At 34.3% G+C, this 229,743-nt stretch overlaps 2 protein-coding genes across 2 annotated transcripts; one reads left to right on the forward strand and one right to left on the reverse strand.

Moving 5' to 3' along the window:
* The first annotated feature begins 978 nt into the window (after positions 1-978).
* On the forward strand, positions 979-113,596 carry LOC145668220 (uncharacterized). Its single transcript, XM_081735872.1, has 22 exons — positions 979-1,258; positions 6,193-6,384; positions 19,946-20,164; positions 22,180-22,374; positions 24,501-24,536; positions 27,102-27,155; positions 34,351-34,395; positions 44,037-44,348; positions 48,507-48,599; positions 65,752-65,913; positions 67,328-67,405; positions 69,815-70,294; positions 73,634-73,873; positions 77,688-77,882; positions 82,149-82,376; positions 83,363-83,527; positions 85,723-85,968; positions 87,295-87,463; positions 100,075-100,283; positions 103,803-103,994; positions 109,312-109,341; positions 113,490-113,596. Exons 1-22 carry the CDS (start codon positions 1,165-1,167, stop codon positions 113,552-113,554), a joined length of 3,699 nt encoding a protein of 1,232 aa, XP_081591998.1. The 5' UTR covers positions 979-1,164; the 3' UTR covers positions 113,555-113,596.
* A 7,514-nt stretch (positions 113,597-121,110) lies between these two features.
* On the reverse strand, positions 121,111-184,786 carry LOC145668221 (uncharacterized). Its single transcript, XM_081735873.1, has 10 exons — positions 184,650-184,786; positions 174,345-174,536; positions 167,163-167,393; positions 146,600-146,803; positions 135,331-135,549; positions 133,269-133,487; positions 130,368-130,589; positions 128,737-128,985; positions 125,495-125,722; positions 121,111-122,197 (listed from the first exon to the last, which is right to left on the reverse strand). Exons 1-10 carry the CDS (start codon positions 184,717-184,719, stop codon positions 122,181-122,183), a joined length of 1,851 nt encoding a protein of 616 aa, XP_081591999.1. The 5' UTR covers positions 184,720-184,786; the 3' UTR covers positions 121,111-122,180.
* Between the last annotated feature and the right edge of the window lie 44,957 nt (positions 184,787-229,743).

Here is a 229,743-nt window from a genome sequence, read left to right on the forward strand (position 1 = left end):
GATAAGATGCTAGGCCAATTTAGAAGATTTATTTTGTGAACAATTTCACAATTTAAAAAACTTTCAAATTTCCTTTTCACAAATGTGCACGTTTTATGATCTATGTAGACTACATACAACGAAAAAGAGTTTTGGATGACTGTGCATCCGCCCTTTCGCTCATCTCTTGCTCACGAGTATTGGCTGATAAATCATTGAACGGACAGAAATTAGTCTTATACAATTTGTGACGTCATTAGAACATTAACTTTTCATGAAAACACATGGATATTATATATAATTTTTGATCAGTGTATGCAAAAACTTGTTACAGACATGGAAATGGGAAAAGCAGGACAACATAATGGAGTAAAAACTACTGAAAAAAGTTTTGCTCATTAAACCTTCGTACATCGTTTATAAAACATTCAGTTTATGAATTGTTCTTAAAGGGGAGTTTGAAGTGTTTAAATTTAAAAAGAGTAAAACGTTTCGTATTCTGAGTCCTAGTAAATAGGACACGCATTCATGTCATATGGGGAGGGGCCAATTGCCCCCTCTAAGTTTGAGAAAGACATGATTCTTCAATAAATCGTCTACTAATATGCTAATGAAAAACGTGAAATCTTATGTTGGTCATCAATCTTGTCCTCTTCCTCTCCCTGGTAAAAGTTAAAATGATGCTACTGATTGTAATGATGAACCGACTGAAGCATATTTGTATTTTCAGAAACTAACTAACTAACATTATACGGTATTGCTTAAGAAACTTTGCCGTTCTGTTTGGAAGACAATCAATTGGTACGTACTTACACCAAACCCTATCTGTTTGCTTTATCATTTTGTTTATTAAATACAAAGAATAAAAACAATGGATGTATCTACGTACGTAACATAAGAAATTATAATACTACGTACTGAAGACTAATAAATAAAAACCAATATATCAACTAATTTTCCTGACAAAATAAATAAAACCTATGAAATATTATCATTAATTTAAATGAGTGCTCACTTCTTTGAAAATATACCTATTTTGTATATTAAGAAATTGGAAATTTAAAAATAGCTGAACTATGCTCTTGATATATATTCTAATGACAAACGTTCTAAAATTACATTTGAAGCAACACATGAAAATACATCGTTGAGAATGATATTAGCTATATACGTGATTGTTTCAACATGTTTTTGTTGATAATTACCCTTATTTTTATATTAAGAGAGAGCTCATCGCAACTTGACTTGAGGAGTATGACAAGAAGAGTTAGTTTTCGCAGTAAGTACTACATAGTTTACTTAAATTAATATTACACATGTGTGATATGTATTAAGTAAAATTCTACTAATCTCAAAGTAAAAAGGTATCCCATTTAAGGTTTTGCTAGCGGATGTAAGCAAGACTGACCCAATACTAAGATGAAATTATTAGAGATTATCAGTGAGAATTTAAGCAAAATCGATCAAATAGCGACCAGACATTTACAATTTGCCAATACTCGAAAAGAAATGGAGATGGAATTACATGAATTTCAGAAAGGATTAGCTCTCGAAAAACAATGTACAAAATTCTTTCTGAATTTGTTATATTAGAAAAAGCTAGTTAGACTAATAAACGAAACCTAAAATAAAGTCCGAGTAGAGAAGTGCTTGTTCATGACCTGAAGCAATTGGCCTATGTGTTGTCACTATTATTATTCAATTTTCTTCCGTAATATGTTTCAAGGAAATGTAAAGATATGAACTAGGGTCTAGAATTCAATAGCACTTACCAGTTACGGTTAATGCCGATGATGACAATCTGAAAGGAGATAATGCCAGGACAATTGAAACTAATGCAGAAGTTTAGAAGTACATGCATAGTAAACTAAGTATGTTGAAATTCTACATGACCGTAATACTGCAAACATTAGATACGTTAAAACAGTGATCACCAGACTGTCGACCATTTTTGGTACATCGCGTTAACGCTTCGGTTGGATAACCTGGAAATGTAAGTTTATAGGCAATAAACAAATGTAAGATTTTTTAAAATGGTAGTTCTTTTGGTTGGTAGCTCACAGTGGGATTTAACAACGGTACGGTAATTCAAAAGCTTCATAAATTTGGCAACCACTGCGGTAAAATATCAAGTAATAGTTGCGACCAAGAGGACAGTTTCAAATATTTAGGATCAATAACAGACCAAGACCATATACAGGAAGAAATTAAATATCGACTGAAAACAAAGAATTCATGTAATCATTCAGTCTAAAATCTTTTATCTTCGCGAATTCTGTCGAAGAATTTGAATCTTAAGATGATAATTATGTGAGTTGCTGAATGATTTGCTGCGTTTGAGGGAAGAACCAGTAGAAAATAAAATCCTTAGCCGAATACTCCGACAAAGTAGAGACAGGAATAGAAAATGGTGGAGACTTCATAACGAGGAACTTTATAATTTATACCGTTTACCTAACATTGTTAGGGTCATTAAGTCTAAGAGACTCAGGTGGATAGAATATGTAACCAGAATGGAAGAAAGTAGGAACACTTTCAAAATTTCTGGAAACTCAATTTAAAAAAATCAGGTGGAGAAACAATATTAAGATGTACTTCGCAGAAATAGGAATACAAAGTAGAAATTTGATTCAGCCGGCTCAGAGCAGAAATCAATGGAGAACTTTTATAATGCGGTGTTGAACCTTCGGGATCCATAGACCATAGAGCTAATAAGTTTCTATCTCTGTTTTTCATTTAAAGGATTACCTCTTTCGCATTTGATTCAGACATTATGAGAGTAAATTGTATTAATTGTATTCGTATAATACCAAAAGTTTTCCACTTTCTAATCCGTATATTCCTTACATTGAGTTCCAAAGAAGTATGCTACATATGAAATTTGCAAAAGTTATGTTTTATTATGATCTATATACATTATAGTGAAGGCAAGAATTGATATCTTTGTTTAAAATTCTGAAAGAAGGGATCTTAAAAATAAATAAATGGAAGGTAACGAACTTGAGGAAATATTAAGTGAAAATACATGTGAAACGTACAATAACCCATGCTTTCAATACATAAGAGCCAAAGTGCCTATAATTGAAAATATAACTTTTTGAACGTTGCACTTAGATTAACAGAGGAAGTGACAAAAAATTCTTGATTCATCCACAGCATACGTATACGCAACAACGTCGTTTCTGATGTTTGTATTAAATTCACCGTAATCACCAATATGTATTACTCTATTTATTATTATTATATAAAGAATGTGCTTAAATCTATTGGTTCTCACCAGAGTTCAAAAACGACTGAAAATATTAAAAATAAAGAATAGATGTTAAGAGAGTATTCCTTACTTTTGGATGTTTAATTAGCAGAGAAATTCATCACTCCTGGGAACTCTCCTTCTTGTTCATCTCAACCAACATGGTAGGCAACATGGACATTTTAAAACTTTTCTCTCAATTGGAAGAGCTTTTTATAATTCGATAAGGTCTGTTTTTTGTAACTGCATTTAGATATTCTATCCTTGGTCTTCCTCTTCCTGGTTTTCCTTCTGCCTTTCCCTCTATCAACACAATGATCTAATCAGAGTGCCAAATAAGATGGACAAGCATACTGTTTCTTCTTTTTCCTATTATCTTCATGATCTGTCGTTCTTCATTAACTTTCTTTAGCACGTCTTCGTTTCTTTTCCTTTCCGTCCATGATATGCGCAGCATTCTGCGCCAACATCACATTTCAAATGCTTCCAGCTTGGATATTTCAGCTTTTCTCAATGTCCGCGTCTCTGATCCGTAAAGCGCCACGCTCCATACCAGGGTGTTAAATCGTTTTCGAACGTCCAATGACACATTTCTTGATGTTAGCAGTCCTCTTTTCCTATTGAATGCTTGTTTAGCCTGCGGTCGAAGGATATTAGACTTCCTAAATTGGGGAACGTCTTCGATTTTCTTTTCCTCTAGCCATTTGTTTGCCCTTTCCTGTCCTGCTCTTGTGCACTTTATCACTTTCGTTTTCTTATTTATCTTCATTTTGCATGTTTTTTCCAGTTGATCGTTCAAGTTTGAAAGTGCTTCCTGCAAGTCCTTTTCGTTCTCCGCAATCAGTACTATGTCATCAGCTAACCTTATTGTGCTGAAAACCTGGCCATTTACTTTTACACCTTTCTCGCTTTTATCAAAGAATTTTTTTATAGAATCTTCTGTATAGACGTTGAACAGGAGAGGTGAAGTCCACATCCTTGCCTTACTCCTTTACTTATTCTTGCTTCCTTCTGATCTCTTCCTATAACAATTGCCTGTTTCCTGTAAAGTTCTGTAATTATTCTTCTGTCTCTGTAATCCACCTTGTCAAAAGCTTTTCCACCTTGTCAAAAGCTTCCAATCTACCTTGTCAAAAGCTTTTTCTATGTCAACAGATGCTATCACAATTGGTTTCTTTATTCTGATGTACTGTTCCATGATCAACCGTAGTCTTACTAAGGAAGTACATGAAGTGGTACGCGGGGATCTGCAAGTGTTATATATCGTTGGAAAGGTCACACCGAGTATACCTCACATGTGAAATATCTCGCTTGAATGGGGCCTCTAGGGGGCGTGGCGACCATTTGAAAATTAGAACAAGGTACGCTCCAAAACACCAGAAAACATGGACAAAATAGGAAGCTATGATGTAATTGTTTTGAGACGCAGTGTATATAGGTTTGAAAGGTATCTGAATACGAACCTAACATCAAATGTTTACAAATCAAAATGGCGGATCCAACATGGCGGACACAAATTACAAGAAAAAAACATGTTATGGATCTAAAATTGGGTATATAGATATATTCAACGTCGCTATGAATAAATCGGATACCAAAAAATATAAAATTTAAAATGGCGGATCCAATATGGCGGACAAAATGCAAAACACTGCTATGGAACTGAAAGCAAGTAGATAAAGATTTTCGTGGTCGTGGGGTACGAATCCAATGCTAAAAGTGCAAAATGCAATAAAACCCATCCCATATGGCGGACAAAATGTGCAAAACTATAGAATTGACGTATATGTATCGAGACGAACCTGGGCTTCGTCTCGATTTAGAAAAGCACATCACGGTCTCGATTTAGAGACAAGACCGAGACAAGATCGAAACTACTCTCGATGTCAGTACTATCCCTACTACGGAGAGTGGACATTTGTCATACATATTTCTCACAAGTGTACACGGCATAATGTGAAACCAAAAAGACAGTTATGGAAGCATAACGATATTTTAAACACGCACTTTTCACTGTCACTGTTCGGATCTTCAGTTGGTATCTGCCAATAGTCGCAACGTACCCTACAGGCGCTATTCTTGTGAGATATTACAGATGTAAAGTATAGTCTTCGTGAGCTTTACAGCGATATATAACACATGCCGATCCCCGCGTATCTCTTCGGGCACGGGGGAGGGAGTTGGTAGTAAAATAATTATTATCTTTTATTGCAATCTGTTCGTATCATAAAACTTTCATATGCGCTACAAAACCTGCCCTGCATTCTGTGCCTCAATTTCGGCATGATTGTATGGCAAAACACGCTCCCTGTTTATTGTAAAACATCGTCTGCTCCTATTTGCCCCCTTATGTACTATAGGTATTTTTCTACTATATGTCTAAGAATAACATATGTCCATTCTGTATATATATATATTTTTCATTTTTCGTCTTCCACATTTGATCCGTCATATTCCATTTTCCACTGTTTACATTCAATTCGTACTCAGCGACCACGAAAAAATCTACCCAATTTCAGTTCCATAGTAGTGTTTTGCATTTTGTCCGCCATATTGGATAACCGACCGTGATAGGTCTTAACCCGACCACGATAGGTCCCATAGTAGTGGGACTATGAACTTTTAAAATTCACTTGTTTCACGTTTTCGGCACCCTATACCTGCGAAAGTATCCACTTTTGAGCTCAGATCCATATGAAATATTTTTCTTATTTTGATGCGAGGATTCTGTTCCCAAAATATTGTGAAACATCTTTGTAACACCCTGTAAATGAACACTAATAAATGCGTATAGTATGTAATAAATAAATAAAGTACATTGACATTATTCTGTGTAATACTCAAACCTACATGTACGGGAACTTATCGGACACACTATTTCAGGAAATATACACGTACGAAATTTAATTTATCTTTTCGAATCAATCATGGTGTATAAAAAGAAGTATTTTACTTCGTTTCAGAAATTGATTTTACCAGAAGCTTTGGAAAGTTTTCGTACAACCATGGGAAACATGTATATACGTTTTTCACAGAGCGAGCGAGCTGGGAAGAAGCATTGTACTTATGCATGGCTCACGGAGGAACTCTAGCTATGGTTGATAGTATTCAAAAGGCGCACCTCATTACAGCAATTATTTCAGATGTTAGACATGGTAAATATAAGTATATATGGGTAAACATTGTAAACATTACTAATACTCCATTTGTGTACACCTATATGTAATAAGGAGTTTCAAAAAGTTTACAGAATGTTTTGAATATGAAATAGTTTAGATTCCATTTTAAATTATAGAGGTCGGAAACTCAATAAGCTATTTTCGTATTTACTGTTTATAGTCCAGTAAAGATAGGATTGAGAAAGGAACAAATTAGGGCTAGTAACAAGCTGAAAATTGGTATGGAAGTAGGGGGATATGTTAGGAATAACATACTAAAAGTCCCATAAAATCCCACTGTAGCTTTTCCCGCAATTTTGAAAAATGTCCGCCATCTTTAGACGACGACAAGGAATTTATGGAAATCGTCACCCTTTATGTTTATTCCTCTAGCCACCGTTCTAATTATCACAAAGCCATGAGTCATATATGGTTGGAAAGCTTGAAAGTCAGAAAATCTAAGTAAATAACATATATGCCCATTGTGCTAAATTTCTAGAAGAAGAGGAAGAAGAAAACAGTTTTTTTTATTTAAAAAAGGTATATTTTCAGAAATCATGAGTTTGCAACACTGACAGTTATTGCACACCAACGAAACACCACCAACAGATGTCCTTGATATTTATCTCAATCATAGAAAACAATGACACAAATCGGTGCAATACATGCCGAGAAAAAAAAATATAACTTATGTTACTTTCTGACCTCTTTGTACAAAAGTGCATAAGGTGACATACACTTTCACGGTTCTAGTCACCTTCTTTTATCACATAGGACAAAGAGTTATATATCATTGGAAATCTTAAGAAACGTAAATTCGAACGAGACAAAACTTATACTAATCAAGCCCAATTTGTGGAAGAAGCGCAAAACCCAAAATTTCGGGACAAAACGTGATTTTCGCATATTTTCTTTAAAACTTGCAACACTAACAATTATCGTATGTTAACAAAACTCAGCCACCGTTTTCACTATCATCATTATTAATTTACTTTTAAAATGGCCAACGTTTTTCCCAATGAAGTAAGCTTTCATGATACATAGTTTTACAGCACTTAAATATAGTACAAAAATAATTTTGTTGACAGCATTAGAAAGTAGCGGAAATTGGTAGTCTCCTATTCATAGGAAAATCGTAATTCACACACTAAAAATAACACTCAACTACATAGTCATTTGAATGTAATTTTTTTAAAAATATCTTGTTTAAACTAGAATGTAATTTTCCTTCTAGTATTCTTCAAATCAACTTAATATTTACATTACACGTTAATATGCACTTTAAGAACATTTTTGTAACTAGTTCATTCGGACTTATTTTATTAGAAATCAATGATGTTATCATTATCTCGTTCATCTCTATGGTCTTCATCATTTGGTTTTGCATTCATACATCCAATTCTTCGACAGTGACATAAATTAGAGCACACAATTCCTGCTTTCCGACAACCGTATATACTTTCACAGCCCTTTTTACAGTTACAGGATATTACACGGAGCGGGTTCCTTGGTCATTGTTGCTGGTACGAGAATACCCCCTAATGTTGTCCATTCATATTCAGTCGCTCGCATATCATTGAGCAATACCTGGGCTCAAAAAACGTACACTGTCAAAGAAAGAATGGAATATACCTTTTTTAACGTACACACGCAAAGGTAATGGCCTTTCGGCTTTAACCATTGAAGATATAAGATACCTTCGTGTTCTTAATATCCAAACTGAAATCCACTTTCTGTACAATGTAACATAGATGATTCTCAAGTGGTTGAAGACACCAACTTGCCCGAATTGGAATGGATTTATGCAGCTGGTGACAAGCAACAACCATAAGTACCAGGTACATTAAGTAGTAATTCAACCTTTCATCAATCTTCAGCCAATAAGCATGAATGCTGTATACTCGGCGCTTATGTTTGCCAGCAAAGAATATGCAGGAAATAAGCAAAAAAGTGTGCTTAGTCACGTTGGATCAACCTTTGTACTCTAAAGCATGTGACATTATAGCAGCGTGTAGAAATTCTGGTGAATTACCGTCAGTGGTTGTTAGACTTGGTGGTTTTTCACACTATAATGTCATTTATGGAAACAATTGCATATATAATGAAAGGTAGTGGCATTGTAGATCTTTGGTCTTGTGTGTATGCTAGTAACTCCACGCCACAGTTAAAGTCAGGCCATTCTTATTGCTCGTGCTTTGCGAGCTCATTTTTTAAAACACAGTTAGTAATTGCAATATATACTGTTTAATTCATGAATCGCACGCCACTGAGGAGTTTGTGCGTCAATTGCGAGATGTTTGTATACCTCTGATGACTGAAGAAGATATCGATACTGATTTAGTTGTTCAACATTCAAAAATAGTCAATCAAGATTGCAAATGACCTGAAGTTATTCACTGACGTTGCTGCAGAAACAAGCCGTATCTGTAAGTTATTCGCTCTGTACTTTCAGCTTGTAGAAATTATGCGTCTTTTAATTCGAAAGAACTGGAGACTTGAATCTTCATCTTCACTGCATGTGAGAAATGTTACCATACTTCTATGCAGCTGAGCATCTTTTGTATGTCAAATACGCACATCTGTACTTACAAGAAATGTTGCGGTTGGAGGATGAAATGGATCTTCATGAGCTCCATCTATTTACAGGAGACGATTACTTAACTATTCGTAGAAAAGATATATTTTGGAGTGGTACATGAGCTGATATGACGATTGAGCAGGTTTTAGCGAGAACAATGAAGAGCAGCGGTGGACTGACCCATGGGAGAAGCATGACGAAAGATAATATCTAGCTGTGTCAAGTATGCCAGCAGCGTGCCACTACGAGAATGTCTTGAAAAAAACATTAAACAAAGATAGACAAGAACTTCACACTGGTCGGCATGTGGACCTGTACCAAAGCAGTCAATCACGTGATATATTACATCTAAAGAAATTATTGCGTTGGTTTTGCCAGCATTCTCTATTCCCTTCATATCCGGAGCTCACGTCCCTAAGCACTGGCATGGTAGGTAATGAAATGGTCAACTGATAAATCTAAGGAAATCGGATTGGCTGCTATGAAAGGAATGTTTGGACGGACTTTTGGAAATGTGAAACTTAAACAAAAAAGATAAATTCATCCCACTATCCGTAATGCACAATGTAGTGCGTATCCGTGATCTACTGGCTGTGAACACCATACTTCAACTGAATCATATGAGTAGAAGTCCGAAAAAGAACTCCAGCAGTGTTTTGATTACGAGCTTGCACCCTATTCACTTTCTCTCTTCACAGAAATGTCCATGAGAAAAACGAAAAAGCCTGCTTTGTATGACATGTTTGAATATCGGACAGTCTAAAACTCATCAAATTGAAAACACTGTGTACGTTACAGATGAAGGTTGGATTCTACATCATGTTGTTTGGCCACAACATGGAACATACCTTGACGTGCACAACTCGTATGTGTCCTATGTACTCACAAACTCAGGAACGAAAACAACAATTACTTTTTATGGGTATTGCACTGAAAACTGTACAAAAGCCGCTGAGCGGGAGCAACGTGAGTCAAAGATTCAATCAGCTTTGGTGTTATTCACAAATGAAACCACATTATTAACAAAAAAAAAAAAAAAAAAAGAAAAGAAAAGAAAAAGAAAAAGAAAAAGAAAAGATAAATTCTTAGATAATTTCAAAAATAAGGATTGTTTCGCCCTTGAGTTTATGCTTCATTTGACACAAGCTGCAATTCAAACCCAACAAGCAAGAAGTGATGCTGACGCACTTATAGCTAAAACTGTTGTAACCAAGTCTAATCCTAATCCTAATCCTAATCTAAGCCTAATCCTTGTAGGCACGTCGTGGTAATTGGCGAGGATGTTGATATTTTAATCATTTTGCTTGAACAAGGAAATAATCAGTACGACATCACATTTCGAAAACTTGGACGTGTACAAGACTTGAGTAAAGAATTTAGTACTAAGAAGTTGTAATATACACAGACAAATATAATAACTGTTCTGCTCAGTTACCATGCTTTAACTGGTTTCGACACATCATGTGATTTGTATCGACAGGGAAGGAAAAAGCCATTGCGATTACTTCAAAAAATAAGATTTATGACGATCACTTAAAGTTTTGAACCATTATAACGCTAGTGTACAATCTATGAAGCTGGCATATCATTTCTACCAACACACTACGATTCTCCAGCAATAGTAACCTTACTGGATGAATTCCAGTGTCATTCATACATCCTTGCAGTAAGTCGCTCCCCATTCAGAACGAAATACAATTGGAAAAATTGACATCCACCAGTGATGCTGCGAAACACCATATCATCAGGTTCAAATGTACCGTGGAAATGATTTGCAAGCGACTGAATATGGATGGACAACATTAGGAGGTATTCTCGCAGAAGCAAGAATGACCAAGAAACCCGCTCCGTGTAATATCCTGTAACTGTAAAAAGGGCTGTGAAAGTATATACGGTTGTAGGAAAGCAGGAATTGTGTGCTCTAATTTATGTCACTGTCGAAGAATTGGATGTATGAATGCAAAACCAAATGATGAAGATCATAGAGATGAACGAGATAATGATAACATCATTGATTTCTAATAAAATAAGTCCGAATGAACTAGTTACAAAAATGTTCTTAAAGTGCATACTAACGTGTAATGTAAATATTAAGTTGATTTGAAGAATACTAGAAGGAAAATTACATTCTAGTTTAAACAAGACATTTTTAAAAAATTACCTTCAAATGAATATTGTAGTTGAGAGTTATTTTTAGTGTGTGAATTACGATTTTCCTATGAATAGGAGACTACCAATTTCTGCTACTTTCTAATGCTATCAATAAATTATTTTTGTACTATATTTAAGTGCTGTAAAACTATGTATCATGAAAGCTTACTTCATTAGGAAAAACGTTAGCCATTTTAAAAGTAAATTAAAAATGATGATAGTGAAAACGGTGGCTGAGTTTTGTTAACATACGATAATTGTCAGTGTTGCAAGTTTTAAAGAAAATATGCGAAAATCACGTTTTGTCCCGAAATTTTGGGTTTTGCGCTTCTTCTACACATTGGGCTTGATTAGTATAAGTGTTATCTCGTTCGAATTTCGTTTCTTAAGATTTCCAATGATATATAACTCTTTGTCCTATGTGATAAAAGAAGGTGACTAGAACCGTGAAAGTGTGTCACCTTATGCACTTTTGTACAAAGAGGTCAGAAAGTAACATAAGTTATATTTTTTTCTCGGAATGTATTGCACCGATTTGTGTCATTGTTTTCTATGATTGAGATAAATATCAAGGACATCTGTTGGTGGTGTTTCGTTGGTGTGCAATAACTGTCAGTGTTGCAAACTTCTCATGATTTCTGAAAATATACCTTTTTTAAATAAAAAAGCTGTTTTCTTCTTCCTCTTCTTCTAGAAATTTAGCACGATGGGCATATATGTTATTTACTTAGATTTTCTGACTTTCAAGCTTTCCAACCATATATGACTCATGGCTTTGTGATAATTAGAACGGTGGCTAGAGGAATAAACATAAAGGGTGACGATTTCCATAAATTCCTTGTCGTCGTCTAAAGATGGCGGACATTTTTCAAAATTGCGGGAAAAGCTACAGTGGGATTTTAGGGGACTTTTAGTATGTTATTCCTGACACATCCCTCTACTTCCATACCTTTTTTCAGCTTGTTACTAATTTGTTCCTTTCTTGGCAGAAAAATGGGCTATCTTTACTGGACTATTAAGGCATGTAACAACAATCTCAAAATATATTACTCTGATGCAGGCATGGACTAGCCCACAGGGACATATTCCGGTGCGTCCTCTAAAATATCATTTAATAAATAAAGTTACAAGTTTTCTTTTTAATAATGAATTCCTACAGTTGTTATTGCCAAAAATCCCGTAAAAGGTATAGGCGCCCTTTACATCAGATGCCCTTGTGCAATCACATTAAACATGAACGGTTTTTATTTGTATATTCTTCTGTATCATCATAGTTGTGTACTATAAATGCATACAGTTATTGTCGGTAAAGAACGAACCTGTGAAAGATACAGTGTGCCCTTTGCATAGGGCACCCTGCCAAACATCGCATTATAGATCAGTGGTTTTAGTTCTTCTTCTGTATACCAGTTTTGCTACTTAAATTCATACATTTGCTATTGGCAAGGAACAGGTAAAGAGTACAATCACTTAAAAAATGTATAAAGTTACGTATTTATAAAACAAAACATTGTGAAAAATCGAGAATAGTTTGGACAACCAAACGTGTGATACATTCATATTGACACAGTAGACTCTGTTTCTAATTTAATCCAAGCATATTGAATGTTCCTGTGAGTTTTAGAGCAGTGTTCGGATAAATAATACCTACTGTATTTCTAAAATACAGCTATATTGATTTGTTGTATTTAGCTTTATTTTTTGACAAATATATACAGTGGACTCTTTTTAATTCGAAGTCCAAGGGGACAAGAAAAAACTTCGAATTATCCAAAATTCGAATTATCCAACAACATTCATTTTCACATATATAACAACAAACAAACCAAAGTACTGTGCATCAAAAACATATTCATATGGTGTAGACTTTACCTTTAAAGCAGCTTATTATTTGCGTGATCGAATACCGCAAACTAGCAAACGACACCGACTCCACATAATTCAAACTACGTGTACAATGGAAAATATATTTACGAACAACACTACAACATACATTGAATAGTCCAAACAATTAAACACCAGTAACAATTTGAATATTCTGTTCTCACTTTTAAGAAGTCGTAAACCCCATTTGTTTAAATTTGATTGTTTTTGTACGGTCAATAAATCTTGAATTTCATGTATTGCGTGGAATACGATATTAATAACATTTGGTTGACTTTATCAACAATTCATCTTAAATTTTCAACCAATTCTGAAACAAGGTGAGATTGCCACACCTTCTCTATCTTTACTTCTTCCCCAACTCACCTTCATCTTTATCATTACATAGATTTTCTATTTATCTTTTGTATTACTCTTCCCAATGGCTGCATCTGGATAACTGAAAACACGTTAAAACTGTATTTCTCTGTTTACACATGTCCAACATTAAAAATTTTCAACTGTATTTACTTCGAATTATCCAAAACATAGGTTCAAAAGTTCGATTTATCCACGACTTTTTACTATTGTTTTCAATACAGTTTTCAAGGGGAATGGACTTCTGTTCGAATTATCCAATATTTCGAATTAGCCAAGTTCGAATTAACGATACTCCACTGTATAACTAAAACGTCTTTCTCTAGTAAAGAGGTTTTCACAGTGTGTGTAAGTACGTTACTAAAATAAGTTTTGTGATTTTAATATATAAAATGGAGCCCATATATATGTATTAAAATCACAAAAATTGTTTTAGTAACGTAAATAGTATATAATATTTATCTAATAACATATATAACACGTATTTGTGTTTGTACGGGCGCCCTTTTAGGAGAATTCTCCACCGTCCTAGTTAGTAGTCCAGCCAAGGCCTGCTCTGATGAGATTTAAAAAATCAAACCTGATTCTAATTAATGAATTTCGGATATTCGTTGACTAATTAACAAATATCATATTCTGTACAAATTTTATTAACATGTAACTTTTACATCTAATCGTAAAATAAAGAAGAAAAAAATAATCAAAAACGTCTTATAGACCATTTTGGAGAAATCACGTAGGTCGGCTAATGGTTGATATAAAAGTATGCTTTAAGTTGCAAAGAAAAATAAACAAATACTAGTTTTGAAGAATAAAACACTAAAATCAATACATTAAAATCCCTAGTTGTTTCAAAGAGGAAAAAGGAAATGTTTTTTCTGAGACCCGGGATCAATCTTGAATATTGCAAAAATGTTTGATTATGGTTTATAAACGTTTCAGTTTTCTTGAAAAACGTGTAACTATAAGGTGAGGAGGTAGGTTGCTCTAGAGCCTTCAGGTCTCATTGCTACATTTAAGAATAACGTGTTTTCTGAAAGTAAGTATATGTGGTAAATCCTTACACATTCATTTTAACAAAACAACACAAATTTTGTTAATTGCATAATTTACACATTATTAGCAAAAAAATAACATATCTCGTCTTGCAGGCATTTTATTAGGACTGCTGGCTACTTGTCGACTGTGCTGCCACTTGTGACGGAATAAAAAAATTTTGCAACTTTCGTTACGTACCTACAAGATTGCTTGAACAATCGTCAGGTTTACGATCGCTGAAAGTTGAGGCGACACATGAAATCGCAAGAACCTGATAGTTGGTTGAGCAACCAAAAATTAGCCTCATGTCCCAGGAGGATAAATCAATGTTTTACAGAAAGAAAAGTGACGTACATACTTAACCGTTAAATACAAGTCATAACATTCTCCAATTTTAAATAATTCTACGTACAGTCTTCTTTAAAGAAAACTTGTCCACGCACCTCGTTTCAGAAGGCCCATTCTGGCAGCTGTATGTGAAAAATTCTATATTTTGACTTTAAATAACATCTTAAAGGAGAAAAAAATGCACATTTGTTTGAATTAATTCCAACTCAACATAAGAATTCAGAGAGAATGAGTAACCAGATTTTTGTGAACAAAACTGTACGTACAAACTTTAAAAGTAAGTAAATGAACATAACACAATGTAGCCTACAACAATAATACGAAACATGGCAAATAGCTAGAGTGATTTATCGTATATACTATATATATTGTTTCGTTATGTTCAGTTTCTCAAGTTCGGTTGTAATTTTATGATACACCTAGGCAATTAGAAAGAAGTTTCATATTTATCAGCTCTACATGAGAATTATAATATTTTTTGAGAAGAGTAGGCCTACGTTAAAATAACGAAGCGAAAGTTTATTGAAGGTGTAAATACTGTACAATAGCAATATATTCCTGTTGAAAGACTGTACATTTAGTCCTATTTTATTGTAGAAATTTAGAATACTATACACTGACACCTGTGTAATTTCTCTGCGTTAGTTCCACACAAAACGTTAAACTTATAAACTCTATATATTTACATTATTTAGCCTATCATTGTCGTTGTCAATATCACAAGTTTTCTGCCATTACTAGTAGTCAAATTGACAGGTCAAAAAACCAAAATGTCTGTAGATCTGTAAAAATTCGTATTTTAAAGAGTGTCTGGAAAAATATCTGTAATGATTTTGTACTTATCTCAGCTTTCTGCTAATTCTTCAATACAGTACGCCTATTTACTTGACAATAATCAAACAGATCAAGTGAAATAAGTCCTCGTGTTGCAGCATCACTTCTATATATGGAACCTGATACACCAAAGGTACGTGGCATTTCGTTCTAATTTCCAAGAACAAGGAAGTATAGGGAATTAACCTATGTCTGTTTCTCAAAAAACTCATCCTCTTTATTCATACGCAGTTGCTGTCGCTTCGTCCATTTTGTATAGCTTGTGGCATAGTTAGATTTGGGGGTATGTTTCAGATACTGGAAAATAGCACTTCATAGAAATGATCTACTGGCAAAATGGCATCCACGAAGAGAATCCTTAAGGTTTTAGAGCTACCAAGAGTCACCTAGGGCTAAATCTGGTGTGTAGGGTGAATGTGTAGTAGTTCAATACCATGGTCAGCCCAGAATGAGGTCATAATGAATTTCGATTGCACAACATCCACCTGCGTAGAAATTCCACAATTATTTGTTGCTTTTCAACCGAAAATTCCGTGTCCCAGAGCAGTATCAGAAACACTTTTTACTCGTTCAGGCACTATGACTCAACTGATGCCACCTAGTAAACAAAACATGCACTGCTTAGATGCAACGGATGGAAGTCTCCGACACCGCCTCAGTTGTTACCCTGACCAAAAAAATCTGGGCTTTAGAACAAAACGGTATGTGCTTTTGATGAGTACACCTCATATATACACACATGATAACATGAAAGATATTTTAATTGTTTGTGAACTATCAGAATTGTCTTCGATATAACGTATCTTTTCATGAAGTCTCCTCATAACTACAACTAAAGTTTCCGCTAATTAGAAGATTCAAATTACAGGTTAAGTGGTTCTTGTCCAGCTAAATTAGTTTCTATTATCCTATCTCCACGTTCACTATCATACTCATCTGTTCATAGTGATGCAAAGCTTATGATGTTACCAAAATTCCTCAGCAGGCTTGCGAGAAAAATGATGAAAACCTTACTGCAATAATGGTGAATAAGTTCTTAAAAGTATGAACGTACACATCTTATATAAATGTATCTCTCCTAGATGTATACTACATTATAAATTAGATGCTACCACAGTATCTGAAAGTAATTAATCAGTTCCTATTAGCTTAGTCATTACTGAAGACAGTTAATACACGAGTCGATGATTGTAACACAGTTTATGTTCTTTCCATGGTAATGACAGTTATGATTATTCCATGCACCGAACATTCACATATTTTTTTCTGAGAATAGAAACACAAGCTTAACTAAAAAGTACGATCCATCACTAGCCAGTCTTCTCTCTTCCAAGAACTTTTCTTTGAAACATCTGCGCTCCAAATGCTAGCGACTCGCACTCAAGATAGCCAATTTTTAATGGCGAAACTGTCTTTCAGTTGTTTCTCATTGTGCTGGCTTATAAAAGTAGAGCATATGGAAATTTTTTAGTTTTCTTTCTTGTTTGACTTTTTATTTTCATCTTTAATAATTTATTCTAGTTATAAAGAATTTATGTTTATTGTTTTTATATGTATATGTCAATACACTCATCTAGGGTTTTTCTTAGGTAAACCCTTATGGTTTTATCTTCACCTGAATGCCCTGTTATATTGTCAATTTTGATCTAGATAGTGTTGTCTCTAGTAGCAGAATTTTGCAAAATACCTTAGGTTAACCAAATTTATCGCATTGTTTACATGTAATTATATTGACTAACCACAAAATAAAGACATTACATAGGAACACATTATGTAAACTTGAAAATAAACTCCTAAAGAAAAAATAGCATCGTTATAAACATCTATCATCACTTGAAAATGATTACTCAGTTGCATTCTTTCTCGGTTGGGTAGCATTGTGTGCTTTCATTTGAGAAGCACGACAGTCCTGCCAGATGTCAAAGCGACTATAATGGTAACCAAGAAAGTTCTGTGGCTTTTTCACCCAATACTTAATAACATCGATATGTCACCTAAGATGTACGTGGAAGATCAAAAATAGTCCGCCTCAGCATCGAATGACATTCTGCCAACGTCCTGGAAAGCCATAAATTCCATCGCATTGCACCTCTACTAGGGATTTCCGTTCTTTTGGAACCGGTTTATGGGATGCCAATCAATGATGTCGGCGCTGTGGAGCTTCGTACATTACCCACTTCTGATCACATGTCAACACCCTGTTCGGAAATGTCTCCTTCCTCAGCCCAGACAGCAAAGAAACACAGGTGTCTGATGACGTTGCCTTCTGGCCGACCCAACTAATAATGCTTCCCAAGTTGATGGAGGTACTGCCGAATGGTGTTTCCACTCACACTGAGTTGTAAAAGTTCCAGTTCCTCACATGTCTGACCACTGTTCATCTCAATTTCTACCTGAAGATCTTCATTTTTACATGTGTTGGTCTTCCGGCATGTGATGCGTCTTCGAGAATGGTCACAGTTCTTAAACTTGTTAAACCACGTCTGCACTGTCGGCGTAGTCACAACAACCTCACCAAAGACCTGGTGTATATATCTTCCACTCCGCTGCAGCAGCGTTTGACCCCAGTTTGAACAGCATACACGCCCTTATGACGCTCTTTGGAGGTCTCATGTTCACTTTGTCTTTACACATGTTTACGGTGTAACTGAAGTGCCACAAGCAGACAGTATGTTGGATATAGCCACATCAATAAGTGACCTTCACCTTATGTCCATTCGCATTCAACTCAGGTGTGAGGGATAATGGAACCTAGATCTCCACAAAAAGCGACAAAACTTTCTTGGGTACATTTATACTTTAACAGATGTATTTAATTCCCATACACCTATTTTGGCAATTTAAAACGGTAAACGGAATAAGGAACGGTAGAGAAATACATTTTTATTAGTTTGTAAATTCCAAGAGCAATTGATAAATGATCTACATCTAATTTTAAGTTTCATTAGTTTTGCTTAGGCTGGTAGCATTGTGCGGAGATTTGAAAGATTCTCTGGACAGGCAAGTATAACAGTTACTAGGTAAGTGGCGCTGTGAAAATAATGATCAGTGGAAATATATGAAACTTAATGTAGTGTTCTATAAACTATCAGGTTGGTGTGGCATCTAGGGGACAGTGTTCTAGCTCCTTTACATTATTCTCTCTATAGCCAGAACACAGTCCTCTAGATGCAGTAGTTCTAACCTTATATTTCATTTTCTTTAATAGGAAGTATACATTATTAATATTTTGAAACTTCTGTTTCCTAAGTTTTGATTCCATCTTGAAATTGGCAATAATGACCAACTTTATGGGTCGCTGACTTCCGTTACCTGCTATGTCCATAAGATTTCTTTGCATCACATATATTTCTGTCTGAAGTTGGCTACCACGTTTAATGTAATTTCCTGAATCTACACTATTTTACCCTTTTAATAATGTTAATTTCATTAATTAAATAATTAATAGACAAGGTAGTAACATATCCTATTTAACTATGCATGAAACAAAGTAATTATGACCTATAGTATTCACGAAAATTTAAGTATCAGTATGCAAATTTGTATGGTATTTACATACATAAAATGATAAATCTGCATAATTGGAATGTGAACTTACTCAAGAGGACATGCTCTTCACGCAACTCAGTAGCAGCAAAAGTGAGAAGCTTCCTTCCACCACGCTACTCAGTTAATATCTTCACCTTGACATACTAGTCACATATTTAAACACCGCTGCATAATGTGAATATATTCTCTCATCCTCCACACATTTGATCATGTTCTTTAGAGTAAACTCACATATTTAAACACCGCTGCATAATGTGAATATATTCTCTCATCCTCCACACATTTGATCATGTTCTTTAGAGTAAACTTTCATTCCAAACGATGTTCTAATCAGTTACATTTCATTTTTAATTACCTTCAATATCCTTCTATTCTCTCTTGCCAGTTCCTTACTGATTTATCGTTCTATGCAGTCAGTTTTCTCTATTTCTCTATCCTTCCCTACATCTACATTTTGGAAGCCTCACGCTTAAAAAAAAAAAAAAAAACAGCTTTCGTATAATTTCTATGGTTCTAATTCCTAATGTACAATACTCTATTTGATGAACTTTTTCTAGTTTGTTTACTCAAAGGTACAAAAATAAGTTTTTCTTCTTTCTAATGACTTATTTTACCATTTTATTTATTTTGTTTATTTTGCATTTTGCTATTTTGTACACTTTCGTATGTTATACTTTATTTTTACTAATAACCGAATAAGTTACCATAAATTAGTCACCTGTTCTACATTTACATATTGTAACCGCTAATTAGATGCTTTCTTAATGTTTTCGTAGGTTTTAGATAATTCATTGCGTTTATTATTATATTTTTCGACAGAATATGAAGACATTTGGGTAGGAGGCAAGAAAGTAAATGGAACTTGGGTGTGGATGAAAGACAACTATTCTCCCATTGAAAGTAGCGATTTTCCAGAATGGCAAGGGGAACAACAAACATTAACAGACCAGTGTCTTAGCATCGACAGGAAGAACCATAAATATACATTATTTGTCCCTTTGGACTGTACGCTTTATAGACATTTTATATGTGAAAGAGGTATAGTTTCAATTAAGATCTTTGTTATACTTGTATCTAGAAAATTAGTCAAACATTTATCAGGTTTTAGTATGAGGACACCTGGAAGCCTTTATAAGAATTTATTTACTTGTGGAATACTTTTGAAGAAACTTTCAGGTGTGCAAGTTATGTAAAGTTTACGTCTATACCAATTTCGATCTTAAAACTTGAGTCAGCTATATCTCTTCCTTACTTCTTGAAGGAGTAGCAATATTATTACTCTCATTTTTAAAGTTAAATCATCAGAGTCTCTTAGAGTTGCGCACTCTAACAGATATGTGGAATTATCAGAATATTTTAATAAAGACACTTTGAATGGGGTGAATGGGCGTGTCAAGAACAGTTCTTATTTGTAACTTTATATTGCATGTTTCATCTTTGTATAGTATAATAGAAAGCCTATTGTAATTGTGCTAAGAGTTAAGAGTGTAGCGAGGACAGCTCAGTGAGCTCTGAGTCCAATCATAAGAGATAACATATACTCATTAAAGTAAATTTTGATAGATATAAGTGAAAATCTTCTGTGAGTCCTTCTCCGAAACATAGGTCGTGTGTAAGCTATTGGATACATCTCTTTTAGATATTTAGAGACTTGACCTTTTTCAATCATCTTAACTTTATGAAATCATTTCTGGCTAATGACTTAGAGTACGTTAAATCGGTATTTAGATCATCAACTGCATTGCTAATAATGACTATAATAGATTATATAACTAGGTATTCATATAATGTATATGACTTATCTATCAAAACGTGCATTAGAAATGGGGCAAAGCTCCGGAAATAAAATTAGCATATAGTACTATTTTTCATTTTTCTCTTGGCTCTAGAAGTTAAATTTCATAATTCTAAGTAAGTTCTTAGTTATAATTTATGTGCAAAATAATATATTTTGAACAAAATAGTTAAAACTAATTGCAAACAGTTGTGAAACATGTAATGTCTTCATATTTTGGATCTTTTTTCTTTCGGAAGTCGCTCTCTTTCTATAGCTATTATATATTTTTATGACATTATTCAAGCTCAGCCAGTAAAGAGTACATTCTTCTCTTAACAGAGCTGCAATAAAATAATTTGATTAAACGAAACATGTGGGTGGCCGAAGTGATAATACACAGCAAAAATGAGGTGTTGAAATAACACAAAATGACTACTAATTTTGCGTGTTACTTGTGTGTCAATTCAACACCAAACACATCGCCTTAGAGCATATCAAAAATACCTCGTTACTGGCTGTAAGTATTTGCATTATTTTTTATTGTTTGGTATGAGCAAAGATTTGCGAAACATATTTCGCATTTATGGGAAGTAACTAATGGCATTCTATGTTTTCTGTAATCGGTCACAATAATATTATTGTAAACCTGTAAATCATCTGACTACAGTTACACAGATAGCTATGCTTCCATCTGTTTTCTTTACCTGTTATTCTTATGTCAGCATATATGAACATAATATGGCAGAACTTTTGCCTATGTAACTGTTGTCAAACGATTTACAGGCTTACAACAATATTATTGTGACCGATTACTGAAAACATAGAACATTATTTGTTACTGGCATAAGTGCCAAAGATATTTCGCAAAGCTCTGCTCATATTAAACGATAAATACCAATGCAAATTCTCTCATTTAGTAACTAGTTATTTCTGATATGTTCGGAAGGCAATGCGCTTGGTGCTGAATTAACACACAACTAACACGCTAAAGTGGTAGTCATTTTGTGTTGTCTCAACACCTCATTTTTTACAGTGTAAGATTTATAAAATATTAAGAAAAGGAGAGCAATAACTATAGCAAGACAGAGTCAATTTGTGAAGCTTATGATTATCCGTAAACATTTAGAAATGGATAGAAGGTGCAATAAATTTGTAATGTTGATATTTTCTACTTTTCTAAGCTTAATACATGTAAAAATATGAATTCTACACAATTATGGCAACATTCAGTGAAAATACTTACTTTAATTATTTTAATTTAATTCATATTTTACAGATGTTCGAATTATAGATTCAGAAGCTGGTCCCACGGAGATCATTATAGAAGACAGAACATTCATATTTTTTCGGGAAAAAGTAAATTGGTATCAGGCTTTACAAAGATGTCGTAAACATGGTTACCATCTGGCTGTTCTAGATTCAATGAATATTGTAAAAGAGCTAAATGAAGAACTGTATATTGATAACTCAGGTATGGCACACGCGTAACAAACAAGCTTCACTACTTTTACAAAAGAAAAAGATAAATTGGTAGTTTGTTTATTTCGGGTATTTGTTTTTTTAAATAACATTTACATATTTTAACGAAATTATTAAATAAATGCTAAATTAATTTACAATTGAGTTGACATTTAAAACAGTCTCGAAAAGCAAATAATACATTATTTTCACTGATTTAAATAGTTAAACGGAACGTGAATCGGTAAAAATCATCATTTAACAACTTTTCTTCTGCTGTTACCTTCTATCGTTTTACATTTCCTAAAACAGCTGGGAACACCCAACTTAGTCTACAGGAGCGCCATTTGAGATTTCACTTGAGGGAGGAGAGGGAGAGTAGGTTCTCCGCCGAAAAGTACAGCTTCACGTTCTTTCTTAGTATATTACTATAGTGTTTTTTCATAAAGAGTATGGATCACTATACTAAACTTTATCACTTTAATTTCTTATACTAAATTATGTTGTGCTGCAGTAATTACTGAAACATTTATTTCCTAGATACGAACAAGATTATAAGACTTTTCAGGCAAATTTCATCCAAAGAAAATACCGGTACATCCAAATGTAAATTACTCCTTAGGATATTTTCGTAATAAACGACTTACGTATGTCATTTATTAGGGTTATTAATGAAATATTTGGTTATGAAGTATCAACAAAATCACACTGAAAAATCCCTTCTCCTGACAGCGCTATATTGTACAAATATAGGGAATCCTCTTGCTTACTACAGAAAGTACGGAGCATACGTTATCCGTATTTTACATAGGCACTGCCCTTAGATGTTACATCATGCCGTTTCAGGATGTCTGATATTTAACAATCTTCCTTATATTACATACCTATATGTATGTTACCGTCTTCAGCTATATGTTATATACGTCCATTTGTACAGTGAGATCCTGATCGTCTATATTGTTTCATATGGAAAGTACGTGTAGATGGAACACTTATACGGAAAGTATTATAAAACATGTATTTTCAGTTATACGTTTCCTACGTGTAAATCCAAAAACTACAGGATTATAAATGTAACATACGATTTTACGTACGCGACATACATTTTCTTCTCAATGCACTCGTTTTCATGCAAATCATTTTAAAAAGAACCCACTTTCAAGAGCACACTGCCCTTTGTGGATTTTCAGGTATTTATACCACAGTATGGAGTTGGTAATAAAATATGCACAAAGTCGTTAGAGCCATTTTTTTTGAGAAAATAGCATTTAAAAAATACCTTTAAGTACTACCTTTACTTTTTACGGGAGGGGGCAAATAATGAGTCCCTTTCCTCTGTATATTATATACAATTTTGGTGCGTACAAGTACAGATGGCAAGTGTGCCTACATCGGGACTAACGAACAGACAAATGGATGGACAGATATTGAAAAATAACATTTTTGGCATGTTGGGACCATGAAACATGTAGAATCCCTTGAAATATCGGATTTGATTTGTTTCACGATCACTACACTTTATTAGTTTCGGTGTGGCGGTCCAGTCTCGGTCTCCGGATCTGAATTCACTGGATTTATAAAGTGGGGACATTAAAAGTGTGGTGTATGTTACTCTTGTGAACGATGTCAACGACTTGGAACAGTATCTATAACTCCTCTGCAACTGCTCGCCATGACTCAGGTATCGAACGGGTGAGTCAATTCATGATCAAGCATTGTCGTGTGTGTATGCTGGCCCATGGCAGACACTTTGAATATATCCTGTGATGTTCCCGAGGAACATACGTTTGTCTCTTTCTCTACAGGTCGGTATCTACTGCTTCGAACTTACTGTTCCCACGCTTTTGGCCTTGACGAATTCTGCCAATAAGCCCAATATGCCCTATGTTTATATGATCATTTTTGTTTATCTCGGTATCAGGAATCATCTCCCGACGTCTGATGTATCCATTATGATTTACTTTGTTTGCTTAAAACTTTTGAAATCCTCTTCATGAACTTTAATGTCTATTACAATTATGAAATATTACATTACACTATATTAGCCCTCCAGAAATTTAACTAATGTACTTGGAGAACAGCTTAGCATGTTTCATGTTTATGTATTCTAATATACTAATTGTTCTCCTTTTTCTACAGAAATTGACAGCAATTCTTCCGCAGATGTACTAGAAGGTAAATAGATTGCTTTAATTGTAAGTTTTCCTTAGTACAAAAGAATTCATTGGCATCCTAAGGAACACTATAACAAATTTAATAATTTTTATCTTTAAATTAACACAGTTTAAAATCTTATGAAGTACAATATAATACAACAAAAATTGGGACTTTTAAAATGAGGTTTGCTCTTACAAGGTTCGATCTCAATTCTCAAAATTGTTGCCTGAAATAGAGGTCGTGTAAAGTTTGGCGTGATTTAGAAGGGTATGGTATTGAGGTAGAGGGTGAATAACGTTTAGAGGTGGTAATGGATTGTGAGATTCAGATTATGTAATGCATTCGTATGATGAATGGTCGTAAGATTGAGAGGGAGTGATGTTGAAGTTAGATGAGGTCAATGTCATGAGGTGATGTAAAGTTGATGGCAGAATGAGGTTGAATGGTCGAAGGTTCGAACCCACGAGTAAGGTTAAGGGGTAGTAATGGATGAGACTGCAGGGCAAGTCAGTTAGTTGGGGGTTAAGATTGAGTGAGGTTTGGAAAGATCACATCTTAAAAGATCATTCATATTATAAAACAGCGTTAGATATAGTTAAATGAAATATAAAACAACTGGTACATGAGAAAAATATTTACTTCGTAGTAAAATAAATGTTCGTTTTTAATTATCATTCAGGTGGGTATCGAAAATGAGAACTATCTAGTAGGAAGGATGATGGGGAAGAAAGTATTGATATATAAGGAACATATCGTTATTTAAAAAGTATCATATTGTTTATAGACTGTGTATAAAAATCAAGTTTTAATAGCTAGTGAGCCTAATATATATTTTGATTGTTATTATATTTACTATTTTGGAAGTTTTACAGCTTTTTATGATGTTATGGTATTAGTTAAAGTTTTACATCTATTGAAGGTTTTTAAAGTGTCCGATACTTGCTTCAATAAAATCGTTTGGTGTCTGGTTTTAATCTTAGGGCTAATAACAATGATAGGTCAAATGTATGACTCCATGAAGGTTGTGTATTTACGAACTCACGTACATGCATTTATCTTTATATTATTTCGTAACTAAAACCCATCTATACAGCAGAAAAGATCCTTATTTAAATTCGGTGTCCATTATTCAGGGTTTCACTATATAAAATTCGTTAGTTGGCTTTAGCGACTTTGTTTAGTTTTCATAAATTAATGACCCTGCAATATGTAGGGGGAGGCCAACATTCTTAACCTCAGAATTATTCGCATGTTCTGAAAATATGCAATTTTCTCCATTGCTAGTTCTTCTTTGATAGTATCTAGTAATGTTTGAAATAAGTCTCTGTAGTATCTCCTTATTATTGTGCTTGTTTTTGTAAACAATCAATATCACACCTTTGTAGTACTAAAATACATGCAACATGCACAATGCACAATGGGAATGAATAACGAAGGATATTTCCTTCGTTTGATTATTTACTGCGTTTGAGACACAAATACTAATAGAGCAACTTTCATCCATTGGTTCATAAGTTTTTAATAATCCATTTAATCTTTTTGGCATAGGTCCAAAATACTTTGTTCACATTGCACATGTTACTGTTTTAGGAAAGGTAGCTACATGTTAGAAACTGACATTGTTCAAGTGGAAGGAGTTGCATATTGTAAAGTGCCCCCTACTAATATTCAGGTTGCTGGCTAAGAAATATACTGTATGTCACGTCAATCTTCAAATATGCGCTACTATCCTTTTCCCACCATCTTGTTGTTGAGGTCTTTCTCCTGGGTTAACCATACACTTCTAACCCCACATTTAAATTCTGTTTTCTATCGTTTCTTAGCATCATATGTTGGATATTCTACACTGCCAGTAGAACGGGGATCAGTGGTGGTAGATAAGCCACTGTTTGTGGTATTTACAACTTATGGTGGTATTAATAGTTACTTAATATGCTTTGATGGTACGCAAATATGAAAGATTGAGAACCCTGTTCTACATCATTCCCAATGAACATATCTTCATTGTTCGTTTGATCAAATTTCCCTTCAGGAAACAGAAATTTCATTTCAGCTTGGTTCTCATTTTTCCATCATGATGGCAAGCACCGTAGCGTTACCTCTAATTTAACAAGAACTGTATTGATACAAATTGGCGTGGTTATTATTGGAGTACCAAAAGTATGTTGAACTACCTTTGTGCGACATGAAGAAATTGAAGATAAAGTTTTCTGCAGCTTACTTTAATGCAGAATTGACTATTTGTTGAAAGCATGGGTTCTAGAGTATTTTTAGATATCATAAAATTGTTTCATGAAAATAAGTTGGTTCACATAAATTTAATACTTTAAAAATTGTTAAATGATTTATGTAAAATTCCCATGTAAGATTTAAATGTAAAGTATATGAGAATGAAAATCAGTTTTACATAGACATTTTCAAAGTATCTAAGAAGAAATAAAATAAATCTCCATTCATTTCAATTGAAAAATAAACACACACAATAAGGATGTTGAAATATAAATAAATGTTACAATATTAATATTATGCTTATTTTACATTTGCCACAGAAATAATCATGATGAAATTAATTTTATTTCTTAGACGTTGGATTCAGTGCCGTACCTGATCATGAGCGCTACAGCTTCGCTTATCAAGGTAAATTATGTTGTTACAAGATAAGAAGTATAAAGTGATTAAAGAAATAATATAAATTATAATTATACTCATAATTGAAATTCTTCGAGACATAAGTACATAAATTAATGGGTACCAACGTTTTCACACTTCACATCGTATTCAGTTATTAGTAGAAAATATTATAGACAATGAGCAAAGTAAAGTAAATGCAAATAAGGGTGTCGAACCGTGCCTGCTCTCAATCTATTGTGCTGGCAAGCCTCTGAATTCATAATATTTTGAAAGGGGTAGAAAAAGATTTTGAGCTATGTACCGTAACTGAACAGAACTGAATTAAATTAAAAACTAGTTTCATAGCGACTAAATTAATGTATATTTTCTATTTAGTGATGGGCAGTGGGAATATTCCTGGTGGGAAGGAAAATAAAAAACGGTAATATTCCCGGGTTTTTCCCTGACATTTAAATTCCCGGGAAGAAATTTATTTCCATCTCTTTGCTTTATCTTCCAGGTCATAAGAAAAATATGACTAATTACTTTATTTTGATTTACTATCATTTACTTCTAGGCTTTAAATAATTAGGAGGTTAAAAAATTAAAATTCGTTGACTGTACTTTATATAACTAGTGTTATGATTCTTTTAAAACTTTCATTACCATTTGCACTAAAAAGTAGCAAAGTACTAAATTACAAATAATGAATATTAATCAGTTTGTAAAGTAATATAGAAATTATATAGAAATAGAGATGAAGTACTATTAATACACCCCGAACCACCGTTAGTAATAGATGTTGGTCTGTCTCTTGTCTCTGACTCGAATTTCTGAAGAAGTACTCGGACTTCTCTTACATGTGAATTAACACATGAAATTCCGAGAAATACTGTAGGTAGGAAGAAAGGTCGTGTGTGGCAATGTTACGTGGAATTTATAAAGACAGGTCAGTATCTTGCAAATATTGTGATCATAAATATGTATATGTAAATGTTGATAAAATGATGAGATATCTGTTTTCTGGCAGTTACCCAACCAAATTAGTTTATAATAATTAAAAAATTAATATGTTTATAATATCAGTAGTGAAGCCAAGTTTAGAAAATCCACTTACATATAAATTTAAACTGTTTAGCGGTGTAAAAGTGTTTGAACTTACTATACAATTTTTTCCCACATATTTACTTGCATAAAACATATTGTAAGTAAATATACATTTATGTGTACTCTCTAAATATAATACAATATTAATAAAATAACATAATGCCGTTGAGAATATACATTTTAAACAATCCTCTGAACATAACAGTAATCATATACGGTGATAAGAAACGAATTTACCTTTGAAATCACAATGTAATAATAGAATTCAATTTTCTTTGTGCTTGTACATAAATTTCCGGAATATTTCCATTTTTGGGAATCTTCCCGGGAATTTTCCCAGGGAATATTACCGAAAAATATCTTCTTGGGAATTTACCCATCACTAATTTTATTGCGATATTGTGATAACATTTGACGGCATTGTAGTATGGTAGTATGTGGTGGATATTATGAACATCCACTTTATGTAAATACTACAGTGTCCAAAATAGTTGTTCAATGGAGAGTTATGTACCACCAAACCCTTGCAAATTTTGGTACATTCCACTGGCATTGAATGGCTAGATATAACTGTCTGAAACAAACATAGATTCTTCACTTATTTTAATTCTTCGGGGGTCCCATCTGTAACAACCAGATAAGAAAAAATCAAAGTAAATTGCAGCAGCTATCTTATTTTAAGGTCACTGTAATTTCACAAACCAGAGGATAGGGAGAAAATATTGAGAGAGTGATATTCAAGGTAGGTTTTGACGGAAAAAATGTGGATTATATTTAACTTGTTTACTCACATCAGCGTACATACCCCTCTGCAAACTATTATGTTTAGCCTTTAGGAGTCCAAGGCTATGTGACCCTTTGGAGCTCAAGCAACTTGTTGAATGAAATGCAATGTTCAGAGATACATTTTCTAGCTTATTTTATAATTGATCTATGAACATAAAACAAGAAGCAAAATACGCAGAATAGACAAAAAAGTATAAAATGTACGATATCTATTGAACCAAGAATAGCCTAAGGAACATTAGGAATTGAACATTTGAGAGAACTTTGTAATTGTCTCTCATTCGCGCTTTCTGATTTCCACTTCCCCTTTAGAAACAGAGATGGTTATGAAATCCGATAAACATATATTCAGGGAAATTAAGTATTGTTTTCCCTCTGAGAAACCTTGGAAATAACACTAAGAAAATAAACCTATTTAGAGCAGGATTGTTTCTTTTTCTTTTTCTTTTTTCTTTTTCTTTTTCTTTTTTTTTGAAATGTAGGAAAGCCATTACACTTTCCTTCCAAAACTCATTCTCCTCTTCTGTCACAAGGAAGAATTATAAAATTGTGAATGTGACATTGAACTTCTTAGTTAATATATATATATCCACATTTTAGTTTTAAGCGAATTACATGATAGTAACTATAGTATAGAGAGTTACTTGAACTCCAGAAAATTAATACATCCCTGATGATAAATAAAATACTTTATTTTTATAAGATGGTAAGCATTTTTCCTTTTTGCAATCATACAACAAGTACAAGCAACAACTCATATTCACTGTAAAGTGTGTTCTATTTTGGTGCAAAAATTTTGAAATTTCAGCATTTTCAATATTCCAGAACATATTTTCTAAAAGTGTATACAAATAAGCATTACTTCTATATGATGTTAAGACTTATTCATCAAAGAAGTTTTGCAATATTCTTAAATGCCTTGAAAAATAAATTTACAAAATAATGATACAAGTTGATACTTCTTCCCCTATATATGTCATTATATTGTTACGAAACCAGATATGGGATGTTCCAAGATCAATATATCGAGACTAGGATAGGACCAACCAAGTTCTTATTTGATGCAATGGATGTTTATTTCTCGTTGAAGCTAGTGATCCAGAACATAAGTCTTGTAGTCAGATATCGCTAGTGAACAATTAACAAGAATAAAATTTTTGTAGTCTGAAGCATCTGACAGGTGCATAATGTATCTTCATTTCTAAACTCCAATAAACATAAGCATCAAACAGTCTTCCTTTTATGAACCTTTCCTGTATATTTCCAAGTCCTTTTAACATCAGCTTTTCCAGTTACCCATATCAGAAGTAATTATCATCGATATGTCCACCAGAGGTTTCAGAGTTCATTTAACCTGCAGTTTGCTAAATCCTACGCGTTTATGCAAACCATAGCCATCGATAGGTCACAGACGTAAAGACAGCGTACCAATGTCATACAAACCACCCAGAAAAGCTGTGAACTTCGTGTGACAAAATGTTCTTCGTCACTCAGCTGAGCGAGACTTTTTTTGAGAACATAGCACCATCCACCGTTAGAAGATGTGAAAGATCTCAACTTTCATAGGTTAGATGACCGGAGACTAAATCCCTCTCCACGTGTGGTGAACTTCAACCAGAAAGTCCACCGCTCAACCCAATGAAATAAAAACTCCTTGTAACTTAGAGAAAGAATCAGATTAGGATAGTTGATAATCAGTGATGAACAGTTAAGTGACAGGTTTTGGACAGTTCAAGCAGGGCCGGGATGGACCGGACGTTGTTGAATATCAGCTTCAATTTCAGAGAAGCTAATGGGACCAAACTGCGTTAAGTAACTGTTCGCATCAGAACCGCCCCAAACCTTAAACCTGTTTTCATAGATACACTCATATCTCTTTCTTTTGTAAAATTGTCTTTTATTCCAGAATTACTAAATGGTTACCACAGACGCAAAAGAGTAACATTCCGTTACTAATTAGATCTCTTCTGATCTAATTGATTTTTTTAATTAATATTCGAATAACTCTTATTTTTTACTTGATATTCATTGCGCATTGCAGTTTAGTTATATACCATAGCGTTTATGCTGTGCTCAACACATTTTCGTTATTTAGCAGTTTTGAAAAAGGAAAATGCTCATTACCGCATAAAATAAAACAAGAAAGGATATTGAAATTAGATTTTCCTTTGACAGCAAAAATTTTGAGAGATTTCGACGAGTAGCTTATAACGACTCTATAGAAAAGCGTCGTCAACCTGGTTCGTCTTGTAAAATATAAGTTACGAAGCGATAATTACTTTTCTTTATGCAAAAATCAACTCAGATATTCAAAGATTATTAGTCTCACCTTTATTGCTTGATATGTCTTAAATATTCCTTTTAAGACCGTAAAATACATAAATTCACTTGACTAGGTCAACACATAACATGTACATAGCCACAACTATCCCATAATAATCTCTTACATATATTAAAAACATTCTTCTTTTTCTGTTAATTTAAAATGAACATTCTACTAAGTATATTACATATTTATGAGCACTTTTTGCCCACGGTACAGGTAAATATTATACAAACTAAAGTATTTCGTTATAGAAAATGTCGCCCGAAAAAGGGACTGAATATAAAAGTCATGAGTGGGCTTGGCTTTTATATTCAAGAACCACTGGTCTGATTAGATTAATGTTCGTACATTACATATGTTCTTTATATTTTGATCACACCTCGTATATATCTTCATTACTTTTTTTGGTTAACCCTCATATATATATAAAATATTAGTTATTATCATTCACATAAATACATTTACAATAAATCTTTGATTTCATTAATATTTCTCTTTTATTACCTTATTATTTATTCTTTATCATTAAAAACATCGTCGCTTAGAAATATAATTAACGAGGGTGAAACACAAATTATCAAGATTACTAGTTTCGATCATTATTACAAACGATGATGTGACAAATAATATTTGTTCTTTTCGGGCGCATGGTATAACAAATAAGTTAGATGTTGCAATTGTAATGTATACATAGTAGCACTAAGATATCCAAAATAAAGAAGAATTTCACTCAAGGTAGTCATTGAATAATTGATTTTATAGAATGGATCTTATTCTTAACATAATCTTTGATAATTAAACACAAATCAATCTGATATAAAATAATTTTTGCCTTTAACTAATTATAAATTGAATTATGATTCTTCACATTAATAAGAAAGAATAAAAATTAAACATAACCTACGTTTGAATAATCAAATGGAAGTAAATAAATTTATTTTACAGAAACAAAAGACACCTTTTTGTTATTAAATAAACACATTTTTCATTATTATTGTTATTTTTCATTCTTATTTATTTGATCACGAATGTTGGGTGTTACTAACTCTTTAACTAGATGCATTTCAAATATTTATAACCATCGTTTTCATTATTAATATTAACACAAACTTTAAAACGAAAATTCACAAGAATCTATAACCAACATGGGTTTAACCTAATTTCGTTAACGGTAATCATGTTACATTCGCACTGGCATATGAATCTAATAAAGTGCATTGTACCGCACAATCATGGTTAGGTTCTACATTAGGTTGTACATGTCTTTCATCGTGATTTGAATTTGGATACGAAGTACCATCTCGTGAACAATGATTGTGTCTATACATAGGATTGGTAGCATCTCTAGGATTTCGACATGTATTTCTATTATTTTTGTGTCTACTTCGGTTGATTAGGTTAGGCGGATTCCCTACATAGCCTTGTCTATTTTGTTCATTTTGATTGCTAGAGTATACTCGTCTTAGGTTCGATTCAGTATTATTCATACTTCGGATATTCAAATTCCGAACAGGTACAAAATGATCTGAATTATTCTTATTTTTACCCATTCCTGATTGTGTTAGATTCATAGCATGATATTGAGTTTCGTAGCATTGTACAAGCATTAATAAATGACTGAAACTCATACACTGTGTGGAAAATAAGATCTGCTGTAATTTAAATGGAAGCAAATTGCGAATCGATGCAATTATTCTTGATTCCGATTGCAAGGGATTAACAACCTTTAATTCATTATAGACATTTACAACAAACTCTACAATAGATTTGTGCAATCGAGGATTGAAATGTTGATTTCTAAGAGTGGCATCTCTGTTTGCCAGCAAAAAGTCATTTTCGTAATTCGCGATCAATGCCGCTTTAAATCCTTCATACTGCTTGCTAGCTTCGTTGAATTTCAGTTCTATCTTCTGTTCCATAGTCTGGCTAACTTCGTTAAATTTCAGTTCTATCTTCTTTTCCATGGTCTGGTTAGATTCGTTTAACTTCTGTTCCATGGTCTGGTTAGATTCGTTTAACTTCTGTTCCATGGTCTTGTTAGCTTCGTTGAATTTCAATTCTATCTTCTGTTCCATGGCCTGGTTAGCTTCATAGAACTTCTGTTCCATGATCTGGTTATATTCGTTGAACTTCTGTTCTATGGTTTGTTTTATCTCAGTCGTCATTTGCATAATTTGTCGCTGCACAGCTAACAAAAGTCGATCCTCAGATGACAAACTTGGTGTTGCACTAATTTCACCTGGATTACTGGTATTAGATTCCTGTTGCACTATTTCACTATCCATTTTTCTTTTGATGACCTTACCGCTTCGTAATACGGTTAAGTTCGTATTCATAAATGGTAATATCCAAGTAAATTCAGCCCTACTTTCCTTCTTCGGGAACTGAATTTTCAAAAGTCCCGGGTTTGGTAAACCAAATTTTTATAACGACTCTATAGAAAAGCGTCGTCAACCTGGTTCGTCTTGTAAAATATAAGTTACGAAGCGATAATTACTTTTCTTTATGCAAAAATCAACTCAGATATTCAAAGATTATTAGTCTCACCTTTATTGCTTGATATGTCTTAAATATTCCTTTTAAGACCGTAAAATACATAAATTCACTTGACTAGGTCAACACATAACATGTACATAGCCACAACTATCCCATAATAATCTCTTACATATATTAAAAACATTCTTCTTTTTCTGTTAATTTAAAATGAACATTCTACTAAGTATATTACATATTTATGAGCACTTTTTGCCCACGGTACAGGTAAATATTATACAAACTAAAGTATTTCGTTATAAGCTCAGCTATTCAAGGTTTGATTCGCTACGAAATCAATTTCTATTAGTCACCAGGGAATAAGTGTGAAACGATAAAGTTAAAAGAAAGAAATCTCTTTCTGATTAGGTGACTCTGGTAAAGTTCATAAGTTAATTACATTTTGTTCTACTGCGTAATAAAATTAATATTGAAAAATTTACAATTAATAGAAATCTAATGTTGTTTCAGGTGGTTTTCCCAATCTCAGACATGCATTAAATTTTTTAAATGGAAGTAAGTGAACATTTCTTTAACATTTGACAACTAACATCATTTGTGCCGTAGCTGATCAACTTAAGTTAATTAATACGAACAAATTATTTTTCTTTAATTACTTTACAAGGGTGGAAGTATATAGTGTTATGCATAGTACTGTATAGTCAGTATATATTATATTGCATTGAAATTTATATTAAAACGATGTTAAATTCATGTGAAATTAATTGAATTATACGTTACATCTATTAATTAAAGTTGGGAATATACTTCATAATGTATATACCTATTTAGAAACTTCACTGAAAGTTTGTTCAATAGCCAAGCTGGTTCTCGATTTTCAAAACTTCTTCCGAGCGTCAAGTCTTCCGAGACTTTTCAACGTTCGTCGACCAATATTGTTTTTGACTTGTGTTGAAAATGGTGATGAATCTTTTCAAAGTTATCAAGAAGTTATCAGTTCAGTGGTGTATTGTTTCTGGGACGAGTGTGAACTTAGCAGGACCAGTTTTGAAAATTATAAAGGTTTGCACACCATACGTTTGTACTGCGTTTGTACCGGTTTGTACCGTAAAAATTTTCGTTTGTACCGGTCTCAAATTCGAAAAAATCGAAAAATAAAGTGGTCCTGCTAAGTTCACGTGAACTTAGCAGGACCACTAATAAATTTCTACAAATTTGATGATTTTTCTGTACTATTCGTTTGTACTGCGTTTGTACCGGATTGTACCGTAAAAATTTTCGTTTGTACCGGCCTCAAATTCGAAAAAATCGAAAAATAAAGTGGTCCTGCTAAGTTCACGTGAACTTAGCAGAACCAGAATACAAATTTCTGCAATTCTTAAAATTTCTCTGTTTGAATCGTTTGTTCTACGTTTGTATCGGATTGTACCGTAAAAATTTTCGTTTGTACCGGTCCCAAATTCGAAAAAATCGAAAAATAAAGTGGTCCTGCTAAGTTCACGTGAACTTAGCAGGACCACTGATAAATTTCTACAAATTTGATGATTTTTCTGTACGATTCGTTTGTACTGCGTTTGTACCGGATTGTACCGTAAAATTTTTCGTTTGTACCGGTCTCAAATTCGAAAAAATCGAAAGACAAAGTGGTCCTGCTAAGTTCACGTGAACTTAGCAGGACCACTGATAAATTTCTACAAATTTGATGATTTTTCTGTACGATTCGTTTGTACTGCGTTTGTACCGGATTGTACCGTAAAAATCTTCGTTTGTACCGGTCCCAAATTCGAAAAAATCGAAAAATAAAGTGGTCCTGCTAAGTTCACGTGAACTTACCAGGACCAGAATACAAATTTCTGCAATTCTTAAGATTTCTCTGTTTAATCGTTTGTTCTACGTTTGTACCGGATTGTACCGTAAAAATTTTCGTTTGTACCGGTCTCAAATTCGAAAGAATCGAAAAATAAAGTGGTCCTGCTAAGTTCATGTGAACTTAGCAGGACCACTGATAAATTTCTACAAATTTGATGATTTTTCTGTACGATTCGTTTGTACTGCGTTTGTACCGGATTGTACCGTAAAATTTTTCGTTTGTACCGGTCTCAAATTCGAAAAAATCGAAACACAAAGTGGTCCTGCTAAGTTCACGTGAACTTAGCAGGACCACTGATAAATTTCTACAAATTTGATGATTTTTTCTGTACGATTCGTTTGTACTGCGTTTGTACCGGATTGTACCGTAAAAATTTTCGTTTGTACCGGTCCCAAATTCGAAAAAATCGAAAAATAAAGTGGTCCTGCTAAGTTCACGTGAACATAGCAGGACCAGAATACACATTTCTGCAAATTTGATGATTTGTCTGTTTGAATCGTTTGTTCTACGTTTGTACCGGACTGTAGCGTAAAAATTTTCGTTTGTACCGGTCCGAAATTCGAAAAAATCGAAAAATACGGTGGTCCTGCTAAGTTCACGTGAACATAGCAGGACCAGAATACACATTTCTGCAAATCTTAAGATTTGTTTGTTTGAATCGTTTGTTCTACGTTTGTACCGGACTGTACCGTAAAAATTTTCGTTTGTACCGGTCCCAAATTCGAAAAAATCGAAAAATAAAGTGGTCCTGCTAAGCAGGACCACTGATAAATTTCTACAAATTTGATGATTTTTCTGTACGATTCGTTTGTACTGCGTTTGTACCGGATTGTAAAATAAAACTTTTCGTTTGTACCGGTCTCAAATTCGACAAAATCGAAAAATTAATGGTCGTTCTAAATTCACGTGAACACTGATAAATTTATACGAATTTGAAGATTTTCCTTAAAAAATCGTTGGTACTGAGTTTGTACCGGATTGTACCTTAGAAATTTTCATTTGTTCACGTGAACTTAACAGGACCACTGATAAATTTCTACAAATTTGATGATTTTTCTGTACGTTTCGTTTGTACTGCGTTTGTACCGGATTGTACCGTAAAAATTTTCGTTTGTACCAGCCTCAAATTCGAAAAAAATCGAAAAATAAAGTGGTCCTGCTAAGTTCACGTGAACTTAGCAGGACCAGAATACACATTTCTGCAAATCTTAAGATTTGCCTGTTTGAATCGTTTGTTCTACGTTTGTATTGGACTGTACCGTAAAAATTTTCGTTTGTACCGGTCCCAAATTCGAAAAAATCGAAAAACAAAGTGGTCCTGCTGAGCAGGACCACTGATAAATTTCTACAAATTTGATGATTTTTCTGTACGATTCGTTTGTACTACGTTTGTATCGGATTGTACCGTAAAAATTTTCGTTTGTACCGGCCTCAAATTCGAAAAAAATCGAAAAATAAAGTGGTCCTGCTAAGTTCACGTGAACTTAGCAGGACCAGAATACACATTTCTGCAAATCTTAAGATTTGTCTGTTTGAATCGTTTGTTCTACGTTTGTACCGGACTGTACCGTAAAAATTTTCGTTTGTACCGGTCCCAAATTCGAAAAAATCGAAAAATAAAGTGGTCCTGCTAAGCAGGACCACTGATAAATTTCTACAAATTTGATGATTTTTCTGTACGATTCGTTTGTACTGCGTTTGTACCGGTTTGCACCGTAAAACTTTTCCTTTGTACCGGTCTCAAATTCGACAAAATCGAAAAATTAATGGTCGTTCTAAATTCACGTGAACACTGATAAATTTATACGAATTTGAAGATTTTCCTTAACAAATCGTTGGTACTGAGTTTGTACCGGATTGTACCTTAGAAATTTTCATTTGTTCCGATCTGAAATTCGAAAAAATCGAAAAACAATGTGGTCCTGCTACGTTCACGTGAACGTATCAGGACAAGAATACAAATTTTTAGAAATATGAGGATTTTTTCTTAACAAATCGTTTCTAGTGCGTTTGTACGGGATTGTACCGTAAAAATTTTTCGTTTGTACCGGTCCCAAATTCGAAAAAATCGCAAAAAAAGTGGTCCTGCTAAGTTCACGTGAACTTAGCAGGACCACTGATAAATTTCTACAAATTTGATGATTTTTCTGTACGTTTCGTTTGTACTGCGTTTGTACCGGATTGTACCGTAAACATTTTCGTTTGTACAGGTCTCAAATTCGAAAAAATCGAAAGACAAAGTGGTCCTGCTAAGTTCACGTGAACTTACCAGGACCAGAATACAAATTTCTGCAATTCTTAAGATTTCTCTGTTTGAATCGTTTGTTCTACGTTTGTACCGGATTGTACCGTAAAGATTTTCGTTTGTACCGGTCTCAAATTCGAAAAAATCGAAAAATAAAGTGGTCCTGCTAAGTTCATGTGAACTTAGCAGGACCACTGATAAATTTCTACAAATTTGATGATTTTTCTGTACGATTCGTTTGTACTGCGTTTGTACCGGATTGTACCGTAAAATTTTTCGTTTGTACCGGTCTCAAATTCGAAAAAATCGAAACACAAAGTGGTCCTGCTAAGTTCACGTGAACTTAGCAGGACCACTGATAAATTTCTACAAATTTGATGATTTTTTCTGTACGATTCGTTTGTACTGCGTTTGTACCGGATTGTACCGTAAAAAGTTTCGTTTGTACCGGTCCCAAATTCGAAAAAATTGAAAAATAAAGCGGTCCTGCTAAGTTCACGTGAACTTAGCAGGACCACTGATAAATTTCTACAAATTTGATGATTTTTCTGTACGATTCGTTTGTACTGCGTTTGTACCGGATTGTACCGTAAAACTTTTCGTTTGTACCGGTCTCAAATTCGACAAAATCGAAAAATTAATGGTCGTTCTAAATTCACGTGAACACTGATAAATTTATACGAATTTGAAGATTTTCCTTAACAAATCGTTGGTACTGAATTTGTACCGGATTGTACCTTAGAAATTTTCATTTGTTCCGATCTGAAATTCGAAAAAATCGAAAAACAATGTGGTCCTGCTACGTTCACGTGAACGTATCAGGACAAGAATACAAATTTTTAGAAATATGAGGATTTTTTCTTAACAAATCGTTTCTAGTGCGTTTGTACCGGATTGTACCGTAAAAAGTTTCGTTTGTATCGGCGTGAAATTCAAAAACTCGGAAAGGAAAGTGTTCTGCTAAGACAAAATGAGACATTCGTGTAATAGTTTTTGAAACAATTTTCATTCTATTCTATTGCATTATCTGTTGCTAAAACGCTAGGTGTCAAACTATGGTACGAATTTAAAGATTAATTAATAATGTGTCGCTCGCGATTCAGCCGGATCTTTTGACTACATTTTTGGATGAGTGAGTTTGTCGTCTCTGACTAGGAATGATCGACTGTTCTTTATGAGTCGTGTTTCTTCGTGATTCGTGTATTTTCAGGAGTCGTAGTTTCTAAGGAGACGTGGTTCTTCTAGGGTTATGGTCTTTGGCAGTCAGGTTTCTTTAGGAGTACGGGTTTTGAGAAAGACACGGTAGTTTGGGATTGACAATATTTGTAGCATATAAATCTTGTACAGTCAGTATCAATATTAAGTATAGATTGGAGCTTTTTTCTTTATACTGGTCCCTCCAACCTATACCTTAAATTTTTCTAACTGAATGTTGCTAATTCGCGAATCGCCTCTTGCTTCTCGATCTTCGTGGTCCAATCAATTGCTTTTTTTGGAAAGGTGGTTTCAATGATTCGTGCGCCTTCTCAGCAGTGTAGGCAGATTGGGCTACAAGAAGCGGATTGGGCAATTTTTGATCCAAAAGTTCCTACCAAAATTTCAAATTGGGCGACCCATTACGTTCTCGGCTACTTGCAATTATCTGCCAGTTTAACTCAAAAAAATACTCTACTTTCTTTTTTTTATATTTGGAATCACAAATTTATATTATACAATAAAAATTTCGTTCGTTTAGTATCCTATTCACAATGAACAATAGTTTTACTGAAACTAAAACGTTTGATACTAGCTCAATTCTTCTTTTAGTAGATTTTAACCTCAAGATCTTACAAGACCAGTGTTTTGTTGGCTTTGGGCTGTAGAAGTATCACTGACCGTGTTTCTGTCTCATTTAATGCTCAACCTAATCTTACCAGGATTACTTTATTTTTCGATTTCTTCGAATTTGAGACCGGTACAAACGAAAATTTTTACGGTACAATCCGGTACAAACGCAGTACAATCGAATCGTATAGAAAAATCATCAAATTTGTAGAAATTTATCAGTGGTCCTGCTAAGTTCACCACTTTATTTTTCAATTTTTTCGAATTTGAGACCGGTACAAACGAAAATTTTTACGGTACAATCCGGTACAAACGCAGTACAAACGAATCGTACAGAAAAATCATCAAATTTGTAGAAATTTATCAGTGGTCCTGCTAAGTTCACGTGAACTTAGCAGGACCACTTTATTTTTCGATTTTTTCGAATTTGAGACCGGTACAAACGAAAATTTTTACGGTACAATCCGGTACAAACGTAGAACAAACGATTCAAACAGAGAAATCTTAAGAATTGCAGAAATTTGTATTCTGGTCCTGCTATGTTCACGTGAACTTAGCAGGACCACTTTATTTTTCGATTTTTTCGAATTTGGGACCGGTACAAACGAAAATTTTTACGGTACAATCCGGTACAAACGTAGAACAAACGATTCAAACAGAGAAATCTTAAGAATTGCAGAAATTTGTATTCTGGTCCTGCTAAGTTCATGTGAACTTAGCAGGACCACTTTATTTTTCGATTTTTTCGAATTTGAGACCGGTACAAACGAAAATTTTTACGGTACAATCCGGTACAAACGCAGTACAAACGAATCGTACAGAAAAATCATCAAATTTGTAGAAATTTATCAGTGGTCCTGCTAAGTTCACGTGAACTTAGCAGGACCACTTTATTTTTCGATTTTTTCGAATTTGAGACCGGTACAAACGAAAATTTTTACGGTACAATCCGGTACAAACGTAGAACAAACGATTCAAACAGAGAAATCTTAAGAATTGCAGAAATTTGTATTCTGGTCCTGCTATGTTCACGTGAACTTAGCAGGACCACTTTATTTTTCGATTTTTTCGAATTTGGGACCGGTACAAACGAAAATTTTTACGGTACAATCCGGTACAAACGTAGAACAAACGATTCAAACAGAGAAATCTTAAGAATTGCAGAAATTTGTATTCTGGTCCTGCTAAGTTCACATGAACTTAGCAGGACCACTTTATTTTTCGATTTTTTCGAATTTGAGGCCGGTACAAACGAAAATTTTTACGGTACAAACCGGTACAAACGCAGTACAAACGTATGGTGTGCAAACATTTATAATTTTCAAAAGTGGTCCTGCTAAGTTCACACTCGTGTTTCTGGGTCCATCTCGTACATGAAAATAAATGTTTTTGAATATATTTATCAATGTTTTGATAAGTTATTTTTGTTTTCATTTGGTTGGCTCCTAATTTCGTTGTTATTTAAGAGAATAATAGGAATGAATCCAGGTAGTATGGACTATGAGCTTCAACTCAACATGAACCATAATATGATATATTTTTTTAAAAAAAGTTTCACAATAGTTCAGTGTTACTAACTAAGACGATATATATAAGCTCTCAGTTTATTAATACTAACTTTAGCAATTACAAAACTTACATAGATAATTACTTAAAAGAATTAAACTATTACTTGCTTAATTAATTGCTTATATTTTTCTTAATATTTATCAACGAACTTAAAAGATCGTTACTGAATTCTCTGTCTGTGTGTCTGTCTGTCTGTTATTTGCAATTATTTCAATTTTGAGCCCTCCATTCGGTAGAGCATCAAAAACTATCCGACAAAGTGATGGAATTTTTCGCGTCACTCTTACCGTTTCTGAGATATTGGCCAAAGAATGGCTGATTTTCGGAGATTTAAGGAGCCGTATCTCGGGGACCGTAAGTTATAGATAGAGATCATATTGGTGTCGTTCAATACCTAAGAGTATGGTAAACATTTTGGTACCAAGTAATAACCAGTGGCCAATGTCCAATTGGCCACTGGCCACCAGTTAATATTGGTACCAAAATATTTACCATCCTCTTAGGTATTGGTCAACACCAACATCATCTCTCTATGACTTACCGTTCCCGACATATTGGCCAAAAAATAGTTCCGATTTCGGTAGATTTAAGAAGCCATATCTCGGGAACCGTAAGTCATAGCGAGATCATATTGGTGTTGATCAATACCTAAAAGGATGGTGAACATTTTAGTACCAAATAGTAGCTGGTGGCTACTGGACAAATGGCTAGAGGCCAACTGGCCACCGTTCCCCAGATATTGACCAAAAAGTTCGAATTTTGGGAGATTTAAGGAGCCATGTCTCCGGAACCGTAAGTAATAGAGAGAATTTTTGCGAGAAACAGAAGAAGATGCGGATAAAACCATTTACTTTTACATGTAAGAACAATCACAGTTATCCTTCCCGCTCCATCTTTCCATTCTTTCCAAGTTCGTTCTGGCAATGCTCTTGGAGCATTCTCAATGGCTATTTCTGCGTTAGCGAATCAAACTTACATCTGATGCAAATTCCACACTACTTATATTTTAACAGCCTAAATGTCTATCTGTTCACTTTTTAATTGCACAGATGTGTAGGTTTGGCTACCGAAGAAATCAATACGTTATGTATCAGACTTTTGTCCTAGACAACATATATATATAATCGTTGCATAACAGATACGTTAATACAGCTGTACCGATGGAAGTTTCATAAACATATTCAAGTTATAATTTAATATATTATTAATAACAAAACCTCGATAAGGATATCGATTAATATCCATTGCACAAACTACACAAAATAGTAAGAAAAGCCAAATATTGCCCAAAACAATTGAACAAGTTGATTCACAACTATGTTAACCATACATTCATTTCTAGAAATACTTGTATAAATTTAGTACAGACTCATCTACGATTTGTAAGTTGTATTGCCTAAATCAAGTTTCATGGCGTTCTTTTACCATTTTCAATGTAGTTCTTTTCGATTTACATCTTTTAAACACAGAAGAACGTATTACTTGTTCATTACAGATATTGGTGGATGATGATATATCAATTTCAGAAGTAATACGGCTTTTTAAAATCCTCTAGATTCTTTTTAATAACGTTATCTTTCTTTATCTCCTAGGAAGAAAAATCGGGCTAAGATCCAGTAAACTCGCTGGCTATTCAGTGTTATCTCGTATAAAAAGTCAAGTAACGGTATTGCTAATTTACTTCATTGTACATGTAAATATAAGCAGATACAAATCCTAACGAGAACTTCTTAAAACATATTATTCACGAACCATCTATAATTTAGGATCTACGTACCAGAGATGTGCGTCTACGCGTAAAAAACGATAGTTTACGTTTACGTGTCAACTATGCGTAGACAATGTAAACAACGTAGACTATGTAGAATATGTCAACAACACGTAATTTAATATGGCATCATGGACAATAAAGGAGCTTTATTTTGTCATTACCTTGCGAAATTGCGTACAAAATAAAATGCGAATAGTAACTTTCGAATACTTAGTTTCGTCTTGATGAAGGAAAATAACAAATATTATGCATTTTGTAAAATATGCAATAAAAAATTGGCAAATACAACAGATTCAAGACTGAAAGCCTACAAGTGAGAATTAGTTTTGTAAATTTCATTATAAAAGCAGTGCTCGAAGTGGAAAATCTAAGGAAGTGGTATGTGCAGAGTAGAGTAAACATACAGATTAGATAATTCCCTCTACTGTTTATATGTTAGTCGTTTCCCTAATCTTTCGCTGCACCGAAGCAAAACAACTGAATGAGGAAATATGAACAAACGAGCAACGAAATTGTTCCTTACATTTGATAGTGGTTGTCTACATAGTCTACACAGGAAAAGGTGTCATGTAGATTACGTATAGATTACAGTAGACAATCGCGTAGACGTAAAATTATAGTTTACGGCACATCACTGCTACGTACTGTCGGAACCACACCATAACGTATTGTTTATGTCAACCAGCTACTGCTACTCTAGTCAGTTGAGGACTGAATAGTTGCTAGTGTCAAAGTACTTGTGGCCTACATTGTGGTATAATAAACAAGTAAATATATTTGACTAGTGTTTCTGGTAACATTAAAGCCAACAAGTATCCATCTGCTAACGTTCTGCTGTATAAAAGTATCTACAAACATACTTTATCTAACAATGTATAAATCTTTTCTTCCAGACAATAATCCTATTATATTTCCAGAATATTTTGGAAGATATTTTGCTTCAATTGGGCCTGGAGCCGGGGCTGGAGCCGGAGCTGGAGCTGGAGCAGGAGCAGGTGCTGGAGCAGAAGCTAATTCAGGAGCAGGTGCTGGAGCCGGAGCTGGTGCTGGCGCAGGAGCAGGAGCGAGTTTTGGAGGTGGAATAGGACCAGGAGCAGGGGCAGGGGCTGGAGCTGGAGCTGGAGCTGGATCAGGGGCTGGAGCTGGGGCAGGTGCAGGTGCAGGAGCAGGAGCAGGTTCTGGAGGAGGTGCAGTTATGGGTGGCTATAATCTATACTACTCTTATCAAGGTAATGTAGTGACTCAGCTTACCTGATTAATTGATTGGTTAAGGTTTAATGGCGAAATCAGCACGGAGGTGTCACGATATGTCCAATATATGCTGAACATTAAAATATCAAGGTAAAAGTTGACTTAAGATCTTTAGATGAATTTAAGCTTTCATAAAGCTCAAATATTTTATTCTCCCTTATCTGTATATATCTGTATATAACCTATAATTAAAGCTAGACACAAAATATATAACAAGACAATAATGTTAAAAATGGAACTTTAGAGAACGTTATTTATTCCAATGTCTATTTCGATAATGAGTTGATTTTGAGTTGATCATCTCTTAGCGAGGCTGTATGAGACTGGACCTACCAAATCCGAACCATACGAATTCCCGCCGGTAATCAAACCCTGATCTCCCACGCCAAAGACGTGTACTCTAACCTCTTAGGTACAAAGGAGCTCGTCTAGTTCGACAACATGGATAAATTATCACTGAAATCGCTTCATAAACAAACAATTGATCAACTAACTTTTCTAGTTTAATGTTAGTTTAATAGTGCTATTTGTTGGATTTTTCGTAGTACGTATTCTCCTTATATATTAAATACATATATCTTAATAATAATAAAAATAATAATAATAATATTTGGTCTAGGAATTAATTCCTGCGGGTGGACAAGAGATGGCGCAACGAACGGAGCGTCCCACAGTTCCGTGTATCCACACGTATGTTGCAAACCCCTGTCATCGCGTATCGTTCGTAGTATAGGGCAGTGGATTAAAGCGTCAACAACACCAGTTTGTAGTTAAGTGAACATGGCGCAATTTGTGCCTGATAAAGTGTTTTTGCGGGGTGTCCTGCTGCATTACTTTAACATGCAGAAAAGTGCGACTGAAAGTCATCGTATTTTGGTGGAAGTGTATGGTGACCATGCTCTAGCTGAGCGAACGTGTCAGAAGTGGTTTGCACGGTTTAGAAGTGGTGATTTCGGCTTGGCAGACCAAGAGCGAGCTGGACAGCCAAAAAAATTTCAAGACGAAGAATTGACAGCATTGCTCGAGCAGGATTCGTGTCAAACGCAGGAACAACTTGCAGCAGCATTAGGCGTTGATCAAACAACAGTCTCCAAACGCTTGAAAGTCATGGGAATGATTCAAAAGATGTCACATTGGGTTCCACATGAATTGAAAGACAGAGACGTTGAAAGACGAAAAACCATTTGCGAATTGCTGCTTCAACGACAGAGCAGAAAGGGGTTTCTGCATCGAATTATTACGGGTGATGAGAAGTGGATCCATTACGAGAACCTTAAACGAAAAAAGGCCTGGGTGAAACCAGGTGAACCAGGTCCATCACAACCAAAACGAGATATTCACTGTGCAAAGGTTATGCTGTGCATATGGTGGGATATGAAAGGTGTGGTGTACTATGAGCTGCTGCAACCGGGTGAAACTATGAATGGAGAACGTTATCGACGACAATTAATGCGTTTGAAGCAAGCTCTGGCCAGAACACGACCAGAATGGGAGAACAGACATGATAAACTTATTGTTCAACATGATAACGCTCGCCCACATGTCGCAAAACCTGTCAAAACCTATTTAGAAAATGTCGGATGGGAAGTTTTACCCCATCCGCCGTATTCACCAGACGTTGCTCCTTCGGACTACTACTTGTTCGATTGCATGAACAACGATTTGATTGGACAGCGGTTTACTTCTTCAGAAGATATCGAAACATGGGTTTCTGACTGAATCGCTTCCAAGGATGAGGACTTCTTTCGCCACGGAATCCGTACATTGCCTGACAGATGGGCGAAAGTGGTGGCTGGCGATGGACAATATTTTTCTTAAGGTATTTATGTATTTTGTGTTTGTACTACAGCTTCAATGTGTGCGTACCAACCGCACGGATTAATTCCTAGACCAAATAATAATAATAATAATAATAATAATAATAATAATAATAGTAATAATAATTTCTACATTTACATTCATTAGAATAGATTTTAGTGTTTCATTTCTTGCTTTTTAAAAAGAAATTAACTGTGCTGGTGTCAGGCTGATAGGACAAAATTATTGCATTTCACACAGACTTTTTTTTTATATATGGTGTTCTATCCGAAGGTAGTTTCTAGTTCACTTTCTCTGAAAGTTAGTGGGACTACTATACCTATAAGGTAGGAATAGAGCGAACAGATCATTTCTTCTATAGATTAAGAGTGGTTTGGAGTTCATGAAGAACATGAAATAAAGGAACCGGAATGAAGGAAGATACTGAGAAAATAGTATTGGATGTAGAACGTAATTGTGTGTCATTATTCTTATTCTTATTCTTATTCTTATTCTTATTCTTATTCTTATTCTTATCCTTATCCTTATTCTTATTCTTATTCTTATTCTTATTCTTATTCCTATTCTTCTTCTTCTTCTTCTTCTTCTTCTTCTTCTTATTATTATTATTATTATTATTATTATTATTATTATTATTATTATTATTATTATTATTATTATTATTATTATTATTATTATTATTATTATTATTGTGGAACGATACGCTGATATCCACTTCCAAATGCCAAATAATATTTCTCCGATATGTAACATTCTGATGGTAAGACATCAGATTCATAACAGAAAGTGTTTAACTCATTTTATATATTTTATGTATACATATGTTCTGGAAAATCATGTTCATGATCATATCCAGGAAAATTTATTGTACAACGGGTGTCGTAAATTGTCTACTATTGTCTTTGCTAAAAATATAATTCGCTTTAATACTGAATAGGTAAAACTAAAGTTCTCAGCTTTAAGTACCTTTTCTTTTTTTTTAACCTAAATACAGTGTGCCATGTGAAGTAATGTCTAGAATGTTCCTTTTCTTTGTTTAAACATACAGTAATCAGATGAAGCATAACTTAAATTGAATGGTCTCAATTTGTTTCTATGTACTCTACATCTACTCTATTAGTATCACTGAATTCTTCATTACGAACAGAAAAGTTGAAAATTTTTGCAATTAATTTTATTATTTTATTTAAAATTAATATACATAGGTAACTACCATTCACTTTAGTGTCACTTCTATCTCTTCCTTCCTCAACATACATTGTTGCCTACACTTCTTTTAACATAGCTTAGGTAATCTCCCAGCATTCACGATTCGCCAAATTTATTCCTCATACACATCACGCAGCAACACGCGGTATTCATTTTCCATAGATTGTAAGATAGTGTAAGTCAATCGAATAATTAAAAAAAAAAAACATTAAGTTTTAAAAAAAAACGTCCCTATACCATGTAAAATCTTTCGCAATATGACGGCCAAAATGCTTACTTTGATGCTTCTAGGTAAACTTCAAATTATCTACCAAACGAACTTGTGCACAAGATTATGTATAGATGAACAAAAACCAGTAAAGTTTCTAAAATAATAAACTATCACGTGGTTTACTAACATATTGAAAACTTTCAAAACGAACACGTATTACTGTTCAAAATAGGGTCGAAACGATTCTTCTTGTGTTTTAACAATTCTTATTGTATACACATTAATTCGTTTTAACTCTCGTCGTTCTACAAGAGTTTTTGAATCAAACTTAATAGATTGGAACCCAAAGAATTTATCCATTATTTGATTTTAATTGTGTAATCAACATTATTCTGGGAAACATTCTTGTACATTATCTTGATTAAATAAGCGAAACATGTCATTCTGTGTGTTATGGTATATCCTGGAATGTTATACAACTCTGCTTTAAGAGATTTGTAATATTGGTTGTAGAAAGACATGGAGCACTATGATTCCTTTCGTTCCTTTCAATAAAAGGCAAGCTGCTTTATCTCGATAATTTTTGATAGTAAACAATCACGTTAATACATATCGCTGCGTGTGCTATCTCTTGTATGTCTGACACTGATAAATTGCGCTTGTTCAGTATAACAAAATATTTGAATAATTGGATTAAACATACGGTATTAAGATTGGGATGCTAAAGGAGGAAAACTCAAAATAGATAAGTAAATGAATTTGTTAAATCTTAAAATTTAGAACTTATAATTAAAGCACGAATTTAATCTATAGTATGCATATCTGGCCGAAGGCTTGGCCGCAACAACTATTTATTTTAATGTAAAAACATATTATATATAAAAATAATTTCTTGCAGGTTTTGATTATTATAAAGGTTTAGACTATGGGACAAACTACAATGTTCATTATGGAATGGATTATGGAGGTCCAGGTGATTTCCAGAATGCAGGTATTTTATTTTGATTCCTATGAAACTCAAAAAAACATTTTATTAACACTTCCTTCTTACTCAAGGTAGGCATAGTTGAGAATCTATAGATATACTCTCAGCAACCAATGTTGTGCATTACTATAGTAATAACTACAGGAGAAAATAAATTGTATTACTTTATATAATTAACAGGCCTAATTACTGTGAAATTAAAATACCGCTAATTTTATACTAATTATGTGATACCTTCAAATAGACAAAAGGTATTCGAAATGTGGAACAAGAGCGCGCTAGATAATATTATTTTGCATGAGGTACCGTTATCATGAGTCACCTAGTAGCTTTCCGTTTGTAGCCATTTAGAAACGCAAAAATAAATGCCGATTTTCTAAATGGCTGGTAACCGAAAACAGATAAATGAGTCGTGATAACGATATCTCATGTAAAATAATATTGACTAGCGAGTTATTGTTTCACTTTTCGATTATCTTTTATTTATTTGAAGATATCACATATTTAATGTAAAATTAGCGATATTTTAATTTCGCCGTGATGAGGCGTCTTAAGGACATAATTAAGTTCCCAGTTTTTGTACTTTGAGTTCTTAAAAAACACAAAGGTTATAAAGGACGGGCCCAATGTTAACATGCGCTTCAACCACGACCAGCGCTTGGATCTGGTGCAGTTACTGGTGTACAGGCCTTCATCCAAGAGCAATCCTCTGAGTGTAGATCTTCCTCATCAGTCTATCTCGCCTCCATGAGAAATGGCTTACAAAAGTATACCACCATCCACTGCTAAGGACATCATGAACTGTTTTACGAAGACACTGTCTCACATTAAACAGTGGCTACAGAGCCATCTGTCCATAAGTACATAATGATCACCTAATGAGAGTATTCTTTTATTTGTATAGAAGGTACTACAGTATACATGACAACTACAGTAATATTGTTGCAACGGGCTTTCAATATGTTTTGCACAGATTAGTATAATATTTTTTTATTAGTTGCAATATGATGATGACATTTTAGGTAAACATACTTTTATTCCTGGGCTTCAAAATAGTAATAATTGTCGTTTCCTATTGTTCACAGGTAAACCAAAATAGACACTGAAGTAGACATCAGAATTCGATAACAGTCGATAATTGAATTTTTGTTCAAAACCGGTGATGAATCAGCCACATCAATGCATAGGAAGTTGCCTCCAGTTTATGGGGAACACACATTGGACCACGCTAAACGCCAACGTTAAAAAAATCTAGACTTTCTAGATCTGGCCAGAAAATTATGGCCTCCTTTTTCTGGGATTAGTGCGGTATTATTTTCATAGACTTATTAAAACATGACTCCACAATTAACAAGGATTTTTATTGTTTGCCACTGAATATGATACGGTGTGCTCTCCCCACCAAGATATCGCAACTGCAACGTAAGGTAATCAAATTCCATCATGACAATGTCAAGCCTTACATAACCTTGATGACACAACAGAAAATCATGAAAATGGAAATGGAAGTAATCCCTCAGCGTTTCTATAGTCCGGATTTGGCTCCTTCAGATTTCTTCCTGTTTGGTTGTCTGAAAGCCCATTTGCGAGAAAAAAAAACATTCGACAGTTACAACTCCCTTGTGTAAAAGAAAGCTACTTGAATTTTATCAAAGTACATTCAAGGCATGGAAAAAAAGTTAGACGAAATGCGTCACAACAGATGGAAGCTATATTAGGTGACATGGTCTTGTAGCTACATTATCAAAGTATCTATAATTTGGATCGGAGTCAAAATCTATACAGTAAGTTCCGAGGTCTCGTGCCTCTACGCTCAAAATTTAATGTTAAAAGACCAAAAATTGCGCTCTGCAGCGTGGTGCATACATACAGACAGACGAACAAATTGAGATCAAATTGTCCCACACACTGACGGATGATACAATAAGTATCACGCTTTAATGGTTAGTTACGCGAGCGACTTCCATACCTTGCTCTTTCTTGCCTGGTTCCTTCATACAAGCTATGCCATGGTGTAAAGTTTTTAAGAAAATTTAGAACTGAAGTGAGGAAGAGGGACGAAATAAAATTTTCATAATATAATGAACAAGAAATGGTTGATACAAAATTAATTCTTACCTGAAGTTTCCAGTTGCATCTCAACCACATCACTGACGTTAGAATCATCAGAAGCAATTTTTGATAAACGGGTTTCCAGCTTCTTAACAGCATTGCATTTTTTTTTAATAATGATTCTTCATTCTTTGAACTAAACGAAGTATATCTTTCTTACACGTTTTGCAACCAGTTCGTGTGGTCGTTTTCTTGTCTGATTGAGTTTGAGTTTCTTTAATAAATTTGCTTCAAATGATGTCCTTTTTTCTTCCCGTAAATCTCATGTTAAAGGATTCCAAGTTGTACGGAGACTGAGAACCAACATGTACCGTACACCTCTCTCTAGTACTATATCAACGAATGCATGCGATGTTTTAATTTCAGAACCACAATTTAGCAAATAACCTTTTGTTTGTTTTCTGAATACAACACAATGGTTTCCATTATAATTATTTTATTTATTTTTTAAAATCAGTTCTGCAAGTAGTCCAACCTTCAACTACGACATTTTCTCGCAAGTTAACTGAGAAGCATTTAAACAATACAATATACGTTAAAAATAAGAGTAAAAAAGAGAGAAAATAAATTGTAGATCACCACGTTGACCTGCTGTAGCACGAGAAATCAAATCATTCACATGGGAAGAAAATAGTCTTCTGAATGGGAAGAATTTTTTGACAATTTCCTTTCTCTGGCAGATTTTTTTTTACAAAAATAAAATAAAATGAAAGTAAACATATGTTTAAAACAAGTCTTAAAAAATACACGTGTTTAAAACAAAATGTTTAAAACGCATACAAAATTTGTTTTAAACAAAATCAATTGTTTCAAACAAGTTTTAATCATTTGTTTTAAACTAAACAACCGTACTGGAAACCCCTTTTTGACCAAGGTTGCCATTTTTCTATTATAAATACAGAATATGTGTTGTAAAACAATAATTATGTACATAAATGAAAACTGAAGCTTGTCATATACTATAGTAATATAAATAATACACTGTTACCTTATACATCGTATAATGTATCATGGCCCGGAAGTTTTGGGCAACCAGTGTATATATGAATTTAATATTTATTAAAATTTTATTTTTAATATATATATAATTAATCAATGACTTGATTTGAAGTAGACTGCAAAATTTGCGTTAAGTTCCTTGAACTAATGATTTTAGTATATTTAGAGGGAAATATATGGTAATATATTTACATTGAATAATTATTCGTATATTTAGCTAAAATATAACATTATTTTGGGAAATAAGGTAATATCTGGTCGTATTTAGTCCTTTCCAATCAATTTTCATTCATATTTGTGGCTTAGGGGATCTTCAAAAGAATTCAAAATTTTATTTCAAAAATCTTCTTTAAAATTTTTTCATTTGTAAAGTCAGCCATAGTAGCTTCTTGGAGCATCCCTTTGTTTAACCTAAATTATCTGTGATTGGATCTTCCGCAATCACAGTTGTGGTTGAGATTTTTCGGCTCCTTTGATCTTGAGAGATACACCTATCATCGTATGATTACGTCACAATGATCTTCCAATTGGAAATCTTCTTCCTGTTGTCTTTGTTCTTTTGGTTGATGAAGCCGCCATGATCAGGTGTGTAGTGCGTCTGATCTACAGAAAATCAACAATTTAATTCAGTGTGATTAGCTGATAGTGGACAAATTTTTGGAGTATGAACTCTTGAGGACTGCGGCGCTAGACAAATTAGTTTGACTTGCTCATTGTGAAAGGGTACGAAGAAGCAAGTTGCGGGGGTCAGGTTTGCACGTTGTCGCCGGAACCGTAAAGACAGCATGGCTGCAGTCCAGCTTTAAAATTATTTTTTGACGTCCCAAACTCACCAGGAGGTGAGGGGATGAAGAAATTTAATCTATGATGCCCAAGGTAGATATGTGTCTCTGAGGTGAACAAGTAAGTGACTATTTTATTCAACAAAAATTCCCTTTTCGGACGAGTTGAACATGCTAAATTTCTAACCTCTTTCGGATTGGAGAAAAGTGTTATGTTATTGGCGTGGTGATGTCCACCAATATGTGCTAAACGCTGCGTAGTTTTCCCTAAGTTATACAATGTACAAAATCTGCGATGTGACATAAATCAGTCGTTCAATGGACGGGGGGGGGGGGGGGGGTAAAAATTGTTCTTTTGGAGTTTCAGTGTGGATGTTTGTTACCAACAGTCCATGAAATGTGTATACTTTCGAGTACATACATTTCACCCCCAAAATTATATTTTGAATATGTAATCTCGTATATTTTTTTTTTATTTATTATTTTTCCGTACTGCTATATTACATAATTAAATCCATTCTCTGGTTTGTGCTCACCTTCACTGTAGTTTGAATACGATGAGACAAATATATACAAAGTTTCGACTCACATTGATAACAAGGGTGCTTGCATAGCTATTGCTAATGGGAGATACTCGTCAGTGACAACACGTTCGTTATGTATTTTAAATTCCTTTCACCTGAGACCGGAAATTCGAATATTAAGCACATAATTTAAGACTTTTTTTTTTTCCAATTCAAAATTAAAGCTGAATGGTCGACGTCCCATACGTCCTCGGTAGAATGGCAGGGTGTGTGCTATATTATTAATCTGTTGAATAAATTGATTTTTATATGTTTTAGGTTAAGTTAGTTAGATAGTTAGGCTAGGGACTAGGTTAAGTGTACTTTCTTTTCATGTAGATTTATTTAGTGTATGTATTGTCTCAAAGAAAATGTTTTGTTGTGGAATCAAAGTGGATGAGGTCTGAGCTCATACAAGGGAGGTCACCTTGTCGGTATAAATCCTCCGCGCTGACCCCACTTTCACAACGGTATCTAAAAGAGAAAATACTAAGAAAAGAAAGTATAGTATGTAGCACACAGCCGTAATAAGTGGTACCTGTGTAGTACAAGGCTCATGTGGTTATAGTAGTAAATGTCTTTATTTTCAAATTGTTTTTGACTAAACTAAACGTATGTAGAATTGTTCATGATATGTGAAGAGAGTATGTAATGCAATGATGGTACCCATTCAGCTATGTCAAGAATTTTCCTCAATTTCCAACCTTTGCGATTTTTTTTTTTAAATGTATTCTCCTGTTATTTCTTATCATACAGAAAGTTAGTGTAATAAAGTGTGCTAGTCGAAACAAAATCTTTCATTGTCCAGTGCAAAGCTAATTATTTTAAAACTATGTAGTAAAGTAACTTCAATAGTATTGTTGGTACTCAGAAAGTAAAGTGTTTAAAGCAGTACGTAACGAAAGTAAATATAGCGTCTTGAAAACTCACAGAATCGATTTCACTTAGCGTGACCGGGGTTGGAATCACAGACCTGCCAGGAAATTTCACTTCGTTAATAGGATCAACTAAATTCACTTTGGCATTCAGTTTTTTTTTTTTTTTTTTTTTCGAAATTCCATCCCGTTGCGCGATTTAGATTTGATTCGAGAATTTTTATCTGGGTTAGTAAACACACACATTTAGATTTTCGAAGCACTCACCATCAGTTTCACTCTTGGGTCAGTGTCTTGTTCTGTCGGATTGTAGTTTGTAACCTTATCTCGCGATGGGATGCAGGCTATGAACTGCGGATCGGGATACTGGGCTGCGAGTGAGAATGAAGGAGGCTTAGAAATCTTTATATTTAGGGTCAACTTGAGTTCTATTTTCCGGAGATGATTGGTGTAGTGGATGGGTCAGTGAGTGTTGATAGCTTACTCGTCTGGGCCCGGTGGGTTCGCGTTCAACGGTCGGTGACACATTCACGCAGCCATAGTCTCGAGGAAAGGGAACATCATACAGAAACACAATATCAGTATCATCATCATTATTTTTATTTTATTTATTTACATTTTATTTTATTTATTTATTTTATATGACTTTTTTTTTTTTGTAAAATTGGCGTTCCACAGCCAGGATCTGTTATTCCAATCTTTCGCGAGTGCTAAGTGAATCATATTGAAAGAGCAGTGTAATGTAATGGGGACTGTTGTGACAAACGACTCCTTGAACGATGTGTAGTCACTCTTGAGTTTGTATATGTGTAACTTGGGGAAAACAATTTATATGAAATGGAGATGTCTGCTGGTAGCAGGTCGAGTACTGAATCCCGTAGTCCGGATGAATATGTATGTTGTAGTGAAGAAATACAGGGCTTTAGTGTTTATTGTGACGGTTGCTCTGGATGGGTGCATGCACAGTGCTATGGTATAACCGACGAGCAGGTAGAAGAATTGAATAAGTGTAGTGAGCCCTGGTATTGTAAAACGTGTGTGGCCAAAAAGCTGACTGTGCGCTCGCTTTCCAAGTCACAGGAAAGTGAAAGTGAACCGAACACCGCGACGCACGACTCGGGAGAGAAACTCTTACACAACGGTGGAGAGAATGTTGGAACTGCAGGTTCACCTGCATCCGTGACAGACCTTGCAAAAATGTTAGAACGTTTTAGTCAAACCTTAACTTTAACTTTGGACCAAGAATTTGAAAAGGTTGACAGTATTATGGACCAAAAATTTGAAAAGGTTGACAGTATTATGAACCAAAGATTTGAAAAGGTAGATAATAATTTGTACGCGATGAATAAAAAATTTGATTTGTTAAAGTCGGAAATGGAGCAAATTGTAAATGAAAGAGTCGAAAATGTAAACAAGGACGTATCGGACCTCCGGAACGAAGTTCGCGATATATACACTTCGGTGGGGGAATTTCAGGATACGATAACAACGCGGGTGGACACCGTTGAGGAGAATCTCCGGTTGTCAATAGAAAAGCAAAATCGCAGATGTGATCAGCTCGCCAAAGAACTATCGCATCTCGAGTCGAGCACCCAGAAATCGTATGACGTACTCGAGGCTAAGATCCAAACTTTGGTGAAGGATCGGGAGCAAAGTAAACCAGGTCGTGTCGGTCGCAAGCGGTCACGTGACTTTGTTGGTTGTGAGGGTGTTGACTCTGACGGAACAGACTCTGACACCCGAGTGGATGTACCAGTCTCTTCGGTTGGGGAGACTCGTACTGTCCCAACGGTGACAGTCTCTGTCTGTCAGCCGACCAGAGTTCACACTAAGAATGTCTGGCCGTTTGACTTAAATTCGCATTCGTTGGTCACGAACAATTCCAGTCCCGCCTGTGGGGATATCATGAGTGGTCAGGTTGCCTCTAGGGCTTTAAATCCTTTATTGACGTGGTCTCAGGCTTCGGTCTCGACTTCCAATGTATGTAGCTTAAGTCATGTAGTGTCCAGTAGTGCCGCAGACAGGACTCCTTCGTTTGTTGGAATTCCGGAGGGAGTATGTAGTCACACAGTGGTATCGATGCCAGGCAACTTACCTTTTGGCCCAAATTATACCTCTTATTCGAATTTTGGACAAAATTATAATAATGCAAAGAGCCCTGTGATTGGCTGCAACTCTCCCCTGAATCCCGGCAGATATGAGGTATGTTCTGGAAATAGAGCGTTAAATTTAAGGCTGTCGGAACTAAATCACTTACCAAACTTCACTGGAGAATATGGTTTGGCCAGGTCTTTTCTTGAAAGTTTAGAACAGGCGTTTAAGATAATCTCCGCGTCGGAATACGAACGCATGGTTTTGGTACCGTGTTGTTTGTCGGCTGGGGCCAAGACTTGGTACCAAACGGTCTGTAAAGACATCAACAGCTATGCGGACTTTGTGCGTCTATTTAAGGAGCACTATTTCTCGGCCAGGATGGAACGCCTGCAGAAGAAATTTATCCAAGGAATGAAATTTGACCGGTCCAAGTATAACCGGCTAACTGACTTTGCCTGGAAGGTCATAGCCGAATACTATGCTGTGGCACAACATCCAGATGAGACAGAACTCATTGAAATAGTCCTAGATTGTCTGCCAGCTGGAGATGCAAAATTGTTGCGAGCCGTGGAGCCCAAGAATATTCAGCATCTGATTGTTAAGATAGCCGAAATAGAAGGTCATCCGGAACCTGTGGAACCTGTGACAGATAAGAAATTCAAGCGTCTGCACATTCGGCAGGCAAAGATAGGAAAAAAGACCGAAAAGAACGGAAAGGCGCAACAGACTAAAGACACTTCGTCGCAGACGGAGGAGGACGAAGTAAAGAAGAATGGTGATGCCAAGAAAAATGGAAATGGCAATCAATTCTTGGGGAACCGAGGTCGAAGAAGAAATTTTCAGGCCAGAAGACCCTGGTTCAACAACCGAAGGCAAAACTGGGGGAACGGAAACCAGAATGCTCCATATGTTTCCAACCCTAACTACCAATCGGGAGCAATGAACTTTGGATGTCATCGAGGTGCATCCCAACAGTGCGCGCCGAGTTCGAACCACATACCGGGAGCGCAAGCCTATCCGGGATACATGCCGAATTTGCCTCCTGGAGGAGGAGTGGCAACTCCCACATCCACTCCTTCCCCAGCGGTGAACATGGCTATGTCCACTGGTTGGCCTTCACCGTATACGACGTTCATGCCGCTGATGGCGCAGTCATCTGAAGCGAATGGGAATAGTTCGGGAAATGCATGTCGCAGCCCTCATTAGGGGAGACTGTGGACTGCGATATGAATTCCTCGACTCCCCAAAAGGAAGAAAGTCCGATAACGGGACATCAAAATTTTTGTTTGGCATCAACCTGTCCAGAAGTTAATTTCGAACCTCAAAATTCAAAATTAGATGTTTTGGTAACTTCCGGAATTCGGGGAAACAAATCGAGCACGCCTCTGTTCTCGGTTCGTTTCGTGATAGACGAGAGGGAGTGTGACTCCAGTGCGGAAAAAGGTGTTCTTTTATCCTATCCCTCACCCACTCTAACTTGTTCGGTAGGAGAGTTATCTTTGGTTTGTATCCTAGATTCTGGAGCGGATACGAATTTGCTCTCGGGAGATGCTTGGAGGCGAATAAAAGAGATCTATCCTTCTGCCAAACTTCGACCGAAAACTAATATCTCTTTAAAAGGTTTTGCAGGAGACGAATCATTCCAAGTTAAAGGTTTCCAGATCTTAAACTTCACTATCCAAGGTTGTGTGTTGGAAGTCCCAGTCTATGTTGTCCAGAAATTAAAAGCACACTGTATTTTAGGATTTCCGTTTTTCGTTCGGTATAACCTTTCTTTAAATTGTAAGTCTAAAGAAATTTTGCTTCAATCAGACTCGGGACAGATCATTTCTATTGACATGGAACAGCAGCATTGTTGCCAGGTTACGGTCGCAGAATTAACTTCAGATAAAGAGGACGACTCTTTATTTCAACCCTCGGTTACGAAGGAGGAACTTCGGGACTTTGTTTCTCAGAGAACCGATCTCGATTCGGATTCTCAGGAGAGGTTATTTTCCTTATTAGTTCGATTCAGGTGTCTCTTCACAGAGAATCCCCGTGTCATAAAGGTCGAGCCGTATAGAATACAGCTTTCCGACGACCTCCCGGTGGTAGGAAGGTTGTATCCTGTACCCATTCATCTTCAAAAAGAGTTTGAGGAGGTCTTAGATAAGTGGGTAAAACTTGGGATTATCGTTGAAGGTCCTTCACCTTACAGATGCCCTGTACATATTGTGCGTAAGGCGTCTGGAGAGCTAAGGCCCGTGATTGATCTGCGTGGTATCAATGAGCGTGTGATTGCACCAAAGATTCAGGTCGAGCCGATCTCCGATCTAATCGCGCGAGTCAGTGGTGCAACCATTTTCACCTCGTTGGACTGTACGCAATCATATCATAGTGTCCCGATCCATCCAGACTCTTATAAATATGTTAGTTTTGTTTACAAAGGACGTCAGTATCAAATGACTCGTTTAACAATGGGTTTGAAATCATCACCAGCGGTTTTCCAGTCTGTCATGCACACCTTTTTTGGATTAGAAACCTTCAAAAATTTTCTTATAGTTTACCTGGACGACGTACTTTGTTTTTCATCTTCCATAGACGAACATTTCCAGCATTTAGAAAAGGTCTTCAACACTCTTCGTTCGGCTAATCTTTCTCTCAATTTTCGGAAATGCAACTTCTTCAAATTCGAAATTCCTTTTCTTGGTCATCTTGTTTCAGGATCTTCTGTAAAAATAAATCCTAAAAGTAATGAGGCCATCCGTCACTTTCCCCTTCCACGAACTAAGAAGGCTCTACGGAGATTTCTTGGTCTCGTGGGATGGCGAAAGCGACATTTTCAAAACTTCGCAGGTTTAACTGCTCCATTTTACGATCTTCTTAAGAAGGACCGGAAGATAGAATACTCTTCGGAGTTGTTAGAAAAGTTCAATCACCTAAAAGAACTTCTAAGTAGTCCTCCTGCTCTTGCTCAACCGGATTTCAATTTGGATTTTCATCTGTTCAGTGATGCCTCTGGGGAGTCATTGGCTGGCTACGTGGCTCAATTTCCCCCGGGACAGGATGACCCGGAGGTTCGCAATTCTTGTCGCGCGTCTGGCGAGAATTTTGTCAAAAACATCGAATCAAGCACATACTTACCACGCCATACCATCCTTCCTCCCATGGCATTATCGAACGCAGACATCGTGACCTCCACCGCATTCTCCGCCTTTATTGTAGCGAGAATCAATCCAAATGGAGTACCTTTCTAAAAGCCGCCCAAGATTTGTGTAACCATTCCTGGTGTGATGCACTTGGATGCACACCGGCAGAGCGTTTCCTATGCTACTCTGCGTCCAAGAGCTTCAAAGAGAATTTCATTTGGCCAAAAGAATCACTTCCTGTCAGTGAAGACAAGAAGCTCGTCATATCTAGTCCAGCAACTGTGCCCAAGAAAGAACGTAAACAGCAGAAACATCAGGATACCATTACAGAAGGCTCATTGGTAATGGTTAAAACTCATTACGTGTCATCCATACCAAAGAAAATATTTGCCAAGTTTATGGATACCTATGTGGGACCATATATTGTTTCCGCTATAACTAGAAATTCAGCGAGATTACAAAGTTTAAAAGGAGAGAATATTGGTACTCAGAGTTTCGACAACCTCAAATTATTTCGATGCTCTGAAGAAAAGAGGAGAGAGCTGTTGGGAGGTTGAACAGAAACAAAACATAGTCGAGAAAAAAAAAAAAAAGAAAGAGAATCGTAGGTTAAATTTAGATTAAGGTAATTTTTGTTTGTTTTGTGTCTATTTTGTGTCCAATTTTCTTTTCGTTCGTTTAGTGTAGTTATAAATTCTTTGTTAGGATTAAGGTCTCTGAAAAATTTTCAAAACATTTCCTATATTGATTGCATTGCATTAGTGTATTTTATGATTAAAATGGTAGGATAGAAAAAAAAAGGAGCTTAACTTAGGACTTCTAAGTTAGATTTTTTTTTTCCGAAGCTCCCGGAGGATGTTACCTTATACATCGTATAATGTATCATGGCCCGGAAGTTTTGGGCAACCAGTGTATATATGAATTTAATATTTATTAAAATTTTATTTTTAATATATATATAATTAATCAATGACTTGATTTGAAGTAGACTGCAAAATTTGCGTTAAGTTCCTTGAACTAATGATTTTAGTATATTTAGAGGGAAATATATGGTAATATATTTACATTGAATAATTATTCGTATATTTAGCTAAAATATAACATTATTTTGGGAAATAAGGTAATATCTGGTCGTATTTAGTCCTTTCCAATCAATTTTCATTCATATTTGTGGCTTAGGGGATCTTCAAAAGAATTCAAAATTTTATTTCAAAAATCTTCTTTAAAATTTTTTCATTTGTAAAGTCAGCCATAGTAGCTTCTTGGAGCATCCCTTTGTTTAACCTAAATTATCTGTGATTGGATCTTCCGCAATCACAGTTGTGGTTGAGATTTTTCGGCTCCTTTGATCTTGAGAGATACACCTATCATCGTATGATTACGTCACAATGATCTTCCAATTGGAAATCTTCTTCCTGTTGTCTTTGTTCTTTTGGTTGATGAAGCCGCCATGATCAGGTGTGTAGTGCGTCTGATCTACAGAAAATCAACAATTTAATTCAGTGTGATTAGCTGATAGTGGACAAATTTTTGGAGTATGAACTCTTGAGGACTGCGGCGCTAGACAAATTAGTTTGACTTGCTCATTGTGAAAGGGTACGAAGAAGCAAGTTGCGGGGGTCAGGTTTGCACGTTGTCGCCGGAACCGTGAAGACAGCATGGCTGCAGTCCAGCTTTAAAATTATTTTTTGACGTCCCAAACTCACCAGGAGGTGAGGGGATGAAGAAATTTAATCCATGATGCCCAAGGTAGATATGTGTCTCTGAGGTGAACAAGTAAGTGACTATTTTATTCAACAAAAATTCCCTTTTCGGACGAGTTGAACATGCTAAATTTCTAACCTCTTTCGGATTGGAGAAAAGTGTTATGTTATTGGCGTGGTGATGTCCACCAATATGTGCTAAACGCTGCGTAGTTTTCCCTAAGTTATACAATGTACAAAATCTGCGATGTGACATAAATCAGTCGTTCAATGGACGGGGGGGGGGGGGGGTAAAAATTGTTCTTTTGGAGTTTCAGTGTGGATGTTTGTTACCAACAGTCCATGAAATGTGTATACTTTCGAGTACATACATTTCACCCCCAAAATTATATTTTGAATATGTAATCTCGTATATTTTTTTTTTATTTATTATTTTTCCGTACTGCTATATTACATAATTAAATCCATTCTCTGGTTTGTGCTCACCTTCACTGTAGTTTGAATACGATGAGACAAAATGTATACAAAGTTTCGACTCACATTGATAACAAGGGTGCTTGCATAGCTATTGCTAATGGGAGATACTCGTCAGTGACAACACGTTCGTTATGTATTTTAAATTCCTTTCACCTGAGACCGGAAATTCGAATATTAAGCACATAATTTAAGACTTTTTTTTTTCCAATTCAAAATTAAAGCTGAATGGTCGACGTCCCATACGTCCTCGGTAGAATGGCAGGGTGTGTGCTATATTATTAATCTGTTGAATAAAGTGATTTTTATATGTTTTAGGTTAAGTTAGTTAGATAGTTAGGCTAGGGACTAGGTTAAGTGTACTTTCTTTTCATGTAGATTTATTTAGTGTATGTATTGTCTCAAAGAAAATGTTTTGTTGTGGAATCAAAGTGGATGAGGTCTGAGCTCATACAAGGGAGGTCACCTTGTCGGTATAAATCCTCCGCGCTGACCCCACTTTCACAACGGTATCTAAAAGAGAAAATACTAAGAAAAGAAAGTATAGTATGTAGCACACAGCCGTAATAAGTGGTACCTGTGTAGTACAAGGCTCATGTGGTTATAGTAGTAAATGTCTTTATTTTCAAATTGTTTTTGACTAAACTAAACGTATGTAGAATTGTTCATGATATGTGAAGAGAGTATGTAATGCAATGATGGTACCCATTCAGCTATGTCAAGAATTTTCCTCAATTTCCAACCTTTGCGATTTTTTTTTTTTAAATGTATTCTCCTGTTATTTCTTATCATACAGAAAGTTAGTGTAATAAAGTGTGCTAGTCGAAACAAAATCTTTCATTGTCCAGTGCAAAGCTAATTATTTTAAAACTATGTAGTAAAGTAACTTCAATAGTATTGTTGGTACTCAGAAAGTAAAGTGTTTAAAGCAGTACGTAACGAAAGTAAATATAGCGTCTTGAAAACTCACAGAATCGATTTCACTTAGCGTGACCGGGGTTGGAATCACAGACCTGCCAGGAAATTTCACTTCGTTAATAGGATCAACTAAATTCACTTTGGCATTCAGTTTTTTTTTTTTTTTTTTTTTTTTCGAAATTCCATCCCGTTGCGCGATTTAGATTTGATTCGAGAATTTTTATCTGGGTTAGTAAACACACACATTTAGATTTTCGAAGCACTCACCATCAGTTTCACTCTTGGGTCAGTGTCTTGTTCTGTCGGATTGTAGTTTGTAACCTTATCTCGCGATGGGATGCAGGCTATGAACTGCGGATCGGGATACTGGGCTGCGAGTGAGAATGAAGGAGGCTTAGAAATCTTTATATTTAGGGTCAACTTGAGTTCTATTTTCCGGAGATGATTGGTGTAGTGGATGGGTCAGTGAGTGTTGATAGCTTACTCGTCTGGGCCCGGTGGGTTCGCGTTCAACGGTCGGTGACACATTCACGCAGCCATAGTCTCGAGGAAAGGGAACATCATACAGAAACACAATATCAGTATCATCATCATTATTTTTATTTTATTTATTTACATTTTATTTTATTTATTTATTTTATATGACTTTTTTTTTTGTAAAAACACAATAAGAACATTAGAAATTGATATCACCCATAAAATTATATCTCTCCTGCTTTCATTGTTGGAAGTGTTTCATATCTCCACCACACCCTACACAAATCTTGAATGCTAGAAACCGTTTAGGAGTCTTGGAAATGCTGCTTCGTTTTTCCTTAAGTATCGATTTAAGGATCTGAGTTTGAGATGGAGAGTGATTTAAATAAAAGAACAATCACAATACAATATTACAATTTTCCCATGAAGTCGGAATTGTGAGAATACCCTCTTTGATATGGTTTAAAAAAACTTGAACTGTTGATATTAATAAGAACAAATGTGCTTCATGAAAAACCTTCAGACACGATAAAAAATAGATCATAAAATACAGGACAACCCTATATATATATATGCACAGGACAGCTGGCAACCCTACCCTTGATTAACTTCTGCGTATTGAATTGAATTGAAAAAGGCTTTATTCAAGCGGGCGAGGTTCAGCATATTGCTGCTCTACCACCTAACCCTTGTCAAGGAAGTACATTGTGTTATACAAAAAACATACAATCTATTGAGTACAAAAGATACGGTTACATACAAGAAAAAATACAGGTATACAGTAAGATGATAAAAAAAAGAAAAAAGTGATACTTTTAACATGCCACTGGTTTCAAATAGTAATATTATCTCATACTGTTTCCCACTATTGTAGATAAGGTACTTCAATAGCACATGTTGATTGTCAGAATCTTAAATCAATATAAATCAAACTGTAATCGGTATGCTGTTTTACTCATATATAAAATAGAATATAGTTATCAAACTACTGTGAACCGTTCCTACCTTGGATAGCTAAAATCTCGGTTAAACGAATATCCACTGTCATTTGAGCTTAACATTTTGGATGTTACATATCATCTTATTAGAGATATAAAATTGATCTCTAATAAGACATAAAATTCATGGAAAATGCTTAGTTTTATGTAGAATCTAAAGTCATCTCAAGATTAGTATGCTTACAGTGGAGATCTTAATAAAGCAGTTTATTGCATATAAGAAAAATATAAAAGTCATTCGACCCTTTTGGAGATAAAATTTATCCCACAGATTAGGAAATCCGTGAAAACTGCTCCTAAATAACTGTTTTCAAATTCGCACCGAAAAATGATCGCCTTAATTCTCATTTTATGAAAATAGTTAGCCTTCTTTCCTGATATAAAATTTCCAAAAGGTATCACAAAGCTATCCTCACTTTGTCAGTGACACATTTTCTCGCTGACTGCTATAAATATGCAAAATAGATTAAGATAACGTCGTCATTTCCAATTCTCTTAGTTTGGTGACAGTCATATTTGCTTTGTATCTCTTTCTCTTCTCCATTGTAGAAAAGAATCTTGGATATTAAAGTATCAGGATGTGATGCCACACATTTTCGGTCCATTTTGGAACCATTCGCTCTACATTATCACTATTATCAAACTTAGAAACATTGAGATCATTGGTAAACCCAATAACTAGTTTGAGAATGTGTATAGGCCTATATAATATAATAACACATTTAACCCTTTTTGTAGCTTTTGAGATTATCGAATTTCTTTTTATGCACAAGCAAAGAAAGCACGAGGATATTTACCTTGGTGAAGGCTTTCTCGGCGACTGTGACGTGAGAATATATCGTGTATAACGTTTTATATGGACATCTTAACAGCAGCAAACAATCACTCTCGTTAAAATAGTTGTATACTGAAATCATACATCACTATATGAGTAATCCTAGGCTTTTTTAAGGACTCAATAACATCTAAAAATCATTGATGATACAAGGGCATTATTTAAAGGGTCAGTTTATCTAGAATACATTTCAAATGTGATTTCAGTAACTCCAAAGCAATGGTGTATACAGAGAGGAGTTGTTATTAATGACATGCTTCAAACATTAGCGTTTCAATGGTTGAAGTATCACAGGAATACCACAAGGAAAAATTCCCTAATTTCTTCCCCTCCGCATAGCAATGAAATCGGAAGTTAATTCCTCCCTGATAACATTGGCTTTGTTTCATACACCATTTGTACTTTGCAAGTATAGAGTCACATTCTGTAATTATGTCATTTTACCACTCAAAAGTAAGGATCACCAGGTAGGCCAACTAATGAATTTTTAAGAGGAGGTAATTACACATATTTCTTTCCTCTCTGGAAACATACCTACCCAGAGACGTTTGAATGTGATAATGTAGGCCCTAGTACTTTTGAACATTACCTGATATACGCATTAAATAACGAAGTCGCAATTATACGCAAGACAAAATTGCGGCTAGTCAATAATTGCGACTACAACACTTTTCACCCAACTGAATATAGATTTTTGGTTTGTTTAAGATCTGAAACATGATTTGAAATTTTTCAACAGCGTATGAAATATTCAGTAGTTTATGAAGTTTATGATTACTTTGAAGATGTTTTCTAAACGTGTTTGTTATTAGAATAGATAACACAAAATTATGACCTACATAAAAAGAGATGTGGAGGAAACACCTGATAAAAGCTATCATTCAGTCAGCTCCAGTAGGAAATAATCCTGAAAATGCTTAATAATTTTATATCTCTTTTGTAGTAAAAGTTTCAAGTTCCTATATTCTGTAAGATGAAGATATATGTATGTAAAAAAAATATGTGACTAGGTTTCTATTTTGGCTTTTATCACTGACAAGTGCCAAAGGTGTACTTCAGATTAAATCAAAGTACACAAATAGAGACGCCATTTGTTGAATTCTTATACGTCTTGCCATTTTCCTTACACTCCCTAGACTAGGAAATTAAAGTAATATATTTCAAATAGTTTGATGTTAACACTTCTCTCTTCATTAATAGGCTTTGGACAACAGCAAGCTTCTGCCATCGTTTCTAACGATATTACTACCACCGGTCGCCAACCGTCTGATTTTACTGATACAAGTACGACAAAACAAAAATCTACTACTACTATAACAAGTATTACAAGTACTAGCAGTTTTAGTGAGGCACAAACAACAGGTGAGAAATTATTATATTTTGAATTACAGTACCTAAATCTGAATTTCGTATTAGCAGCCAATCTTTCTAATAAAACCTGGTGTTTTGTGTCTTTTTCGTAATCCGAACCCTTTATTAAAATGTCTTTACCGGTACATAAGGATTTGAGGTAGTACCACCTTTATAGGGACTTATATATATATATATATATATATATATATATATATATATATATATATATATATATATATATATATATAACGCTAGATTAGCAGCACCGGTGAAATCGAGCATTGCAAGAGCATGCTCTACTATTATGTGCTTTCAACAGACAGAATCTTCCTAGTGAAATTACGTACACACGATTAGCAGTAAGGTGAAATGGATGGTAGTTCATTATATATTTTTTTACAATTCGTTCTGTAACACATTTTTATATAACACAAAGTTGTATAATAGAAACAAACGTAACTTATATTTGTAGATATAGTTTTCTTTCAAATAATAACTAAATAAAAATATAAAACTAACTAATTTGTGTGTCTAAAGTAAACAAAAATTTTGATAAAATTATAAAATATTGATTTTTATTTTTACTTTTTAAGTTTATAATATTTTTACCCGCGAAATGAATGCCTGTTTGAATTTGGTATTCAGCTAACATAAAGTCCATAATTTGTTTATAGTATTGAGCTTGAGGTTTACGAGTAGAAAATTAGAAGTATTCATATTGATAATGAACCTTCGGTGATATTTAAGGTTAATTAGGTATACAGAATTTTGAGCTTACTTATGTTACACATTACTTAAGAATTATAATATTCATAGATTATGGAAATCTTGTTTATAGTTCTCATAATCAATGTCTCCTTTAGCCTAACCGGCATAACTATGGGACGTAAAACTCAAAGATTTCATTTTTTTCTTGTTTATAGTTGTATACACCATAATTGTTAATGTCTTGGAGAAATAAAACATGCACTGCATATAATGTATTTTATATTTACTTAAAAATGTGAAAAATATTTATTTTGCTTATTCTTGTTTCTTAGAGAATACTAACATTACCAGATAATTATTTTAAGTACAATATTTTTATATTATTTGTTATGTTCCATATTCCACTCTCGAAGATTTTCTTAATAACAGACAATGAACACTATGCAAATTTTGAAAGTTAAGTGATTCAACGCTGTACATGTAAAATTACTTTAAATGAACTTACGGTTTGTTTCTTTAATCTGTAATGTAATGTAAAGATTTCGAGATACGATATTTTTATAGTTCATTGACAGTATATAAGTTAATATTTTTTTTTTACATATATCAGTGGATCGATTATAGCCAATATGATGAATTTATTTTAAGTATTTGGTGAAATTAATTTAATCTGATAACATTTGCAGATTTCTTTCTTTTGTTTTCATACAACCAGCTTCTACAGAATCACCAACAACGAGTTCGAACAACGCTTTAAATATAGGAGTAAATCCAGCTACCTTTTTATCAACATGTAAGTAAATAATAATAAGAAGAATATACAGAGAAACAAGCCTAAGTTGGCCATCATTGGTTCCATTCAAAAGTGGTCAACTTAGAAAATAAATGTATTTTGAAGCAATAACTATTATAGATTGTAACATACTTATTTCAATGCAACATCTACTCATTATCCTAACAGGACAATTACATAGCTGGAATATGTCTATCATGTTCCCTCAGGTACATGGGAATGCGTTCAGTATGTGCCTTATGTACCTACGAGAGAGAAATCATATCTATGGTAAGTGATAGTCACAGTCTATGTCCGGCCCTAGGCACATGCCAGACTTGTACCTGGGGAACTTACCTACTATGTTCTTCCCATATCGTAAGCGAACATGACTCCCCTAAAATATGTTAAATCGCTTTTATGCGTAATTTGTTTACATTAAGGTGAGTCATGTTCTTTAAAAAGTAAAAGAAGAAGCACCCGGGGGTGGGCGCGAACCACCAATGCTTTGATTAAAGATGTGTGCTCTTCAACTTGACCACGGAGGCGATGAAGAAAACATCGCTTGTAGAGGGATAAATCCTTGGAGTCTTTTTTATTTTGCTAATCAGAGTGCTCTTGTAATACTGTATATTCGACGATAACCGTTTGGGATCAGATAAAATCCGCTCGCCATGTAATTTTATAACAAAATGACGCGCGTCTCTTTACTTTATTTCGTGGTTCTTCCATATTCACTTCCAAATGATCGGCGACAGTTGGCATCTAAAAGTACAATTCTTTATCCCTAACTACGTAAATAATTAACTGTTCACATATGTATGAAAGATTCATCTTAATTTTTATTTATCACTTATGTTATTTCTTTCTTCTAAATTCATCTCCCAAATTTCATGCATTTGTTGCTTCTTCTTTCTAAGCGATTGTGTACTAGAAGGACAGAAAGTGGAACAGAAAGCGCGAGAAACTGTTGCATGTTACTGCGCACGAGCAAATGCAAACAGCTGACTGTCATTTGTGCGTCGCTGCAGATATATATTATGTGTCATAAGAATCTGAAAAAGTATGCACCTAAAGGAAGTACCTCGAACATGAAAGATATATGTCCCAAGTGACGATATAAAAACAAATGACTATCACAGTGCGAAACTGAGCGATTTATATAAATCCTACATTTGTGGTACATAGTCGCAAATATCAATTAGGTGTAAGAAGCACCTAAAACTTTAGGTAGCTGAAGTACATACTTAGCACATGTGTACCATACGTACCAAGGGCCGGGTACCAAAAAGTAGCTGGGACACCTGAATGGCACATGCCTAGCACATCTTGTGCTGTTAGGGTATCTGCATATCACTTTATATCTTATAAATAATTATTATGTAGACAATACAAATAATTGTATCTAATAATAATACTTATATATATCAATGCTCCCTAGTGGCTATATTTCAGAGAAGGTTCCTTTGGCATGGGAGACCTGGTCTCAATTTCTGGTGATAGCTCATACACTAAGCTGCAAACTCACGTCTCACATAAATTCGGTGGTGATAGGAATATTAAACTCTGAAGCAACTAAGGAAAAATACATAGTAAAAATTATTACTGCATTATGAAAACATTACGTGTTTAGTGGTTTAGCTGGACTAGAACTCGCAGGAACGTCATTCCAGGAACATGTGTCGTAGATTTTCTCCAGCTTAGTATCAAATTGCCTCTTTAACCGTGTGTATTTATAAATGTTCCGGTAAATATTTTTATTTCAACTCAATCGCTGCATGTAATAAATATATGTGTTTCCCACTCAGTAACAGAAATGTTATAATTTCAAACCCTAATTACCTAAAAGCACAACGTCACACTCTTCATTCTTTTCTCCTCTCCATCTAGATCTCCACAATAGACGCTGATAGGGTTGTCAGTTCCAGGAAAAACCGGAACATCCCCGAAGCAACATCACATCTCCAGTTTTGATATTAACAGCCTAGAAATAACATTGTTTCTATACGGTCAAGTTCTAAGACTGACAAATCGTCAACTTATATAGAAATTAAGTAATGCAAATATTATGGAAAAACTCGGGTTCCAGGACAGTTACGCCAACTTAGTCAGATGCCCAGATTAAAAGGCTTTACTGCACTTAGTCACACGAACTAAAAGCTTTCTGATAGTTTAGAGTTTCTATGACTGTATCAACAGTATTTTCAACTTAGTATTTAAATATTTGAATATTTAATTCTTTATGCTGTAATCTCGTAGACGTAGGCCCAAAAAACTTGTGCTTCTGTTAAAAATAAAATAGGATGTTTACTAGTGTTTAGGAGTGCTGTAAATTATCGGTATTATGACTGCTAATACGTAAATAAATCTCAAATAATTAGACCAATTTGTTCTATCTGCCATCTTATTTATTTATTTGTTTATTTACAGATTCTACTGAACAAGCACAAACACAAGAAATTCTAAGTGAAATCCCAGTGCCAACAGATGAGGTTATTTCAATTTACGACCTGACGACTCCCATTATTTCCACTACTGATACTTCTGGCGGTTTGTCAAGTATAACTACGTCTAGTAGTAATAGTAGTGATACTAGTAAATTTACTAGTACTAACAAAATGGCTCCTACTTCAACCACTATCGGTGTTACTACTAATACCAATATTTCTACTCCTGTTTCTAGTAGTACTGAGACTACTGAGACTAATAGTATTACTACTACTACTACCACTACTGCTACTACTACAACAACAACTACTACGAATACTACTGGTGCTACAACCACTACTGTGAGTAGTACAGATAGCAGTACCAGTAATACTGTTCCAGAAACTGATGCAGTACAGAGAACTTCAACTACCTCAACTACTACAGAGCCACCAATCTGTCAGAAAGATGATGGAACTAAAAGTAAGCTTTTCTAAATTATTATTATTATGTTTGCTTGGGTTTATTTTATAATTATACAGGTTGCTAACTTGTAATTTGCCACAAACATTTCCATTTATAAATTAAATTTGAAAAGTTATACAGTAAATACAATTTTTGTAAAAGTCTTTTTCTTTAAAGTGTGAAGACGTGAAAAAATCGGAAAACTTGTTTCATTAATACCAATCGCTTAGTAAAATGTAATAATTGTGCCATTTGAACTTCAGTGAGATTGTCAAGTTTGGATGAAATTAGGAAAATATGAACTTACATTTACATATTGTATGTTACCTTAGCAAAACATAAAAAATCTAAGTAGTTTCTAATAAAGGGAAAACTAATATTTTACTCACGTTCATTGTCAAAAATGTATTACATGTATCTAATCAAATTTTACACTCTATAGGTGATAGATTTGCAGATTGATGTATCACATCCATTAAACTGTCCTCCGCTTTTTTCTAAAATGTCTCTTCGGTTATTTGATTAAGGTACTTAAATTACTAAATAATAGTAAGATGGCGTATATTGGTCTACGATGCACAGTGGTCGAGATAATAAAAACCTGAACAAAACCCCAAAAATGAACTCTATCACTGGAACGAACGCCTATAGTCTTTTACTAGGGGAATGTCCACTCTATATAGAAAAGATCTGTTTTTCATCCTGTCATCATTCGTTCATTAAAAAAAATCTGTTGAAAATGGATAACTGACCTTCCTTGTAAAAATGCTTTTCGTGTGTGGTAGTATGACGGAACTGTTCTTTTAAAGTATGTTGACCGTTATGAAATGTTAAATATTTTTATTGTTGACCAGATCACACAGTAGAAAATGGCTCTGTTACTTCAACTCAATTTTAACACAGGGCTATGGTTCCGGCGTGACTACAACTATGCGATGTTAGTTCAACACATACCCCGCGGTGTTGGCGTTTAACACAGGGGTTGTGTTACGTCTTTAACACACAACCGGTGTTGAGCCGTGCCGTAAGCGTTAATGAACCACAAAATTACTACCCCAAAATATGTTGAGTCGCCTATATGCGTAATGTGTTTACATTATGCTCAGTCTAAAGAACACTTTAAACAAGTAAAAAAAATGTACTCCAGTGGCGGGGAGTATGAATCATCAACCTTTCTAGTACCAGCCGCGTGCTCTTCCGACTTGACCACGGAGGCTATGAAGAAAACGTCGCTTGTAGAGGGATAAATTGTTGAGGTCTTTTGAATTTGGCTAATCAGAGTGCTCCTTTAAGCCGCGTATCTTCGACGATAACCGTTCGGGATAAGATAAAATCTGCTCGCCATGTAGACCTAATTTTATAACAAATTGATGACTGTCTATTTACTTTATTTTATAGTTCTTCCATATTCACTGTCAAATGAATGGTGCCAGTTGCCATCTAATAAAGCGTTTGTTGTCAAATGAATGATGCGTTTGTTGCTTCTAGTACACAATCGCTTAGAGAAAGAACAATAAATGCATCAAATGTACGAGATGAATTTAGAACACCTAAATGGCACATGTCTAGCACACCTTGTGCGGTTAGGGTTTCTTCAGAAACATTATGTAAAACAACTGAAAACACATCGCGCGGTTTGCATTTTGAAATGTTGCGTATACCTGGATTTGTTTAAGTATTTCTTTCTACTGTGTTTGTCTGTAGCTTCAATTCATAAGCGTTTATAATTAGATGCCCAACATATTTGGCAATCACGCAGAAAACAACACCGAAGATTCTACACTTGTGTTCAAATTTAACACAAGGCTGTGTGTCAATTTCAACTACTAGCATTTGACACAGAACTCCAAATTGAGAGTGAGTTGTTCTAACTACTTGTTTGTGTTATATTTTAACACAATCGTGTTAACTCATAGGCATGTCGTTGAAATAACACAACGATTTTTTACAGTCCAATAGCAATTCTTTACGGCCAATAACAGGCCTCTGAGGCACTTCATATGCGCACTTGGGACATTTTTATAACACTATACTCAAAATCGATGCTTTGTTTGTAGACTTTTAACATTTTCCTAGTAAGTCTAAGATTTTTATTTTCATTTTATTATTTTCTGTGGTCTCTCAATTAGAATTAGCTGCTTTTACCTGCTCCCTAGCAAACGAAGTTTGCTTCAATAAGTCTGGGTGCGCGCTCAATGCTCATTGTGTGGTGTCGTTTTGCCACCTAGACAAGTCTTCGCGCACATGGTACAGGTATATCGTTGGAGGATTTACTATATCCGTAGCTCCTCTCCCAATAGAGATGCTAAGTGAGGAAGCTCAGAAGTCTCGAAACAGACTTCCGGAGGTATTGCGAGAAATGGCGCCGGAAAAATTCTAGGAAAGATACAAACATAGACTTGCTACACATTTTTTGTCATCGTCTGACTCGATAATTTCATCTTACAGACCAGGATCCCCCAAATCATAACAATATGCCAAAAGAAATGTTGTACAACTTTTAAACAGCCATCGCCAATATCATGTTTGGGCACCAGAGACTTTTGAAAGTGATAAATTTCACAATCGAATTTTGTTATTTTTTATTGTACTTGATTGGACAACTCCCATTGTTTTGTTTTCAAATATGTGTGTTGCTAGATAGTTTCGTTTCTGTAATTATTTCTTACACGGACTGACTTTTGGTTAACTTTATTGTTCATGTTTATATGTAGTTTCTCGTTACTGTCCAAAAACATGTTTCTTTTGTCTATAACGAAATCTTTACTCTGAAATTTAAATAAAAATGACATTGCCATTAGTTCTAAATTACTTATTTTTTCATAACGACCCAAGATGGTATTTGTAAACCTGATCTTGAAAATGTCGACTTTTTTTCCTCCACCTACAAAGATAACCTACATCACTGACCAGAAACGGTAACTTATTCACATTACAACAGAACAATCGAAAATGGCCTTATGTGCCTTCAAAAATACCATATTGACAAAAGCACGCTTTCAACACGCCCATAAATAGTTTCGCAGCTTTTTCTCGTCATTCCAACCACTGTGCGTCCCAGAAATATGACAGGAAAATTATCGTTCTGAGTGTCAGACAGTGTTTAAGGAAGAGAAACACAAATCACATTTTTGAGAAAGTAATTTGTTTCTCTTTTAACAGAATTTTGTTTTACCTATTATTTCTATATCATTTATCCAAATTATTTAGGTAATGGAGAGTTTTCAACTATATATATATATATATGCAGAAGACTTACTCTAAGTATTTTCCACACACCTTTAACACGTCACATTCCTAATTTAAGTTCCACTAACCGAAATACTTGATTTTTAACATTTCACGCAACTGTTGCAGATGAAGTGGTGAAGAGTCAAGGTGGTATATGGCTTGCTGGTCGACAGAATATGAATTCTTTATGGAAATGGATCACTGGTAAAGGCTACCTAAGTGTTATGAAAGATTCTAATGGATTCCCACCGTGGAAAGAGCTGCCATATCATGAAGGAAAACAATGTCTTATGTTAGAGATCGACAAGGAACCAAAATTTGTGGATGAGAATTGTAATCAGCAAAATTTCTATATTTGCGAGAAGGGTAAATATTCATTTAGTTTCATTACCCATTTAGTCTGTCATCAACCAGATTGACAAATTGGTTTATTATCTCGTATCTCATAGTCTACATTTACCAAATGTTAATATCATTAACAATTACCAATATATTTTATGGTCTATGTTTTTGCCTTAATCAATAAAAAGAAAAAACTGCAACTGAGGAAAAAATAAACAACTTTAACCAGCAATATTACAGGCAGATATCTATAAAATAACATGATCTTTCCTCACACTTTTATTCTTATGCAAATTATTTATGTTTATGCAAAGTATGATATAGTTACTCATTCAGTGGTGATTTCAAACTTTACCCAGTGAGGAGGACTAACAAAAAGTGAAAAGTGGTACGACTCAAATAACGGTAACTCATATTGAGCATGAACTGAGATATTGCTCCGGAGAGTTAATTCCGCGTAACCACACTATGAAATCATGACTGAGTTATTTATTGCCATACAATAATAAAACCGACAATAACAATAATTAGAGCTGGGTATTTTAGGCACTGCACATCTTCATTGCTTTATTCTTTTACAATATCCAAATTAGCTTCTCTTGGAAATAAAACATTAAATACATACTCCTAGCTATGTTTTAGTTACACCTCTCTTAATAAGAAATGCACGTAAAATTTCTAGCTATAATAATAATAATAATAATAATAATAATAATAATAATAATAATAATAATAATAATAATAATAATAATAATAATAATAATCTTTGTTAATGTGCTGAGAACATTTGAAAGTAAAAATACAGCACCTAGTCTTACAAATCAATGCTATAATTGTAGTATTATAAATAAATAAATATGGATAAATATATAGTCACTAACAATATACGTCAATTCCAAGAACACATTAAAAACTGAAAATCATTATATATATATATATATATATATATATATATATATATATATATATATATATATATATATATATATATATATATATAGTTAGTTAGTTAGTTAATTAAAAGCTTTGTGATTAAAACATGTTTTCTGGCATTCGGTGGAACAATATTCTAATCCTTGTACCATATTTTGGGACTTTTAATTAAAAGTTTCTTTTTTTAATATAGCTCGCATTACGACGGTTGTCAAATAACTTTTCCATAAAATTCGAATTCGTCAGTTTCCTCCCATCATCTAGTATTTCAAGTTTAAAACATTTGCGCCAGTAGTCTGACGAATTGAAATAATAAGAAACATCTATAAACGTAACATTCTAATAAAACATTTCTGAATCATTTGAAGTTTGTTCACAAGCGTCTATTCCAGACTATTGATGCATATTCTAATTTTGACCCTACGAACAATTTGTATTGAAATATATATAGGGCCTATGTATCCTGTTGACAAGAGCAGGCAATTGATTAAATATATAGCCTATTATTTTCGTCGCTTCATTATAAGTATTTTGTGTACGTTCATTAAAATGTAGACAGCTATTAAGCATTATAACTAGATCTCCTACTGTACCAATCCTTCTCAAAAGATAGCCTTGTACACTGAGAAAAATCCGTTCTCCGGACAGCGGTTTATTGTACAAATATACGGAATCCTCTTGCTTACTACGGAACATACAGTACGGAGCATACATTATCCGTATACTACATAAGCACTGACCTTAGGTGTTACATCATATCATTGCAGGATGTTTGATATCTAAGTCTTCCTTATATTACATACATAAATGTATGTTATTTTCGTCAGCTCTTTGCTATATGTGTCCATTTGTATGTTAGATCCTGACCGCCTATATTGTTTCATACGGAAAGTACGTACAGATGGAACACTTATACAGAAAGTCATATTATAAAACATGTGTTTTCAGTTATACGTTTGCTGTATGTTAAGTCCAAAAGCTAAAGAATTTACAAATGTAACATACGATTTTACGTCCACCACATACGATTTTTTTCTCAGTGTATTTTATATTGACTGACGTGATATTGAGGTTTAGACTATTACTGAATGTCATACACATAATTTTTAAACAATTTATGTTCATATCATTACTTTTACGCCATTCAACAGTTTTACTTACATCATCTTGTAATATAATATTGTCCTGAATATTATTTATTATTATAAAAAGTTTAATCTCTTCAGCATAGAGTAATATGTCAGAATATTTTAAAATTGTTGGCACGTCAATAAAAATTGTAAAAAACAATAGTATGAACAAGTAAATTGTAAATATTGTAAATAATAATAATAATAATAATAATAATAATAATAATAATAATAATAATAATAATAATAATAATAATAATAATAATAATAATAATAATAATAAACTTTGAGTTTTGACAACGGGGATCAGCTCAAAATCAGAAATGTCTTAATTCTCTTTTCGAAAACAAGACAAGAATCGAGTCGAGATGTTCTTTATGAGATTCGAGACATAAGGAGACAAATGTCTATTTTATCTCGGAAAATTGAAATGGGACGTGTGGATCATGAAATACCTCATCTCGTTTCGAATGTCTTGAAAAGAAAACTTAGTCTGATTATAAAAATCAGAAAGAGGCATCTAATTTGAAAAACATATTTTCATTTGTTAACTTAAAAAGATGGAGAATTACTATGCTTATTAGTTTACCTTTTGAAGTCAAGCTTCTTTCATTATATTATATAAGAATAGTAGGGTGGGAATACATCATATAAAAGTCATTCTTCCCTCAAAGCTTTCCGCTTCTTGTACACTATAGGTTAAAATCGTGTCACACAATCATTTAAGAGAACTAATTGTTTATATTTAATTTACTTTTTCCTTGTTTGTCGACATCTTACTGCTATACAAATATTAACGCTTTCATCTAAATATGGCTACGCATATTGTTCTATGTTGAAATAATTAAATTGAAGCAATGTGTTTTATAGGCTGGAATTACGTCTTAATACTTTTAAACTACGTGCACATTAGCGACATCTATTGGTGTCAACCAGAGGCAGCAGCTAGTGTCGACTACTGGAGTGACTGTTGTGTTAACTATTAGGAATTATCGTTATACACTGACATTTTTGTCTTTTATAAATAGGATATATTACATAATAATATACGTTTCATTGCTATTATTATTACTATTATTATTTGTTAGTAAACTACAGTTACACTAATTTCAAAGTAACAAAAGACATGTATACACTTGGATTCTTTTATATCTTTATTCGTAATATGTGCCCTTCTGTAACACAGCTATCTATATCAATCATACTGAACAAGTACGCTCATCTTGTTACACATCAATCTCATATTCAATCTATATATTCATAAACTATATCTCATAATCATTACAATTATAATCTGACTTCTATTATAATCTGACTCCTATTATAAACTAACCTCAATCATAATCTAACTATTTTCACATACTACATCACTTAATTACCATAACAGCCTGTGTTTTATTTTTAAACACTTTGTGCCTTATTCTCATATCCTACATTATTATCACTTAAAATATTATCGATATGAACTTGAGGTATCGATATTTGGGTATATCCTTGGTGGAAATCTTTGAATTTACACTTGAATGGGATATTCAAGTGTCGAGATCGTGTAACACTGTGATAAACGTTGACAGATACTATTAAATAGATTAGAAAAAGAAAAAAGTAACCTTGTTACCTCAGCAATCTAATTTTACGTAAGTTTATAGATGAAAAGTAATATATTGAAATTTGTAAAATGATACAACAATATATAATTTATGTAATAACAATAACGTGTCAAGGAATAATGTACCTGGTTTGTTTTATTTACTTTTTCTTACTTCATGGAACAGAACCAAATGTTAAGCCAATTAAACTTAAACCATGTTCAGGAGAGTTTAGAAACAGCTCGTATGTTTTACACAATAAGCTTGTATCTTGGAAAGAAGCTAACGATGTATGTGCCAAGTACCACAGACATTTATTAGTTATAGAGGATATGGAAGAGGCAAAATTCCTTACTCGCCTCATGGCAAAATGTAGACAAGGTAAATCCTTAACATTGTTATTACGTACTATTATGTAAAGAACTAATATCTTCATTATGAACATTGTTGCTTAATTGATTTGTACTTTCAACAGTGGTGTTGGTAAGATGTACTCACATTTCTATTCATAAATTCTATAACATTGCATCAAACGATATTTAATAAAATCCTAAATTATCCAGATCTGAATTGCCTATGTTAGTGTAATAAGATTTTTAACGGTGTTGAATAGTACGCCATCTTTGATTTTTAACCCGGTGATTTAATTATAAACCTCTTGTGTACCGGTGACATCGATGTGGATGTCATGAAAACGTATCCTTTATTAAGGGTCGTGTTAATCCTGGAGATGCTGAAATTTGTTAGTGGAGGCAAGGTAAGACTTAGTTCTATTATTTCTCTTTAGGTGACAGCACCTTACTGACAGAAAAGACAAACAAAATGTGTCGTCTCAGTAGATGGCAGGCCTAAGGAAGTATTCAATTACAACATGCATGTGTTTGTTTTGATGATAAATAAATAGCAACTTCGAGATCGGAAAAGGAAAACTTTGTCTTTGATCTCCGATCAGTGTTGCCAAACTGAAGCAGCATAATATCATAATTTCAATTTTTCAGTCCAAATGTTCCACAATGCAAATAATTGTTTCTATCAGTAATATGAATGCTCTCCTCACGCGCGTACAATAACTATGTCCTATATAATGTACTGAAATTATAAGAGTTGAGTTTGAAAAATATCATATTATATAACATAATTAAAGAGTTTTATTTTTACTTAAATAACCAATATTATTTTTATATTTTTAAAAGTACAATATAAGATAATACTTAATCAGGTTTAAAAGAATTTTAACAAACACAAACAACTTATTGTAAACTAATGAGGTTCTCCGGCGTGAAAAGTAATTAAAAAACAAAGATGTTATGGAAAACCTCAGGGTCTAAATGATGAAAATCATTGCATATAAAAAGATAAGGGAGAGGACAGGCATCATCCAGAAATCAACCAGAAAATCATCGAGTATTCTTTCAGATTTGAATCCAACGAGATAGCTGGACTAAACATGGGTGGATAGTTGATATTATTACCGTAAGCTGTATTTTTCACTTTTGTGTATCAAACGTTGTCATTTTTTAAGGCTCCAAGCTAAACAAATTGGTTTCCCAAGTAATAGTAAAAATGTATTTTATATCCTAATTTTTTTAAGTTCATAAAAATAAAGCCTTGCTTTTTATAAAAAAATATTAATTTATTAATTTAACTTTACCCTTCAATTAATTTAATATATAAACAAAAATACTCAACTACCAAAAATAAATACTCTAAAACCCTAATTGCCTCTTTATTTAAACATGGCTCCTTAAACCCTAACTACCTCACTATTTAAACAATAAGACAGTCTTTTAACAGTAAGTGAAACTGGTGTTACACCATACAGAAAAGAAAATGACACCTGGAACGGAAGGTTTTGAGGATGTGGTTTCTAATTTAATGTTTTTTTTTATGTTTTCTTTGTTATCGTCTGAAATGTTAATAATTTATTTTTTCTGACTTCGTCTTGAAGTGTAATTAAATGATTCTTGTTCCTTTAAAATAAATTTGCGTTATAGGTTTTACATAAAGTTAATATTAAACTAATTTTGATGTTCAAATATTAAACATTTGTATCAGAAAAACTACATTTTACGAAGTAAGGTACATTTAAATAGATTTGAAGAGGAACACAATCAAACCATTTTGATTACAGTTTATTTCAAGAAAACAGAGAAATAATTCCCCATATAAATCAATGGGCTATAGAAGCCAAGATGGTCCATATACTCAACAGTAACACTTTAATCTTCGGTGAACCTGGCTTCAAGTCCAGTGAAAGTACAATATCCGGGCATTTGACGCAGCATCTGTTGCAGTAATCGGACAATTACTTGAATTGAAAGAAAGAAGGGACATTTTCAAAGTATAACAAACCTAAACTAAAACGGATGTACTGCTCATACTGGGTATATATAAACGTGTATCAACCAACAAGCTATCTCTCTAGTCAGATACTTTCTTTAACTTTAACATCAGGAAGAATTGTGAATAAAGCAATTGACTGAGATTCATTCCCCATCTTTGATAATCTTTCATCATTTCCATCACGTACATTACAAACCAATTACTAGCAACAAAACTCAGTGATATAGGTAACTGAGACCTAAGTCTGCATCTGAAACTATGAAATCTCAGTTGAGGTTAAGGAAGAAAACTGGCGGATTAAAGTAACAATGGTGTAAGTCGTTTCTTCAAAAAGAAAGACTTAGACACACAAATAGATCTAAATAAATCAATATCTTAACAAAAAAAAGTAAGTCAGAGCTTCATTCAATTGTCAATAGATGTCAGTAGAAGTTCTAATGATAAAGGAAATACTTGTTTTGTTCTCGAATTTATTACAGTATCTTTATGTTAATTTCTAAAACGAAAAAGGAAAAGAAAGAAGAAAAACAAGATAGTGTGCTTTGCGCCACTCAAATTTTAACTAATGCGTCCAATTAAGCAATTCTACTAGTGCATTTTATTGCTGTTTAAACTCAAACATTTCCTTACTACAATAATATTTAATTAAAGATTAATTTTAAGATTAATTTTAAGCCACAATCACAATGCCATGTTTCAGAGGTAAATTGGAATGAATTAATGGAATGGAATGAACACCTGTAAGAGTTTTATTGAAATTAAATTTTAGGAGCTTTTATTTCCTGTGATGAATATTACACATTTTGTCCCAATAGGAAACTATTCTTTAAACTGCACTTATCAGAAATTACAATGAACAGAAGCAGATGCTCTAATGTTTAGTGACAATGAAATTCCAGTTTCATTAATACATATGTCATTTCAATGTGAACATTTTCGTGTTTAATAATTTTGATTATTCTTACCATACATTTTATAATTATTTTTATTTAATTTTATAATAAAATATTCTTTATCACCTGTCCGTTTAATGTGTATGACTGTTTCCATCTTTTTCCATAAGTTAAGTTCCAAACTTTATTAAACATGCTATTCTTATGAAAAGATTGTTTCCAGTCCAAAGACAATGAGTTTCACGAGTAGCTGGGAACGATTTGTTTGTCACAAAATTTTGCCCTTCCCCCCAAAAAAGGTCTTTCATGAATGAAATCGAGACTAGATGCATAATGCTCCTACAGATTATGAGCTCAAAAGCATTTTAGATCTTTGTCATGCTACAGAAATTTGTTGAATGCGCTTAAAATTGTGGATTTCAATAGGACTTTTTTAAAAATTGAATCCGAAAACATTAGAAATATTTGAACATTCCTCTTTTCTTCTTCTCTTTACATACGTCTTAGTTAAGAACCTATTTAGGCAATTTCATAAATACGGTTGTTCATTCATAATATATTCCTGTACTGATTAATACTAATTTTTAAATGAGAATCCTACGTTCTATATTAGTTAATATCAAATTTTAGGTTTACTAAATTAATATAAATCATTTATCAAATTCCGGAATGGCCCACTATAAAGAAAGAAGAAGGAGGTTTATTTGCATTTTTGCTGACACCAAGAACTGGTGTAAATAAAATGGATTTTTTCTATTGTCATACTAATTAATCCAGAACATGTGACATGATATACTTGTAACTAGCTATATGTTATAAAAACCTAAAATGTACCATACATCTTAAAATGATAATTTTATAGTGTGAATTAAAAGTAAAGGTAGTTAACGATAATACAATTGTAAAATTGTTTATACGGAGTTTCCAATAAATTTTAAGCACAAAAGAACTGTTGTTCATGGGAATGGGAAAGTGTCTACGATTGGATAAATTTTTACTTACCCTTTTTGTAATTTGGTGACGCTGAATGCAACAAATTATCTTTAAACATATTCATCTATAATGTCACGAGAAAAATTGCTTCAAAGTTTGGAGTCTCATTTTTATTTAAACCCAATATCTGAGTTCATTTTTCTTGTGACCTCAAGGATAAATTCGAACGTTTAGAAATATTTCTGTTGGATTACATGTCTTGTAGCTACCATAGAAAGTGCAATTAAAAATTTATCTATTCTTCTGTACTTTTACCATTGGCATAATGGGTAATTCTTTCTAGGTTAGAAAAGCTGAGATTCTGATATAGTAATATTTGTGTCATTTTTAAAAATTACTACTGTAAATTAAATGTTTGTTAATTGCAATAACATCATTGCTTACTCTTAAGATACCCTGTTTCTCATAATTATTTAAGAAATGTACCATTCATGGCTTGGTGGTCGACTTGTTCGAGACGAGTGGCAGTGGACTACAACGAAGACGCTAATTCCAAATAAACCAGACAAAACAGGATATCCGCCATGGGTTGAAAATAATAATGAATCGAAGATGAAATGTTTGAATCTTGACAGATGGGAACATGATCATCCAATTATATATGGAGAAGATTGCCAAGTGAACCAACGTTTCATATGCGAGAAAGGTAAGCTCTCAAATTATTATTATTATTATTATTATTATTATTATTATTATTATTATTATTATTATTATTATTATTTTAGAAAAGCTGATAGTGTAAGGAAGACAACATATCTCCCGTAGTTACATCAACTTTCCATCTACGTGGTCCCAAATGCAATTCTGCTCGTCAGTAATAGCAGAGAAGAAGTTTCTAGGCAAATTCTGCTTGCCCTAATTTTGCATTACATTTCTTATGTCATGTAATAAATAGTTTTTGCATTTGTAAATTTTGGTACATTTCAAGTTGGTCATCCACAAATAATCCCTAATAACTCTTACGCTATTAGAACACTTGCGTTATTGTTAGAGCTCTGATGTGCACTAACGATACATTAAAAAATGGCAGCTATCCCATGTTTGTGGGACAATTAATATAAAATTTAGTAAATTTCGTATTGGTTCCCACAAATAATCGCTAATAATTCTTACACTATTAGAACATTAATGTTAGTTCTAGAGCACTAATGTGCACTAACGATTACTAACGAATGAAACTTGTTGCATGTTTGAGGACAATTAGTGTGAAAGTTGTTAAATCTCAAGTTAGCCTTCACATATAATAGCTAATAACTTTGACACTATAATATAACAGCAACGTTACTGTTAAAACATTAATATAATCTACCGCTGCATAACGAATGGGACCTGCATTATATTTGTAACTCAATTAGTGTAAAGGTTGGTTAATCTCCAGTTGCCTCCGTAAAACAATCTCTTATAAGATTTATACTATGATAGCATTAACCGCAGTATTAAAGTTCTAATGATGCACTAACGAATTGAACCTATCCCATCTTTGTGGGAAAATTAGTGTAAAATCTGATAAGAGTTGTTAGCCCCTAATATGTGAAATTGGACGGGCCCCTAATCCAGTTCAAATTAACAAAAGTAGTATAGTGTAGTTTATATTGCTATCATAATTTATCTGTACATGTTCTGCTATTACAGATTCAGTCCAATTAACACGCGTGTTTAAAGGAAGAACATTAATTAAATTCTATGCTAACAAACTCTCATGGAATGAAGCCAGTGACGTATGCGAGGAAGATGGGGGATATTTGGTGGACATTGAATCAAAAGAAGAATTGAAATACGTTATAGAGAGTGCTTTAAGTAAGATTTTCTAATGTACTTTTTATGTTTTCAATTTTGCTTTTTTAAATTAATATAATTTAAGAAATCACCATTTTAATGGTCTTCAAATATATTTCTGAAAAATACATCCTTGAAATAAAATGGCGATTATTCAATACAAATTAAAATGTATCATTTAAAGGTTAATCGAAGTATCAAATGCTTTTTAATGTTTTTTGTTGCTTTTTCTATCTAGTAATGAATCTTTATCAATTTTGTAAAACTGTCTAGACACAAAAAATAGAAAGGGTATTTTTTTGATATTCGTATTTCCACTCAAACCCAATTTTTGCTTTTTTTGGGACGTGTCTGATGACAAAAGTTACCTAGAACATCATATTTCACGTTGTTGTAGTGTAGTATCGGGAATACCGTCCAAATTATTTCACAAAATCTTTGATATATATATATATATAACTCTTCTAAAATTTGTTTTAATAACAAAAGGAAAATCCTACCCTGGATTAAAGCAAGAAAATGGAAAGGCAAAGCAAAATCTGGTCCTTTTGTGTTAATATTTCAATGTTAATTGACTTATGTTTCCTAAAAATACATCACTTTGATGGTGCAAGACATATATATATATATATATATATATATATATATATATATATATATATATATTCATTCTAAAAATATGAATAGTCCATGGTTTCTGAAGGTATTATACGCACGGATGACACGTCCATCTTATTTTTTTTATTGTACCAAGAAAATGTATAAATCAGTGATTCGAGCAGGAAGTATTTATTTATTTAATGACTTAGGCACCTTTTCATCTTCTTATTATTATTTTGTCATTATTATATTTCCAAAGGACAACACTAACAATAAATGCAGTCATCTTTGATGGATTTGTTCACAATACAAGTTCTATTATTGTCCCTTCTCTTTGTGAGCCAATTAGGAAACTAAACGAAGTAAGAAGTACCAGACGCTAGGCTGAGGAAGATGGAACTAATTCAGTTAGTACCAAAGCACCGTGAACCAAGATAAACCGAACCCAAACCACCAATGAACATATGAATTGCAAGGTGGCGATATTATACAAGTAGATCAAAGGCATGAGGAGTATTTACATGCGTTTCTCCTTCTCGATAGATATTTTCTACTGCTGGAAAAGTTGAGCAAAGAAAATGGGTTCAACGATTGTTGTCTCTGGCACAACTCCTCCATACTTCAGTCTATACATTATGCAGCAGTAGCTTAAATATTTGTCGTTAGTTTTCGACAGACTAACACCGTGTGTGTTGTGAATTAACGTAGCTACTGAGATGGAACCACGCTTTCTTCATCATGAGTAGAGATTCGAATATAAATAAAAAAAGTTCGATTTCCTGCAGTAACAATGGGCAGTACAGTGCACGTCTACCATGATCTGTAGAATTTAGTTCCTGTTAGGTCATTAACTGTCTTGTATTGCTTGCTTCAGGTTCAAGTACTTCAAGATGGGCCAACATATTGATTCGCGACTCTCTCGTCTGCTGAGACAGACACATCGTTGACTCAATGAGGTCTGGAATATCCGTTGGTGAATATCTTCTTTCTGCGCCTCGGTCCTTTGCCAACGCACTTTTTATATTCAATGATGCTCCTTATCAAAGACACGCCATGCTCCCTTACCTGCATGGATGACTCGATGGGTAGATCACAGTTGAACTCGAACAGGAATTTTTCCTGTGCTCTTTTCAGTCATCAGCTCTGTGAGTATTATTCTTTTTTGATACATATCCTGGTTTCCTTCTCCAACGGCATTTCGTGTCTACAGAGGTGGTTGGCTTTATCTTGACTGTTTTTTCCTTACAGCTGCAGGTTGTATTCTCCCCTTTTTTATTGAAAGCCAACGTGCTGCTTTCACAGTTCGCTACTGTAATATTAAATATTATTTCTACGTTGTATACTCTAGCGCTTTTCCAATTTCTCATTTTCCATGTCCTTTTCGTTTTATTTTGGCTCATCCTGTAGTTAAATAATTGTATTCTCCATTTCCTAGTTCAAAGCAGGAGCAGCTTTTCATGGACTAGAAACGCAAGTGTGAAGAAATAAACAGGCTCAGAACACTTCTGTTTTTAAGTCCAAAAATTACTTACTATGTATTAGTGCTATGTTTTATTTATTTCTATTTGTTCAATTTATTGGCCGGTGCTGATAATTATAATATTTGATTATTTAAGAGGTAAGCTTCACTGAGTTTTGGATTGGTGCTCAATATAGACAAAGGAAATGGATTTGGAGTAAAAGTAAAAAGCTGCTTCCTAATAATCAAGGGAAGGATGGGTTTCCTCCTTGGAACAGAACAAACGCCTATCCTGGAAAACATTGTATGGTGTTCGATCTTTTCAACAGCAACGGAGAGTCCTTCGATAGCAGATACTGCAATGAACTTCATTATTTTGCTTGTGAAGATATTACAATATATGGTACGTTATTTAATACCTGTTATCTTAACATTACTTTCTCATATTACGCATATATAATGTCATGTGATTGTGATGTGTACATTTAAAACATTTTCTTCCCTTTAGAAAACATGGATGGGAGTTAGTTGTTTAGAAATATAAGCATCTACAACTGAGACTTAAAATATTAGTTTATTCAGTGTAGTGTTGAGAATTTTCGTGAATTCTGACCCTTGTCTTAATATCCAATCAGAATACAAATTGCCGTGATTCAAAACATAAATGTACACAGTGTTAACGTAAACTTAAACCGTTGACAAAATGTATGTATTTTATTTACTGCAATGATTTCACAGCCACACATACACACACAAAAGAAGAATAAATAAATAATAAAAATTCTGTGCTGTATTTTGCTCTGTACGTATTTTGTTACATAGAATCCAAATTTCGAAATGACAAGACCTTGTCTATTTTTTTTATGAGTGAAAAACTAGAGATTTTGCATAGGGAGAATACACGTGCCTCAGCGAATTTTAGTACGTAAGATAGCACATACGTTTCTCGCCCATAAAACAAATTGACACGGTGAATCATCCGGTGGTTTCGAAATTTGGATTCTGTGTAACAAAACATATCGAATCCATACCTGGTGTCTGGTGTACAGAACTTTTATTCTTGTGTGTGTGGCTGTATAATAATTTTCAATGCTGACCATAAGAGGATGCACCGTAAAACACGAGTGCAAATAAGAGCAACTTCAGGAGATACACTTATCAGTAGTTTTATATTAAAAAAATGAAATGAAATCTTTGAGTTTTTCGTCCCACGGTGATGTCGGTTAGGCTAAAGGAGACGGTGATTATAAGAAATGAATGAAATGGTGGAATGAAGAAAGTGGGAGAACCCAGCGAAAACCAACGGACACGGTGTTTGTCCGCCACAAAGTTCACTTGGCGGGAGCAGGGTTTGAACCCGGGACCCATGCACCAGAGATGAACGCTCTACCACTGAGCCACCGCGGGCGCAGTTTTATATAACCATATACAGTAGTTTATATTTCTCTGAAAAACAATACAAAATTTAAAAACATAAATCCAAAATTGTCCTAAAGTAAAAATTGGTTTTAAAAAGTTGTTTCTTTTAAATTATAAGAACAATTATTCAGTATCATTGATTTTAACATTGGAAGTGATACTGAAAGGGGCGTCTAACTGTTAATTTTTTAAAAGGCTACTCATATTTTTCTTTTTTTAAAAAAGTTCTTGTATGTTTCCAAACCGAATTTCAATTATTGTTTGTGCTACTTTTAAATTTATCATCTATTTTATTCTTCCTTTGTTTTAGTTGATTTGGAAGCTCTTGCGTTGAAGCTCTCTAAGACACTGCAGGAAATGGAAGAGAAAGTGGAAAAAGATTTTGGAATTATTTTGGTCACTGACATGTCTCAAAGTATAACAAGCCAGAAATTTAAAAATCAGATCATGCTAATGAAAGCTTTAGTGTCCACTCTTACGTAAGCATTATAATATATAATTTTACTTTGCTCTGTACCGAATATTTATTACTTAATCTGATCGTGAGAAATTTATAGTTATAACAAAATTGTATTCGTTCTCCAGATTTACCGAGCAAGTGCAAATTAGTGTCGCCGATGGAGGTAGCCAAATGATCGAACGTATTAGATTGACCATCGTGAAGAGAAACTTTCGTGGGCATGGGGTTTCTTAATCATCCTCAATATCTATTTTTTTAGTTACTACTCATTTGCCCTGCGATGAAGTATTTTCATCTTCTCCTTATACTCTGTATACCTAGGTAGTTAGCTATCTCTAAACAGAAAAGGGTTACTATTTGACTTGTTACTAAAGGAAAGAACTAACACTGCGGTTTTAAAAGAAACATATTACTGCAAATAAACTCGCTAATAAATTATATTTTCTGTCAACATATTCTATCTTTTATTCTACCTTCTGAAATTAATTGATTTTTACATCATCCTTCTAAGATTTTACTATATTATCCTCTCATTTTGTTCTTCGTATATCCATAGATTTTCTCCCAGAAAATCTCCACCTACAAATTTACATACTCCGGAAATGTTTGTTATGTCAATAACATGCCCGTCTAAGAAGTTTCAGTTTAATTACAAACAATGTTTATATATCCTAACAACTACACGTCGCAAACTTCTTGTATTTTGTAACATTTTTCATTGACCTATCTTTCCATCTCTTTTCGTCTCAAATATTTGGTGAAGAAAAGACAAAAATATTTAATGATATCTGCTTCTAATCAAAATAGATGGTTTTCCAGCCTATTTTTCTTGTTTTTGTTGAGTTGATTTTAACGTCCCTTTTAGTAGCGAAGCTACATGAGACGGGACCTACTGATTAACGTGGAATCCGAACCACATGAGCTCACGCCGGGAATTGAACCCGGGTCTCCCACGCCAATGGCGCGTACGCTAACCGCTTAGCCACGAAGAAGTTATTTTTCTTGTCTTTTAGTAAATCATTCCAGTATGAATGGAATTAAAGATAACTTTGTCAAACTAACAGTTCAAATAGAAGATTAAGTGATTATGCTTTCAGTCAGTAGTAGTCCCCCCGTTATATCTCGCCGAGTCAGCAAAAATTTTTGTGACGTCATAGGTCAAAGGTCAATGACCTTGGCCCGGGGTCAATGACCTAGGGGTACCTAGGACCACCCCCTCTAAATTTTGGCAGGGGTACCTTGGCCCACCCCCTAAATTTTGGCAGGGGTACATAGGACCACCCCCCTTAAATTTTGGAAATTGCCAAATTTAAAAATTTGGTATGGTAGCCTAGGACCATAGTATGTACCTCTATCAGTATTGGGTGTCTATGTCGTTCCCTTTTATGGGTAAAAAATTGCCAAAAATTTAAATTTCGGGGGTTTTTGACCTAATTTATCCCCTTTGATGAGGTGTTATTACCCTATATAGTTATATGGGCGTATACAGGGGTCCATTACCTTTCATAAGACATGGGTATATTAATGCACCCCTTGAAAAATTTGGGAAGGGTACCTTGGCCCACCCCTTAAATTTTGGAAATTGACCAATTTCAACATTGGGTATTATAGTACCGGACCCTAATATGTATCATGATAAATTTGGGTGGTCCACCTCGTTCCCTTCTAGGGGTACAAAATTGCCAAAACTATAAACGTAAGCAATACGTTGTACCACGTGTTTGGTTTTCGACCTAATTTATCTCCTTGGATGAGGTCCTATTACCTTATATGATTATATGGTCATGTATAGGGGTCCATTACCTATCATAAGACATAGGTACATTTGTGCACCCCCGGTAGGGGCACCTTGGCCCACCCCTTTAATTTTGGAAATTGCCCAATTTAAACATTTGGTATTATAGTATAGAACACTAATATAGATCACTATAAATTTGGGTGGTCCACCTCGTTCCCTTTTAGGGGTACAAAATTGCCAAAATTTTAGTACAACCACGTGTTTGGTATTTGGTACATTTTATCCCCCTTTGATGAGGTTCTATTACCTTATATGATTATATGGTCATGTATAGGGGTTCATTATCTATCATAAGACATAGGTACATTGGTGCACCCCGGGAGGGGTACCTTGGCCCACCCCTTAAATTTTGGAAATTGCCCAATTTAAACATTTGGTATTATAGTACAGGTCCTCAATATGTATCATGATAAATTTGGATGGTCTACATCGTTCCCTTTTAGGGGTACAAAAATTGCCAAAATATAAACGTTGTACCACGTGTTTGTTTTTTTTGGTCCATTTTATCCCCTTTGATGAGATCCTATGATTACAAGGGGTCCATATCCTATCATAAGACATGGGTATATTGTTGCACCCTTCTTAAATTTTGGCAATGGGGGTCCACTGAAATTGTCCAATTGAAGCATAGTACAGGACCTCAATATGTTTCGGTGGTCCTATTTTCAAATTTTTAAGTACAACCACGTGTTCGGTTACTGACTCAATGTATTCTATTTGATAAGGTATGGACGGTATCTCCTTTCAATTTGGTAGTACCCTTCGGGTGTAGTACGGTCACGTGATCAATGATTTGGTTTTGATGCGCGACGAGGTCCCTGGTCAATGTTCTCTAGGAAAGATTCTTGGCATTTAAAACTTTTTTTTTCAACTTTTCAAACTAAAAAAAAAAAATGAAAACAAAAATTGAAACGAAAAATTTTCGAAACAAAAATGTTCAAACAAAAAATTTTAAACAAAAAATTCGAACATTTTTTAAACTTAAATTTCAAACAAAAAGTTTTTTAGTTTGAAACAAAAAAAATTTAAACAAAAAAAATTGGAAACGAAAAATTTCAAAACAAAAATTTCGAACAAAAAAATTTAAACAAAAAATTTTGCAACAAAAAAAAAATTAAAAATTTTCAAACGAAAAAAAATTTGAAACAAAATTTTGAAAACAAAAATTTCAAAACAAAAATTTTCAACAAAAAAAATTTCAAACGAAAAAATTTTTAAACAAAATTTGAAACAAAAATTTTGAAACAAAAAAAATTTAAACAAAATTTTTGAAACAAAAATTACAAAACAAATTTCAAACGAAAAATTTTCAAATAGAATTTAAATCAAACAGTGATCAGCTTTCACGGTTAACCGTTAAACTTTATCCGGTTTTTAACTATTCGATTAACAAATAAACGGTTTTCAACTATTCGATTAACAAATAAACGGTTTTCAACTACTCGATAAACAGATGAACGGTTTTAACCTTTTCACACCAGTGAGTGCAAGAGTTTACAATCTAAAACAAAAAGAAAATTTGTACTCGCTTTAAATACGCATCATTTTTGAAACAAGGTGTTAGTGTTCATCATGGATATACAGTGGAAACATCCATTTACCTGTATTCTCGCAGGGCCTAGTGGGTGTGGAAAAACGTATTTTGTGAAGCGATTACTGTCACATCTCCCAACCATGATCAATGCAAAATTTCGTAAGATATATTGGTATTATGCAGAATGGCAAGACGTGTATGCAACAATGCCAGTTCCAGTAGAATTTCACGAAGGACTTCCACGAATGAAAGATTTTCAGCCTCACGATGGACCACATTTGATTATTATTGATGACCATATGCGAGAAGTGAATAGTGATATTGTTGATATGTTCACAAAAGGATCACATCATCGAAATATTAGTGTGATTTTTATAACACAAAATGTATTTCATCAAAGTAAAGCAAATAGAAATATGAGTTTAAATTGTTCGTATTTGGTGTTGTTTAAAAATCCACGTGACAAGTCACAAATCAAGCATATGAGTTATCAAATCATGCCTGAGCATCCACTGTTTCTACAAGAAAGTTATGCAGACGCAACAAGAAATCCACATGGTTATTTACTGATGGATCTTAAACAAGATACACCCGATGAAATGCGATTTCGTACAAATATTTTTCCCGACGATTTGCATCATTATGTTTACGTACCAACAAAACATGTTTAAATTATTGTGCATGCGAAAAGAATGACTTAGTCTGTCACGATGTCTCCTACAGTGAAACACGCTGATCTGCTACGTGCTCTGCACACAGCTAAACCAAGATTGCGTAAAGCTATTATTGCCAATGCAGACGCTTCATTAATTCATAGTATTTGTGAATGTTGTTATAATGTCTTAAAAGGCAATGTTCCACTGACAAGTGCGCAGAAGTCAAGATTAAAGCGTTACAAGAACACGCTCCGCTATCTCGTAGACAATACAAAATCATTGGATAAAAAGAAGAAACATTTAGCCGTACAACAAGGAGGATTCTTACCTGCATTACTTGCACCTATTGTAGGAAGTGTGTTATCCAGTATTTTGTTTAAACAATAAACATCATGGAACATAGCAAGAAGATGGTTTTAGTGCCACCAGAAATGCTTCAACGAATGCATGCATCATCATCCCGTGCGAGTGAAAATCGAGAATCTAATCTTGATCGTGAAATGCAATCCATATTGAATACATCGTATCCAAGTGATGAAGAAAAATGGAATCAGTACAATAGAATATTACAGAAATATCTTTATGTGATACGTAAACAAGAAGAACCAATACCACTTACAATTACATCAATGAAACCTGATGGTGACGTCCCGAATGTTGACGATAGCACGAAACAAGAAATTTTAGCCGCAATACCACAAATGTATCGTAAGAAAGCCGAACTACTATTCCGTCGTTTAAAACAAGATGACGCAATTACGTGGGATCATAAAGGAACAGTGTACATCAACGACAATAAACTACATGGATCCAATATTGTAGACTTAATGTGCGATGTGACTCGACCGAGGAAACATTCTAATCCTCAAGGCTGGGAATTGTTTTGCAACTACCTTGCATCGTCAAACACACCTCAAGAATTGATTGGTAATCCACGGAGATTAAACTATATTGTCAAGCATAATAGTACAACAGCATCTGAAGGATCTGCACCACCAAAACCGACACCTGAATTATTTTCTTCCGGAGAAGAAGAAGAAGAAGAAGAAGATGATGATGATGTTTTAGAAGTCCGACCAAAAAGAAAACGTATCATTCCACAATGGTCAACGTACAAACCATGAACAAAAAGTTGAAATCCATTTATTACAATCCAGCACACCCTGCATCATTTTCTACTGCAAAGAAATTATGGCAAGCCACAGGAAAATCTATACCTCTAGCCAAAATAAAACTTTGGTTAAACAAACAACCTACCTACACGTTACATCGTCCTGTACGTCGTCGTTTCCGTAGAGATTTTTATCTTGTCAACAATATTGATGATCAATGGGAATGTGATTTAAATGATTTACAATCACTTCAAAACTATAATGACAATTACCGCTATATTCTTACAGTGATTGATGTGTTTAGTCGGTACGGGTGGGCTGTACCACTAAAATCAAAAAGTGCCGAGGATATAGTGAATGCATTTGAAATGATTTTCCAGGACAGGAAACCAATTGTACTACGTAGTGATCAAGGAACTGAATTTACCAACAAGACAGTACAAAAGTTTTTCAGGAAACACAACGTGCAACATGTTACAACAAAGGATCCAGATATTAAAGCCAGCATCGCAGAAAGATTTAATCAGACATTGAAACATCGTATGTGGAAATACTTTACCAAATATCAAACATACAATTACATCAAAGTATTGCCTTTACTTGTAAAAGCATACAATGAAAGTCGGCATTCCAGTATTAAAATGGCACCTGCAAACGTTTCTCAGGACAATTTACTGGAGGTGTGGCATAACTTATACGACAAAAAGCTACAACGTTCAAAACAAGATACGGATTTATCTGTTGGTGATACTGTTCGTATAAGTAAAACAAAACGTATCTTTGACAAGGGTTACCTCGAGAACTGGACTTGGGAAATATTCAGAGTAAAAGCCATTGTACCAAGAAACCCACCAGTGTATCGACTAGAGGATTTAAATCATCAACTTATCGATGGTGTTTTCTACAGAGAAGAATTACAACCAGTGCCGCTCCCTTCGACGTTCCTCATCGATAAAATATTACGTACAAGAACAAAAGGTCGCAGAAAGGAGTATCTCGTCCAGTGGAAAGGATATCCTTCCTCATTCAATTCGTGGATCCCTGCAATTTCATTGAAGAAGAAGAAGAATGGAACCTGATCAAGATTTTTACGTTACACTTCCCAGTAATAGTTCCATGGATTATTTTCCAGAAAATACATTGACTTCATATATTACGAAATTACAACGACGTGTAGAGTTTCGCCAGAAATGGGATGTGGCAATTGTAGAGATTCATTATCCACATTCTTTGCTGAACATTAACAGTGAAAACAATAAAATATATTACAAATCATCAAGTAGTAATGATCAAGAACCGTGGAAGGTTGTAACGATCCCTGTACGCTATTATAACAATATACGGGATCTTATTCATGCAATTAATATACATCATAAAGAAACCAATTTATTTATATCTCATGACGCAACTAATAATATATGCCTCATAAGACATCCCAAAAAGGAAATCCATACTTCTGTACAAATTTCACCAAGTGTTAGTTTAATGCTTGGATTTGAACCAAAAAGTGATTTAAAAGATATGGAAAAGGGACAATATACACCGGATGTACGATTAGGCTTACCATCACAAATGTACGTCTATTGTGACATTATTGAATCTGTCATTGTTGGAGATACAATGGTACCCTTGCTACGAATTGTCAACATGGATCCTGTGAATCATACTTTTGGAAGTCATGCAGTGCAAATCTTTAATCCTGCACATTATGTTCCGGTGGAAAAAATGAATTTTGAGCAAATACAAATCGATATAAGGGATAGCACAGGTCATCCTATGCCATTCACCTTTGGAACGGTGTGTACAAAACTACATTTCCGTCGTCGTCGTCATGACTGATCCGTATTTGCAATACTACCAAAAACAAGCGTTATCCGGTATCGGCAACGTCTATGTGGGAAGTCCCTATCAAGCAGGACATGGCATTGGAAGTTTCCTTGGTGGCTTATTTCGTTCAGTGTTACCACTTGTGAAGCAAGGAGCTAAAACTGTGGGAAAAGAATTATTAAAATCAGGTGCCAATATGATTAATGACGTTGTGATCTCGAATCAACCGCTGGAAGAATCGTTTCATCAACGGATGCAAGAGGCAAAAACAAATTTACAAGAAAAAGCTAAAAATAAGTTGAAAACTATGCTGGGAAGTGGATATCATAAACGAAAATGGGATGACTGCTCTCAGTTTGAGGTTGACCTTCCAACGATCAACAACACCATCAATCCTACAAAGAGACGTAAATTATCACATAAGAAGAAGAAGAGATCATTGGCATCGTCACCAGATATTTTTGATTAATTCAACGATGGCTTTCTTACATCATCAATCCTGTGAATGTGTAAAAAGTGAATTGGACATTTTTTCAACGTTGCCCACGCAAACCAGTGTTCTGGACAATCGTATTATTGGCTACAAACCAATTAGTTCAATAGCTGAAAATTCACCAATAGAATTTGTAGTGAGTGGTAGCAGTGATGAATACATTGATTTGCCACAAACCTTATTGTACATCCAAGCACAAATTGTGAAACCAGATGGTTCCTCCTTCATCAATACGGATAAAGCAATTGCACCTGTCAATGATTTTCTAAATGCTATGTTTAGTGAAGTACAAATCTACTTGAACAATAAACTGATTTCATTTCCGTCACATAATCATCCATATCGTTCGTACCTGGAAAAACTGCTCAATTATAGTGATGGAGCTAAAAATACACATTTACAAACAGCAATGTGGTATCAAGATACGGCTGGTCATATGAACGCAACCACAAGTGAGAACAAAGGATTTCAACAACGCTATGAACTGACAAAACAAAGTATGAAATTCGATATGATTGGACATCTTCATTGTGACATTTTTAATCAAGATAAATTTTTAATTCATGGAGTGGAATTACGTGTGAAACTTATTCCTGCAAAACCAAACTTTTGTCTCATGGCCGGTGAAAGTGGTGTCAATGCAAAAATCAATATTCTAGATGCATCGTTGCAGGTGAAAAAAGTCAGCATCAGCCCTAGTGTTAAATTGGCACACAATAAAATTTTACAATCTACACCGGCAAAGTATCCTCTGACAAGGGTTCAAATGAAATCATTTACCATCCCGAAGGATATACAATCCAAAACTATTGATAACCTGTTTATGGGAACATTGCCAAATCGTATTATTGTAGGATTTACATCGAATGAAGCATCCAGTGGAACTATTACCACCAATCCATTTGAATTTCAACATCTAAACATTAATTTCTTTACATTGTACGTGGATGGAAAAGCTGTACCTTCAAAACCATTGCAACCCAACTTTGAAGAAAATCTCTACATTTCATCGTACCACACATTGTTCTCAGGCTCTGGCATACATTTTACCAATACTGGAAATACAATTTCAAGAGCCGACTACAAGAATGGATATACACTGTTTGTATTTGACCTAACTCCCGATTCTTCTGCTGGAGATTGTCACTATTGGAATTTACAACGACATGGCGCCATCCGATTGGAAGTTCATTTCCAAGAGAAATTAGCAGCACCTGCAAACTGTATTGTGTATGGAGAGTTTTCCTCACTCCTAGAGATCGACCACCAGCGCAACATTATCCTGGACTTTTAAATTACAAGGTACGTATACGTTATGTATCATTTCCATTCACGATGTTGAATACATTACAATTAGCTAGTGCTTTACACGGTAGTCCATTATTCAGAAATCATTTTACCGGGGTATTTGCAAGCGATGAGTTACCCTCACGGATTTCTCTTCCTCTGGCAATGATTGTAAATACAGATCCATCCATAAAACTAGGAAGTCATTGGATTGCAATTTATATTGATCATCGCGGTGTTGGAGAATATTTTGACAGCTATGGCCTTCCTCCTTATGTACCACAACATGTTGCATTCTTAAAACTTCATTGTATGTACTATAAATATAATAATAGCCAAATGCAAAGTCTTGGTTCATCCGTATGTGGCTATTATGCTTATTTTTATTTGTGCTGTAAAGCCCAAGGAAAATCTCTGCGTGAAATTCAATATTTGTTCACAACAGTACCCACGGTTAATGATCGTAGACTGCTGCAATATACCTTCCAGGTAATTTTATCATATTTATCATTGTAAGTGTATTTGTTTAATCATCATCTATTTCTATACTAATCATCTTTTTCCTCGTTCTTTTTTACAGAATTCACAATACGAAGCTTTGCAAACGGGTGCTATGCTGCAAAACATGGAAACAAATCATCGCAATCAAGAAGAGGAGGCGGTCTAATGAAGAAACCCAGCTCAATATACAAACATTGTCAATAAGAAAGAAAAAGAAGAAACCAGAAAAATGAATAAAATACAATTTATACTTATTTATGTGTTTTTATTGTCCATTCCATATACAACATTATCAGATTCTCCTAAAGAACTGTGCGATATAAGACGAGAACCCTGGACAAAGTTTCCACCTAATTCCTAGAGAACATTGACCAGGGACCTCGTCGCGCATCAAAACCAAATCATTGATCACGTGACCGTACTACACCCGAAGGGTACTACCAAATTGAAAGGAGATACCGTCCATACCTTATCAAATAGGATACATTGAGTCAGTAACCGAACACGTGGTTGTACTTAAAAATTTGAAAATAGGACCACCGAAACATATTGAGGTCCTGTACTATGCTTCAATTGGACAATTTCAGTGGACCCCCATTGCCAAAATTTAAGAAGGGTGCAACAATATACCCATGTCTTATGATAGGATATGGACCCCTTGTAATCATAGGATCTCATCAAAGGGGATAAAATGGACCAAAAAAAAAACAAACACGTGGTACAACGTTTATATTTTGGCAATTTTTGTACCCCTAAAAGGGAACGATGTAGACCATCCAAATTTATCATGATACATATTGAGGACCTGTACTATAATACCAAATGTTTAAATTGGGCAATTTCCAAAATTTAAGGGGTGGGCCAAGGTACCCCTCCCGGGGTGCACCAATGTACCTATGTCTTATGATAGATAATGAACCCCTATACATGACCATATAATCATATAAGGTAATAGAACCTCATCAAAGGGGGATAAAATGTACCAAATACCAAACACGTGGTTGTACTAAAATTTTGGCAATTTTGTACCCCTAAAAGGGAACGAGGTGGACCACCCAAATTTATAGTGATCTATATTAGTGTTCTATACTATAATACCAAATGTTTAAATTGGGCAATTTCCAAAATTAAAGGGGTGGGCCAAGGTGCCCCTACCGGGGGTGCACAAATGTACCTATGTCTTATGATAGGTAATGGACCCCTATACATGACCATATAATCATATAAGGTAATAGGACCTCATCCAAGGAGATAAATTAGGTCGAAAACCAAACACGTGGTACAACGTATTGCTTACGTTTATAGTTTTGGCAATTTTGTACCCCTAGAAGGGAACGAGGTGGACCACCCAAATTTATCATGATACATATTAGGGTCCGGTACTATAATACCCAATGTTGAAATTGGTCAATTTCCAAAATTTAAGGGGTGGGCCAAGGTACCCTTCCCAAATTTTTCAAGGGGTGCATTAATATACCCATGTCTTATGAAAGGTAATGGACCCCTGTATACGCCCATATAACTATATAGGGTAATAACACCTCATCAAAGGGGATAAATTAGGTCAAAAACCCCCGAAATTTAAATTTTTGGCAATTTTTTACCCATAAAAGGGAACGACATAGACACCCAATACTGATAGAGGTACATACTATGGTCCTAGGCTACCATACCAAATTTTTAAATTTGGCAATTTCCAAAATTTAAGGGGGGTGGTCCTATGTACCCCTGCCAAAATTTAGGGGGTGGGCCAAGGTACCCCTGCCAAAATTTAGAGGGGGTGGTCCTAGGTACCCCTAGGTCATTGACCCCGGGCCAAGGTCATTGACCTTTGACCTATGACGTCACAAAAATTTTTGCTGACTCGGCGAGATATAACGGGGGGACTACTACTACTCAGTCTTAGTTGTAAACTAGGATTGTATTCGAAATTTCCAGAAGGTTTTTCGAATACCAAAAGTTTTGTCGGACATAATGTTGATCTCACAGAGGTTGATTCAGTTATTTGAGCCAAATTTAATGTGCAACTGTACCGTGCATGCGGAACTCATAGCCGTGACATTGCCACGAAACAAGCAACAGTATCTTGTTAGTCACGCAGCAGAGTAGTGTGGTCGAGAGTAGTCTGATGCCGCCGAAACTGAACAAATTCTGGGAGGAGTTCATTGTGGCCCTTTTCGACGCTAAGTTCACGGTGTCGTGCATCGTAGAAATGTGTCAAGTGCGTAATTTTCGTGTAAGTCGTGCCACTGTTAATCGTATTATACTGAAATATGCGGCACTGGGTTCTAAGCCCACCACACCGACGCTAGCAGCTAGAACAGTTTCTCAAAAGGGTTCATGATCGTGGCTGGTTTCTCGTAGAGGGGCAAACTACGTCTCTGAAAGGAGGAGCGAGACGTCAAAGTCAATCTACTAGACTTATGTCCAGACTGAAATGTACCCAGCATGAAATTCTAGCATTGTGCGGACAAGAATTGAACCAGGTTGAACTGTTCCAAATCACGGCATCCAGCCACACGGCGAAAAATCGCTGAAATTCTACCGTCGTATGAAATAGGAAACTGTCGTCCCTTCTCTCACATCTCTGTGAAAGAGTCCAGATACCAGCTCAATGAACTATTGTACTTTCTACTTCTCAAAAGGTGCCTGCTCCATCATCGAGTCAGCACAGTCTCTGACCCGTGGAAAGCCTGTAGAAAGGAGTGGGATGCAACACCTATGGTCCAGTTGCAACCAGTATCCTGTAATTAAAACTCCTATACCATGCAATAGAGCCTGCATATCGAACACTACTGGTAGTGAAACAAGGCATTTACTAAGTAAGAGGCATACTCAAATTCTGCTCAATATAAATTAGTCAGCCTTTGAATTGCTAAAGTTGAGTCGAAAATAATGTCACTTACTCTTTGCACATTATCAGGTTTTCAGAGAAGTCACTTTGTATTTACCTAGCACGGATCTAAACAATTGACGAGCCCATTAGAGGTATATAAGTTTTATTGCGCTCTTATTCACATGGTTAAGATTCTTGTTAAATCTGGAAACATTTAAAGCCTACAAATGCAGGCAATAAATTTAGATATTTACTTGGACACTTGTTCACGAAACTGAAGAGATGGGAGAATATTTCTAAGTACTTTGTACTATCTTCGATTGTATAATTAAACTTTTAAGTTTAAAAAAAGTACATGAAGGGTGTATTTTTTATCAGTTTCTTTAAGTAAATCACTAGATTTGAATACTTAAGCTTGATCTACCCTAATATTGTTCTGGTCTGTGAAAAATTTCCTCCAATTCTATGAGTATAAAGCCTTCTTGTAAGTAACAATTATATATCATAATTATAATTATTAATACAAATGATTTGTATATAAGTACAGAAGCTAAAAGTTTAATACAATCTCTGTTTGTCTTTGTAGATTTATTCCAATACGTACATGTGGACTTTATGGTGTTAACGGAAGTGTTGGAGCTTTAATACCTTACGCTCAGGCCCACACTTGTGGATTTATATATGCTTTGGAAGAAATGGCACCAACCTTTAATTTTGAATGGGATTTTAATATTGATATTAAACGCTTAGGAGAAGAGATTGCAAAGGATAGAAGAAAAGGAAAAGCAATTATTAGTAATTATCAAATTTAGATTCCTTACATTTATTAAAGTAAATTACGCCTAAGGAATATATAATTCGCACTCGCAGGATAAGATTGTCGTAACTCAAAAAGTACTTTTAATTGTTATCAATTTTTAATGTGTAATAATTAAGCCACTTGGATGCTACGTATCCCAACTCCAAAATTGAAGTTTTCCAGGGATGAAATTTGAAGTTTGACATATACTATCATGAACAATTCTAATTTCTGTTGTTTACAAAAATCTTTCGTGAAAGGTATCCATTTCATTTTTCTCGGGATGTGTGGGGGAGTAGGTCACTTGGAATTCAAGTGGTTCAATTATGATTTATATATAGGCTATTTAAGAAAGGTTTTCTCTGCAATAATATTGATAACATACATATTAAAATAACATTACAATCCTTGAAAATAGAAAAGATGATCAAGTTTCTTTAGATACAACGATTGTTTGTGGGCTTACTTGTAAAGTGGAAACTTTAAGAGTTATGATAGTCTTATTATTAGTGGGAGAAGGGGTTCGAATTAACTATCTATACAGACTATATATTCGTAAATGCAAAAATGTAGAATATAAATAGAAGGTCCTTATTCTTTTATAATACATACATACTTCATACAGATCAAATATTTCACAAGGGTTGCACTACAAAATTCCAAATGTGTAGATACTGAAAAATATTTGTCAATAATAGTAATAACTACCTGTTAAATACTGTTTAATTTCTCACAAAGATTGATTGATTAAGGTTTAATGAGGACGTCAGCGACTTCTCGCAAAGAGAACTAATTAATGTCTCTTATAACTTATTGTAACAAGATATCAATACATCTAGTTATTTGTGGTCGTTTGTACAGCATACGAGTAGATGCTAATGAGACAATTACAAATTAAATATGAGAATAAATCTTTTTTCTATAAGAGGACTTCAATTGTAGCTTCAAAACAATATATTTGGGAGGATACAGGATTCAGGATACACAGTTTCTCCATCTAAACACATAATAAACTGTAGGTCTCGTTGTTCTGTATATAGCGGGATGTCTCAACTTAGAATTGAGAGCTCTACAGGGGTTGCTGGAAATGAGGTGAGAGAGACAAGTGTAATTAGGATTTAGTAATGGAAAAATATATTTTTTAAGTTATTTTAATATACATACTTTCATTTGTATACTTATTGCCAGTGATTTAGTTGGTCTGGAATGCAGAAAACGTAAAATATTTGTGTTAGATATTCTGCATTTCAGTAACAAGTTTGTTTATAAGCTGAGAGCATTATAGCCATTCCGATAAATGCTTTTATTTTTAAAAATTAAATTACTGTTTCATGCCAAATATAGCATAGAACATTAAACAAAAGTTTAATCAAATAAAGAGTTGTTTGAAACCACAATAATAATAAAAGAATAATTAGAAAGGTTACTACAATCCGAAAATTATTTATGGGATTGGCTGGCAAGAGGGTGTTATAAAAAAGGATCGTGATATCATGTGAAATAGGTTGAGATCATGTGAAAACTTGCTATATAACCTCATTGCTGGAAAAGAGCATAAATACACCAATCAATGAATCAGTGAACCAACCAATTAACCAATCAATCAATCAATTGATGCATCTTAATATCTTTAATACATATCTTCTCGGTTAAAAACGGTGTTAGATAATGATTGACGCAGTATAATTAGAAGTACCTTTATAAATATTTCATAAGTATGTTTGGGAGTGGAACTGGGAGTGAGACAAGTTGCAACAGAGTACTTTGCGACACAAAGAGAGTAAAACAAGATGCCTTCCTTGCTCTTACACAGTGTTCTTCACATTAAAAGAGAAAGTCAAGAATTTACATTTTTAGGAACTTGTCTACCAACTTATTTATGTAATAGTTACGATAATTCATTATTACTGTGTATAGTCTATATATATTATTCCATAATTTTCATTTTTTTCACAAAATTGGCAACATTGTTATTGAAGTGAGTTGTATAACTGGTAGTGCCGCGTTCAGACTGCACAATGTTGAACAATAATATATCGTGACTTTTATTGCCAGAAGGAGTTTAAAGCAAATTAATTTATAATTTGTGCTAATATATGAACAATTGTTTAGCACAAAAATAGTGTACTAAGTATGATCATTCAATATCTGGGATAAGCACAACGTAGCACAATGGTAGTGAGTTAAAATACTACTTGTATTACACCGTGTTGGAACATGAACATTGTCACAGGTCAGTTAACTCAGTCTCCTTGCAATATCAAATGGAATAAGGCAGGTGTGTGCAAAAATTAATCTAGAGTTGTTGCGTTCGATATGTTGCCTTCATGAATTCTAATACAGAGACCCTTCCGAAACTTAAACTTTCACAGTATTCCCCTGATTTACCAGCATGCAATTTTTGGTTATTTCAGAAACTAAATATCGGCTTTTATAATAATTAGAACATACAGCATGTTGTATAGTTCAACTATAAACTAAACCAACTTTTTCTTATCAGCAATAAAACTGTTAAAAAGAGCATTGATGAAGACGTAAACGAGAATTGAGCCGAATGTTGCTACAGATACAAAGAATCAATCGTTTACCATTCTTGCCAGCAGCTACAAGAGGACTGACAGCTTCATCCATTCAATAATCCTACCTCCCTAGAGTTTGGATTTCCAGAGGAAAAGTTTTTTCGTTTGTGTGCATATATAACAAATATATTTCACCTTTCAGAGAAAGAATTCTGTGAATGCGAGCGGTGTTGGCAGTTTTCTTGTAGGTCACTTCACAGAATGTGACAGCAACCAGTACTGTCTATATAGCAAACATTTACTTTGACGGTCCGATTTCGGGGAATTAAATTGTCACATCTAGTATAGGTGGAGTTTAGAAATGGTTGTATGAACATAGGGAAGGAACATTGGTTGGAAAGACTGGTCAAAACTGTAACACCTAAAACAATCCAATCAACTTATCTACAAGAATCAACTCTTCACGTTAAATGAAATTTATATTGATTATCTGTCTGTTTCTGTCACTTAAATATATTTAGAAAAAAACTTCAGGAATGACGGAGAGGTTCTAAGTGTGGTATATAATTGGCTCACCTTTTACTAAAATCATTCCTTCTCAGATGATGCTTATAAAAAGATTTTCAGCGGCTAGAATAAGGTGTCATATTAACTCATTTTCATTGTGCTTGATCAAGTCAACATGATGAATAACTTTAAGTGGGATCTGAAGCTCTGAGAATTGAACCTGGGATCTCGACGTATGCAAGCAACTAACCAAAGAGAAAGGCTGCATTCACATCATAATAAGAATGATAATAGTGGTTAAGAGACTTAATTATACCTTTCCTTATCTATATTAAATAAATATGCTTTGTATAGAAATAATTTTCTTTGAACTCAAGACGTTCACTAAGGGATATTCATATTTCCTATATATATATATCTTAGAATTAGTTAAAACAAATATTTATTTAACAAAGAAATTTCTACTCCTTGCCTTCTCTTCCTTTGCAGTTATAATTAGTAACGGAAGTAAACGAAGTTTACGCAATATGAAAGAAATTTATGAAATCTCCAAACAAAGTGGTCATATTGCTTTATCGTTTGTCGTTGGAAGGAACTCCTCGGAAATATCATCCATGGAGAACACTTTCGGTGTTAAAAGCTTCGAAGTTCTGTCAGATGTTGGAGAAGAACTCTCAAGGAGTAAGAACATACTTGAATTATTATGTGGTAATACTATTAGGTATTAGAAAATTCTTAATAGAAAATGCCATAAAGGAAGCAAAATAGTAACAAAAATACTTAGTAATCTCCTTAAATATAACATCTAAACTATCTAGAAAACACATGGTAGAAAATTGTGCTGTTGAGGAAACTGAATTTTTACAAGGTCAGTGGTTCCAGTATGACTACCACTTTAATGTGTAAGTTTAACGTCAGGGATCCGATGTTGCGGTTAGCACAAGCCCAGTGTTGCCGCTTTAACTCGGAGCCGGTGTTAATTTTGCAGTGTAAAAATAACACTGAAATAGTGTGAGAGAAGTAAGTAAATGAACGAAGGAACGTAGGAATAGGAACACCACCATCGTGTTATTTCAATGCATACTCTGTTGTTAGTAACCCACAACTACCATGGTGAATGCGAGCTCCTGAGGTGTGGTGAGTGATCCACAGAGCCTTTTGTTTGCTAAGAATAATGAGTTAACAAAAGAATCACACCTCATTAACTATCCCGTGTACCAAACATTTTAATCCCTTTAGGTAAGTACGAGATGAACTGTAGAAAGCAGTTAAGAATCAGCAATAGATAGATAGAAAACATGTTTTTTTCAGTGATTTTTTTACATAAATTTCTTGATAATTACTCAGTGACATCATAGATAGAATGCAGCGAGTAGAATTAAATGACGGTAATCGATTAAACGGAATAGCAGAAACGTATATGGACTTAGGAAAGGCCAAAGTAATGAAGCATATGAAAAAAAAGGTACCAAATCCCTAGAATTCTGATTGAAGTTGGGATGTCTTTTGCTTATCTGGGTAGAGTGCAAATACAAATAATTAACAACTGAATGAGAAGCAATAAAGAAGATATGTTCCTTTTTCTTAAGACAGCATTCATGTAAAGTGATTACTACAGGAGATGGCCTAAGGTAAATTACCTCCTTTCGGAACTATGAAACGTTATCAAGAAATACTTCTACAGTATTGTATTAGAGCAGGTTGATATGACTAAAAATTCATGATTTCGGACAGGATTACAATATTGAACTCCTCTTTCATTATGTAAAATAAATATCAGTTGAGCTTTTATATACCTTTTGTATGTCTAAATAGACTTTATATCCTATTTTATTTCTATGTACTGTATTTTTACTTTTAAACTAGGACAGAACGGAAAAAGAAAGGTGATCGTAAATATAATAGAATTCCTGATTTAAAGAATTTGCATGTTTCATGGTCCCTATATGCTCAAAATTAAAATGAATGTCTATCCGTTGATTCAAGCTCCATTCCTCCCAATACACGAGAAATCAGTAAGCAACGATCAACACTTTTTTACGTTACAATCTGGAACATGAAAATTGAAAGAGAAGTACTTTAAAAGTTCGTGATACAGTTGGTAGTTGCTCGATCACATATAGTTCAAGCGATAGCGACAGAAGCGTGAACTACTCATAATTGTTAGTAAGGATGGCGTGTGTTTTCTAGCCTCCTACTTGTGGAAAGCCGAGAGATGTAATAATTATAATTTTTAATTATAATATAATACATTATAATTTATAATATAATAAGTTATAATAAATTATAATTTTTTGTGGGCAAAAGTACAAATTCCGAGTGAAATTTACAGAGAAATCGTATGCGTATATGGAGAAGACTATCGACCATGCCAACACATCCAGGTGGACAGAATTTTTTGAAAAAGACCGTGTGAACCTTGCAGATTTTCCACTTGGTTGGCGTCCAGTAACATAATCAAACTAGTAGAATGTCCCCCCATTGAAGGAACAATTCCTATTGACAGGTGAATCAATGTTCACACATTGTCGGTCATGTTCAACATTTCGTATGGTACAGTGTATGATGTGGTGCAAGGTGAACTGAAATTTCGTAAAGTGGGTGTTCGATGGGTGTCGAAGAACCTAGGCCTTGGTGGGTGGACTTCATCTGCTACATAAGGGTGTGAAAATTTATGTTTTACAACTTTTTTGTTTCCGACTTATGGGTGATAAAATTTTGTCAGATTTTTTTTTAAATAAGAAAAAAAGAAAAACCAACTCATCGGTTCGGATTCAAACTTGTTGGAGTCGAAGACCTTGATTGACTACATAAGAGAGTAAAATATAATGTGCAAGGATGATTCCACATTCAATATTCTAAATTAATTAACTCATTGATTATAATAAAAACGTAATAAAATAGTGTTTAAATAACAATTATAGCTCAATATTAAATATTAGGCCAGGCAAATATTAAATTTAAATTAAGAATTTTTTATGACTATGCTTATTTCACTGGAATCATTAACCACGTATTTAAAAGATTTTTGATACTTGATGGATGAGTATTGTTTTCTAAAATGTCCGTACCAAATGTTCGAATTTCGTACGATACTTCGAGTTCAGCTAAATACTGTATGCGAGATGCAGAAGAAGGCACACAAATGTTACCTACAGTAAAACGTGTGAGCATTTGTAAGTATTTTATAATTTGAACACAGAATATTAAGGCACGAATATTTATGATATTACTATTGAAGGTTGAACATTAAAAAAAGAAAATATATATATACAGTACCTAGGATAGAGGACCGGCTTATGGAATTTTGACATTCTAGGTGAAAAATATTTCTGTACCCTATGCCACCCTCACATTCTCCCTATCACTCTCTAATCAATCTCATATGACGGTTACCAATTTGATTTAGTGTTATTACCCTCTTTTGTTTAGGTAAAGGGCCTTTACCTAAGCAAAAATACTCTTCATTACTCTCCTGGCCAGAACGTACTAGTAATTAAATGTAATTTCAATGTCAAATCCGCGGTGAAGTTTGATACCATATATACTTTTATATTTTTATTATAATTGTTCACTCTACTGACGTTATAAACTTTTAAAAAAGAATAAATAAATAATAACGTGTCGCCCACAAAATTTATTGCTTTGGACCCTGAAAGTACATAAGATTGAAAACAACTTTTCAGAGGACTCAGGCTTTAGTAACAATGCAAAATCAAGTCATTTATCTCATTTACTTTATTTTACACTTGCCGCAATGTTTCTCGTTACTGAGATTTATTTTGTCAATTGTGGTTATGGAGCGAAATACTCACCTGCAATGTTGGAACCTATCACGAAACGATGTTTCTTCGCCGTCTACCCACTGTTACCAAATATTTACTGTTTTCAGATTATGACTAATTGTAACGTCATAGTGTTTTGGAATTAGTAGAAATAGAAATAGCTTAATTGTTGAGCGAGCGAGCAGTTTATTTATATATAAATTGTTGAGTATATTTACATGTTTAAAAACTTATTCATAATGTACAACACGATGAAATCGTGAGTTATAGTCGATCAGCGAGCAACATGCAAGATAGGATGAGTACAGCATAATTTAAGTTGGGTTAAATTTAGGTATTATACTAGTTGGGATGTTGTCGCAAGTTATTAGGTAATGTAACCGCATTCCGGATCTGCCTCTGCTGTCCCACCAACGAGTAATTACTTTCAGGAGATCTGAACTTACCTCGTTAAGACATTAAAGAACATTTCCAAAAAGGGATTACAGAACTTTTCCGGATTGCCCTCAGGTCTCAACAAGGAAATGAGCATCAAGCACCGAGTGGTTCGGATGTCTCGTCTCTAAATCCTCACGGACATCCAGATGATCGCTCAGACCACGATACACAAAAATATCATTCATACACGCAACAAAAACACATTAAATAGAATAATACTATCTCATTTATTAAATGCACTGTGTAAAAACTATGTATAGAAGAAAAACAATCACAACACTAAACACTGATGTGGGTATAGACACTTAACTATTTCCGCAAACATAAAATCACACTACACATTTTATGATGTTATAGCCCTTTAAAATTGTATCATATATATATGGATAAAGTATTATATATGAGTGTTCATCACAAACACTTTTCTCACACCATTAAATAATGCATATGGGGGTTAGCACTGTGGGGTAACACTGAGAGTAATCGCAGACTTAAGTTCCTGGCTGCTGCGAGAAGAATCTGTAAAAAGTTGACAGTAGTATCCAGCAGAACAAACACAGGCAGTCACAATGTATAATTTAGGACATTGGTAGGACCTGTTTACTAATTATGCGCACTCTGTGGACAAGGGACTTTACTAAATGGGGCTCACCGCTAAGTAAGTACTTGAACGGCTTCTTGACGTATGCCCCTTTACTTAATTCTATGACGAATTAAACGAACATGTGTTGGTTGTATCGTCACACGGAGAACACTCCTAGAGTTTAAGTGCTCCAGGTGTGAGCTGGGTTGACCAACTGGTCAGTGTTGGTAGTTCATTTTAAAATGTGATCAGGTTAAATTACCTGTATGGATATGAAAATTACATGTTGAAATAATTTACGTTAATTCTCAGTTCACTGGCCACAATGTAGAAAAAGACGACGGTAATTGGTCATGAGGACTTGAGGATAAAAAGTGGCTGAACAATTTTGCTGGGCGACAGTCTGACTAGGTCGCACCTGTTCAGGCTAGTATTACCATAAGTAATTGAAGAAAACACTTAATTTAGTTCCAACTAACTACAGAACGTAATCTTTGCATATTAATGAGTAAGGAAGAAACACTGAAATATCCAAGTAAAGAAATATGATTTTCATACATATAGTTCAGGAAATTAATGTGATCTTTGTTACTTACTAAAATCTCCTCACTGCAAAACAACGTTTCATATATATATATATATATATATATATATATATATATATATATATATATATATATATATATATATATATATATATTGATGAACGATGAAAGACTTTTTTGTTCAAATTCGTGTAAAAGAAATCAGTTACTAGCAGCTCCCATCGAAGAAAGAAATTATTTGCCTTGCAAAAATAAAGTATAAATTGAAGAATGGTTTTTGTCTTTGCAAAATATACAGATCGTCCACAAAAAATACTTATATAACCTAGTCACGATTATAATAACTAATATCAATTTTATTAGAATCTTATTTGTATTTTACTTATTAATACTTATATTAATACTTATTAATATAAAAACCGAACTATAACACTCTTAAGCAAATGTATCATAACCAAGCCAATTTCAGTTTCATTTGTAGTTTAGTACATTTTACGAGTATTTATTAGTTATTCCATTTAGGTAATACTCGATTAAATCTAGATTTACAAATCGGAATTTAATTTTTTCGGATTTTAATCATTTATTCAAACTACTTTAAATTTGAAGAAAATTTATGATTATATACTTCTTATAATATTTTACAGAACATATTAACCCAGAAGTTTTTCAAAAGTGTAAGTACATTAAATATCCATTTAAGAAATAAAAAAAATACATACATAAATGAATAAAATATTAACTTAAGGTAATTTAATATTCCATTTTTCTCTTTTCTTTTAACATTCATCATTCGTGAGGTGAATCAATTTGATCCACAGGGTCCCCTGTAAATAGCCTTGAGATTTGAACACATTACGTTGATTCTGGTTCTATCTTAAATTGGGATTCCTGTAGGTTTACATTTCATAGAGCCTCGGTATTGAAACGGAACTATAAACCTCCAACAAACGATCATTGTAATAATAAGTCAAGTACCATATGTTCTGATTTGATAACAAATTGTATTTCTGTAGCCTACCTGTTAGGAGTATGTCTGACACCATTAGGAGAAGACATACAATATTATTATTACTAGTAACTTTTCTGTCTTTTGGCAGGTCCTGCGACTAATGAAAGTTTTTTTTTTTCAAGATTTGGACCTGAAAATGTTTCTTCCACGTTTCCCGATCTTCAGCTTCCTCTTTTAATTCCCAATATTTTTTCTATTTTTCAAATCATCAGTTGTGATCTTCTTCTTCCTATTCGTCACTTTCCTTCCTTCTTTCCTTCTAAGGTGGTGTGAAGAAAACAATTTCTTCGCAAAATGTGTCCAATCCAATGGGCCTTCCTCTCTTGCGTCCTATCAGTTTTAAAACATTTCGTTTGTTGCTTTCTCTGTCCATTTTATCTCCTCTGTTTTCCCCCAACACCACATTTCGAAGATCTCTAAATATTTCTTCTCTAACTTCCATAATATCGAAGTCTCTGAAAGATACAGTCCAATACTCCATATATATATATATATATATATATATATATATATATATATATATATATATATATATATATATAACCCGATCAACTTCTTCCTTAGTCCAACAATATACAGTCTGCTTTCCTTTTTCCATTTTTGCATATACAGTACATAAATAAACCGTATTTTCCTTCACAACAAAAACTATCAATTATGATTGGCAAACAAACGTCACACTTTGTAGACCTTTAAAACAATCAATTTTCTCGATTTTTCGAAACCTTCGCATGAGAATTTACTCTGAAAACATTTCATTATGTTTAGATAATTTCCGTAATTTTTCGATAACTACACACATGATGTTTTTCACTTGCTCATATTGCTTCCACGTAGGCTGTATTTCTCTCTTACATGTTCTTTGAGACTAGGGAACTCGGATTTGATTCCCAGTGCAAGCTCGTGTAATTCAGATCCTACGGTCTACGTACTACATATAGTGTTTTGAAACGGATGCTAAACTGCAATCCCACCAACACTTACTCATATTATGTTCCGTTTAATAAGATATGTAGATTGGTATATATATATATTTTCCTGTGGACAGTTCTTTTCCATTATACTCTTAATAATGTAGAATTTACTTATGTAATGTAAAGTTATTAACTTAAATGTGAATTAAGAATTACATGAACACAAGCAAAATATTTTATTTATTTTTTTTGTTTTCCTATTAAATATCATTATGTTAGTTCTGTTAAGAAAAGCTTATTATTTTCTTATTACTTTATAATATAAAATTGATGTTGCAGTAAATGTTTATTTATAGTCTGAAAAGTAAATAAAACACCTGTTAATTTTCGTCAATTCACATGGGAGTCTGTAGAACTTACTATATCATACTTCTACATCTTGTATTTGTTATTGCAAACAATAATCTTTCAAACGTGTCGTTTAGATAACTTGAAGTCTTTTATAAAATTTCTAGTGTATTTTTAATTTAAGCCTGTCCCTTTTTGATACTCTAATAATAATAAAAATCTATCCTTATTACTTAAGATGCGTAAAGAAGCCATTGATATTATACTTCTAATTTAATTTAATACTGTGGCGAAGATTTAAGGACATGGTTGAACCATTATAAGTAGGGCAACCTAAAAGCATAAAAAGCATAACAGCAATTCAAACATATGGTTGGTACCTTGAACATGGTTCGGGTTGTCTAAGGGTCCAGAAAAAACTAATTTTAAAAGCATAATAAAGCATAATTTTAGAAAATAAAAGGATAAACATAATTTAAAATATATAGCACAATTCTTGGAAAATTCTATTAGAACAATTCTTGGAAAATTCTATTGGAACAATTCTTGGAAAATTCTGTTTAATTGCAAGGTTAACATACTATATTAATAGTATTTAAAACCAGTATTTACAATGCAAAATCATTGAGAACGTAACAATGCAACAATGGAAAGCTTATTTTTATTTCGGTGCAATCCTTTGATGTGAAAAAAGAAAAAGAGAAAAGAAGAAGAAAACTTTCCGTTAACAATGAATAGTACACAAGAACTGCAAACTATATTGTTATGTTTACTTCTTGAACTAGAGCACTTTCTGTACGTTTTTGGTGGCATCTTTTACTTTCCCTTTTTGTATGTATACATCTCTAAGGCGTACACAAGTGATAAAAAAAACTGACTCGAATAAAGCATATCTCTTTACAGTGTTAAGCAGAAATTTCATTATGAAAGAAACTGGTTGCATAAAATATTAATAAATAGATCAAGATATTTAGAATATTTAGTGCGTAGTAAATATTATACATTATTCACGATTAATGTAAAACAATGATTGAAATTAACAATAAAGCATAATAAAGCATAATTAAACAAAAAATAAAGCATAATGTAGGTTGATCTAATTATAAGTTAAGGAACAACACGTAGAAAGTGGCTCTTGGATGTCTGTCTCCAATGTATGTATACTCGCCTGGAAGATATGAACTTGAATGAATCCAGACCATATTTTAAACCTAAGAGTTTTGGAACATTATCGGATGAAATTCGAAATTTCTTCCTACTACCCTACAAATAAGGGTAGTTTATTGGAGTATGGAAATATAAACCAGCGATTTTCTCGAAAACGGCTATAATGATTTTGTTTATATTTGATTAGCTAATAATTATATCATCAACAACACTACAATAAGGTGTAAGTTGTTTCTTTCTCTAGGAAAACCTCAGAAAGGGTCATTTATTCTTGAGACGAGTTACTTCCTCGAATACTACTCAGGTCATTTTGTTCACATTTCATAAGTACAGTACAGCATAAATCATTTTCTATGAACAGGTCTAGAAGGAATTAGGTTTTTCATAGAATTTTCTAAAAGTAAAAAATGAAAAAAAAACTGTTCAAATGATTTTATTCATATTTCGTTTATAAATATTTCTCTAGCAGTCTACAATATGACATCCATAACTTTTCACGAAAAATGTCCAAGCAATACTTAACTTTTGGGGATGTTTCCTTAAAAGTCTTTCGAAAACGTGTATTATGTTTTTTTTTTAATATTTCATAAATAAATGTTTCAGACATAGTTGGAGTATGAAAAAAAAACACACTGCTGAACAAGACTGTACTTATTTAATATAAAAACATATTTACATGTGACGTTTCGATCTTCTAGCCAAGATCCTCGTTAGACGTACACTGAGTCTGACTCAGTCTACGTCTGATGACGATCTTGGCTAGAAGATCGAAACGTCTCATGTAAATGTGTTTTTATATTAAATAACTGCAGTCTTGCTCATCAGTGCGTTTATTTTTTGATTTTCTTTGCAAGACATATGACTATGATTGTGCGTCAGTTGGAGTATGACTTGAAATAATTTAAGAAAATAAATCTGGAAGAATTGTGTGGTAATCCATATATTTTATTGATTCTGTGTGAGTGAAGAAGAACTTAAGAATTCAGATCTTTCCCACCTCTGGGAGATAAGGAAAATCTTAAAGAAATTTTTCTTGATCATCCTTTGAAAATATAAAAGCGTAGAATTATAACTATATTTCAGTTTAAGATTTCTGGAATACCCTAAAATGAAATGCAATAGATCTCGTACTGTTACAGTGTGAATTAACCTACAGATTCTTCTCTATCTTAGTTCAAGCTTTACCGGCCAGTGTTCCACGAAATTTTAGAACTTTAAAGAAACAATTAAAGTGATGTTGCCTACAAGATATAGTTCTGTCTCCTCTTGAAAAGTATGCTGTCATGGAATATACTGTTATTAGTTTTAGTATATTAAAAATATTACTAAACAGAAATGACAAGAAAACCACTGACATTTATTCAATTTTCTTTTTATATTTTAGGCTATATTACAGAGTTGGCAAGATTACTTTCCTATCCAAAGCATCATGAATACAACAGAAACTAAATGTAGAAAAATGTAATAAAAAACTTTTTATACAAAAACAGAGATATTTGTTTTATTTAGCAATCCTCAAATGTAATGGTCATTAATTCAAGATCTCATTTCTTTTTTTTTTTTTTTAAAAAAAAGTCATCTCTTTATTCCTTTAAAAGACGATACCTGAAGCAGAAACAAATGTTATGTGTTAAGAAAGAACAAATTTTTCTCGAATGTAGAAAACACAGATCCAACTTTTTGAATATATATTCAGAAAATGGATCTGCGTTTTCTATACGAGTATTCGGACGCTATTTGTTCTTACTATATTTGGATATATTTAAGGTTTGAATGAGGCTTGTTGAGAATGAGGCTTGCGTTGGAAATGAGGATACCAGGATACGGACTAGTAATGTTACGGAGTAGTGGCATGTGCATTCATATTGAAGTTGCTGCTATATTATATTCTGTGTGAGCAAAGTTTGGATTTGTATTCGGTTTAAGATGAGTAGGTAAATTTCGAATCTCTTATGTTCTTTCTTGGAATGGAACCGGAATCTATATTTTAAAGTAGGCTGACATGTGTGGATTAGTTTGGAGTGCTATTGGTAACAGAATCTTTATTATAGAATTTGGAAGTATAATGCATTAAATGTCTATGACGTAATATGTGTGATTATGTTTGATTTTGTACAGAGATTTAAGCCTAACTCAGAGCAATGGTACGTACTCTTGTGAACGTAGAGATACTCATTTCTGGATTTAAGATAAGAATAGTTTCATGGCAGAGATTTGGATTTGACGTACCATCACCTCACTCAATTATAATTAAAAATATATCAAACTATTATTTTATACAATATATTTGCTTTCTTTTCATGAACTCATAGTTTATGTTACATTTACTTCCCTCTAGGGAAGAGCAAGTGACATGGAAACAAGGCAAAGGAAGAAAAGTAATTAGTTCTCAAGATATTTTACATTTAAGTACTGGATTCTGATTTGGAAATTCATAACAAAGAAAACAAATAGCTTTCTCTGAGAGGTTGTGCGACGGGTTACTGGTTTGAGTGGGATCAAAAGTTGATAAAACTCATTTTGATTAAGAACATTTTCCACTATATATATAAAGAATCTATGAAGTTCTTTGGAAAATATGACACAATAATTAAATGTAAATGATATTTTTATATGTTAAACCTGGTGTGCCAATGGAAGCTTTACGTGCCAATGAAGCTTCTATTGATGCTGATAGATTAACGTTTCTGTCGTTTACAAGAACAACTATTGTACTTATTTTTGTTTTGTTTTTTTCAGGGAAGTTTATAGATCCAAGATATGATATGAAAATATTTATGGTCTATGCTACATGAAAAAACTTAACCTATGCTATCTGCACCCACTCTTGCTTCCTATTAAAACCGTAAACCATTGCACAACTTCTGCATTATCTCAGAGAAAACTATTTGTTTTGTTTTTTGTACATTCCAGGTCCTACAATATAACGTTTTTCAGAATCCATGCTAAAACAACTTTGACGAAGAGTAATGGGCGGAAGAGAAGTCTTTCTGACAGGGATCGCCGAGGGCGGTAGAGTAAATACGGCATAAGTGTATGTGAAACTCAAATCAGCACCTGAAACAGTGTATTGTGACAACCATAGTCTGACGCAGGTTGCATAAACTGAGCAACCGCGGTTGGGTTGCAATTTCCAAACTCATAGTCAACTTCAACGACACGTAAGCGTGATGAAAATTTTAACGACAATATATAAAATTGACTGCCAGTAATTGGAGAAGCAAAATATAGTCCAAAGAGTCCTTTTCACCTAATTTCCAACAAGTTGTCTTTATATACAGCAAATACCCAAAGATGATTATTTTCCGAACTTTCTCCTCTAATTTACCGTGAAACATAACATCGTCTGTGGATCGTAATTTCCTAATATTCCATAAGTCCCGTGGTACTCTGACAGAAGCATTACTGCCTGTGATTAAGCAAGAGTGAACACGTGAATCCTATGGCCCAGATTTTTTTCAGTCATTCATGTAATTTTCCAGGATTATAATGAGTAAATTCTCAACGTTGCAGTTGTTGAGTCGTGGTTTCAAGAAGATCCAAATGAATTGATATACACAATATCTTTCGGGAATATATTCAAAACTTATATTCCTCTGTTCCACGAATAATCAGAGCTTTTCTGTTGATTAACTATTGAATTCTTTGTCATATCAATCAGCAAAGTTGCATTTTCTGTAGACATTTCCAATATTTTTATACCATCTTTGTGTATATAACAAAGTCATTTTAATGTACGCTGATCAAATAGACACGAGCGTTGTTAGAAGGAAGGAGTAAGATCTCCCTGATTTAATACCTGCTTGTCTTCTAAGGGCTCTTTGGAGGAGGTTGTCTAATGCTAGTGATATTTTTATGAAGGTTGCAATATTCTGCTGCCGATGTTCTTCAGCTGCAATGTGGAGAGAGATATCCAAAGCGTCAGTATATTTGGTGTTCATCTAAAGATGCAAAGGGTCAAAAAAATATGGCTTCTTTTTTTTTTTTAAGTAAAAAGAAGTTTACTTCTACCACTGGTTATTTGTTTGGGAAATTTGACTTTTTAAATATTTCAGTTTAAATTAAGAAATAATGTACTATTCATATTTCGTTTTCCATTATAACACAAAAAGACATCTAATTACTGTATTGTAAAGAAAAAATCATGAAAAAGAAATTCACGAATCAAAGAATTTGAGAGGAAATAAAAAGAGGAAATCGGTGTAATAGTGAGTTTTCTAGTTTCAACAAATTGTTTGTACTTTGGAAATATATTAGACTAATATTCAAAAACTAAACATGTTTAAGTAGAAAGTTTAAGCGTTAGCAAAAACTATTCTGAAAATGTAAGACAAAATGTGCAACAAAGCTGTCATTTAAATTTTATAAGTAAAATAAATCTTCATTATAGCTAGGTTTGACATAAGTTGAGGCCATTAAAATTTGAGAATTACAGAGTTAAAAATTTTACCCAAAAGTTTATTTCAAATATTTTGAAACGATACAATAGTAAAGAAAGAAGAAATTCTATGAATAATGAATTTTACTACCACATCAAACCAACATCATACCCAAAATAATCAATTATGGCTTTAACTTTCTAAACGGAATTCAGTTTATCTACGAGGGTTCGGCGTTTGAGACCCGGATTTCAATCCAATTGGGAGCTAATGTGGTTCATATTTCACATCAAATTGTAGGATCACATCTTATATAGCCTTGCTGCTAAAAGGGAACTTAAATTGAAATCAAACAAAAAACAATCATATGTTCTATCGCAATATTTGTTGCTCAGAATAAAAGTGTTTTCCGAACAGAGAGCGAGATGTAATCGAAATTTATTCCAAAACAAAAATCTTTTTGTAATGTTAATATGGTTATTGTATTTTTTCTTCCTGCCAGTATCAATTTAGACAACCAGTAAAACATATGACAAAATTTCAAATTTCCATGTACTTGATAAGATAGTTGGGCACCCAACACGACTCTTCTGCTATTGTGGGTTTCATTACGTTTACTCATTGGCAACCAGTGTAATATAATGTTAGTTCTAAAACCCATGGCAACGAACTAAACATACGACTCACAAGTACTGGATGTTGTAAACGGACTTCCACAATTGCAGAGTCTACTGCAGAAATATAGTAGTGGCACTTGAAAAAATAAAAGAACGTAAAGCAAGAAAAAAACCCAGAAAATTTCAGTTTTTTTAAAAAAAAAAAGAAGCCGACTTTTTGGCACCTTTGTGTTTATTTAGAAGAGAATTTTAGAAAGAGCTCCCAAGAATTATCAAAACTGAAATCACTACTAATCTTAAACAAAACAATGGAAATGAAGTGCGAGACCCATATTTTAAATGTATCATCATTTGATTGTTTCAACTGAGGAAAAATCTTGGACTAATTTATAATCGGGACAACTTTCTACCTAAATCGAACCCAGAACTTCCAGATTTTCAAACAGGAATAGCAAGCAGTATGCAGTACCCGTTCGATGATAATATGTTGTACAACTTCAACGTTATATTAAAATAAATCATTATAGTTATTTTCTACAATGTTCATGATGTTTTATACAGAAAGATAAAACAGTTTCTAAAAATTTAAAATTTATTATGCGGATTGGAAACTGACATCAGTTTCTACACTATTTTTGTTCAAAATCAAGTTTCATTTACAAAATATATGCATATTTTTATGAATAAATTTGCAATTATTATTTTCAATGGATTTTTATGTAATATACACGTTTTACAATACAAAATATTACAACTTAAAATATTCATTGTACTATTTCTTGCTCTTGTCTACAATTAACAAAAATATTTTTATTCGTAATAACATAAATATCTATAGATCAGATGCGAATTGTAGAGTTAAAATAAAAAAAGAAAATGGTTTCAGTTGAAAAGTACGTAAATTGTTTTCCTCAATTCTAGTTTAGTTTCCTTGTATGTATGGAAATAGAAATTCTAAATGATCTAAAATTTATTTACAAAAGTGTTTTATTGTTAAAACAATTCTAGTTATGTAATCTGTTTTTTAATTGCATTATATTAATTTAAAGTATGAAATAAAGTTTTGCTTAAATACGTCATAATTACTTTGTTTTATTTGCGACGCTCACATTGATTTACAATTTGTTACCACAGATATTTCAATACAAACATCAATCAACTGTGTTAACTTATATAGAAAGTAACAATATTTATGGCTATTTATTTCTATCAATTAAAAGTTGTTTATGATAATTATTCTTCCAGTATTGCTGTACATATTATTACATTACGTTGTATTAATACATTGCTCCACTCTCGTATTTATATTTTACATCTATACGATTAAAAATTATGTATTTAAATGATAAAGAAAATTTTATCATTTTTCGAAAACAAAGCAATTTTTCAAATCACGTCATTAGTATAAAGTAATTTCTATATTCAGTTGTTATAAATAAGAACACATGGTACAATCCTAATAGGAATTATACTTAAAATTGCTGCCATATTTATAACTTTACGCTAGATATATACGAAAAATGCTTGATTATTACTATTATTATTATTTTGAGATCTAGTCACTCAGTACATCGGTAAAAGGGAAGTTTCGTTTACTCTTTCCAGAGTTCCAGCGTTCATTCATTTGCCTTTCAATCTTTCAATGTTGAATCTCATTTCACAGTCCCCCTTAAATAGGTCATCTCAAAGGTAAATCAGAGAAAATTTCCTACTTCTACAAACTAGGGGACTATTACCAAGTTGTGTACACAAAGGTTAAGCATGTTCACGCCATTACGATAGTTTAACATAGCTTTTTATAAACAACTATAAACTAATTTATCACTTTTTTTTTACACAAAAAGGTTTGTTTCACAATACTATTCAAATAGAAATTCAAACCTCAATCTTTAATTTAAATATATCTTAGAACAATAGGATTTCTCAATATAAAACCATTTAAAAAAAAAAAAAATCACATTCCTTTCAAAACCTCTTTCAAAAGTATCAGAAGAATCTGAGGTATCATTAGTACTAGAAATTTCAAAAGATTTCTAGGATCTTGTCCCGAACTTCAAATCTCGCTCGTGAAACCCTTTTGTAAATTTACAACAACTCCGTTCACCAATTCATATGTCTGACCGTAAATAGAGAGACCGATACAATATATATGTTAAAAAAGAAAAGAGCTTTACAAATGTTACTTAGCTTCAGAAAATCTGGATTCGATTAATTAAGTATAATACATAGATGGAGAAAAAAATATTTAAATTCTTATTTCATTATCAATCAATAATCAATAACTTTAAAAATTGCAAATCAATAACTTTATTTATTATTCTCAAGATTTAAAAATTTATCTTTCAACATAAAGAAACAATTAAACATTGTCTATAGATGAATCAGGTCGAGCCTCAAATGAGCAATAATCGAGTTACTAATTCCAATAAAGCATCACACGTACCAGTTATTCGTCATCATCAAATAGTTACATCTACGAGGCGTATGCCAAAAGAAGGCCTATACTTTTTACCCGGGGTTTGCAACACTGATGAAGTTGAGCATGCGCAGAAGCATGCCCTGGTATTTTGTTCTTGCCGTAATACTAAATCCTACCAAATGTGAAGTGAGATCTGTTATGCGATTTCTGAACGCCAAAGCGTAGAGTGCAGCTGTTCGTCGGGAATTATGTGCCATTTACAGACCGACAGTAACGAGTGAACGGAAAATCAGATAGTGCACAGAGTATTGGGAAGGATGTTCAAATGTTCATGACGATGAGCGTAGCGGATGAACAGGTTAACAAGCAAGTGTGATCTAATTGCCCGGTCACAATAACTGAACTTGTCAAAGAGTTTTCAAAAGTGTCCGCCAAAACGCAACTGGCAAGCTGAGTTAACACAAACTGTGTCCGAGGTAGGAGCCAAAAATGCCAATGCTAAAACGAACAAAGAATGACAACTGCATGAAATGTTTTTTCCGTTGGGTTAAGATAAGATTATATATTTCCTCACATAGTGACAGGGAATGAAACCTGCATGTCGTATGCTACTGGAGAGTCGAAGAACAGTTAATGCAATGACACCACTCTGGTCCTCCTAAAGCGAAGAAATTCAAACAACACACAGCTGTTCGTACTCGTATTCAAACGACACGTATAATTTCATGAATTATGACTGTAAGGAATTCCTAATGAAAGCTTAAGTCCTAGTAATAGCTTAAAAGTGAATGATAGTACACGGTGTTGAATGTATAAGTCTGGTAATCACTTTGATTACGGAGTTTTAACATTATAAACCATTTTTTTTTAAATACGTTTTGCAATTAGCTGAATTTGAATTTGACCGCTCAAAAACTTCGGTCGCCACTGTAAGGTGAAAATCTATTAAATCAGTTTAGTTAATTACAAATACATTACCCGATGTAAACCTTGAGAAAATGTCATCAATTTCGCCTTCTAAATATAATTCTATAAGCCGAAAGATTTACCAGAAATTGTCTTATAGGATGAATAACATTGTCCTTCCAGTGTCCAAGTACCCGAAGAATGTCGAATTTTTCCTTAAATTTATTAACACTCCTACCTTCTCTGTCGAAAAGTTCGATGGAACATGAAATAAGGCCAATCATAAAAAATTAGTCCCCCATCATTTTATATTAAATTTCGCGGTTGATCCAAATTACACATTTTAACAAGAAGTTCGTTTCTGTTTCAAAGACTGAATCGTTTGCGCTCTAAAAGGACAACACCTGTCTTCTATGTGATGCCACCAAATAAACTGACGTTCTAGCTAGTAACGAATGCTGTTTCACTTCTACCACAAAATCTATTACTTGGTTATAAGATGTGAGGTTATAAATAAGCTCAAATATTAAAAAAGGAAAGATACAGAATTTTATTTACAAATCACTAAAATCTATAAGTATCATAACGAATTAAACATACACTTAGTTTTCCTGCCGATCAAAGTTTCGTCTAATATTGGTGGAAGAAATGCATCTTTGGTGTTTCTTTCCTTTTTTCTTAACATTTTTTTTCAATTTAGCAAGCAGTTTATTTTTTTAAGTGAATAGAGCAGACATTAAATTTAAAGCACGAAGTAAAATAACTTGTCTCTCAAATTAAACAAAACAAGATCTACACCAGTTTAATACAAATAATGAATTCTCTTCACTGGTTGTTGAAGTTGTTTACAACGTATGTATTTTCTGGTATTATATTTTTCTTTTGTCGAGAGTCTACAGTAATAATGCGCTAAGGATATACACCGTATTATTAAAATTATTGTGTTTCTCATTTTTGCTTTTGTAAATACCTCAATAACAACCTGTGGCGGCTTTAGAAGAAAATCACACTGGCAAAAATTAACATTATTATAAGCTAAGAGAATTGGGACACATTTTATTGCCATAAGTTGTACACAAGAATTGGCACATATGTATTTTAAATTTTCTTCCCTTTACTTCTGGAGATAAAATGTTAATATTTTTTTTTTACCGAATTGACTTTCCTGAATAGCCGCCATTGATAACAATAAATAATATGAACATGTTCTAAAATAGGCTCTTTAATAATTGCGAAATGGTTTTAATAAACTAATATTTTTTTTTACAAATCTTGTAATATAGTGAAGTAATTTAAATTGTCAACAGTTATGATGTTGTGAACTGTGCCTCTGAGTTTCTAACGATTAAGAAAAAAACTTATATAGCTTATTAAATACCACGGTACGTACTATCTGGCTTATAATACGATATGTTTTTCATATTGAAGAGGCAGTGTAAGATGGAGAAAAGATTAGGCAAATTGGCTATAACTTTTATTTACACCACTAGCTGTTAGAAGAAAATTATTCTCTTCAAATTGTACACTAAAATTTTAAAGAAAGAAGTTAGGGAGATCACAACAAAGATCCTAAACTCTATATAGACTAAATTCAAGAATAATAATTTTCACTTAAAATAAGGATGTATAATTTACAAAATCTTAAATTTAATGCACCTAATTTTAATAAATTTAAGTTCGTTTTAGCTGAAAAACGTGTCTTCTTTTAACGTTTCCAATTTAGACATTTGTTTGAAGGAACGTAAGATGGCATTCTAGCGAGCTTGATTATCTGAAAAATAATTTAAAAGATAACGAGATTTAGTCAATTTAACCATATTTCCTTTACATGTGAACTTACATGTGAATTGAACAAGAAAGCTGTTCAGTTACTCATAAATGCTATTAGTATTTTTCAATAATGAAATATTACTTATTACAGTCAATTAATTTCATAGATTATAATTCATATTGGAGCAATAACTTAGCAAAAATTCTAAGCAACAGAAAAGCACATCTAATTAAATTTCTGATCAAACAACAGAGGTAATATCAGGGATGATACACGAACTATTTTCATAGAATTACGTTTCAGTTCGTCTGAGTGTTTAGTCGCGGATTTTCGCTTAAAATGTGCCAACACTTATATTGAGCATCTTATTTGATACGTTATCTAATCTGAAAATATCTACGTATCGTAACCGTGTTTCAACTGGTTATTCATAAATAGTGCTTTATGTAAGAATTATAGAAGTATTACTATTTTATTGTCTGGTCTTCTGAAAGTAAGAAATCTTTTGAGCCTACACCCGTGGACGTGATTATTTCATCAATAATATATTATATATGTGATTATTTTCCATAACTATCACGTCTTCTGAAATCAATTTTAAACTATCACCACTTGATCCCGAATATTATGTAGAAAACAACTAACCTTTTTAAAAGTTTGATCTATTACTTGTAATATTGGTTTAAAACTGTTAGATTAAATTTATATAAGTAAACATCAAAAACACATGAATCCTGTTTTGATTTATCGAAGTTACAACTATATATATTCTGTCATAAATATATATTCTTTGACATAAATATCAATAGCACTAAGAATATTGATATTTGTTTAGTCCAGCTACATCTACCACTTACATCATAGAGCTTTTCAAGGCTAGGTTTCTGGAACAAGGCTGTAATTATATTTTTCCAGGAAATATTCCAAAACATTTATGGTCAAAAATCTGACAACATAAATCGCCAAATATTTCACCATAAACTTTTAATTAAATTACAGTTGAAAATGAAGGAAGACTGAAAATTTACGATGAAATATCTGAAAATTGAGATTTGAAGATATTTAGTGTAAAAACTGCATATTTTAAAAATGTAATATGATTTGCTTTTAAAAATAAATCAAGTACTACTTCCTTAGCAGTGAGGATACTACCTTAATAGAATTGACATGAACAGCAAATACTCCTGACCTGAAAACGTTCGAATATATATGAGCCGCATTAGGGAGGCAAGAAGTTCATTTCTTTCTCAGAGATCTATGGACATATTAGTGGATCCCTTCGGATTTGATCAATACATTATCGTTTTAAGTATAGATTACAATTCTAGAACTGCATAGGGTTCCAGATCATCACAACTTTTATTAAGTGTAGCTTTCACAATTTGCAATGTAGGTGTTTATCCCCATTAAGTCATGTTTTATGATAAAAGTATTATTTTCCCTCCGATTCCTGCTTCTGCTCGTAAGTTTTAATGGTGCAACATTTCTTCAGCTTTGTAGCTATTAGTATGGAGCATGTAACATGGACTTTTTAATGTAAAAAAAAATATGTTAAAAGAAAACATTCTAGTTATTCTTCGTTCTTGGTTACTGACTGAGGAGTTCGATACAATTTACTATTTTCATAGTGTTTATATTTGATTCTTTAGAGTTTATTCAATTAATAATTTGTACGTTCTCTAAGATCTCTAATGAAGATAATAGGTACTAAAATCGTTTTAAAGTACAGTGCTGTTGTGGATCGTCAGATCACAGTCTACAATCAATCAGAAAGGGGGAAAAATCGATGTGTTAAAATTGTGCCTTTTGGGATAAATTTGCAATTGGGGTAAAACTTTTTCAAATATATGGATTAAATACGGACAACTGGAAGTACTAGGTATACTTTTTTTTAGAGTAAATTCGAAAATGTGAAATTTGTGAAGCATTTCAAGTATTTAACTTAATCATTATTTAGTAATATTCAAAGGTGTTATACTCAGATAGAATAAAATCAAATAGATTGATCTCTTTCTGTTAACGAACTTTTGAATCGCTTTGTGGCTTTTTCAGTCAATGCTATCCATTTATATACTGCAGCTGCCGTTGGTGTTGGTTTTTAATGGAATTTGTTATACTTTTATATCAAACTTTAAACTTCAATCCTTATTAGTGCTTGATTTTTTTTATTGTTTTACCCAATAATTTTCTTTTTGAAAATTTGAAAATTTTTATATTCCATACAATTTGCCTTACTTACTATTACATTTGTAATATTAGGGATAGTACTTTAGACCCTATATTATTCTAACTTTTTGGTTATTAGTATTGAACTATACCAACTTAATTTCTATTGGACCAGAAATGGCGGGGGAAATTAATTTTCCTTGATTCTAGCGTGAACTTTTGGGATTGTCTTTGATAGGGAAGGCATGCGTATAACTATCTCTTTATTTATATACGTTACAAGCATTACGGTATTTGCTGCGAAATATCCTACTCGTTTCGCTCGTTTAATTTTGCACGTCAGTATAAATAAAAAAAAAATATGCAGTTTTCTTTTAATATATGTGTCTGAAATTGTAACTAATATTGTCTGTGGTGGTGCAATAGAAAGTTAGAAGGAGCGAGAATCCAAGGTTTCGAAGAACTACAGGCATGTAGTGGTTTTTATTCTTCATTATTTTTATCATATAAAGAAAGTCAAATTACTTAAAATTGTATTTTGACAAGAATCTGGATGTAACGACCCCCCACTTCGCTGCAGCACTTAATTAGTACATACCTAGACATATACTATCAGAAATTACTTAGTAGACCAATCAGGAGCTTTGGGGAAAATGGAGTCTCGATAAAAAGTTTGAATAGTCAAAGAAAATTAGGGGTGTGATCACTAAACTTGATAACTCTCATTGCATTCTTGTATTTATCTGATAATTTGACCATCATACCAGTTACCAATAATTTGAGCATAGAAAGTCGTTAAATATAAAATATAGTAGAAAAAGAAAATTTGAACAATTGGTCCGCAGACGCGATTTCGCACATTATTTAATAATCTTAAACACCTTTACCCGAAAATTCGGTTCTTGTGGTTCATCAACTTGTACTACCATACCTGTCAATTACAATTATTTGAATAAGTTAAAATCCATATATACAAAATATTATCTATAATCATACATTCTACTACAGAGGAAGATTCTCTGATTTAATATGACATAACTCTCTCACCATACGCATATATTTGAGAACTAAAACTCAATGATTAATTAAAATTTTGTCTCTTACTTACAATATACCTATATATATCTTTACCTGCTTCACATATAAAATATTTGAAATCCGAACATTTGTAATCCATGAATCTTGGAGTTCCAGAATCAGTTTGTTCTAGCGATAAACAATCTCGGCCTGCTCTGACATCTCGGTGAGTGAATGGTGGATATCCTTTGGAAGGTTTATCTTGGGAAATATAGGTTTTATTTTTCAGCCACATCCATTGACCATTCACTAGTTTCCCTCCGATCCACAATCCAGCTTCATCTGCAACGAAAGTACATTATCTCATTTAACCGTAAATAAATCGTGTTTGATGCACATCATGAATAGTAATTTAAAACAAATGAAAGTTACTAGAACAAGTAATTGGGTATTTATTTTCTGAGGCACATGACAGAAGATATGGTGAAAGAAAAACTATTTGAAGAAATAGGCCTTAACGCTCGTTTTCTAGAGAAGGCTTAATCATTTGATGTAGGTGACGAACATATTCTTTAACGTGGTATTATAGAAGACGGCTCTGCATATTAGTTTTAAGTCTAACTTAACCAACTGCGGATTTATGATAGTAACATGATGAGCATTGATCAGTGGCGGCTATTGATGGAAGTCACATCAGTAAAGATCACATTATTTTCGCTACAAACTAAGCTTCTTATACAATAATTAGGCCCTTACCTTATAGAGATAAAACTGTAACTTTTACTTATGATTTCTCGTAAGAGCCGACACTGCATTTATTGAATGATTTATCTTTATCCACCGATGGTGGAATTCGCCAGGAGATGTCCAATTGAAGTACTGTATTTCTATCAGACGTTGATTCTGATTTGATCTCCTCCTGTCATATGAAGCTGGGTGATTTCCATGAATAAACAAAGAATTCGGATAGAAGCTCTCTATTTGTTAAAGAGATACGAGTGCTAACATTAATATTATTAGCATTTCTTAGTAATTTCCAAGTAGTTGTATACTTCTGTAGTCCGAAAGGTGTCTTCCATCTTCTCTTAAATTTCGCTTAGCGCTTTGTCATCTGTCATCTATAGATAAAAATCATATCCAACATCTTAAGCGAAACACGAATTTCCATTTGGCATAATTTTTATTCCGCCTAACAATCTTATTTAGGAGAAATAGTTATGTGATAATGTTTAAAACCAGCTCTGAAGTTTTACACTATAGCTCTATTGGCGCTTACGTTTAAGTCTGAAATATATGGTATCATAACGTTGTCATGACATTCCTGAGCTAAAAACTACAGTGAAACCTCCCTTAACGGACACCTCTACAATACGGACAGATTTTTATGTCCCGGCAAAAATATATGTTCTCTTACAGAACAAAACCCTAACTTTTACGGACACTCTCACATACGGATGCGGACAGTCCTTTGTTCCCCCAAACGTTTCAATAACCTCTTCATAACGGACAGGAATTATTCTCGGTTCTGCGATATATTACAGTAAACAGAAAAGTATTTTCCCAACAAGTGTATCTATCATGAGTCTAGACCTGGTGAACCATCAAACAGAACAGCTTCAAGCTGAACTTGAAATTCTTCTTTTCTTTTCTTTTCTTTTTCTTTCTTTCTTTTTTTTTTTTTTTTTTTTTTTGTCTGCCCGCAATAAACTGTTTTCTTCTCGAAATCCTAGAAAACCTTCAATAAGCAATAACACTCATACAGGGTCAGTTGTATGACCAAGAATTCTATACGAAAGATTTTCCCTTTCCTATTAGTCCTTTTTTCTCTAGGCCTTGCATCTTTCCCGACAATTTCATAGGTAACAAAAACATTGATTGTTTTATAATAACATTCTCAACGAGGAATATTTCCTCTTGTACTTTTTTTTTTTTTTTGTTTTGAAAAGCAACATTTTTCTTTTAATTATGATACTGGAACAAGTCTGAGTTGGAGTTTTTCCTGCTTCTTTTTAGGTCAATAAACATATACACTCCCAATAAATTATCTTTTCATCGATTCCGTCAACGAATATACCGCGCCAATGCACAAACACACATACTCACACACACATTTCTACTGAGGATTCTCAGAGGACACTTGCTAATGAGTTTTGTTACCCTTGTAGAGGAAAAGGTATGCCTTTTTCGCTAAACAAAGGAGTTTAGCCGGTTAGTTGGTTCCTAACACATCTTTTGAGAAGGTTCTGAGAATTTGAAATAAATGAAAAATTCTCTCCCACTTTCCTTCCCATGCATCTTTTGCAGTATACAAATATATTAACACATCCCCCAGCAATAATATTATTTAACAGAAATGAATCTCTTCTTCATCCCTCCCAGTAATTCAAAAACGTACTAAATACACTGTTTTCATATTGCATTTTACATATTTACGCTCATACATAATGTATTTACTGTATATTACTGTATACAATTACCGTTGTGAAAAATTAAATTTTTGTAACCTCTCTTTAACGGACACCTCTCAGTAACGGACAAAAATTCATGTCCCATTGGTGTCCGTTATTCAGAGGTTTCACTGTATATATTTTACCATATATTTTCTTCTAATCTAGACCTACTGGGTTACTTGTTTCGTTCAAAGACGATCTCAAACAAGAGAATGGAAATCAATTTAATAAAGAAATTAGTGAAAAAAATTAAACAGGGCACGTATATATATATCTCTGCTTAATTAAATGAATACTGAATTATCAGAAGCATCTCAATTGATTATCATCCCCGAGAACTTGTTATTATGCAAGCTGCTGAAGGGTTGTGTATTAATTCCCGATGCTCATACTGTATTAATTCCCGATGCTTACACACATTTATTGTGAGGCATGGCTTAGTACTTCATTCTGGGAAATAATGAATATGTTTATATGATTTATTTAATGTAAATGATTTCAATGAAATAATTTATTTCATACTTATTTGAAACAAACATGAATATGTGAAATAATTAATATAGAAACACTGTCAGGCCTTCTACATAGAAGGTATTTCAGTCTTAAGATCATTAGGCGAGATGGCAGGAACACGAATTCATATTTCGCCTAAAATGCTGAATGTGATTTTCAACTATGAATGATAGGCAAAATGGTAAAAGATAGACAAAATGAAAATTAGGCGTATTGACGAGTAACTCGTCCTACCTAAGGGGATTAAGGTGATTCAGCGTTGAATGCTTTTCTAAATCTTCTACTAGATCTTACACCATCCACCAGATTTTATAAACTGCGTGAACATTTCTTAATGGTAAGGAGCTTCTCAATAAAGGTGTATGTTTTATCATTAACATATTTAATACTTACGGTGACGTAAGTTGATAAGTACGAACCGAACTAATTCTTCGTTGTCTAGAGTTGCTAGCGTCATGCCAGAAATGTTGCATAAATTTTGAGCTTCATCGAATGGCACTCTTTCATATTTAACTTCATATGTCCTCTCTCCACTGTCTAGAAGTTGTGTCTCAGCTTGCAAATGATAATTTTTTCCTTCGTCAATCAAAAATCTTGGTTCCAATGCATCTGGTTGATCTTCCGTTTCGTTTTCAGCTGAAACTGAGTATAAGAGGATTAAGATTGACAACATGGTTTCCATAAGTCTTAAGTAGCATAACTGAGAATTCACAAAGATACTTCTATTAACTTTTTTAATATTATTTTTAAAAAATGAGATTTTGCAACGTCTACTAGTGCTTCGCTCAAGCATCAGCCCGCTGTACACTACTAAATAAAAGCTGTACACTTGTTTACATTCAACATTTTTTTAGTTTGGCCACCAACTACCCGAAACTCCTTCCATACTTATCCAATTATTCAAGAACTTTGTTATACATAACAATCCCACACGTGGAAACATCTATTACCTCGACTGTTTACTATTAGGAACTAGCGTTACGAACAATGACGTTTGCCGTAAGGGAATATCATTGTAGGTAAAGCTTAGCTCACGAATCTCTGCCGCGATTGATGCCTACGAAGAATTAGAACCGCGGCAGAGATTCGTGAGCTAAGCTGTACCACAAGGCCCTATAGCCAATCCCAAGCACATGCTGAGAAAGCGGGAAAGGACTCAAGGCAAATGTGACCTATCAAGCACTCCTGTTGACAAAAATAGCGCTGGCTTCAGAGGATTAAAACATTGCCTTTTATGTTTGAGTCTTCCTCGTAGAGTCCAACTCGATAAACAACACAGAGGCGGCTCTACGATATTTTATACCCTAGGCGAAAAACATATCTGGGCCTCCATAATCTTCTTTTCCTCCAAACCCAAACCAAGTGAAGTCTTGTCATCCTTGACATTTTCATCATATTATCACATTGTTACCATTTGTTTAAGCATTAAATAAAATAAAACTTACTCCCAACGCCCCTGTAGATCTAGTGGACTTGAATGAAACATTGCATTTTAGGTTTTTCTCACCAGTTGATTTTTGAACGTGTATAGCTTATTTCATTGTCTTAAAACTTTTCAGAATTAAATTAAAAATTAACTTAAGAATTGTAAACGATGTAAAGAGAATATTAAAATGTATTAGAAATATCAATATATAGCTAATTTTTTCTGTATTAATATATATGGGTTGCCAAATTTGATAATAATAATATTTTGCAGAAGTTTAACGGAATTCAGGATCTGATTATAAATCTAGAAAAAATTTACAAATTATCACTTTATTATTAATAACCAACAGATATTAAAATGATTAAACTAAAAGCTTATAAGTGACAACATAATATGCTCACAAGATTCTGCTTAGCGTCAATCCTTAATTTTTTTAATGGTAATTTGAATGAGCTCTGAATTTCGCAGTTTAATAGAATCCTATCTCGTTTGTTATCATTGCAGCCTATGAAAAGGCTAATCAAACATTTCATAATGAAATATTTTACTTTATAATCAAGCAGTTTAAAGGATTATGAGAGAAAATAATGTTCACCTGGTTTTACACATATAAATCCTTGTTTGTCATTGCAGTTTATTCCAAAAAATAATGGTTGATCGTGATCCAATCTGTCCATATTTAGACAAAGATGTGGCCCTGTGTCTTCTGATGCATCCCACTTGATAGCTGTATCATCTTTAGGAATAAGATTATCAGAGTCTAACCATCTCCATTCGTCATTACTTTTTTCTCCGTAAAGCCAAGTGTGATGCATTTCTAACATTTGGGTACGAATGAAGAAAAATAATAAAACAGGTTTAATATAATATAAGTTATAATTTTAAATGTAAAAAGTAAGTTTTAATATAATAAAATTTTAGTCGATAAACACACGGAAATTTGTTTCGAAAATGAATTTGCACTTTAATATTACGAAAGATCAAAACTTTTATTATTAATTTGACACTCTATAGCTAAGTGTATTAAGTGTGGCAAGGTCTCAGATACAGGCTCATGTTCATTTGTTGTTTATTTTATTTATTTATTTATTTATTTATTTTCTGCAACAGATAGTAGGAGTTAAACCTCTTGGTATCTTTCTCTCCCGCAACGTGCTTCAATGTGTGTGTCAGTGAGTTCCTCATTGTCGTTGCGACTGGAAGTTAGTATACGGTCTCTGCTTAGTCATATTTTTATTTGAAATATTCACAGGTTCTGTGGAACGAAAAATAAAAATATTTCTATATAATGTTCATAAGAATGTAAATCATAAGAGGAATGGGACAAAATAATAAAATAATATTAGTTTCATTGTAATTATTTTGTGCCTCCTACCATTATTCAACATTTGATGTTTTTCGGTGTATATTTCATTTAAGGCTTAGAAAAGTATTTTTACGTTCAATAATTGAAATGATCATAGTTGTAAATTGGTAAAGGTGATGGTAATATAATACAACCATATTTAGCTTTAATAACGACTTTATGAGAAAGAATTCATAGGAAAACGAAAGGAAAAGACCGGTCTCTGAGACTAGCCACACTAAAGATGTTCCAGAAATTCACTACATTTACGAAGAGTTAATCAGGAGGTGGTAAAAAGTAGTTAATATTGTTAGTACTACTGCTTCGTTGCGAGAGAACCAGGATTGATTCGTAGTGGAAGTTAATATGTTTTACCTGTAAGTCCATATTACGCTGTAGCTTTACGTCTTATATTGTCTCCAGCACGTTAAATTCTAAAACAGCACTCTAACCAATCATTTGCAATCCTATCTCATATTTACAGAACACTTTAATCTCAACTTTAAAAATTTGTATCTTCCGTAATTCTAAACAGTGTGTTACGCAACTTATACTATGAAGAAGGCATTTATACATATATTGTACAGTACGCAGCAAAAATCCTGCAACATGAGCATGTAAGTTTATAGTGAAACTACGCCTAACATCCCAGGAAATCAACATAATGTCTAAGTGGCACGAATCACGCCAGGAGAAACCTCGGCGTCCTCCCCTGCACACTTATTTTGGAGCAAAAGATTTCCTCGTTTCACAATAAACTTACATGCTCATGTTGCAGTTTGTTTTTGCGCAGACTGTACATAGAATCAACAAGCAGGTTCTACTATATATTTTTAAAACAATGGTGTATAATTTGAAGGGTGAGACGAGCGAGCAATAAGGAGTTTATTACTGACAGAATAAACAACCTAGATGCATTCGTAATGTAAATATTACGAATACTGTAACAAAGAGACATTAAATTAAATACAATATAAGCACAAAATAACTATTCAATGATAACTGTGGTTCCATTAAGAACAAAGCTTGATTAAAAATCATAAATCTGCACTAAATGATATGCAGAAGTTATCCTAGAAATAAATATTAATTGCTAAGAATTATTATTACTATTGAAGAATTGAAATTCAATGCTGTATCTGAAATTGCAAAACACCAGCGAGTGGCAAAGGAGGAAGCGTGAAATGTGCAGTGTACATGAAGAAGCGTTAGGTAAAAAAAGGTTGGAAACTACTGATTTAAGGACACTGATCTTTCAATTATTAACTAGTATAGATTATATTGCATACTTTGTAAGAATTGGTCATCTGTTGTGTAAATTTAAAAAAAAAAAGTTCGACAGTATTTTTAAGATTCGTAAAACACACTGAAGAATTCTACTATACCTTCGATATTACAGTATATTATTATATAATCTTTTTGTTTATAACAAAAAGTAAATGCTGGTTTGGCTTTTTATATATATATATCTAATGTCCTAAAATAACCAAACGTTACGATTCAGCAAATTGTGAAGGATGACGCACTTTATTATATAATTTATTCACTTTACGTTTTAATGCGTCATATTTTAGCCACTTTTAGATACTAAACGTGGCTAATATTTTCATTTCTGTCGTATTGCTTCTGTTTATTTTCCACTCGAAATAAGTGATTATAGTTTAGAAATGTGTAACAAAAATCAAACAAAATATACTTTTTATTTTTGCTAAATGACTTTCTAAAGACGGTCTCCTCGATTCACTGGTGTCTTCTATTGCGTATAAAAATTACCCCCTATTAAAGTTGCTAAAGATACGTGACTTTAAAATAGTTTAATTTATTATTACAGTACATATTCTGCTTATTCGTATTCATTAAAACCTATTTTATTGACTTATCATATTTATTTTAAATTGTATTCGTTTGAACAATATCACCGCAAAAGTGTGATAATCGTGACATTGAAGATCATACGCAGCGAATAAAAGAACAGCATTTGGTTGAAATTGTCCAGACTAAACGGTTTCTAACATTTCGAAGGTAACCCAAGAATTGACTATAATTTTTAAGGATTTTTGATACAGGATTGATTTTTCATTTTTTTCCTATTTTTTCGACGTTTAGTTGAATAGTCTACCTATGAATTCAAAGCCTTATTATGTTACTCACCATTTTCGAGTTCTGCCATATTTTCCACTATCCAGCCTATATTTTCCTTCATAGTTGGTTCATCAAATGACAACAACTTAGACTTTCTGTGAAAGCAGAAAGCCACAGCCTCTGCCCAGGTCAACCCAACACTGTAGAATATATACTTAATCTCATTTCTAATTCTAACTTCTCCTTTGAATCCACCAATTGTAAGTCCTTTAGCTGTGCTCTCCACTTCTGAAACACAAAACAAATAGTTGTTATCTTTTTAAATAGTACTTCTTGTGAAAAAGGTGGGTCTTATACTTTTATAGTATGTTACGCCTTCTCAATAACAAAATACAAATAGGCATTAGGAAATTATTAGCATCTTTAGATGACCTGCAATGACGGTATGAGTCATTGGGTCACTCTGGGTCATGATTTGTATCAGAGTCATCTAGGACAGGATCTCGCTTCATAGTGTTCTTTTGACCCGGAGACTCTGACACACAAGATTACTCGGAAGCTTTGATTTCGCACCAATGGATAAATGTTGATGCATATCGCACATATACACAGGGATTCATCCGCAGGAAATCAGTTTTCTGCAACTGAATGTTGATTTTCTTCATTTTGTACATTTTTTATTTTACACTTTTGGTACTTTCTTTTGTCACTACATAGAAATGTTACAAATTCCAACATTGGTCATGATCTCGAAAATATCTAAATAGAACACTCTTACATTTGTTTCAAGTCTCATGTCTTTATCCTTCTTGGTTCAAAATATGTACACAATCAAACTTTGGGCTGCGCAACTTTACCGACACACTGTAGTACTTCTGGTTTCAATAGAGCTATAAGTGTAAGAGATATCAAGAAGCGTTTTTTTGTAATTGATCCCGCGTCCAAAGCGTAGGTTCTATCGAGTCCGTAGCCGTCTATTTAAATCGAAAGTGGCTTAAATTAACGATTTTTTATTTCAACTTTATCGAAGTAGAACAAAAACAGGTTAGGATAACGAGTAATGAGATTTTGATATGAATTCAACGTTCGATGAACAGGTTATATCCTCAATCCCATTACTTTATTGCAATCAGTTATAGATGTACTACTTTACGTATTGAATTCGCATAATTTGGAAGTCTACCGTAGTTTCACACTCACGTTTTTAAAAATTTGAATTGCAATAAGCTACAGTGATTTTTTAGTATCCCAAAATGAGACAATGGTGGGTAATAAGCTAATGAACAACTGTGTTTCAAAATACTCTTCTGTTGTAATACTAAGGTATATTTTTCTATTGATACTAACTGCATCAAAACGAAATAATGAAATTATATCCGATAAATTGGAAAAGCGTATGATTCTCTGATTCTTTAATACTGTAAGTGCACCTGAAATCTAAATTCTACACGAACTTGATTTCTATTCCACATGCTTGGAAAGGAAGTTCTGTGCATTAAAGCTTCTTTTTATAATTCCTTTATTAAATTAACCTATTTTTAAAATAATTATAGGTCTAATAATATCCGTTTCTTGCAATTACTATTCACGAAATAGTTTTCTAGATAAGGTGGAAAACGTATTTCCACTTGATAGCCTGTTGGGTCCAATGCACCAAAAGACTTGTTCTAAATATGTTAAAATAGGTATGTTTTTCAAGTTGTAAAATATAAATATAAAAATGTTATTAGCCAAAAGAAAGGATGAGTTGATTAAACCATCTTACAATATATATAGTTCAAAAACAATTTTTCCTTCTGAACCTACATTTTGATTTTGCAACCTTAGCTGTGATATTCAGATACTCTGAAGCGGAATTAACATAGAAAATGAATATCTTTTTGACAATAAACGTTTACAGTTTTTAAAATTACAATTTCTTTTTACATTGCATCTAACAAACCGAATAATTATTTCAGAACGGGAGTAGAATATAATTTTCGTAACTATAAAGGTTATTTACAAACCAGTGGTTCATGTAACAAAATTTATATCGAAGAGATCAAAGACAGTTGAATACATATTTATTTATTTTCATAGTTTCTTTTTATCATATCTAATTTTTGTCAAGAACTTATTATATAACACTTACCATCTTCGCAGACAAAGAAGTGTTGTCTACTGCAGACTTCATCCAAGAAGTAAGGTTGCTGATGGCTGTCCAACAGCAAGCATTCCCTTCCTGGTCGTGGTACATCATACAACCACGGAGGATATTTGTCTCCTGTTTTATTGCCAATTGGTTCAGCTGTTGACATCCAAACAAATTCATTGTTGTCTATTATTCCATTGATCCATACACGATCAAATTCTGAAATAGGAATAACATTATACAGTGGCGGCGGTTGGACGTTAAAAGTGAGGGGGCAAGACATGATCTGAATGTTTGTATGTAATTGTTAGTTTCCCTGGTTGTTTCTAACATTTTGTTTGACGAAAGGTTGTATAACTAATAGGATACTATATTTTTCAGTTAAAATACCGTATATAGTATTTCATATTTTATTAAGTAAATTGAGAAGAACAACGCAAGTAGATACTAGCCGTTTGTACTCTTAAACAACGAAAGTGTAAGAAGAGATTTGATTCCTTGCTCATGAACATCTTAAAATTCTGTCTGGAAAATTGTGTGATCAGATTATTTAATAAATTTGCAAAACAAATAAATAGAAAGGATAATATTAATCATGGTAATGAATAATGATGCTTGTTTTGCAAAAGTTATATTGAAACTGAGGATTAATGAAAAACTTAATATTTAATTCCACACATGCTATTAAATGTATGTTATTACTCTTAGAAAATGAAAGGCAGTAAATACTACAAGCATATGCTACGACATTTAAAGAAATATTTGCTTTTGCAACTTCTTGAAATATGTTCGTTGCCAGTAGGTGCAGTTTTCACTTTCTTGGAACACATCAAAACACAAAAATACTTACAAGTAAACCTTACGTTTGGGTGAATCGAGTTGCTGACTGAAACACATATGAGAAAGTAGTACTAAATGTGGTCAGTATTTCAGTGAAGTTTAAGGTGCGAAGCTCCAGGGGTTTAGGAGATACAGCTACCAGAACATCACATAGAAGTACAGAATAGTCTTCATACAGTTGGAGGTAAAAGCTCTGTAAGACCTCTTGTAACGACAAAAGGTGAATAACATATATATGGGTACATATTATGACTAGGGGGAAGTCATATTGTAAGGGTATACCTGACGGCGGCCGTCTTGAAATCCGCCATTTTGAATTAAGGTTAAGTTTTTTTAAATAGGAATAGGGTCATGTGATGCATGATTTAAGGCGCAAATTTAATCAGAAGAACAATGGTGACGTTAATTTTGATTTACGCGCAATTGGTAAAAAGTTACAGGGAAATTAAATATTGTTGCAGCATATATATTAGTCCTTTACCTCGCCTTGTAAATTTTGTGATAATGATAATAATTAAATAAAAAGCAAGTGGATAAATATTAGGTCTATGGTGAGAGTTGCCTTGATGGCGGCCATGTTCAAATCCGCATTTTGAATCAGACAAAAGTTTTAAACAAAACGCATAACAGTGAGACATTATTAATAGCAATTTTTACCATAACTCCAACCGTATAACCATTTTTGCTTTATCATTAACCAGCACAAAATTAAATGGATCGCTCCTTACGACTACTGCTTTGACGGAATTGTCAACGATAAATAGGTCAAGTGTAACTCGTTTGTGTGCTCACTGTGAGCAGAGCATTTGTGCAAGTCATGGACTCTTTTCTGAACTACATATTGATTGTACTAATTGATGACTTTTCTGGAAGAAAGACCCAAGTTCAATTATGACTCAATTCCACTTTGGTCATTTTTCCTTAAATTAGCAACTTGTTTATGCGATAACAAATGCTGGTTAATGATAAAGCAAAAATGGTTATACCGTTGGATTTATGGTAAAATTTGCTATTAATAAGGTGTCAATGTTATGCGTTTTGTTTAAAACTTTTGTCTGATTCAAAATGGCAGATTTGAACATGGCCACCATCAAGGCAACTCTTAGCATAGATCTAATATTTATCCACCTGCTTTTTATTTAATTATTAACATTAACACAAAATTTACAAGGTGGGAAAAGGACTAATACATACGCTGCAACAATATTTAATTTCCTTGTAACTTTTTACCAATTGCGCGTAAATCAAAATTAACGTCATCATTGTTCTTCTGATTAAATTTGCGCCTTAAATCATGCATCACATGACCCTATTCCTATTTTAAAAACTTAACCTTAATTCAAAATGGCGGATTTCAAGATGGCCGCCGTCAGGTATACCCTTACTATATGACTTCCTCCTAGTCCTAATATATACCCATATATATGTTATTCACCTTTGGTCGTTAGAAGAGGTATTACAGAGCTTTTACCTCCAACTGCATGAAGATTATTCTGTACTTCCATGTGATGTTCTGGTAGCTGTATCTCCTAAACTCCTGGAGGTTCGCACCTTAAACTTCACTGAAATACTGACCACATTTAGTACTACTTTCTCATATGTGTCTCATTCAGCAACTCGATTCACCCAAACGTAAGGTTTACTTGTTGGAATCAATCCACACTTCAGTTATACAAAATAAACTTAAAACCTAGAATTATGTTCAATTTACTAAATTTTATTGTATATACACTCGTACATCATTAAACACAACACTTCACTCGTATATTACACTACAAAACAATGGAAAAGGTAGAAGTTGTTTCTTATCACGCTCTTTTTAATCGATACTCCTTACTTTAGAAAGAAGAAAAGACATTTTAGGAATTGTCAATTTTTGTGCAATTAAAGAATAACTTGTGAAATAGGCCCTACTTTTTTGCATAATGTTCTTTCGATTAGCTTCAAAGCGGCTCACTAACATATCGAGCTCTTGTAAGAAGAAATGAAAGTATGCTGAAATTGTGCTCCAATAGGTTATTTTTTGGGGTTATTTATTAAAACGCAATTACTGTAGCTTTCTTTACTCCACGGGAAGACAACCAATACGTATTCACGCAACAGCAAATATTATATGGCAGCATTTTTTCCTATTAATCAGTAACACATACAAAATCGTTACATTTCCAAATGAAACTATATACATTAATTGGTTACTTCATAAAAGTGCGGGGGCAACTGCCCCCCTTTGCCCCCCTAATCGCCGCCCATGACATTATAAGTAGTTTTTAGACCTTCGAACTACGTTAGGCGTAAGTGTTGGAAGTGTTACAGAACGGTTATGTTCGTCTATCCGTCTATCTCTCTGTTGACAGGTATCAGAGCAAAATCGTAAGAAACATCAAGAATCGGTTTTCTTTAATGGATTCAGTGTCTCAAGAATAGGCTGCAACTTCTCCGTTAACCTAAACTCAAACCGGAAGTGCTAGTAATCAACCATTTTCGGTATCAACGTTGATTGTTATAGAACAAATATAGCAAAACATAACGACAAATGTTTTTGGAATCGATTTAGTATCTTAAGAAAACATACTAACAACAAGTAACAGTCTACCGAAACCTAAAATGGTTGACATATACCAGTACTTTTGGTTTCAATACCGGTGTTACGTAACATATAAAGCAAAAACTGTAAGGTGTATCGAGAAGCATTTTTTAATTAATTCAACGTAGTCCCAAGAATAGATTCTATCTCTGCCAATTCTCTATTGAATCAGGAAATGGTAGAAATCAACCATTTCCGGTTTCAGTGTAGATAGTCAAAGAACAAACACTATAATAGATAGCAATGAAAAGTTTTATTTGGAATTGATTCAAAGTCCCAAGAAAGGATACCATATTCATTAGTATTACTTTCCTGAAACTGGAAATGGTAAGATTTACATGTACTTCCGGTTCCATAACATCGATTTACCATAGAGCGAAAGTAATTTTTTGGAATCGATTCAACGTCTCAAACAAATATACTATTTTTAGATCAATGACACCTTAATAAAACAGGAATGGCAGAAATGGTGTCCCGACCAGCGACAAAACGTAATACTCTTGACGACCTGTCATAAATGACAACCTATCATGGATTAATTAAAGTATTTCTGATATTTATTCCGCGACAAAACGTACCACTTATATAAATTACAACCTGTCATGGACTAATTAAAACATTTCGGATATTTAATCCGCGACAAAACGTACTACTTCATGTTAAGAAACTACTTCCTCATAAACAGGTAAAACAACGGCAGTATAAGGTTAAGAAGAACAGACAGGTAATGTATCGAGTTGTCAAAGTGCAGAAACTCATTGGTAAAAGAAGGCTCATTTACAGAGGAAATGTAGCAGCCTATAAACTGAAAGACACAGCTATAGATCAAGGAAGTTTTTGGATATTATTTCTTTCCTAAGCAAATTTGATCTTCCGCTTAAAAGTAATTTAGATAAGGTCACCGAGAAGAGTCATATACGAGGAAGTAAGCAGGATAGTGGTCGCATAACTTTTACTAAACACGGTGAATTATGTTTTGAATGCTATCAGCACACTTATCAGAGAAGATAATTCGAAAGAAGTCTCTCACGCTTCAATATTTTCTGTTCTATTAGAATACTACTCAAGATATGGTAGTTTCAGGCCAGTGCTCTGTTGTTTTACGGTATGTTGTTAAAATGGTTGTTTAACAATGTATTGTTGTCATTGTAAAATGCATATCTACCACAGGTCAGTGTCTTTGCGGTTTACTGCTGGAAATTCTGCAGAAGTTGAACCTTGATATTAAAAAGTGTATTTGAAATTCAACCGATGGCTCAAGTAACATGCAAGGACAATATTCGGATTTTTTCAATTCACCTATGATCAGTTACACGTGTGATTCAGTTGATTTTGAGTTTAACGGCCCTTTTAGCAGTGAGGCTACATGAGACAGGACATACTGATTTACGGGAAATCCGAAGCAAATGAGCTCCCGCCGGGAATCGAACCCAGGTCTCCCACGACAAAGGCGCCTATGCTAACCGCTTAACTACTAAGAAACTCAGTAACACGTGTGGTGTTACGCTCATATACTCAATCATGTCATATGTGATCTGACAAAAAATTGCATTGATTCTGTGTCATTGTTCCGCTGAATGACTGTGTGATATTTATGCGTGAGTCTTATCAGCGAATGGACATTTGGAAGATCAAAAGTTAACACAGGCGTCTTATAGTTATTGCGGAAACAAGATGGTAGAAAACACATTGTTTTTCAGAAAAAAATTGGTCATTTTTCGAACCCAAAAAGTATTTTGTATATAGAGTTGACCATAACAATTAAGAAACTTGCTTCTACAGAAAATATCAAACCAAAAGCTAGGTGTAAAGCGAAAGGATATATAAAGATCTTCTCAAGTTCAAAACAATTCGGGCAGCAGAAATGTTCCTTAAGATATTTCAAGTGACGACCTCTCTGTCAAACTATCTCCAAATAGAGGGTGCTGCTAGTGTAGTCCTATCGGATGGTGCAGACTACTCTGTTCCAACTGAAAGAATGGAGAGATGATTTTGAATCCGTTAAACTTTGCAGAATGGGCCAATAACAAATTTGAAGACTTAGAACGTGATTTCTTTTTTTCTATTGACCTGTCGACAATTCGCCTTCAGAGATGGACAAAGATTTTTCCTGTGAATATGAAGATGAAGCTACTTCTATTCAAAGACCAGGTACTGCATCGAAGCATTTAACACAATATTGGACATGGTAGTTTTGAGTATTTCTTCAAGATTCAAGAAGCAATGTACTTTATGGATTATTTGGATCCTAGCCACTTCAACCAAGTAACAGAACTTTCAGACGTGCCTTTCGATGAACTTACATATTTTCTGAAAAACTTCAGTTAAGAAGTTTCCAAGGATACTATAAATGTATTCTCTTGGACCTTTGAAGGACGTGGATATCCTTGAAAGTCAGCCTTGATGACGAGCACAACCGAAGAAAAATGACTGTGCTGATGGTGCAAGTGATTCAGAATTAGGAGAAAATACATTTGTTTTCAAGGAAAACGAATGCAAAACGTGTTGCAAAATTGTCCAATGTGCTGCTTTTTAATTTTGCAGAATTGTAATATGTGCAATAATACTTATCCAGGTTTCCAGCATACAAATTTTTATTGACTTTGTCCCTAACTCAGGTAACATGTGAAAGAAATTTTTCAAAATTGAAATAAACTGAAATGTCTCAGGAACCATGTCTCAGGAACATTTGAAAACATTTTGTTGATGTCTATTGAAAAAGATTTATTAAAAAAATATTTCGAATGCAAAACTGATAGATACAGTAGCATCAAAAACTAGTACACTAAAACATCTGCTAATTTTGTAATATAGTATACGTTCTCCTTGAACTTCATATAATATTTTGAACAATTCAGAATAATATAGTGATGAAAAAATATCAGGTTTTAATTGTCAATTGTTAATACTATTGACTTCCTGTAGAAAGAGAACTGTGCAATTGATTTGTGACATTGAGATGCTGGTGGCCCTTGTGGGAGAAAGCGCCCGCGCCCCTCTAATAATGCCTATCCGTCACTGGTCCAAAGCCTCGATAAAGTGTGATGGAAATCAGCAAATATTCAAATATTGCATATGCAAGATTCTTGCTGGTCTTGGTCTGGCGAGAATCTTGCAGGTATGGTCTTGGTGTTGCGAGAATCTTCCATGCATGGTCTTAGTCTTAACCTTAGTCGTAGTCTTGGTCTTGCATCGGTACTTTTCTCAGCACCAATCTGTTCAACTTTTAACCTTTTTTGGCCGATATATATATATATATATATATATATATATATATATATATATATATATATATATATATATATATATATATATATATATATATATATATATATATATATATATATATATATATATATATATGTACCGTCCTATCAAGTGGCACGTTTTGTCGCTTGTCATTATTTAAAGTGTTTTTAGAAAACCCTTCACAAGCAACCCTCAGGGTAAGTGGTACGTTTTGTCGGTGGTACGTTTTGTTCCGTATTCGGCAGAAATTTCCAAGTATTTCAGGCTTTGATATTGATAGTCATAGAGCAATGAGATATTAAGAACTGCTTTTTAGATTAGGTTCAGAGTCGCAAGAGTAGATAGTCTATCTCCTTCCCAACGCTCTAATCAAATCGAAAGAAGTACAAATCAGTAATTACGGATTTCAACCTTGATCATCATAGAACAAAATCGACAACGAAAGCGACAAACTTCATTTTGTGCAGTCAATTGGCATCCATTTTTCTTGTATCTCTTCACTAAGACCGGTAGTGATAGAGAATTACTACTTAGCTCTTACTATCCCTCTACTGAAACCGAAAGTTCTCGATCTGTTTCAAAATTGAATTGTGATAGTACTGAAGTGTAGTGTAGTTTCATAACTGTAAAACCAAACTTCCTGTTATATCATTGCAATGTTTTCTTTAATAATTCTTAATCTGATAAAATGTTTTGATATATGAGTAATAAGAACCTTAGAACTATAACGTCATTTACTTTTGTTACATTACATTCCCTGATTCGAAATGTATATTTATACAGTTCACGAGATTATCATGAATCAAACAACACAATTATACACTTTTGAATATATATATTCACTTTCAACATATATACTGTATCTTGTTTGTTACTTTAAAATATTATACCTTCAGTCTATAGATGTCACTTCGTTCTATATTGTCTTCCTTAGTTACCATAACAACGACATCAAACAGATAAACAACTTGTCTTAGCAGCGAAATTAAGATATATATCAATATGATTCAAATATTTAAATTACTTGTTTATATTTTCTTCTTCTTCTTCTTAAGTGCTTGTGCCATTAAAATAGCACTTTTGCCCGTAAATATTAACAATATTTAGAAAATACATACAAAAATATACAATATCGTTCTATAATGGCTCCCGAACTATGGGACTTCTTTAAATTGATCACAATTAAAGAAAGAATCCTGTACCGTTAGACATTTCATACATCTAGTTAACTTACTTCTTGAATAGCCTTCGTATATATAAAAATTACAATTAATAAAATAATATATTATTTTCATTTTATCTCAATATCATTCTTATATTTATTCAATAATCAATTTTATTTTAATTCTATAAAATTACCGACGAGAATTACATATTCAAAGTGTAAGTTTATTGATCACTTTTAGGTCCTAAAAGATTCTTTAATTCAATGTTATTTATACTCGTTAATAATAAAGTTTATGTGAGTTAAAAATACAACATAACCTATTTCATTCATAGCATAAATTTGCTAGACAATACTTGTATTGATGCATAGATGTAATTACATAGAATGTGAACGAAGTAAAAATTACAATGAAATAATAACAATATTCAAAATGAAACAAAACAATAACTAATTAAATCACAAAAGAGAATAACCATACCATAGTATTTGTTGCTATTATTTAAAGAATTTGAAGCATTTTCATTAAAGTTCAAATCACTGTTTATATATTTTTGCGAATAAATTGCTAACGTGGCTTTAACCCATTCCACGTCAACCACATTTAGGTTAAGTTGACATTGTCAAAAGCTTCGATTAGGTTTCATTGAATAACACAATCTTGAGTACAGTCCTGTATGCTATATACTTCACCAGTTCTTTGGTTCTTATTTTGAAAATTTCTGCCACCTATGTAATCACTACGAAATCTGGGAGTGCGTGAGAAATTAGCTCGATTATTTACAATATTCCTAAAAACTGTATGATTATTATTTCTGTTTCTTCTTAAATTAGGTTCAGTCGTATTGCCATTACGAGAAAATCTAACAATATCTCTCGTATTATGATTACAATCATCTCTAACATTGATATTTCGAACAGGAAAATAATTAGCTTGATTTCTGTTATTATTACATTGCAATCTAGTCTGACTTTCATAATTTTGAACTATAATTATTAAATGATTACAATTAATACATTGCGAAGAGATCAATACTTGCTGTAACGTAAATGGTAATAATATTCTTATTGATGTGATAATACGTAATTCCTGCTGATATGGATTGATCTGTTTCAAGTCATTACAAAATCTGTGAGGGTTTTTTCCACTTGAGGATCAAAACGTCGGTTTCTAGTTTGGGCATCCCTGTCTGCTAACATAAAATCATTTTCGAAACTTGCTAACAACGCATTTTTAAAATCGGAATAATTCCGTAGACTACGTCTTATTGCTATGTACCATACCGAACAAGGTGGTTAAATATGCGGTAAGATTTTAAGAAAGTTAACCTTATCTATTCCAATTAATTCACACTCTTCCTCAAATTTCTCTAAAAATGTATTCTTTGGGATATCCTCAGATCTACCGCTGAATTTAGTTAATGATCTTATTTCACTGAATTTCACGCGACTATTATCATCATTAAAATACCTTAGATGTCAGGGTTTTACGTGTGTACGGTTCTTGCGACATGGTCTTCTTTCTTCGTCGTCAGTACTTAAGATGGCATCTCCCCTTTCAGAATAGACTTCTGACAAGTATTTGCCTTTTTCACAGGGTCTTGACACATAGCTCCTATGTTTTTCATACACAAAATTGAGGGCAGGATCAGGATTACACTGGGCCGTATTGTTTTCTCTTTGTTAGTATGAATCTCTTCTTGCAGTCTTCGAATTTGGTTCGTATGTTCGTTGACTTGTGTTTCGACTATATCAACAGTACTTCTCATCACTGCAAAGCTATGAAAAATTTGTTCTATCTTATTGTCGGTTATTTCCAATTTGGTATTTATCTGCTGCGTTACTTGTTCCAATCTGGAATCCAAATTTTGTGATACTTGATCTAATCTGGAATCCATCTGTTGTGTCATGGAATTCACCTGCTGCCCTAACTGTCGTAACAGATCGATCACATCCGTAGAAGTCTCAGTTGCAGGAATATATATTGACATCTTCAACTCCTGTATTGGTATACATTTTAGATCTTCGGTATATTTTTATTTTATTACGTAGTAATAGATAATCCGTGATGTTGAGTGAAATAACTTACTAATACTTCAGACCAGGCCCGTACCCACGGAGGGGCTAGGGGCTCTCTAAGCTTTGGCTGGCCCCCCTAAAAGTTTCACGGTAGGTTTGCAAATGAACTATAATATGATGGTGATGAAGTATATGATTCGGTCGGTCCCCCCTAATTTCTATCGCCCCCCTAAATTTTTGGTCTGCCCATGGGCCTGCTTCGGACTAATCTCCAAATTCCACGGTTTCGGCACCATATAAATATGTAACGTTATTTACTTTCGTTACATTACATTCCCTGATTCGAAATGTATATTTATACAGTTCACGAGATTATCATGAATCAAACAACACAATTATATGCTTTTGAATATATATATTCACTTTCAACATATATCTTGTTTATCACATTAAAATATTATACATTCAGTCTATACAAGATGGCACTTCGTTCTATATTATCTTTCTTAGTTACCATAAGAACGACATCAAACAGATAAACAAGTTGTCTTAGCAGGGAAATTAAGAAATATATCAATATGCTACAAATATTGAAATTACTTCTTTATATTTTTCTTCTTCTTCTTCTTAAGTGCTTGTGCCATTAAAATAGCACTTTTGCTCCTAAATATTAACACTATTTAGAAAATACATACAAAAATATACAATATCGTTGTAGAACCTATGCAAAAATATATATGAAAGAACCTTTTGATACAATAAAAATCTTAGAACTTATGTAAAAATATAATCATTGAAGAAAGATTACAAAATTTCAGATATTGTGTTCAATTACAGAACGAAAATGTAGTCGTACCTACGAATAGCTTAGGAATAATCCATAGGCTGTTCCTCTCGGCTATGATCATTTTGCGAGCATTAGTCCAGCGGCTACTAATCATGGGACAATCATTTTGGTGTTTTCGCGCGTGGAAGATCGTGTTTTGTAGACACGTTCGACAGGCATAGTTTGATTCACCTATCATCGTCATTCTCATAGGTATTCTGTCATTATTGGCAAGGCACTTAGTGCAATCGACAAGCTTTTATATCCAATTGAGATTTCTTTTCCAGTTTATTCGAAAGTTAGAAAATGTGATTTACCATTGTCTTCTCTTGAGTCGCTCAGATATACATGTATATTGCTCAGGTAACCTGTTGTCCAAATATGGTGTCAATTATTGCATACTAGTAACTATGTATATAAATAACGACAATTAGATCATAGTACTAGAGTTTTAACAGTAATGCTGTGGAATACGTACGGGTACGTGTCACCTTGTATGAATTTATTTCTCAGTAGGGCAATTATACAATTATTTATCGTTAGTAATAACTTAATATATGAACGATCATTACTTTTAAATTCTTACCTGGTCTAGACTTATACATAAATTGGTTCATGTGAATGGCCAATTCCATAGTAAAGACGTTAGCTAAACTTCCATGGTAAGTAGTACAGAGGGCAACCGCTGTATGGAAATCTGTTCTATAGTAATAATATGTATATTTGTTCAAATTATAGTTATCCTCTCTTTTCTTTCCAATGAGGCCTTCTTTCGTGGGCTGATGCTGAACTGGCCAATGGAAAATTAGAAACAAATTATTGATTTTATCAACCATCAAAAGTAAAAATAAATTAAGCTTATGTATGTTTTGATATAGTTTACTGGGATCCACTGTATAGCAATCGTTGTTTTCAAAGTAGTTTTCACAATCATTAGCACATCAAAATGTTTGGCTGCAAAAAATTTGAAGCAATAGAAACTTTGACAATAGACAAAGTGAATGCTAATTTCTTTAAATTTTAACCCTTAACCAGGCGCGCTCTCTTTTTTTGTTCATCATTAGTAGACGTGTAATGTACCATTACAGTTGAAAGTAATGGCAATTTTTTTTTTACGCACCCTGTACCTAGTAATTTTTTTTCCAATCTCGGTTTAGTTACACAATTTATTTACTCTCTTTACTTCGAATTAAATATAATGAATCGAAAGGTTTCATTAGTAACCATATTTCCACTGAATAATATATTTTATTTATATTTTGATTAAGTGTAAATCCCATTTTCGGATATACAAGTTGAAAAGTTACAAGGTTTACTATTCTGACGTCATACCGAAACATAGTTCCGTCATTGGATATAAATTTTCTTAATTTCAGACCAATGTAGAATTTAGTCAGGTACCTAATCTTTCCCTCACCCCCCCTCACTAGTCCATAGTCACTTTCAGATCCGGTTATATCTGGATTTGCCAAATTTCTATTTGCTTTGTAATTTCCGCGGCTAAAGTTTTCGTTCTGATTGGAGGAATTCTCCTACCTCTGGCGTTTTCGGCGCAATGTGATCAGAATAATCGAAGACACTTTACGAGGAGCAGCCCGTGATTTCTTCTTCTACATATCTGCGGTAAAAGGATGGAAATTCTAACTATCTCAAGGTAATATCCAGTTAATTTCATTGATAAACGCCGTATAATGATTTAGGAGCTGACAAACTTACATTTTTCGTGAAGTGAACTGTAAAAAATAAAGGAGAAATGGGAACCAGCTTTACAGACGCCATATTGCTCGTTATCCAAGCCAAAGAATAGACAATATAGGAAAGTGATTTTTGATCTGTTAAAACTCAGTTAGGGATTAGGGACAATACGACCTGGTTTCGTACATATATTATAGTGTGTATAGTAAATGTGATTTTTTTTTTATTAGTCAGTAAGTGCATGTACACAGTAGGTTTCATAGTTGCAATGTTAACTTTCGGAATGGCAGCTTAAGCTAGCGTAAAAGGGCTCCTATCCCCTTTTCCAAATTGAACCAATTCTAGCGGGGGAATGGGTTAGTTATTGTTCGTTTTAGGGCCTTTTCCCCTCTCAGGGGAAGGGTCCCTCAATAAACCTCGTTAAGGTGCCCCCAGGGCATCAATCTTTGGCAATCATCATGTAAATAATTGGTCAGGTCAATTGGACCTAGGGTTACTTTTCTCATTTTGCCCCCCTTTAAGTTTAATAGAGCCGACTGTATATACCGACGAGGGAGTAATGTATTTTAAATCTAATATGTTAGGTTATTTTCTTCAATATGCATGTAATTCAATGGTGCATGTTTGGTTTAGTTAGTTGTCTTTAGGTATAGTACTAACAGTGGTGTATGTAGTTAGTAGTTTTGTGTGAGTGTGTGAATTTTCGGTTAGGACAGTGTATAAATATGCGTTAATTTAGTACCATTTTGTCTAACTCGAAGTATACTAAACCAGTGTAAATATTAAATTTCTGACTAATGAGTACAAGTATATATTTCAGTACACGGTAAATTATGCCTCCACTACAGCGCCATTGCGTCAGGTTTCGGTAGTCAATTGTTTGTTGACATTACGACATCGCATGACTTAGTGATCTAGATTGTTTGATTTTGGCCATTTATTTCTAAATTACATCCCGTGGACATGGTTTTCGGTTCAGATGAGTATACATTCATATAAGATAGCATGAGATCTTACTGTTCTGAAAATTTCAGCTTGCTAGGTCCAGTAGTAACTGAAATATCTACTGAAATAAAGAATACCTATTTTCTTAATAGAAGTAAAGCCCATATGCTATTACTGTTTGTTTCAAAATGTAGTATTAAATTCTCTTTTCCCGTGGCTGTAGAAAATTCCATTGTTGCTTTAGTTTTATCAGCAAATTGGAAATAGATTAATCGTTGACAATTTAACTTTCAGTAAATGCACATATGATTTTTTTTTTAAAAACTGCGAAGTAAATACAATTTGGGTGCTTCGAAACAAAGAGTACGTGGTTCGATGAATGTTATCGTGTAGTAGTTTGAGCGTGATAGATTGTGATAATTATATATATTTATTACTGTGTAATGTAAATATGTGTATGGCCTGCGTGTAAAATGTATGAAATAGGGTGTCTGTAAAATATTACTTCGCGCGAAAATTAGTAGATAATGAATGAATATAATGATATATTAATAATATGATATAAAATAATATGAATGAGATGATATGACACCTACATTTAAATGGATAGGCCTAGTGTATGTTATATAGTGAAAATATGAATACGTTAACGAAAAAAAAAATCTCTCGCGTTTTGACTTCTACACCAGTACATTCATCCAACCGAGTTTGCTACTTGGATAGTAAATTGTAGTTGGGAATTGTGTGTTACTTCGTATTTAAGTACCTCATAATAACAGCCCCAGATCTTAAGCCTTTCAATAGATAGGGTAGCATCATGTGGGAATTACTTCTAAAGGTTGACAGAAATGATAATTAAGAAAAATAACTGCTATTTCCTGTGATCATCGAGAAGTACAGGTTTCGGTCATTTGTACCTTTAACATTCATAGCCTCTCCGAGATTTTTTTTTTCGTTGCTTACCTTATTTATTTATTGTGCAGTGTTCATATAACTCAGTTCGGACTATCCGATTAAATCAACTGCTACTAAATTAATATTCACGTCAATAGCGTACCCGGACGTCGACCCCTAGTCCCCTTAAGTATTTTCATGTCTTTTCTTAGTTTAATTAGATGAGGGAAATTAACGACGTCCCAGACTGTGGCATGTCTGCGCGGGGTAGCCATCGGTGATGTTTGGGTTATTGAAATCACCGATCCAAAATTCAGTTTATTTAATTTTTTTTATTTTGGCAAATTCTAATTAGGGATATCTTAGCTATTACTCTAATTTCATTACTATTCTGGAATCTTCTAGTTTCCAAGAGGTCGGATGATTTTTTTTCTTTTGAAATTCTAAATTAACGCCGTCTCTAACCTTCCGGAGGATTTTCGGGACCCTGCTGGTTTGGGCCGGATACGGGGATCGGATTTCAATCTTACAACCAAACTCTTGTGGGATTGGGATCTGATGGACACAGAACTTGCATCCTTGGCAGCAGGGCGCTCCTTGAGTCTACGTATTTGAGTAGACCACCCTTTTGGCATGTTAAGAATATTTTGGCTATGGATTTTGTTGAGAGCGAAATTCGACTTTTATCTTTGTAGCGTTAGTTATTTCCCACTTAAGTCTTTGGCGCCCCTATTCTTCGTCTTCCTTCTTCTCTATCTCTCTCTCTGTCTTCATTACTTCGAGATTTTTTTTTTCAAATTTTTCAACCTCCCCCCCCCGGTTTCTGAAACTCATGAAAACGTACAATATTCATATCTCTTATTTCGATCGTATGTACTAACTGAGACATCGAGGGATGCAATTCGTGGAGGTATTGCAGCACAACTCAGGACCATTTTCGCGATATTCAATCCACCACGAGAGAAACTGACGAGAAGGTACACTATGCTTTCAGATTCCTGAAAACATTTGTTATTCATTGATCGTACAAATTATACCCATTGACGACTGATTTCTGGTTTTATTTCTATTGATTGGTCATATAGTGTGTATGTATTAATAGTTTGGGCCCACTAGTTTCGAATAACATTGATTTTTTTCCTGTATATACATCTATATATGTACTTACATAGTTTTAAAAGTTACGTGCCTGCTCTATTTGTTGTATTTCCACCTCTTATGTCAACTTACTAATAACACCAACTATTTCTTTATACGCGGATCTTTAGTGAATTGAGAATGATTATCGATTATCGGGTTTACATATAAAGTACAATATTGCAACCTTATGAGAAAAAAAAAGTGAATTTTGATAGTCAGGGTTTTTGTTTTGTTTTTGAGCCAATAAAATATGAATACTTGTCGAATATAAAAAGGTTATGTAGATATTAAATGTCGACGAAATACTACGATGGATATTAAAATGAAATTTATTATATTGAGTAATATGAATATATATATATGTGAGTATGTATGTAGAGGGCTCGGTATTTACCCTGGTTGTTTTAGGTTGCCATAGATTTTTGACACCCGACATTTACCAACTATTTGTGATATATAGTATTACCGCGTAAATTGTAATAAATGACATTTTGTTGAGTTGTTATTGATGTTTGTGACTATTAAAGTTGAATATCATGTTAAATACGGCATGTAAATAAAACAAGTAGCAGGTCGTAAGAAAAGTAAAAATAACCCTAATCCTTATCCAAATTTATTTGCGAGATCATAGTGAAATCAGTAAGCTACGAAACAGTGTGCCCCACCAACGAATCCTTCTATCAGTAAACTATGAAACAAATCCTTCCCCTACGATCGGAAACCTAACTATTCAGTGACTAGAATCTTCGACTACACGATCTATACTAGAAAAAAAGAAAATAGTGATCTTAAATTCAACGAACTGAAATTAGGTTAATAATTTAGTAATGTGAATACAGGAATATGGAAATATGTTCCCAATGTCTGTGACTGAATTCGATAATTTTTCTTTAATCTTGATAAACTTTGAAATTTTATATAAAGTGCGTCAAGTGACGAAATGAGAAATATAAATATATATGTGATATGAAGCAACTATTTGTCTATAGTTTAAACAAAAACGATTAAATACTCTCATGGACACAAATCACAGTGCGAAAAGAGAGTTGAAAAAGGAGTTATCATCGACGTGAGAACAAAGACTCATAAAATTGTCGAAATGTCTCCTCTTGGGACAGAGACTCAATAAAATGTTACTAAAGTGTTTTTTTTTAAAGAATGATTAACCAATTATATTTTTTTCCTTCTTTTTCCGCAATGATATGTATTCATTGCACTGAATCTTAAATATATTGACCTTTGAATTTTTTTTCTTTATTTTTGTCTTTCGTCTTTTGTCGATTTTTTTTTCATGTAATCCAATTTTTAATATCACTAGAAAGAGAAATGTGTTATTTGATCTTGTTGAAAGTAGCGGATTTCTGTGCATGCTTATGAAACATTCTTTTCATGTATTAAATTTTTTCCTGTTATGTCAAACTAAGTTTTCTTTTATTGAAATGTAATAAATGTCTATAGAAATGTAGTTAGGTTAGTTTAATTCAACTAAATACAACCTGAAGTATACATTGTCCTGTATGAATGTGTGTGTGAGTGAAATGTAGGTTTAGTATTAAGTGCACAAATTATTTTGACATATATGTGTGACTTATTATAATTAATGGTAGTTGGTAATTAAAGTCATTGAATGTCAATACTAACTTAATTTAAGTTGGCTCTATGAAGGAAGTAAAAAGGACTGAAGTAGCCTGAACAAATGATCATCATGTGAGAACTGCGAAAGTCAAAATCTTCGACAAATATGTGATACTCTGATTTTTTTTTCTCTGTGGTCGATTCTAACATGCCATCAACTTCGTCGTTTATTTTTCAAATATTGGATATTAGTCTAGAACTTCTGGAAATATTGAATAAATGGTAAAATTAAACTTTCTCATCTATCTCAGAGCTAGATTGGGATAATTAGGTAGTTGGGGTCAAATGGATCTAGATCGGGGATGTATGGGTTAACATGTGTCTACCTTTGATCACCTTGATACCAAATATTCACCCAATAGCTATTGGAAATGATCCCAATTCGATAATTATTCACTTTCCCTTTACCATATTTCTCAAAATATCCAGTAACAGTTTCCTCTTTATCACCTTCTTACTTTACCTCTTTCCTCTTCTATCTTCCTTTTCCTTTCTTCATCTTCTTCTTCTATTTTTAATAAAACTGAAAAGGGGGTCGTGACTGGGAATTCTAAATGTAATAAACACGGTCATGTATTTATTTATTTTATTTTATTTTCTTTAGAAGTCCGATAAAAAGTTTTCTCGTTTCGATCGAACCTAGTATGTTCGAAATTAAGAAATGGATATTATAGTCCAATATAATTAGACATAAGCTGATAGCTTCATGAACATCCCCACCAGGGGTGAAGGGTTCCCACTCACGACTTATTCCGTGCATCACATTTGTTGCAGATTTTTTTTTCCTCAATCAGTTTTAGATTGACGAGCGGTGACAGGATTCGTTGTTATAGCAACGTTTGTTCCTATGACAACGGGCCCTCCTTTTTTCAGTTTTAGAGTGGCGACACGTGACAAGATTGTTGCCATGGTAACCATGTTTACTGTGGTAACGGATCTGAAAATGCTTATTGAATAATACCAGTTATCATGCCAATCAGTTTGAATTGGTGAACCGCGACAAGAATGGTTGTCATGGCAACTTTTGTTCCCATGGCAACAGATCTCAGTTTAAATGGCGACCGATAGATCTGAATTTTTTTTTAAGAATGTCAAAGAGTGAGGTTGAAGGCATGTTGAATTGATTACAACATTGAAATTAATAAGAGAAATTTTATAGTCAAATGAAACAAGTAGAGTCGTTGGCTACTTTGTCATTTTTGCTTCCTTTTCTAAGGGGGAAAAAGAGAAGGAGTGTCAAAATTTTTTCTAAATTGGAACTAAACGCTAGAAGGGTTTCAAGGAAGGAAAGAGAATGGGAGTCCTTTAATTTATGAATAATACTTATCTTGATAGCGAATAAGTATTTTATAGTATATGTGTATTTTTGATATATATCTTGTCTTTTGTAAAGTGTGTCAAAGCTATGGCAACAAATAAAAAAGTTGTTTTGTCACAGGACGAATGTGAAGTCACGTGCACTCAATGCACGTTAGATGAAAAAGAGAAAAGATCTCGCGCCCCGCGGAGGTTAATAAGATGCACCGGGTGTGGACTAAAATGGATCCACTTTGCTTGCACCAATTTGGATGATACTGCTGAAAATGCAGAAAAAGTTCAAACCGGCGAAATAGTAAAATACTGTGAGGATTGTGAAAAGGACCGAGGCCAAATATCTCCAGCGGAGATATCTGACCTCGATGATGAGGAAAAGAATGGAAATCACAATGATTCTCGTGATCAGACGGCAAACCCGAAGGAAGGAACGTCATCTGGAGGGTCTGACACGTCTGCATTAATTCGCCAAATGATGCAAATGATGAACGAAAAATTCACTAACATGGAAGTTAAAATAGATCAGAATAGTGCAGATCTGAGGCGTGAGATAAATGAAAAGTTAGATCAAAATAGTGCAGATCTGAGGCGTGAGATAAATGAAAAGTTAGATCAAAATAGTGCAGATCTGAGGCGTGAGAATGCAGAAATGAGACGTGAAATAAATGAAAAGTTTGATACCTCGAAACGAGAGACCGATGCTCGATTCGAGGTACTAAATAATAAATTTGACCAGATCTGTTTAGACTTTGCTTCTTCGATTAGCAAATTGAAAGAGCAAACGTCTACTGAACTAGAGCAGGTTAGATACCAGGCCCAACATTCTACCGAGCAGCTCAGAGACGAAACAAATGAAAAATTAAATGAAATAGATGTAAGGTTTGAGAGCACAAACAAAAGATTTTGTGACATCGAACAAAAGGTTGAACAGCAGCAGGCTGAAATAAGTAAATTAAATGTTGTAATATCTAACCTATCAATAGAAACCAAACTAGAGTCGGTTGATCAAAGGATTGGACAAATTCAAACCGAAGTAGACAGTCTTAAGGGGAATATTACTAAATTGGAAATCGTCAAGTCTGATATCTCCTATCCTTTTCCTGATGGCGATTCTCCAGGGAAAATTTTCCCAGAAACAAGTAACGTCCTCCCGGGAAAATGTCAAGTGTTGCCTGATGCACGGGACACAACAATGTATTGTCCCCCGCATCAGCCAACCTCGAAATCATGGTTGAGTAATTTCGATGTACCGATGCAGTCGAGTGTTGTGACTACAACAGTCACTAGCGTAAATGCTCACTCTACCTTTGGAATGGTACAATCTTACAGCGTGCTGCCAGGAGGGGAAAGGAGATGTGCCGGACCGTCGGTTACTGCCGTGGTGGGTCCTAAGTTCGAACCTCACATGGTCAATACTAATTATAAAACCTCTCTTGGTCATATGGGAGCGTTCAGTTCGGTGACCACTCCGTCGGTGGCAAATCCGGTGACAACCCCAACCGCTCAGGATAACGCGTTGATTCCAATAGATTCTTTTCCTGCCCCGTATAGTATGAGCTCTAAAGTTTCCCTCCGGGATATTGAACGTTTTCCCATTTTCGATGGGAACATTGCTAACGGGTTACCTCGAGTTTTTCTGCGAAGATTGCAGCAATATCTAGATATGTACAAACTTACTGATGGGGAACGCCTACAAATAGTCGAAAAATGTTTGATCGCCGCTTCGGGCGCATGGTTTGCCTCGGTTAAATACCAAATAAGGACGTTCAGTGATTTTTTGATTCTTTTCAAAGAAGAGTATTGTAATGAGCACATCGAACGGCTCCAAAAGAGAAACTTACAATCACTCCGGTATGATCGCTCCAAGTATGGGTCCCTCTTGGACTATGCTTGGAAAATCATTGAACTATATTATCAGATAGCTGAACATCCCTCTCAGGCCGAACTGGTAGATATTATTGTTAACGCTCTTCCACCCGATGAGTCCCGGGCCATAGCGTCCCACTTGTGCCAAACGGTGCGAGAAGTCACCTCACGTTTAGCTGCCTTGTGCGGCAAGGAAGTTGGTGGTCCACCAAAACGATACTTCGCCCGACAGGCAAAGATTCTAAAACCGACGAAGACGAAGGTAACGGCAAGTTGCCAGACAGATTTCCTGAGTTATACCCAAGCTGGATCTCGTTATCCTAGTGGGTATGGCTCAGAAAACAACACTAATGGCCGGCGACTATTCAGGAATCGGCCCATGTTCAACAATCGCCGGAGTTATCGTCCCTATGACCGTACCAACATGGAATCAAACCCGGATAGGGGCGATAACACCAGGAGGAATTTTAACAGGACTTACGGAAGAAGGGAGAACGGTAATAGTCAGGGCAATAATAATAACAATAATAGTAACAATAATGTAAATCGACCCCAGAATTCAGTCCCTTCGCAAGTGCGTGGTAACGGTGAGCCTAGAACAATATTAAATGGGAGTGATAGTCGCGAAACTGTGGTAAAGTCGACAAACTAACGCCGCAGTTACCTGATGAAATGGGGGAGGATAACTGCGGGTACATACACCCCATTAACTACAAAATGCAATATTCTAATAATAGTAAATCCGAGTTTCAGATACAAGAATACCCCTCGCCGAATTCCTTAGAATTTATAATAAAATTCGTAATCGATGAAGAGCCATTTGCGGTGGGGGAAGAACGCTATTTCTCGGCATCTCCCAGCCTAAAGGGAAGTATCGGTGGCGTTGAACTTGTTGCTACCATAGATAGTGGTTCGGAGCTCTGCCTAATGGACTGGGAGGTGTGGAGAAGATTGAAACAGCGCTTCCCTTCTGCAAAATTAAGGCCGTACACGGGTCTTACACTGGGTGCATTTGCTGGGAAGGAAAGTTTTTCAGTTCAAGGGGTTCAAAATTTCAATCTTAATATTCAAAACCATATTTTTGAAATAGCTATTTTTGTTATTAAATACTTGCGAACGGATTTAATCTTGGGTTGCCCATTCTTAGATAAGTTCCATTGTATCATCGACCGTGAAAAGAAAGAAATTCGTATGAAAGATAGTCTCGGGAATGCAGTTACTGTTTCAACTAATAAACCAAATGTAATGTTAGTGGGAATACCGGAAAGAGAGATTGCAATCGGTGAGTCAGGGCGGCCAGTGATGGATCAGCCCATGCTTGACCCCAGATTTATCTGTCAAGCTACCTGTGCAGTGACACCTCTCAATGGGGGAGAGGTTAACAGGGACGATCAGCTGGATCCATTCCTGAATGCCGAATGCAATGTCTCTCCACAAGATATCAATACTTACATTACTACTCGGGATGACTTACCACCACCAATTAGATCAGGTCTCCGTAAACTATTATTACAGTACAGATCTCTCTTCTCCGAGTACGCACGTCGTGTTAATGCGTCTCCATACAAAATTCAACTAAAAGATAACGAACCAGTTGTGGGACCTTGCTATTCTGTCCCACAAGCAATGCAACCCGAGTTTGAGGCCGAATTAAATAAATGGTTACGGTTAGGAATTGCTATAGAACAGATGTCCCCATACAGAAATCCTATTCATGTTGTCAGAAAGGCCTCTGGGGGCGTACGTCCCGTTTTGGACCTCAGGGCTACCAACTCTAAAATTATTTCTCCACAAGCACAGGTTGAACCAATAGACGATTTATTACATCGTGTTTCACAAGCCACTTGGTTCTCATCTTTTGATGCATCTAGTGCCTATTATGGGATCAGTTTACACAAAGAATCATATCAATGTACTAGCTTTGTGTATAAAGGAAGGCAATATTGCCTTACCGTTTTGCCACAGGGATTGAAGAGCAGTCCTGCTGTTTTTCAATCCGTTATGACTAATTTTTTCAACGACTCAACTCGTTCTTTTGTAGTTTTATACCTTGATGATGTTATGGTAAAATCGGTCACGGAAGAAGAACACTTATCTCATTTAGAAAGAACCTTTGAAATTTTCAAGCAGGCAAATTTTTCCTTAAATTTTCAAAAATGTAAGTTCTTCGCACGGGAGATAAAATTTTTAGGTCATATCATTAGTGGCAAAACGATAAGAGTCGACCCTAAATTAAACGAACCCATTCGTTGTTTTCCGGTTCCGAAATCAAAGAAGGCATTACAAAAGTTCCTAGGCCTCATAGGTTGGAGGAGAAAGTTCGTACCAAACTTTTCTGGACTTACCGCTAAATTATATCAACTACTAAAAAAGGGTCAAAAATTCACATGGAACGATGAAACATTGGAAACTTTCCATAAGTTAAAAGAGCTTATTAGCAATCCGCCTGCCCTAAGTCAGCCAGATTTCTCTCTGCCATTTCACATACACAGTGATGCGTGTATGGAAAATCTGGCTGGCTATCTTGCACAATATCCAGCAGGTCAAGAAGATCCTAATGTCATCGGATATGCTAGTCGACGGGTAAAGCCTTACGAGTTGTCTCTGTCGATCTCTCAGTTAGAACTACTGTCCGTTCTGTTCCTATGTGAGCACTTTGAACAACATATTATGGGTCGTATCACGTATGTTCATACCGACAATGCAGCAGTTACTCATGCTTTCACTCAGAAGAACCTTGAACCAAGAACCACCAGGATCCTACTTAAATTACAGAAATTTGACTTAACATTTCAGCACTGTCCAGGCCGCGAGAACCTTATCGCCGATACACTTAGTAGGTATCCGCCTGAGGTATTGCTTGAACCCGAAACCCATTATGTGCATTTCCTAACGAAAACACAATATGCTGACATTGATTTAAATCATATAAAGAAAAATCAAGAAACTGATGAATTATGTCAAACGTTTTTAAGGCAATATGAAAATAGTGGTAATCAGAGTAGAATCGCAATGCATTGTGGGTTAATGTACATAAAACCGTTGCGAGTTCAAAAATGGCTTTTAGTAATACCTCAGGCTTGTATTCACCAAATTATCAGTATTGTTCACTCCACAGGTCATTTTGGAGTTCAAAAATGTTATCGTTTTTGTCGCGCAATCTTTTATTGGAAAAATCAAAAATCTACCATAAAAAATTTCATCCGAAACTGTATCCAATGTGCGGAAACAAAGTTCACAAACCGAACCATAGCTCAGCAAGAATATCACATAAGAGCAAATGTACCCCATGAGACTCTGGGGGTGGACCTTATTGGGAAATTACCACCTAGCCAGGGATACTATTATATTTTATCACTAATAGATATTTACTCTCGTTTTGTTACTTTTCTCCCGCTCAGAAAAGCTCATACCAAAGAAATAATAACGGTACTAGAGAGAAGATACTTTCACCTTTTACCATATCCTCAAGAATTCTTAAGTGACAGGGGACCACAGTTCCAGTCTAAACTGTGGCAGGATTTCTGTGCTAAGTACAAAATTAAACACAAGAAAACAGCTAGCTATTCTCCTCAGGGTAACAGCATAACAGAGCGCAGCCATAAAGAGCTCAATAGGTTAGTTCGGTTATGGTGTAATGAAGATCAAACCACCTGGTATAGATATCTTGTAAAAATACAGGACCTTCTTAATAATTCTTATTGCTCAAGTATTGGTTGCACGCCGGCGGAACGCTTTCTGAGTTACTCTGCTGTTGACAACTACCGGAAGGTGTTCCCATGGCCAAAACAATTAGATTCCGTTGAAAATAGGTTTAAATTTACGGAGATAGATATAAATTCGCGAAATTCTAGTAAACGGTCAACACATTCTGTTACTCTGGAAGAAGGTCAACTAGTAATGCTGAAATTACACAACTTATCATCAATAATAAAGCAGGAATCCGCCAAATGGATGAAAATTTTCACTGGCCCGTTTGTCGTGAAAAAATTGCTAAAAAACTGCGCTGTTTTGCATAATCTCAAAGGTGAAAGTATCGGAACTCACAATTTTCGAAATTTAAAGATTTTCAATTGTACAGAAGATAAACGTAGTGAATTACTCGCGCAATACCCCAAGTAGATATAATATACTGTCCTAGTGTGACTGGTAACGTTTGAATGAGATGAATGAGTGTGTTAACTTAACAAGCATCAGTAGTTAGTATTCCCAATTAGCAAAATTTTGTTATTCTAACAAAATTTTGTTAATGGGCCGGGGAAAACTGTAATGTACCATTACAGTTGAAAGTAATGGCAATTTTTTTTACGCACCCTGTACCTAGTAATTTTTTTTCCAATCTCGGTTTAGTTACACAATTTATTTACTCTCTTTACTTCGAATTAAATATAATGAATCGAAAGGTTTCATTAGTAACCATATTTCCACTGAATAATATATTTTATTTATATTTTGATTAAGTGTAAATCCCATTTTCGGATATACAAGTTGAAAAGTTACAAGGTTTACTATTCTGACGTCATACCGAAACATAGTTCCGTCATTGGATATAAATTTTCTTAATTTCAGACCAATGTAGAATTTAGTCAGGTACCTAATCTTTCCCTCACCCCCCCTCACTAGTCCATAGTCACTTTCAGATCCGGTTATATCTGGATTTGCCAAATTTCTATTTGCTTTGTAATTTCCGCGGCTAAAGTTTTCGTTCTGATTGGAGGAATTCTCCTACCTCTGGCGTTTTCGGCGCAATGTGATCAGAATAATCGAAGACACTTTACGAGGAGCAGCCCGTGATTTCTTCTACATATCTGCGGTAAAAGGATGGAAATTCTAACTATCTCAAGGTAATATCCAGTTAATTTCATTGATAAACGCCGTATAATGATTTAGGAGCTGACAAACTTACATTTTTCGTGAAGTGAACTGTAAAAAATAAAGGAGAAATGGGAACCAGCTTTACAGACGCCATATTGCTCGTTATCCAAGCCAAAGAATAGACAATATAGGAAAGTGATTTTTGATCTGTTAAAACTCAGTTAGGGATTAGGGACAATACGACCTGGTTTCGTACATATATTATAGTGTGTATAGTAAATGTGATTTTTTTTTATTAGTCAGTAAGTGCATGTACACAGTAGGTTTCATAGTTGCAATGTTAACTTTCGGAATGGCAGCTTAAGCTAGCGTAAAAGGGCTCCTATCCCCTTTTCCAAATTGAACCAATTCTAGCGGGGGAATGGGTTAGTTATTGTTCGTTTTAGGGCCTTTTCCCCTCTCAGGGGAAGGGTCCCTCAATAAACCTTGTTAAGGTGCCCCCAGGGCATCAATCTTTGGCAATCATCATGTAAATAATTGGTCAGGTCAATTGGACCTAGGGTTACTTTTCTCATTTTGCCCCCCTTTAAGTTTAATAGAGCCGACTGTATATACCGACGGGGGAGTAATGTATTTTAAATCTAATATGTTAGGTTACTTTCTTCAATATGCATGTAATTCAATGGTGCATGTTTGGTTTAGTTAGTTGTCTTTAGGTATAGTACTAACAGTGGTGTATGTAGTTAGTAGTTTTGTGTGAGTGTGTGAATTTTCGGTTAGGACAGTGTATAAATATGCGTTAATTTAGTACCATTTTGTCTAACTCGAAGTATACTAAACCAGTGTAAATATTAAATTTCTGACTAATGAGTACAAGTATATATTTCAGTACACGGTAAATTATGCCTCCACTACAGCGCCATTGCGTCAGGTTTCGGTAGTCAATTGTTTGTTGACATTACGACATCGCATGACTTAGTGATCTAGATTGTTTGATTTTGGCCATTTATTTCTAAATTACATCCCGTGGACATGGTTTTCGGTTCAGATGAGTATACATTCATATAAGATAGCATGAGATCTTACTGTTCTGAAAATTTCAGCTTGCTAGGTCCAGTAGTAACTGAAATATCTACTGAAATAAAGAATACCTATTTTCTTAATAGAAGTAAAGCCCATATGCTATTACTGTTTGTTTCAAAATGTAGTATTAAATTCTCTTTTCCCGTGGCTGTAGAAAATTCCATTGTTGCTTTAGTTTTATCAGCAAATTGGAAATAGATTAATCGTTGACAATTTAACTTTCAGTAAATGCACATATGATTTTTTTTTAAAAACTGCGAAGTAAATACAATTTGGGTGCTTCGAAACAAAGAGTACGTGGTTCGATGAATGTTATCGTGTAGTAGTTTGAGCGTGATAGATTGTGATAATTATATATATTTATTACTGTGTAATGTAAATATGTGTATGGCCTGCGTGTAAAATGTATGAAATAGGGTGTCTGTAAAATATTACTTCGCGCGAAAATTAGTAGATAATGAATGAATGTAATGATATATTAATAATATGATATAAAATAATATGAATGAGATGATATGACACCTACATTTAAATGGATAGGCCTAGTGTATGTTATATAGTGAAAATATGAATACGTTTACGAAAAAAAAAATCTCTCGCGTTTTGACTTCTACACCAGTACATTCATCCAACCGAGTTTGCTACTTGGATAGTAAATTGTAGTTGGGAATTGTGTGTTACTTCGTATTTAAGTACCTCATAATAACAGCCCCAGATCTTAAGCCTTTCAATAGATAGGGTAGCATCATGTGGGAATTACTTCTAAAGGTTGACAGAAATGATAATTAAGAAAAATAACTGCTATTTCCTGTGATCATCGAAAAGTACAGGTTTCGGTCATTTGTACCTTTAACATTCATAGCCTCTCCGAGATTTTTTTTTTCCGTTGCTTACCTTATTTATTTATTGTGCAGTGTTCATATAACTCAGTTCGGACTATCCGATTAAATCAACTGCTACTAAATTAATATTCACGTCAATAGCGTACCCGGACGTCGACCCCTAGTCCCCTTAAGTATTTTCATGTCTTTTCTTAGTTTAATTAGATGAGGGAAATTAACGACGTCCCAGACTGTGGCATGTCTGTGCGGGGTAGCCATCGGTGATGTTTGGGTTATTGAAATCACCGATCCAAAATTCAGTTTATTTAATTTTTTTTTATTTTGGCAAATTCTAATTAGGGATATCTTAGCTATTACTCTAATTTCATTACTATTCTGGAATCTTCTAGTTTCCAAGAGGTCGGATGATTTTTTTTCTTTTGAAATTCTAAATTAACGCCGTCTCTAACCTTCCGGAGGATTTTCGGGACCCTGCTGGTTTGGGCCGGATACGGGGATCGGATTTCAATCTTACAACCAAACTCTTGTGGGATTGGGATCTGATGGACACAGAACTTGCATCCTTGGCAGCAGGGCGCTCCTTGAGTCTACGTATTTGAGTAGACCACCCTTTTGGCATGTTAAGAATATTTTGGCTATGGATTTTGTTGAGAGCGAAATTCGACTTTTATCTTTGTAGCGTTAGTTATTTCCCACTTAAGTCTTTGGCGCCCCTATTCTTCGTCTTCCTTCTTCTCTATCTCTCTCTCTGTCTTCATTACTTCGAGATTTTTTTTTTCAAATTTTTCAACCTCCCCCCCCCGGTTTCTGAAACTCATGAAAACGTACAATATTCATATCTCTTATTTCGATCGTATGTACTAACTGAGACATCGAGGGATGCAATTCGTGGAGGTATTGCAGCACAACTCAGGACCATTTTCGCGATATTCAATCCACCACGAGAGAAACTGACGAGAAGGTACACTATGCTTTCAGATTCCTGAAAACATTTGTTATTCATTGATCGTACAAATTATACCCATTGACGACTGATTTCTGGTTTTATTTCTATTGATTGGTCATATAGTGTGTATGTATTAATAGTTTGGGCCCACTAGTTTCGAATAACATTGATTTTTTTCCTGTATATACATCTATATATGTACTTACATAGTTTTAAAAGTTACGTGCCTGCTCTATTTGTTGTATTTCCACCTCTTATGTCAACTTACTAATAACACCAACTATTTCTTTATACGCGGATCTTTAGTGAATTGAGAATGATTATCGATTATCGGGTTTACATATAAAGTACAATATTGCAACCTTATGAGAAAAAAAAAGTGAATTTTGATAGTCAGGGTTTTTGTTTTGTTTTTGAGCCAATAAAATATGAATACTTGTCGAATATAAAAAGGTTATGTAGATATTAAATGTCGACGAAATACTACGATGGATATTAAAATGAAATTTATTATATTGAGTAATATGAATATATATATATGTGAGTATGTATGTAGAGGGCTCGGTATTTACCCTGGTTGTTTTAGGTTGCCATAGATTTTTGACACCCGACATTTACCAACTATTTGTGATATATAGTATTACCGCGTAAATTGTAATAAATGACATTTTGTTGAGTTGTTATTGATGTTTGTGACTATTAAAGTTGAATATCATGTTAAATACGGCATGTAAATAAAACAAGTAGCAGGTCGTAAGAAAAGTAAAAATAACCCTAATCCTTATCCAAATTTATTTGCGAGATCATAGTGAAATCAGTAAGCTACGAAACAGTGTGCCCCACCAACGAATCCTTCTATCAGTAAACTATGAAACAAATCCTTCCCCTACGATCGGAAACCTAACTATTCAGTGACTAGAATCTTCGACTACACGATCTATACTAGAAAAAAAGAAAATAGTGATCTTAAATTCAACGAACTGAAATTAGGTTAATAATTTAGTAATGTGAATACAGGAATATGGAAATATGTTCCCAATGTCTGTGACTGAATTCGATAATTTTTCTTTAATCTTGATAAACTTTGAAATTTTATATAAAGTGCGTCAAGTGACGAAATGAGAAATATAAATATATATGTGATATGAAGCAACTATTTGTCTATAGTTTAAACAAAAACGATTAAATACTCTCATGGACACAAATCACAGTGCGAAAAGAGAGTTGAAAAAGGAGTTATCATCGACGTGAGAACAAAGACTCATAAAATTGTCGAAATGTCTCCTCTTGGGACAGAGACTCAATAAAATGTTACTAAAGTGTTTTTTTTTTTAAAGAATGATTAACCAATTATATTTTTTTCCTTCTTTTTCCGCAATGATATGTATTCATTGCACTGAATCTTAAATATATTGACCTTTGAATTTTTTTTCTTTATTTTTGTCTTTCGTCTTTTGTCGATTTTTTTTTTTCATGTAATCCAATTTTTAATATCACTAGAAAGAGAAATGTGTTATTTGATCTTGTTGAAAGTAGCGGATTTCTGTGCATGCTTATGAAACATTCTTTTCATGTATTAAATTTTTTCCTGTTATGTCAAACTAAGTTTTCTTTTATTGAAATGTAATAAATGTCTATAGAAATGTAGTTAGGTTAGTTTAATTCAACTAAATACAACCTGAAGTATACATTGTCCTGTATGAATGTGTGTGTGAGTGAAATGTAGGTTTAGTATTAAGTGCACAAATTATTTTGACATATATGTGTGACTTATTATAATTAATGGTAGTTGGTAATTAAAGTCATTGAATGTCAATCCTAACTTAATTTAAGTTGGCTCTATGAAGGAAGTAAAAAGGACTGAAGTAGCCTGAACAAATGATCATCATGTGAGAACTGCGAAAGTCAAAATCTTCGACAAATATGTGATACTCTGATTTTTTTTTCTCTGTGGTCGATTCTAACATGCCATCAACTTCGTCGTTTATTTTTCAAATATTGGATATTAGTCTAGAACTTCTGGAAATATTGAATAAATGGTAAAATTAAACTTTCTCATCTATCTCAGAGCTAGATTGGGATAATTAGGTAGTTGGGGTCAAATGGATCTAGATCGGGGATGTATGGGTTAACATGTGTCTACCTTTGATCACCTTGATACCAAATATTCACCCAATAGCTATTGGAAATGATCCCAATTCGATAATTATTCACTTTCCCTTTACCATATTTCTCAAAATATCCAGTAACAGTTTCCTCTTTATCACCTTCTTACTTTACCTCTTTCCTCTTCTATCTTCCTTTTCCTTTCTTCATCTTCTTCTTCTATTTTTAATAAAACTGAAAAGGGGGTCGTGACTGGGAATTCTAAATGTAATAAACACGGTCATGTATTTATTTATTTTATTTTATTTTCTTTAGAAGTCCGATAAAAAGTTTTCTCGTTTCGATCGAACCTAGTATGTTCGAAATTAAGAAATGGATATTATAGTCCAATATAATTAGACATAAGCTGATAGCTTCATGAACATCCCCACCAGGGGTGAAGGGTTCCCACTCACGACTTATTCCGTGCATCACATTTGTTGCAGATTTTTTTTTCCTCAATCAGTTTTAGATTGACGAGCGGTGACAGGATTCGTTGTTATAGCAACGTTTGTTCCTATGACAACGGGCCCTCCTTTTTTCAGTTTTAGACGCGTGGGGGTAAATTTTACCCCCAATGTTATTTTACTTTTGCGATTAAAATATTGTTCAGATTTATTGGCAAACAAATTTATGGTATTACATAGACTACTTAAAATGGGTTTTGATATAAAATATGAGATAAAAATGAAATAAAAAAAATAAAAACCAAATTGCTTAGTATCTTTTCTGTTTTTTCGTTCACACCTAGGTGTAAAATGTACCCCCATGCGACCAGTTATGGGTTAAGACCAATATATATGTTCATAATGATCTAAACTAAGTACTATTTATGAGTACTTCAACTTATAGCAGAATTGAGTTTTTAGAGACAAAAATTAACCCCATGTTTATGTATGGATATTTCAAACTTATTTTTTATAGAATACTGTATATTGTTTGTTTAGTGTTTTTTTAATTCTTAGAAGATATTTATGGGATATTAGTGAAGATAGAAAGAAAAATACATTGGTGGCATCTCACTTGCATCCCAGTTGGATCCATTTAAGAACTGTTGATTCTGTAACGTTGATTGATAAATCATAAAATTCGTTACTAAAAGTGACTACATAATCAAAATCTCAATTTCTAAATTAACAAATTCTACTCGAGAAAAAGAAAAACTGTCCATACCGTGTAATACACTTGTATACTACTAACAACTAGAATTACTAACATAGAACTACTAACATACATCCTCTGCAAATTTCTTGTGTAATGACTGAGACAAATAACTTATTTGCTTACATCTCCAATAATCCCCATTCAATCCTCTGTTACTTAAGCACTACATATTTGCTAGTAGTATCTAGATTTGAAAATGAAATATTTCAATTTAACGTCCTACGATTATCCTCAGACAAGTGAATGATGATGGATGGAATCGGTGGAATGAGAATATGGGAGGAAACGGGAGTACCCTGAGAAAACCTACAGACATAATCTTGTCCACCACAAACGTACTTGGCCGGTATCGAACCAGAAACCACATACACCAGAAGTATGCGCTCTACCACTGAGCCATACCTACCCAATATCTACCTTTGAATTAATATTGGTACAGTACTAGTTTCGAAAGCGTTGACATCTAGAAATAGAAAATTTCCGACTTTGTCACCTATTTGATAGAAATCAACGCATCCGTTCTGTTTCATGCATCTACACAATAAGCAACTTGTAAATTGAATATGCTTTAACGTTGCCCTATTGGTTAGAATGAGTTGCATATTTAATGTATAACACACACAAATTTTGAGTGATCTTTCTATTTTATAAACAGCCCAACTTACTTGCTTTCTCGCACACAAAATGCCGAGGCATTTTGCAGGCAATTTCAACAAACACTGGTTCACTGTGACTTTTCCTATCCATGGCCAAACAGTTCTTTTCTGGTAACAATGTTGGTTTCCCTTTCAACCAAGGAGGAAATCCTTCTTCACCTTCTAATATCTCTTTCTTTTCTGGCATCCATAACCATTTGTTGTTACGCATTCGTGCTCCTATCCACACGTCTTCAAATTCTGTAGCGAAAAAGAGCAAGAAAAATATATATCTTAACGCATATATTAAATTCATTTATTTATTCTCTTTCTCAGTAAAACATTTCATTATCTTATTTAATCGCAGTGTGCTAGATATAGCCGGTAAATTAGAATTATTAACAGTGGAAGATGTACCAATGAAGAGAAGGATTTTATTTCGAAAGGGGGAAAGAAATAATCGAAGGCTTATACATCTGGGACGCAAAAACGATGATATGGAGATACGGTACTTTTTAATTTTTTATAAACAGGTACTATGCTGTAGCCTCTTGATTCTTGATCTAAGGTCTGGCGCGCGCGACTTTAGTGGACGAGATCTAAGGTTCATTACGATGGGAAAGTATTTAAACGCATTATGGTGGTTCGAATTTCATTTTAAACTCTAGATTCACGTCTCATATACCCTAAAATGAAGAGCTAGTAGCCGTTCTCCCGGGACTGGGGGTCCAAACCCCCAAGTTTCTTGAGTGACAAAAATAATTGAAGCTGTTATTTATATATTTTTGAAAGTTTATAGTAAACTCAAGGTATACTATCATAGTCTGGATACTGGCTGCCCCCTTCCCAGTTTTTACCTTCTATATCCGATACTGCGAACAACCCTTTGAACCTATCTTTTATATTAGTTTTTCATTATGTATTACGTATAATTACCCTAGAGAACATTAAGGACTTAATTCTACAAACTGAAAACGCTAAAAGCTGTTTCAGTTCCAATATTACTAATTTAGAACTTCGTGGAACAAAACTTTAATTATTATTATTCCCTAAAAAGAACATAATAAATCTTCGCTTCAATATTTTTAAGTTCATTGAAATATCTTCCTACTCTCTAAATTGAAGATTTGTATTTTACTTAATTCTGTTTGAAATTAGATACAATCAAAAGTTTAAAAGCTAAGAATAGATAATCTCTCATTGTAGTTTGATGACAAAGAAAAGGATTGAATTATCTATACGTGTTGCATTCATATCCTAGGGATGTGAACAGTCTTAATGTGAAACAATGCCTGAAACAAACAAATAAAGGAAGTTTATTAACAACAATTACAAAAAAAAGTACTTTAGGAAAAATATAAATATAATCTTTGTAATAACTACTTATGTTCAGGTACCCATGTATGAGTACTATTATAGTGTTGATAAACTGTTCAAAAAATATTTCTTTTTCACTCCAACTAAAAAAAGATAGTGTTACATGCAGCAAGTGTAAAATATCGTTTACAATTGATGGTTAGAATATTTTACTTCTTGCTAGAATTCCTTAAAATCTACCTTTGTCGATTTAGTAAGATTTCCGATCAAACCTACAAGCACAGGCATTATTTGATTCGCGAAACGTGGGGGAAAAGTCGGCTAAGATGGCTGACTGATAGCTTAGTAAGTTACCCAGTGTCTCTCCGTGAAGGAAAGAGATATATGGTATTCCGGCCTTTATCTGATACACAGGCGAAGATAGAAATAAAATAAAATATGGCAGGTTGATACATTTCCGATATATACCAGTTCTTGCAGCTTTGACACCTTATCCAATCACTTTTGGAGGCAGCACTATAGTAGCTTACATTACGAAATGAACAAACTTTAGAATCGAAATGGCATTCTTCTTTATTCTCTTTAGTTTGTTTAGTTGTTTCTTCATCTTGACTTCAATTTCTTTGATGGTAGCAACACTAGTAAGGTAAGTCGATGATATTTTTGTCTCTTTATAGCAATTTGGTTTTTCTTTGGACTCAAAATTACCTCTCTGATGCCAATACTGGATGAATTATCCATTGAGGAGCAACATTCAGTTCCTTACAAAAAGACTAAAACTGTCAACTTTTGAGAACCTGTTCTATGGTTAGTTGAAGTCGCATCGTGTCTGTCTTCGACTTGTGGAATGTCTTGAGCAATTGAAGTAACTGTGTCATCATCAACAGAACGGAAACAAGAAAAGTGAAAATTTTCCTCCGGGATAATGCCAATTGACCTTGGAATTATAAACTGTACACTTGAAATCTTTCACAGCATTTCTGATGTTGGCAGTCCTTTTCCAAACTTTGCAAAAGACATTAGGGAACCACTTTTTTGTGAGTAGCCGTATAGGGTGCATGTGAGCCAAGTTGTCACACATTTGCGATACTTATATTTTAGTGAGTTAAACAGAGCCCTGTCTGAAGGCTGAAAGACATGAGTACAATAAGACGGCAGTCCTACAAGTTCAATTTTATTGTCACGCCAAAAGGTCAAAACTTCGAAGCTTTTTGACTTACATGGATGTCTAAATTAAAACAACTTTTCCATCCGCCTTGGATCTAGCAAAATGTTTCCACCAAGACAGAAATATATCTTCAGAAATGTAACTAATCTTGCTTACCTCTACTATGGAACTAACAACAAAGCATCTAGAAATTCAAGTTTTGTATGCTTTGCAGTTGTTGTGCAGTTTTGTATGCTGTCAAAAGTGATAAAGCGCGGAATGTAGGAACTGACAGCATTGAAAGAAGCACATACTGTGGCATCTCCCCCGCTTTCTACATTGGTAATTGAAACGACCTTTCGTTTTCCATTTCTTGGCAATAATGTTTGGAGGTCTGTTGTTGACTGGAAAGCCGCATCCATCCACGTTATAAACGCATTCTTACTTCAGAAGTACATCACAGTTTTTCTTAACATTCTGCACTATTTCAAAGTATTTTCCCGTTTCAATTCTCTCCAGTCCAACTGCTCGAACTGTTGATAATCCCTGGCGCTTTCACACCGTCACGGAATCAATATAACCCAGCAATATTTCTTTGGCCTCAAGAATGATCAATTTTGTTTCCGGTTGTAAAGCAATATACTGCTTCTCTGACTTCCTTTGGTGCAAGCCCCAAACCTCTCTTTTCCAAGTGTGATTGCCTTCCTCCGATCGCTTTGTAAATACAAGTGGATGATGCTATCGTTATATGAACGAAGAAACACTTGCAGCTTCTTGACGTGCAATCCTTACTTAATTTTGTAAGGTGTTCTAAGGAACATGATAAAGTTGTGATGCCCTTCGGATGGATACATGTTTTTCTAACGCTCTGCCTAGCACTTTTGATTATTGCTGGAGAGTACTGTTAGTATTTTCTTCTTTGCTGTTCGTTTGTTAATAATCTGCAACGATAAATGGATAAGAGTATATATACTAATAAAGTGAGTACATGTCACGTTTCTACAATTCTACATACATACTTGTTGGATCGAAATTGTATCATCGAAAATGTACTTTATGCTATAAGGGTGCATTAATGATTGTTAATATCTTCATCATTCAGCAAGTGGTGTAAGCCGCCGTACAGCAACCTCAAGACAGGATGACTCAAGCCATGACTGAGCATAAATTCACTGTTTTATGTTCACTTGCAAGGACAGGACAAGAAAAAGAAAACACTTTTCTTCAGAGATAGCGTCACGGTCTTAAAGACCGTGCTGAAGAATTATGTTGCATAGATTACAGGCCACTGCGCCCATCTACCTTTCCCCTTCTATACCTTCATGTGAACTCGCCCCCTACATATATAAAGTAATTGTTTTCCTTTAGTTCTAATAAGTTCCTCGTAACGCAGCTTTTGTTCACCAACTGGTCTTTTCGACCGTGCGTGACTCCTTGAGGTAAAGTAACCCGGTCGAAAGCACCGTGAGCAACAGCTCTCATTACGTAAAAATAGTACTATTGTGAAACAATGTTTTGTAACCTTGTTCGTTTATTTTAATGTGTTGCTGCCTTCTTTGTGAATTAAGTGATATTTCTCGTACTGATGAATGAACATAATACATGGATGGCAAAGACGAAAAAGAATAGAAGCCACCTAGATAGCGTTGACAAATAAATTTTATGTGTAAATATGCTGGTTCCAGTGAACAAAATTCTGAATTTTCTATAAGTTATAGAGAAGTGCGACCGATTTCAAGGATATTATTATTATTCAAATGATCTGTCTCAAATAAAACTTAACTCTATGTTGGATTCTGAGGATGAAGAAAATATTGTAGAAGAATATATCATGACTCTGAATTAGTTGATGACAACACAAATATTGCAACAGATTAGCCAATTTATTTGGTCCAGTATCTAAAGGAATAGATGACAAGACGTTACGGAAGGTACGGTGTCCTACCCTAGCGCATAGGACGAGCGGATGTAATTTAGCATGTCGTTTATCTGTCGTGAAACAGATACAAGACGCAGCAAATACATTATTTGAGGCATGTACTGTATTTATTACGGACTCTATGCTGTTTGATATAGATCCATATATTAATCAAAGGATTTATAAAATACTATTGCTATTGTCTACCGAGAAAATTGACCCACAATCAGAAGAGCAGAAATAACACTTTTCACTTAAATTTTATAATTCTACTAAAGGAGGAGTGGACACTGTAGACGAGATCAAAGAACGTTTCCAGTGAGTAGAACATCAATACGATGGACAATACTACGTTTTTAGTCTACTAAACACTGGACTGAATAGTTTCATTGTGCTTGGACAGAATAGTGAACTAGAATATAAATAGTTTGTGAAAAAATTTGAAAAAATTTTTACGGTGACTATTTGAGACAACATCTTCTAAATAAAATACATCTGAACCCAAAACATAAGCTACACAAAATAACACAGAGAGTTCACAAATTAACAGTGCCCCACCACCCATTAATGACAGAAATGCTCCCGGAAAATTGTACCATTGTGATTGAAAAAAAAAAAAAAGAAATCGAAGACAAATTGTCATCAGTGTAAGAACTATATCTGTAGAGAGCACACAACCTCCACATGGAATTGTAATTTCAAAATATTTACGCAGGTAGTAACTTTGAATAAACAGGGGGTGAAAGTGGCACTACAAAAGTACTGGAAATCTATTTTGAATCCGATCGTAAACGTATCTCGGGTAAATTTCCCTGCTCCTGGGGACTTGTCATGCCAACGCCTGAAATCATCACTGTCAACGAGTAAACAGTCTGAAAATCTTGATTTTGAAGTTGAAACTGAATACTAGTGAAATAAAACCAAATTCAAGATGTTAAGTTGTGATCAAAATATAGTGTATATATATTCACTACTATTAACTGTTTTTTGTGCTTACTATTACTTTCTATTATTTATTTATTAATTTTCTGAGTTTAACATGTAACAATTATGCATTGATACTTAGGATGAGGTGAATGATAATAGTGGAATCACGGAAGTTGGAGAAAACGGAAAAAAAATTCTAGAGAGCCCGAGTACACGGTTTTTCAGACTACAAAGCCCTTTTGCCAGGAGCTGGAATCGAACTAGCAAGCCCACTTGCCACAGTAAAATACCCTACTATTGAGCCACCTCGACTTATCATTTCCCTTTAGTTGTTGTTTGTTTATTGATTGAATAGTAATAAGGAATCATTGGTTTTCCTTTCAAATAACCTAATCAAATTAAGTGCTTGAACTTTGAAATAATGTCTCATTATTAATGAGAATATTGGTCACTCAAGTGTCCAACATGCTAACGAAAATTAATACATTACTCGCATACAAACGTTTCATAAGTACTGAATTTTATTTCTGTACTCCATATTACAAATGATAGAAAATACCGATGGTTTTCTTCACGTATTATTGGAAACTGCAATTACTATTTTTTCTATTACGAAATGAAAATAAATCATTTAATAAACGATTGCATTAAAAAATAATGTCAAGGTAATATAAATAGTATCTTTAATATTTTTTCTTTTTCATTTAAGTTTAGGTTTAGCAGCACGGTCCAAAAGACCGTGCGTGACCTCTCAGTTACGAAACTAGGACGCTACTTCTGAAGGGTTAATAATACCACCAAATTCCAACACACACAAACTCTCCTTGCAATTGAAAACTAAGGCTAGAACTTTACACTGTCAGCAGGCAATATTGAAACTCTTGCACACGATACAGAATATACCACGTACACTGTCAGTAGGGAATATTGAAACTCTTGCACACGATACAGAATATACCACGTACACTGTCAGTAGGAAATATTGAAACTCTTGCACACGATACAGAATATACCACGTACACTGTCAGTAGGAAATATTGAAACTCTTGCACACGATACAGAATATACCACGTACACTGTCAGTAGGAAATATTGAAACTCTTGCACACGATACAGAATATACCACGTACACTGTCAGTAGGAAATATTGAAACTCTTGCACACGGTACAGAATATACCACGTACACTGTCAGTAGGGAATATTGAAACTCTTGCACACGATACAGAATATACCACGTACACTGTCAGTAGGAAATATTGAAACTCTTGCACACGATACAGAATATACCATGTAATAAAGACAACTGTCACTTCAGTGTTGGGACATGTACGCGGTTAAATATTATCATTTATGTTAAGTCTGATTGAATTAGTAACTATGTTGAACATGTGGTACATATTCACAAAGTAATATTTTTAAAAGGTCGTACTGGTGGTGGTACTATGGGCAACGTTACAGAAGCTTCAGTTATTTGCATGAAGATGAAATTTTCTAGCAGTCTGTACGTGTTCTAGTAGTAAAATAACGAACTTCTAATAAGAATAAAGCTGTCATAAAAGTGTCCTTCGATGACGTGACGATTCTCTACTTTGTCTGATTGTTTTCTACATTTTCGGTCTGAACTTCATTAAACGTGAGAACATTTTGGTTACACAAAATCCTGCGGTCTTATTACGAATTCCGTGACACCTGCTAACACGGAATAACGTAAATAGAAAGAATTGATTTACGAAACGGCTTAATGCAAAAAGAAAGCCGAAACAAGTGCAATAACAGCTAAGAAGTTTAAATATGGGGTCGTTAATATGTAATCAAAAGTTAGAAGAGAGAACACATAATTTATGACATTTGCTGTGTTTTATTTCAATAAATAAACAGTATTTGTCTATTCGAGTATCTTACCGTGTCGAGAATCTGCAAGAACTTCAGCTATAAAAACTGCTTTCTTCATGTCATCTACATGAGCAAGTTTACTGTCGTTTGCTACACACATAGAATGTGCTTCTAGCCACCCAACCCTCTCCAGATGGAAATAGTATTCAATCTTGTCTTCATAAACATGATACTCAGGTTGGATATACGCAAATCTGGCAGCTAAAATTAGAATTAGATATTAAATAATTTTTGTTATTCGACTGACTAGACTGACTAAAGCATTTGTTAAATTATTGTATATAATTTTCAATTGATTGATATATATATATATATATATATAGGCGCGGATCCAAGGGGAGGGTTATAGGAGCTATAGGCCCGCTTGACGTCCACGTACATACTGGATAAAATGGGCCTCAATGCAACTTTCTTTACACTGGATAAAGCGGCAGACTATGGTTTAGCCCCTCCCTTGATCATATCCTGGATCCGCCACTATATATATATATATATATATATATATATATATATATAAGGAATGATCAAATTAAACCCGTTTGGTAATGATACAGAATTGTATTGTTCTAGTAGTACTTGTGGCCAGGAGTAAAAGTGAGGGAGAACGCGGGGAGACGTATCCCAACTCCAAAAAAATATGTACGGGGTCCCTCCAGTTCTTAAAAAAATACAATGGGCAAAGATAGTCAGGGGGACGGCGTAACACCATGCCGCTACCTACCGTCCTCTTACCTTTTCAGATCCACTTTTACCTCTGATTGTGGCATTAATGTAGTGATCATTGTGAAAGGATTTCTGCCTTTGCAGGAATAATGTTTGAAGCATGGCATTCACCATTCCCACATAAATATGAGCTGTCCTCTAGTTTCTGAGTGTAAATGATATTAACCGACTGATGTGTTACGTCGTATGAAGGACATCTATGAAAATGTGTGTATTGAATATGACCGTAATGAATTGGGCAGGAATGTTTCGCAGAAATCGAACAACAACAAGCAATCTTCTCCTTCTCGGTCAAGTATATGTTGTTGCCACAGATGAAAACTTATTGCGGCGGATGAGTATGTTTGCAAGAATAGACGTGTGAGCATTCGAGTAATAACCATGAAACTGAATATGAGCTATGGAACAGCACCAAAGCACGTCCCTTGCACTCAGAAAATGGAACATTGCTCGTTGATTAGGCTTAAGATGGTTAATGTCATGGTTGAAACCTTATTCCTACAAAGACAGGAAACACTTCCCAATGAATACTACACTAATGCCAGAAGTATAGGTGGCACTACATATCACCACATTAGAAGACTATGAAACAATTGTTTTTACCTGGGGTTCCAAACGGATTTCATTTGATCACCCCTAGTTATTTTGCATGCATGTGTATATCTAATTTACTGAAAATCTTGAATTTTGTAATCATATTAAAATCCATAGATTAGCGTTTCTCCAATTCATACTGCAAAGTAACATTAAAATAATAAGACTAAAGGAAAATAAATCTGGTGGTTCTAAATTTCATTATTCGGAATGAAACGAAATCTTTAGTTCTAGTCCTAGTTCTTAGTTCTGGCGGCTAGAGAAAGTGCTTTTGGTGCACCAAGCGCCAGGAAAATCAAGTGCGTAGTTCTACGCCCCACTATTAAGCTCTTTATGCTGAAGTAGGTGGATGATTAACGGAAGGGAATGATTGTGAAATAATACGAAGGAAAGGTAAATGTGAGAGGAAAACGCGACAAGATGTTCTCCACCACCAACTTAATTAATTTGGGATCAAACCAGAAATCCTTAGTACCACTGGCTAGCATTCTAGCATTAAGCCACTGTATCGTCAAAAAAAGGTCGTGCGCTCAGTTCCCGATAAGAGAACATCAAACACTGCAATGGCTCAGGTTAAATTTTAAACTGAAGGTGTCTTCTTATATGCTGTAAATTCAAATAATCATTCAAGTTCTAGCCCTTTCCATTGAAGGAGACGTATTATGAGTGCAGGTAAATTACAATAGAAGAAGAATTAACAAAATGAAGATCGGATGTTTGTGTGAGTGTGTAGAAAGAAGGGAGTCATAAAACTCATGGACAGGGTATTATAAATATCCAACTCACACTGCTTAGGATCGAACCATAATATTTCATAAAATAGATTAATACTGTACCACTACGCCGCAGTGACTTTTAGTTATAATTGACTTATTATACATCATCATCATCATAGGTATTCTGCCCTTACTGGTGGGTCACTTGCAGCAGCTGAGAAGCTTCCATGTTCCACAGTCCTCCGTTAACCTCTTCGTCTTTACGTATGATTTTCTGTTTTTATATCATCCATTAATTGTAATCTCCTTCGCCCTCTGCTTCTCTTTCCCGCCACCATACCCTCTATGACGTCCCTCATGATATAATTTCTTTAGGCAATGTCCCAACCAGTTTCTCTTCCTCTTCTTAACAACACCTAAAAGTGTTCTTTTCTTTTCCACCATTTTTAACACCCACTCATTCATTTTCCGCTCGACCCAACTAATTCTTTCCATCCTTCTCCACACCCACATTTCGAATGCTTCCAGTCGTTTTACGTACTGTCCACATTTCCGCCCCATACAGTAGAACACTGCACACGAAGCATTTTATGAGTCTTTTTCTCAACTCTTTATTCAAGGTCCCACAAAACAGACTTTTCTTCCTCCTAAAGGCTTCTTTCGCCATTCCTATCCTTGCTTTTATTTCACGTTCGTACTTCATGTCATTACTAAGAATACTACCCAGATATCGAAAACTATTTACTTGTTCTATTTGCTCCCCTCCCACTTTTATATTTGACACAGACCTTTTCGTTCCAATCACCATGGCTTTTGTCTTTCTAACATTTATTTTCATCCCATATCCTTCAAAGCCCATCATCAGGTTTACTAACATTTTATTGATTTCCTTTTCAGATTCTGCAACAAGCACCATATCGTCTACAAATCACTTATTATACTGCAGCCGGTAAATGTAGGCCTACGTAATTTCATAACATGTATGTGTTTTTGTGTCGATAAAATAGGACCAAAGTGGGCTATGTCGAAAGCATTTAAACTATACTCTTCGCTTAATCTTTGGTAACGTAAGCTAATAGAAGACATCATCATATGTGTGAGTCGTCTCGAAATTTCTTTCATTTTTTCCTACTATTCCCTTCCATTTGTAACTCATGTCTTCAGCAAGTAGATCATAGTCGAGGTAGTATATCAGACTAGCCGCATATTTACCAGAGAACAGAACAACCAATCCGAGGTCCCAGGCAGGAAACTTGTAAAAAGTGTAAGAAAGCCTCGAACCTCATACTTACTCTAGCACTTGCTAGACAAAGGCATGTTTAGTGTTGTCATTGAATCAGACGGTCAATGCACTTAGGCCTCTCTCTCCACACCTATTTCTACCTCGTCTTGGCTGCCCTGTTCGCTGGTCAACACAAGGCTAAATCAACACAAGCTTTAATCTAAAAATTGCATTTCATTTTCGAAATTTTGATCTATTTCAGTTTAATGTTCTTCAGTGTGTCGTAAAAGTAATTACTGTAGAGTTCGATTGGAAATAAATCACTACTGGTTGCTCGTGTATACAAACTCCTTTACCTGGTTATTTATAATATATATAATTTACAAAAGTAGCGAGCTACAAAATTATCTGATTGTTTTTTCTTAATATTGATATTTACATCACAATATTATTCACCAATTGCAATCGCAACAAAACAATAGTAATTCTTTATCTCCCAAGAAATTACATGATTTAAGTTCAAATATCTGTAGTAACTAAAATTTGTAAGGAAAGTTTAAGCGCATACCCACCACCGCTTACATACCAGTTCCCTATGGTGGGACGCATCTACTCCCTATGGAGTGACCGATTCGCTATTGAGCGAACCCTCCACTTTCCGCCTTTTCTGATCAGAAATAAACACAATTCCCTCTTGTAGCGACCACTTAGTACAGATTAATTTATGTGTTTCAGATGATAATCACTTTTATAAGATATAATTAGTTTGCAAGCATATCTTTACCCAATGATTAGCAAATGTGGCAAGGAAATAATACTCCAGAATGCGTTAATTTATTATTTAAAGCTAAAAAAAGTGACATAAAGGAATTTTATAAAATGGAGCCCATATTTTCATTCGACACGATAATTATCCTTACACTGGAATAAGGCATCTTGCAAACACGAAATTATCTCTATGACTCGTGTTTCAAGGTTAGGCAATACATACCAAGGAAATTTCGAATGTGTACTTATTTTTAAGGGTTAAGTTCCAAAGTTGGGCGTCCGTTTTCAACAAAATTTTTAAAATTTACAGGAAAGATAAGGATAATTTGATCGTTTGTGTGCTTGATAATATATAAGGGTCTAAAAAAATTGTTTATTTGTTATATATAAGCGGTTATAAACATGGGACTATATACCGAGCGGAGGGAACTACTTTGCGCAAGGTAACCGAACAATTGCATTGTGGGAAAGTAACGAGCATTTATGTTATCAACATGGCGAATGTACAAGGGCAATGAACTAACAGTTTTAACATTTGTGAAGCAATACGTTGATAACGAGCAAAATCTTTTAAAAGTTTGTGAAGAGCACGGATTAATGAACCTAATAACAAATTGCAGAAAATGTGGAAAGGAGATAAGAGCGAAAAGACGTGGTGAAAGCGGACGCCCAACTTCGGAATAAATGCCATTTTTAATGTGTACCAATGCGATAATTAAAATTCATATTATCTATTTTTTCCTTTGTTTTCGCTCTGTCTAATAGCGCACTTTTACAATTAATAGGAATTAACAAATATGTTATCATCACCTAGTACAGGATTCTGTGTTTTTCTCCTGAACGATCATCTTTACAATATATCCATTTCGGGGTTATTATCAATTTGTACATAATTATTTGTACATGAATCGAGTAACGAAAATATTACTTAAAGCAACATACAATGTGAAACATTATTATTAAAGGACCCATATTCTCAATCTGCTCAGTCTTTTTCCATTATATTGAAATGAGCGTATTTTGAAAATATAAACCGAATTTTACGACTCATATTTTAAAGCGAGGTAATTTGTAGTGTCAAGTATGTGTCAAGAACTTTCAAGTGTGGGCTTATTTTCAATATGAAACGATATCATTACTGCAGATATATTCGTTAATTAGAATAATGTGGATTTCACATTACAGTCGCAGTACTTTTGACCAAGTCGACTATTGCACTATTTTGTCCCAAATTTGAATAATTATTTAAAATTATGTGCACTGGCGCAAATCTCGGGGAGATAAGGGGGATATGTCCCATCCGATCTTGAAACTGAGGGGGATAGTTCCCCAATAATCCGATATAAAATCTGTTTTTTTTTTTTGAAGAAATGTGATGATTTGATCAGATTGCCACAAACAAAAGTGAGATGAAATTTGATGTACCCCGATAATAAGCCCCAAATCATCCCGCCTCCCAATGTTGAAGACAACTTTGCTCCAATGATCCTCCACAGCATTCTTTTTCAACTTCATAAATATTTTGAAGATCGAATTGAAAAATATATATATATGGGGATGGTCTTATCTGTCTCCCAGGGTTTGCGCCACTGATTATGTGGTACTAAATATTCTATAGTCATGGCACAAATTGCAACCAAATTAGCACGAGCATAAGCTCAAAAACGCTTGTACTAAATAATAAATTGTTACAAAGTAAATAAATTGTAGATAATAAACACATTAACGCCGGGTATGACTACATTATAAAAATTGCATAGAAAATAAAGTAAATCCAAAAATTGTATTAACTTGCAACTTGTATTAAACAAAATATTTAAACGAAATAGGCGTTCGAGACACTTCGTCGAATCCTGGCGCCACCTTGTCACGACCTTCTGCAGATTCATGAGACATAATACACCAAGGGCCAAGGGGATAATAACTCTCCCCCACTTGGGAACTTTTGCCACTATATAAGAAATATTCCTTAGGGTCCTTAGAATCGAAAAATAGTTGTTGGTCAAGATATATGTGCAACACCTGGGTCCTGAAGCCCTTAACACTTTAGCACCCGTGTATATTTACAGACATCGATGGGATCTCTTGAAATGATCGTAGATCAGACCGTCAACACTGGAACAAGTTACACCTCGATCGATTTTGTTAGGTAATGAACGAGACAGTTCTGTGTACAAAGGAAAACTAATTGAGGGATATTTCAGAAAATTTCCCTTTAAAAAGTTCCTTCTCGAGATTCTTTTAGTTATTACGTGGCAACGCTGCATACTACGTGAATAATAAAATGTATTTATGTGTTCTATTTTATGTTAAACTTAAATTGAAAATTTCCTCTTGATCCTTCAAATAGCAGCAGAGGAAATATATATTTTATAGTCTTCACATGATTCATAATAATTGATTTTCAAGGAAGTACGAGTATGACTTTGTGTCAATGTACAATTATTACGTGGCAACACTGCAAAAAACGTGAATAATAAAATGCATTTATGTGTCCCATTTTATGTTTACCTTAAACTGAAAATTTCACTAAGGGTGTACAATTATCCACTAAGGATGTACAATTTTCCGCCACACATGATTTAACAGACTTACTTAGCAACCGTGGTAATTTTGTGAAACTTTGGTAGTCCCAGCCATAGACCGTGTTTGTGTCGTATTTTGTAGGAATTTGGATGTAAATTAATGTTAAGCGGTGCAGCTTTGCAGTGTCACACTCTTGTTGCAGTTCTTTGTCCTGAAAGTTTCTGTGGAAGCTTTTTTCTATTAAATTTCTCGTCCTCATGTCAGTTTCGTTTTATGCGTAGTGTATTACACAGAATTTTCGATTTTTCACAACAGAAATCCCTGTTCTTGTTGCAATTGTCGTCTGTCTAACTGGCTTCTTTTTGTTTATCATTCTTTTCCAGAATAACTGACTAATGTGTTACTATTATTAACTTACAGACAGACAAGAACATAGAGAATATAAATCAATTATTATGAACCATGTTAAGACTATAAAATACGTATTTCCTCTGCTGCTATTTCATGGATCAAGACTAAATTTTCAGTTTAAGTTGAACATAAAATGGGATACATAAATCCATTTTATTACTTATATGGTTTTCGGTGTTACCACGTAATAACTGTACATTGATACAAAGTTATACTCGTACTTCCATGAAAATCAATTAATACGAACCATGTGAAGACTATAAAATACATATTTCCTCTGTTGCTAGTTGAAGGATCAATAGGAAATTTTCAGTTTAAGTTGAACGTAAAACAGAACACATAAATGCATTTTATTACCCACCTAGTTTGTAGTGTTGCTACGCAATAACTAAAAGAATCGCGAGGAGGAACTTTTTAAGGGAAATTTTCTTAAATACCCCTAAATTATTTTTCCTTTGCACACTGAAATGTCCCGTTCATTACGTAAACTGAGATCCTACTCTCTTAGAAATCGATCGACGTATAACTTGTTCCAGGGTTGGACTAACGTTCTGATCTACGATCATTTAAAGAAATCCTATCGATGTCTGTAAATATACACGGGTGCTAAAGGGTTAAGGGGCCCAGGATCCAGGTGTTGCACTTATATGTTGACCAACAACTAATTTTTGATTCTAAGGGCCCTACTAACATTTCTAATATAGTGGCAAAAGATCCCAAGTGTGTGTGTGTGGGGGGGGAGTAGTTATCACCCTCTTGGCCCTTGGTCTATAATTCATTCTTCGTTCATTTAATTTCAATTAAGCCTTCTTTGGGATGCCTATTTCATAGGCTATAATGTTGAGTTCCGGCAGCCTTCTCCCTGTGAAGGTAATACATTTTGATTGTTATGAATCAGTTTGTACCGTTTAAATTTTCCTTAAGATCACCGAAGTTAATTTTGTTGTAACATTAACGACTTTTGAAATTTTGTAACAAAGTTGATTTATTTCAAGAATCAGTTTAATAGAAATTGTGATATTTATAATTTCCTAGTCATCCCATTAACCTATTCATTCATTCTTTCTAGAAAAGAACCTCACTCATATGTTTTCTTCGCTGTTTCCTTGATTGAATCTAGTACGCTACCTTCCTTTTTCTTCACTTCTTGAGAATGGTCTTTAGACACAAGCATAAACTCTATTGAGTACTCGAATTAACAGGGGGATGGAAAAAAAATCCTCTCTCGTCAAAGTTTATCCTTAGCTTGTGTAATAGTAATAACATCTCTGCCATGGATAATTATTTCCGCGTCTCCTGAAGAATATTATGACAATGTTACTTTGTAAGACAGTAAATCAAATTTTGTTTATATTATCGTGTAAATTTAATTTCATGTTTTCGATCTCTACTCGAATACTTCTGTAAATAGAAGAATAACGAATTTTTGGATTCTAAGAGCAGAGCAAAACATCAAGGTTACAGTGAAAAAATAAAGTCGTGTACTTTTCTGATGGAGTTAGCTTTATTCAGAGACACTTTTGAAAATCAATTAGCAATTTTATTTTCAATTTCTCATTTGTCTTTGTGTTGAGGGAGCCTGATGTCTAACAGAAGAATTACACATTATGTTTTGTCATAATCCAATTATATCTACATGGTTTATATTGCAAAATTGTTTTAAATGTACATCTTCAAACTTGAAACATAGTGTGAACTTTACCTCCATTCACCTTTTGTACTTGATGGATTACAAGCCAAAGCAATTGGGTTATTTCTGTATGTAAAAGGAAAACATATATGAAGTTCGAGACATCGTGGCACAGAAAGACGGACATACAAATGATACATATTGTCGTTTTAATTTTTAATCGAGGAGGGGAGGGGGTAGAAATTGGAGTAATTCATCCCAATATGGAGCTAAATTCGCCACCGATAATTTTTGATTGATTTTATTCCCATGCTCTATCGATTACGGAAATGAAATGATCAAAGAAAACGTACATATTATGGTACCAAACCATTTGAGATTTGAGAGTTATCATGAAATTCTAAACTAAAGAGGTGAAAGGGAGTGTAAATCCACTACCTTCTTTTTTTGCTAGTTTAGGTCTATACAGAAAGAATGGTTGGGAAGACCCAAACTAAATCTATTACGTACTACACCAAAACAGATATTTTTTTTAACGAAAATTACCGTAAAATATAGTAAGTAAATTCACAGCATGAAGTAAATTTACCATTTTATTCTTGTTAAATTTTAAGTCTGAGATGTGAATATAATCACACTGCCATAAATAAACTATACATTGTGTTTTGACATAATCGAATAATTTACGGGGTTTATATTGGAAAATTGTTTTAAATGTATATGTTCAAACTTTGAATATGCGGTTAGTTTTACCCCATTTTACCTCTTATTCTTCATGGATTGTGACCCTAAACAATAAGATTATTTCTTTAGTTGAAGAAAGGCGTACACAAAGTTTCATTAAAATCGAATAACTTTCACGTTACTTATATTGGAAAATTAAATTGCATGTACCTATTCAATTGTAAATTTGCGGGTGAATTATAAATTGTACACCGTTATTCTTGATAGATTGCAACCGTAAACATTAGGGTTATTTCTGCAAGTTCAAGGATAGCATGTGCCAAGCTTCATTAAAAGCAGATATTTCCTACAAGACTCACAATAGAAACGACAAAATAATAAACAGACACACAATCAAGTCAAGTGATAGAAGTTTCACTAACATTCGCTTCAATAATAATAATAATAATAATAATAATAATAATAATAATAATAATAATAATAATAATAATAATAATAATAATAATAATATAGTAATCATTAAAATTTTCTGTTACAGTCTGGGGACTAGCTTTCAAGACATTAGTTTTCTAAATGTTTGTTTGTCAATAGTTTTGATTTTTAAGTGCTTAGATGTATTAAAGACAAAGTATAAAAATCCGTTATAAAGTTCAAAGTTTACAATCTACCTTGAATCTTACCATAAATAACCTATTGTAAAAAGATTTAAATCCATACGTAAAAGTGGATAATTGGTATTTCAGAGACAAAGTTGTTAGATAAATACGTACGTGGACAAAAAAAAAAAAAAAAAAAAAAAAAAAAAACGCACTGCTACTTTGTAAAACTACTTATATTAGTGTTGTCTTTGAGGGATAGCCTTTAGACTGAAATATGTTTATACATAGCAGTATTTTAAGGCTAAACGGTATAGGCTTATATATAAAATTGGATTTGTATTATTGTGGCACCTACGTCAGAAGAATTTTTTTTTAGCCCTGCATACATATTTTATTGAGTATGAAATTTGAAACAAATACCAAGTTATGTAATATACTTACGATCATGACTGAAGACTGGCACGAACACTAAGGTTAGTAGTTGAGTATACCTCAGGCTAATAATTTCCATATTTTTGTTCGCTCATAAATAAGAAATATGTAAATTTAAATATAATAGAAAACTCAACAAAAAGAGAATATTGTTTTGTATTGAAGTTTATGTTTATTCTGTTGTAGCTTTCCACAATGTATAAATATTTGAATATTTCTCTCATAACGCCTATTGTTCTAAAGAAATATGTACGATGAATATTTAAGATACAGAAAAATAAGAAGTGTGTCTATAGTTGAATAATGAAAGTGTAATTTATTATCAAAAACTTTTAAAGTGAACCACTTTGCAAGAAATTGCTGCGATGCATTCACTTGGAATGATCTACTCGTTACTACTTTTGTCATTCATGAAACATTACATTTGTGTCCATGAAAAGTCTTTTCATTTGAAATTTAAGTCGTATATCTATTTGTCTAATTGAACTACTTTGTTATTTTCTGACTGTTATTATTCTCATGCGTTCTGCTAACTAATTTGTTTGTTATTTTCAACTCCTAAACATAGACTTTGTGTGATTCAATTAGTGTGACTATAGGACATACTTGTGTGCCAACAAAAATTGAATATAGCTATGAGATTTTTGCTATATGTATCGAGAAATCTTTAATATATGTACCAAAGATTTAGCCATCCCATGGAAAAAAGTACTTGAGGAGCAGCTACAAGATGGCAACCAGATAAGTTCAAAAGTTTAAATTCTACTTTAATACACACTTTTGTCTGACATTTTCAATTGTGGACAAAGTTCAGTTCCACTGTAATGGGCCGTGAATTGATGAGTTATGTACTACTTTCATTCAGGGGCGTCATTTAGGGGGGCAGGAGAGGGCAATCCTCCAAGAGTTTGAGAAATATGTATACTTTAATCGATTGTCTACTAATATACTAATATAAAACGTGAAAGTGTTACGTGGATGCTGCTCTTGTACCCCTCAAGCAAAGTCTGAAATGACGCTTCTGCTTTCATCTGGAAATCAACTCCTACTACCTTATCAATTATTTCGTATGGTAGGATTTGCATTCCTGGATGAAAATTCACTCTATGAAGGCCTAACAGCTATGAGTATAAACACAATGTACGTTCATATGCCATAAAAGCAACAGTGCAAAGAACGCCGACCGACCCATGTTAGGTGATCACTAAAACCAATGGACGTAACTTACCCTGTCATGATAGGGCGAAGCTGATACAGAGAACAAGCCTGTCAGTGACAGTGGCGTTATTCTTATAAGTGAAGATAATTGAAATATGCTATATTCTTCATGTTACTAGACGCCTTATGTGTCAGATACCTTTATCGTTACAGATAATGACTTAATAGGCTGCATTGGCATGCGAGTTTAGTTCATCATGGTTTCCTTATAGGATATTAATTGGTTAAAACCATATACTTCAGGTTGCAGGTAAGAGTCCCATATATTTTGATTATTTATATGGTCCTTTTTGAAATAATATTAAGTATTTCTTACGTAAATTCTAGAAGTCTATGTTCTCTAGAAGTCTGGAAGTCATATCTTAAGACAATTTTTACATATTAGTCTCTCTGTTAACCGACTACCATGGGACAATGAAAAAGTTGGTTAAAATGAAAATCACCTGCCCCTTAATTATATAGCATATCTATAAGGTTGAGAAAAGTTTACAGTATCGTAATTCAATAAATCTAACGTGCCAGAATCATATGTGAAGCTATTTCAGTGATACTCAATTGATTCATGAAACACATTTATTGACGGCGTGTGTGTCTGTATTGATTGAAGAAAAAAAAAACAAACTGAGAAAATACAATTGATTCAATAATATTGAATGAAGTACAGTACAGTTTTCTATTACTTTTGTCTGTATGTTTATTATAGTTATGGAGTACCGAGGATGGCTGATAACGAAATGACTGCGTGTAGCTCATGTTAGGCATACAACTGGAAATGTTTAAAAATTACAATTCTTCCCCTAATTTCCTTCTTATTGTTCTCCAGAAGATTCACGTTGGGCACTATAACATTCGACTTAGTATAGATGAAGTTAAAGGGAACCACTAAAAGTAACTGTTGAATAATTAGAATTATTTCACACTTTGCTTATAAATACGGTGTTCAGACGTGTGTGATAAAACCACAGTAAGTATAACACAAACCACCTGTGCTAGGTAACTACTAAATGCACGAGTGCGTTCTAACCGAGTGAAGGTAAGGCGAAGTTAGTGGGCTCTCGCGGGAGTGCGTCAGCAATGGTGGGTATACGCGTAAGAGAAAGGTAGTGAAAAGACGTGGGTTTTTTTGCAGTGAACGAGTTCCTATAACATTTGTAATTGTCTCACCTACATTTGTGAACATAAAACGCAGCTTTTGTACACCATGCAGATATACCCTGCCGGCAGAAAGTAGTATATAATACACTCATCTTTCATATCCAGTCACTTATTTTAACCGTTGTACTAGCACTTGTAATGTTTTTACTACTAAACAGAAAATATAGCTGTATAGCATATTTAATTCCGCACCTGTAACAATTTACTCCTTATAAGCATGTCTTTCCAGCAGAGTATTGAATTTTGCCTGTAAATTGAAAAAAATGTGATGTGCCTAAACTTGACCAGCACCAATGACTTATTTTTTGGAACCTGAACGGTTAAAGAGAGAGCTCTAAAAAGAGGTTTCACTGTTGTAAGAGAAATTTAACATTTCCGGCGCCGAAAATAATAATTTAATATAATTCATTTGATTTAAATTGAGATTTATTATAGGGTGTTAAGAACTTACTCCGTATCGTTATTGTTATACCTTTCAATGTACCTAATTAATAGAATTTACTATCTTATGCATATTTATGCTTTTGGGCAAATATAGTGATATAGTTAACTTGGCCTAATTGCTGCAACTTCAATTTTATGGTCCAAAAGTTTTAAAGAAAAAAGTATTAAATCATATGCTTTTAGCAGTGATAATTTACGGCATATCTCACTCTTTTTTGATCTTTCACCCTGTCAAGGTAACATACATGCATATATACAAATAGTGTATATACGAACTTTGCATACATGCAGTTATATAATATTGCAGAGAAAAAATATAATCAACAATTGCAATTCGATAAGGTAAATTCTCTTAATTCTTTCGTATATGGATTTCTGAACTTTGGTAGGAAAAGTATGGAAATATAAATTTATTTTTAAAAGAGGAAAGGCAAATCGATATTCACTCTAGTTCGAATATTGTATTGCTGATCAATGTGTCAACTTTTGAGAATAATGTACATATGAAATACAATAACAGTACAACAGCAGTACATAGCATTAATATGACAATTGTTTTTGAAGTTCCACATAATCTTTTTAGGCATTTATTCCGAAGTTGGGCGTCTGCTTTCGCCACGTTTTTTCGCTGTTATCTCCTTTCCACACTTTCTGCAATTTGTTATTAGGTTCATTAATCCGTGCTCTTCACAAACTTTTAAAAGATTTTGCTCGTTATCAATGTATTGCTTCACAAATGTTAAAACTGTTAGTTCATTGCCCTTGTACATTCGCCATGTTGATAACATAAATGCTCGTTTCTTTCCCACAATGCAACTGTTCGGTTACCTTGCCCCAAGTAGTTCCCTCCGCTCGCCGTATAGTCCCATGTTTATAACCGCTTATATATAACAAATAAACAGATTTTTCGAGACTCTGATACATTATCAAGCACACAAACGATCAAATTATCCATATCTTTCCTGTAAATTTTAAAAATTTTGCTGGAAACGGACGCCCAACTTTGGAATTTAACCCTATTTTTATTTTGTGTGGAAATAATCATTAATATCTGAGACGTCTAACTTTGCCTAATACGATTGTACAAATATCCCTCTGTATAATTTCTGGTAGTGCAATATAAGTCATGAATAAATCCTAAAATAACTCGTTACTCGTACTTTGTGTGCTAATAGTATTATGAAATAGGCATTTAATCAATTAAACACCGTCAGCTTTTCAACATGACAATAATTACTTATGAATAGTCTAAGCTAGATTAGATTAGGTTAGGTTTAGTTTGGTTTCTTTTACTTACTTAATATACAGGTATGGCCTAGACGAGCTTGTAGGAACTTAGCCATGAGATATTTCAAGAGTTAGTACGCTATTGTAGATTTCACTTACGAGCAGAACGTGTATGTTTAAATGTGTATAATATATGATTAGGCAATTAATAACTTATACTAGTTAACTTAAGTCACGTTTGACTTTATTTAATTAAAATTACCTACAAATATACAAATAGCTATATTTCGGGTTAAGTTTAAAGATGCCCCTCCTTTTTTATATATAAAAATTACGAAAATTTACAGGAGAAATGAGATAAGAAATGATTGCGTTCTTATGTGATTTAGGTGTAAGATTGGCAGTGAAGTTATGTTTGATATGTTTAATAAGAGAAAAGATATATAGAAGTGGGTACTATTTGTAAGACACGGAAGGTTTCGATGATTCAGCAGCATGGTAGTCGTATAGGATGACTAATCGGTGCATTAAATGTGATATTTCCGCATTGAGTTCTACAGAATTTTATATGGGTAATGAAGATGATCTATTAATTGTTTATGAGAACAAAGGATTATTGAATTTAAGTGATAACTGAAGCTTGTATGAAAATAAGTTCCAGTCACTGTTCTAGTTTTTAAAGTCTTACCGGGTAACCTAACTTAACATAACCTAGGCTAACGGAACAATTTTTATTGTTTTAACTGCTTTTTTGTGGGTATGAAACTGGAGGGCAACTCTAAACTTAAGTCCACATTTTAATGTTAGCTGTGAGTGAAATTAAATTTATTGGAAACAAATAATATGTACTATTATTTGTTTTGGGTGTGTTAATTTTGTCGTTTTCACATTTACCTCTTGTCAGATTAAAATGTTTCAGATAATACATCTACAGGATAAGGGTGAAGTATCTTTCTATTTTCAAATATTTATGAGTTAAATTTAATATTTTAGAGCAAATTTACGTTGTTTTACTGTATGAAGTATGAAGTACTGCATTATTTGTCCTTTCCTTTTTAAAAAGTGTTTCATGCTTAACATGATTTTATTCTCTTTGAGATATGATGGAATAGCAGTCGAATAAGGAAAGAGCTAAAACTGTAACAACATATGAGGAATGACAGTCGTATATCCTGGGTGACGGTGATGGAAGGTGAACATGTACTTCAAGATACTACAACAATAAAAAATGTTAATACTGTTAATATTTGCTGGGAGTTTTGAAACTGTAGATCTTCAACATCATTGTTTGAAAAAATTAAAAACTTTTAAAGAGAAATTCGATCGAAGTTCTCCCAAATCCATAAATAAGGTCACAAGAGAAAGAAGTTAAATAGCCATACGGTGCGTCTTGCTCTTCATGAAGGGTTACCATATCGATCATGGAAACCTCATTATGTCCGCAAATTGTTCCCGGAAGAATGTGACAGGAGTGTGGACTTTGAAATTGTGCTTATAGCATATATAAGAGAAAGAATGCAGACCTGTTGGAAAATACTATTTGATGCAATGAAGTTGTGTTTCTTGTAGGAATCAATGTTAACAGACATTAACAGGTACTATTCACCTGATGAGATTTTCTGTAGGCAATTTGAAATAATACAGAACAAGTTGAAAGTAACTAAATGTTAAGGTAAACCTCTTACACTCTTGGATTCTTACAGTTTGCGAGAATTCATGAACACTGATCGTTACCTCGAAGAAAACGTAGAAAAGACCTACAAGAAGTCAAGACCTCAAGCGTAGCGATTACATTTGATGAGATGGACAAAGAAAAAATTGTTTCTAAGTATACGTCAGATTGTAAACAAGATTCATTAAGTCATATGTGAAATATCTTCCTATTTACTAAGGGAGGTAGTAAAAATATTTCCGCCTGTTTAACGAAATGTGCTTAAATTTCTACAGCCCCATCGAGATCTAGACGTAATAATGCGGTAGAAATAACATGGGAGAAAAGGTACAGTTCTAATTTGTATACTTTTGTATATGCAAAAATTAGAGAATTACAAACTAAGGGAATTACTTTCCGTATAGTTCGGGAAAAGTAAGGGAATTACTTTTCGTAGAGTTCGGGAAAAGTAAGGGAATTACTTTTCGTGACGGTAAACAATTTAGCTTATTTGTTTGATTTTGTAGTTTCTAATGGACGAAATGATGACCATGGATTAGAAGTCTGCACAGACTCTGGCCTACAAGGCATGTATCACTTCGGGCCCGGACCGGGTCAGGCCGTAAATTTTTAAATATACAACATTTCTCGGGCCTAACTTTGTAAATACACCGTGCAAAGATATTTATTGTACCGTTCTTTCTGGGTAACTTTCAAAGCTCAACTGCTAAATTAAGCGTCTAATTGCTGTGAATAAAAATACAATTTTGCGTTAATTAAGTTTCTGTAATTCGGGCTTATTTCAGGCTCACTTGGTTATCAGAGAGCTCGGGCATAATGCTAAAACATAGTTCGAACTCGTGTCGGGCCTCACATTACAAATTGACTGGTCGGCCCGGGTTCGTTCTGAAGCTTGTGGCCCGTGCAGACCTCTAACATAGAGAGGCTACATTCATAAAACTCATGAGAATCTGTATTATAAGCGAAAACAAGATATATATATATATATATATATATATATATATATATATATATATATATATATATATATATATATATATATATATATATATATATATATATATATGGGGGATTGACAAAAGTCTAAAAACACTTTGTACTGGACACGTAAGTTTGGCCCTCCACTGTACAACACGTGTTGCGGTTGTCGATCGTTTTTTGTTTTCAATGTGTAATGTGGACGTTCCTCTTCCGTCGGCAGTAACCAGTTCATCTGTGAGTGTCGTGGTGTGAAAGTGGTGCTGTAAATGGGAGACCTGACAGACTTCCAAAGAGGCATGATCGTTGGTGCCCGTCTGGTTGGAGCTTTAGTGGTAACAGTGGCGAACATTGTGGGGGTATCGAAAGGCACTGTGTCCAATGTCAGGAGGGCATACACAATTCATGGGCAAACGACGTCTGCAAAGCACAACTGTTCGAAAGACAATCCTGTCAGATAGGGGCCGGAGGTCATTAAAACGGATTGTAGCAGCTAAAAAGAAGACCACTGCAATGAAAATTACGTCTGATCTCAATTCCGGCCAACAGAATCCAGTTTCATCGAAAACAGTGCGACGGGAACTTCATAAAATGAAAATTCATGACAGGGCCGCTATCGCCAAACCCCAGGTCAGAGCCGTAAATGCGAAGAGGCGTATCCAGTGGTGCAGGGACCACAAGGCGTGGACTTATGAGCATTGGAAACACGTAACGTAGTCCGATGAATCGACCTTCGTCTTGTTGCCAACAACCGGTCGTGTTGACGTATGGAGAACACCGTCGCAGGCCTATGCTACAGACTGTCTGCTCCCAACTGTAAAGCATGGGGGTGGTTCTGTTACAGTATGGGCAGTGATATCGTGGTTTTCCGCAGGTCCCATCATAGCCCTGCATGGAATGATGAATCCTAAGGCGTATGAGGCCATTTTGGGGGACCAGGTTCTACCCATGGCCCAAACATTGTTCCCTGATGGTGATGGCACTTACAAAGATGATTTGGCACCCTGTCACGCTGCAAAAACGGTGAAATCATGGTTTCAGTAGCATGACCAGGAGCTATCACACCTCCCCTGGGTCCCACAATCACCAGATCTGAACATCATTGAGAAATTGTGGTCCGAGTTAGAAAGGCGTGTTCGGTCTCATTACCCTCCACCAGCATCCCTTAAGGAACTAGAGCATGTTTAGGAATAACAATGGTGCAAAATTCCACACACCACGATTCAGGAGCTGTGTACGTCCATCCCACGTCCGATCCAAGCAGAAGGAGGCCACACACCATACTAGGTATGATTTTCACACTTTTGCAAACGTTTTAGATTTTTTGTCCAACCTCTGTATATATACATTAATATATATTACTTTAGAAGATCGTCCGAAGTAAGAAATACAGTATTAAGAACTACACTAATTTTTGTATACTTTTCTATTTCAGTTAACATTTTCTTATAATTTCGTTAATTATATTCCAACAAAGTATGTAATACTAGTTTTTCGTAGTTATTTTAATCCTCAATATCTTTGTTTGTCAATAATATTCATTTTTATTCTCCTAAAACTTCTTAAGTAATCTTATTTTGTTAAATACATATTCTGTACTTTTTCAGATTAAGAATTTCGTCCAGTTATTGATGTTTTGACGAAAGGTATTCTCAATAATCCTTGAAACAAAGAGAGATGGCTGTTTCTAAGTAAATGATCAACAAAGTATGAGAAGAAACTATTCTGCGACATGAGTATCAAACAAAGGATATCCAAGACTACTCTTATTTTAATAGTTGCTCTTCTTTTAGGTAAAAAACCATTTGGCTTTAAAATGTAGCATATGTTCATAAATGTAAACAATACATTTTTTTCTTTGAACGTTAAATTCGTAATTTATCTTGTAATTTCATCTTGGTTACATAAATTTACACATCATGTATCAATTTTCGTTGTTCCGTAGGTACAATCTGAATCAAAATAACGGAAACACATGTAGTTAGTCAAACATAAGATATGAGAAATGGTAACAATGAAGATGCGTTAGCAGCATCTGCCTGTTGTTAGCAGTGTGTCACATGATCGGATGTAGTATCAGGCTGCTTGTAATGAAAGAGTGTGTTAAGGTGACTTTTCCTCCCCTCCCCCTTTCCTTCTCCAAGTATTTCGCTTTTTCGCCACCAGATGCTCAGTTTTTCGTCTAGCTATCACTACTAGCACATCTACTAGGAAGAACTGAAAAACTGAAATATCGTAGAGGTCAGTTTGAATTTGTCCAGGAAATCTTCTATGACTAAAATATCCACACTTGATTCAGGACCGACTTCTGGAAGGGGGGGGGGCGATGAGTTGACATACTGCTACTTTTAAGGGCTCTAACCTTTGGGATGGGTTTTATTTATATATATAAAATAAGAAAGTTTCCTCTTCTGGGGGGAAAGTTTCCTCTTTGCCCCGATTGCCCCCTGGATCCGCCCCTGACTTAAAGTAAAAGAGAGAAAGGAATCCAATAGTTGTTTTCTTTCTTTTTCGTGCACGGGCAGTCAGTCAGAGTCTATTGTTTCAAGTCGTGTTCAGCTGCAGGAATAGAATTTTTGAAAGAAAAGCGAGAATTATGTAGCAGAAGAAGGCCATTCACGTGGAATTTCATTTGTGGGATTCTCCAGAACTCGCGATGACAAGTTTTCTTCCGTCCGTTTATCACATAAAACTCTTTTGTTTCTTTTCTATTATTACCAGAATATGAGATAATTAACATAAATAGTTATTTGTATACAGAAAGCTAACAAACAATACTAATACTTTCTCTCAATTATCAGTATTATATGATGATTTTTTTGTGAAATGTATAATGCATGAAAAATTGACAGAATGAATTTTTCTCTTTTCTGCTTGTCGCTACCCTTCTGAGTAAAGAGAATGTAAGGTAAAATATTAACACCAATATATATATATATATATATATATATTAGTTCCCCGGTAAATCTATTCGTAACAAGATCTAAAGACTTCTACAATTTTAATTTAATCTGCATGTCTCACCCCTTAGTTATTCTCTATATATCCATCTACCATTAAACAAGAATCAGTGAAAGAAAGAGGCTGAGAGCTAACACGTGCTCCGTGAGGGACGTTGTCATTCCTTGTACTGGTATATCTAGAAAGTCTTCCGCATTCTTTTTCCAAGAAAATGAGGTAGAAACTTAAAAAACTTATTTAGTCGATTGTTATATAATATACCTTCCGTGTAGGAGGTGACATAGGAGGCCTTTGTTCTTGCTGCGCCCTTCGCGAGTTGGAGCCTTAGGGCTCCATTATTTGGATTGGAGACACTGACTCAAACAAATTTTATATTTTACACACACACACACACACCTACACACACACACACACACACACACACACACACTTATTTACATACATGTGTGTTGCATATAATTTAATTAATGTGCGAAGACCCAGTTCGCCTGCCCCAAAACCGCCTCTTGGAGGTAAAGTGTAAGTGTGCCCCTGAAACATAGAGATATGCTAGTCGTAATCTTCTGAGGTAGACTACCCTAATTTCGTATTGCTTATCTTCTGTATACTTGGAAGATTTTAGTGTCTCAACTATCAAAGACGCACAGAGATGATCCTGCGCTCCTTGCAGAATTTCCCTCGTCGCGCCCCAAAATTTTACATTTTCTCCCGCCGTAGTTTTAAACTATATATATATATATATATATATATATATATATATATATATATATATATATATATATAAAAGCGTACTATTTACAAAAGAACTATTTCAGTCCTACAATTTCCCATTTTGCAATAATGCATTGTGCTTTAGTACTTGATGCTTTTCTAAGTGTTACACTATTTTTTTGCGTCCTCTCGTGTCTCCACCCCCTGGTGGGGGCCAATCTTGCCATCTCCTCGATACAACTCTACCAATAATTACAATTAGCGCAGACAAAAGAAAAATATTTCCTTGTAATATAAACAAAAAATTAATTTGAATCATTATTACATCAATCTATGTTTAGACCCGCCGTCTCGGTCCTGTACTGTAACATTAGAAAATTCTCAATAATATTCCGTTCCTAAGTTAATTACAATTCAATTTAATAAAATTAATTATTTATTGAATTTTGTATATTAACATCATTCCCGCACCTTTAAGACTGGCTAACTGTAGTATTATATTTTGTCCCGAATATAATTATATACATGAAATAACACGATGTTAGTGACAACAGAATTAAGATTAGAAACGTGTAGATTAAAAAAGTCCCGTAAAGTTCTTATTGTGTAGCATCCCATGGTGCAAACTTTGTTTCCAGATGGTAATTCGATGTTTAAGGTGACAGAGCCCCTGTTCATTAATCTCACATCGTCCAGAACTGGTTTGATAATCACGAAGATGAAGTGTCACATCTGCCATGGCCTCCACAATCTACAGACCTTAATATCATTGAGCCCTTGTGGTCAGTTTTGGAGATCAAGGTGCGAGCCCGCTACCCACAACCGTTGTTTCTACAATAACTTGCAGCTGCTTTGGCGAAAGAATGGTATAGTGCCATCATACGCACTATTTATATAAAAATTCTAATACGAGAATACACAATATAATGTACCGAAATTTATTTAGATCATACAAAAAAAATCTAATTTGTGATATTTTACCTTTGAAAAGTTGTCATCTATGCCCTACGCTTCGCTGGTAGTTTTCTGCTCTTGGGAAGTGATTTCCAGTGTTGGGTAAGTTACTTGTAAAAATGTAACGCGTTACAAATTACTTTACTTTCCCGAGCGAGTTTTCTTTGAAACTCGACTCGACTGGAAACAGACATCGGAGCTCGACTCGATAACTCGGTTCGAAAAATTCTTTTCCACTCTACTCAAATTCGGGTCGAGTTTCGAGTCCAGTCGAGCCAAATCCTGTGTGTAGTTTCAAGTACTCTTCTCAAGTATCCTGCATAGACAATATAATTATTATCAATTATACTAGTATTACTTCAAATTATTATTATTATTATTATTAATTATAACAACACTATATATAAACATGAAATATAGGTTTGTATCTGAATACTATAAAAGTAGTTGATTACCAACCTCGGTAGTCGTGAAGTTTAGGAGTCAAGAAATTGTTCACAAGCTTCTGAATTTGGAAATTTTGAGTTTTACGTCCCACGATTATGCCGGCTAGGCTAAAGGAGACGGTGATTATGAGAAATCAATGTAATGGTGGAATGAAGAAAGTGGGAGGAAACGGGAGAACCCCGAGGATACCCACGCACGCGGTGTTTGTCCACCAGATAGTTTTCTTGGCGGGAGCAGGGTTTGAACCCGTTACCCCATGCACAAGAGGTGAACGCTCTACCGCTGAGCCACCGTGGCCCCCGCTTCTGAATTTGGGTTGAAGGTCTAGGCTGAGTATTCTGCGCGAGTCAAATATTGTTAAAAGTTATAGGGTGCTGACCAAATATGTTCATAACTGCTTGCCCGGGTATAGAATTGTCAACGACTTAAGAGCTCGGCTCACAGCTCATTCACTATAGAGCCGAACAGAGAAGTGAGCCGAGAGAAGAGCTCACCAAACCGAGCCGACTAGAGCCCTCGGCTCAGTGGAGCCGAACTGGGCAGATTGTTCATCCCAACCAAGCAGGTTCACCCCAAGTGAACCGGCTAGAGCGAACGGCTCAGTTGAGCCGAGCCGAACTAAGCTCATTATAAAAATTCTTGTTGTTCCAATATCGAGGCGAGACGAGATGCGAGTGTCCTCTCTGGTGAGCAACACTATTCCGTATTATTGCTTACATTTTTCATGGCTTTCGCTTTCCAGTGTAATTAGGCCATGATTTCAAAACGAGTTAAAACGTGCAGAACGAGCGAACCATTTATCAAACTCGACTTCAAAAATAATGACTCGGTTCGGAACTTGTCTCGAGAAAATTACCTTTGACTCGACTCGAAACTCGTTTTGAATTCGACTCGAGTCGAGTTTTAGCTTGACTCGTCCATCTCTATCCTTTAGAAAAATGACTGGTTATTATTATTCTGCTAAACTAATTATATAATAATAACAATGTCGTGTAAAATTAAAAATATAGAATATAGAGAAGAATTACACTACAACTAACAAAATGAGAAAACATGAACTGGGATGAATCAAAACTTACCAGAACTCTAAAATCGACACATGCCATTTGAAGCCAGTTGTTCCAAACTCTCGGTTTGGCGGTACTCTAGGATACGCAAACTGATCTGAAAGAACTCCAATACTACATACCATCAACAAACTATTTTCTAGCAATAAAGTAGACCTGTTCATCAGAACACAGATATATCGTTAATTATGGCACCCTAGATGTTGATAAATATTTCCCGCCGGGGCACTTCAGACACTTTACTTTTAAATTCTGTCCATCATCATTCTGAGTTTTTAAGAAAAAGTATTCTTTGAATGTTCGAACGGTAAATTATTTTCATTCTCCATCTTAGACCAATCTATTTTACTTAGACTACCGGTAACATTGAACTAGTAGTTCACTCACTGAATGTATATTTGGAGCTGTAAAAATATATGCCTAAATCTTTCAGGTGCTACTTGTGATGTCCCTGAGACTGTCCTCATCTTCCAAAAACAGCAAGTGGCACTATGATCTTATCTGTTTCTCTGTGTTTCGGTGAGTGACTGTCGCTCATGTAGTTCATGCTCCATTGTTCAATTCTGAGAAATTCACTTTCAGGAAAGAACCATTTCTTTCCAAAAAAATATACATATATTGTAGTTACCCATCCGAAATATAACACGGAAAAAAGTAACGTAAACTAGGTACGTTACTTAAAAATTTGTAACGCGTTACTTCCGTTACTTTACTTAACGCGTTACTGGATTTCCGCACTAGATTGTTCTTGTTACCCGTTTCCACTCTGATCAAAAGTTTGAAATTTTCAAGAGTATACAATTACCCTTCACTTATATCACGGACAAATACTCAATTGATAAATTTACTTCGAGAATTTCTCGTTCCCTAATAAATGTGTACCTTCTCAATTTGTATGTACGCACGCTTGCCTAACAGACGTCAAACTTACACAGAATCTCAACAGAGTTGAAGTGTGCTATGTCTGCTGTGGAGTACAGGTCAGTTATAGGGTTTCTAGAGCGGAATTTTTTGGAACTCTGTAGGGGATCGAACAATAACATTTATTAATGAAATGTTAGCCTTTCCATGGTAGCAAATTTAATCGGAATTGAGCCATATCGTTTGATCACGAATAGTTATGGTTTTGTCCCAACGCATACTGAAGTACAACACATGATTTTGCAACGGACTTATTAGCGAAGATTGGTCAATTTCTTGTAGAAAGTGTGGCAGATAAAGTTGATAATTTAAGAATGGTGATTTCCAACAATGAAACTATCAACAATGTGTGAAATCGACATCTACCATTTCCTATATATTTCAATTGTAAACGGGTGTGCCAAGTTCGATTAGCTTCTGATAACAAGTAAAGAAGATACAATTTGATTATTTAAAAATGGTGACCTCCAACAATGAAATTAACAAAAATATGTGAAATCGACAGGTACCATTCCTCTAGATATTTTAATCTTAAATAGGTGTGCTTAGTTTGGTCAGTTTCTGGTTGGAAGTGTAGGAGATACAGTTGATTATCTCTTTCAACAACGATAATCTGCAACAATGAAAGTAGCAATAGTACGTGAAATCGACATGCACCATTCTCTAAATATTGAATCTCAAATGGGTGTGCAAAGTTTGGTCAGTTTCTGGTAGGAAGTATTGAAAATAAAGTTGATGGTTATTTAACAATGGTGGCATCCAACAATAATACTAACAACAATAGATGAAATTGATATGCACCATTTCCTCAATATTTGAATCATAAATAGATGTGCAAAGTTGGGTCAGTCTCTGGTGGAAAGTACGGCAGATAAAGTTGATTGTTTAATAATGGTGGCCTCCAACAATTGTTTATTTAACAATGGTGACCCCAACAATAAAACTGATAGCAATATGTGAAATTGAAAGGTATTATTCCCTAGATATTTCAATCGTAATAAAATGGGTTGCCAAGTTTGGTCACTTTCTGGTAGAAAGTGTGGTAGATAAAGTTGATTGTTCATTTAACAATAGTGGCCTCCAACAATGAAACTGGCAACAATATGTGAAATCGACATGTACCATTTCAAAGATATTTTAATCATAAACGGAGTTGCGAAGTTTGGTCAGTTTCAAATAGAAAGTGTGGCAGATAAAGTTGATTGTTTATTTAACAGTGGTGGCCTTTAACAATGAAATTATCAACAATACCTGAATTCAATATGGACCATTGAATAGATATTTCAATCGTAAATGGGTGTGCCAAGTTTGGTCAGTTTTTGAGCGAAAATATGGCAGATAAACTTGATTGTTTATTTAACAATGGTGGCCTCCAACAACGATCGACAGGTACCATTCTCTACATATTTCAATCGTAAATAGGTGTAGAAAGTTTGGATAGTTTCTGGTTGGAAGTGTGGGAGATACAGTTGATTTTCTCTTTCAACAATGATAGTCTGCAACAATGAAAGTAGCAATAATACGTGAAATCGACATGCACCGTTCTCTAGATACTTCAATCGTAAATGGGTGTACCAAGTTTGGTTAGTTTCTACTAGAAAGTGTGGAAGACAAAGTTGGTTGTTTATTTAACAATGGTGTCTTCCACCAATGAAACTAACAACAATATATGACATCGACATGCACTATTTCCTAGATATTTCAATTGTAAATGGTATGTCAAGTTTTGTCAGTAAGTGGTGGAAAGTATGACAGATAAAGGTGATTGTTGTTTATTTAACAATGGTGGCCTCCAACAATGAAACTGACGACAATATGTGAAATCGACATGTACCATTTCATAGATATTTTAATCGTAAACGGGAGTGCGAAGTTTGGTCAGTTTCTTGTAGAAAGTGTGGCAGATAAAGTTGATTGTTTATTTAACAATGGTGGCCTCCAACAGTGAAACTATCCATAATACCTGAAATCGACATGCACCACTCCTTAGATATTTCAATCATAAATGGGTGTGCCAAGTTTGGTAAGTTTCTGATAGAAAGTATGGCAGATTAAGTTGATTGTTTATTTAGCAATGGTGACCTCAAACAATGAAACTAATGACAATATGTGAAATCGGGATGCACCATTCCCTAGATTTTGTAACGTCCATTAAGTTAATGGATAACTTAACTTAACTGTAACGTAACGAAAATAGTTCTCTGTAACAAAATTATTGGTTATTTAATGTAGGTAGGTACAAGGTATACCACCAATTTTTGTTACGACACCGTAACGTTATTCGAGCATGTAACGTTATTGTACCGTAACTAATTGAAGGAACAAATCTGTTTCGGGTATTCCTTTCACGCTTGGTGGGAGAAAATCAACAACTGGTACCAGCTGAATGAGATTCTTTCCTCTGCGGGTATCTAATGGAACGAAAATGTGTGGAACAGAAGCTATTTCGTTACAAAGACTATTTGCCACATGAGTAACACAGTTGACCAGACAGGTTTGGTAAAGGTATTGTGTTCATCAGTTACAGATCTTATCAGATCTTTGGAGAGTTCCTCGGACATGGTATCTACTGTATTGTTCTTCAGAGGGTCACATTGAATTTCGTTCTTCAGGTGGTGAAGCAGAATGAATATTTCACTTTCATATGCTGTTATTGCAAATATGAAGTAGAGACAGGGAGAAAAAAAGAGATCGATTTCTGTGAATATCATAGGAGGAAGTCAGTCACATACAAGGAAAAAGGCAGGTGGAAGGGGATAGCAGGGTCAGGGGGAAGCACAGAGTGAGACAAAAGTAGCAAAGGGGAGGGAAAATACAGTCTGTTACAAAATAACTGCACCACCTAAGAAAAATCGATACATTTTGCGAATTATTATATATATTATGGCAGATATTAATTGCTATTGTTTCAAATTATTTCTATACGTCGTTTGGTGTTTTATCTACTACATATGTAGAGAGAAAAGATTCAAATACAATATATTATATAATAATAAGCTACAAATAGCCATTATTACAAAAAATATGAACATATTTGTTTTCATGCACTTTGTATGAACACATGTTAATATCTCATTAATGAACAAGAAATGGATGCGAGTTTTCTTGAACAGTATTGTTAAGTGTATAAAACACTTTACTGTGTATATACCCCATTCAGTACTTTATATGTTTCCCATGTACCGCTTTCAGTGCTGCCAACCTACTTGGCATGCTGTGTACGAGAGACTGGCACAAGGATTCGTCTAACTCATGGAACCAAACTTGCACTACAGCTTCAATAAGCTCCTTTCCTGTTTGGAAGCACTTCCCTGAAAGCTCGCGAGACATGATATGCCATAAATTTTGAATAGGATTCATGTCTGGAGAGTTAGGTGGCCACCACAACCTTTGGATATGCATGTCTGGAAGCCACTTCTTAACAACAGCAGCTCTGTGACACGGCGCATTATCATCTTGAAATGTGAAGTAATATAAGTTTTTGCCTCAGAAATGATTCCTTGCTGTTACTAGAAGTTTACGTTTTAAAATGTCCATGTAATACTGTGCATTAACTAATCTGTTGCAAAATTTCTAGTCTTCCGACACCTTTCGACGTGAAACAGCCCCACAACATTACACTCTCACTAAACTTCTCTGTCGGCGATATACAGTCGCTATTAAGTTCTTCCCCACTTCTCATCCATAGTCGGACGCCACTGTCATTCCCAAGCACCCTATACTTTTTTCAACGAAGGAAACCAACTATTCCCATTCTTCAACACCGCACGCTTCGTACATGGTAAGAAAGTGTTTCCTAGCTTTTACGTGATTTGCGTTAAGTATCGGCTTCTTTCTAGGTGTTTTCTTCCAAATTCATTGTTCCTTTATCCGTCTAACAACTGTTACGTATCTTACACTAATACCAGTATCAACGGACACAGTTTGAGCAATTTGTCGCGAAAATGATGCTCTGCTTGTCAGAGCTAGGGCCTCAATTTTTCTGTCTATACGTGGGCTTCCTCTTCGCCTTCGACCACATTTGTCTCTCAAAGAGGACTTATTATACATTGTTTGATTTTTAATAACTCTACCAACCGTTGTATGATGCAGTTCAAGTTGTTTTGCAATTTGACATTGCGAAATGCCACGATAGTACAACGCCAGTATCTTCCCTTGTTTACGAGGGGATGTGTCGTTCAGTATTTTACCCATTTCTAGTACATAATCACACTAACTATAGAGGATCAATCACAAATATCATATACATATCATAAACAATAACTCACAAGCACAAGAGATTACGTACGGAACAAATTTTCATCAACAACGATCAGCGGATCACCATTTACTTGTGCATACATGAGGCAGCCATTTGCACAGTGAATGCACTGCCACCCGTTGAGCAAAGATCACACAAAATCTATGAGTAGCAATAAACAAAAACGTATCAAAATGCAGTGGCGATAAATTGTATGATATGTTGAGCCCCTTTAGAGATGAAATTAATCAACAATTTTCTAAGGGAAATTAAAACCTTGAAATATTAGCAGGTGGTGCAGTTATTTTGTAACAGACTGTAGACAATCTATAGCGCTCTTAGCTGTCCACAACAAGAGTAGGATTAATTTATGTTAGAACTGTTCCATGAATGGTGGGCGCAAGCCTGTGAAAATCATATTATTATTATTATTAAAACAAAGCCCACAAAATAGCTAGGAAATTGTGTGATGCATGGCCACGTCATTGGCTATCAGTCTGCATTATTTTTGGAATATTTCACCGTTGTTTGCTGATTCTTAATCCAGGCACATCCCCAATTTGTTCATTATATTGAATCAAACTATATTATTATTATTATTATTATTATTATTATTATTATTATTATTATTATTATTATTAATAATAATAATAATAATAATAATATTATTATTATTATTAATATTATGTCTAGCGAGCATAGCCTAGTGGCTACCGTTCTTCTTTCGCAAAAGGGAGATCCTGGGTTCAAAGCATGTGGCCTGCTACCCTGACTGGTTTTACAAGCTTTTTTCGTTGTTCCATAAAGTGAATGTCGGGAGGTTTTCTTTAAGGGGATGTTATAGCTTTTGCCACTGGTTTCTCAGTCCCCATAAGATAACATGTAAACTTTATTTCATGAATATCTAACGAATACGTAACAACTTAAAATTTTTCATACGTATACAGAAAAGCAATAGAAATGAAATGATTGTTTCAATTTCACGCTTAATGACGTAGATCAAGAGTAATGAACTTTTTAAAGTAACATTGTAATGGACTATATATTGAAGGTTGTGTTTTCCAATGTGATCTTCGCGAACAGATGTCCTGTTGACAAGCAGGTATTTCCCTCCCCCTCTGAAGTCCTTTTCCAATGGGTGTGGTAGAACGCCGCGGGGTGCCACCCTCATCCCATTTCTTTCCTCCGTTTCTGCAGAGCGGATATATTTTCTGTAAATGTTACAAAGAAAGAATATTTGCTTCCAAGACAATTTGAAATATTTGCTTCTTGCGATTTCATGCTGTATGATGTACACTGCGAAAGCAAAGATCAGGTAGAGAACGCCAATTTCTTCATTACTAGTAACTCTAGTTAGATAATTATTGCTAACCATTAATTTCATATTAGTACGTTCCAACTCTTTGTAATAACACTGCCTCAACAGTAGAAAATAGGGGAGAGTATATACTTTGAAGAGGAGGATCAACAATTTGATACAGATCATGGTTGAAATTTAACTTTCCTTTGCAGCACTAAGTTTGTATGAGACGTTTGCATGGATACAAACTACAGAATTCCCTCTAGTAACTGGGATTTGAAATTCGTGACAGGTAGTTACTTTTACTTTCTGGCAACATTAGCTATTCAACACATATTTTTCTGGATGTAATAAAAAAAATCAACTTTACTTCAAGCTAAATTCAACAGATTAAAACGATGGATTGAACCCGATGAACCAACTTTCCCGTGAATAAACATACATAGGTAACATTCTAAAAACATACAATAACCCTTCCCGTTCGTCTGTCTAGTGGCTAGCTCGCGCAACTTTGGGACACTGATTTCGGGTTCGATACCCGGCGGAAGAGCCTTGAAATATCAACAGATCACTAAGGACTCGGATTCCACTGAAGGCTCACGTCTCTTATAACATCGGTACAGAAAGGGGCACTAAACTCTAAACCCACCAAACCAACCAAGCTAATGAAGAACGGACATAGTAATGTCACTATAATTTAGACTACGTGAACGATTTTTTAAAGTTTTCATTATGGTAATAAATATAAGTGGAACTAGGGCCTCGAACATTTCTAGATCTTGTTACTCGAAAATAAGCAAATATAATATATACACATGGTGTCAGGAAATAACTTCGGGATGTGAATCCTCGGACGAAAACATGAAAAAGCCTATAGACCAACCTTGGTGCACAGTTGCGTTATTTCAGATATATTGTCCACAGAAAATTGGTCGTAACGGTACAAGAAAGCAACAACTCGAGCAATATTTTGGAGTTTTCCGAAAACGCCTTAAAGTTTTGTTGTATTTGACAGCAACATAATATGATTTAACCTAAGAAATTTAAGCGAGAATTTTTTTAGTACGGTGACCCGTAACTTTCATTTTATGTTCTGGTGTAAGGATTAAATTCCTTAAGTAATTTGATGTCGTTTTCGAACACCCTGTGAACATACATAGCGAGACCTCGGGTCACGAACTTTATATCTATTCCACTGTAGGGATGGATACGAGTGAGTTTTCTTTGAAACTCGACTCGACTCGAAGCAGACATTTTTGAGCTCGGCTCGAAAATTTTCCTCCAACTCGACTCGAATTCAGGTCGAGTTTCGACTCGAGTCGAGTCGTGTGTAGTTTCAATTACTATTTTTAAGTATCCAACATAGATAATAGGTCAATGATACTACTACTACTTATATTATTATTATTATTATTATTATTATTATTATTATTATTATTATTATTATTATTATTATTATTACTACTATTATTATTATTATTATTATTATTATTATTATTATTATTATTATTATTATTATTATTATTATTATTATTATTATAACATCATGTATAACCAAGAAAGTAGGCGGGGTGTACCTGTATACTAAAAACTAGTTGACTTCCGATCTCGGTCACCGAGAAGTCTTCAGGAGGCAAGGACATTGTTCACGAGGATCTGGGTTTGAGTTCCGGAGAAGAAAGTATTCAGGATCGAGCCAAAAATTGTTAAAAGTTATAGGGCGCCGGTCAAATGGCAATAGGTTCAAATGATACATCAAATTAATGTAAACTTTTCTCGGAATTTCATTGGTGTACTGAGTTTTATCGTAGCTTGTATATACCATTAAATGTCAAGCACTTCATATTGAACCAAATAGAAAGTTGTGCAGGGCCCCGTGTGTATATGCAATCTTTTATGTGTTATCGTTGATGAAATATTCTCTGAACTTATATACATGCAGACACACAGATGTCAATACGGAAATGGTAGGTCTTCACCCAAATCTGGCCGTATCTGGATCTACATTAGGCATTTTGACAGTAATACAATACTTCCTTATTATAATATAACATGGAAGTAATAACAATCACTCATGGAAATGTAATAAGATTATGACACCTATGTTGTAAGGAGTTTACCAGTTAGAAATTGTTTTGATTTGTCAACACCAAAAACGTAAGCGTAAATGATATTAACCTGCAATGTCTATTCGCAAAGTGGCTGGAGGGAATGAACATGTAATACCTTCCAAATGGTACAAGCTACGGTAAAATACATTACACCAGTGAATGTAAACGTAAATGTCCGATGTAACACTTGCACCTATTTCCATTTGAAAAACCAAAAGTAAAATCTAATATGGCAGATCTAAGATGGCGGCCGGGATGGGTAACATGTGTCAGAAGCAGTACTTGATCCAATTTGCTTTTCATATGCCCATATTCATGTCCAGTGAGTAACATCTAAAGAAACTAAAATGAATTTTGTGTCCGAGCGTTATGGTAGTGTATGATAGAATTCCGGATATATGAAGGCCCATAAATATGCCAATTACCGGCATGGGCAGCTAAATTTAGTACAATACACATTAGACAGCAGAGAACTTTGTATTTAAATCAATTTTACACGAATCTCGAGGGGACACTTCACGAATGTACCTGGTGAAAACCAACATGTAGGCTACTATATCAACGAATGCCTGCGATATATTAATTTCAGAACCGCAATTTAGAACCGCAAGAACCCTATGTTTATTTTCTGAATACAACATGAAAAAATTGTTTCCATGATAATTCTTTTATTTACTTTTTAATATCAGTTCTACAAGTAGTACAACCTTCGACTATGACACTTTTTCGCAAGTTAACTTATAAGCATTTAAACAATACAATGAACATTAAAAATCAAACGGAGAAAAAGAGACAAAATAACCTGTAGATTACCATATTGCCACGAGAAGTCAAAACATTCACATCAGAAGAAAATAGTCTTCTGAATGGGTAGCACTTTTTGACAATTTTCTTTCTCTGGCAGATTTTTTTTTTTTTTTTTTTTTTTTACAAAAATAAGATAAAATAGAAATATGTTTAAAGGTGCAAAGGTGCACGTGCACCCCCTTCCTTGTAAATATACACTACCTAAAGTTAGAAGCTAGGAGTGAAAATAGCAACACTTTCCGAAATTTTCCTCTGTCATGTTTCGATTTGGGCTTAAATCAAAGGGAAGTTTTGCAAAATCGATAGTTTAAGTCAATTTTCTAAAAGTTCAACAAAAGGATTCACCGAGAACAGATACTTAGGATATCCAGGGCATTTCCTCATTCATACCACAGGTGCCTAAAGGCATTTAAAAAAATCCAATTCAATTCAAATGTAGGCCTACTGGTAGTTATTGGTGTACCCCTCAGAAGATCCTTTCTACCAAATCTTGTGTGTTGGTCCCCCTTGATGAGTTTCTCGCTACGCCACTGATGTCTGATATGTATTTGATTTATAAACTAAATTGCTTGCAAGCAAATGAAATATCCTTCCTGCTTCCCTGGGGGCCAGTATATGTGTAACTTTGGTGAATGTAGCTCCGGGTTCGATCCTTGTTGGGAAGTGAGCTCGAGCTTTAACCACATTGGTCAGTGCAAGACTGTTGTAAAATAAACATATATGGTGACTACCGGCAGTGAACTCCTTCATGCCTAAGCGCTTAGCGTACGCGCCTTTCGCCTGGAAGACCCGGGTTCGATTCCCGGCGTGAGCACATGTGGTTTCGATTCCATGTTAATCAGTAGGTCCCATCTCATAAAGCCTCGCTGCCGAAAAGGACGTTAAACTCCAAATTAACTCAACTATCGGCAGTGTCATCACAAGAAGTAAAAATCTTATCAATAAGCTTACATTAAAAACTTCACTCTTTGATCATTTCTCTTTTTCCTCTTTTTAAATATAGAGCAATCAAAGTAATGCTATTCTCAAAGGACATGTACCTGAGGGCTTAAGGAGCGTTTCCCAACCTTTTTCAACTTGCGGCACACTACAGGTGTAACTTGAATTCTCGCGGCACACCCATATATATATATATATATAATTACCGTGGTATTTTAATGCGATTACTAATTTCCTTCTTACAGAGAAAAAAGCTCGATCACTGATTTTCCCCCGTGCTAAATCATTATACTTATTTTTCATTCTAATTTTAAAATAGAAAACAATAGCAATGAAATATAGGACTCGGGTTTTTAAAAATCCACTTTCTCTTTCGAAAACTGTATCTAACCTCTAACTAAAAGGGAAGATCACTAAATAACGAACAAATAAACAAATCTCCTATACTTTTAAAACACAAATGTAGGTAATTTGTATGCATGCTTGCTTTGTTGAATTTATTGAATGATATGTTAAAATTTCAAGTTACGAAATAGTCTGCAACAACAAAGAAGTAATAATGGTCATGACAATGATAAATACGTTTTTCAACATTAAAAATGCACAGAAAAGTAACACAGTATGAAATTTAAAATTGTAGATTTATAGTAGAGGTTCATAGTAATGTGAAATATAAATATACATTTTCCCCTGTCTTGCAATTTGGTTCGTATAGAATTAATAATTTGTTTCGATTTTTTCGCGGCACACCAGCGGCCCATTCGCGGCACACCGGTTGGGAAACGCTGGCCTAAGGTGTTTACTGAATCTTAAGTATGAGGAAAAAGAAAACAGACTGAAAAACGTGGAATTTATTTACTAGTATAATGGAGATTCTTTTAAAGCCAACCTTAGACTCCCTGTCGCCAAGGATGTTTAAACGTTACTCAAGCGTAACTCCAAGACCATCAGAATTGAAGATGATGAAATACAGGTACAAAAGGTAACCGATAAAGAAAAGAGAAACATAGAAATGGTACTCATCATAACAAAAATATGTCTACTTACACAAAAATGTTCTGCAGAATTTCAATACGTTTCATATCGCTAAAATCAAGGAACAAAACCCTTTGGGTTCGAGAGAGAACTGGTATTCAGTGGAACCAGTTTTATCTTAACAATCTCAAGCAGGTATGACATACGTGGGTATTTCGAGTAACGCTAATCCCTTGGTGACCGTAACTACAATACCAAAATGCAGAATGTTCCATTGAGTAACGTTACTCAGCGTAACATAATTCAGAGCGTACCATTTTAAAAGTTACACTGACCAATAACGTTATTAACTAGGTGCAGAAATGGGTTACAAAATAGTAACCGTAACAGATAACAAATTGTAAATATTGCACATTTCGTTAAGTTATCCACCCTTGCCATTAACCAAACTGTATCCGTTTTTGCTTAGTTATTGAATTATTCGTTTTATTTTTGATTTTCTTAGTTGTATATGTTAACATTGGTGACGGTGGCGCCATCTACCGTATTAGACACACACTATTTGGACGTTACAAATAACCTTAAAACGGGGAGGCACTGGTCAATACAAAAAGGAAAATAACTCTGGGTTCCTAAGAGAATACATTGTCAGAGCGTGATTGGTAGATACAAATGTATCTAAGGTGGTCATGAGGGACATTGTCCAAGATCATGACACCCTACAAAACTCATGGCAAAACAAAATTGGCAAGAGAAGCATAATTGAGCATTATAGACGATTGCCACCAAGGACCGAATATGGAGTGCGGCAAAAATGAATGAGGAAATCGATCGGCCTAAATCACAAGTTTGTCACGCGTCGCATAACCTGATCATCCGCGGTCGAATTGCTATGTTTAAACCGCTTATTACTGCCTATAACATTTTAATGTGAAGAAAATGGTACGAACAGCATGCAAAGTGGTCCGCCGACAGTTGGAAACGCGTAATACGGTTGGAAGAGTCCTCTTTCACCTGATTTCCAACAAGGGACCGTTTTTCTATATAGCAGACACCCAAAAACCTAATACTCCGAAGTCTTCTTTCCCTTCCTTGTCAGAGTAATATCTGCTCTGTGATACTATAAGATAAGTGTAATTTGTTGCTATGCTTTGGGTTCTGTGGTTACGGTGATAGAGAACGGATTCACGGTGATCACGTGAATCTTATTTATTGATTTCGTAGTTTCCTTTCTTTCTGCATTGCCGTTTAAATTTTCAAGACAGTGCCTCACAGAAAGACAACTTAAAGTTAGAAGACAACTTAATGTGTTGTTGGGTAGCATTTCATATCTGCCTTTCTCATATAAAGAATACTTGATCCAGGAGAATCTTTTGTGGGGTACAGGGGGCACTTTGCTCCCCTTAGTTTGAGAAACGCTTGCTTTTTAATAAATAGTATACTAATAAAAAGTGAAACTATTACAGTATGTTGGTGGATAGTCTTGCCTCTCCCCTTGCAAAAGCTGAAATGGCGCTACTGATATGACGGTAGTATCTTTGTAGCATATGACTGAAACAACATCTATGGTAAACTATATTAAATCCTTCATTTTCAATAAGACCATGTTCAACATTTCAATGTGGTTATCGTGGAACATGAATTGCTTCTGTTTCAGTCGTAAGTAACTGTAAATTGTAAAATTCTTTAACTTGTCCTGTGCATTTGAGATGTTGCTATTTGTGCTGAGGAATGAGTAACATAAAACCTGCTGTTTTACGATTAAATTTAAAATAATATTCTATGTTAAAAAGATAACTTTTTTAAAACTCAAGTTTCCTTGACTCACTAATTAATAAGAATCAAACTTCTCCCTCTTTTTCCAGTATGTTACAATTTGAAATTCTTCATATTAGAATATAGAAAGAAATGTAACAGGTCTGTAAGTGAAGAGGTATTGGAACTTCGTCACGAAATAGTTACAGACTTACAACTTATGAAGTCCATGTTATTTGGTATGTATAATTATTGTTGTGTTACTTAAGGCTCCATGCTCTCAGTGCTAAGTGATAAACTCTCAGTGCTTATGAAGCTTGAAAGGGCATTTATTCCGAAGTTGGTCCTCCGCCTAGCTTTTGGCAGAAAACCTAATAATTGGTTCCTTTGTGTACTTAAGTTTAATACTTAATTCAAATAGTATTGCCGAGTGAGCGTTAGCGAGTGAAGGCGGGTTAGAGCCCCGCAGGGCACCTTGTTTTCTGTCTTTATTACAAGTAAATGGGAAGGGGGACCTATGTTGTACGACCTTACCGCCATGTTGGTTATGTTACCGTTACATTAACAAGTATAACTTTCTCCACGTTTCTTTAAAGTTATTTGTTTACCGCATTTTCTCCAATCTATTTTTAGATTTATTAAGTCATGATTTTTATTTACTTTTAACAGATTTTCCTGGTTATTACCAACCATGTTTACAAAACAAATGCTCATTACATTCCCATAATCCTACCAGGAAGTAACCTTGGGCCAAATAGTTCCCTTCGCTTGCCAGATAGTTCCATGTTTAGAACCATTTATATACGAAAATGAACACAACTTCCGATCTCCCTATAGATTATCAAGCACACAAACAAGCATTTTTTTAATTTCTTCCCAGTAAATTTTTAGATCTTTGCTAGAAATGGACGACCAACTTTGGAACTTAATTTCCTGAAAGTAAAGAATAACAATTTACATGCTCATGGCAGAGTTGGCGTGGGTCAATGAAAACTTGACCCACGACCCACTGACCCACCACCCACCGTGACCCACGACCCACCATGAACCACTCTGACCCACGACCCACCGTGACCCACCACCCACGGTGACCCACTCTGACCCACCACCCACGGTGACCCGCTCTGACCCACCACCAACGGTGACCCACTCTGACCCACCACCCACGGTGACCCGCTCTGACCCACCACCCACGGTGACCCACTCTGACCCACCATCAACCACTCTCATCCACTTTGACCTACTCTGACTCACCAAAATCCATCGTCATCAACTCTGAACACGATCCACGACCTCTTCTAAACTGACTAAAGAGTTTACACTTGTAATAAAACAAAACTGTGAAATTGTCACTAATCGGAGTTCGAATTTCTAGTCAATCGCTCAAGCATCACTCTGGTATAATAACGGTGGATCTGACCTTTACGATATAAAATGGTAAAGTGTTTGTCAGTGGGGAAATTGAAACAGTTCGAGGTGGGGGGAACCTATTAGTGTGTGCCTAAAATATACTTGTGCTAAGAGAGTATTCTTGCAAGGTGTTAATTTCTGAACGCATTCCACAAGAAACTTCTATTCGCAGGAAAATACCCCTGTACAATATGGAAAAGGTTATGGTTTCTCAGTTCACAGTATTTTTCTCACAAAAGACTTGAAAAATCAGTTGTTTATAGGGTATAAAGGTGCTTGGGTGAGAGCATCTCCATAAAGTATGATCATAATTGTAATTTGTGTAATCACTAAAACACCACGTTAAATTTTAGTTACAAATATGCATAATTGCAATTATTATGAGTTGAGTTGATTTTAGTTTAGCGTCCCTTTCAGCAGCGAGGCTATATGAGACGTGGACCTACTGATTAACGTGGAATCCGAACCACATGAGCTCCCGCCGGGAATCCGCAATTATTATGAATATTTATTCAAAAGTAGTTTACCTAAAGCAAAGAAGAGACTTACCAAAAAGTAGGTACAAAGTTGAATAACACAAATAAGCCATTACTAATACAAGTATACATTTTCCGTAACTCGTAATTTTCCACCTTAAAACAAATCTGAAATCGGATTTATTTCCTGTTGGTAACTTATTAGCGGTAAATCACCCGCAGTGGAATGATTTCCATCCTTCAGGCAAGAAATAACTAACTCGTCTATTTTGAGCTTGTCTAGCGGTGGGCCATTAGCATTGATGAGCAAGAAGTTAGACAATGTTTCAGCACTTAATCTATTTCTATCAGTCATCTCTAAATGCATAAGGAGAAATCCCCGTTCGCACTCTGTCGTGGAAATTGATAAGTAATACTTCTACCCGATTTCTGCAACTTCTCATCGACAATCTACTTGTTAGACTTAAGTCTGATAACGATTTTTCTCGGTCAGTTTTGAAACACTCAGCAAGAAGTATCATCTCTCTATCACCATACAACATCTTTTACATATCGACAATGTCAGTTGGCAATGTCGACCCATGTAGAACAGAACCCGGGTTCAATTCCCGGCGGGAGCTCATGTGGTTCTGATTCCACGTTAATCAGTAGGCCCACGTCTCATATAGCCTCCCTGCTGAACGGGACGCTAAACTAAAATCACCTCACCATGTAGAACAGAAACTTCATCTACCACGCCTTTGATAGGGAATCTTGTGAATAAATTATCAATTAAAGCCTGATAAACTGATGATTTCTTATTTGTTTATAAATTTAATTTTTGTAATTACACATGAAGGTTTGATACCATTACCAAGTTCCCTCCCCCGTCTAGAAAGCGAAAGGGAACGAGGTTTCTGGAAAGTATTCAGAGGTGAATGGGAATTTCCCTCCTCCTTCAACTTCAATTACCACACTGCTGTTTGCCATGTGCCAAATTACGATGAATTTCAATTAAATTATCATAGTATAATTATTTCCTTGTTGAATTATCAATACTTTTCAGTGGAAAAAAGGATGAAATTTCAAAGTTCCAAATCAAAGTAAGTAGACCAACGTAAAGGGGAAAAAAGTGTAAAATTTTCCATACAATTATGCGTACAATCCAAACTTCAAATTTCCGTGTAATTAAGCTTACAGTACAAATCTTATGTCTATTTTTCTCACAATTTGATGAGTTGATTGCCCTGTGCTGTGAGTGCTCTATATAATAAACATAGGCTTCAGCAATTATTATACCAGAAAGCAATGGATATATGAAGCCAAGCACTGTATTTTTTGTTTCTGATTTTTTTTTCTGAAATAACATCGATCGTTTTCGATCATTTTTACAAACCAACTCACTACCAATTTTCCATATATAGAAAGTGAACCCCCCCCCCCCCACATAAAGGAGAATTTAAAAAAATGCTAGGACACATTCTGTTTATTTTCAATAAAGAGTTAATACACTGAATTTCAGCTCCGTAAGTTTAACGGGTTGCGAGATACTCTTTTTTTCTCCGCAAAAATTCGGATCCTCTCTACCTCCTTAGGATATTATGCATTATAATAAAAGCAATATAACATCCCAATTTGGATTAAGGCCTAACTATATACCAAAAGTAATTTCATTTGACTTTGCAATTTGACCGTGATGATCAGGCACACATAGTTACATTCAATTTTTTATAAATAATTTATATATTACAGTGATTCAAAAATGTATTTTTTCCAGTAGTTAGCTCTAAAAGCCCACAGGTCTCGAAAGCCAAGTTGTAGTGTTAAGTCCTATTGCTATTATTACTATTAAAATATCAATATCCAAAAGTGCCCGAAGTTCTTTCTTCACTTGGTTAGATATACTCACCTCAGGTAAATAGACAGAAACAAGTGGAAAAGAAAGGGAAATGAAGGTCTTGAAAGTAAAACGGAGACAAATTTACCAGTCTTCAGAAGATACTCTCTACAATGTAGTGAGCAGAGAGGGTCGGTAGATCATACTGAGTCGGTGGGTCGCAGTGGGTCACGGTGGGTGGTGGGTCGCAGTGGGTCACGGTGGGTAGTGGGTCGCGGTGGGTGGTGGGTCACAGTGGGTCATGGTGGGTGGTGGGTCGCAGTGGGTCACAGTGGGTGGTGGGTCGCAGTGGGTCACATGCTGTTGACCCACGACCCACTGACCCACAGAAAACTTGACCCACTTGACCCACTGACCCACTCCATCTCTGGCTCATGGTAAATGCATCCAAAATATTTGTAAATACTGCATAAATACTCTATGCTGGATAGTAAGTATAGTCATTGAGGTACTGTTTAAAATTCAATATTATCGCTTAAGAAGTATAGCAACAGATATTCAGTACACTTAATTTCAAGTAGTCTAAATATCAAGAACAAATTTTGCATTGCATTTTAAATATAAACATTATATAGTTTATAAGCTGGGAAATTACAGTTTATAAATTTTAAGGCTAAGTTGTAAGTTCGTTATGTTTGCATTGAGCTATTCTATTCTGTAATAGTTAACCTTTAGACTTACAATTTACTACTTCTTCTACTCAATTTTGTCTGCTTGAAGCTCCTGTATTAAAATTTACAAACTCTAGGCTTTATAATAAATATAATAGTTATGATGTTACCTAAGATAAAAAAAATAACAAATGGCAATCTCTGTTATTTTATTCGTTATTTTTGTTCAAGAAGTTATATACGGAATTTCACATCTATAATTCAAGCAAATCCTTACGTTTGGCGCTTTGTGAATAAATAAAAGGGAATTTCAATATTATTCTAGTTGCCTTCTTTTTCTGGTTAGGTGGGGAAATTTTGAAAACACCCAAACATACGTATATTCTCTCTATTTGCAATTAAGAGTTTACATATCGAATTTCATAGCTTCAAATTAAGTGAATCCTTACATTAAGCACTTACTCAAAAAAGAAAGGGATTTTTGGAAATAATAGAAACTTTCCCCTTAGGTTCGGAATTTTTAAAAACGCTGAAATACGTTTTCTGATATTTTTGACGAAGAGTTTATACTCCAAATTTTTCTCAATATAATTTCAGAGATTCATGAGATACACTATCCTTGGCAAAAATTTGAACAGCTCTTTACCACATTAAGTTACATTTTAAAAAAAAATCCTTCATTATCTTTTGTTTTCGTGACAAAAGAGGATTGTGTTCAAATTTCATGTTTTTAAATATAGTAGTATGTCTTGGCAAGGGCACCGATTTGTCTGTAGACTTGGGGGGGGGGGGGGCGTTCAGCTGCAGAAGTTATATATATGAGGATTTTAAGACAAATTGCATTCAAATTATGCTAAATATTGTATATTCATAAATACAATAGGGGGGCCCACATCAGCTTTGAAGGGCCCGGGCATCTTGGGCAATGCTCAGTCAGTCACATCTACTCAGGGGTAAAAGTGGATCTGAAAAGGTAGGAGGACGGTAGGTAGCGGCATGACGTCACGCCGTTTCTCTGCTTATCTTTGCCCATTATAATTTTCAAGGAACTGGGGGAACGCCATTGGAGGTGGGAGGATAGCGTCCCCCTCACTTTTACCCTTGATTCTACTCTTATATGGAATAGTATATTTAGACAGTTAAGCCCATCTCCTTTTCCCGCTTCCAAGTCAAATATAAAAACAAAGGTGAAACATGTATCTTATTATTTTTAATGATGATTTACAAATACTAAATTTCCTGTCTCTATCTTTCAAAGTTTCCAAATTAGGAACTTTTATTATAATACGAGGAGTGATCAGAAAGTAAAGTTACAAAGCCTGCACTGAAACATGTATATAATATTTCATATAAACAATACAGCCAACAGATTATACATACATTAGGTTATTTTTCAACAAATTCGTCATATCGGTTGAGGTACTTGTGGCATCGTGGGATGGGTTAGAAGATTCCCTCCTGCTAAAAATCCTGTTCTTGTGTGTTCAGCCACATTATCACGACATTTTCCACCTCCTCGTCTAAAGCGAAGCGATAGATAACCGAAGGTGTTCCCTCTGCTGTTACGTGATCATCCTGTTGTCCTGAATTAGTTTCTTCACGCGAGCTGTGTTCAAATCTGTTGATGCCTTGCTGGATCGGCCACTGCGCTCTTCGTAGGTGACATTTTCTTTACTAGCTGCAAACTTTCCGACACCATTCTGGGACATACTGATGAGATATTACAGTCTCTCCATAAACCTCTACCAGCTGCTGGTGAATTTCAACCGCACTTAAATATTTTGCCCACAGTAATCGAATAACTGAGCGGACCAGGAGCGTCATTTCAGACTTCATTTCTGCCGTGTCGTGACAAAACGCTGTAACTTTCGCCGAGCAGTGTTGCAAAAAAGAGCCGTAAAGTTTTCATCCGAAAATGTGATCTGTATCGTGTAGAACCAGTGTAATTAGGCAATAATGGTCAACCAATCAATTTTCACCAAATTTAATCACACAACATGCATTTACGTAACATTACATGTAACCACGTGTTTCCAAAGTCAAGATTCACTGGTTCTACACGATACAGATCACATTTTCGGATGAAAACTTTACGGCTCTTTTTCGCAAAACAGCTCCGCCAAAGTTACAGCGTTTTGTCACGACACGGCAGACTTGAATACTTAAGAGTATCACCAACACAAGACTTTCACGTTTTGTACTAGTATATTAGTAGACAATCGATTAAAGTATATGTATATGTACAGTTGCTCAGGCCTGCCCCCTAAATGACGCCCCTGGGGCGGACTTCTTCGCGAGACCAGTTTTCCAAATAAGTCGCCATTTGTGTTTACATACAACTAGCGTTGTAGGTGGTGGGTGGCTCAAACTGCATAGTTTCCAACTCCATGTATTAAAATTACCGTACTCATGTGGTTCGGATTCCACGTTAATCAGTAGGTCCACGTCTCATATAGCCTCGCCGCTGAACGGGACGTTAAAATCAAAATCAACTGAATCAACTCAACTCTTCATTCTTCTATAACAGACGAAACTCCAAAAATATCGGCCTTGTAACCTTAGTTTGATCCTCTCTCGTTATTGCAATTTGGCCTGGGAGTTTATCAGTCAGTCTGTCACTTACGTCTTCTTTTATATGGTATATAGAAATAGTGTCAAAATGTTTTAAACAAGTATTTTAAATTTTCTTTCCCACGAATTTTAACGGCCTTAGTAAATGTTATATATAGTTATAATTAAATTTCAATTTATTCATCAATTCTAAATCATTTCCAGGAAATCTACTACGTTCTCAGAACAGTTATCTATTCTAACTAGAGATGCAAAAAAGCCGGTTTTTTTGAATCGATGGTTTTTTTCACATAAAAAGCCGGCTTTTTTGGGGAAAAAACGAGAATTTTGGAAATTTTGGCTTTTTTCATTTTCATGATTTTTCTATCTAAATAGCTTTCTTATAGTATATTCTATAGTTAGATAAGAATTCCATGACCTAAATGCCACATTTCGCTCTAAAATTCACCATCAAGGTGGATGGAGCACATGTTTTACGAATTAAAGCTAACATGAAGAATGTAGTATTTGAGGGCAAATTTAGAGGCTATTTAACTTTATTTTAACTTTTGAGTTATCGACATTTTTTTCTTCTCGGGATCATTTCAATTTGTCATCTGTGTTTCATTTCTAAGAGCTTAGTACTCTAGCTTCTAGCGCAAAAGTTAAACTTACGTTTTTCTATATATCCGTCTAACCGTACTTCCACATTTCTGTTATACTGTAGCTGTGCAACAATTTAGCAATAATTTTCCGGATACAGCCTTGAATACTAATTTATACAAATAATCAGTAGCGGATTTAGAAACGTACTTTGGGACGGGTTTCTCTGATTGTTTCATTTTCTAAAATGTCCTAATTTTATTTGGGAGGAGCTTGAAGTTTATGAGTACAGGCATAACTAATACTGTATTTCGTTTCGTTTATATATTTAGCGATAATCTTCCGGTTACAACCTTGAAGAACATTTTATACTGAGAATCAGTGGCGGATTTAGAAAAGTATTTTGGGAGGGTTTTTTTCTTACTAATGTTTAGTTTTTCTAAACATTCGTAATTTTTATTTGACGGCAGCTTAAAGTTTATGAGTAAAGGCATGACTAATAGATATTTCGTTTGTTTTAGACATACAGTAATTTTGGAGAACAAGCTTCAGTCCGAAAGACCGCCCCCCTAATCTTCGCAAACCCCCCCGTCACTGCTGGTAATTAGTAATAATAACAATTTAAAAACAATAAGAAAGGAAGTCGGCCAACTCACAGTACACGCACTATTTCTACTTCATAGATGGAATGAAGAAAAGTTTTGTCAGAATAGTCGAATGCTGAGTTGAATTGCGGACTTCTCGATAGAAGCGCAACAGCTCCACTCAGTCATGTTTGATGTGCAGTTGCATTTATCTTAACTTAAATATATTCCGTAGCCCCCCCTTTTTTTTGTGTGTGTGTGTGTTGGTGGGGTGGGGAGAGTTCCATAATGATATGAAGGGTGTGAGCCAAGAACATGGTAACTAACAAATTTTCAATTCCTGAGTTATGCAGCACCAGATAGACAGCAACGCATACCGCTTTTTTTAAATCCCTCATGTGTAGTCTTATGTTAAAAATCAGCTTTCCGACTTTCAAAATGGATTGTGCAGCAGAAAATTTCTAATTTCTTAAAATAGTAAAATTGTGGGTTACCATGTTCTTACCTCACATCCTTCATATGTTGAATCCGTCTTGTTAAAAATACAGAAAACTTGAGGACTGAGTAAACCGTGATGGTGCTTATATAAAACTAGAATTTCAAGAATATACAAAACCAAAAGCTCTAGATGTGCAGCCTCTAAGTGTATCATATAAATCTAAGTATTTTTCTTATGTTTTATTTTAATTTTGTTTTGTTCCAAAAAGAGGGTATGGAATATTTTGAAGTAAAAATACTACATAGAATTTTGCTACTTATTTGAGTATTTTTTTTAAAAAGAAGTATTTACTTTTAGAGTTGGCTGGTTTACACCAGCTGTTTTTCTTCTTTTTTAAAAAAATAAACAACTGGTTTAAACCAAAAAAATAAATAAATAAATAAATAAATAAATAAATAAAATAAAATAAAAAGAACGAAAAATGCAAATCGTGTGAATTTCATGGTGACGTTTCCATACATCAAACCATCTGCATTAGTTTTATTTCCTTTTCACCTTTTAATCAAGGTGTCCCATGTTCAATTCTCGGTCGAACCACAACCCTTCTTTCATGCTTAAACAAAGTAGCTTTTCGGATGTAACTTTAAGCGAAAGTCTTCTCCTTGATAACCTCGGTATTACGTAAGGATGTTAAGCCTGAACATACGAAACGAAACTAAATTGTATATTTCTGCATGCCTGAATGCCTGTTGTTTTATAAAGAAGCCAAGGTTGCTTAAATATACCAGGGGTGCCCACAAGGGGGGGGGGCTATGACGCAAACTGCGTCATTGAAATATTTGGGGGGTTAAAAATCTATACAAATATCTTTGAGGGGGTGTAAAAATTAATCGAAATTTTTTTCATGGAAGAACACCTACGGATAGACAATTTGGGGAGAGTGCGTCATGGACATGAGAGGGGTGGGCACCACTGAATATACTGATATAAATTGACAAAATTTATCGATTGCCTACGTAGCTTCCAACATTAGCTTGGATTGGACTTTCAATGATATGTACGTACTAAATTTGTAATTTAATACTTCAGTTTTAGCGTTCTGATTATGATACGTTGACCTTTAAATTTTACATGCAAAGCAATAACAGGATTTTTCCGTTATTGTTTTAAATTTAGAGTAATAATGGGATTTTCCCGATGGCTGGGGCGGGAGTTTCTCAATTTAAGAAATTTACTGACCGGACTTCTTTAAGCTTATGTGACTTCTTTCAGCATAACCCCGTTGTTGCATAATAACACCAAGGCGAAACAAACTTATTTCTGTCAATATGTAATATAAATACACAAAGCAAAATATCTAAACCCAAAAAAACCTGGTTTAAACCAAAAAAGCCTAGTTTAAACTTCCCCCAAAAATCGGGTTTTTGGCATTTTCAAAAACAACCATGGTTCTTGCCAACCCTGTTTACTTTTGTATGTAGGAAGTTAAAAAATTTTATTATATACATTGGTTAATCCTTTGTAATTTCTAATGTAAATATGTTGAGAAGTAAAACTGTTTGAAATATCTTTTCGAAATTCATGGTTTATTTTCGAGGTTTTATATTATTATCGACATCAACCACTAATTAAATGACGTTTTGTGTTGTAGAAAAGCGAAACAAAGTCTGGTTTGTCAATTTAAAGCAGAATTTTCAAAAAAGCCCAAAATTTCCCAAGCAAAAATGCGAAGCAGAAAAAAACGAGTTTTTTTTTCCAAAAAAGCCGTTTTTTCCCTAGCCCTTGCATCTCTAATTCCAACGCTATTGAACGTTTTACCAAAACATATTTGTCGTTAAATATTACCCTAATACGCTTGTGAGGGAAACTCAGTTTTTTCGAACCTTTGCATCTCTAATTCTAAGGCACAATTATCTACCAATTAAAGAGTCTTATCGTAAAGGTCAGGTCCATCGGTATTGTAGAATGGGCGAAAAAGAAGTTACTTAAGAGCATGAGGCGCGTAACCTGACAGAAAAAAGAAGTTTTTTTCCCCCACCACGCTCGAGTACAGGTGAATGTTGGTGTTCCGTCTTCCACCATCAGCCCCCGCACACGGAGGTATACAGTGTATCTAAATATATCTACATAATAAATTACAACTTTCATAATAACACTAAGTGTTTTAAAACAATTAATTGCATTTACCTGTATTGATGAGGTAAGTAACATGTGTTATTCTAATGGAAATTTTATTGAACAGTTGTATTGTTTATTTTCCTTCTTCGAGGCAGTCGGGCTTGAGACATAATGTTGGAATAGCAAGGGATGGCAGGGTTGGTAATTGAATGGGTGTTTACTTATAAATAGAGATGCAAGGGCTCGAAAAAAAACGGCTTTTTTGAAAAAAAAACTCGGTTTTTTCTGCTTCGCTTTTTTGCTTGGGAAATTTTGGGCTTTTTTCAAAATTCTGCTTTAAATTGATAAAGCATATTTTGTTTCGCTTCTCTATAATACAAAAAGTAATTTAATTAGTGGTTGATGCTGGTAATAATATAAAACCTTGAAAATAAACCACGAATTTCGAAAAAATATTTCAAACAATTTTAATTCAACATATTTACATTATGAATTCCAAAGGATTGACCAATGTATATAATAAGAAGCTTTTAACCTCCTATATACAAAAGTAAGCAGAGTTGGCTAGAACCATGGTTGTTTTTGGAAATGACAAAAACCCGTTTTTGGGGGGATATTTAAACCTGGCTTTTTTGGTTTAAACCAGGCTTTTTTGGTTTAAACAAGGCTTTTTTTTGGTTTAAACCAGGTTTTTTGATTTAGATATTTTGCTTTATGTGTTTATATTACATATTCACAGAAATAAGTTTGTTTCGCCTTGGTGTTATTATGCAACAGCGGGGTTATGCTAGAAGAAGTCCCATAAGCTTAAAGAAGTCCGGTCTGTAAATGTCTTAAATTGAGAAGCTCCCGCCCTAGCCATCGGGAAAATCCCGTCATTACTTGAAATGTAAAACAATAACGGGAAAATCCTGTTATTACTTTGCATGTAAAATTTAAAGGTCAACTTATCATAATCAGTACGCTAAAACTGAGGTATTAAATTACAAATTTAGTACGTACATATCATTGAAAGTAAATCCAAGCTAATGTTGGAAGCTACGTAGGCAATCGATAAATTTTGCCAATTTCTATCAATATATTTAAGCAATCTTGGTTTTTTTATAAAACAACAGGTATTTAGGCATGCAGAAATATACAATTTGGTTTCGTTTCGTATGTTTAGGCTTAACATCCTTACGTAATACCGAGGTTATCAAGGAGAAGACTTTCGCTTAAAGTGACATCCGAACCTCTACTCGGTTTACGCATGAAAGAAGGGTTGTTGTTCGACCGAGAATTGAACATGGGACACCTTGATTAAAAGGTGAAAGGGAAATAAAACTAATGCAGCTGGTTTGATATATGGAAACGTCACCATGAAGTTCACACGATTCGCCTTTTTCGTTCTTTTTATATTTTTGGTTTAAACCAGTTATTAAAAAAAAGTTGGTGTAAACCAGCCAACCCTAAGAGTGAACACTTCTTTTAAAAGAATACACAAATAATTAGCAAAATTGTATGTAGTATTTTTACTTCAAAATATTCCATATCCTCTTTTAGAAACAAAATAAAATTAAAATAAAACATAAGAGAAATATTAAGCTGCACATCTAGAGCGTTTGGTTCTGTATATTCTTGAAATTCTACAGTTAAGTTTTATATAACCACCATCACGGTTTACCAAACCCTCAAGTTTTCTTAATTTTTAACAAGAGGGATTCAACATATCATTACGGAACTCCCCCTCCCCCCAAAAAAGGACTACGGAATATATTTAAGTTAAGCTAAATACAGCGTGTATCAAAAAGAATCATCCGGTTTTAAACAATAATATCTATTTTGTCTTTTGAGGGATGTGAGTGAAAAAACGTACTGTTGGAAAGAGGAACATCTCTAGTTGTACATAGTTTCCGCTAGGTAGCAGCAGTGTGCTTGAGTGAACCCACTACGGTTCTGGTTAAAATGGCATCTGGACAACAGAAAGCGTTTTGTGTACTACGTTTTGCGGAGTGCAAGTCAGTGATAACTGTTCAGCGTGACTTTCGTACTAAGTATGGTGTGGATCCTCCTACTGCACAGAGCATTAGACGATCGCATGAACAATTCCGAACAACAGGTTGTTTGTGTAAGGGGAAAATCACCGGACGTCCTCGAGTGCCCGACGCAGACGTGGAGCGTGTCCGTCAATGTTTTACACGCAGTCCGCAAAAATCTGTTCGTCGTGCAGCTCGACAGCTCAACATGCCCTCGATGTCCGTCTGGCGTGTGTTGCGTCGTCGTTTACACATGAAACCATACAGAATTCAGCTACTGCAAGCTCTTTGTGAAGGTGACAAAGAACGACGTATGGAGTTTTGTAATTTCATTCTTGGCAAGATTGCAGAAGACGAGAGTTTTGTTTAACACTTAGTGTTTAGTGACGAGGCAACATGCCATTTGAATGGAAATGTGAACCGCCATAATGTGCGGGGATTTTTAAATCGAACGATTCCACAACCATGGATCGGTCGCACTGGACCAAATGATGCAGCGTTACATTACTGGCCTCCAAGGTCACCTGACCTTACTGTATGTGATTATTTCTTGTGGGGTTTATAGAAGACTCCGTTTATGTGCCTCCGTTACCAAGCACATTGAATGAACTGCGACATCGCATAACGGCAGCTGTGGAAGCTGTAACTGAAAACATGCTAGCTGCAGTTTGGGACGAATGTGAATACCGCATGGGCATATGCCGTGCATCTCACGGGGGGCACATTGAACACCTATGAACAGGTGCAATAAAAACTTTGTGAGTTTCACTGTCATGCAAAACAAAAACGATTTGCATATGTTTATTAGTTTCAGAAATACAGACTTGCCAAAGTGGATGAATCTTTTTGATACTCCCTGTACAACTGCATAAATAGTATGACTGAGTGGTTAGCTTTTGCGCTTCTATCGAGAAGTCCGGGATTCAACTCAGCATTCGACCATTCTGACAAAGCTTTTCTTCATTCCATCTGTGAATGTAGAAATAGTGCATGTACTGTGAGCTGGCCGACTTCCTTTCTTGTTGTTTTTAAATCGTTATTATTACTAATTACCAGCAATGACGGTTTTGCGAGGGTTAGGGGGGCGGTCTTTCGGACTGAAGCTTGTTCTCCAAAATTACTGTATGTCTAAAACAAACGAAATATCTATTAGTCATGCCTTTACTCATAAACTTTAAGCTGCCGTCAAATAAAAATTACGAATGTTTAGAAAAACTAAACATTAGTAAGAAAAAAACCCTCCCAAAATACTTTTCTAAATCCGCCACTGATTCTCAGTATAAAATGATCCGGAAGATTTTTGCTAAACATATAAATGAAACGAAATATTAGTTATACCTGTACTAATAAACTTCAAGCACCTCCCAAATAAAATTAGGACTTTTTAGAAAACGAAACAATCAGAGAAACCTATCCTAAAGTACTTTTCTAAACCCGCTACTGATTATTTGTATAAATTGGTATTCAAGGTTGTGTCTGGAAAACTATTGCTAAATCACTGCACAGCTACAGTATAACAGAAATGTGGAAATACGGTTTGACGGATATATTGAAAACGTACACTTTGACGAATATATAGAAAAACGTAAGTTTAACTTTTGCGCTAGAAGCTAGAATACTAAGCTCTTAGAAGTGAAACACAGATGACAAATTGAAATGATCTAGAGAAGAAAAAAAGTCAATAACTCAAAAGTTAAAATAAAGTTAAATAGCCTCTAAAATTGCCCTCAAAAACTACATTCTTCATGTTAGCTTTAATTCGTAAAACATGTGCTCCATCCATCTTGATGGTGAATTTCAGAGCGAAATATCGCATTTAGGTCATGAAATTCTTATCTAACTTTAGAATATACTATAAGAAAGCTATTTAGATAGAAAAACCATGAAAATGAAAAAAGCCAAAATTTCCAAAATTCTCGTTTTTTCCCCAAAAAAGCCGGCTTTTTATGTGAAAAAAAAACATCGATTCAAAAAAACCGGCTTTTTTGCATCTCTACTTATTAATACAATGATATGATAATATAAAATCGAAAACCGAAAGTGAAATCTTTATAAGTTTTATGTCCCACGATTATGCCTGCTAGGTTAAAGGAGACGGTGATAATGAGAAATAAATGAAATGGTAGAATAAAGAATGTGAGTAGAAACAGGAGAACCCGAGAAAACCCACGTACATTATGTAAAATCGAAAACCAAGTACATTATATATGGGTAAATTAACAATAGAACCTGAAATGTTGAAAAAAAAAAACTTTCGTTTCCTCGCTTATTAACAGATGTTCTTACGTTAAACAGAACAGGAAGAAAAATAAATACACTGATAATAGTGTTCCAATAATAATTTTGTTTGCTGAGCCTCTCTTGCAGGAGAGGGGAAAATGACTTTTATTGTCTTTAAAATATTATCGGTCTCCATTAATAGAAATAATCATTTGCAATAATTAAGTTCCAAGAGAGAGAGTTATGGCGTGCAGAATATAAAATGAAATTATATCTTAGTTTTACGTCCCACTGTTATTCCGACTAGGCTAAAGAAGACGGTGATCATGAGAAATGAAATAATTGATAGAATGAAGAAAGTGGGAGATCTCCGAGGAAACCTACGCACGCGGTGTTTGTCCAGCACAAAGTTCACTTGGTGCGAGCTGGGATCGAACCAGATACCCCGTGCACCACAGGTAAAATCTCTATCACTGAGCTACAGTGGCCCCAAGCGTGCAGGATAATCCAATGTTGTAAGAAGAGTTCATTATTGTATAAGAAAAATAGAGTAACGATTAATACGAATTTGTTCAGCTATATAAAAATAACGAACGCTTTGGCTTAGGGCTCAAAGGCTCATCGTAGCAGAAACAAACATTTCCATAGCTTTTAACCTAAAGTCAATGTACCATGTTTGTTATCAACCATCCCCCAAATATCCGCTTTACATTGTCCGGAAGCCGGAAGCCGGAAGCCCACCTAATAGTCTCTTTCTCCTAGACATTTTGAACAAAACCTGGTGATTTAGTGCTTATTTCCCATACAAGCAACGTGTCATGGTTATCTTATACATATTAACTTTACTATTTCTATTCGGTGACCTGTAGTTGTTGTGAAATAAAAGCTTGCATAGCGTTTTAATTCACCTGAATGTATGACTCGTCTGCTCCAAATACTTTTATCAACATTTTATTTTCGAAACCTGCAGTTCCCATTTTTGTATTCGTGTTAGGGAACAACTTCCACATTGATACAAAGTTGGGCAGATTGAGATCTTATTTACTTTAATGTTTTCGATATTTGTTAAGACAATAAAATGGTTTACAGAAGGGTAAACTTTAGTATATAAATAATATGCAATACTTTTCTACAAGACAAAAATTAGAAACAGTAATTGTTTGTAACTCGGGGTTGATAGCTAAAATGAACAGCAGTGCTTTCCCAACATCATGTGCGAGCGAATTGACATGCAAATTTAGAGTTTATTGGAAAAGCTTCCTTCCCTGTGAAGGTCAACCACTTGCTTTCCCCTTCTGCAGTGGTAAATGGTGGGAGGTAGGGGAGTTTACTATCAGGTTGCCTGAATCAGAGTATAGTCCTGGTCTTATGAGTTGTCCGAAAATTAGGAACCAAATTTGGCAGATATGATTTTGGTAGGTACATTTCTTCGTTGCAACCGGCTTGGATTTTGTTTTATTATTTGCCCTACTAAGATACCGCTCTGAAAAATTGGGAAACAAAATTTGGTGAATATTAGTGTAAGATGTACTTTTTACGGTTTTAAATGAAGTCTGATGAAGTACTCGTGTGAATTTGAAAATTAGTCAAATTTACGGAACTTTTACTTTAAAACGTTTCGAAGTTCAAATTTAGTGAATTAAATACACATTTCTTATAATTTTGTCAGATGAGCACTCATAATAATGAAACGATTGAAACAATAAATATTTCATATCAGGAATTGTTCTGATGTCACATTCCACATTTCTTGTCTTGTGTAATCAATTCGAATGTACGTTTCAAATAGGTTTGAAGAAATTCTGCATTATTATTATTTATAATTGGAAATGTTTCGACGACGTATCCCCAAAATTATCGTCTTCAAAAACAAGGCTTGTGATAGTGTTATGAATGGGAACATGGTACAGAGCCCTGATATGGTTTCTTAATATGATACGTGTGACAGTATCATCCAATTGTACAGTTTTTGGACTTGAATCCTGACGGCAATTATTAAAACCGATTAATATGCAACAATAATTTCACAATTTGAATCTTGCAACTTGTAGTTACAATTCATAATCTAAGACTATCTTGTACTAGTTGAAATTTAATTGACGGAAAATTATCTTTGGTTGTATCTGATTGGTCAGCTAGACTCATTGAACTCTGTCATCTTCTGAGACTAACAGTTTTATTGTTTAGCACAAAATCTTAAAAAAAGTGAATACTTGTGTAATGAGCAATGTAAAAATGACTAAAATTTAAAAGAAGTTATCAGTACAATGAATGCTTTACCTATCAACAATTTAAAATTTTAGCAAACGAAATTTGGTAAATCATGAAACATACAACAACATCAAATGATTTATTTTTCCTAATCGAATAGTAGAAAACAGCTTATTTTTAAACGGGTCATTGAAAACTGGTAATGGGTAACCGTCTATCTTTACTCTCACTACACTATTTCTGTTTGAGAAGCTTTGTTTTTCTAAAAAAAATTTAGTTAAAAAATTCATTTGGATTAAAATTATTTATTGGTTTTTACATAAAATTTTCGTTAGACATTTTTTGGTTTATTAAAAATAGTTTTGGTTGAAAATTTCTATTTTGATAAAAATTTTAATTGACAATTTAAACTGATGTTTTGTTACAAACTTAGTTTCACAAAAGTTATTTGACAATTCTTTTGGATTGTTAAAATATTTTCAGTTTGATATGAAGTATAATACCATATAATATAATATCATATCATAGATAATATATTTCATATATTAAATACAATTTAACATATGAAATATTAAATTGTATTACAACACAGTATTATATTATTAACCCTATTTACTTTCTGGTATTTAAAATAGATTATAAATACTAACCTAAATACTACGTAATATTATCATAATATAATATACTACGTAATTGATATAAAGTGATTATTATATTATTGATATAAAGTGAGAACTTGTACAATACCAGGACAAGCGACAAATTCTTTTATTTTCTTCTTCGTACCGCAGTGCACTGTGTGAAACGTGAGTTTCGCAATAGAGTGTGTTACGTTCTGCCAATGTTAGCAGGACATGGAAACAACTATATTACTTTTATTTTTCGTACTACATTGTGATCCATCTGCAATAACAGATTCGCAAATGTTATCTATTTTACAAGCATATGACACTCCCCCAGCAATAGTGGTGCATAAATACAACTGTGTTATTTTTACTTTTCGTACCACAACGCGACCCGTATGCAAAAGTAGATTTTGCTGTTATTTTCCTATTCTTTGAGTGTGTAGCGGTGTCTCAGCAGTAGTGCGGTATACGGACATTTGTCCTCATTTTTTTTTTACTTTTTACATTCCGATCTTAACACTATGTAAAACATAATCATAGATTTCCCGTACTTTTTTTACAAGGATACATTGGGAATTTTGACCGTCTACAATACTTTCTTGTTATAGTATAACATGGAAGTAATAACAATCACTCATAGAAATGTAATAAGATTATGACACTAATGTTATAAAGAGTTTGTTTATACCTACAGTATTTTTGCAGTTAGAAATTGTTTTGATTTGTTGACACAATTGTTGTGATTTGTGAAAAAGGTAAGCGTAACTGATATTACTCTGCAATGTCTATTCGCTAAGGGCTTGAGGGATTTAACATGCAATACCTTCCAAACGGAATAAGTTATGGTAAAATTCACTACATCACTGAATTTCCGAGAAAATTGTACATGAATTTTGTGTGTCACTTTCAGCTATTCCCATTTGAAAAAACGAAAGTTGAATTCAATATGGAGGATCCAAGATGGCGGTCGGAGTGGGGTAACATGTGTCGGAGAACAGTACTTGATTCAATTTTTTTTTTCATATGCCCACATTCATGTCCAGTTATATCTAAAGAAACTAGAAGCAACTTTGTCTCCAAGCGTATAGTAGTATGATTGAATTCCGGGTATATGAAGGCCCATAAATATGGAAATTACCAGTATGGGCCGCTAAAATTAGTGCAATACACATTGTACAGCGGAGAACTTTCCATTGAATCAATTTTACACGAATCTCAAAGGTACACTCCGCGAATGTATTTTGTGAGGCTCAATTGCTGTCCATTGTATTCACCACTTAAGACTTGTTTTCTTTTAATCTAACATTGCTACCTTTATTTCTTCTTGCGTTATTGTGTTTGAACCATGGTGTGGGGCGATTTTCAGATGCATTTCACTCATAGACCGTACTGTCTCCAACATTCTTTCAAGTAATGTTTTGTCCTTGTTTTTACTTGTAGAATCACTTCTCAAGCGTCGTTACTTGTATTTTGCATCATCCT

This window comes from Thermobia domestica, chromosome 13, assembly GCF_964235325.1.
Source record: "Thermobia domestica chromosome 13, izTheDome1.hap1.1, whole genome shotgun sequence".
Classification (NCBI taxonomy): Eukaryota; Metazoa; Arthropoda; class Insecta; order Zygentoma; family Lepismatidae; genus Thermobia; species Thermobia domestica.

Bases quoted from the DNA above. Each gene is read 5' to 3' on its own strand.
- LOC145668220 (XM_081735872.1), top strand. From the start codon at position 1,165: ATGTTTTTGTTGATAATTACCCTTATTTTTATATTAAGAGAGAGCTCA. The intron at 82,377-83,362 runs GTAAGCTCTCAA...CTGCTATTACAG, and splicing joins ACGTTTCATATGCGAGAAAG to ATTCAGTCCAATTAACACGC. The intron at 83,528-85,722 runs GTAAGATTTTCT...TGATTATTTAAG, and splicing joins CGTTATAGAGAGTGCTTTAA to AGGTAAGCTTCACTGAGTTT.
- LOC145668221 (XM_081735873.1), bottom strand. From the start codon at position 184,719: ATGGAAATTATTAGCCTGAGGTATACTCAACTACTAACCTTAGTGTTC. The intron at 146,804-167,162 runs GTAAGTTGGGCT...TCCATTGGCCAG, and splicing joins TTTTGTGTGCGAGAAAGCAA to TTCAGCATCAGCCCACGAAA. The intron at 135,550-146,599 runs GTAAGAATTTAA...TTCCTATTTCAG, and splicing joins TATGTATAAGTCTAGACCAG to AATTTGATCGTGTATGGATC.